Genomic DNA, 235394 nt, shown 5'->3' on the forward strand with positions numbered 1-235394 from the left:
ACTTCTGCCTTGGACCAGGGATTGAGAGGAGGGCATAGGTCCAGGTCAAGGGGAGGGGGGCCTGGAGGAGACTCCAAGAGGGGAAACCAAGGCAAAGGTAGCACCTGTCTGCCTTCAGGGGAGAATTTTAGCAGCAACAGATTTTTTTCTCCGCCCCCTACCCACCCCCACCCCATCCCCCAAACAAAGGTTCTTGTATTTGCATGTTCATTGGCCTTATGCAAAAAAGCCTTGCTCGCCTTCTGGAGGAAAGTTCTTCAAATCATTTGAATTAGTTTCCTAATTGCTGCTCTAAGCAGATCACCGGAAACTTAGTGCCTGGAAACAACACCAGTTTATCATCTCACTTTTCTGGAGGTCTGCAGTCTCCATCAGTCTCACTGGACTGAAGTCAGCATGTTTGGCAAAATTTGGCTTAATACTTACTTTCTCTGTCACAAATCATCTTATAGGGGGCGAGTGGGAACAGCAGATGTATTATAATAACTTTCCTCTAATTATGGGGACTATTTACCAAAAGAACCTGATATTTACATCTGACAAGATGGTTTCTCTCACTTTTTATCCAAATCTGGATTCTTTTTTTTTGGTCTTTTTGTCTTTTTTGTCTTTTTTTTTTTTTTTTTTTAGGGCCCCACCGGTGACATAAGGATCCAATCTGAGCTGTAGCCGTTGGCCTGTACCACAGCCACAGCAGCGGGGATCTGAGCTGCATCTCCGACCTACACCACAGCTCCAGGCAATGCCAGATCCTTAACCCACTGAGCAGAGGCCAGGGATCAAACCCACAACCTCACGGTTCCTAGTCAGATTCATTTCTGCCACGCCATGATGGGAACTCCAAAATCTGGATTCTTTGTGCTTGCGTTTCATGTTGGATTTTTTTCCATCCATTTTTAAAATATGACATTACTCCCTTTTAAGCTATGTTTGGGTTCTGAAAATATAAAGATGACAGGAAAAAATTGTCAGAATGTGGGCTGTGCATAGGAATCTTGGAGGTGATTCTTAGTATATCTCTGCATTTTGATGTATTTTACAAGTTTCTTCAAGCAGCATATCTTGTATTTACACTCAGAAAATACCATTGAAATTCCTAAATATTTAAAAGACTGTTTAAACGGTTATGCTTGATCATTTGAACATGAACATAGGCCCAAAGTTTCCATTAGTTAGGAACAGAAAGCTTTTCAGCATTTAAACACATAAAATATTTTAAAATCCTTTTATATAATTTGATCCATTGACAGCAAGATAACCATAGTTTTAGATGTACATCAACCCCCAATTTTTTTTGAAGCTGACATTATTTAAAAATTTATGAATTAGTTATATTTGGATTCACCCATGACTTTTTAAAGAAAAAATTAAAATATCTGAAATATAATGGCACTTTAATAAGTTCTCCTAATGAAGCATCATTCAACATGTCTCATTTATATAATTAACAATTGTGTTTTAAAAGTTTCTTTCCCATCTCCTAGTCTCAGTAATAAAATATGACAGTTACAGGCCTCAAAATCAATTGTAATGATTATTCTTGTATGAACTGGATAATTGGCAACAGTGCATTTTGTTAGTCTCTAGGAGTCTTTTGGGTATTTTGGTAGTTACAACTTTGAGTCCTCTGCTTTTTAGCGATTATTGCTTGGGGGTAACCTTAGGAGGGACCTCTAGAGCAGAAATTCACTCTGAAATAATAATTGCATGTAAAATTTGCTCGGTTTTCTAACAGAGAATATAATTTCTTCCTTAGATAAACAACTTAAAGGCTTATGTTTGATTAAAATCTGACTTTAGAAGGCCTCAGTTCCCTCTAATGGGACCTCTCAAATAAATATCTGCCCAACGGGCCTCTCCTCCCAAGGCGCCGTCTTCCAGCCTCACTTTCTGAAGGGATCTATTATTTTTCTTCCACAGATGGTGATTTTAGTTGGATGGTGTAACGGTCAACAGGCAGAGGCGCTTTCAGCCCATTCCTGCAATGTCCAGGCATAGCTGGGGGGGGGGGGGGGGGCAGAAGTTTCTAAAGAGCTTCGTGGGGGTCCTGAAACTTTTCAGGGACTGTGCACAGCAGGAACTCGGACAAGTTAGAGAACTTGGAGAACTCAGCTATCTCTGGCTGGTAAGGGTTGCAATTTTGTTACAGGATGCACAAGCTAAGACGGGACGCCAGTAATTTTTGATATCTTGAGGCCTACAAATTGAAGACAGGCTAAGGTAGGACTGAGAAGGGAATGATATTTTAAAACGTCAAGAAACTTCTCCACTATAGATTCTGTTATCGTCTATTATAGTCGAGAATTAGCCTTCTGTTTACAGAATGACTGCACCCTCTGGTGGGCATACATGGAAACGCTGATGATTTCACAGTGTGCCCTTTCCGACTTATGCCCACTTCCCACTTCCCTGAACTTCCTTCCCACTAGTTTTTATATTTTTTCCAAGTCCCTAGCCGGCTGGCCAACTTATTAAACACCATCCACGAGTCATGGAATATTCATACCTGAGGATTTCTCTCTGTTCACATGTAGTGGACAAACCTCTATTCTGATGGATATTCTACCCCAAGAGGATTTCTTTGCCAAAGTCACTAAATAGCCTAAGCTTCAGCCCCAAGCCCACTAGTGTCTGTGAGCTGTGGGGCCAAGCAAACACACAGCCCATAGGAGCGACCCCCCCTCCCCTGGAGGAACTTGACTCATGGGATCTTGGACTAATTGTATGTTTATCCACTTCCAGATGTAGGATGTGTGTGTGTGTGTTTTGAGGGGAGGTCTATTTTTTCTATCATCAAGCTTTCAGAATTCAAAAGTTTTTGCTCTCTGCTTGTTTTAAATATTGCAACGTGATCTTTGCGACACTCAAGAGAGGAGGGCGTCTGTTCATACAGGGAGAAACATAGGCGTGGAGGAGAAGCAGGAGTGCCTAGATGGGGAAAAAGGTGGGAAGGGCTTCCACAGCTTAAAGGAAACCATAGCGAGATGGCTGAGCCATGCAACTCAGCCAGATGGCAAGTGACAACGGGGTTGGCTGGTGGAAGACAGGTAAGCTCTGCCTCTGTGGTCCTGCAGGTCTTAGGGAGCACACCTTGGTAACCAGGACCCAGGGTCACCCACTGCTGGGGCCTCCCATAGTCAGTCACTAAGGGAAAGTGAAGTCCCTAGAGCTGGGGAACTCCGGAGCATGTGGTTTAAAGGAGAAGCTACTGCCTGGGGACTAAATATTTACAACGATTATATTTGCAAAGTCAAGTGAATTTGAATTGAAATGGCTGATTTGATTTAATGTTTCCAGATATTATATACACATAGAATTTGTTTACATATATTATAAATTAAGTGCATTCTGTCCAGACGCTATGGTTTAAAGTGTGGGGAAAGGAGGTATCAAGGTGCCATCTAGAGGGCAAGTGGGGAACCGAGTGGAAAATACTTTCACGATGTTTTGTCTTTTTCCCCTGTAAAAGTGGTAACACGACATTATGTTATAATGGGAAGAATCATACATTATCTTGCACGGAGGTAACAAAGAGTATGAGGTATTAAAAGGAGTAAAGCACACAGCAGGTGCTCCCCAGGAGGTGCATAGTGTGATATTCTTACTTGCACTCTTTTTTTATTCTGCTTCATCAGATTGATAGTCCCATTATTATGAGCATTACTAATCACTAATAGGTGGGCCCCCTGAATTTTAAGTCTAGGACTATTCAGCCCATAACAAACTGTTCGCTTAACATGAGAATGTCCATTTTAAGTCATTTTGGATAGAACGAAATGATAATGATATACATGATATCCTTATGGTCACATGGGATTGTTTAAAAGGCCATTCAAGAAGCGCCTTCGACCTGTGCTATTCCCTGACATTGTACCAGAAGCTGCTGGAGTTTAGAGGAACGGGGGCAGAGGGAGGTGGGGTAGAACACACAGGTCCTGACTCTGAGGACAGTAGCTACGTTCAAGGTCAGGGCTCTGAGTGACACTCAACAGCAACCGAAGGTAAAAATGCTTGTTAAGTACTCAGGGTGGCATCTTAGAGAACATGCTTCTTCCAAATACGAACGTAGCAGCAAAGAAATACACACCCTGAAGGAGGGGCTGCTTATTCATCCACCCTACATTCCAACCTGCCTTCCCACTAAGCAGGCACCAGGAGAAGTAGGATGGTGGTTAGAAGCCCTGGACTTTCTAGGCTCAGCTCCCTCTCTAACTCGTGGGGTGAGCTGGGAGAGGTCCCCTTGCAGCCCCGCTTCCTTCCTGTGGCTATGACCACTGAAGCTTCTGTCCTCCTAACAGTTGTGGGTCCCCAAAATTCACATGCCAAACATCACTTCCATCTGGTCTCATGCAAGTGGAATGGCGCTTTGGTGAAGACAAAGAATCAAAAGGAACTGACTGAATAGATATTAGAGCAACTCCAACCTTGACATCCTGATCCTCCAGGGGGGCTGAGATGACTCTTTGCATGAGGTTGCTTGTGGCCGCCTCTGGGGCGTGTGGAAGTTCCAGGGTCAGGAATTGAACCCCTGCTGCAGCAGCGACCTGAGCCCCTGCAGTGACAATGCCAGACCCTTAACCTGCTGTGCCACAAGGAAACTCATACATGAGTTTAAATAAAGGGTGTGAACGGCTGCACATCACATCTCAGATTTCTCATTTTAGTTCTCATTTATTGAGTAGAATCTGAAGGAAGAGAAATTAACTTTCAAAGTCAGAAAAATCGTCCTATCTCCCTGCTGCCATCTGACAAACACATTGAATTACATGTGATGCAAAAATATCACTCGCAAACATCTTTATTAACCTTTCCCTTAACCAACGGATGCGATGATCTGAGAAATACATTGAGATTCATAAGTCACATATCGATTTTTTCCATGATGTAGATATTTCCAAGGAAAGAAAATTTTTGTCTTCATTTCTCTTTCCTGCTTCATCATCCTTATAATGAGGATAATAATAACAATAATACACCACAGCCACAGCAACACCTGATCTGAGCCACATCTGTGACCTACGCCACAGCTCACAGCAACACCGAATCCATAACCCACAGAGCAAGGCCAGGGATCGAATCCACATCCTCATGGATACAAGTCAGGTTCATAACCCACTGAGCCACAGTGGAAACTCCAGATAATGGTGTTAAATCGTGGCAGCCCGAACTTATTGGAAAAACTCTGTCTTTGTGTTTGATACTATTTTCTATGTAATGACAAGGGGTTTGTATTCTTTTTGAAGCTGCCTCCCAATCAAGGGCATGGGTGTTGCTTGCCTATTCTGATGATGTCCGAGCATGGATATAGCCACAGATCCTCCCAGCATAGAGACATTTCTGCCTGGACACCGCACAGTGACTGAAAGTCTCTTGTCTTTCTTGTCTCTTGTGGTTACAAAGTGTGCACACGTTCCCTGGGGTGTAGGGTGCAGTGGGGAAGCTGCCTCAGTCGATAAAAGATAAATGTTTTTTCGAGAGCAAACACAGACACCACAGTCAAAATTGCCATGTGGGAATCCCACCACATCACCACTACACCTGCCATAAAACTGTCTGATACCCGAGGTCAAAAAGGGAAGGCTGGAGTTCCCATCGTGGCGCAGTGGTTAACACATCCAACTAGGAACTATGAGGTTGCGGGTTTGGTCTCTGGCCTTGCTCAGTGGATTAAGGATCTGGCATTGCCATGAGCTATGTTGTAGGTTTTAGATGTGGCTCGGATCCCGCGTTGCTGTGGCTCTGGTGTAGGCAGGTGGTTACAGCTCGGATTCGACCCCTAGCCTGGGAACCTCCATGTGCCGTGGGAGCGGCCCAAGAAATGGCAAAAAGACAAAAAAAAAAAAAAAAGGGGGGGGGAGAGGCACTATCTCTAGAATATCAGTTTTGTGCCTATTGCTGTTGGGGGCACTTTGGATGTAATCTCCTCTTGGAAAGTTTGAATTAAATGGATAAGGACAATAATTTATATACTATGTGCAGTGCCTATTTTTATACAGTTCGGTGGGCACTTGATCCAATATGACGGCTGTCCTTCTATGAAGAGGGGGCCACAGGCAGGAAGACCGAGTGAAGACTGAGGCAGAAATCAGAGCAATGCTGTATAAACCAAGGAAGTCCTGAGGCCACCAGAGCTGAAAGAGGCAAGGAAGGACCCTCTCCTGGGGGCCTTGGAAGGAGCATGGCCCTGCTGACACCTGGATATCTGGCTTCGAACCTCCAGAGTGTGAGAAATACCACCTCTGTTGTTTGAACACTCTTGAGTTTGTGTCAATTTGTTGTAGAAGCCCTAGGAAATTAAAACTGCAGCTGGAGGTGAAGGATCATTAAGACCCAGGGAGGCAGTGAAGCTGAGAATGTTAAGTGTTGGGGTTATGAGAAATAATCCTTTTCATTCTTTTTCTCTCTTTCTCACGTACATGCACATTCTTAAATGAAAAATTGCTCTGGGAATTCCCACTGTGGTTTAGCTGGTTAAGAACCCGACTAGTATCCCTTAGGATGTGGTTCAAGCCCTGGCCTCACTCAGTGGGTTAAGGATTCGATATGGCTGTGGTTGTGGTGTAAGCCAGCAGCTGCAGCTCTGATTCGAGCTGGGAACTTCCACATGCAGCAGGTGAGGCTCTAAAAATCAAAAATAAAAAAAAAAAGGAAAATTGTCCTGAAGAGTTCTTTTCAGTCTGTGGATGGCCTTGGGAAAGACAGAAGGAGAGAAGCTGGCCCCACTCTAGTGAATGAGAATGTGCACCATCTATGAACCATGTGAAGGAAATGGGTTGGAAGTTGGGAGCTCATGGACCATGGGAAGCAGGCTGTTAGGGTGCCACCTCCTGGGGGCACCCAGAGTATCCCTCCTGGGGAAGCAGGTGGCTTCAGGACACCTTTAGAAAGGCCACTGAGAGAGGAAACAACTGCCACAGCAGGGGACCACAGCAAAGGACCACAGCATAGGACCACCAGTCACTGCTACTGGAGCCTCAGGGCAGTAGGCAAATTCTCTAAATGTTAATTTTGGGGACATTAACCAGAAGGTGTAAAATTCTCCACACAAAAGCAGGAAAAGTCCCATTCTGACCCAGATTGATATAGGAACTGGGGAAAGCACATAACAGGAGTATTAGAGGATGAGGCGGATGCAGAGGATGCAGGAGGTCTGAACAGCACCAGTTGGGGACGGGGCTCTTCAGCAAAGTGGATCAAAGTTTCCCTGAGTCTTTACTGAGACAGGACAGTAGCTGAGACCTTAATGCCATACCAGTCTTTTTGTTTTGAGGCTTTTGTTTGTTCGTTTTTGCTTTGATTATGTCTTTCTCAGACGCAATTCCTTTTTATCCCAATCTTGGAACTTGCCTCCAGCCCTCTCCTTCCTTTCCTTCTCCTAGAACTCTCTGCCTCCGTCTCATTTCCATTTAAATGACATACTTAATTATAAGTATACTTAATTATTTTATTTTTATGGCTCATGCTAACTAGACTAGAAGCTTCGTGAAGGTAGGGGGATATTTATTGGCTCATCACTGTATCCCCCCAGCTCCCTGTCAACAAATACTATGAAGATTGCACCGAATATGGACACAAGTTGTTGGCATGGATTGAAAACTGGTGAAGACACTGCACATTCTAGATTGTTAAACTATATCAGAAACAACCAGGTAAATACATGTACTTCAGGGAGCTGCTTTGTAGATGCTGAGGGCTCTACTGTCACCATCTGTTTGTCCCCAAGTCATTTTTCCCTGTAGTATGGATGGACTTTACATTGATTTCCACTCAATACATTTATTATCTATAAACAGATATGTAAATCCACACTCACAGGGGCAGCTCGTCTTAGGAAGTCTTTAGCTTACTCCCCTCATCTTCATCAGCCTCTTCCATCCCAAACTATGCCTAATAAATATGAAATCTACACACAAATAGTTTTCTAGGCAAGTATGGCTTTAAGATTCGTCCCCTAAGGTACCAGTGCCAGGCAAATTACTACTCTTAATCCTTTGCATCCAAGCCAGGTCTGTGACCTACACCACAGCTCACCGCAACGCCGGATCCTTAACCCACTGAGCAAGGCCAGGGATCGAACCCACATCCTCATGAATCCTAGTCGGGTTCATTAACCACTGAGCCATGAAGGGGACTCCAAGAATTCTTGACTTTTCTGAAAACCTGCTGCCTAATTCAGTCAAAAGGAGATGCATTCAGGAGCGTGGAGCATGGAATCTTGGCATTTGATGCTGACATCCTTGCTGCCGTTTCCTCAGCTCCCATTTTTCAGTTAACAAATCTTTTGATGGTAGTTTCTTGGGGCAGCTCTACCTGATCCCTTGGTGCCACGACTTGATTCTTTTCCGGTGTGTCTGGCTAGGTTTTCATCATCAAATATTTCAATCTCCATAGGGCTCCTTAGGTGCCGGAATGGTGTAACCAAAATGCAAGAGTCTGGATGCTGAGAACAGGCTCTGAAGGTCACAGGATGGGAGTTGAGAGAATGGCTGTTTATGTCCTCTAGGGGTGTTCTTACCAATGCCAAGCCCCTCTAGTCTGTTACTGTCTCCGATTCGTCACCTGTGGAGGAAGATGAAGGGGCAGCTCTCCAGGGAAATCCAAACCCTCTTCCAGGGAATAATCTGGGTGACCCTTCAGGGAGTCCAGTGACCTCTGGGGACACTCTCAGGCTTCTTGCGTTTTCTCCAAAATCCAGTCCACGTACTCAACCACTCTGGTGTAGACACCTGGCCGCTCCCTTTGAGCACAGCCTTCACCCCAACTTGTGATGCCCACCAGATGCCAGACCTCGTTGTGTTTACAGGACAGGGGGCCCCCTGAATCTCCCTGTGACAGAGGGGGAAAAGAAAAGGCACACTGATCAGCTCAGACACTTCTCATCTTAAATATATTTTCCTAAGAGGAATGTCGCCTAAAATTCTCTCTCGGTCCTTGAACAAACATTAGGGAACCAGATCACTTACTTTCCCCCCAGTCTTTCCACATCAGATGTCAGAGTAAGGAAAACCAATCCACTGTATCCCCAGATCACTGCTTTAAAAAAAATGCATTAAACAGGGAGCTCCCTGGTGGTCTAGCGAGTTAAGGACCTGGTGTTGTCACTGCGGTGGCGCCATTCCATCCCTGGCCTGGTAACTTCCACCTGCCACAGGTGTGGCCCAAAAAGGGCATTAAACACTCTAATTTGAATATATTCCATTGGTTAGGAACAGTGTTACCTTACAAGCATCCTTCCCTCCTTCTTTGTAGCCTGCACAGATCATCTTATTGGTTATCTTGTGGCTTCTGTATCCTGCCTGGCATTCTTCATTTGTCACCAAGGGTATCTTGGCTTTTTGAAGAGTATTTTGTATTTTGTCTGAAAAAAAAATGGGGGTTTGTTAATGGGATAACCATATAAATATAGATATATGTATTTTGAATCAAAACCATACCTACCTAAAAATCTAGGAAGGAAAAAGTGTTAGGTTTGCCTCATAGACCTTCTATAATTAGAGTTAGAGACGACGTTCTTCTCACTTCTGATGGGTACCCTTTTGTGAACGTTAATTAAGTTCAAAATTCATTAGGGCTCTAACTGGAATTACCTCTCAGAGAAAATAACTGGCTAACAGGAGAGGGCTATTACTGAAACGTGCCAGGTTTCCTATTAAATGTCATTAAAAATAATGAGTATTTTAAAAGAGTGTCATATTTATGTATTTATTTATTTATTTTGCTTTGAGGGCAAATATGCAAGTTCCCGGGCTAGTGGTCAAATATGTACATGTATGTTCCCAGGCTAGGGGTCGAATCAGAGCTGCAGCTGCTGGCCTACACCACAGCCACAGCAATGCAGATCCAAGCCATGTCTGTGGCCTGCACCGCAGCTCACGGTAACACGGGATCCTTAACCCCCTGAGCGAGGCCAGGGATCGAACCCACATCCTCATGGATACAAGTTGGATGGTTTCCCCTGCACCACAGCAGGAACTCTGAGATTGTTGTATTTAAAGCTTCCAATCAAACAGATGTGGTTTCATCTTCACCTGAGTGCTTTGGTCCCTGCCTCTTTATTAAGAAGCTTCCTGCCTTTGAGAAATGTTATAGCTTCACTCTCCGGTTAGCCGCAGGACTTGGGACCGCAGAAAAGGTCCTGATTATGCTGTGTTCTGGATCTTTCGGTGGAGCACAGAGAGAAACATCATTGCTTACCTCTTAATTTTGTGTACCCCCATCCGGTCACCCAGCAATCTGTGTACATCACGTTTCTATCTCCTTTGGAAGGTAGGCATATGGGTCGCTGAGAATCTAAATTAAAAAAAATCACAGTTTAGTGATCAGAAACCAAGCACATTTTCTTTCCCAAGACAGACTCTCTTCTTGCACTTCCTAATATTTAATGTGTTCTCTTTCTTATCTTTGGCTTTTGCCTCCTTGTTATACATCGCCATTGCTCACGTTCGGCATCATCTGTCACATGTTCCAGGAGGAGGGGAGGAGGAAGAGACCAGCCATGCCTTCTTCACTATCGCCACCCCTCTCATGAGGTCTGTGACCCTGTGGAGATAGCTTCATTGTTGTGACCTGAAGTCCTGGCTTTCTGAAGCCGGAGGCTATCAGTCATCTTTCACATTCCAGTGGATTGTAAAAGTAGGCCATTCTGTGCATCTGAAGAAGCCTGAAGAAAACTTACCATTTCACCCACATCCCAAAATAAGATCCAGTCCCCAGGAAAGCCTGTCAGGTTTTTTTTTTTTTTTTAGGGCCACACCAGCGGCATTTGTAAGTTCCCAGGCTAGGGGTTAAATTGATGCTATAGCTACTGACCTATGCCACAGCCATAGGAATGCAGGATCCGAGCCTTGTCTGCAATCTACACCACAGCTCACGGCAATGCTGGATCCTTAACCCAGTGAGCGAGGCCAGGGATGGAACCCGCATCCTCATGGATACTAGTTGGATTGGTTTCCACTGCGCCCCTGCATGTCAGTCTTAAGACTAGCTTTGCAGCCCATTTGCCTTTCATGATAATGACACCTGGGGAGATCGCCACGGTTGAGCCATGAACCATGGTGGTGTGAGACATCCTCTCCACGTCATCACTGTAGGTGACTTTCCATTTCAAATCTTCCATACCTGTGTAATTAATGGTTGTTTCCAGTTTCAGCAAGGCAATATCATATCCAGTTTCTGCTGCTTCAAACTGATCATGAATGATTACTTCTTGAACCCCAAAGAAAAATGTATCCTCTTTTATTTCTGATTGATTTAAAATGCCACTATACACACGCAAAATTCTAGGTGACTCTACCCTAAGGAGGAAAGAATCGAGGAAAAGAAAATTTCTTTACCAAATAATTTGCAGGCATTTGAGGGACATTGCTAGTTAACTGACTAACTATCTAATATTTTCTGCCATGGTGGGCTTTTAGGTGGAAAGGAGTGATTTCATGCTGATTTTTCAGTTACATATTCCTCTTATATGGAAGGTCCTGGGCTGGCATTTACTTTATATAAAACACATGAAAACCAATACATTTTCTGCCCTCCAAGACAGACAGACAGACACACACACACACACACACACACCCCACCCATGAAGAGTTCTGGGTTTTAGCTGAACTCTATTGTTGATGGGCTATGACTGAACTGAACTTGAACTTTCTGTACTCCATTTTCCCATGTGTCAAAGGTAAAGGAGCCTACTGACCTCAAATGTACCTTTGAGTTCTAATATATGAGTAAGATGCATACTGATGAATTGAACTTACAAACACACACAATTATGTCTGGGAACAACTCAGAAGACAATGAGAGAGAGAGAGAAGGGAGGAGGGGGAGGCAAAGGTGAGGCAAGCAAGAGGGAAGGAGAGGGAGAATAAGTGGGAAATCAGATCCCAGGAATGGGGAATTCTCTTGGAGTTCCATTCGGGGCCCATTCTCAAGACAATGCAGAGAAGATGGGATGCCCTTAATAGGAAATAAGAAGACCTCCCTGGGAGGGGGGTGTGTGTGTGGAAATGGAAACGTGGAAGAGTGTGCCGTCAAACAGCCACCTGTTCTGATGCCGATGGACAAGAGTGGCTCTTTCTTTTTGCTTTTTTTCCCCCACTAAAGACAGAAAACTCATTTGGCAAATAGGACAATTTACATCTTTAAAGATGTACAAAAACACTAGGGATCGATTTACTGTATGTGGGAGCATGCGAATGAATAAAACAGTAATCGTACTGACTCGTTGAAACAATGAGCAGCTGTCAATATCCACTGGTTTCCAATGATGGAGCCTCCACACAGGTGTCTCTGGGTGGGTGATGTGATGTGCACAGTTATCTGCCACGGCCACTCCCCAAGAACAGACTTGGTTCCTCCAACAATTCTGGGCTTGATTTTGGTTGTACATGCTACAATAGAAGGACTTCCATGAGTAACTTCCTAGCTCTTCATTGGTCATCAGTAGTTATGTTCCCTCAAGCACACGGGGAAGAAAAGCTTCCCTGGATTCAATCATCTACCATGCCCTTGACATGGAGACAGTTTAGAATCAAGTTGGCAAAGCACAACATGCAGATAAAAACTGACTGAGGGAGTCACCTTGTAGTTGCACACCCCCAAATGCCTCATCTGGAACTGAGACAGTCTTACCCTCCCCATGATGATAATGCCAATGGTTCTTCTAAAGCAGTGGTGCCAAGGGTGCCTCCCAGACCAACAGCATCACCTGGGAATTTGTGAGAAATGCAAATTCTGGAGCCTAGTGAATTAGAAGCTCTATTAATGGACCCCAGCCATCTGAGTGGTTTTTGTTTGTTTGTTTGTTTGTTTTTTTAGGGCCGCACCTGAGGCATATGGAAGTTCCCAGACTATGGATCAAATTGGAGGTACAGCTGCCAGCCTACGCCACAGCTCATGGCAATGCCAGATCCTTAACCCACTGAGGGAAGCTAGGGATTGAATCCGCATTCTCATGAATCCTAGTCAGGTTCCTTAACTGCTGAGCCGTGAAGGGAACTCCAGTCATTTGAGATTTAATCAGTCCTGCCAACATTGGAGAACTACAGTTACAAAGAAAAGGTCAGCACCTCCCACTAAGTTTGGAGCCTTTGTCTAATTCCTCTCCATCCCCTTCTGCTCAGGCTGCCCTTTGGTCCCAGTCGCTCCTGTTCCACCCACATCCAAGCCTGGCTGCTCTTCTGTTTGTGAACTGCTTCTGCCCTTTGATCTTGTTGACAGATTGGGGTTTTTCTGCTCAACTCTTGATATTTCCAAGGACTCTGATTCAAATTCATCCCCTCTGTTTCTGTCTTGTTTTAAAAAATTAATAGGTCATCAGCCACTAAAATATGTTATGAACAACTCATCAAGGACCTCACTGGGAGTTCCCATGTGGGATACCCGACTAGTATCCATGAGGACTTGGGTTCCAAACCTGGCCTCACTTAGTGGGTTAAAGATCTGGTGTTGCCACAAGCTGTGGTGTAGGTCACATATGTGGCTCAGATCTGGCATTGCTGTGGCTGTGGTGTAGGCTAGTGGCTGCAGCTCCAATTTGACCCCTGGCCTGGGAACTTCCATATGCCTTGGACCCTAAAAAGACCAAAAAAAGAAAAAAAAAGACCTTATTGAGATGAATTATAGGTCTTGCTGTTCATTCTATTTGGTTTCTCAGGTCAAACAAAATCCTGAAAATACATGTGTTTCTCAATTCAAACAAAATGCTGAAAATAGCCTTAGGTTTTGTGTTAGGAGATGTTTCTTTGGATGGCAATTGTTCTGTGCCTTCAGAAATTACAGCATAGACCGATGACAGTACAAGAGAGGATAAGTATCTCAGGCAGATATTCCCTCTCATATTACAGTGTTATTTTGTCTAATGTAGTGCAGCAAAACCCAATTATCTGGTTTCACATATTTCAGAAGTTTCACTAAAAAGACACAAGATTTTATTTTCTTATATCTTATATTTTCTGCTTTAGCTATCCATCTAAGCTATATATTCTATAACCTCTAGAGACCAGAGTCCATAGATTCGTTAGAAAAGAACAAAATAAGGAAGGAAAGTAGAGAATGGATTCTATAATTTAAGGGATAAGCACTGGTTCTCATTTTTTAAGCTACATCAACATCACTAACAAGAGAATTTGCTGCATCCTTTCTACTGCATAGTAGTGCCAAGACAATAGAATTATTGTAAATGCTCCTTCTTGTCTTGGGTAAATTTATTGTAAGAAAAATGCATGGCATACAGCTTGACTGTCTTTTTAAAGAAGCTTGGACCCTCCCCCAAGGTTCCCATCAGAGCCCCTCTAAACTCTAGAAAGGCATAATTTCCTAGCCAGGACGGTAATAGTGAACACAATATAATATGGTATGCTCTACAAAACAGGTTCTCAGAAGTTAAGGATTTATTCACCTCGCCCATATTTCTGACACCAAAGATTTTCATACTTAGAAAACTATTACAAAGCATAATTACCACTTCCATTGCACTCATTAAATCTCAGTGGCAACTAAGTTTATACTGCATGATAATGTTGGGCAGCGAGCAATGAAACTCTAAAACCATGCAACCTATATAAATCAATGAGTATTAAAGTTGTAATAGGTTATTACAATAATTTATGGAAGAGTGTGTGTTAGGCTCTTTCCTGCTTCACCCCTTTGACAATGTTGCTTGGCTACCAACCGTCTTCTCTACCAGGCTCAAAAATTAGCTACTGGAATGGAAGCAGAGCTAAGCTGATGTGTACTATCATTTTTATGTTATTATAGGTCCTGTTTGATAACAGACAATCTTTTTATTTCTACCCTACCATACTCATTGCTACAAATTAATAAGGTTTTACTGTAACTTTGGCTAATAATAAGCATGCAGAAAGAACACTTATTTGCAGGAAATCTAAAGCCCTGGAGAAGGAGCTACTTGACTGTTTCTTCAATAGATAATGGAAATTTCCACACACGTGATGATTATTTATATTTCGATGAAAGATCAAGTAACAGCCAATGTAAAAAAATGAGTCATCTGATTAATCAAGATGCTGGTTGATATTTTAATCATAAAGGATAATCAGAAAGATCGTTGACCCTGATAACAAGAATCAGACATAAAAATGGTGCCTGTGCCTGAGTCCCCGCAGGATATACTGGTTGTGTCGATGAAGTCAGATGACAAATAAAACATTCAATCAATACTCGGGAATGCAAAGGTTAGTCAGGGTCCAATATTTATTTATTTATTTTTTGTCTTTTGTCTTTTTTTTTAGGGCTACACCTGCGGCACATGTAGGTTCCCAGGCTAGGGGTCAAATAGGAGCTGTAGCTGCTGGCCTATACCAGAGCCACAGCAATGCCAGATCCGAGCTGCGCCTGTGACCTACACCACAGCTTATGGCAACGCCAGATCCTTAACCCACTGATCGAGGCCAGGGATCGAACCCGAAGCCTCATGGTTCCTAGTCATCTCTGCTGCCTTCCAACAGGAACGCCCAATATTTATCTTTAAAACAGGTCAGCCGGGGTGATAGTAGTGAAAATAACAGAAAATTGCACTTAAATTCCTTATTTTACTGGTTTTCTTCCTTCTGTGGCTATTATTTTTTTATTCATATCTAAGCTTTATGTAAAACAAGAACATCTATGTATAGAACTAGTACATCTTAAAATTGGAAAACACACTTAAACCAGAAAACAAAAGTTTGATTTCATATCAAATATAATTAAAAATTTCTCCTTGAGTTACAACATATGTCTTAGTCAAAGATTGAACTTTGCTGTGGCTGTTATTGACTCTCTAAATCATGACATATTTGGTATAAAATAACTCCTTCAGGTGTATTTTTTCACCTGACATCAAACTCACCATTATCCATTTTACACAACCTTAAGGTATATCCAGAGATGCTTCCTCTCCCATGAAGTATTTTAGTTGGCGATCCATTTGAAGAAAGTTTTAAGTAGCATTTACCCCTGCAGGTTGGAAACAAAATGGTATAAACATAAGGCACCTCTTAAAATACCTCTCAAAGAGATGGGGCAGGAGCATCTATGGAACTCGTTATATGTCTTACTTCCCTCCGTTGCAAGATTCTTGAGATGGAGAATAGGTGAAAAATTGGCAGCGGATGGTGTTAGTACATGTTTTTTGGCAGGCTTCATGCCCGTTCTCACCAACAATGTCCAGTTCTTCTCCCAGGAATTCAGTGTCATGGTAGAATGAAGAATGGCAGAACACTAGGCAGCAAAGCACACATCTGAGGTGAGATGCACAAACTTAGCCCCCCCCTTTTTTTCCTATTTTTCTTTTTTTGGCTACACCTGTGGCATACAGAAATTCCTGCAGCATACGGGCTAGGAATAGAATTGGAGCTGCAGCCTTTGCTACAGCCACGGCAAAGCAGAATCCTTAACCCACTGATCGAGGACAGGGATCAAACCTGCAACCTCATTGACACTAAGTCAGGTTCTTAACCCAATGAGATACAGAGAGCTCCCAGCCCCCATTTGTTGACCTCAAGCAGGACAAAGCGTTTTCACTGTTTACCTGGGATGCTGTGCCGGCAGTTTTGTAGGCTAAAACCAGAAAAAGCTTTGTTCTTCCTAATGCGTGTGCTTGGCAATCCACTATTAGATGTTTTAAGCAGACAAAGATTTCTAACAGTAAAAAAGGGAAATACAGATAGATCATATACAACATATCAAAGAAGAAATTTTTATAGCACATTTAGATGTCAGCTCCTGTTGGCATTTACTAAGGAAGATTTTCCCATTTTGAGAGGACTCTTCTTAAACCACTGTCAGACTCCATGATCCATAGGTTGTAGACACATTTTCAAAACTAAACCACCTGCCTCCACACAAATTTTCTGAGCTTGCTCTAATCAACATCACTGTTCCTGGCACCTTCCTTTTTTATTTTTTTCTTGCAACTCTCCCAGTAAATGTCAAACATTCAAAAATTTTCATGCTACCTAGAGTTGCTATTGGCTTAGACAGGGATAAGCAAAATCCAGCACAGGCTCCATACCAGGCGGTATCTTTCTGGGAGGAAGTAACTTTTCTAATTAGCACAAAAATCATAGTCTAGAGCAGAGCTTTCCAGTAGAATTTTCTGCAATGGCAGAAATATTCCATGTCTATGGCAGCTAATACACTAGCCACTAGGCAGCCATACACTGGCTAATACAGCTGAGGAAATGAAAGTTTAGTTTTATTTAATACTTATTCATTTAAATTTAAGAAGCCGAGCCTTGGCTTGCAGTACCCATATTCCTCTCTCACCCTGTAATGAGGATCAGATGTATTGCTCCTTTTATAGGTATTGATTGGCAGTTTCATAAAAACAAGAAGGAAAAATAAAAAGTAGTGATTAAGACAAAATAACCATTACAAAGGCATCTTTCTAAGTTCTTAAATTTATAATGCTTCAAGGCTCCATCTTTGACCTCCTTTCATCTCTGACTGTGTTCCATTCTTTGATGGTCTCACCAGTTTCAGTGGCATTACTCAGCAGTTGTATCCTGGTGACACCCAAGCACAGATCTAGAGCATAAACCTCTCATAATTCCGGACTTCTCTTTCTAACCCTCAAGTTAGCATTTCTCTCTGCTCTCAGCTCCTTAGGAAATCTTTCCTCATCTCTTCTTTGCCATTTCTATCTTTCCAATTTTCTTGGGCCAAAAATCTTGGAGCTAGCACTGATTCTTTGCTTCATAGCCAGCAATAAATCCATCGGCAAATCTTACTGGCATTACATTGACAACATATCCCCGTCTGATCACTCTCTTTTCCTTCCACTCTAGTCCAAGGAGGGCAGGGTTTCTATCTGTTTAGTTTGTTAATGGTATCCCCTTATGTAGACCCATGCTGGGAAAATGAAAGTAACATAGAGCGCCGTGTGACAAAACTAGTACTTCTTGAATTATACCCTCACTCAATTAAAAAAAAATCAGTCTTGCTTGATGGACAGGAACTCAAGGGCCTACCTCTGGGGACCCTCTCCCCAACAATAAATAGCCATATCAAGCAAATGCAGAGAGCTCTGACAATTCAGATTCAGACAACACATAGAATCAAAATATTTAAGCCAACAATCTTAAGATTTCTTTTTTTTTTAGTGAATTTGGTGAATGGGGGGAAGCAACCCCAGCAAATATCCCTTTGATGATCACAGCAATTTCCTGTGCTTTATTATGGTTTCCTGTGTTAATACCCATTCATAGGGAAACAGGGTCTAAATTCTCAGACCTCCCTCCACCCTTCCACCCAATTCTGTTGATGAAGGCTGTCATCTCCAGCCCTCTGCACTTTGGATTTGCCACATCACTGATATTCTGAGCTCTTTCTATTCCATGCTCAAGACTCTTCAACCAAGCATTGGATTAAGATGCCTCTGAATGACCATTCTTATTTTCTTCATCCCATTCAGAACTAGCTGAAGGCAGAGACCTCCCTAAGCTAAAGAAACGCAAGAGTCCCAGGTAACACTGGCTCTGCTATCAGTAGGTGGAGAATGGAAAGAAAGAGGGATTAGTTACTCTTTTTTTGAAACTTTCATCTACCCTATGCAGGCATCTAGATGAAATTTGTAGTTGCTCAGAATTTTTAGTGATGGGTTTTGATCAGCTATTTTTTTTGGGGGGCGGTTTGGTTGAGTGTTTCGGTTTTTTTCATTATTTATAGAATTTTTTATGACTCGGTTATATTTATAGTTGTACAATTGTTTAGTTTTTGTTTGTCTGTTTGTTTGTCTTTTTAGGGCCACACTTGCTGCATATGGAAGTTCCCAGGCTAGGGGTTAAATTGGAGCCACAGCTGCAGGCCTACGCCACAGCCACAGCAACACCAGAGCTGAGCTCCTTCTTCGACCTACATCGCAGTTTGCGACAACACCAGATCCTTAATCCACTGAGTGAGGCCAGGGATTGAACCTGCATCCTCATGAATACTGGTTGGGTTCTTAACCTGCTGAGCCACAACAGGAACTCCTGATCAGCGGTTTTAAAAGACAACACACGACACTTAAGCTTAGCTCCTTACCTTTCAGATTCTGTTGGCCACTCTTGAGAAAAGAAGGTAAAAAACAAACAGTTGGGATGGTGAGTACAAATGCTACGGCAGACAAAGGCATCCGGAGCCATAACACTGTCAATGTTACTGTCTGCAAACACTGTTGTAGGGAAAATGTCCCTGATACAAGCTGTACCACAGAAGAAAGCATGTTAAGGAAATCGATTCACCAGTAGCCTCAGTAAAATCCCATCTTTTGTCAATTCCAGGTGAAAAGTTTGTTGGGGATGAGCAAAGGGTGAATAGGCAGAACGCAGGGATTTTAGGGTTCTGGAAACACTCGGAATGATATGCTAGCAACGGAAACATGCCATCATATATTTGTCCAAACCCACAGAATGTACAACCCCCAGAGGGAATCATAATGTACACTGTGGACTTTGGGTGATTATGATGTGTCAGCTTAGGTTCATCAGCTGTAACAAATGTACCATCTGGTGGGAGGTGCTGACAATGGGGGAGGCTGTGTGTGTGTCTAAACAGGGGAATATGGGAAACCTTTACAATGTCCCCTAAATTTTGCTGTGAACCTAAAATTGCATTAAAGAAGTAAGATCTTTTTTCTTTTTTTTTTGTCTTTTTTTTTGTCTTTTCTAGGGCTGTACCTGCGGCATATGGAGGTTCCCAGGCTAGGGGTCTAATCGGAACTGCAGCTGCAGGCCTACACCGCAGCCACAGCAACGCGGGATAGGAGCCGTATCTGCAACCTACACCACAGCTCAGGGCAACGCTGGATCCTTAACCCACTGAGGAAGGCCAGGGATCAAACCCACATTCTCATGGCTCCTAGTCAGGTTCGTTGCCACTGAGTCACAATGGGAACTCCTAAAATATAAGCTTTAATCTTATAGAATATAATAAAATATTTCACATGAGGAAGGTGAAAGATCATTGGGCCCATTTCATCAGTGAACACAAACTGGTATCTGCAGGTAGGTCTGGCGTACACATCAGCACTTACTATTTAGTGGCCAAAGTACCTTGTTAAGAAAATAATAGTTACCCAGATTAGAAAGTGCACAGGACTTCAGTGAAAATCCAGACACCACGTCAGTGAGCTTCTTTATACTGGTTGGTATCCCTGTTTGGGTGTACTTCAATAGGCAAACGTTGCTAAATAAAGACAAAAGTGGAAAAACACTTTTATCCCTCCTAATGCAAGTAGGGAAAAACATAAGATAATGAGAAATTCCCATGTACAGATGGCCTGGATATGATAGCTAAAGAATTGTTCTGAATAGCCTTGATGTGAGAGACTGGACAGCTGACCTTGGGTCCCCGCTCTGCTAGGATCTGGTAATCCTATGAATTTGGTCAACTTTATTTTTTCATCAGTAAAATGACAGCTTTAGATGGATGCCGATATGAAGAATAGGAGAGTGAGAACGAATGACTTCTCCAGCTCTTCTCAATTTCAGCATTTTAATTTTTTTTTTTTTTTTTTGCCACACCCACATCACACAGAGGTTCCCAAGGCCAGGGACTGAACCAGCACCGCAGCAGTGACAACACCGGATCCAGTGACAACCACCAGGCCACCAGGGAACTCCAGTGTTTTAACTTTTTTTATAATGCCTAGCAACTCCCAATTTCCTGCCTTGCTGTGCACGTTGTGTTGAGTCCTAGATGTAAAGCATGTAAAAGGATGTAGCTTGAGCTGAGCTAAAGACAAGCCATGACAGCTTCATTATTATTTTGAGGATTTCGTTTTGTGTTATCATTGGTATTCTTTAAATAAATCTTTGATGCTTTATTTCTATTCATCTCCTTTTTATGAATGTATATAGCAGAATGGTAAAATCCAAATACTAGTCATTTGAACCTGTCTGTCCTCATTAGATTTCGGATAAGTGTAGTTTCCTATACAAATCCAGAACATCTCAAATATTTCCTTTTTTTTTTCTTTTTATGGCTACACTGGCAAAATATGGAAGTTCCCAGGCTAGGGGTTGAATTGGAGCTGCAGCTGCCAGCCTACACCACAGCCATAGCAAAGTGGCATTCTAGCCACGTCTGTGACCTACACCACAGCTCACGGCAACACCAGATCCTTAACCTACTAAGCGAGGCCAGGGATTGAACCAGCATTCTCATGGATACTAGTCAGGTTCTAAACCTGCTAAGCCACAATGGGAACTCCTCAAATATTTCCAAGTGAAAAGGTTAATGATATTTTTCCCTAAAAATATTTTTTAGAGAAAACAGATTGATCAATTACAGATCAGTCTTTTCATATTCTTAGACAACGGATTTATCCCTGGAATATTTCAAAATCCAGGAGGGGGCAGATTTCAAAATATTTCGCATGGATTTCAGTTTCTTTGTCTCAGGTGGGGAACTGCTATTTGGAAGCATATTTGAGTAGATTTTTTTTTTTTTTTTTTTGGTTCTGTATGTTCGTACTATAGCATCCTTTTGGCTGGGAATGGAACTTTCAGACCAGTTGTAAGTGTTTCAAAATTGCCAACTTAAAAATGTAGTACCCTTTAAATTAGCTCAGAGATGGATTAAACATTTTTATAAGCATGATTAAAACACAGATTCCGTGCTGTAAAATGAAATGCATCCAAGTTGGACTTCAAATGCATTTTCCATCAAGGAAACTGTAAGTACTTATTATAGAACATCTCGTAGGGGTTAGAAGTAAATGTTGGCATGAAGCTGATGGAAAAAGTTTAATAAATCCCATTTTGTTTTCCACTGGATAAACTAAGGTCCTTGGGCTCAGCCTGCAGCTCACTCACCGATGCTTGACGCTTGGAAAGTGCCTGGTTGCATATGTAAAAAAGTGGCAGTGCATGTCATTGGTGCATCTTTCTTGACATTCCTGAGCACTCTTGCTAACAGAGCTGTTATAGTTCACGCCCTTCATGTCTAGGTCTACATAAACATTTGTGTTGCAAGCTGGAAATAAAATCAGAGAATACGGTTATCTTCCAGACGTGTGCAAGTCTGATAGTTCTTATCTTATCAACTCTCCTTCCAGACTTATTCTTTCAACTCTTTCACCACTCTTCCTCAGAAGTCTTTTAGGCTTTGTTTTTGTTTTGGCTGTGCCCATGGCCTTCGGAAGTTCCTCGGCCAGGGATCCAGCCTGCACCTCAGCAGCGACCGGAGCCACAAGAGGGATAATGGCAGATCCTTAACCTGAGGAAACTCCAGAGGTTCTTTCGATTAATTAATTGATTTTGCTCTTTAGGCCCAAGGCATATGGAAGTTCTTGGGCTAGGGGTCGAATTGGAGCTGCAGCTGCCAGTCTATACCACAGCCACAGTAACATCAGATCCAAGCCATGTCTGAGAACTACACCACAGCTCATGGCAACACCAGATGCTTAACCCACTGAGTGAGGCCAGGGATCAAACTTGCATCCTCGTTCATACCAGTCAGGTTCTTAACCCACTGAGCCACAAAGGGAACCCCCTTAAGTTTTCTTTTAATCCACTTAATTCCTACTCTCACATGGAAACAGTAAGAGAATGCCAATGTTCTTCTCCTGCTGTGGTGATATTAGATTTAAAAATTTCTGTTTCAATTATATGAACTGGCCTCTCTTGTCTCCTTAACTTCACTGATTGATTGATTCACTAATTAACCTATTCTAATATCTTTTCCACAATTAAGACGTGTCATCTTAACCTTTATAGCTGCTTCCTTAGAAGTGGATTAAATGTGTAATAAGGACTTCCATATAAAACTTTAAGCCAGGAGGGAGAAAGAAAATAAACGAATAATGGCCTATGTCATTAGATATGTCCTTTGAGAGAAATTTTAATGAATACTATATAGGGCATATGCTAGTTTTTTGCTCTATCTGGAAAGAACTTCATTAGGAGATTTTACTGCCCCATATTGGTTTTTGTTTTTTTTCACAACCATAAAACCATACCCGATGTAACTGCATGTACACATCAGAAAAACTCATACATATGTATCAATTCTAGCAAGACATCTTACCACTTATTTGGTGTGAGCATTGCTTGAAAGAATATCCAGAAATTGCTCCCGCCATATTCAGCATTGGCAGTGTTTCCGTAACACTGTCTTTCAGGGTGCAAGTAAACCTGTTTTTTCAGAAATAACTTCATTGGGTAAAAATGTATATTTTACAATGATGGGTCTTTAGGTCAGCCCACAGAGAATCAGAAAAGGAAACAAACACCTCTATCTCAAGCCAAAACAAATATTTTCTCAGCAAGACTGTGAGTTTGTTTTCATTCCAACATCCCAACATTCAGAAGATCACATGTGAAATTGACAGAACTCTGTAAACCAACTATAATGGGGAAAAAAAAAAAAAGGTAACATACACATATGGACATGTAGATAGATAAAACCAGAGACCTCTTTGTTTTCATTTTAAAACTTTAGTCATGAATTAGGTACAATATGAAACTCACTGTATTAGGATAAATTAGATTATTTGCTCAGATTAAAAAAAGATAAATAAAAGATCACATAAGATTCTCCTTCTTAACAGGAAACAGGAGTTTGTGGAACTGTGACCTGTTGGTCAAATGCAGCTCTCTGCCTGTTTCTGTACAGTTCATGAGCTAAGAATGGTGTGTGTGTGTGTGTGTGTATAATTATTATTTTTTTTGTCTTTTTTGTCCTTTTATGGCCACACTCGTGGTATATGGAGGTTCCCAGGCTAGGAGTCTAATCAGAGCTGTAGCTGCCGGCCTGTGCCAGAGCCACAGCAACGCCAGATCAGTGGCATGTCTGCGACCTACACCACAGCTCACGGCAACGCCAGATCCTTAACTCACTGAGCGAGGCCAGGGATTGAACCCGAAACCTCATGGCTCCTAGTCAGATTCATTTCTGCTGTGCCACAACAGGAACTCTCGGTTTGTATATTTTTACATTTTATATGATTATATAAGTATTTATGCAATATCTTTATTAATTGCTATGAATTCTATTTGGGGGACAATTACATTGATATAAAGGGATTCTTGTGAAATTTGTAACGTTTTTGGTGTAGGATAATGTATGTTGAGATATTTAGGAGTGAAGTGTTGGGATGGTTTCAAATTATTCCAAATGGTTAGACATCTATATGTACACAGATATGGAAAAGCAAAAATGGCCAAAAGCCTTGGTGGTGACAGGGAATCACTGCACTATCCTTTCAAATTATCTTTATAAATAATGAATTTTTTTCTATTAAAACAATTGAGGGAAAAGCACCCTTTTAAATAATGTCAACTATCAATAAGCAGTTGAAAAGCAAAGAACCAAAATGACTAAGGGGCATAAAGGTAGAGAAAAACAAGACGGTATCATTAATATCAAGACCACAAAAGAGGTTGGGAAGTCCACAGTGAGGGGCCTGTCTGTTCCTGCTGATCTGCCTAAACACTATCCTTTTTTTTTTCGGATACATTTAATATTTCAACTGAAGGAAATGTATTTTCCAATTGCTACATTAAATTTTATAAAAAGGAAGACAGCAATGTATTGTAGGCAATTGTTGTATAAAGTCTGTTTCCTCTATGTAGAAAAGCAAACATTTACCACTTGGTAGGATCTTCAGATTCAGCCATAAAAGTGAAGAGCAAGCACCGCGGATGGTGGGTGCAGACCACCTGGCAGTGCTTGGCACTGGGCGTGAAAACAACAGCAATGTCTCCTCCATGAAAGTAGGTATCTTGGAACAGCTTGGTCATACATTCTGGGATGTAATACATGACACATGTTATTTAGATTTTAGTGGGCACATAGCTAATCAGGTAATAATCTCACAAGGGCAAGCTTAACAGGAAATATGTCCGAACTTGGAAATCAGGGCAACCAACACTTTCAGTTTATCGGATAAGAAGCCTCAGAAAGAAAAGAAAATCGCTAAATGGCACATGTGCCTCAACGGGATAGTGCTTAGGAATGATTGCCATGGGGACTTGGGTGCTTTGTGGGTAACGGATTCGTTTCTCAGATCTTAACTGGCAAAACTGCTTTCTGGGACCCCCATCCAGATCTAGAATGACCTCTGCTTTTCCCTTTCCCCGTTGCTCCTCCGTGTCCAACCTCCATGTTTATATGAAACAAAGGCTCCACAGTGACCATCTTCAGGTGGCCTGACGGCCCTGGATGTGATAGGGTACCACATCACGCCACTATTTTAAATGGACCAGTTCAATTGACCTAGAACACTACGTAAATTCCTCGTCCACGATGCAGTGATTGGATATTTCTGTACAATCCAAAATGATCATCAGGACAAGTCTAGTTACCCTCTGTCACCATACAAAGATATTACTTAATTATTGACTACTTTCCCCCCACTGTACATTTCACAATCATGACTTATTTATTTTGCAACTGCAAGTCTGTACCCCAATCTCCCTCACCTATTTCTCTGCCCCCCTTACCAGCCTCCCCTCCAGCAACCACCCATGTGTTCTGTGTTTCTATGACTCTGTTTCCGTTTCATTATGTTTGTCCATTTGTTTTGTTTTTTCTTTAGGACAACCTAATATAGTGTGGTAGGCCAATTATAGTTCAAAAACAAACAAATTCATAAAAAAAGAGATCAGATTTGTGGTTACCAGAGGCAGGCATTGGAAGAAAGGGGAATTGGATAAAGATAGGTGAAAGGTACAAACTCCAAGTTATAAGATAAATTAAATTCTAAAGACATAATGTCACAACATGATAAATAAAATTAACACTGAGTATGTTATATATGAAAGTTGTTAAGAGAGTAAATACCAGGAGTTCACATCATAAGGAAAACATTAATTTTTTCTATTTCTTTAATGTTGTATCTAAATGAGATGATGGATGCTCACTAATTTTTTTGTGGTGGTCTTTTCAGGATGTATGTTAGTCAAAGCATTATGCTGTTCGCCTTAAACTTATACAGTGTTATATGTCCACTATATCATAATAAAACTGGAGGAAAAACAAAAACCAGATAAATAAATGGGCCATTTTAGTAAGAGGAACTTTAGACTCTTGGAAAAATGAAGCCCCTTCCACTGAAACCCCTTCCACTGAAACCAGTTAAAAATACAAACATGTCTTCAGAGTTCCCGTCGTGGCGCAGTGGTTAACGAATCCGACTAGGAACCATGAGGTGGCGGGTTCAATCCCTGCCCTTGCTCAGTGGGTTAAGGACCTGGCGTTGCCATGAGCTGTGGTGTAGGTTGCAGACGCGGCTCGGATCCCGTTGCTGTGGCTCTGGTGTAGGCCGGTGGCTACAGCTCCAATTCGACCCCTAGCCTGGGAACCTCCATATGCCGCAGGAGCGGCCCAAGAAATAGCAAGAAGACCAAAAAAAAAAAAAAAAAAACAAACAAAGCTAAGTTGCATACAATTGAAATTTTCTTCTTTTTCTAGAAAGAGATATCAAATATTCCAGATTGTGGATTTTTAGGTCATTGTTATTTAGTCACTGAATATAAGTGTTATAGTTTTTAATCTTGTTATCTTTTCACTGACAAATACTACAATCTAGCCCTTGGTGTTTTTAATATAAAAATAAATATATTTGGACAGAATAAAATACAACAAATTTATTTTAGCAACAACAAAATTGATAAAATTAAAAATAAGTAATTTTTATTGTAGTAACAATCAACACATATGTGGAAAAATATGCAAGTAAAAAACAACTGAAATTATCACTAGAGGCCTATAAGATGTAGAAGTCCATGGACTTGGATGGTAGGAAATTTCATCTTCATTTTCACTAACTTCTATCTGAAATATGACATATCTTTCCGTTATTAATGTAAGAACAAACTGCAATAGCGTTCACAGTATGTGTGCCTTTGTCATAATAAAAATCACAAATTGAAAAAGAAAACACTACAGTTTTGCAGATATCTCAAAACACCACTTCTACTCATTACTAGTTTGATGGTAATTGCTCTGCGGTTTTAGACCCACCACAAAATTCTGTTACCTAATGTGTTAATAAGAAGCAAAAAGAACACCTATTTCTACATCAATTTTTTTTTACATTTTAATTAACTATATTTCAATATAATTTATTTCTTTGGTAATCCTGTGAATTTGTACCTTACTTCTTTGAAAATGTTATTCTGAGGGTGGAGTCCAGTTTGCTAGTCTGCCAAAGGGATCCAGGAAGAAGAGTCAAGGACCCTGCCACAGACTCTCCTTAAAAATCCACCTTCTTGGGGGTAAAACTTTCTCCTCTCCCCAAGCTCTGTGTTGCTTCCAAAGGACCTGGAGGGCAACCTCGAATCAATGGAGGGTCTGCTGCACCTCGAAGTAGTCCCACTGATCAGGAAACCCCACCTCTTGGAGCAAAGAAACACGCTATCTTAAAATGTTACTTTTTGAGTTCCCCTTGTGGCTTGGAATCCGACTGGTATCCATGAGAAACACGCTATCTTAAAATGTTACTTTTTGAGTTCCCCTTGTGGCTTGGAATCCGACTGGTATCCATGAGGAGGAGGGTTCCATCCCTGGCCTCGCTCAGTGGGTTGGGGATCCAGCATGGCTGTGAGCTGTGGTGTAGGTTGCAGACGCTGCTCAGATCCCATGTTGCTGTGGCTGTCAGTATAGGCCAGCAGCTACAGCTCCAATTCCACCCCTAGCCTGGGAACTTCCATGTGCCATGGGTGTGGCCCTAAAAAAGCAAAATAAATAAGTAAATAAAATGTTACTTTTAAGAAGTTTGGTAAATTAAACAGAGTTTATATATTTAATATAGGTGTGGAATTTCTGAAAACATGCCCCCTACCAATGGGATCATTTATTTTTGCAAGGCTGAAAGATTTTCAAAAGCCAAATACAGCTTCTTAGTGCCAGTAAAAAGTGGTTTACCTGTTTTTTTGGATGAATTAGAAAGTGCTTTTTTTGTATAATATTGATTTTATTCCAGACTTCTTACTCATAGAATTTATCAACTCAACTAATTTATGCGCTAGTTTTTTGGATTTTTCTAGAAACATAATCATATCATCCATAAACAATGAGAGTTTTATTTCTTTCTAGTCCTTTACTTTTTATTCCTTTTCTTTTCTTACTGCAGTGACAAGGACCTCAAGTGTCAAGTTTAAGGTAAGTAATGCTGAGCAATCTTGTCTTATCCTCAATTTCTAGGGAAAATTTTCAATATTTCACTATTAAGTATTAGATTTCTTAAAAATTTTTTGTTTTAGATTTTAGTCTGTTTGTTTTAATACATCCTTTAACAGACAAGGAAGTTCCCTTCTATCTCCGGTTTGCTAAGAATTTTTACCACAAAAAAATTTTATCATATGCTTTCTTGCACATATTTTTAAAATTATTATTTTTATTGTAACAATATACACATCTCCAGAACTTTTTCATCTTCCCCAGCTGAACGTCTGTACCCATGAAATGCTTACTCTCCACCCTTCCTGTGCCCAAGCCCTGGCAAACATCGTTCTACTTTATATCTCTATGAGATTGACTATTTTACATAACTTACAAAGTGGAATCATATAGTGTCTGTTGTTTTGTGACTGGCTCATTTCACTTAGCACATCCTCAAATTTCGTCCATTTTGTGGCATATGTCAGAACTTCCTTCCTTTTTAAACTGGATAATGTTTCATTACTAGTGTGTGCACAGACCACATTTTGTTTATCCGTTAATTCGTTGATGGATACTTGGGTTGTTTCTACCCTTTGGTTATTGTGAATAATGCTGTTATCAATATATCTTTTTTAATTTCTGCTTTCATTTTTGGGGGTGTAAGCCTAAAAGTGGTTCATCCATTGATTTTTGAACACTAATTATTCATTCCTGGAATAAACCCAAATTTGTGACAATGCAATCATCATTTTGTTTTTATTTTAATGCACTGCTGGGTTAAGTTTGGTAATTTTTGTTTTTAATAATTGCATCTATGCTCATGAAGAAAAATGGCCTATGATTTATCAAAATGTCATAATATCCCTGTCTTAATATCCTCACCAGGTTTTGGTATCAAGATTACATTGACCTTATAAAATGTTTTAGAGACTCGTAAGTTAATCTTCCCCTAACATGTTTGCTTTTCATTTAGTTAATTTCTATTTTGTTTATTTTTTCTTCCTAGCTTTTTTACATTTAATTTGCTATTCTCCTTCTATCTTCTTAAGGTGGATTCTTCTTCTTCTTCTTCTTCTTTTTTTTTTTTTAATGTCTTTTTGCCTTTTCTAGGGCCGCTCCCATGGCATATGGAGGTTCCCAGGATAGGGGTCTAATCAGAGCTACAGTTGCCAGCCTACGCCAGAGCCACAGCAATGCAAGATCCAAGCTTCGCCTGTGACCCCCACCACAGCTTACAGCAACGCTGGATCCTTAACCCACCGAGCGAGTCCAGGGATCGAACCCATAACCTCATGGTTTCTAGTCGGATTTGTTAACCACTGAGCCATGACTGGAACTGCTTAAGGTGGATTCTTATGTCATTAATTTTTACCATTTTCCTATTCTAATATATAACTCTAAGTGTACATACTTGATTTTAGCACTGATTCAGCTACATCCCAAAGTTTTGATAAGCCATGTTTTCATTATCATTCAATTCAATATATTTTCTCATTTCCATTGTGATTTCTTCTTTGACCTATATTTATTTAAAAGGTCATTATTTAATTTTTCAAAAATTTGGGATTTTCCAGTTGTCTTTTCATTAGCTCAATTCCATTGTAATTGGATAGCTTGCTCTGTATAATTTTAATCCTGTAAAATTTGTTGAGACTTGCTTTAGGGCCTTTTATGTGGTCAATTTTTGTAAATGTTCTATATGTATATGTTCCAAAATGTTCAAAATATGTCCACTGAGTTAGCACTGACCTATCAATTAAATTACAATACTATTTCATAATGATGATAATGAAGGAATATAATAACCTGAACAAGAAACTCGTCACAAAGAAAAATGAAATTGTGAAATGTAGTGAAATTTATTTTATTTTAAATCTCTTTACTAGACTTACCATTTTTCACATACACCAGAATAAAAGTTTACTGTGCATTAAATGCTAGCAACAATAGCAGAAATTAAATGTAATATATGTAAGTTATTTTTTAAAGGAATGCTTAAGCTTTCATTTTAAATAAAGAATAAACATGGGGCTAAAAATACTTGTACTGATATATCCTTCTCAATATTGATTAAGTAATTTGTAAACAAATTTAGTGGACCTGATGTAAAGTGGCGAACTCACAGCAGTGGTTAAATTATTGAACTACATAAACTATGTAGGAATATTTGCATATTATTTTTCAGTTCAAAATTGCTTGTGTGTGTATGTGCTGCATTGAACTGACTTTCTTTTGGAAAATAATCAATGAGACAAATCAAGATGGCTGCTTTTAAATGTTGCTCTTAAATATCATTAAAACGTGTGATGAAGATTTAGATATAAATATAGTACAGATGTGGATATAGATAGAGACATAGATTCTTACTTACAATTCCTTCACCTCAGTTTCCTTCCTGCTTTGGAAAACCTTGAAGGCTTAAGAAAAAAATAAAAGGATTGTATTTCCTTCCCTAGAGTGATTGCATGGAATCCTCCCACATCCATGGAGATAATAGTGTGATTTCCCTCTATGGGCTTATGCTCTCCTGTAACATAATCCATAAGTCAAGGAATCAAATTATTTCCAGTCAATACTAAAGATAAAGCTCTACTTACCACCAGAAACTGAGGCAAATAAAATGAAATGTACCATTTGATATAATAAAATCATCCTACAAAAAGAAAAATACACATTGATTTAGAACATAAAACATGAATTTATAATTTACTGACATCAGATTTACAAGAAATATGGAGGGAAAGGAATAGTTGACTCAATAGTGTTCACAGAGTCCCTATCATAATGCTGACTTTTATTTCACCCCAGTCCTAGAATTTTCCTCAGCATGGTTGTATGTGCAGTGGTCAGCATGTTTGTGACTGGGAAGAGCCAAGGACTGAGAGGGAAGGGACCCCTCACTCCCACCCCACATCCATCCCCTCCCCGACCCCTCTCCGCTGCCTCCAGCTCACCTGTCAATCAGAAATTTCTCATGGCCACCATCTGCATCTGACCCTCTCTCTACCCCAATTTTTCCATTCTTATCTTCTCTTCCAATTTATTTTCTTTCTTTCCATCTTTGAAGTTTTTCTTTTCTGTAGCTATCAAAAAAGCTATAACTGATTTTCTACCTACAAAATTTTCTATTTAAAAAATTATCTTACAATATATTCTTAGGTTGTCTTGTTCTCCTATCAGTGTTTTATTCCCACAAAGCACTGAACTAACAGCTCTAAGAAAAACCTGAGACCAATCAAGTCTTCTGACTTTTTCCTATTGCTTTTTTTTCTTTTTTTTTTTTTTTGTCTTTTGTCCTTTTAGGGCTGCGTCCATGGCATGTGGAGGTTCCCAGGCTAGGGATCTAATCAGAGCTATTGCTGCTGGCCTACGCCAGAGCCACAGCAGCGCCAGATCTACACCACAGCTCACGGCAACGTCGGATCCTTAACCCACTGAGAGAGGCGAGGGATCGAACCCCCAACCTCATGGTTCCTAGTTGGATTCGTTTCCACTGTGCCACGACGGGAACTCCTCATATTGCTTTTGAATACCTTTTTAATTTGTAAAACACTTGCTATTGAGTTCAAGCTATTAGTCCTCTTCCACTATGCACCTCCTCTCAAATTTCTCATGGATATTAACTAAAAACCTCCAAAATGTTAAATCAGACACATTTTAAAAATCATTTTCTATTGAAAATTAAAAAATACCCCTCCCTCAAAATACCAAAGCTCATGGTAGAAAAAGGCATTTCAAGCAATAAATGCTTAGGAGAAACCTTAAACAATAACTTTTGAGATCATACCTGAAACACCTTGTTTGCTGCAATTCTTAATGTTTTTCTTCTTCCAAAATGGTCTTCATCCTTCTCTAAATGAGCTTTTACAGGTACTGTTCACTTAACTTTAATATTTACTTTTACTGCTTCCTCATGTGATGTAACATGGTCTCTTTGTACAGCATGCCTGTGAAAGTCCTTAAAATCTTTGCATATCAAACACATACCTTGGTAAAGGCGCTTGCTTTTTCAATACATCTTTTTTTTCCTCTTATTTTACTTTGTTTTCCAACAAGTGACACACAGAGAGAAGCCTGGAGAACTTGAGTTTGCCTGTCTGTCTTAGCAGTTGGGCAAATTTACAATTAGTATACCTGCTGGCCAAAGCTGCACTTAACCACAGTTTCAAATATCAACTGTTAATCATTAATTCCAGCCTAACTTGAGTCTCCCCACCCCCAGCCCCCAACCCGCCCCATCTAAAAAGGAAACAAGGGCAGTCAGATGGATTTGCCAACGCGCAGTACAGCAGAGAAACGAAACTCAGCTGTTGGGGGTTTGTGGGGCATGTAGAAAGTAAAAGGCTCTGCTCCTCTGCTATCCCAGTTTCCCTTAACAGACTGTTACTTCCACAGAGAACTATCAGGGTAGGCAGGATTCATTCTAATAAGCCCATTCCACTTGCGAACACCTAAAAGTCTAATTTAAAGGTTGTTTTTTGTTTTGTTTTGTTTTGTTTGAAAAACAGAAAAATATGGGACTTTCATAGCTTTCTTTATTTTTTATTTTTTTTTTGGCTTTTTAGGGCCACACCCGTGTCACATGGAGGTTCCCAGGCTAGGGGTCAAATCAGAGCTACGGCCACCGGCCTATACCACAGCCACAGCAATGCAGGATCCAAGCCACATCTGCAACCTACACCACAGCTCACAGCAATGCCAGATCCTTAACCCACTGAGCAAGGCCAGGGATCAAACCTGCAACCTCATGGTTCCTAGTCAGATTCGTTTCTGCTGCACCAGGACAGGAACTCCTCATTGCTTTTTTTAGACCTCAGTGCCCTGAGACACAAATGGAGACTAGGAAGTAACTATCTGGCTGTTGAGTGACAAACAATAAAAACAAAAACAAAACAAAAACAAAAAACCAAAAAAACAAAACAAAACAAAACCCTGAACAAAAAACAAACAAAAAACCTGGTCTGTTCTCTTTGTCCCAGAGCGTGCCACCTAGTGGTACGATTTGTTGCAGTTACAGAGAGGAAAGCCTGTGAAAGACTTATCTGGGTTTCATCTCATTATGTTTATATTCAGAGCCTTCCCGTGAAAACAGCTAAAAGCTATGGATGTCAAGATTGGTATCTCCGTTACCCAGATCTATTTATTTGTTTATTAGTCACGTAACTCAAGCAGCAATCAGACTCCTGCACTATACCAGCTACTTGTGCTTCCCTGGCCAAGCTGGGCATTCTCTCCCCAAATTTAAGATCCTCTTGTAGAACATTAAACTCTAACTAGCTTTGAGGATTTCTATGTAGTCCTCTGGAAACCTAGAGGAAATAAAAATTTTAAAAGCCTTTTGAATATGTCCTATTTAAAGAAATCTTAGAGAAAGATGGTGTGGTTCAAAGAAGAAAAGAAATTCCAAAAACAAAAAGAAAAAAAAAAGAAAGAAAAAATTTTAAATAAATAAAACAATTTTCCATAGAAAAGCAAAATGAGATTTTAGGTTTATGAATGGAGTCATACTTTTTAAAAATATTCTGAAGACAAAGAAAAGAATAAAATGACAAATTTGCCCCCATTTGACAACCCACTGAAGTGACATGTACCAAAGGAAATATCGTACTCTGTTCAGGGACAATATTGCTGATATGACTGTGACCTTCCAAATCTAGAAAACGTTGCCAGCTTACTTGGAATATTTCAATATTGGGAGACAGAAAGAATCTTATTTTACATCTATATGATAATGCTGCCATTATCTAAATGATTTCTGAAGGTGTAGAAACTCAGTTCCTGGTTGCCAAATGCCTATGTAGAATGATGACTCAGGATTAGGAGCACTGGACAGTCCTTTCAAAGCCCTTACAGAAAGGAACTTATGGGGAAAAAGAGAACAGACTGTGGGAGAGAGAGGAAAGGTAAATTTGAAGCTTAGCCCCATATAAACTAGTTGGACACTTTTTGAGAATACAAGAGAAGCCGCATTTTTGTTCCACAGGGCAGAAATGTTAAGGGGAGTTTGAACTGGGAAGAAGTCTGTGCAAAATGCTAAGGAACTATTGTGACATTTTATCTGGAGGGCAGTTATTCAGATGTTTTCATTTGATCTGCTACCAATGTTTTCTGACCATCTTGGCATAAAAAGTCCTTGTAGCTTTCTTGAGTTTCCCTTTTAGAAGTATATTCCAGCTGCGCAAAACTCACATATTTATGATGCAGGGCTCTTTATGACATTCAAACATAGAATAGCAAATTTATGCCAAGAAAGTTTTTCTTGGAAAACTGATATGTGAAATTATGTAAGGTCCTTATATCCCTGTATTATTTACTCCATGAAATCCCATCTCTATCCTAAAGCTTCAATACAAAGATTATAATGATAACTCTCCAACTCTATTGAAAGAAACAGAAAGATGCTAATGAGTGATATCCTTCATTGGGAAGCCAATATTTTCCTGAATTTGGTCTAGCTACTTAGTGAAATCTCTAAAGCCTTTGAAATAATATAAGGATTCCAAAATATTTTTGTCTATTTAAATAAAAGTAGACTAAGAGCCTTAACCACATAGAAACACTTAGAGATTAAATGGACTTTATTCTTCACACTGACACCAAATATTCTAAAAATTCTTTTCAACCAAGGCATTGCAGTTTAGAATTCTGATGTTGAATAATTTTTTTTCCTTTTTCTTTTTCTTTTTTCTTTTTTTTTTTTTCTTTTGCCACAGCCATGGCATGTGGAAGTTCCCATGCTAGGGGTCAAACCCACAGCACAGCAGTGACCCAAGCCACTGCAGTGACAACGCTGGATCCTTAACCCACTGAGCTTCATGAGAATTCCCTAAGTTGTTGACCGCTTTTATCTTAAAGGGTTTTTTTCCCCCCAGTGAAATAAAGTGCTTTGGAAGATTAATTAAAATGGGGAATTACTAGACAAAAATTTCAGGATGAATCCAGAACTTAGTCTACGGAAACCCAAGTAAAGTCAGAAGTTGGGACCACTGGTGACCTAAAATCCCATCTGGGACAAGGAAAGCCACACAGGCACTCTGGTGGTGGACAGCCACTTTCTTGGTCACAGCCACAGTAAACTTTCTCTTGGAGCTCCTTCTATCTTATCAGGACTTGCTTTGAAAAAAAGGCATGGATTCTTATGTCCTACAACCTCTTTCTTGTTGTTCCCGAAATATCTGCTTTTCATGATAAGGGTTTTTTCTTTGTCGTTTTGTTTTCTTTTGTTCTCTGACTGTGCTCACTGCATGATGAAGTTCCTGAGCCAGGGAGAGAACCTGAGCCCTAGCAGTAAAAATGCCAAGTCTTTAACTGCTAGGCCACCAGGGATCTCCCGTGATAAGGTTTTAATGCTGACTTTCCATCAGGGTTTCAACCCTGGCATTATTGATCTATGGACCAGATAATTCTTTGTTGTGAGGGGTGGTTCTGCACATTGTAGGATGTTTAGCAACATCCCTGGCTATTATCCACTAGCACTCCCATCGCCTAGGTGTGACCACCAGAAATGTCTCTAGATTTTGCTAGATGTCCCCTGGGTAGGGGTTTCTCTTATTGAAAACCCCTGCTTTAGATGATAATGAAAGTAATGAAGGAAGGTTATAAATGCTCCTGTCATTTTTCACCTTCTCATAGTATGAGACACCATGATACAGACCTAGAAGACATAGCCTAGCTTAGCCCTGGCTCTGTCCTTGCCAGTGACCTTGAACTAATCTCTCTACTTCTTTGAGCTGCCATTGCTTCTTTTTGAGACTAAAGATGTACTCATTGATTTTATTCATACACAATATGAATAAAAGTGGTTCATGGTTTGGTGAGCAGATAAGCAATGATTACAATAAAAGCTTTATGTGTAAACTGGAGGTTTCCCACACCTTAGTGAGGAGCGAGATAGATGTCAGAGCCCTTGGCTAATCCCCTATCAGATGTGTCCATGTGTTGCATGTTCTACAGATACACAATTTGCTGTCTGTCACAGGGCAAGAGCAGTGCTGGCTTCCGGGCTGGGTGCAGCCACCATTCCCTCTGAGACAGTGCTGCCAGGCACCCACACCACCCAGTCCACTCTCCCTCATGAGGGTGAGGTTATCCCGACCTCTCACCTTCTCAGCCTCTTGTACACCCTCAGTCCCTGTCCCAGGAGGTTCCTACTTGGTGAGGTGCTCTTCTGTTCCCCTCTATACTGAACACACAGTGGGGTATGATCATCATACCCCAGAGAACATCCACATTTCAAAGTTCTCCTCAGTTTTACCCAAAGGAGGTCATTCCCTGACCAACAAAACCCAAAGGTTATTCTGAAAGCACTTCAAAGTCCTAAGTAAAACACCTTTTAGAATACTAAAAGCCAAGATGAAAGATTTTCACTGCAAGCTATTTTTTTCCTTTTAAATATAAAATACCACCCACACAGAACAAAACCAAGTATCATTATTGCCTGCAAAAGTGAAAGTTGAAGTTGTGGATTTCTTTCTAAAAATTATTTCATGAAATCCAGCCAGATAGCACAAGTGAGTTTACTTGTGGAGTAAACACTTTATTCTTCAGTTTCCTGCTGTTTGGTTTGTGAATTATCCAGACCTTGTGGTTTTCCTCAGGCCGCTCCATTTTTAGTCTTTTCTAACACTTGGTGTGTCTTTGAGCATGAAAGGACAAACTCAATCTCTTTAGGGACTTTGCTTTTCTACTTTTCTATTTAATTTATACAATATGTTATAAATGGTCAATTCTGGATAGGTGTCAAGGCAGCTTAACGGAACTGAATCCAGCTATCTGGTATTGGTGGGAGACTGTGGAGCATGGTGGCTGCAGATACCCTCCGCCTCAGCGTCCTCAGTTGGCCTCAGCTCCTGGCCCATCTGACCTGCCGGTGGGACACCTTTGCACTGTTAAAAGTTACTGGGGGGAGATGGGATTAAGATGGTGGAATAGCAGGACTGGAGCTCAACTTCTCTCCTAAAAACAACAAAATTCACAACTAAAGGCTGAGCATTCTTCACCCAAATGGACCAGAAACTTTAAAAAAGATATCCTACTCCAGAAGAAAAAGAGGAGGACACATCAAGAGGAGGAGGGGCGATTTCGTGATATAAACAACTCCATACCTCCTGGGTGGGAAGCCCCACAGACTGGAAACTAACTGGCTCACAGAGACTCACATACAGGAGTGAGAGTTGAGCCCCACATCAAACTCTCACATGTGGGGATCCGGCACTGGGAGAAAGAGCCCCTGGAGCATCTGGCATTGAAGGCCAGTGGGGCTTGTATGCAGGAACTCCATGGGACTGAGGAAACAGAGACCTCATTCTTAAAAGGTGCACACAGGCTTTCACCTGTACTAGGTCCCAGGGCAAAGCAAAGTCTCCATAGGAATCTGGGTCAAACCTGACTGCAGTTCTTGGAGGACATCCTGGGAAAACAGGAATGAATGTGGCTTGTTGTGAGGGAAGGATATTGAAAGCAAAGTTCTCAGAAATATTCAGCAGCCATACCTTTCTCTGGAGGTGGCCATTTTGGGAAAATCTGGCCCCACCCATCAGTCAGACAGCACTGAAAAACCCCAGGGCAAACAACAATCCAGGTGGGATCACAGCCCCTCAGCAAACAGGCTACCTAAAGACCCCTCAGTCACACAGCTGATTCTAATCGCATCCAGAGAAAAAGTCCCACCCACCAGAGGGATTAGAATCAGCTCCACCAACCAGTGGGCAGGCATCAGCCCCTCCCATCAGGAAGCCTACAGCAAGTCCCCCATACCGACCTCAGCCACAAGAGGGGCAGACACCAGAGGTAAGAGAGGCTACAACTTTATTATCTGTAAGAAGGTCGCCACACCAAAAACCTATAAAAATGAAAAGACAGAGAACTATAACTCAGAGGAGGGAGAAAGGAAAAATCCCAGAAAATCAGCTAAGCAATGAGGAGATTCTCAGCCTCCAGGAAAAAGATTTTAGACTGTTGATGCTGAAGATGATGCAAGACACTGGAAATAAACTGGAGGCAAAGATGGATAACTTACAGGAAACACTGAGCAAAGAGATACAAGATATGAAACTTCAACAAGAAGAGATGCAAAATACAATAACTGAAATAAAAAATTCACTAGAAGCAGCTAACAGCAGAATACAGGAGGCAGAAGAATGAATAAGCAAGGTGGAGGACAGATTAGTAGAAATTATGAATGCGGAACAGAAAAGAGAAAAAAAGATTGAAAACAAATGAAGAGAGTCTCAGAGAACTCTGGGACAACGTTAAATGCACCAACATCCATATTATAGGGGTGCCAGAAGGAGAAGAGAGAGAGAAGGAGACAGAAAAAATATTCCAAGAGATAATAGCCAAAAACTTCCCTCACATGGGAAAGGAACCACTCACTCAAATCCAGGAAGCACAACGAGTACCATATAAAATAAACCCAAGGAGGAACACCCCGAGACACATACTAATTGAACTGACCAAAATTAAAGACAAAGAGAAAATCTTGAAAGCAGCTAGGGAAAAGAAACAAATAACATACAATGGAACCCCAACAAGGTTTTAGGCAGATTTTTCAGCAGAAACTCTGCAAGCCAGAAGGGAGTGGCATGATATACTTAACGTGATGAAAGGAAAAAACCTCCAACCAAGATTACTTTGTCCAGCAAGGCTCTCATTCAGATTTGAAGGAGAAATCAAAACCTTCGCAGATAAGCAAAAGCTAAGAGAATTCAGCAACACTAAACCAGCCTTACAAAAAATATTAAAGGAACTTCTCTAGGCAGAAAAGACAAGACAGCAACAGGAAACAAAAATTCCACAAATGACAAGGCTCACCAGTAAAGGTATATATACAGTAAAGATACAAAATAATCCATGCACAATTATGCCACCAAAATCAGAAACCATGAGAAGAGTTGGGTACAAATGCAGGGCACTGGAGATGAACTTTGAATTAAGAGAACAACTTAAAACAATCTCATATACATATAGACTCATATCAAAACTTCAATATATCTGCAAACCAAAAATCTACAATTGATATACAAACAAATAAGAAAAATCAATGGAAATACAACACTAAGGATAGTCATCAAACCAGAAGAGGAGAGAACAAGAGAAGAAGGAAAGAAAAAAGAGCAACAAAAACAAATCCAAAGCAATTAATAAAATGGCAATAAGAACATACATATCAATAATTACCTTAAATGTTAATGGACTAAATGCCCAACCTAAAGACACAGACTGGCTGAATGGATACAAAAACAAGACCCATATATATGCTGTCTTCAAGAGACCCACTTCACTTCTAGGGACACATACAAATTGAAAGTGAGAGGATGGAAGAAAATATTTCATGCAAACGGGGATCAAAAGAAAGCTGGAGTAGCAATACTCATATCAGACAAAATAGACCTTAAAATGAAGAATATTTCAAGGGACGAAGAAGGTCATCACATAATGATCAAAGGATCAATCCAAGAAGATGATATAACAATTTTAAATATCTATGCACCCAACACAGGTTCATCACAATATATAAGGCAACTTCTAACAACCTTAAAAGGACAAATCAACAATAACACAATCATAGTGGGGGTCTTTAACACCCCACTTACAGCAATGGACAGATCAACCAGACAGAAAATCAGTAAGGAAACACAGGCCCTGAATGACGCATTAAACCAGATGGACTTAATAGATATTTAGAGGACATTCCATCCAAAAGCAACAGAACACACATTCTTCTCAAGTGCACATGGAACATTCTCTAAGATGGGTCATATCCTGGACCACAAATCCAACCTCGGGAATGTTAAGAAAATTGAAATCATATCAAGCATCTTTTCTGACCACAACGCTATATGACTGGAAATCAACAACTAGAAAAAAACTGCAAAAAACACAAACACGTGGAGACTCAACAACATGCTACTAAACAACCAATGGATCACTGAAGAAATCAAAGAGGAAATTAAAAAATACCTAGAAGCAAATGACAACGAAGATACGACACTCCAAAACCTATGGGATGCAGCAAAAACCGTTCTAAGAGGAAAGTTTATAGCAATACAAGTCCACCTCAGGAAACAAGAAAAAGGTCAAATAAACAAGCTAACTTTACATCTAAAGCAGCTCAAGAGAGAAGAACAGACAAGACCTAAAGTTAGTAGAAGGAAAGAAATCATAAAGATCAGAGCAGAAATCAAGGAAAAACAAAGAAAACCATAGAAAAGATCAATGAAACGAAAAGCTGGTTCTTTGAAAAGATCAACAAAATGGATAAACCCTTAGCCAGACTTATCCAGCTATCTGGTATCACTTGTGGTGGTTACCGGCAAGTTTGGAATTTGTGTTTTGTAGGAACTTCCATCATTCATTCCAGGGCTACTTCCTACTACTATGAATTGATCTAATACTGCTTTGGGGTTACTGTGGCAGAACCCAATATCCCCAAGCTACCAGCAAAGCAGATCCCTTACCTTCCATGGAGGCCATGTGATGAGCCTATCGAAGGAGCTGTGCCCAGGCAGTCACGTCCCCACAGGTGTGCCCTGCACAGCCAGCCTGGAGCCCTGTGTCAAGGCCCAGGGAACCAAGGTAGGAGGCACAATGAAAAGTTGCACCATTATCAGGTGTAAAAAACCCTTCCTGGAAAAGTGCGTGTTACATGGGCTTCTTTGCTTCCACTTGGCAGGACAAAATCCAACCTTCTTGGCTCTTCACCCCAGAAGAGGCAGGTGCTAGCAGGTATGGACGATCTTGAAGGTAAGGCTGAGAATCTCTGAGACAGACTGAGTTCCAGAGGAGGTGGTAAGATTAGAATGAGCCTAGGTGCTGAGCTAGAATCTGGAGTCACTTACCTTCCATTCTGCTTAACAATGACAAGAAAACATTTTTTTTACTGGCCTGTCCTATGACATGTGGACATTCCCTGGGCCCTGGGAATCAAACCTGTGCCATAGTGGCAAACTGAACCACAGCGGTGACAATGCCAGATCCGTAACCTGCTAAGCCACCAGGGAACTCCAGAAGAAAACACTTTTTAATGACACTCTTTGATCTAGACTCTGACCTCTCATTCAAACTGATGTGAAAATTTAAACCAACACAATTCAACTGTATGTTTCTCCTCAAATATGCTCTGTACCAGTATAATTCAAAGGAGTCTCAAGTTTTAGAAAGGCAATATCATGACCACCTTCCGAAATTTTATAATTTGGGTGAATAATAATCTCTTCTACTTGTGAGAAAGGTGTTTCTTTTGTTATCTTTGATAGGTTTAAAATGCCAGTGCCAAATATCTGACACGGGAAGCCTAGGAGGGAAAAATAAATACCAATTTGAAATAGGAGGACTGGTCTTTGATACTGGTCCTTGTTCCTTTCAGTTGATCTTTGAAAAAGAACTAGGAAAAAAATACCACATATGAGATATATTTATGTACCTAATTTCTCTACCTGGCAATTTATAACCAATAGTAGCAGGGCTGAATCTGCAAAGATTTAGTTTAAAACATTGGAAAATGTACATTTATGCAGTTATGTCATGTCTAAGCAAAAATACAAGAACGTGACTATCCCTTTCTGAGAGAAACTGTTCAGGAGATGTCTACATTTTTTTTTTTTTTTTGTCATGGAAAATCACAGGCAGTTCACCAGCCTGAAAGCCATGCTTCCATGAAATTCAGAACTGACAAGAAAGAATGACTTTATACAAGTCCCTCTGTAACCATAAGGAGTAGTGGGGTATCCCAGAGAAAGAGAACCAGGCACGGCTTTCTTGACCAAACAGAAGCCATTTTCAACATAATTCATATGGTAATCTAAGACTGGCCACAATGATTGGCCTTGTACAATTATCAGTAATTAATGATCTTAAAGGGAAAAGAATGTAGAGACCACAGTAGACAAAAACATGAGCATCTGCCCTCTGCTGGTTCCCTAAGACTAAGATCACATCCTTTAAATACTACAGTGCTGACAAGGGCAGATAAGCCAGATTTGCCTCTCTGGTGCAGTTCCTGGTCACTTCATCCATGTTACGGTTTTCTGATTATGTTTCACTTTCCTGTGGTGGAGAGAGAGGAAAATAGAAATATAAATGGCTTTTACAAGAAATTGGCTAAATTGTTTGCTGCTGTCTTAAAAATCCCGTTTGTCAAACCTTTGCAAAAAAGGAAAAACCAAGGTACTGAACTTGATGCTTGAGAAGGCAAGAAAAAAGCACTCTTCTTCAAGCGTGTGCCTACTCTTACAATGTGAGGTTATAACCTGTTGAGGAAAGGAAAAAGAAACTTTAAAATGGAAGCTAAGTATATTTTTGTTAACAGCTGCTGCTAGAATTATAGAAAGGAAGCTGTTGAACTGAGAAGGCCAGCAAGACAAACTGAGAGAGGAACAGAGAAACTGCTGCAGAAAAAAGAACATGAAATTGTCTTTGACACTTCTGACAAATATCTGAGGCTGCACGTGGTCAAAATCTAACTTAACTTCTGCCTGCCACCCACCCAAACCTTCCTTTATCCCAGGACACTCTACAGCAAAGGGCATATTGTATCAGTGGTTGCAAAAGTGAACTCTAGCCAGGACCTGCTGATTCTGGGAAATTGGGACACTGATGCTGAGAAATTATTAAATAAGGCAGGGCATTGATTATAATGACCCCAAATAAGTGAGTGGCAATGAGGAGGAGGGGAAGTTATGGTAGAATCGTGATTTTCTTAATCACATAATTCACTCACTTAAGGCATATGACTGAATCACTGTAGGATGCTTAGGATATTCACTGATATGTGAAACCACGACCAGAGACAATTTGAGTTCCCTCATCTCCAAAGGAAGTCCTCTACCCTTTAGCTACTCCCACCCCCCAACCCCTGCTCTCACCAGTAAACAACCACTAATCTTCATCTCTCCAGGTGTCCCTGTTCTAGATGTTTCACACAAATGCAGAAGACGTGCTTATTGTGACTGACTTTACCCACTTAGCAACATGGTTCAAGGTCCATTCAAGCTGTGCCAGTATCAGTGCTTCATCCTTTTTACGGCTGAGTAATATTTCACTGGAAGGACAGACCACATGTGTTCAGCCTTTCAGCAGTCGCTGAGCAATGGAAGGGGAAACTCTTGTGGCCTTTGTGATGAGCTTCTCCTACCCCTGCCCAGGAGCACCTTTGTTTATACTCATGGAAACCGCGTAGGTCCTAATTAGACTCCAGGTAGGCTGGTGGGTCCCTAATCCATACATACTGCTATGAGGTATGCAAAAGCGCATGGGGGGTCTCAGTAAGTGCGGGGTGAGGAGTGGGGGGCACTGAAGCAAGAAAATGTCACCCAGGCTCAGCTTCAACCAAGAAGGAGTAGCTGGTCTGGGTTCCTTCAAAGGACAAAGATATATTTTGGATCACAATGTCCACTGGGCCAGGAAGTCTCACTTGGAGACAGGGCTCCGGTCTATGACCAGGAGCTCAGCTGGAGCAATTCCTGGAGGATAGAATGGATGCTAGTGACTGTCTGAGGGCCCCGGGGCAGGCCTTGCCTAGCAACCCTTCCTGTCAATATCCCAGTGCTTGGGATGGATGGGGCAGGAGAATCAGGTGCTACTGGAGAAGGGCGGACTGTCAGCATCCTCTCTTGAGATGGGAGCAGTCAGCAGGGCCATCCGAGGCCAGCTGGCAGCAGGAGTGGACCCTGGGGTGTTTTCTGTTTGGGATGTGACAGCATCCCGGGTTCAAAAGAGCCCAACCCGCTTAGTTCCTCCGAGAGGATCACGGCCGAAGAAGCATGAAGAGACCCAGGCTTTCTGCACGTTCACTCACAGGATTTATTTGGGCTTGTGAAATTGAAAGCTGCCATGACAAAAGGAGAGAAAAGCAGATAGGATTCATTCTTGAATCAGCCCAGTTAAGGGCGAGTTTCTCGGTCGTATCTTTTCTCTAGGCTATGGCTTTTGACAGTCTTCTTCAGTCACTGTGGTAAAAGAAATAACAGGAAGATAGAAATGCTCCATTTTAATTGTTCATAAAAGCTGTCTAATTTTACCACACAACTACAGGTATACCAATCCATTAGTATAATAAGCCAGTTTATGCTGTCACCATCTGTGCCTGTGCTCCGCAGAATTGTAAACCCAGGGTTTTGTTCGTTTTGATTTTGTTTTTCCTGAATCACTTGGAGGAAAAACCACATGACAAGGAAAGGCTCCACACTGGTGTTTATATAGGTCTTGTTTGCCCAGACTCTACGTTTGCCGTGGGTCAAGGAAAATCACAAAGAAGGACAAAGAAGGAAAGAGCCATGGGATAGGTGAAGAGGTAAATGGCTACCATGATTTTCTCCATTTTTGTCTGCACGGCAAGAGTCCTTCCAACAGTCCCCTGTGCATTTCCAAGAGGAGTCCCACAGACACATGTTCAAAGCCCACTCCTTCTGCCCTCTTCTCCAGTCATCACCTCAACACCAAACCGGCCCTCACCTGCCACAGGATGCCTATTGGTAAAGGGTGTCGTTACCCACTGTGTCAGAAGGGTTTGAGTCTCTGTGGTTCTCTTGTGTTCTAACCCACGTACATCATCCAGTCGCCACTTCCATCAAGCCTCCCTCTCTCACGTCTCTAAAATCTTTGATGGTCTCCCGTCTTCTCCAATCCTGCCCACGTCACACCTTCCCCGTGTGTTCCATTTCTGACTGACTCTGACTGAATGTTCTCCTGATTCATCCCTGTGAAACTTGTAGAGAGTGAACCATATCATGAAAAATCCCTTGCTTCCCACTTAAAACATATTTTGTGTTCCTATTCATATACAGAAAATTTGAATCCCTTCCTGTGGCATATTAGAAACTTGTCTTACTTAGCTCATGATGACCCGTGCAGAGTTTCTCTTTCAACATCCACACATTTTTTTTTTCTTTTTTTGTCTTTTTGTGCTTTTAGGGCTGCACCCACGGCATATGGAGGTTCCCAGGCTAGGGGTCTAAACCGAGATGTTGCTGCCAGCCTACGCCAGGGCACAGCAACATGAGATCCGAGCCATGTCTGCAACCTACACCACAGCTCTCGGCAACGCCGGATCCTTAACTCACTGAGAGAGGCCTGGGATTGAACCTGAAACCTCATGGTTCCTAGTCAGATTTGTTTCTGCTGCACCATGATGCAAACTCTATCTATCATCCATATGTTTTTAGATGACTTTTTAAAAAATATGTTAAGAGCACAGCTTGAGCAACAGGGAGGGCTGGGTTTACGCTGCAGCCTCAATATGCTCCTGCTTTATAGCAATGAACGTCATTTAAGCAGGCTTTCTCACACTGCGTCCAAACTGTCAATTCCTTCTGGTGGTTCACCTTCACAACTTATTCCTAAGGCCATCTTTACTCCCCCTGGTCTGAGGTAACGTCCTTTCCCTCCTGGGTTATTGGGGTGGATCTCCACTAACTGCTTTCTCCACGCCTCCCCCTGCATCCAAAAGATGACTTTCAGCAAACCAGCCTTTTGAAGTTTAAGTCATGGGCTTGGAGTCTGAATCCTTGAACGATTCCTCTTTTCCCTCAGAGTAAAGCACAGACCGTCCCCACGGCTTCCCAGGCCCGATGGGAGTTTGACTTCTCTGACCACAGCCTTCTTTCTGACTCGGCTCCAGATAACCCACATCACTGCTACTCATCAAACACTCCTGACTCTTTTCTTCACTGTATCATGTGCCTGAAAAGCTCCTGCTCAGACACGTGCCTGGACAGCTCTGCCAGCTCGATGCCTATGTCAGGGAGAGTCAATTTACAGCTGGGATGGAAACGCTCCCTTGCTATCTGTGGGGAGCCTGAATGTCTGGGTTCCCTTTTTGCCGAGATAAGGGCAGTGGGATCTATGACGGGCTGTCTAAAATTTAAGATAAGGCACCTTGAGTCCTTGTGCATGACCCCCAGTGCTTGCCTATATTCTCTCTTGATGGGCTGGATCCTTCCCCATAAATAAAAGCCTTCCTTGAGTTGAGTTGGCTCTGGGATGGCAGGTGGCTCCTTTCAAATATCTAAACTGGGGAATGATTTGCACCTCCTCCAATTCTTTGTTCTCACACCCCTGCTCAGCCAGCCACCTTTAAAACTCCTCTCCAGTTCCCAAGTACCCCTACTTCGCTCAGCTTTTCCACATGCCTAATCACCTTTCCCTGCACTGTGTACAAAATGCTTGTCACTCATGGAATGGATGCCTCAGCCACTGTGTCAAATTCCTGAGACAAGACCTTGCTCCAACCATGAAGGGCTGCTGGCAGGAGAAGACTGTGAAAGACATAACAAAAAAAAAAAATGTAAACGAAAGCAAGACATAGAATTCATGGCTTAGAGTTGGAAAGAAATCCAGGAATTGGTGTGTTTGGCCCATTGCTCTATGAGAAGATGACTGATGTTGGGTGGAGGTGAGGAACTGGAGTGTAGGCAGCGTGATGATGAAACTGTGATTGAAGGACCTGAGAAGACAGCCAGCAGCCAGAATCTTCACCTAAGATGTGAGCCTTTAACAAAGTGATCAGAGAAGAGGCGGAGCTTGGTCCAGGAAGAAACAGGACTACTTTACATTGAGGGTAGGAGGGATCATGTTGTCCTTGGTGACAGTTAAGGGAACAGAGATGCACTGACTTTATTCTTGATCAGATCAGATCTGGCGGGGAAATAGATGAACTCTCCACCTCACTCTTAGGTGAGCTTTTCCTTGTTTTCCCTTTACGCTCAGTGATGTTTAGAAAGTCAAACATCCCAATTTCTTTGCACATACGGGCTAGAAATTTGAACAACATATGCAGAAGCCTACTTTATCCCATCTCAGGGTAACGGATTGTTCTTCTGCCTTGGAGGGTGAGTGTATTTAGCATCTTGCCTGGCATCTGCTAGGGCCTCGATAAATGTAAATTCCATTGCCCATCCCAGCTTATATCAGAAAAGACGTGTCCACATGGTGGAGTTCTTCAGCCTTTCAACCCTGGAGTCTGCTTGTCCTAAACTTGAACTCAGGAGCTTTCTAAAATGCTATACACATGGGGAATTATTTACATTCTTTATGTCTATTTTCTTAGTTCTAAAAGAAGGAGAACAATGGCCAGGGAGTTAGTGTTGGAATATAATTTGTATACATTTTCAGTTAGAAACTTAAATCTACCAATCCAATGCATGCCTGCTCATAAATATTTTAAGAACCTATGTAAAGGCTCTTTAAAAGTCATTTCTTATAACCAGCATGTTGGTTAATAAATCTGTGGCTAATATGAGTTGGCATTAAATGTTTCTAGATATGCATAAAATAAAACAAATACCAAATGCTTTCTGTTAGTCTTTCAGTCTATGATATTACCAAAGGGAGATCAGGATGATGAAACATGGGAATAGTAGCTGTCTTAGACTGAGATACTGGTAAAAAATATTCTTCAAAGTAGTTCATGAATCATAACCCTGTGCCCATAACGTGATTCCTTTACTTCACCTTTTACTGCAAGACAGGTCGCTTTTACTGCTGCTGGCTTCTGATGGAGAGCTAGATACAAGAAACAGAATGAGTTTTAAGGTTAGGAAGCACTGTCATTTAATGTGGAGAAATGTTAAAAAAAAAAAAAAGCCAGATTTGTACTAATTGCTTATTTAAGATGTACCAATACTTACTTTATTTCCCACGTCCCACTCAGGGATCATATGGTAAGTGTTTAAACTTTTTCTAGTGTTAGCCTAACTTTTAAATATGTTAAGCAGTTTTAAAATTTCAAACCAAAAGCCCACCTATTACTTGCTTTTCTCTCTTTTGTCCACATCAAAGACAGGATGAAGTATTCACATAAATATGATAGGGGTTCTCAAGGTTAAACAGATAATTTACATATAAATTCTTAAATTATCATATCTTCAAGTCTATTATTTCCATCCAATGACCATGTGACTATTCATTACTTCACTTCTGTTCATGAGGTCCTTAAGGAGGCCTCTCATCTTCCCACGGTTTAGTTACACTTTTGTGCTATTTATACGGTCTCCATTTTTCCTTTGGCCCTTAGGCTCCCTTTCTTTGCTTCCTACTGAGGAGGAATGTCGTGGTGTCAAGTTCCTATGAAAGGGTTACAAGTCTTTGGCCACAGATGATAAAATCAGGTTTGAACCCCTAACTCAGGACTGTAAATCCAGACAGAACACTGGCTGAAATCAGATACACTGGTGCAACTATTTCCTTCTGTCTCGTGAGGAGGTGTGGACTAAGAGGCACAGGCTGTGGCCAGATTACTGGGGTTTGCATGTGCAAATGAAACTAGAAAGCCTTGAGAGAGCTACTCTGGGCCATGTGGGAGCAGAGCAGTCATTTTGGAGAGAATGGACGTGGACAAGAAGAGAGGATGTCAATCATACAGCCTTCAGGTGATGGAGCCAATGGCCTAGTTCCTGACCACCCAGTTCATTGCCACCCTTTCGTGGTTCCTCCCTACATCGTTTCTTGCCCCTGCATCCCCGACACCATTTACTAGTGCTCTAAACGCTAGGCTGTCATGACCAGATTTTGTTATTCACGATCAAAGATACCCTCTATAACATCTCTTCCAAAAGTCAGGTTGATTTCTTGCAACGATTCAGATGTTTCATGAGATGCCTTAAGTCAGAGCATAGGAAGACTGATGCCCAATATCCTTCAATTAAGTCAGTATATAGCAATTTAATGATTATGTAAGTGTGCATATGAAGCATGCAGAATATTACCCCGAATTTAACTGGTGGTTGCTCACTTATCCATAAATGAAGTACTAACTTGGGAAATTGTGGGGAGGAGATGCAGGAGGCTGAGGAAGGGAACTAGCCTGACGGTACAGTTCCGAAGGCAGGGTTTCTAACCAAGGAGAAAAAGCCTACCCACCAGCACAGTTCTGAGGGCAGGTTTAGAAATAGGGAAAAGGGCTTACCCAGCGGCACCATTCTGAGGGCAAAGCCTACCCACCAGCACAGTTCTGAGGGCAAATTAGAAATAGGGAAAAGGGCTTACCCAGCTCACTTGCTAACCCAACAACAACAGCAACAATAACAAAATGAAGGCTTTGCACAACAGTGCAAGAATAAAAATCGCTTCTTGGAAAAGTCAGTCTTTTCTGTTATTTACTTATTATTCAGTCTTTCCTGTTATTTGTTTGTTATTCTTTGTTATTTTCCTATATTGTTTTGTGACTCAATAAAATTGGAACAACGAAAAATTGGAACAGTAATAAAATAATAAGAGCTTCACCTTGGCTGAATTCCCCCATTCAGATCCAATGTAGTTAAAAACAAAGGATTCATTAGTTTGTTACAAGTAAGAATAGGTTTTAGGAGTTCCCATCGTGGCTCAGTGGTTGGCAAATCCGACTAGGAACGATGAGGTTGTGGGTTCGATCCCTGGCGCTGCTCAGTGGGTTGGGGATCCAGTGTTGCTGTGAGCTGTGGTGTGTGTTGCAGACATGGCTCAGATCCTGAGTTGCTGTGGCTCTGGCATAGGCCAGCGGCTACAGCTCCAATTCAACCCCTAGGCTGGGAACCTCCATCTGCCGCAAGAGCGGCCCAATAAAGGCAAAAGACAAAAAAAAAAAAAAAAAAAAAAAAAAAAAAGAATAGGTTTTAGAGTTAGGTAATTGTAGAATGTACAATAGGTTAAGAATAGGTTAGACATACATGGAAAAACATAATAATAATCTTGCTTTTAATGAATTTTGTAGAAAGCTTTTAAGTTTTAGGAAATTAAGTTGCTTTGATATAAAAAATATTTTCTCATACTGTTCCCTGACCATAACGCTTTGAAATTAGTACCCCAAGCTTTAATCTAAAAGATGAATTTTTGTAAATGTCAAATTCTTGTGCTTGCGACTTTTCTAGTTGTTAAAGATTAGTTTAAAACAATAACGAGTGGTGCTTGCTAAAATTAACCACAAGACGTTTTGTACTGAATTGCCTTATTTTCATATGTTTTTCCCCACATGATGTTTTGTACCCATTATAGTTTTATATGTGTATTGTATCCATTGGTTTTAATTAAAATCCTTAGAGTACAATGTGTATCTACTGTACCATGTAATCTAAAAGTTTAACTTTTTAAAAATATGATCTAAGCACTGTGATGTAAATTACAATTAAGCTCTCTATATAAACTGCTACTTATGCTAATAAAATTTGAGCAGTCCAGCACCCTGAAAGAAGGGACAAAGAGGTTGTCTCCGAGTGCATCCGCCGACACCATCCATTCCTGCACGAACACCCTGGCTGCTGGAGCTGGACTCCGGCAGGAAATAGAGGTGTTGATTGTAATTTCTATCATTATTTTATCAGTCTATACAAACTACAAAAATTATTTCCTTTACAATGAGGAAACTAGACCTACCTATTTACCCTAACTTCTGCATTCTCACTTCCTAAATATTGACTAAGCCAAATCATGGCTTTTATTGGGGGTACAGTAAAGAAAAAAGCTGTCTGTAAGTGCAGTAAGTCAGGCAGTGAAAGACAAAGTATGACCCCACTTATATATGGAATCTTAAAATAAAAATTAAAAATAAAAACCCTCGTAGATACAGAAAACAGACTGGTGGTTGCCAGAGGTGATGGGACAGGGGGGAGTGTAAGCAAAATGTGTAAAGAAGGCCAAACTTCCAGTTATAAAGTAAATATGTGGTGGAGATATAATGTATAGCATGATGACTATAGTTGATAATAAAGAATTGCATATTTGAAATTTTGCTAAGAGTAGAACTTTAAAGCCCTCATGAGGAGAAAATCACATTTTTGTACCTATGTATGGTGAGACATGTTGACTAGAACCATTGTGGTGATCATTTTGCAATATATACATGTCAACAAATTATGCTGTACACATGAAACTAATATGTCATATGTTAATTATATCTCATTTTTCAAAAGACCTAATCAAGCTCTGTTCCACCGAAAAAAAAGAAAAAAAAATGAAGAAGAAGAAAGGAAAATCTGCACAGGTGCCTTAATTCTCATTTTAGGAGCATATGAGCAATATTAACTAAGTGGAAAATGAGCAGAGTCCTGGGTTTTCTCTCCCTCTTTATTTGCCATCTTCTATTTTCTCACCCTCCCCCAAACTCTATGCTTTCCTGTCTCCAAATTTTAACCTTCCTCATACTTATGTTGCCCTGTCTCTATCAGTCTTCTTGGTACAACCAAATGTCAGTGGGAGGAAAATGGAGTTGCCTGGGAAATAGAACCTTCTAGAGCAATTACAGCCAATGTGGCTTTCCCTTTCCTTTTTTTTTTTTTTTTTTTTTTTTTTTTTTTGCATTTTAGGGCTGCCCCTGCAGCATATGGAGGTTCCAAGGCTCGGGGTGGAAGCAGAGCTACAGCTGCAGGCCTACACCACAGTCACAGCAACTTGGGATCCGAGCCATGTCTGCAACCTAACAGCTCATCGCAATATGGGACCCCCAGCCCACGGAGCAAGGCGAGGGATCAAACCTACATCCTCAGGGATCCTGCCTGGATTCCTTTTTGCTGTGCCACAGCAGGAACTCACCAACATGGTTTTCTATTCAAAAACTACTGAGGGTTTACTGGGTAACTTCAGTTGTTCCTGGGCCTATACAAACATGAGGGATACCTACCTGCCTATATTCTGAAAAAAATTGGTATGTATTAATATTCAATATTTCTAAATATTAACCCAAGCCATCTAGGAATCCCTACTTAAAATATTCTAAAAAACATCTGAATTTTCTCATAAAGCATTTTTAATATTAAATATAAAAAATAATGACTTTACTTACCCTTCACTTACTGTATCCTCTCTGTTCCAAAATATCTTCTTTTTATTCCATTGAAGAGCAACGATGGCAATTAGAACCAGCAAAGGTAGCAAAACGTAGAAACTGATCAAGAGGCCTTTTTTTTGAGAAGCACGATGTCGTTTCACCAAGAATTCTACATTTTTACCTTAAAACATAAGTGGACTTTTTAAGTTTTTCAAAACTGATACTCAAAGCAATGAGTACTTTGAATTATAAAAGTTTGGGATCAAAGAATATAGTCACAGAATGAATAAATTGAAAATTGTTTTCCAGTGTTCTCTTACTATGCCCCAAATGGCACTAAATATTTATGTCATATATATATATATGTTATTTTTAATTTGTATATGTATATTTAATATTATTACGTGCTACATTCTAATGTATTTTATTCTATCATATTCCCTTCTATAAACTGTTCCTTAGAACATGTTAAATTGATATTATTATCTAATACGTTCTTCCATTTTAAAAATAGAGCAAAAAAAGAACTGTTTTACAAATTATTTTAAAAAATTTATTGATGAAACTTGAGACTAAGTAAAAAAAAATAGTACACCAGTTTAAATTTCTGTAACAGATGTATAAGGTGATATTGTTTTAGTTTTGACTCTATTAATTAGAAAAATAGATATCCCTCTAGGTATTATAAAGACATTACATGAAATTAGGTGACAAAATCTATGAAAATTTGGTCCAATTAAGCAGAAGAAATAAACCAGATGGCTAAAATACAAAAAAATTAAATTAAACAATCAGAATCACCACCAAAGCCTCTATGATGATATTAAGTATAAACGAAGCTGATGCCCCCTCAAAACCACAGAAGAATCAGTAAATTTGAAACACACACACACTCCAATTATGTGTTGATTAGAGCTGATTAGGTAAATCTAAAAGAAAGTGACTTAGGAAGTTGCATATATTTTCAGAAATAAGTTAGAAATATACACAAAATTTTTGAAAATAATCAAATATGCATCAGTCTTATGCTATGGTAGAACTCAACACCTTCCTGGTCTCATCCATCAGGAAAGGTCAACTCTCTATCCGTCCAATGTCACTCTCAATTTCATATTGGAAGTGGACTGAATTACTCCAAAGTCTGATTAAAGAAACTGAACCTAATTATTACTGGATTAATTGGGAGATATCCATTACTCTATGGCACAAAGGGCTTCCACTTTGGCCGTGATGAAATTATTCCATTCCGTGGTTTCCCACTCACCCTCTCATCATAGAAACAATAAAAACAGGACAAAACACATGAGGGGACTGGTTTCTGGACGCCAACAGGACAAGCAAAACTATAATATAGGAAGCCAGGAAAACATGGTGTTGATTTATGGAAAACCGATTCTATCTGTACAAAATTTAATGATCTCAGCAGAGAGAATTGGAGTCCTAGGTAGTGCACAGCATTCCCACTGTGACTGAGGAGCAGGTGACCGAGTTCACAGCAGCAGAAATGGCTGGCATCTTCAGAGTGCAGCACTGAAGATAAAAGTTGCTGTGTAGATTATGGACCCCAGAAGCATTACGGCCAGACTCCTAGGAGTGCTTGGCAGAAGAAGAAGGAATATATACCTATATAACCGAGTTTTAATTGCACTATTTGTTGTCTTATTGTGGGCTTGGGTTCTTTACAAATTCTGGAGACAAGTCTCCTATCAGAGATGAGTGTTGCAAGTATTTTCTCCCATTCTGCAGTTTGTCTTTCACATTCTTGGATATATCACTTGCAGCACCAATGTTCTTAAATATGATGAAGTGCAGTCAATCTATTGTTGCTTTTTTTCCTTATGCTTTGGTGGCTTTGATAACAGAGCCTATGTTGTGAGGTCTAAAGATTTACTTGTGTGTGTTCTAAGTGTTTTACAAGTTTAGTTCTTTAGACAGATTTCATTCACTTTTTGTGAATGTTGTAATGTAGCAATAAAATTTCTGTCCTTAGCCTGTGGATATGTACCTGTTCCAACACCATTTGTTGAAAAGACCATTGAATTGCCTTGGTATCAAAATTCAATGACTGTAATTATGAGGCTTTATTTTTGAACTCTCTGTGCTGTTACACTGAACTACATGTCTCTTCCTGTTCCTGTCCTTAGGACAGCATTACACTGTCTTGATTATTCTAGCTCTTTTCTTTCTTTCTTTCTTTCTTTCTTTCTTTCTTTCTTTCTTTCTTTCTTTCTTTCTTTCTTTCTTTCTTTTTCTTTCTTTCTTTCTTTCTTTCCTTTCTTTCTTTCTTTCTTTCTTTTCTTTCTTTCTTTCTTTCTTTCTTTCTTTTTCTTTCTTTCTTTCTTTCTTTCTTTCTTTCTTTCTTTCTTTCTTTCTTTCTTTCTTTCTTTCTTTCTCTCTCTCTCTTTCCTTCCTTCCTTCCTTCCTTCCTTCCTTCCTTCCTTCCTTCCTTCCTTCCTTCCTTTTCTCTCTCTCTCTCTCTCTCTCATTCTTTCTTTCTTTCTTTCATGGCCACACTTGTTGCATATGGAAGTCAGGGATTGAATCCAAGCTGTAGCTGCAGCAATGCTGGATCCTTTAACCCACTGCACCAGGGCTGGGATTGGACCTGAGCCTCCACAGTGATCTGAGCTGCTGCAGTCAGATTCTTAACCCAGTGCACCACAGTGGGAACTCTTACTAGCTTTGTAATATGTTTTGAAATTTAAAAGTATGTTTTCAGTTTCAAATTTTCTTGAAAACTGTATTTTCATAATTGCTTTTGGCTATGCAGTGTCTTTGGACATTGTGTATGACTTTTTTGCAAATATGACAAAATAAGTATGGGAAGAGTGACAGAAATAATGAGTCATTCATATATCATTAGAATGTCATGTATTGCAACCGTTTGTTTTTTGTTGATCTTTTTTCTTCCCTTCTTTTGTTTTCTTCACCTGTGGTTTGTGACCATCTTTAGCATTGCATTTGTATGTGTATCAATTGTTGGTTTTTGGCTTATGGTTACCATGATGTTTTATTTTTAATGAATTTTGTTACATTTATAGTTGTACAATAACCATCACAACCCAATTTTATACCATTTCCATCCCAAACCCCCAGCACACCCCCGCCACCCCCAACCTGTTTCTTTTGGAAACCATAAAGTTTTAAAAGTCTGTGAGTCACTGTCTGTTCTGCAAAAAAGTTCATAATGTCCTTTTTTTAAAGATTCCACATGTAAGTGATAGAATGTGATGTTGGTGTCTCACTGTTTAATTTCTAGTTCTACCCATGTTGCTGCAAATGCCATTACTTCTTTCCTTCTAATGGTTGAGTAATATTCCATTGTGTATATGTACCACATCTTTATCCACTCTTCTGTCGACGGATATTTAGGTTGTTTCCATGTCTTGGCTATTGTATATAGTGCTGCAATGGTTTTCTCTGGATAGATGCCCAGGAGCGGGACTGCTGGATCAAAGGGTAATTCTATTTTTAGTTTTCTGAGGAATCTCCATACTGTTTTCCACAGTGGCTGCAGCAATTTACATTCCCACCAACAGTGTACTAGGGTTCCTTTTTCTCCACACCCTCTCCAGCATTCATTGTCTATAGACTTTTTGATGATGGCTATTCTGGTTGATGTAAGGTGGTACCTCCTAGTGGTTTTGCTTTATATTTCTCTAATAATGAGTGATGTTGAACACCCTTTCATGTTTTTTTGGCCAAGCGTATGTCTTCTTTGGAGAATAATCTGTTTAGATCTTCTTCCCATTTATTGATTTTTTTTTTTTTTGTATGGAGCTGCTGAAGGTGTTTATAAATTTTGGAGATTAATCCCTTGTCAGCTGCTTTATTTGCAAAGGTTTTCTCCCATTCTGTGGGTTGTATTTTTGTTTTGATTAGGGTTTCCTTTGCTGTGCAGAAACTTCTAAGTTTAATTAAGTCCCATTTGTTGATTTTTGTTTTTGTTGTCAATACTCTGATAGGTGGATCTGAGAAGATGTTGCTGTCATTTAGGTCAGAGAGTATTTGGCCTATGTTTTCCTCTAAGAGTTTTATAATATCTGGTCTTATTTCTAGGTCTTTAATCCATTTGGAGTTTATTTTTGTGTATGGTGTTAGGGAGTGTTCTAATTTCATTCTTTTCCATGTGGCTGTCCAGTTTTCCCAGCACCACTTATTGAAGGGGCTGTCTTTTCTCCATTGTATATTCTTGCCTCCTTTGTCACAGATTAGTTGACTGTAGGTGCCTGAGTTTAATTCTGGGCTTTCTCTCCTGTTCCACTGATCTTTATTTCTGTCTTTGTGCCAGTACCATACAGTTTTTCTGACTATAGCTTTGTAGTATAGTCTGAAGTCCAGGAGCCTGATGCCTCGAGCTCCATTTTTCTTTTTCAGGATGTCTTTGGCTATTCTGGGTCTTTTGTGCTTCCAAACAAACTTGAAAATATTTTGTTCGAGTTCTGTGAAAAATGTCTTTGGTAATTTGTTAGGGATTGCATTGAATCTGTAGATTACCTTGGGTAGTATAGTCATTTTGATAATATTGAAGTAGTAGTCTCTTATGATCCTTTGTATTTCTGTGATGTTCATAGTAACTTCTCCTTTTTCGTTTCTAATTTTATTGATTTGAGTCCTCTCTCTTTTTTGCTTGATAAGTCTGGCTAAAGGTTTATTAATTTCATTGATCTTTTCAAGAACCAGATTTTAGTTTCATTGGTCTTATCTATGATTTGCTTTGTTTCTATTTCATTGATTTCTGCTCTGATCTTTATGATTTCTTTCCTTCTACTAACTTTAGGTCTTGTATGTTCTTCTCTCTCTAGCTGCTTTAGATGTAAAGTTAGGTTTTTGTTTTCCCAAAATGGCCACCTTTAAAGGAACACACGTTGATGAATATTCCCAAGAGCTTTGCCTCCAATGTCGTTCCCCGACAATGAGCTGCAGTCACTCCCTGTTTTCCCAGAAGATCCTCCAAGAACTGTAGTCAGGACCAACCCAGATTCCTATGGAGTTTCTGCTTTGCTCTGGGACCCAGTGCATATGAAATCTTGTGTGCACCTTTCAAGAATGGGGTCTCTGTTTCCCCCAGTCCCGTGGAGCTCCTGTGCACAAGCCCCACTGGCCTTCAATGCCAGATACTCTGGGGGCTCTTTCTCCCACTGCCAGATCCCCAGGTGTGGGGACCTGATGTGGGGCTCAGAACTCTCACTCCTATAGGTGAGTCTCTATGATACAATTAATTTCTAGTCTGTGGGCTGCCCACCCGGTGGGTATGGGGTTGCTTATATTGCATAATCACCCCTCCTACCATCTTGATGTGGCCTTCTCTTTGTCTTCTGTTGTAGGATATCTTCTTGAAAGTTTCCAGTCCATTTGATTGAAGGTTGTTCAGCATTTGGTTTTAATTTTGCTATTTTTTTACCATGAGGTTTTGATATAGGAGTCTATATATATACACAAGAGTGTTTTAAGTTGCTGGTCTCTTCACTGCAAACACATTTTCAGTATCCTGCATTCATACCTTCCTCTTCTCACTATCACTTTTTTGGTATCATATTCATTTGTGGATGATTTCCTACCTCTAGCAAATGTTTGCCTTTACTGATGAGCCTTCTCATTCGTAATTTTCTTCTCTCTCATTGTGGCCTTTTCTTTTCTGCCTAGAGAATTTCCTTTAGCATTTGTCTTAAAGCTGATTTGGTGATGGTGAATTCTCTTAGCTTTTGCTTGTCTGTAAAGATTTTTATTTCTCCATCAGATCTGAATGAGAGCCCTGCTGGGTAGATTCTTGGCTGTAGGCTTTTCCTTTCATCATTTTAAGTATATCACAGCACTCCCTTCTGGCCTGTAGAGTTTCTGATGATAACACACAATGAAATATAAACAAAGCAAATCATAGATAAGACCAATGAAACTTGAATGTTATTTCTTGTTTTTCCCTAGCTGCTTTCGATATTTTCTGTCTTTAATTTGGGTGACTTTGATTAATATGTGTCTTGGAGTGTTCCTCCTTGGAGGAATCGTTATTCTGTATGATACCATTATTCTATATGGTACTCGTTGTACTTCCTGATGACTTGAGTGATTCCTTTCCCATGTTAGGGAAGTTTTCAGCTATTATCTCTTGGAATATTTTCTTCAGGCCTTTCTCTATCTCTCTTCTCCTTCTGGAACCCAAGCAATGTGAATGTTGATACATTTAATGTTGTCCCAGAGTTCTCTTAGACTATTCTCATTTCTTTTCATTCTTTTTTCTCTATTCTGTGTCAGGAATTTCTACCAATATGTCTTTCATCTCACTTATTCATTCTTCTGCCTCCTATTATTTCCTTCTAGTTAATTTTTCATTCCAGTTATTGTGTTCTTCATCTTTGTTCTTTAAATTTTCCATTTTTTGATAATTTCTCAATCTGTGCCTCCAGTTTTTTTCTGGAATCTTAGATCATCCTATCATCACATTAAAGTCTTTTTCATATAGCTTGCTTATCGCCACTTCAGTTAGCTGTTCTTCTGGGGATCTGTCTTGTTCCTTTGCCTGGCTTATATTTCTCTGCCATTTCATTTTGTCTAGCTTTCTGTTTTTGTGGTCTCCTTTCTGCAGGATGCATAGTTGTAGCCTCTTGGTGCTTGTGTCTTCCACCTTGTGGGTGAAGCTGATCAGGGGCTTGTGGTGGGCATCCTGATGGGAGGGACTAGTGCCTGTCAAACTGATACATGGAGCTCAGTCTTGTCCCTCTGGTGGGTAGGGCTGTGTCTCTGAGTGTGATTAGAGGTAGCTGTGTTCCAGGGAGGACTTTAAGCCTGTTTGCTAATGGAGGCGGTGGCTGTGTTCCCACCCTGTTATTTGTTTGGTCTGGCTCTTCTGAGGCCAGCAGGCTGTTGTTGATCAGGGCCAGTTTTGTCACAAAACTGCAGTCTCCAGGGGAGCTCATGTCAATGATTATTTCCTGGGACCTTTGCCTCCAATGCCCTGCCCCCACAGTGAGCCACAGCCAACTCCTGCTTTCCCGATAGACTCTCCAAGACCTGCTGGTAGGTCTGACACTACAGATTTTTATGGAGTCTCCACTTTGCACAGGGGCTCACTGCACATGAAAGCCTGTGTGGATCCTCCAAGAGTAGAATCTCTGTTTCCCCAAGTCCTATGAAGCTGCTGTTCTCAGGCCTCACTGGCCTTCAATGTCAAATGCTCTGGGGGGGGATCCTCCTTCTGATGCTAGACCCCCAGGCTGGGGAACCTAAAGTGGGGTTTGGAATTCTCACTCCTGTGGGAGAGTCTCTTTGATAGTTATTTTCCGGTGGTGTGGGTTGCTCCCCCAGCAGGTATGGAATTGATTATATCACAAAAGCATCCCTCCTATCATCTTGCTATGACGTCTTCTTTGTCTTCAGGTGTAATACAGCATTTCCAGTAGATTCCAGTTTATCTTGTTGATGGTTGCTCAGCACTTAGTTGTGATTTTGTTGTTCTCATAAGGAGAGGTGAGCTTGAGTCCTTCTACTCTGCTGTCTTGTCTGTAATTGAGATTCTAATTCTTACATTTCCAGTTTAACTGACTCAAACTCTAGGCATCAGGCCATTGCTTCCTTTTCTTTCTGTAGGAATGGGCCTCAAATATCCTTTTCCCTATGGTGTCTTCCCTTTAGTCTTTGTCCTCATGCCAATTCACGCTCCAGTCCATAGCAATATGACTTCTGCTAACAACACTACATTAATCCAAGAATTCTCAACCTAAGGCTTTAGGGTCTTTTAGCAATCAAGAAATAGAAAGGGCTATTCAACCCAAGTACAATATCTTCATGGTGAAAGACTGAAATTTTCCTCCTTAAAATCAGGAACAAGCCAAGGATGTCTGCTCTCACTCTTTCTTTTCAGAATTGTACTGGAGGTTCTTAAGTTTTCAGAAAAATCCACACAGAATGTCTACAGCAAAAGTTCTAGTTTAGGCAGATACCTGAGGGGCACACACACTGCTATAGTGATCACCATTGTCAGCCGTTCCATACCCTTCCTGGTGACCACAGCCATTGCCACTGAGCAACTTACAATGACTAACAACTACTAAATAACAACTCACCACCAGCAAGTCCCCCTGGCATCCCAGCTACCCAAAGCTCACTGCCTGCCTGGCCCACCAGACTGCCCCCTACTCCCAGTCCCACTCACTTCCTGCAGTTACTTATAAAACTATAAATGGCTTACCATCAATCCAGCAATTCCACTCTTGGGTATGTTTCCCCAAGAATTAATATTCAACTTTCACGTAGAATCTTCTACATGAATGTTCCCTGCAGATGTAGTAAAGATCGCTGAAAACTGGCAACCACCTAGATGTCCCTCAAGGGATGAATATGATATAATCATGCAAAGGAATAATAATCAACAATAAAAGGAATGAAGTATTCATATGCGCAACAATTTAGATGAAGTTCACAGAAATTATGAAAAAGAAATAAGCCAAAATCAAAGAGACACAAATTGTATGATTCTGATTATATAACATTCATGAAATAACATAATTAGAGAAATGGAGAATAGCTTAGCGGTTGCCAGAATTGAGCAATAAGGGAAAGAGGAGATAAATATAGCTATATGAAGGCATAATATTATTTGGGGCCATGTAGTTATGACACAGTTCTGTATTTTGATTGCAGTTACACGAATTTGAACACATGGTAAAACTGCATAGAACTAAACACATGCATGCACATGTGCACTCACACATATATATATATACAAAAGTGTACATGAGTGTTAGTGAATCTGAATTAGGCATGTGCATTTTACCAATGTCTATTTCCTGATTTGATATTCTACTATAGTATTCTACTGGGTAACACTGATGGATGTTGAGTAAAGTGTACCAAATTTCCCTCTACATTTCTTTGCAACCCTTTGCGAATCTAAACTATTTCAACATAAAAAGTTAATTAAAAATTACAATGAAATATCACTACACATCTAAAACTGGCAAAACAAGTTCAAACAAAACAAAAATGAAAATATCAAGTGCTTGTGAGGTATGGATCATCTGTGCATAGTAACTGGAGCTCTCATGGATAAATGGAGGGGACAGTACAGCCACTTTGGAAAACAGCTTGACTATTCCTTAGAAAATTTAAAATACATGTACTTTAAAAAATACACTTAGTAAATGACTAGGTAAATGCTAAGTAATACCAAGTAATGGCTAATACTAACATTAAAGCTAAATAAATGATCTAGAAAAAATTCCTAGGTATTTACACATCAAAAAGTGAAAACTTCAATACAGATAACTCTAACCTATGTGCACCCATTTATAGTGGCTTTATTCAAAATTGCCAACAGTTAGATCCAAAATCAAGCAACAACCCAAATACCCTTTAGTATGTGAATAGATAAACAAACTAGATAGTTCATCTGTAACAGCAATAAAAAAATTTTATAATAACAATAAAGAAGAATGAACTATTAAAACATATGTCAATGAGGATTAATCTCAAATGCATATATTCTGTGTAGGACATTCTGGAGAAAGCAAATATATAGTGAAAGAGACCAGGTCATTGGATGCAAGGAACTAGCAGTGGGAAATAAGTAAATATAAAGGGCAGCCAGAGTAAGTTTTCAGATGATGGATCGATTGTGTACCATGTCTATGGTGGTGGGAACAAGAGTTTGCACAATTTTTTAATACTCAGAGAGCTGTATACCACAGAGCAAATGTTACTGTATATAAAATTTTAAAGCCAAATATGTTTAATAAAAAATAAATATTAAAAAAGAGATAATGGCAAATCATTTTTTCTCAAAATTTCCAAAAATATACCAACATATACATTTGAGAATCTCAGCCAATCCAGGCAGGATAAATTCAAAGTAAAACACATCTCGGTGAATCATAGTGAAACTACGGAAAAATCAAAGATATAAAATATGCCTGAAACTCAGACAAAGAATGTAAGAAGCATTATATTATTGGGATGGATAATAAGAATCATAGGTGCATTCTCATCACAAAATGGAAGCCAGGATACAATGGGATTCCATGTTTGAACTGCTGAAAGGAACAATTCTCACTGTAGAAATCTACTTCCAGTGAAAATAACCTTCACAAACCAAGGCATATCTCATAAAAACATTTTAAAAACAAACAAAAACTGAGACAATTGGTCACTACAAAGTACACACAAAAAGATACACACACAAAAAAGTTTTCAGGCTGAAAGAAAATGACCCACATGGAAATTTCAATGTGCTAAAGAGAAGTGAAAAGCCCTCAAAAGCCATAAACAGCTGCGTAAATGTAAATATTTGCATTAAAGTTCTTTAACATTCTATTGGGGATTTTAAGGCAAATACAATGATGTATTGTCAGGTTTACAACATACAAATAAATAATATATATCATGACATAAGTACAAATGATGAAAAGGCATTAACAGAATTATATTGTTGTAGATTTTTACACTGTGGAGTTTAGAAAAAATATGTATGCCATTTGGTTCACAAATGTTCATCAAAATAAATTTAAAAATGTTTTGTGCTATCCTCTATCCATATACTATAGATATGGAAGATTTTGTAATTTTTACCTTTCAACAGCAGAGTTCATTTTATTTATTTATTTTTTAATTTTTAATTTTTAAAAAATTTCCCCAATATGTTATTTTTTTTCTACTGTACTGCATGGTGACCCAGTAACACATACATGTATACATTCTTTTTTCTCACTTTAAAGATGAAAGTCTGCTGTGAACTGGAACATTAGTGCCCTTGGAATGTTCAGACTATATAATAAAACTATCACCTAGTTTATAATTTAACTCTACCTATCTAGAAAACTACTGTATAAATAGAAATGTTTGGGGAACCACGGTTAAAATTAAGAGAAGGTCTATTAAAATGTTCATCTCTAGATTTCCATTAAAACCATATGCAAAATTTTGATTGACAATATGATCTAGAGCTGTGTCATCTCATGTTGCAGCTACTGGCCGCAAGTGACTTAAATAGCCACTTTAAGTCGCTTTATTTAAATTTATTTAAATTTAAATAATTTAAATGGAATAAAGTGAAATAAAATGGAAACTTCAGTTCCATAGTTGCATCTCCACAGGTTAGGTGCTCAATAGCCACACAGACCGTGGGGATGTCTAACATTGCTGTAGGTGCAGAAAGCTCTCCTGGAGCACAGTGATTTACATACTAACCCTCCACAATCCAAAACCCATCATTGATACTTCCTCCTGGCGATAAGGGTTCTGGTTCACACGCTGGAGGAGCATATCCCACGTCACAGTGACAATTAAGCAGAGTATTGCAAAGCTAAAACCAAAAGCCAAATAATAAGTAAGAACATTTCAGGAACAACATAAAAATTTAATGCATTACTTTTGACTGTTAGTCAAAACAAGTTACTAAAATAAGAGTAGATAACATTCTTGATACCACTGAAAACATAGAAATGCCTTTTCTAGAAATTATGAAGCTAGAAACTACAGTGGGAGTTGAAATGTACTATGAATTGTGCTAGATTTTTTTTTAAAAGAGCTGTGATAAGAACCAATTTACAAACACAAGGGAAAAAACTAAAAGGTGAAGCTAGCTTATTCAGGTATACTTGGCAAAATCTATTTTGCTAGAAAAGAGGAAGGCTAGAAAATATCCATAAATACAATTTTATGGATGAATCAAAAGAAGGGTCAGAAGCAGAATAGAGAATCTAGGAATAGGTTCATGTAAAAATTAAATTAAAATTAAATAAAGGAATAGGACAGAAAAGAAACTGTAAATAGTAGGACACATGATTTGGGAGAAAATTTTAAGATACACGTAGGTCATTTTTTCCTAGGTTACTATATAAAATCTGAGGCATCATTATGGTAGGAGACACAAACCACAAATTTAAAGCCAAATGCATGTTCTGAAACATTACAAAGTTTACAAAATTTCTATAGTTCAGGAGATAATTTCAATATGAATGGATACAGAAATGCAAATGGAAAATGTGACCATACATACTTAAGAACTATATTGCTAATCACTAAATAAATGCAAATTAACAATAGATTTAGCATTTTAGAAGTTGTCAATAAACTCAGAAACTAGCCTGGCCTGAATTTGCAGAAGTATACATTTTCATACATGATAGGCAGGAGCAAAAATTGATATAATATTTCTTAAAGACAAATAGTATTTATAAAAATTTAAATTATTCAGATATTTGGTCTACCAGATTTCAAAGCTAATGATTTACAAAATCAGATAAATGTGCAAAAATGAATGTATGACAATGTATACTGTACTACTATTTACAATAGTTAAGTAAAAATTTAACATTATCTAAAAGGCTATCAGTGAATGACTTTTCAAATATAGTATGGAAGAGCCACAGAGAAAAATAAATTGAAGTCACTGAAGTCTGAAACAGATCTGAATGGACAGGGAACTCTGTTCTCAAAAAAATACTAGATTGTGAGTAATATGTGTAATATAAATATAGTTAAGTTTGTGATATCGATATGTATCAGTACATGTGCACATAATTATAAGCAATATTTATACATATGTATGTATAACTACATACACATAAAAGTCAAATCTATTTCCAAAATTTCACAATCTTTATTTAGCATTATAATAGTAAATTATGTTTCATATTGCATTTTTGTACAAAGTTCAAAACTTATTCGCTCATGACACCCATAACAATTTGATTAAATACATGGAACATGTTCATGTACATATAAATAATGACATTTGCTTTCCATATTTAACTTTAATTTTCCAAAGAAATTTCCACAACAAATAATTCTGAAGCTTATTAGTTTCCTGGAAAATCTTACTGACATGAATGTTTTAATATGCATAAAAATGGAATAACAATTACATACCCCATGTCCTCCACATTTCACTGCTGAGCTACAATTTGGTCTATTTCGGTAGTCCTGGGTAAGTCGGCATTGTCCATTATCACAAAACTAAAATGTTAAAACGATCAACAACAACCACTTTAATTTTTGTTTGTTTATTTATTTATTTATTTGCTTTTTAGGGCCACACCTGTGGCATATGAAGTTCCCAGGCTAGGGGTCAGATTGGAGCTAGAGCTGCCAGCATTCACCACAGCCAGAGCAACATAGTATCCAAGCTGCATCTGTGAGCTACACCACAGCTCAGGGCAATGCCAGATCCTCAACCCACTGATCAGAGCCAGGGATCAAACCGGCATCCTCATGGATACTAGTCGGGTTCAATACCACCCAGACACAATGGGAATTCCATGGTCCCCTAATTTTTAAATGGTACTAGTTTAAACATTCTTTGTTCTGTTTATCAAAATATTTAAGCAAAAGAAAAAGACATAAGCTCACATTCTATTTTATTAATGTGTCCTGTGAGAAGGCCAAGTTTTTAACAAGTATATTATGCTTTTGAAGAGAGAATTGGGGGAGTAGGCTAATGAAAAAGGTTTTACTTTCATTACAATCACATTAAATTTCCTAGGCAAATACTGCAAAAGACTAAATATTGGCTTGTTTTGCATTACTTATTATTCTGTTTGTTCTTATCTATTTTTAGGTGTATTATCTGATTCAGTTCTTTGTTTACGCAAACTACTAAAGACCAGATCCTTGCCTATAACAAAAAGGCTTAAATTCCAAGTGTGAGAAAATAAATTCCAAAATCCATTATAAAATTCACAATAAAAATGATAGCTAGTGAAGCAAATATTCCTTTGTTCAACAAATTCTGCCCCTTGAATTTTAAAATTGTTAGAGAATAACCAAAATTTAAAACATTTATAAATTAAAAATCTTAGGGTCTCTCTCTCTTTCTTTCTCTATATTTCTTTCTCCCCCACCCCGCCTCCTCTCTCTCATAAACACAAACACATACACACATGCACACATTCACTCAAACATCCACACGCCATTATAGAGTCAAGTACAAATTTTATTTACCCTTCCGTCATCACACTTGGTGCCATCCCACACCTTGGTAAGATCCGGTGTTGAAGAATTTCTTAAATTTCCTGACATACACACATGGCCGTCAAGGTAAGTATATTGAATATCAAAATCCGTCTTTGGTACGATCTGTGAATGTTTCCAGTGACAAACCAGCTTTGCACAAAGAGTATTACTGCCAATTTGGAAAAAAAAAAAAAAAAAAAAAAAGGAAAAAATGCCTATGTGTCTCAGGGACAGAACAGAGTCGATAAAAACAAACAAACAAACAAACAAAAAAAACAGCAAAAAACAAAACTCCAAAATATAAGAATAATTCAAAAATGTTACTAAGATCATAACACCAAAGCTATTCAGAACATACAACATCTAGTGAAATGCAAAATATAAATTCATCTATATATAGTAGGTTCATATTTCATTTATATTAAGTGACTATTTGCAGTGCACATGCACACAGACACACACATACAAACGCACACAGACATATTTGTAAAATGTAAATAAATAAGTAGATACAGACACAAAATTACAACTCCTGCCATCACAATTTCCAAAGATATCCGATTGAATATTCACTTCTTGTGCACATAAATAAGAAGAACTTTCTGCAACTAAAAACATAAACAAAGTGTGTTACTCATCCTAAAGAAAATAAAAACTAAGAGTATAGTAAATTAATATAAAGGTATCGAAACAAGAGCAATGCTTGGGCAGTGCTATTTATTACAAATTTTTTTGATGGCATCTAATGGCTATATAAGAAGGACAAACTCATACTAAAAACTACCCACTGGACAACAGGAAAACTTGTATCACAGTGCAAAATTAATTGAGAAATCAAACAATCACTTGTTCTCTTATCCACAATTCTAATCCTCTACCCTCTTCCCACCAAACACCAATTGACTAATATCCTATCTTTTTCTTCTGTACTTATTAGGTCTATTTTACCTCTTGATATAATTCAAAGTTGCTTTGACTTACACTTTTGTGTTTCAGTTTAAGAAAACAATATTTTCATTATGGTTACAAGGACTATTAATGACTTTAGAAAGACACAGTTTAAAAATAAACCTCAGGGAAGTTCCCCTGTGGTGTACCAGGTTAAGGCTCCGGCGTTGCTGTAGCTGCAGCTGCAGTGCAGGTTGAGACTGCAGCGTGTGTTGGATCCCTGGCTCAGGAACTTCCATATATTACAGGTGTGGTCAAGAACAAACAAGCAAAGAAATGCCGCAGAAAAAAAAGATACAACTATTTACATTTTCCAAACAACTCCAAACACTGTTTACTTCTATCTCGGCATATTCCTTGAAAGCAATAGGTAGTCTTATTATTGCACATTTCGAAATCAGCAGCTCTCATATCCTCTGTACAAAACTCAGAGGTCCCACTGCAGTACTCTGGAAAATCACACAGATCTGTGCTTCGCCTGCATAGAACTCCTCTTTGAGATAGCTGTGAGACAAAGAAAAACAAATACTTGTTTTTAAAGAAGTTAAAAAAATGTAAAAAATTTAATTAGGAGAATTGTATTTGTAACTATCATTTATGTTATTATCACATTTGTAAGTATTTAAAGTTAAATGCTGAATTTACTTAAAAGTTCTGCTGAAACAGATTGGAAAGAATGAAAATGTCCATCAATGGATCAATGGATAAACAAATTGTAGTATGTCTCTACAATCAAATGTTTTCATCCACATAAAGGAATGGAGTATTGATACATGCTACAAGGCCATTGAAAGCTGAAAACACTGTGTTTAAGGTGAAGAAAACCAGACACAAATGTCTGCCACATTGTATCATTCTACCTATTTGAAATGTCCAGATAAGGTACTTCCATAGACAGAATGCAGATTGCTGGCTGCCTGGGACTGCAGGGAGAAAGAAGAGCAAAATGCATAACAGGTCAGGGGTGTCCTTCCTGTTTGGGTGATGAACCTGTTATGGAACGAGGTCATGGTGTAGTTGCACAACACTGTGAATGCACTAAATGGTACTGAACTATTTACTTGAAAATAGTTAATTTCTTATTGTGCATTTTTCCACTTCAATTGGAAAACTGGCTGTAGTGAAAGTTCTCAAAATTAAAATGCTGTGGTTATCCTGAATATTTACTTCAAGATAAAGAAAAAATATCTGACATAAAAATACGTGTACTAGTTATTCAATTTATGATTCTTGGGGATTAATTAATTGCCTCCTGAAACACTGTAACTAACTAGATGCTAGTCTTTACCATCTTTCTTTTTCTTCCTTCCTTTTCTTTCTTTCTTTCTTTCTTTCTTTCTTTCTTTCTTTCTTTCTTTCTTTCTTTCTTTCTTTCTTTCTTTCTTTCTTTCTCTCTCTCTCTCTCTCTCTCTCTCTCTCTCTCTCTCTCTCTCTCTTTCTTTTTTTCTGCCTGTGCCATGGCATGTGGAATTTCCCAGGCCAGGGATCAAACTCATGCCAGAACAGTGACCTGATCCACAGCAATGACAACACCAGATCCCTAACCCACTAGGCTACCCGGGAACTCACGGCCATATTTATTAAAAAAATTTTTAAAGGACATTCCTATCCTTTTTGCATTTCAAGTAATTTTCCTTCCAGGACCTACTCCACTTCCACCATGAGGAGTTTATAAATCACATAAAACTGCTTGTGACTCAGGATGATAATTGGAACATCTCTCCCCAGACACAATGGTGGGAAATTTAACTTACAGTGGAGTGGGGGGTTCAGAGTTTCCACCACTACCAGGATAGAGATGGATGTCAGGAAAGAAGGGGGCCCTCTGCTCTTCTGATATCTTGTATACTCTGGACTAGAACAGCAAGGAACAGTATTGAGCTCTCTGAATCACATGCAGAAAAAGCCTGTTTGAGAACTGCCAACAAAAAGGCAAGGACATCCAACAGACAGATATACAGGGTAAGAATCCTATTCTTCTTGTTTTAAAGAGATTCATCTGAGCATTAAGCTAGAATCATCTCTTACTTAAGCTTCCTGTGTTTGTTTGTTATGCTTTGCTTGGCTGTTCATCATCAAGAAAAAACTGACCAATACGTAACTGGTCTTATGCAGTACCAGCCACAATTTCTTAAATTTGATATAGGAGTGTCTGAGTACTGGCTAAAAACATGTTAATTACTGTTGTGTGTCAGAAAAACAGCCAGTTAAACTATTGCTCTTTCATGTCTTCGCACTTGTACTTGTATCTATCCAAATTGAAAATTTATAAGAGGAAAAACTGCATCAAATCACCAAATTTCAGACAAATGTTGGTGAAAACTAGCCTAACTGAAGGAGACTGAGAAGAAAATAGAAAACCTTTTTATCTTATGGCCACTAGTAAAAGAAAGCAGAGTGTAAGGCACCTGTGAGCCTCTAAATGCCATCAAAGGCCAAATTCTAGGCTATAACACACAATAAAATTAACATGAACTAATGGAGGGCATAGTACATTTAGCGGTTACCTTGAAGCCCTCTCTAGCAACTTATACTGTGAATTTTGGTTTGACCAAATGTAGCAATTCTCTTCATCCCAAATGTAGCTTTGGGATGTAGGTAGAGGTTGTTCAGAAAAGTCTTATTGCTCAATCTCACTTATTTGGAGACAAAGGCTAAGATGAAACCTCTGGTGAAGGAAAGAATAACAAGGTTTACTGCTAAGAAGCAGAATCCCTAGACGCTCCATTAAAAATGTGCATTGAAAACAAATGCCCATTGGTTTTAATACCCAGCCCTTAGAGTGAGAAAAAGAACACACACAGGAAGGATGTTGGAAGAGATGTCATCGTCAGAAAAAAAAAAAAATCTAACAATCAAAACCTTCAGCTTTTATGTTTGTCAGAGACTCCTAAAAATGACATAAAGAAGGTAAGTTTCTAAAATGAAGCAATTCCTAGAACACAGATCTCACCCAGTCTCCTCTCAGATGTGGCTCTGAGGGACTATTAAGGGGAAAATTCCTAAGGGAAATCAAGGATTCAGTCACTTCCATGGACCTGCCAAATCTAATCTTCCACATCAGATATGCTATGTATTGCTGACTCTTCTACGTGGATTCCTTTTTTGCTACCTTTAAAATGAAGTATTATTGACTGTTTTTTTAAACATTGCATCAAGTGTGTGTTGGGTAGCTTAGCATTTGGCCATAAGGTGTTTTGACCATGAAGAGCTACATTCAGGTACAACCAACAGGAACTCACAGAACCCAAATTATCTCGGACTGCTATTGAATGCAGTCACAAGAGGGGTCTTGAGTAGAGATTGAAACAATACAGTGAGAGGTAGAGCTAAAAGGAGGTTGAAAAAGATCTAAGGATCTCCTCTCAACTCTGAAATCAATTTTTTGTGAAGAGTGTTTACATTAACAAAATATTTGAAAGATGAGTAAAGTAAGACTGAAAAACCAAAAAAAAAAAAAAAAATGCACCCACAAGAACACAAAAATTTCATTAAAGAAAATAATGCGCTATTTTTAAGACTTACTCTACAAGTTTTTCGGTCACAGCATGGCCCAGTACCACACTCTGCATCGCCAATCAGTGTACAGTTGGCAGCATCACAGCATTTTTTATGAATGCAGTTCTAAAAGCAAATATAATCAAATTAAATAATAGAAATTTTTAATCAAATAAATACTTGTATTTATTGTCGCAATAAATAATGTCTCTAAGTTAATTACAATCACGGTATGATTTTTATGTCTGTATTTGTTTTTAATGCTAGTTCATTTAAATTTAATATATTTTGATATAGAAAAGATGATGGTAGAGAAATGATTCATGATTTCATGCTCAAAAATTTAAATTCTTAAAAAGGTAATGCAATGTATTTCCATCTTACCTGTGTTCATAAATGTGTACATGGTAATTTTTAGACTTTTTTCATTACATCATAAGCACTTTTCTACCTTATTGGATATTCTCAGGATACATTTTGAGAATACACAAAAATTTACAGATGTGACAAAACAGAGGTTCTAAATTATAATAACATTTTATTATTCAAACATTTCAAAGAACATTTTTTTTATCTCATTTAGCTCTAAGATTTCATATTAAAAGTTAATTATATAAGTTATTTGGTGATAGAGTTAAAAAATATTAGAGTACTTTATAATATATTCTCATTTCCCTCTTCCTTTATGATTATCTATCTAGTGTAAGAGTGGTATTTCTCAAGACTGAGAGCAATATTTAAAAATTAATAAAGTAGATAGGCACAAATAACTGTTTGCATTTCTTTCCACTTTATTATTTTTTATTAATGATGGAAATGTTATGTATCTGCACATTCTTGATTATTTTATATTTCTGTGCCTATATTTCTGTTGAGGTAGTCCTCTGTGTACTTCCTTCATTTGTAAGCACTTTTATGTTAATGCTACTAACTCCCAGACACTAATACATTTCATAACATTGAATAACTTGTCATGATAACTTATATTTGTTTTGGTAGGTATTTTTTTTTTGTTTTGGTCATTTTTTTGATATTGTTTTACATAGAAATGGAAATCCATTATGAAAGCTGAGGACAATCTTTTTCACGGTTTTGTTCTTTGAGTTTATGGGTAAAGCTTTCTTCCACCCTAAAATCTCAGTAAATATGAGTGTATATGTTGTGTGTAAAGTGTTAATATTACATATACATAACACTGTGAAAGAAGCTGTAACCTGGATGATTTCCTGAAAACAGCATATTTATCAGTTGCATTTATGGAGTAATAATTTATACCTGATCCTTTGTCATACTTGGATTATCATTTAACATCCTATATAAAATGTTATAAAATATTTTCAGGTATTCCAACTGAAAAATTAGTTCTTATTAAAGTACATTAAAACTTTATTACTATACATCGTGTTTTAATTTTGATATGTCAGATGATTTTTTTTAATTTTCATGTTTCAAAACTAAGGAGACTATGTCATCTTTCACAATATAAAGATTTTAATGAAAAAATGAATATTGAACACACACTAACTATTAATATTGAAGAAAGAGAGCAAAAATCAGTAACATGAAAGGGAAAATTCCAGAGGCCACAATCAAAGAGCCTCTAGTGGAGAGTATATTTTGAAAATGTTCACTGTATGAGGGAAACCTAGACTAAATCTGGGTTTAGAAACAGACATGTTGTTTAGGAATAGAATGTCATCATGGGATTGGAAACGCAAATTTTGAAAAATACATAGTTGTGTTACATCATGGAGAAATTTGAGAAGCAAAAGGGTATTTACTCACTCCCAGTTTCCCAACCTTTTATGAAATTTCTCAATATTTAGTGTCATTTAATTTTTATCTCTTTGTTAATTCAATTATATATGTTGAAAAATACTGAAATGTTTCTGTATTTCTGGAATAAACCCCAGAAACACAATCTTTTTTTTCATGTACATACTGTGATATGCTGATAATTTTTATTTAGACATTCTGCAGATACTTTTCAAATGTGAATCAGTCATTCAAAATAACATTAAGGTGGGTGCAGGAGCAATCAAAAAAAATATTTTTTGGTGGATGGCATATGGAAGTTCCCAGGCTAGGGGTTGAATAGGAGCTACAGCTGCCAGCCTACACCACAGCCACAGCAACACCAGATCCAGGCCACATCTGTAACCTACACCACAGCTCACAGCAATGCTAGATCCTTAACCCACTGAAAGAGGGCAGGAATCAAACCCGCATCTTCATGGGTACTAGTTGGGTTCATTACCACTGAGCCATGACAGGAACTCCCCAAAAGTTTTATGGTTAAATTCTGTTTCTATATACCTACAAAGCACACTGGAAATTGAAATTTAAAAGCATTGAAAAACAGGAAATACTTAGGGTTATTAAGTAATTAAAGATGCCTTAAAAAATGGAAAACATATCATGTTCATTGACTGAAAATCACAACATTATGGTTATGTCAATTGTCCTCAAATTCATTTATAGACTCAGAAAAATCCCAATTAAATTCCAACTCAGGAGTTCCTGTGGTGCCTCAGCAGGTTAGTGTTTTGTTAGGATGCAAGTGGGTTAAGGATTTGGCATTGCCCCAAGCTCAGATGCTGCTCAGTCACAGATGCTGCTCAGAACTGATGTTGCACTGCTGTAGAGTAGGCCTGCAGCTGCAGCTCCAATTTGACCCCTAGCCTGGGAATGTCCATATGCTGCAAAAGTGCAACTGTAGAAAGAAAAAGAAATAGAGCTCATATTTTTTTTGAGGGGGAGGGTAAGTAGAAATGGGGAAGTTGATTTAATATTTTACATAGAAATGCAAAGACCTAAAATAGTTAAATCTATCTTGATAAAGAAGTACAAAAAATATGAAGCCACATTTTTCCTGATTTTGGGTTAGTGTTGAGACCTAGTATTGGTAAGCATAGATATATAGATCAGTGGAAATCAACTTAAAGCATGTGATGAATTGTTTTTCTTTTTTTTTTAATTTCAATTTTATGGGCATACCCATGGCATATGGAAGTTCCCAGGCCAGGGATTGAATCTGAGCCATAGCTGCAATCCACGCAGTTGCAGCTGTAGCAATGCTGAATCCTTTAACCCACTGTACTAGGCTGGGGATTGAACCCACATCTCTACAGAGACCTAGACCACTGCAGTCAGATTCTTAACCCACTGAGCCTCAGCAGGAACTCCCTGAATTGTTTTTCAATAAGCACACCTAGGTAGTTCAATAAGAAAAGGACAGTTTTCAACAAAACAATTGGATATCTATATTGATAAAAATATACTTTGATAACAAAGTCAACAAAAATTACTCAAAATGGTTCTTAGACATACATAAGAACACAAAAACAAAATTTGGTGAGCTTCTGTAAGAACACTTATAAGAAAAAGTCCAAACTTAGGATAGATGGGACACAAGCAGCATAATGCAAAAAAGAAAAAAAAATTAAACTGGACTTCATAAAATAAAAAACTCTGTGAAGGACGTCATTAAGAAAACATGAAACTAAGCCACATACTGTGAAAAAAATAGCAAAGCATTGCATATATCAAGAATTCCTTTAACTACGCAGAAAAAAAAAAACTCAAGTGAAATACGCAAGATATTTTTACACTATAAAAAGGAGACATCTGGATATTTAAGAAAAACATGAAACACTGTCAGATATAATTAGTCATCAGGGAAATACACATTAAAAACACAATAAGATACCATCACAAACTGAAATGATAAAGACGAAAAAGACGGCCAATAACAAAATTGGTGAGGATGAACATCAACTGCCAATGTTAGACATAGATGGTTGAAGTGTTTAATATCACAACTACTTAGGAAAACAGTTTGACACTTTGTTATAAATGTAACAGTATAATTAATACAAGACTCAGCAATTCTATTCCTAGATATTTACCAAGAGAAATAAAAACAGAAGTCCACACAGATACTTGGACATTAATGTTGTTTAGAAAGAGTTTTCTTACTAACCCCCCCAACCTAAATGTTCAATAATAATTGCATTGATAAATGCATTATCATATTTCCCCACAAAGAAAAACTATACAACAATCCCAGTGAACTACAGATACATTCAATTATACATTCAATCAAAAATTATACAAAGCCCAAAATTAGCAGAAGGAATTAAATTAGAAAACTCAGAGCAGAAACAAATGAAATATAGAGACTATAAAGACAAGAGAAAATGTCAATGAAAATAAGAGCTGGGTTTTTAAAAAGATAAGCAAAATTGACAGATTTTATCTAGACTTAGCAAGAAAAAGAGGGCTCGAATGAATAAAACCAGAAATGGCAGAGAAGAAATAATAACTAATACCACAGAAATACAAATGATCTACTATAACCAAATAACATGCTGACAAAATCGACAACCTAGAAGAAATGAATAAATTCCCAGAAACATACAGTATTTCAAGACGGGGTCATGAAGAAACAGAAAAACAAAACAAACAAACAAAACTGAATAGAACAAATGCTAGCAAAAAGATTAAAAATCTCCCAACACACAAAAGTCCAGGAAAAGATGGCTTCACTGATAAATTCTACCAAGTATTCTAATTTTGAATATCTATCATCTTCAAATTCATAAAAATTAGGGATGATGGAACATGTACTAAACATTTTATGAAGCCAGCATCATCCTGATGCCAAAACTGGACAAGAATACCATAAGAAAAAGAAAATTACAGATCAACATCCCTGACAAACATAGATGCAAATAACTTCACACTAACAAAGCAAACCCAGGCCAAGATGGCAGAGTAAACAGACCCTGTGCTCACCTCCTCTCAAAGTACACCAAAATCACAGCTATCTGAGAACAACCGTTGAGGAAAAACACTGGAACCTACCAGAAAAATATGTTCTACAACAAAAGACACAAGGAATACAATAAGGCAGGTAGGAGGGGAGGACTCATGTTAAAAACCAAATGCCATACCCCCTTGGGTGGGTGAGCCTGTCACAAACTGAAGAATTATATTGCAGAAGTTCTCCCACAGGAGTGAGATTTCTGAGCCCCACAGCCTGGGGGTCTGGCACCAGCAGAGTGAACTCACAGAACATTTGGAATTTGATGGCCAGCAGGGCTTCACTGCAGGAGCCCCATGGGATTGGGGGAAATCTCTTCAAGAGAACACACAAAATCTCATGCACACTGGGACCCAGTTATTTGATAGGAGCCTGGGTCAGTGGGCTATCTGGTAGGTCTGGGAAGTTGGCCAAACTTATTTTCATTTCATCAGGCAGGGCTTAGAGCACAGCTTTCCCATCCCAGACTCCCACATGATGTGTTATCACTGGATTATACCAATTCTTATAAAATGTAAAATACTATTGATTATACTAATTCTTGTAATAGGCAAAATGTTATTGAGTATGTAAACATTGTGTCCTAATAATAACACTTTTATAATGAGCTGAGAAAATCGATTGCTTTGTGTGCCATTTAAACATACACAAGTAAAAACAGATATTACCATCCAAATAGTGCACTTGACATGCTGCTATATTGTTATCCAAAAAGCAGCTAAGTTTCAATGGGTATAGGTGTAGCTAGCTCAGCAACAAGAATTATTGAAAGCAGTCCAGAATAAATGAGGGAAAAAGCCTGGCCACTGGGCACTATATGCGATTTGGACCTTCTGCATCCACAGGCATCTCTGACCACTTAACACAGCTGATTTCATCCATTGGCCCTGAATTTCCTTTGATATTCACTGGTTCCTGCAATTTGGAACCAAGTAACTTTATTCCACAGTTAAGTGAAGAAAAGATACAATTCCAATATTCCCATTCTGCTAAATGCCCTTTATGAAACAATCCAAAACAACTGGGTGACAAAACCCCTCAAAGTGCCACTATAAATAGACTGGCCTCTGACACTGGTGAACTCCATAAACAGGAGGCTGTCCACCTGCATGACACAGAAATAGCCCACCTCCAGTTTTACCTAAACAAGTAGATCACTGCGGGTCCTCTCTACAGAACCTGTCTCAGGCTGAGAAGTCTTATGTAACCGGAAAATTAGAATGCATCCTAGACTTCTACCACACTAATGAAAAATTGCTGATAATTCACAGAACTGAATGCTGATGAAAAGACAGGAAAAAATGTGTAAAGGACACGACAAAAACATTCAAGGATTAGAAAACCAAAGTAAATGAGACACTTTCAGTTCAAAGTTTACTTCATGACACAGCACCTTCACTTATTGGTATATATAAACACCCAAGTGAAATGCAAGCACATGCCGCAGGAGACATGCAAGAAAAGTCATAAATGCCTGAGTCTTAACAGGCAAAATTTAACAAGCTTAAATTTTCGTTGATGTAGAATGTATGTTTATGTATGTTAAATATTTACAAAATTTATACTAAAATCGATGAAAACAATGAATAAGTACTAGAGCAAGTTACAAAATTATAAAACCACACGACTGCAAATTATAGAAAGGTAGGAAATAGTCCAACTATACCATGTAAGGATGCAAAAAATAAGATGTCAAACTGATGAAAAGGAAAGCACTGAAATGATTATTATTAAGTTCTAAATAGTGGTTGGAAGGCACAGACAAGCGATGGAGAAGGAACATAAAAGAAATTCTTTGCCAGAGATGAAGCTTGTTGTGACCTTGGGCCAATTATTCTGGTGCTTGTTAAATGTCCATTCACTATACTCTTCATCCATATTTCATGTGTATATTTTATGTGTATTATACACTGCAATGAAATTATGAGCATTTCATGAGTATTTATTGCTTAACAAAAGTGGGCAGAGAACTGTCCTATCAAAAGAATTGTCCTAAAGTCTATGTATATTTAATAAATAGAATATAATTCAAAAGGAAATTACTATGACTTCAGGAGGAAACTTTGATATGTACACATACACAAAAACCTCTAAATAAAAATTCACTAATAAAAGGAATGGTAGGTAAAATAAGGCAATTATTTTCTGAATAAAGTCTTTACAGTGCTATCTACTGGGAAGAGTAAAGATGACAGAAATAAAATTTTTATGAAAATATTAGGTAAGTTAATTGGGTTATAAAACCTGATATTTAGGGGTAAGTTTGTCCAGAAATGATTAAACCTTAAATAGGTATAGGTGAATATGCAAGAATCATCACTAAAGGGAAAGAAAATGTATATATCCAATAGATCGCTGAAGGAAATAACAGAAGAAAGGAAAAGAGAGCACATAGATCAAAAGAAATAAATAAAAATTCAATTAAAAATGTGGCACAAGGAACATAGAAAGTATAAATATTTGGGGACAACTAAAGTTTTAAAAATTGCAGTCTAGAAGAGTACAACAGCTAACGTAATGAGGTATCTTTGGACAGAAAGAGGCCTATTAGGTAAAAACAAAGGAAATCTGAAATGCAATCATCTGAAAATAAATGATGAACTTTAATTTTAAAATATGCAAATATTTTAATCACAATAATTTTTAAGGGGATAGTCTTATAAGCCAGATACACAGAATCATAAATTAAAACTCCATGTAGTTGTCAAACTTAATAGTAAAATAAACTAAATGAGGATAGAAAAGTATCAGGAAAGTAGCAATTAAAGGAAGCTAGTGTCTGCATAAATATAGATACAGATGAATATAAAAAGATAGATATGTCACACCAGATAGACTTTAAAACAGAAAGAAACTTTAAAAAAGAAATTCGGTGTCTGAAGGTAAAAATTTAACTTTCTAGAAAGAGAAAAACTGTAAATAGTTTGCACTATGTGGAAGAACTTCAAAATTTATAAAGCATGAATTGAGTAAATTACAGTGAAAATTAGGCAACTTCGACTGCACACGTGGACTATCAATCTCATTTCTCAAGTACTGAGAGTTCAGGTAATCAAAACTGTTAAAAATGCAGAAGATTTGCATCACTAACTTAAAAATTGCAATATAATCAGGGTATACAGAGTTTTGTTCCTAAACATTATTGACCTTTCAGAGTCTCAAGCAGTTACAGAAAATTCCCAAACAAACAAACAAAAAACCTCCACTCTGCCTAAGTGTATGAAGGCAGGTACAACAACATTCAATGATTAGCTACCTTTCCAAGTACACCTGGAATAAAAGAGATTAACAGCCAGGTGCTAAATAAACTAATAATGGATGGGATTAAGAGGGAGGAATAGAAGGACTGGAGCTCAACTTCTCTCCTAAAAACAACAAAATTCACAACTAAAGGCTGAGCACTCTTCACCCAAATGGACTGGAAACCTTAAAACAGATACCCTACTCCAGAAGAAAAAGAGGAGGCCACATCAAGGGGTAGGAGGGGTGATTTCGTGATATAAACAGACCCTTACCTCCTGGGTGGGAAGCTCCACAGACTGGAAACTAACTGATTCACAGAGACTCACATACCGGAGTGAGAGTTCTGAGCCACACATCAAACTCTCACGTGTGGGGATCTGGCACAGGGAGAAAAAGCCCCAGAGCATCTGGCATTGAAGGCCAGTGGGGCTTGTATTCAGGAACTCCACGGGACTGGGGGAAACAGAGACCCCATTCTTAAAAGGCGCACACAGACTTTGATGTGCACTGGGTCCCAGGGCAAAGCAAAGTCTCCATGGGAATCTAGGTCAAACTTGACTGCGGTTCTTGGAGGACATCCTGGGAAAACAGGGGTGAACGTAGCTTGTTGTGAGGGAAGTATATTGAAAGCAAAGCTCTCAGGAACATTCAGCAGCCATACCTTTCTCTGGAGGTGGCCATTTTGGGAAAATCTGGCCCCACCCATCATTCAGCTGCTGGGAAGCCCCAGGGCAAACAAAACCCAGGTGGAATCACAGCCATGCCCCTCAGCAAACAGGCTACCTAAAGACCCCTCAGGCACACAGCTGACTCTAATCCTATCCAGAGCTCGGGAGGTTAAGAAAATTGAAATCATATCAAGCATCTTTTCTGACCACAACGCTATATGACTGGAAATCAACAACTAGAAAGAAACCGCAAAAAACACAAACACGTGGAGACTCAACAACATGCTACTAAACAACCAATGGATCACTGAAGAAATCAAAGAGGAAATTAAAAAATACCTAGAAGCAAATGACAACGAAGATACAACACTCCAAAACCTATGGGATGCAGCAAAAGCTGTTCTAAGAGGAAAGTTTATAGCAATACAAGTCCACCTCAGGAAACAAGAAAAAGATCAAATAAACAAGCTAACTTTACATCTAAAGCAGCTCGAGAGAGAAGAACAGACAAGACCTAAAGTTAGTAGAAGGAAAGAAATCATAAAGATCAGAGCAGAAATCAAGGAAAAACAAAGAAAACCACAGAAAAGATCAATGAAACAAAAAGCTGGTTCTTTGAAAAGATCAACACAATGGATAAACCCCTAGCCAGACTTATCAATCAAAAAAGAGAGAGGACTCAAATTAATAAAATTAGACATGAAAAAGAAGAAGTAACAACGGACATTACAGAAATACAAAGGATCATAAGAGACTACTATATGCAACTATATGCCAATAAAATGGAAAACCTAGAGGAAATGGACAAATTCTTAGGAAAATACAATCTTCCAAGACTAAACCAAGATGAAATAGAAAAGATGAATGGACCAATCACAAGAACTGAAATTGAAACTGGGATTAAAAAACTTCCAATGAACAAAAGTCCAGGATCAGATGGCTTCACAGGCAAATTCTATCAAACATTTAGAGAAGAGCTAACACCCTCCCTCTGAAACTATTTCAAAAAATTGCAGAGGAAGGGATACTCCCAAACTCATTCTATGAGGCCACCATCAGCCTGGTGCCAAAACCAGACAACGATTCCACAAATAAAGAAAACTACAGGCCAATTTCACTGATGAACATTAATGCAAAAATCCTCAACAAAATACTAGCAAACCGCATCCAACAATACGTTAAAAGCCTTGGAAATCATGATCAAGTGGGATTTATCCCAGGGATGCAAGGGTTCTTCAATAGCCGCAAATCCATCAGTGTGATACACCACATTGACAAACTGAAGAATAAAAACCATATGATCCTCTCAATAGATGCGGAAAAAGCCTTTGACAAAATCCAACACCCATTTCTGATAAAAAAAAAAAAACCCTTCAGAATGTGGGCATAACGGGAACCTACTTCAACATGATAAAGGCCATATATGACAAACCGACAGCAAACACCATTCTCAATGGTGAAAAGCTGAAAGATTTCCCACTGATATCAGAAACAAGACAAGGATGTCTGCTCTCGCCACTACTCTTCAACATAGTTCTGGAAGTCCTGGCCACAGCAATCAGAGAAGTAAAAGAGAGAAAAGAAATCCAAACTGGGAAGGAAGAAGTAAAACTATCCCTATTTGCAGATGACATGATACTATACCTAGATAATCCTAAAGACTCTACCAGTAAACTGTTAGAGCTCATCCACGAATTTGGCAAAGTCGCAGGATACAAAATCAATACACAGAAATTGATGGCATTTCTATACACTAACAATGAAAGAGCAGAAAAGGAAATTAGGGAAGCAATCCCATTTACCATAGCATCTAAAAGAATAAAATACCTAGGAGTAAACCTACCTGAAGAGACAAAAGACCTGTATTCTGAAAACTCTAAGACACCAATGAAAGAAATCAAAGATAACACAAATAATGGAAAGATATACCATGCCCAAGGATTGGAAGAGTTCATATTATCAAAATGACTATACTACCTAATCTAAGGCAATCTACAGATTCAATGCAATCCCTATCAAATTACCAAAGACATTTTTCACAGAACTCAAAATATTCTCAAGTTTGTTTGGAAGCACAAAAGACTCAGAATAGCCAAAGACATCCTGAAAAAGAAAAATGGAGCTGGAGGAATCAGGCTCCCAGACTTCAGACTATACTACAAAGCAACAATCATCAAAACCGCATGGTACTGACACAAAGACAGGAATAAAGATCAGTGGAACAGGAGAGAAAGCCCAGAATTCAACCCATGCACCTACAGCCAACTAATCTATGACAATGGAGGCAAGAATATACAATGGAGAGAGGACAGCTTGTTCAATAAGTGGTGCTGGGAAAACTGGACAGCCACATGGAAAAGAATGAAATTAGAACACTCCCTAACACCATACACAAAAATAAACTCCAAATGGATTAAAGACCTAGAAATAAGACCAGATATTATAAAACTCTTAGAGGAAAACATAGGCCAAACACTCTCTGACTTAAACGACAGCAACATCTTCTCAGATCCACCTATCAGAGTATTGACAACAAAAACAAAAATCAACAAATGGAACTTAATTAAACTTAAAAGTTTCTGCACAGCAAAGGAAACCCTAAATAACACAAAAAGACAACCCACAGAATGGGAGAAAATCCTTGCAAATGAATCGACTGACAAGGGATTAATCTCCAAAATTTATAAACAGCTTCTGCAGCTCCATACCAAAAAAACAAACAAGCCTATCAAAAAATGGGCAGAAGATTTAAATAGACAGTTCTCCACAGAAGACATACAGATGGTCAAGAAACACATGAAAAGGTGTTCAACATCACTCATTATTAGAGAGATGCAAATCAAAACCACTCTGAGGTACCACCTTACACCAGCCAGAATGGCCATCATCCAAAAGTCTACAAATGATAAGTGCTGGAGAGGGTGTGGAGAAAAAGGAACCCTAGTACACTGTTGGTGGGATTGTAAATTGGTGCAACCACGGTGGAAAGCAGTATGGAGATTCCTCAGAAAACTAAACATAGAACTACCATTTGATCCAGCAATCCCACTCCTGGGCATCTACCCAGAGAAAACCACGATTCACAAAGACACATGTACTCCGATGTCTATTGCAGCACTATTTACAATAGCCAAAACATGGAAACAACCTAAATGCCCAATGACAGAGGAGTGGATCAAGAAGAGGTGGTACACATACACAATGGAATATTACTCAGCCATTAAAAGGAACAAAATACCAGCATTTTTAGCAACATGGATAGACCTAGAAATTATCATGCTAAGTGAAGTCAGCCATACAATGAGACACCAACATCAAATGCTTTCACTGACATGTGGAATCTGAAAAAAGGACAGACTGAACTTCTTTGCAGAACAGATGCTGACTCACAGACATTGAAAAACTTATGGTCTCTGGAGGAGACAGTTTGGGGGGGTGAGGGGATGTGCCTGGGCTGTGGGTGTGGGATGGAAATCCTGTGAAATCAGATTGTTATGATCAGTATACAACTACAGATGTGATAAATTCATTTGAGTAATTAAAAAAAAAATAAAATAAACTAATAACATGCCAAGGATTGGGATTAATTCAGTTCTATGAAACAAGTTAAACGCATGAAGCTCTCCAGATGCAAGGATTGAAGTTAGGAGAGGAGGAGGTGAACAGCAGCATACAAGTGACTCCAACAGCTCAGTGAATCTGATTGAGTCACTTTGGGGGAATTCAGGTATGATTTAGGTGATTAACAATATTACTGCTGGAACTGATCGTTATGATCTAGAAAGGGGGGTATCACTACTCATGTTTACACAATAAAGAAAATCTACTTCTTTAATCCATGCTGCACTTACCCTGTACTTAAATTCTTCAAATGCTACAGATTCAGTATGTGAGTTATGACATGTTCCGTATCTCCCCACCTGAGATCTTTGACTAAATGGCACAACATTAAAAAAACACCCACCCCTTATATATCACATCTGTATTTATAAAACCACACGACAAACATAAAAGCAAATCTTTAGCCAAGTTATTAATGTTTCTCACTGACCTCCACGGCACCACAGTCACATTGCTCACCCTCTTCCATAGCTCCATTCCCACAAGATCCAGTTCTTGCTTGGGGAACCACCTTGGGAACTATCTGATTCTGAAGACATTCAAATTCAGGCCGTGAAACTGTACTTTTAAATTCATCCACGCTGCAGCTGCTAAAAAACTTCACACCACGGGAACGTCTAAAATGAAATTATATTCCTCAGATAAATGGAATAAAATCAGTATCAAACACCCTTCAAGAACATGCTATGAATTCTGTACTACTTTACTTACGGAAGAGCCAAGATGTGGAGAGTGTTCTTATTTTTAATAAAATTAGTAAATAAAAAATTAATTTCTATTGGTTTTTTTTTTTTTTTGTATTTTTGCTATTTTCTTGGGCCGCTCCCGCGGCATATGGAGGTTCCCAGGCTAAGGGTCGAATCGGAGCTGTAGCCGCTGGCCTATGCCAGAGCCACAGTAATGCGGGATGTGAGCCGTGTCTGCAACCTACACCACAGCCCACGGCAACGCCGGATCCCCAACCCACTGAGCAAGGCCAGAGATGGAACCCACAACCTCATGGTTCCTAGTTGGATTTGTTAACCACTGAGCCACGACAGGAACTCCAAAAATTAATTTCTATTGTAATTCAAGAGCATACACACCTAGTAAGTTGAGGAAATTAAGGTGACATGAGTTAAAATATATTGAAACAAAACAGTGCTTGGTACACAAAAAGCTCTAAGTAGTATGTCTTATTTATTATTTTCATTATTATTGTCAATATCATCATCATAATTATTATAAGATCACTAATCATCATTATTATATTATTTTATATTAATTATTATCATATAATTATTATAAGAACACTAATTATCACTAAAAAAAATCACACATACTAGGAATAATACACAAAGCTGAAGGAATAAATGAGGCTTGAGTGTATTAAAAGTCAGGATTGGGAATTCCCATTGTGGTTCAGCTGGTGATGAACCTGACCAGTATCCATGAGGATGCACGTTCAATCCCTGGCCTCACTCAGTTGTTAAGGATCCAGAGTTGTGCAAGCTATGGTGTAGGTTGCAGATGCAGCCTCAATTCGACCCCTAGCCTGGGAACTTACATATGTCACAAGTGTGGCCCTAAAAAGCAAAAACAATAATAATAATACTTTGGTAATAAAATTAATTTAAATATTTTAATACTGAGTATAGGTGTTCCTATTGTGATGCAGCAGAAACGAATCCAAATCTGACTAGCATGCATGAGGATGTGGGTTCGATCCCTGGCCGCACTCAGTGGGTTAAGGATCCAGCATTGCCGTGAGCTGAGGTGTAGGTAATAGACATGGCTCAGAACCTGTGTTGCTGTGGCTGTGCTGTAGGCCGGCAGCTGTAGCTCTGATTTGACCCCTAGCCTGGGAACTTCCACATACCACAGGAGCGGCCTTAAAAAGCAAGAAAAAAAAAATGCTAAGTATATGAAAGGTATAAACCTTAGATTTGTTTTGTTATTTCTATATTTCTAAGTATATGATTTAATAGGTTTTTTTAAATTTCTAAGAATTTCAAACTTAGAGAAATGACACAAAATTACAAACAATAAATGTGTTTCCTGAAAAAATCCAGTAAGTCACCAGTGGGATGCTCTGATCACTCTAAATAGCTTAATGTATAAATTCTCACATAGAAATGAATTCTCTTAAAACAGACCTTCAACATCAGGAAATAATAACGTTACTAACATCTAATCCTCACAATCAAATTTCCCTCCATCATCACAATTTTACAGCAAAAGGATCCAGTTCAGAATTAACCGTTGCATTCAGTTCTCAGGTCTCCTTAGTTTAGCTGACAGCCTTTTGTGACAAATTTAGTGACATGGAAAAGTTTTGTAATTACAGGCTATTCGGTAAAATGTCCCTCAATTCAGTTTATGAAATGTTTCACCATAGGCTGAGGTTATGCATCTTGGTAACCTCATCACAAAGGTGGTGTTGACTTGACTTCACTGTGTTCTAACAGACAGCACATGATTTCGATTTTTTATAATTTGGATAAAATCACTTTAATTGTTTGATTAAGATGTGTCTGCCAGTCTTCACTCTAACACTTCACTCTTTCCTTTTCACTTAATAATTATTTGGAGGGAAGTTTCATGTAAATATCTTCTTTCTAATGACATTTTCTTAACAATTTTTGTTTGTGTTTTTTTTTTTTTTTTTCTTTTTTGGGGTGGAGGGTGGCTGCATCCAAGGCATGTGGAAGGTCCCTGGCCATGGCCAGGGATGGAACCCGTGCCCCACTTGCAATTTGCATCACAGCTGTGACAACACTGAATCACTCTGCCATGAGATGTTACAGGCTCATTTGCATTTTGTCTGATGCCCTGGAATTAGGAACCCAATTTCTCCAACTTTGTTCTTCTTTCTTAAGATTGCTATGGCTATTCTGGGTCTTTTGCAGTTCATTTCAAATTTTAGGATTGTTTTAATTCTCTAAAAAATGTCATAGGAGTTTCAGTAGTGATTATGGAATGTGTATATTGTTTTGGATAACATAGACATTTTAATAATATTAATTCTTCTAATCCATGAGCATGAAATAGCTTTCCATTTACTTGTGTATTCTTTAATATCTTTCATCAGTGCCTTATGTTTCTCAGTTCAGAGCTTTCACCTTCTTGGTTTTTAAAGTTATTCCTAGGTATTTTATTTTTTTATGTGCTATTGTCAATGAGACTGTTTTCTTAATTTCTCTTTCTGATAGTTTGTTATTAGTGTGTAGAAACACAACAGACTTTGTACATTCTTTTTGTAACCTGTAATTATACTGAATTTATTACTTTTAAGTTTTTGGTGGAGTCTGTAGGGTTTTCTAGGTGCAAAGTCATGTCATCTACAAATAGTGATGGTTTTATTCTTCCTTTCTTATTTGGATGACTTTATCTTTTTCACCTGCCTAATTGTTTTGGGTAGGACTTTCAATACTATTTTGAATAAAAGTGGCAAGAATATTCATCCTTGTCTGCATTTCAGATGTTAGAAGGAAAATTATACATCTTTTCACTATTGAGTATTGTTAGGTGTGGTTTCTCATTATGTAAGCTTTTATACCTACTTTGTTGAGAATATTTATCATAAATGGATGTTGAGCTTTTTTCAAATGCTTTCTCTAAATCTATTTAAATGATCATATTATTTTACAAATGGGGTGTGTCATGTTGACTTAGTTACAGATGTTAACCTACTCTTGCATCCTTGGAATAAATCCCATTTGATCATGATACATGATCCTTTTAATGTGCTGTTTGAATTTGGTTTGCTAATATTTTGTTTAAGAGATTTGCATCTGTGTTCATCAGGGATATTGGCTTATAATTTTTCTTTTCTCATGATATCTGTGTCCGTTTTGGTATTAAGATAGTGCTGGCCTCAGTAAAAATGTTCCTTCCTCTTCTATTTTTGGGAAGGCTTTGAGAAGCATTTTTACTAATTGTTCTTTAAGTGTTTGGTATAACTCACCAGGAAAACGAGTGGGTCCTCAGCTTCTGACTGCTGTTACGGTTTTTGATTCCTGATTCAATCTTCTCAGTAGTAATCACTCTGTTCAGATTTTATATCTCTTCATGATTCAGTCTTGGAAGGTTCTATTTTTCTTGGAATTTATCCATTTCTCCTGGGTTGTCCAAGTGGTTCACAGATAATTGTTTACAGTAATCTCTTATGATCCTTTTTTTTTTGGTGGTGTTGATATAAGCATATCTTCTGGTTTGTCATTTTTAAAATTAGAGTACTCTCTTTTTCTTAAAGAGTCTAGCTAAACATCAAATTAAAAATTTTTTTTTCAAAGAACCATCTCCTGGTTTCATTGATTATTTTGCTATTATCTTTTTGTATCTCTTTTCCTTTCAAGTCTACTAACTTGGGCTTCATTTGTTCTTCTTTTTCTAGTTTCTGGAAGTATAAATTAGGTTTCTTATCTGCTCTTTTTATTGTTTTCTTGACATAGGCATTTATCACCATGAACATCCTACTTAGAACTGCTTTGTCTGCATCCCATAAGTTTTGGTATGTTATATTTCAATTCTTTAAGGTACTTTTTGATTTCTCTTTAATTTCTTTAATGACACATGGTTGTTCATAACATCTTGTTTAGTCTCCACATATTTGTGAATTTCCCAGTTTTCTTCCTTTAATTTCTCCTTGTCATTGATACCTTTGGTGTTAGAAAAGATGCTTGATATGATTTCTGTCTTTTTTCAACTTGTGGAGCCTTATTTTGTGGCCTAGCATATGATCTATCCTGGAGAATGTTTCACCTGCACTTGAAAAGAGAGTTTTGTCACTTTGGGGTAGAATCTTCTGTAAATATTATAGTTACTTATTTTCACTACCTTTGACTGTTAACCTTCCTACCATGCTATAAATGATTAATCACCCACTTTACATATTAGAGTATTATGAATTTTGCTATGTATTTACCTTTACCATTGAGATGCATACTTCATATGTTTCCCTAGTACTAAATAGTGCCTTTTCTCTAGATTAAATTCTTCACTTTATTATTTGTTCTAAGGCTGGTCTAGTGGTGATCAACTTATTTAGCTTTGGTTTGTCTGTAAAACTCTTATCTCTCCTTAATTTCTGGATGACAACTTAGCCAGGTAGAGTTATTTTTTTTTCCTTCAGCAAAATGAATATACCACACCACTATCTACTGGTAGGTAATCTGTCTGCTGAAAGAGCTGCTCATGTCCTTATTAGGGGTGCCCTTGTATATAACTAGTTGTTTTTCTCCAGCTGCTTTTAAGACTCTCCTTGTCTTTAACTTCTGAGGTTTTAATTATAATGTTTCTTGGTGTGGGTCTCACTGAGTTCATTTTATTTAGAATTCTGAGCTTCCTAAATCTAGACATCTGGTTCTTTCCCCAGGTTGAGGGACATTTCTATCATTACTCCAAATGTGCTTTCTTCCTCTTTCTCTCTCTCTCTACTGGGACCCATATGTGAATGTTGGTTCACTTGATGATGTCCCATAACTCCCCTACCTTTTATTTTTGTTCTTTCATTTTTCCTTTGCTGCTCTGATGGGATGAGATTAACTGCACTGTTGTTGAGTTCCCTGATCCTTTCTACTGCTTCTTTTCATTTACTATTGAAACACTCTATTGAATATTTCAGTTCAGTGTTTGTCTTCTTCAGCTCTATGACTTCAATTCGGTATTTCCTTATATATCCAATATCTTTGGGGATGGTCTCACATCCATTCATCCATTCTTCTCCTGATACAGTCAGAATTTTTGGACCATATTTTGAAAGCTTTATCAGATAAATCACATATCCATTTGATACAAGTCTTTGCTTCTGATGTTTTATCTTATTCTTTTTAGAATGTATTCCTCTCTGTCTTCATTTAGCTTAATTCTCTCTCTTTTTTTTAATCTAATTCTATGCAGTAGATAAAAGGGCCATTTCTCCCAGTCTTGAGGGAGTGGTCATAGATTAAACAAAACTGGTCATTCAGCCTATCCTAGATTTAGTTTTTCTCTCCAATTTTTTCCCTAATTTTCCAAGTATTCTCTTTCATTTCTAGTGGTTTTTGTATTATAAGGGAATGTCAAGACCATTTACTGTGCTAAAAAGAAGGACTTCACTCAGTACCTAGGACGAGGGTGATTGGAAACCAGACTTTAAAGTTAGCATCCTTTAAAGTATGCAGATATATACAGTCCTGTGAGGTGTAAAGCAAAGTTTCACTGGCCAACAGAGCCAAGCAATGGACAGGAGTCTGCCGAATGACATTCTAAAGATCCAGGATACCAGATAGTTGGAAAAGATTGTCATGATACCAGGAACCTGCTGTGAGACAGAGGGAGAATGCAAAGGTGGTATACACTGGCTTTTATCCCTAAAGTGCACCTCAGTAGTCCTCTAGAGGTGCATCAAACCACCTCAGAAGGTTTCCCCTCAGATGAAAGCTCCAGGACAAGCAAATAGGCCCTTTCACAGAAAATTGGAGACAGTCTTCGGTCTTCAGTCTTCTGTCTTTGCAGTGCCCTGTGGGTAGGAGTCAGTCAAGATCTGCCTTTCTGTTAGAGCTCCATGAAACCCAGGAACACAAGCTCCCCTGACACCAGAGCTACCTGATCAAAGGGTGTCTCTAAGGCCACAGCCACAAAGAACAGTGCATCAGGCACCTGCAAAAGCTCCGTTATGGAAGGCCCTGGCATGCTAGGGTATAGCAGATAGAGGAGATTGCAGTGATAGGGACAGGGATGGAGTAGGCACAGGGAATTGTACAAGTCCTAATAAGGGACAATAGATAGAGAGGGAAACCTGGGGGACTTTGTGAGAGCACTGTAAATTAATAACTGCTCAAGAGGACCATCAGAATAAGACTTGACTAGAGGAGGTATGAGATATGCCTCAGGTCATTGAGTGAGGGATGCGGTGAGGCCTGCATTCAGATTCAGACCAAGGGCAGAAGTTTGAGGACCACCCTTCTGCTGATTTGAATAAGAACCATGACAGGATACCAATGAGGAGCTACTACTCAAAGAGGAAGAGGCAGTCTTTTCCCATCCCCACTCCCCTTGGGTGAAAAAACTAGCCCACCCAATCCTCGAGACAGAGCCTCCTTGCCTGCCTGCTTGCATCTCTCACAAGTGTTCTATCTTCATAAATCTATTTCTTGCCTATCACTTGGTCTCTCACTGAATTCCTTCTGTACAGAGGCATAAAGAACCTGAACCTCATTAAGTCCAGACACTGGGTGAATGATTCTAATTGGGTTTAAGTCCCAATTTGGGTTTTGGCTGGGTTCAAGTCCCTGCATGCGGGTTCAAGTCCCAATCTGGGTTCTGGCTGGGGTTCACACCTAATGCTATTAGTTTCAATAGCACTGGGCCTCTGAGGCCTCTGGAAAGGATCACGATCAGTTATTGGATATGTGTTTAATCACAAGTTTGACTCTCATGTAGCAAGTATGAAGGTAAGCTAAAAGACTTCTTTCAAAGAAAGACTGGACTTTGCTTCTTGGGTCTCTTGCTGTGCCCTGCAGGTGGTGACCAAATGAAAGTCTTTCTCTGTAGGTTACCAACCTACAGAATTCAGGAGAATAAGTCCTGCTGGCCACCACAGCCAGGCAATCCACACATGTTCCTTGGCAGCAGCAACAAAAATTAGGGTGCCAGGCAAGGTTCCTTCTGGGAGAGAACCACGAGCTGGAGCAAGGCAGGGGGAGAGTGAAAAATTATGTCTATCAGTCTCTGCTTATTGACAGAATCACTGTAGGCCCCAAGATGTGTGCCAACAAGAAGCCTGCCGCTCAGGAAAGAGCCCCTGGACAAGCAAACACGCCTGTTTCACAGAACATCTGAGATGTGTTCCAGTCTGCTATTTGTGCAGCACACTGGCTCTGGTGGCCAGAGGGACTTGTGCTCCTGGTGCCCATGGGACTGTTAACAGTTGTAGTTGGCGAGGTAGTTCACGGCCAGCTATAACATAAAAACAAAGGCAGCAGAAGCCTCTTAATACTCCCCACCTGGAAATACTGGTGCTTTGCAACAGGAGAGGAAGACCTTGAAGAGAGTTCCCATCCTCCAAGGCCTATGAAAAAGGGTCACAGTAGGCCTCTGGATGTGTGCTTAATTAGAAGCCTGACCGTCAGGCCACAGCTATGAAGCTAATAGGCTTCTTTTAGAGAAAAGACTGAACATTAGTTGGCATGGAGTAGATTATGCTCCAAAATGTGGCTCCTAGGACTGTAGCCTCTTGTGCACTGGGGGTGGTAGCTATTTAAGAAATATTCCTCCATTGTTACAATCTTGTGGGACCTGCAACCTTAAATCCAACTGGCCACCAGAGCCCAGTGATCTAGATCTGTCCTCCGGGTGACTACTACAAAAAAAATCGGGATGCCAGAGGAGGGGACTAGTTAGTTCCTTTTCAGGAGAACCCAACAAGCCTAGCGAGGCAGCGCAGGGATGGCAATCCACCAGCCTCCATCTCTGGGGAGTACAGCAGCCAGCCCCTAGATGTCTGCGCAATTAGATGCCTCAACTTTCAGCCAACACTGCAGCTTCAGGAGATACCCCCCTTTCACATAAAGTCTGGGTGCCTCTCAATAGGCTGCCTCGGCCCTGGACCCTGTGGCAGGGCAGTCCAATATTTTAAGATCTGTTTCTCAGTTCACTACTTCAGAAGTTTGTGTGTCTCATCTATATAAGTCCAATTGTTTTCCTTTTTTAAAAATGATTTTTTCCCCATTATAGTTGGTTTACAGTGTTCTGTCAATTTTCTACTATACAACGAAGTGATCCAGTCACACACACATATATACATTCTTTTTCTCACATTATCCTCCATCATGCTCCATCACAAATGACTAGATATAGTTCCCAGTGCTATACAGCAGGATCTCATTGCTAATCCATTCCAAAGACAATAGTTTGCATCTGTTAACCCCAGATTCCCAATTCATCCCACTTGCTCCCCCTCCCCCTCAGCAACCACAACTCTGTTCTCCAAGTCCATGAGTTTTTTTTCTGTGGAAAGGTTTACTTGTGCCATATATTAGATTCCGGATATAGGTGATATCATATGGTATTTGTCGTTCTCTTTCTGACTTACTTCACTTAGTATGAGAGTCTCTAGTTCCATCCATGTTGCTGCAAATGGCATTATTTTGTTCTTTTTTATGGCTGGGTAGTATTCCATTGTGTATATACACCACATCTTCCTAACCCATTCATCTATCAATGGACATTTCAGTTGTTTCCATGTCTTGGCTATTGTGAATAGTGCTGCAATGAACATAGGGGTGCATGTATCTTTTTCAATGAAAGTTTTGTCTGGATATATTCTCAGGAATGGAATGGCTAGGTCATATGGTAGTTCTATATTTAGTTTTCTGAGGTACCTCCACACTGTTTTCCATAGTGGCTGTACCAATTTACCTTCCCACCAACAGTGTAATAGGATTCCCTTTTCTCCACACCCTCTCCAGCATTTGTTATTTGTGGCCTTATTAATGATGGCCATTCTGACTGGTATGAGATGCCAATGGTTTTTCAAAGCTACATGTTTTGGGGGCTCTTTTCTCAGTTGTAGGTATTCAAATTTAGGGTGTCCAATGAGAGTTCAAACCCTTTGATCCTCAAAGAGAATCTCTAGGATTGAGTTTTCCCCTGATTGTGGGTCACCTTGCTGGGGGTAGGAATTATGGTGAATTTCGGTCCTATCCTCTCCTACTCTCTTCGATGTAGAAACAGGAGATGACACTGTCCTATTTGTAGGAATCCTACTCTGGTTTGGGGGAGGATTTTTTCTCTGGGGAAACTGTTTTCTCTTTCGACATTTGTTCTACATCTACAATTAACATCTATATTTGTTCTACATCTACATTTGTTCTGCAATAGTCCTCCATCTATAAAATGTTGCCACAGATTTGGTTTGTCTGAGGGAAGACAAGAGTTCCGGTTCTTTCTCACTCACCATCTTGAACCAGAACCCTCATAAATAATTCTCTCAATTGTATGAAATTGCTGTAGATAATATCAGAGTCATCATTTTCCAAATATTGTTGCCAGAGCTGCTCCAGCTCTTTCCTCAAAACTCACTAGCTCTCAATTTTGGCAGGAGTCTCCTTGCTGAAAACTTGCTCACCCTCACCTTTAGCAGGAGTTGAAATAAATCTTTAAGGTAAAGAGTCCATCAATAAGAAAGGAAATTATAGACACCAAAAAAACCCCTGAGGGAAACAGCTGGGACCAAGGCAGTGACGAATCTGACCTCCAACTGACTCTGAGTCTCATTATACGTTGATTTTTTGTTATGTTAGCATAGAAAACAACACACCTACTGGTGCCTATAACTGGACATAAAAGAATAAAAGGATAAAGAGAGGGTGTCATGCCCCCCCTTGAAAACGCCTTGCCCTTTCCCCAGTAAACTAATGCATATGCCTCCCTGTCATTACTCTCATTCTTCCTCCTTTTTTGTCTTTACTCTTTCATATTCAATCCCTCTCACCCTGTGGGTGAAAAGTTGATTTGCGAATTTAGTTCCTTCTCCTCCTCTCTCTACCCGCTCAATAAAGCTTGTGCGGTGTAGATCTCACCTTAGGTCTCCCTATTCTGCTGCTCAAACAAAACAAAAATAGAACCTCCCCCTGCCCAGGCAGAGAACCTAGATGTAGTACAACTTAATTTGGTAATAGTAAGATTATAATGTTCTCTCTGATATATTTCACATTCATGCTACAACATAAATTTTATTATCCATACTACACAAATCAATTAAATTTTGTCTCACCTTTATCCTAAGATCCCAATTTCTGCATCATGACTTTAATTTGGCTCTGTCCTACATTTCCTATTACCTCCTGGACTTCTTCCTCTGACTCGTTGTTTAGCCTCATAGAGTTTGACTTTCTTCTTTTAAAAACTTCTATGCCCAGAATATTCTTCCTTATAGCTAACAGCTTATTTCTTGTTTTATCCTCCCGCATCTCCTTCCTCCAGTCTTTTGAGAGTTTAAAACTTTTGCTGTCCAAGCATCGCTTGACTTGTTTTCCCTGAAAAGTTTTCAGCAAGCTCTTTACATGACCAGATTCACTTTGTTCTTTTTCCTTTTTTTTTTTTTTTTTTTTTTTTTTTTGCTTTTAGGACCACACCTATGGCATATGTAAATTCTTGGGCTGGGGTCAAATTGGAGCTGCAGCTGCTGGCCTACACCACAGCCACAGCAACACAGGGTCTGAGCTGCATCTGTGACCTATGCCACAGCTTGCAGCAATGCTGGATCCTTAACCCACTGTGCGAGGCCAGGAATCAAACCCACATTCTCACGGATACTAGTTGGGTTCTTAACCTGCTGAGCTACAAAGGGAACTCCCAGATTCATTTCTTCTCTTTCAGTTCCCAACATAAGTTTTCCCTCATAGAAAATGTCCTAGACCACTTTATCAGAAAGTTTCTCCTCTTCTCATGTATTCCCTATTTTCTTCTTGTTGCTTATCATAGCTGTTTAAATTTTATTTATTCTTATGTCCATTTTTAAATTGTATGTCCCTGATGGGCTAATATAAGATATGCAGCCCTTTTCAATCGTGTTCACCATTTGTAAGACAAACTAACACAATATGTGTGACCCAGTACATGCTTTAAAAATTTACTAGATTGAATGAATGAATGAATTTCATCCCAAGATTCTGGTACACCACAGAAAGTCATTACCAACCTCCCTCCACTTTCTTTTGATACAACGGCACTGAAAATAGACACTCTTCCTACAATATCAAGTACTCATTACCTTTAATAAGCTTTAAAATAACTCATGCACTTAATTAAAATAGTCTTATTCAAGTTATATTGAAAGAAATTATACATCAAGGAAGGCTAGAAATACCTCCCAAAAGAAGACAAAGATTTCATAAAAAAAAAACAAAAACAACTTACATTGCTTCAGGATTCATTATGCATATAGTTCCTGGACAGTAACAATTGTAGATGTCAATTTTGTATGTTAATCCCAGGCTAATTCCAATCAACTGTGCCAAAATAACTGAAAATGCCTCTAAGGTTATCATCTTTGGATACTAAATAGAAAAAGAAAACACACACAAATGTCTGCTTAAGTTGTTTTTTTCACCTTTAATCTTTTCAAGTAATTGTGTCCATATTACCTAAATGCATATACACAGAATATTAGTATACAGGCTCATCATTTTTTTAGAAATATAAAAAAAGTTGAATTTTGTTATTCTTTTTGAGTAACAATGCTTTCAGTTCAAATGACACTGACAAATAACAAAATAAGAGTAATATTATTGTACATTTTCATGACGCATACTGATTTAATTCTGATAAACTTAAAAATTTAATTGACAATCAGTTTTGACTTCAGCAATAGTTTTAGGAGAGTAAAAAAAATTTCTTTTCTAAAGATAGAATTCTTGTCTTAAAAAAATAAAACTTGAGAAGTAGTGATATAAGCAACACACAAAGCCCTAGTTAATAATCAATGATGTTTCTACTATCGTTATAGTTTTTCCTTATCCAGAATGTCATAGAGTTGGAATCATACAGTGTGGAGCCCTTTCAAATTGGCTTCTTTCACTAACCACTATGCATCTAAGTCTTCCATGTCTTTTAATTGCTTGATGGTTCATTTTTTCTTTTTTTGAATTTTTAAAATGTTTATTTTTTTGTCCTTTTTAGGGCTACAACTGTGGTGTATGGAAGTTCCCAGGATAGGGGTCGAATCAGAGCTGCAGCTGCTGGCCTACATCACAGCCACAGCAAAGCCAGATCTGAGCCGCATCTGCAACCTCCTCCACAGCTCACAGCAAGACTGGATCCTTAACCCACTGAGTGAGGCCAGGGATTGAACCCACATCCTCATGGATACTAGTCAGATTCTTAACCTGCTGAGCTATGACATGAACTCCCATGGTTCATTTTTTAAACCACTGAATATTATTCCTTGGGGTTATGGATTAACCACAGTTTCTTGATCCATTCACTGATTAAAGGACATCTTGGTTGCTTTCAATTTGGGGCAATTATAAACAAAGTTGCTATAGACAATCACGTCCAGGGGTTTGTGTGGATATATGTTTTCAACTAATTTTTGTGAATGTACAGTAGACAACTGCTGGGTCATATGGTAAAACTGTTGAATTTTATAAGACATTGCCAAACCGTCTAGCACAGTGACTCTACCATTCTATCCTATCAACAGAAATGAGAATTCCTATTGCTCCATGTCAATACAAAATTCAAGCTGCCATTATGGAAAACAGGATGGAGAGTCCTCAAAAAGTTTAAAATGAAATTATTATGTGATTTGGCAATTTCACTCCCTGGTATTCACCTTAAGAAAACAAGAGCTCTAATGGGCATAAGTCTTGAATTAACATTTCTCCAGAAATGATACATAAAACACTACAAAGCATATGAAAAGATGCTCAATATCATTGAGTCATAAAAATGCAGTCAAAAACACAATGTGATATCACCATACACACAACAACAACAAAAATTAACAACCGTTAGGATGTGATGAATAAAAAATATATAATGCGAAATGCTGGCGGGATTATAAAATGGTGCAACCACTACAGAAATCATGATTATGATTTCTGAGGATATTAAAAATTGAGATACCATATGACCCAGCCAAAATAACTGAAAGCAGTACCGCAAAGAGATTCTGCATTCCCAGTTGTAGCATTATTTCACAACAGCCAAGGTATGGAACCAAATTAAGTGGTCAGTGACAGATGAATGCATAAAAGAAATTTTTGTATATATGTATATAATATGTAATATTATATAATGTATATGTGATTCACATATACATAAATACCGTGAAATATTATCAAGCCATAAAAAGAGTGAAATCCTGGCATCTTCAACAAGACAGATGAACCTGGATGAACCTTCACTTCTAAGTGAAATAAGCCAGATGCAGAAAGACCAATGTTGTATGTGGGGCCTAAAAATCTAATACTCTCACAAGCAGAAAGTAGGATGATGGTTGCCAAGGTTCAAAGGTGTGGAAAATGGGACCGTTTCATCAAAGGGTACAAACTTTCATTTAAGCAAGATGAAAAGCTCTGAGGGTTTCTTTCACAAAATAGTAAATGGTCTTAACACTACAACAAATGCACTTAAAATAGTTAAGATGGTAAATTGTATGTAATGTATATTTTACCACAATAAAAAACCATTTTAACAATTATAGCACTTGAGACTTAAAGTCAAATATACAGCATTTTATAAAAACATAAATTTTATAAAAATGGCAGATGTACTCTATGTACTTTTGCTCCTTAAAGTGGAATTCAGCTTTCAAACTGTGATACAATTAATGAAGAGGTGGGACTAAAATGCATACCAGAGCAATTCCTGCAGCAAACTTGGGATTGCATGCCATTCCATGATATGTTGCTCCTATGTAATTAGGATGGTCCCTATAACTAAATAAGAAAAGTTTTCATGTGGATAAAAGCACTTTAAATTATTGATAACTTAATGACCTTTTAAGAATTGTATTCCCCAGTAAAGCTTTTTTCTCTAAGACATGAGTATTACATATCACGTCTAATGCTTTTAATCATTTTATATTTGGGTAATCTCTCAGAGTCCCTACAAAGTTAAGCTCTAAAGGCAACTTTAATATTATATGATATACAGCCCCAAATCCAGCAGTGCCTAGTGCTTCCCAAAATGAATCACCACCGTTGTCAACACTGGATAGGTGACATTCTAAGAGGTAGCATCAAGATAGCTTATTGCCATGATCTGCACATAGTAAACCCCCTTAGAGTGCATGGAAAGGAATGGACTGGAGGACAGAAAGCAAAAGAAACAATATGCAGCACAGTCACTAGGAAAATCAGAGATGAAATGCAACGTGTCGAGACTTTAGTCCTTTGTGAATTCTGCTCCTGAATGCCCATAGATTTATAAATGTCTTCCATACTGCTTAAGATCTTCAGAACCATGTTTTGGTTTCTATTTCCACCTAAAATAATCAAGTCAGAAAAAAAAAAAACCTATATAAAGACTCTTGAAAGATATAGTGCAAGCAGTTAAATAACTCCAGCTTAGGATAGAAACACCACGAGTCACCACATTCCTATATTCATGTTTTGTTAACCTAATCAGCTTTATACGGAATGATTGGATTTTGTTAACTTATGTTTTCTTTAATGTTAAAATAATGGATTCAATTACTGAGCTCAAAGAAAATTGTTAAAACCTTAGAGGCCCTAGGTTTTCCCAAGGCTTTTTATGTTTTCAGTTCTTCACAGTTCCACGGGTAAGCAGCTCACTCTGACGATGATGTTTTTCACAGCTTGCATTTTTGCCAATTCAGTACTCACAGAATCTTCTTTGGAGGAGTCTTGTCATTATAAATAATGAGCTTTGGATATAATTTTGTTAGTTAACTCACAAATAATTTGATACACCTTATACCAGTGAAAATAAATTACTTACATCAACAAGTATGCCATATCATGGGACCTTTGAAATAATTTCTTTTCTTTCCATGACACAAATTTTTGTAGCATTTCATTAGCGTCCCCATTAGTTAAAATCTGATTTTTATCTGACCAGAGCTCCAGAGAAGTTAACATAACAGTCATTTTAAGCTGGGAAAACATCTGAAAACACGAGATATATTGTTTTAGATAGTCCTAAACATAATGTTATATCTCTAAATGTAATGCTAATACATTTGATTGACTACTTTGGGGAGACAAAATCAACCAGTGGATGATACTTTTTACAAAAGTGCATATGCTGTTTGTTCAAATGATGCTACTGTATTAACAGTAACGCTCCTTACTGAAACATGAACATCAATACTTACATTGTTGATAAGACTAAAGACATAGACAATTTTCTCAGACGCAAGTGCCACTTCAGAGCCCATATAATCATACTGAAAGACAAAATGTACTTCTTAGTCACTAGTGAAAATGACTAAACTGATACATTTCATGGATCTAAAAATGTGAAAATAATGCAGTGCTCAAGTGAAAGGTCAAAAGTAGAATCAAGATTTGTCAAGGGCTTCATAAGTTTTAGGTGTAAACCTAGGGAATGTATATATTAGTCAATACTATTAAAATATGATGGTTGTGATTTTCTTCCTCTTTACACACACAGGTAGTCATTTAGGATCAAAAGTTAAGGTTCCAAGATTGCAAAAGCCATAAGGATAAGAACCAAGACTCTCATCTCTAACTGAATTCCTAAGTCTTTTTTTTTTTGGTCTGCTACAGAGGGCTGCCATCTTTTGTCTTCACTCCAGTAAGACAACATGAACTCCTGGCCTGCAGAGTTTGAAATGATATATTTCATTAATATATGATAAAACATTGCAAAACTATAATATAAAATAAAATAAAGCCAAATGAACATATACATACATGTATTTATATATTAAAACCAACCAATGTCTATACATAATTTATTTCCTGCTAAAAAAAATTACAGATACTTTTGAATTATTTTATCCATCATAATTTCTGGAGTTACTTTTATAAAAGTTACCGAAAGGTCACAATATTTCCTTTCATTAAAAAAATTAAAACATCATGACACTCATGCAAAGCATCACTGATAATGGACAAAGCAGGTTTTTTAATTTGCTGCCCATATGTCTTTGCTAAAATTAGTTGCATAAACAAAAAGTTCCAAAATCAAATTAGTGTTCTAGGAGTTCCTGTTCTGGCTCCGCAGAAACAAATCTGACTACTACCCATGAGGACGCAGGTTTGATCCCTGGCCTTGCTCAGTGGGTTAAGGATCTGGCATTGCTGTGAGCTGTGGTGTAGGTCACAGATGTGGCTTGGATGTGGCATTGCTGTGGCTGTGACGAAGGCCAGAAGCTTCAGCTCCAATTCCACCCCTAGCCTGGGAACCTCCCTATGCTGTGGGTGTAGCCCTAAAAAAGACAAAAAAAAAAAAAATATATAGTGTTCCTATGAATTAGTCTTTCCCCTTTTAAAATATGGAACTTCTAGACAACCCAAGCAATTATAAGGCATAAAATAATCTTATCAAAGATAGTAGTAATAAGAAGGATCTTCAATTTAGTAATAATGAAAATAGCTTGTTTTAAAATGGAAATCGATTTAACAAAGAGTTTCACCACAATTTGGGCTGGATCCAGAAGTATATGCAACTAGTCAATAATTCACAGAGCAACAGAATCTTCTCTTAAGTACAAAGTTATACATTATAGCTAGAATTCTACACTGATTGGGAACTCAATACCATAAATGTTGGTTTCCTTATGCCAATGTAAAGGCAAATGATGACAGTTTTTACAGTGAAATAAATATTTTGAAAAGAGTAAAATATATCTGCATTGCAAACAATTAATGATTCTTTTATGTATACCCTTTCAATTTTAATACAAAAAGATAAAATGAAATACATCAATAATGCATACCAAGGCTTTATCCATAATGACTTGAATTTTCAGAATTCTTTTCAACAGCACCTCTGATTTTTTCTGCAAAACAAAGAGCATGAATTAAATAGAACATTAAAAAGTCCTTCTGTGTTGTAGTTATCATGTACATTATACTGTTTTATACATACATCTACAGACACATACAGATGGATAGACAGAGAGAGATACCTAAAAGATATAGATATTAGAAAAATAAGAGGATCGATACTGAGTAAATGAGCAGGAGAGATTATGAATAAAAATGTTAAGAACAAATCAGAAGCTTTTATCTGATATTCTTGATAATTAGAACCCTCGAAAAAGTGGAGTTCCTGTCGTGGTTCAGCTGAAACCAATCTGACTAGCATCCATGAGGACGCAGGTTCCATCCCTGGCCTTGCCCAGTGGGTCAAGGATCCGGTGTTGCTGTGAGCTGTGGTATAGGTTGCAGACTTGGCTCGGATCTGGCATTGCTGTGGCTGTGGTGGAGGATGGCAGTTACAGCTCCAATTGGACCCCTAGTCTGGGAACTTCCATATGCTGTGCATGTGGCTCTAAAAAGCAAAAAAAAAAAAAAAAAAGAATCCAACTAGGAACCACAAAGTCCTTAGCACCTTTGTGGATAATAATCTGGGCAACAGCACAGGGGTTTACCTGATCCATTTGGTCCTGTTGTTCTACATGTACACACTGACATTAATAACACAATACGTATCACCATAGCAGGGGTCAGCAAACCACGGCCCATGTGACCACCTGCTTCGTAAAAAACCTTTTATGGGAACAGAGCCACACCCACTTGTTTCTATTGTGTCTATGCCGATTTAATGCTACAAAGGCTGAGGGAAGTAGAGGCGATGGATGACATGGCCCACAAATTTACTATCTGGCTCCTTAGGAAAAAGGTAACATGAGTCCTTCATCTTGTTCTCTTTTTCAAAACGGTTTGACTCTGCTAGGATATTTGCCTATACTTAAGCGAGAACTATTTTCTACAAAAACATTTGCTGGAATTCTGACTGGGATTACGCTGAATTGACTGATCAATTAGGGAGAAATGAACATCTTTCTTTTGTTCCTGTGACTTAGCTAGACTCTCTTATTAGTCCTGAGAGCTTTGACGGAGAGTCTATAGCACTTTCTATGGGCAGAAGCAGGTCACTAAAGAAAGAGGATTATTTTTTCCTTTCAAAAATGTACACCCTTTATTATTACTGTTTTTGCAACCACAGTATCTAGGAACTCCAGTAAAATGCTGACTGTAAGTAGTGAAGGCAGACAAGCTTGCTTTATTCCTAATCTCAGGGGTCATTTTAATCAGTTGGGGCTATAACAAATATACCATAGATGAGATGGATTAAGCAACAAACATATATTTCTGACATTTCTAGAGCCTGGAAAGTTCAAGATCAAGGCATCAGCAGATGTGGTCTGTGTTGCTGCTGTGGCTCGGTGGCCCGTGAACTTCCACATGCCCCCCCCCCCCAAAAAAAGAAAGAATTAGAACAAATTCTCCAAGGTTACCATATCATCTAGACAATGAGATCTGAGACAATTTCTTGCCTCTATTCTAATTTTAAATTTTTTATCAAAATAAAAACTTTTTAAAAATGCATGCAAAAAAATGCATGTCAAAAATGTTGCCATAATAACAATCAGCAAATTTAGTACCATTATATTATTAGGATGCAAATTCACTAACAGTCCTGTGCATACCTGCATAAAAATAATTGCAATTAGGAAAACTATAATTTTGATTTTTGATTTACAAGTTTATATCTATTACATTTTCTAAACATTATAGGGCTAAACAAAAATATATTAAAAATGAATATCACACAAGAGGTTGTTTTATTATAATTGATATCGATTTAAAATTGTTTTCCATAAGTAACAAATTTCAATGTTTCATAAAAGGGGTTACTTACTTCTGATTTCACAAGGATTTTGAAGGGCTGAGCTGCAAACTGGGTTGTAGAATAATTTCTTGCTATTGGAGAAAAATCACTTTTATTATTCTTTATCTGATAAATTATATGCTCATATGTAGCTGAAGATTCCAATGGTTCAATTCCATAACTGATGTTCTCGAATTGCAATAATCCCCTGAATATTTAAATACATAAAAGGAAATTAAAAATATAGATTTATCAGTGGTAAACATAAATCAACATTAAATAAAAACTTTATATAGATATTTTATAGTGGTCTTTGTAGTCTAATAGCTAAGAATCATCTCATCTTACTGGATTAACTTTCAAAACTAACTTTATACATTCTTCTATATATTATAGCATTTAAGAGTCATTGGAGTTCAGAGTTCCCGTCGCACAGCAAAAATGAATCCATCTAGGAACCATGAGGTTGTGTGTTCAATCCCTGGCCTTGCTCAGTGGGTTAAGGATCCCCCGTTGCCATGAGCTGTGGTGTAGGTCGCAGACACGGCTCGGATCCTGCATTGCTGTGGCTCTGGCATAGGCCAGTGGCTGTAGGTCTGATAAGACCCCTAGCCTGGGAATCTCCATATGCCATGGGGGCGGCCCTAAAGAGACAAAAAAAAAAAAAAAAAGAGTCACTGGAGTTCTAGTGTGGCTCAGAAATAAATAAACCTCATACTAGTGGTAGCTTTTTCTGAATCAATTTTGAGACTGCAAACCTAGGAGACAGACAAAGAAAATAGGGAACATGATAAAAAGATAAGCAGGAAAAGAAAATAGATCAGAAGAAACTCAGTGAAAGTATTGTCTTTGCCTTCCCTGGACCCTTCAAGGAATTTCTGAAACTGAAAAAGGTACACAGGATTGTAATCACATACATCTCCAGAATATGCCATTACCTGAGTCCGGAACAGGTGCTAAGTGTCACAACTGAATTCGGAATCTCTCCGGCATACCCTTGATAAAAGCAATGACCCTACACGGGAGCGTATAAAGATACATTCATGAATGACTTGAAAATCAAAGTTTCAGTTTTATCCTTACTTCCTAGACATCAGCAAACATTCAGACTTAGCCACTACCATGAAATTCTTTACCAGATGGTCCACTTCCTTGTTATCTACCTACAATCTCCAACTCTTGACCCTCTTCTGCCCAGAAATAATCACAACTCCCATCCTCTACCACATGAATCTTGCTATATATAATTCTAAGCTTTTGATGACATCTCTCTGATCTGCATCTTTTCTTTCTTAGCCCCATTCCCTGAACATGTAGAGTCTATAAATGCTACTTCAATGTAATTACCAACATTAATTTGACTTCAACAGTGAACATTTCATTGAATTTTTTTCTGCTTGCCCACTGATTGACACTTCACTATTTTCTCCTTGATATCTCACCATGTTGATCATCCTTAGTTCAAACTCTCCTCTCCATGGACTTTTACAACAGTGATATCCATGGACTTTTTACAACCAGTGATACTTTTTTTCAGTGAATATTTCCTTCTCTTCCCTTAGAGGCCTAGTAATATCTAGAATCAGTCTTGTTCCTTTGTTAATTCCATGCCATGAAAACTTTGGTGTCATCATACTATTGTTTAGGAATGTGCTCATGTGTCATTAGCCCCCAGACACACAGCTCCATCAGTAACCATGCACTTATCTCAATACTGGGCTTGCCTCCTATCTCCCACCCACTGACAGTGGCAGAGCATACCATGCTCCAGGCCAAGCAACAGCAGCAACCACATATGCCTGTACTGGTGCCAGCAAAATATGCCACAAGTCTTCACAAAGATGTAGAGTGTGAAACCAGGTCCCGACTCTTTACCCTGAAGCAGAGAGCATTCCAGTCTCTGTACCCCCTGGCCTTGCACCCAGTAGGAGCAAATGATCCTCAATAACTTAGGGGTATTAGTAAGTCCCAATACCCCTAACTTGAAGCAGCAAAAAGCAGCCTAGATGGGAACTTTTCTCACCCAGGGGCCCTATCAGAGACAGAGCGAGAAGCATATTAATATCCAATGGGTCTTTCATCACCCAACATCACCTACCAATACAAGGTGGCTCAGGAAAAGAAACTTTTACTGCCATAGGCTGCACTGGCAGAGATCCAATGAGCTCCAGCAGAGCCAGGAGAATAAAGCACAAGAGAATAACACTAAAAGCACAACAAAGCTAAATTCTCACAAGAAGAACAGACCACACGAAATCTGAACTTACATCTGGGTGACTTCCTTCAACAATGTCAAGGACTCACATGAAAACTACACACTACGCCAAGAACCAAAAACATGACAACAAAATGAGAAAAGGCAACCAGACGATGCCAACATTTGAGATGAGCCATTTGTTGGAACTATTGGATGGATTTTAAGGCAGCTGTGATAATATCACCTCAGTGAACAATTGCAAATTATCCTAAAAAAATAGAAAGAAGAGAAAATCTAAGAAAAGGAATAGAAACCATTAAAAAGAACAAGTAATATATATTAAAGCTGAAAAACACAATAAACAAACACTCAAAACAAAAATTCCCTAGAAATGGTGAACTTCCTCAACATTATAAAGAATATATTAAAAAACAAAACAAAAACAAAAATGGCAGCTAACATTTCCCTTAGTGGTGAATGACTGAATATTTTTTTTTTATAGGGGATGAGGAAAATTGTGAGGATATCTGCCATCAGTATTGTTACTTGATAGCATACAAGTAATTGTAGCAAGGCCAGTGAGGCAAAGAAAAAAGGCAACAAGTATACAGATTGAAAAAGAAGAAAAAAGAAGTCCACATTTGTAAAAGACATGACTAATTAAGGAGACATTTTCAAAGGATCCATTAAAAAAAACAAAACAAAACAAAACACTGGTATGGAATTAATATGTGCCTTCTGCAAGTTAGTAAGGATCCAAAATCAACACAAACAAGCTGCATTTCTAGATAACAACAACCATGTGCAAACTGAAATTAAAATAAAATACCACTTACAAGTGCACCAAAGAAACTGAAATACTTTGGAATAAACTTACAAACATATGCACAGGATCTGAATGCTAAAAATATAAAATGCTAAAGAACAACAGTTTTAAAAAGACAAAACGAATGGAGAGCCTTTCTTCATTCATGGATTGGAAAAATCAACAGAATAAAGAGAAAGATGTCCATTCTCCCCACATTGATTTTTGGTTGAATGATATCAGTCCCAATGCTAGCAAGGTTGTTCATACACATAGGGTAGTTTAGTCTATAATTTACAAGAAAAAGAAAAACATCTAGAATAATGTAAAAATGTTGACAAAGAATAATAAAGTGGGAGGAATCCCTGTAGTCTCCAAAAATGCTGACTAGGCAGGCAAACTGACAGTAGGAGATTGGCAGAAGGATAGACACATAGAAGTCACGCACAGAATAAAGAACCTGGAGTTATATCCACATAAATACGGCCCCCTCCCCTGGATTTTTTGATGGTGATGCCAGAGCAGCTCAATTGCACAAAGAACAGCCCTTTTCAGAAACAGTTTTGGAACAATTACACAGCCCTAGTCAAAGGGATAAATGCTGATCCAAGTATCACACTTTATACAAGATCGTCTCAAGTGAACACACCATGACATGTAAATAAAACTGTAAGATTTAGGGCAAGAAAACACATGCCATCTTCAGGAATTCTAGAACTACACAAATTTATTAGGTTTGATAGCCAAATTACCATTCCTAAAAGGGAAAGATGATAGATTAGCTCTGATTAAAATTTTAAAATTCTCACCAATGAGAGACCTTATAATGATGACGAAAGGACAAATTACAAACTGGGACAAAATATGTGCAAACCTCATCTGGCAAAGGACTTAGAATATATGAACTGCTCAAGAAACAGCACGGAAGGAAACAACCAATCCAACTAGAAAACAGGTAAAAGACATTAACAGATACTTCACAAAAGGAGACAAACAAGTACATGAAACTCTATTCAGCATCATTAGTCATCACAGAAATGTGGGCCAAAATGACACGAGATAAATTTCACATCTATCATAATGGCTAAAATTCAATTTTAAATTTAAATGCCAAAACAATGGCAATATGTAGATAGTCTTTTATCTCTCATGCATTGCCAGTAGAAAGTTCACAAGGGTACGGCCACTCTGGAAAAATCAATTGGGAATCTCTTTCAAAAACAAATATACGTTCACCATATGATCTGGCAATGATATTCCTGGGCATGTATTCCAGGGAAATTAAAAAAAAAAATCACTGCCACACAACGAACTGCACATGAATGTTCACAGAGCATTATTTTCAATCCCTAAAGACTGCAAAGAGCCCAAATCTCTCTCAATTGGTGAAGTGGGAGAATAACTAAACCTGGTGTTTCTGTGTGGGAGAGTGGTTGTTTAGGAATCCAAGGTTTAAGAATCGATTTCACGCGATTGAGATATTCTCTTACTTCTCTCAATTTTGATAAGTTGTACTTTTCCAGGAAGTTGTCCATTTCACCTAAATCATCAAATTTATTGGCATAAAGCTCTGATAATACTCCAAAATGTCATTTTATTTTCTGTATGACTAGAAATATCTCCTTTCACCCCTAATATTGGTTGGGTTTGCTTTTGATCTAAACAAGTCTTACCAGGGGTTATTGATTGTATTAGTCCCAAATAACTAAATTCAGAGCTTCACTTGTGCCATTCTTTTTCCTTTCTCTATCTCTTGGATTTCTGAACTGACCGCATTATTGCCTTCCTTGACTAGGTTTTAACCTTTTAGAGAGTATCTCGGTTTGTACTGGAAAACACAAAAGTAAGGGTCAAGCTCCTTCATCCTCTCCTTGCCAGGTTTTAGGCTCTGAAGTAGAGAATGGGGTGGTAAGAGCATCGCTTACTCTGGAACTTGATCTTTCCTCCTAAAGCTGAGCCTTTCCATCTCAGGTGAATGCCTGGGGTTTTAGCAGGGCCACTCGACCCTGCCTAGGCTGAAAATCCAACACCTCCCAGCACTCATTCATCTTTAGTATTATCTCCACCTGACATTCTACCTTTAAGTAGACTCTTAATCTCCACATATGCAGCCTAATCCTTAGTCAAGGAAACAAGGATGATTCCTCTCCCCTGAAAAAAACCTGCATCCCATAGCCCCTCTTTATCTCTGGTCCTATGTCCTGCAAGTTCCAACTGCTTCAGCAGCCTTGAAATCCAAATGCTTAGAGAGGCCTGCTTGGTTCCACCCTTGGGCTACAGTTCAGACATATTATATCCCAACCAGAGGGCTCGGTTCAATGTGAGACTCGCTTTCTTTCTGTAAGAGAGAAAATCCTGATTTGGTTTTTAATTGTCAAGTGCCTGAAGACAAGTGCCTCACAGATTCTGTCCGGCTTTCTTCTTGTGGAAGATGAGAAAGACAAATATACCTGCTACCATATTAGAAATTTTCATTCTCTCCCAATGGCAACATCACAACAGAATCAGACCAGTCACTCATATTTGCCTCTTCCCAATCACCTATTCTGGCAAACTAAGTGTCTGACACTAAAGCTAACTTTCTCACATATTTTGACTGTTTCTTGACTCCTCTCTGCATTTTGGAATAGAATTCAAATTCTTGTGTTTCCCATGTAAGCCTATTTAGATTCCGTAGCCAATATGCTTTTGCAAGTTCACTTTCCTGTGCTCTTTCTATGAAGGGGTTCCCCCTGTTCCCTCCACTGCTCAGGTCCTATGGTACTGCCATCAACATCTCTCCCTGTGTTTAGTGGCTTCTTAGCTCCTTTTCCCGCTTTTTTTTCCCCTTCTCAAACTCTTACTAATACTTCCAGATGTTTATATGACCTTTTCAGGTAACTGATTCCTGAGTTCTCAGTTTAAAAAGTAGTTGTTCTATTCAACATGCTTTCATAGCAACTGCCACATTATATTGGGGTTTGTGATCAATCTGTTTGCCCAATAATTCTGTGCAGTATAAAACATTATTCTTCTTCCCACCAATGGCCTCCTTCACTCCAGAAAAATATCAATCTACACAACATAAAGTAAAACTTACCTTTATAAATGAAGAATCTGGATACAGTACCCCTGACTTGTTGTATGAATATACCAGGAAATTAGAGTCTAAAAATGACCTAATCAACCAAAATAAGAATACTTCACATAAGAATAGCATTAGCAAAAGTAACTTACAGAATCATGAGATTAAGCAAATTTACTTCCCATTTGATAAACTCAAATATGCAAAAATTTATTGGGCTTTTTTCTCGATTATCAAGCTTGCTTTCTGATAGCATAGTATGCACAGGAGAGAAAATAATAACCAGGATAACCAAATACCCGTGTGGTCACTGTCATGACACAGACTAATGTCCAGTACGTTCAAGTCTTCCAGATTCCCACAGCAAAGTTTTCTTGTATATTCAGCCATCAATATGTCTCATGGCGTAAATCTGTTAAAGTTAGCTAACAAATAGCCATGGATCGATAAACAAAAAAAGTGATTATTTGATTAATTTGTTTTCATGAAGTTACACTGTGTTTATAAAAAACAAGCAAAGAAACAAAAAACCTCCAGATTCCCAGGGTCTTAAAATGATAACGAATGTTTTTCACAAGGTTACTGCAGGTTCAGCTCCATACTGCCTCCATTCTGGGACCTAGGCAAAGGCATGGTCCCTTCATGAAATAGGCTTTTTTTCATAGTAGGAGGAGGAAAATTGTAGAAGAGAGTTCTTAAAACCTTTGCTTATACGTGGGATTCTAGGGTTTTGCCCAAATTTCCTAACTTAAGTTACTTCCGTGGAAAACCTGATATAAACATATGAAGCTCTATTCTTCTTACAAAATAGATGGTGATTATCATGGAACAATCTAACACCATTATTTATTATAGGGATGAGACAGGCTGGAACCTGGGACCTGGGACCCTTGGCTGCAGTGCTTGCAACTGGACAAATGTCTCCTGGAGGGGAACAGAATACAAAGGAATGCAAAACCCTGCATACATGAGCAGTCTGGGCAATTATGAACAATAAGATACAAAAAGGTCACAAACCAACTGCTACTTCTAAGGTGCCAGGAGCAAAAGCAGGGGACTGTGCATGATCCCTGAACACAACACCACCAAGGGGGTGGGTGGACCACCTATCCACCCCCACTTTCACTCCACTGAAGGAACCAGCCTGCCCCCCTTGTAGAGGGAGCAAGGGAACTGGTACTTGGTCTCGCCCCCTCCTGCCTCAGAACAGTCCCAACGAAGTCTTGCTTGAATGCCTCCTCTGACCACTTACCAATTTCTATTGATTAAAGAGTCCAAGGATCCTAATCCATATCAGGATTAGGGGCTTTCTTAAGGATTCCAAACACCAAGACACATTTGAAGACCAGGATGGAAGTGAAACTAGAGCATTAACAAAGTATGCTTTTCACCACTGCTTTCCTTTTCATATCTCCTCTCACTATTTTTCTCTAGCTATTTTTATTGATGGGTAACTGATTCACAACGCTGTGTTAATTTCAGATGCACAGCAAAGTGATTCAGTTATAGATGTGGATACAGATTAAGTCTTTTTCAGAGCCTTTTATCATACTCTGTGAAGTAAGTCAGAGAAAGACAATATCCTATGAAGTCAATATCGTTAATATGTGGAATTTAAAACAAGTGATATGAATGAACATATTTACAAAACAGAAATAGACTCAGACTTAGGAAACAAAAGGGGAAAGGGGGTCAGGGAGGGAGGGATGAATTAGAAGTTTGGGATTAACGGATACACACTACTATAGATAAAATAGATAACAACGACCTACTATATATAGCACAGTGAACTATATTCAATATCTTGCAATAACTTTTTCCTCTCATTTCTGAAAACTCTTCCTTCAATTCAAATAAAAAAACCAGAGAGCTTTCCAGAGAAAAACTATTTGTCAGTTTATAGTATTCCATATATATTCAAGGAAAAACTCAAGAAATGGGCTGAGATGGTTTAGGTGCAAGCATCTAGGACACGAATTCTGGAATAGCGACAGAGCCACATTTTAAGAACTCTAAGCACATAAACTGAGGTGGTAGAATTTGAATCCAGAAGCAGATCCCAGGAAGAAGTTAGAGGTAAAAAAAAAAAAAAAAAAAAAAAAAACCTTAACAGATATTTGACAAGCACTGTTAAAAGAATACAAATTTAGTTTGCAAGTTCATTTTTCTTGTGCCCTTCTCCAAAAGCAGACTTTTTGCTTTACATGAAACAGCAAAACAGTCTGACTTTGTCAATGACATAATGAAAATACTAAGAGAACACTGAAAGAAAAACAACCTTCAATGAAAGGAAAACGAACATCAAAAAGGAAGAGGGCAAAACTTAAACGTTAGATCCTAATGAAGTAGCACTGATTTAAAAAAACCATCTTCATCTCAAGAAAAGCTATAAGCTTTCAAAGCAGACCATTCCAAGGGAAAAAAGGACCCCCTCAAACTGAAATTCAAGAAAGTTCATATTCAATGACTCAATAAATGTAGCAAAGAGAATTTCCTTACTGTGAAGAGAAGTCTAGGCCTAGCCAACAAAGAGAACAAATGTTGGTAAAATGCACATCGAAATTAAAGATTTGGGAGTTTCTGACGTGGCTCAGTGGTTAACAAACCCGACTAGCATCCATGAGGACATGGGTTTGATCCCTGTCCTCGCTCACCGCTCACCGGGTTAAGGATCTGGCATTGCCATGAGCTGTGGTGTAGGTTGCAGACGAGGCTTGGATCCTGAATTGCTGTGGCTCTGGTGTAGGCAGGCAGCTGTAGCTCTGATTCAACCCCTTGCCTGGGAACTTACATATGCCACAGGTGTGGCCCTAAAAGGCAAAAAAAAAAAAAAAGACCCCCCCCCAAAAAAAGAAATTAAAATAAATATTTATAGAAAAAACTATGATGTGGAGGAGAAATAAGACCCAGGATGAAAGTGTAAATTTCCATAGGTTTCCCATAGAAGAAAAATGGTGCAGGGATTTAAAACTAAAACAAAAAAATTAAGGGACCTCTGATACATCAGGAAATATTAATGTAACACACACACACACACATAAAACTCACCCACACAAAAACCCGACTAGCATCCATGAGGATTATTCACTAAATATAGACTATATCAAATTGAAATACTTTATAGAAAATAAATATGACTCACAAACTATATACATTGCCAAAATGTTATTCAATTACAAGAACAAAAGAGACATCTGCAGATATGCTCCATCTGCATATTCCACCAGAAGAAAATAATTTGAAACTATTCTAATCAAACAATACCTGTCAGCATAAAGCTGCAATAAAAACAAAAAACAAAAAGAAAAAGAAAAAAAGAAGCCTTGCTGAAAGTTGGAAAATGCAATTCCGTTGTTAAAGAAACTGAAAGCAGTGGATGTACATTTAAATGGACAAAGAATTTTTTTAAATAGTATAGGAATATTATGCTATCACTTCAGGATCTGAGAGACACAAGAGAAGACTCCGAGAACAGAAAATATGAATATAATGATTACATGAAAATTTCATTTTTATAGCAATATATCTCCAAAACAAAGGAAGAAGACAAGCAATACACTAGCTGGCGTATTTGCAACACAGAGGAGAGAGTGTGTCAAACAAAATTCCCTACAAATTGATCAGTGGTGACAACAATAACAACAACAACAGAAAAAAAGAAAGATAAAGCCATTGACTGAAAAGAAATAACTCAAAACAAATGAATACACATTAAAATCCAAAAGTAAAAAACCAGAGTTCCCGTCGTGGTTCAGTGGTTAATGAATCCGACTAGGAACCATGAGGTTGCAGGTTCAATCCCTGGCCTTGCTCAGTGGGTTAAGGATCCAGTGTTGCTGTGAGCTGTGGTGTAGGTCGCGGATGCAGCTTAGATCCCACATTGCTGTGGCGCTGGTGTGGGCCTGGAGCTAGAGCTCCAATTAGACCCCTAGCCTGGGAAACTCCATATGCCATGGGATCGGCCCTAGAAAAGACAAAAAAAAAAAAAAAAAAAAAAAGAGTAAAAAAACCAAAAGCTTTGGAGAAGCAAATAAATGAGAATGGTCAGTAAACACTGGAAAAGATACTGTGCATTATTAATGATCAGTGAAGTGCATGTGAAAATAACAATGAAATAGCATCTGCTATCTGTTAATTAACTGAGTGAAGATACTCATTTTCTTGAGAATGTAGAAAAGAGAAATGTTTTTAAATTACTGGTGTGAGTAAAAACTGGTGTAAGGCTTTTGAAGAAAAAAATTGTCAGCATATAGCACTTGAGAATTTTCTCATTTATAATCCTCAATTTCACTGATGCCCAAGAAGTCATGGCCAAGGATGTCCACAATACAGCTGTTCATGCTGTAAATGGGGGTGGATAAATAATGAGCTATATTCATTTGATGGCTACATATGCATTCTTCAAAGATGAACTCATTTCGCACACATTTCCATGAATGTATCTCAACAGGTGATATTATGCAAAATGTTTCATAACAAACAACCACAAAACTACAACCACATATGATAAAATAATAAATATCTATTGCCCACACTTCTGGGTCATGTGCGGGCAGCCATGGCAGCTCTGCTAATTGTGGCCAGGCTTGCTCCCTGGTCAGGATTCAGCAGATGGAGAAGTAAACAGGGCACCATGCTGTAATTCATACGCCTTTATTCTCACAGAAGCTAGCCCAAGCATATTTTCATGGGGATGACAGACAAACCAGCTAGAAAGCAGGAAGGCACAAGGGCTTATTAAGTTTCTGTAAGAATTAAGTCAGTTAATAGCTCTCTGGCCAAAGTAAGTGACATGGCCACAAAATGGGCTTAGTAATTTGCAAGCCCCTCCCCAAGGTTAAATGAAAATATGACTCCTCCTGTTCAAAACTATTGAGAATCTCAGGACACCAACAGAAGAGCATTAAACCAAGCACAGGGCCTTTCTAACCTTGGGCCCTTCACACCTCACCCATGAAGTTGGCCTTGAGTAGATAAACTCAGATCCAGGGGCTGAGTGTGAGGTGGCTGGGGAGTTGTGCATATTCCACCTCTTGATGCAAGGAACAAAAGTTATATGGCAAAGAGTGAAGATACAGAGAGAGGTAAAGACCTGGGTCACACTTGTGCGTCATCCTCTTAAGGTCCATCTTTACTACCCTTCTGATCTACCATAATAAAGTACGTAATGGAATGTCTAGTATTGCGCCATTTATGTCTCTTTAAAGGAATCCACAAGATACTATGATTTGCAATGATCTTTAGACACACAGATGAATGAAGCTAAAAATATGACAGAAGAATATGTGTCTATATCATAATTGTAGTTAGCACTGGGGAGTGAGAAGACTGAAGAGGCATGGGCATAGGAAAAACAGACTTCACTGTTGTGGCCATGTACACATTTTTTTTTTTAACATATAGGAACAATGCTTATGTGTCCATCATTCATGGTAAGAATCTGTTTCTGTTATTCTCACAATTTTCCTTTTTAATTTTTTTTCATTCTTAGAAAAAAAAGTAATAGAAAAAAGGAGAGTGCTAATATAAACCATGGACCAAGGAATGATGTATCAATGTAGGATCATCAATTAAAGCAAATATATCACACTGGTGTGGAATGTTAATAATGGGGGAAGCTGTGCATGTGTGGAGGTTGAGGATATATGGGAAGTTTCTGTGCCTTCCACTCAATTTTACTTGGAACCTACAACTGTTCTAAAAAAACAAAGTACATCCAAACGCTCATAAATAATAATAAATAAACTACATGAATAGGCAAACCACATATAGGAAAACGCATGGCCAGAAATGTTTAGAGAAATCATTTAGGGGGAGTTCCCATCGTGGCTCAGTGGTTAACGAATCCGGCTAGGAACTATGCGGTTGCCAGTTCGATCCCTGGCCTTGCTCAGTGGGTTAAGGATCCAGCGTTGCTGTGAGCTGTGGTGTAGGTTGCAGACTCAGCTTGGATCCCGAGTTGCTGTGGCTCTGTCGTAGGCCAGCGGCTACAGCTCCAATTAGATCCCTAGCCTGGGAACCTCCATATGCCGAGAAAGCAGCCCAAGAAATGGCAAAAAGACAAAAAAAACCCCAAACAAACAAACAAACAAAAAGAAATCATTTAGGGAAATACAATCTGACCTTAAGATGGGGTATATTTTAGCAAATCACGTATGCTCTTGGAAATCTAAGCTGCGGCTGCCTTTTCCGATAGTAACTGGCCATATCTCTCCAAATCTTGACAAGTTACAGGATGTGAGCAATAAAGAATGCCTACCATAGAGGTGGTTATAAAAATTAAATGAATTACTACATGCAAATGGTCTGCAAAATGGTATCTGCTCAATAAATGTCAGTTATTTTTGTTGTTTTCATCATCGTCATCATCACCTACTCTTATTGGCATTCATCTTCTTGATCCAGACACCCATTTATTGACATTAAGTCTGTGAAACAGAATCTCTGTTATGTAAGAATACAGATAAGGGTGTTTATTCCAGGAGTCTATAGTGACAATCCCTGGAAATAGCCCATCACCTATCAATATTACATACTAAGGGATATTACCTACCAATACTACATACGACGGGACCTCATCTAGTAAAAATGGGTAAAAATACATACACATAGATTAAGCATGTAAATATCGTCACTAAACAAGACCTGACACTTGCAGAACTCTATTTCCATTAGTGTCAAAAAAAAAAGAAAAAGAAAGAAAGAAAGAAAAAGGGTTTTTTTGGTAAGGTTCTACATGTTGGACTTGAGATAAAGATAAAATTTTGAACAGAAAATCATTGACTGATACACACAGGTTATTATATTGGTTTCTTCACAGAGTGAAAGTGGGAGAGATTAAAAATATATACTAGCAAAATGAGACAAAACTACAGTGTAATATCAAGTAAAATGCTTAAATCATATTAGTATGTAAAACGACATCAACGAAATTCATCATAGACAAATAAAATTATTCCCTTAAGTGTGGCAATTGTAAGTATATTTTAAGAAGTTACACAAAATGATTTTACTTTCTGATATACTTTAATATTGACATCATCAATTTAGAATTTAGTCTGAATGACAGATTTATTCTAAAGATAAAGACCCAAAATTCTAGTCGGACACGAATCACAAAGAAGACTTACAATGTTAAATAAATATAATATCCAAACACTGGACTATTTAGGCTCTAAACCTGGGCTCAGTTTAAGGTAGTGATTGTAAAAATTTAAGACACTGAAAACAACTGTATGAAAAGAATGGCCACTTACTGTTTTTCAAGATGGAGAGTGAACGTTTTCCTGTTAATTTTGATGTCATAAGTGACCTAGAGCAAAGTATTTGGAGAGAAATTAATTACATACTTCAAATTCTTAAGGTCAAAAGCCCCAATTTCTTAAAATGCATGTATTTATCCATAAAACATAGATTGTATCATGAGTCTATCAAAATTTTAAAAGACAGATATAGATAGATAGATGATTATAGGACTGTTCAATCTTGGAATTGTGACAGAAATAATCATAATTAAACTTAAATAAAATTAAGGGGACTCTAAATCTATTTCAAAGTAATAGCATTTTGTCATTAGCAGTTAAGCATCATAATCAATTTGTAATTTAAAATGGTCACATTTAGAAATGTTGAGTAATCTTAGAAGAAACTTGCATTATATTACCTTTTGCAGTTTCTAGAACAAATACCTCGAAAATTAAATTATACAGAGCAAGTCCCTTTTTTTTTTTTTTTTTTTGTCTTTTTGCTATTTCTTTGGGCCGCTCCTGCGGCATATGGAGGTTCCCAGGCTAGGGGTCGAATCGGAGCTGTAGCCACTGGCCTACGCCAGAGCCACAGCAATGTGGGATCCGAGCAGTGTCTGCAGCCTACACCACAGCTCGTGGCAACGCCGGATCATTAACCCACTGAGCAAGGGCAGGGACCGAACCCGCAACCTCATGGTTCCTAGTCGGATTCATTAACCACTGCGCCACGACGGGAACTCCAAGTCCCTTTTTTAATATTCAAGAAGTGCCCCCTAGTTGGGAGTGCGACATGCAGACAGTCTTCCCCTCCCCATCTTCTAGGACCAGGGAACTAAAGGTCACCTCACACCAAGATACAGTTTTGCTGTGACAGCCCCCGTTTCATGGGAAGTCCCTTCACTCCAACTCCAGGTATTCTGATGGACCATGTCAGCTTCACACCTTGTTGAGCTTCAGTTCAGTCTCCCTCTTCCCACTGGCTTCTCTCTCTCCCTACCACAGGAGCTCATTCCAAGGACAGATCCTAAGAGCCTATCTTCACAGGAATCTTCTCAGAGATTGAATCCCAAAGAACTCAATTGGTGATAGCATCATAAAACATATGCCTTCTTTAAGCATGTGGTTAAATCTGGAAAACATTCTGCATGGGCAAAGAACATGACTTTCGTCATTGTGTGCAGTTTTCTGCATATGGCCTTTTAAATCTTCTTGTTTTCAATCTTCTATAACCGTACGGCTAGTGGAAAAAAGGTGTGTTGGCATCCCCCCAAATTACTGGGACATTGTTTCTTTCTCCTTGGAATCCATACTTTCTGGCCTTACGTATTTTGGAGCCTTTTTGTTGGGTGCAAATAGAATTAGTACAGTGATAGCTTCATGGTAACTTGGTCACTTTATCAAGAATAAGGTGTCTTTTATCCTAAAAGTGCTTCTGACTTTAAATTCTACTTTAGTATTCATATGATTGCAACAGTTTATGTTTGATATGTTCATTTCTTTATTTTTAACTCTTGATCCATTTTTATGTAACAAGAAGGGTTTTTCAAACTTCTTTTCAAATTCCTATTAAATTTAGAGAAGCATTCTGAAGGATAGAACAAGCTGTGATTTCTTGGGATTTATTAGTATAAAGATGTCCCTAAATCTTATTTATTTCACGGTGGGTTTCATAACTATATTTGCAGACAAACAAGTACCACTGTTTTCGTGTCCCTACTTCATCCTATTTGCAGAATAAATCTTTTGTGTGAGGATAAATCTGCCTATTTTGTCTTCTGCAGTCTGCATATCAGGTAATAGCAGCATGACAATATATACAGTTAATCAAGGCAAAAAATTTATTGTCCTATATTTCTTTCTCTCTCTCTCTTTTTTCTTTTTAGGGCTCCACTCATGGCATATGGGGGTTCACAAGCTAGAGATTGAATCTGAGCTACAGCTGCCAGCCACAGCCACAGCAACAAGAGATCTGAGCCACATTTGCAACCAACACCACAGCTCAAGGCAACACAGGATCCTTAACCCACTGAGCGAGGCCAGGGACTGAACCTGCCTCCTCATGGATCCTAGTCGGGTTGGTTAGCAGCTGAGCCATGAAGGGAACTCCCTGCCCTGTATTTCTTTTATTTTGATTTTTTTAATGCTGCAAATAATCAAATACAATTACAATAAGAGGCACGCTATACTATTACTCTGACCCTAGAATGAATGCTGTAAATAATTTAAACTGTAAGTATGATATTTGCTGTAGTCTGCTTTAGTTCGTGATGTTGTTGTTGCATAGATCCATTTAAATCACACTGAGGCTTGGAGTTCCTGTCATGGCCCAGAAGAAATGAATCCGACTAGGAACCATGAGATTGCAGGTTCTAAAGTGAAGTATTGGGTGTGAATTTGGTGAGTACATGTGTGTGTGTAAATGTGTGAGTGATTTTCTGTAACGCAGTGATTTTCTGTAACACTCTTCCTGGATACATGCACTTACTTCTAAAACATGTGGTTAATTTAATCATTTTTCCCCTCATATTAAGACAGCCTTCGGGGAGTTCTTGTTGTGACTCAGAGGGTTAAGAACCTGACTAGTATCCATGAGGATATGGGTTGGATCCCCCGGCCCTGCTCAGCAAGTTAAAGATCTGGCGTTGCTACAAACTGCAGCCTAGGTCACAGATGCAGCTCGGATCAAGATGCAGCCATGAAAAGAAACAAAAAGAAAAGACAGCCTTCCACAAAGAGGAAACCTACTTGGTCATAATAGTTTACACTTATTCGTATTTTCGCTTTTTACATATCCTTTGTCGGTGCCAATTTTCCCTCATCATAACTTATTTGTCCTCTATATATCAAGTTACATGTACTCTTAATATGATATAAAATGCTGTAAAAAATTAGGTAACTTTCATATTCTATTCTCTGTTGTAATCTCTGAAAGATACCTATCCTCTTTCCTTGAATACTGTCTAAAACCTTAGCATCATTTGACTAGCAGACTGTTGTCAACCACTTATCTGATGCCTTTAAATACTTTTATGATTTTGAGCTTTATTTATAACCAGCTATTGATGGGAGAGACTAATATCAAGAATGGCAGACTTAAAGCAAACCATATCAATAATTACAGAAAAGGAACCTGACAAATTCAATACCCATTTCTTGTGTTCTACACAGGTCAATTAAAGTCAAGGTGACTGTCAATATTTTAAGCCCTCTATAGCTCTGATGATTTTTTTTTTTTTTTTTTTTAGTTTTTTGCTTTGGAAATGTTTTTATTTACTGAGAGAAGAGTTTTGAAATCTCTGCTTGTAATTTTGAATTTGTCTACCATTTTTTACTTCTATAAATTCTTGATTCATGGTTTTTGATGCAGTGCCTTATGAGGTGCCAATATGGTTAGCATTATTATGTCTATTAGTAAATTAAGTTATTGACCCTTTCAAGATGCCACTGTTTATCCAGGTAAAATCCTCTTTCTGCAGTTTACATTGTCTTGTAATCAATGTATCCAATCTAGCTGCTTTTTGATTTGAATTTTAATGAAATCTAGTTATCCATTCTTTAATTTTCATCCACTTGCGCCTTTTTTATTTGAAAGGCATTTCTTGGAGTCAGCATTCGTATCTTCACCCAATTTGACAATCTCTGAATTTATTTGCAAAGTTCACACCAACTATTTTTAATGAAATGTATTATTTAATCATACAAGATTACTTTGCTGCTGTTTGGTTTGGGGATAGTTTATCTGTTCTTTCCTCATTTTTTCCCCATTTATTGGAGCTTTTGATTGGAATTAGATATATCAATATGGACTTATGGTTTTAATATCAACACACCCATGCACACATATGTGTACATACAACCTACATCAGTGTTTCTATGTGTTTGCATTCATATTTTCTGGCTTGGACCACTGAATTATATACCAGAAGCAACACTCCACTAGCAATTAGGACACCAAGCATGCAAAGATTGGATTCTAAACACCATCCTTCACTTTTCCAGGAATAAGAAACAGGCCCTTTAATTGAAAAAATAGGTGAAATCCAATCAACAAGGTAGACTGGCATAGTGAAAAAGAAAACATGGAAAGAATTGAAAAATGGAACAGAGACAAATTATTTTTCTGACTTTAAAGTTCCGACGTTTTTCTTTGGCTTGTTAATTTTTGAGGGTTACAAATGATGATCCTATACCACCCTCAGAATGGGACTCCTTTTTTTGTTTGTAGTTTCTTCATTCTTGTTCATTATTTATCATTTAATATCTGTTCTGATTTATTCATCAACCCATGGACTATGTACATAAGTATACTTTCAAACTCTCAAATACATTTTTTAGTCTTTCTGTTAAGTTTTAGTTTAGCTGTATTTTATTTTATTTTTGTCTTTTGGTCCTTTTACGGCTGCACCCGCGGCATATGGAGGTTCCCAGGCTAGGGGTCTAATCGGAGCTGTAGCCACCGGCCTACGCCAGAGCCACAGCCACACCAGATGCAAGGCGCATCTGTGACCTACACCACTGCTCATGGCAACGCCAGGTCATAACCCACTGAGCAAGGCCAAGGATCGAACCCGCAACCTCAGGGTTCCTAGTCGGATTCGTTTCCACTGTGCCCCCACGGGAACTCCTTAGCTTAGCTGTATTGTTACCAGTAATGAGTTCTGCACTATATTTCCATTTCCATTATTTTCCTTGCTGTGGTCAATTTGGTTGAAGGAGGCTGTGTATTCTTAAAAAGAATCAGAAGTACTCTTGGAAAGCATGACTTACCATGGAGATAGAGCACAAGTAAAGCTTGTTCAGAAAAGCCCTATGTATTTCTGGGGACACCAACGAGTCTGGTGTTTCTGATTCTTGGCTAAGATAATGGCAGTGAGATTTACCACGTACCACTTAGACACATACAACCACCCCTGGCCAAGGTTAGCTTCTTACCTTGTTTTCCTAACTAGTTTGACAAGGCTGGCCTGGCTACTGAAAATTTTGTTAGGAGCTCTCCCAAAGTCAAAATTTCTCCCATAAATCTTGTTACTAGAAGCCAGGAACTCAGCATGTTCTAGGAGCCCAGAAACTGGGTTCATGGGGAGCCAGCTCATTGTGCAGTCTTCCTGGATATCCTGATATTTACCTGAATTCTCTTTCTCTTGCTGTGCCACATGGTCTATCATTAAATAAAAGCCTCATGTGTGATGCCCTATAGAGTCTAGTGAGCCTTTCCAAAGAGCGGAAAGGGGAACACAATATATAAACTTTATCAGTCAGGTTGATTTTCTCCACTGACAAAATGTTTACCTTCGTGGTTCAAACTTTCTTTATCGCTATGATGATTTGTATGATTTGTCAACCAACATTTGAGAAAGAAAACTTTTTTAAGATTTCTCTCTGGAAATGGATTTGAAAATGTCTCCCTGTAGTACTATCAGTTATCATTTGACATATGCTGAGGATATTTTAATTGTTCTATGTTCCTTCTGATCTGAACATTTTATTAAGTAATACTGCAGATCTCATAGTGTTGGGTGTGTGTGTATGCGTGCATTTACTAAATGCTGTCTTTTTCTTGCTGCTATCATGGATACTCATATTTTCTGTTCATAGCACTTTCTCAGTGTACATTATACTCTCCTAAACATTGCAACATCTTCAGATATTCATTTTGGGGGTATAATAACATTTATAAATCCATAATCACCGGTTTTGCTTGGTGCCACACAGTGAGACAGTCATAAGGAGACCATTCAGTCTCCAAAACCTGCCTCAACCTCTAGCAGTTTTCCAGTGGACAGCTGTTGACATTCCTCTCAGACCACACCACAGGTTCCAATCACCGGATTCCCATCCCATCCCTGTCTGTCTTTATACCAACACTTCTTCCTTCTTGAAAAAACCAAGGTGTCCTATCCAAAGCTGCTAACTCTTATTAGAAGTCAAAATCAGGAAGGAACTGACGACTAAAAAAGTGATTCAAAGAGTCAACATATATAAAGGTATCTCTTGTTAAGGCTTACCCTCAAAATACCAATTAAATGTCAAGCATTAATTATGAATGATGTTCACAAAAGCAAAGAGAGAAGACTGAAGCCAGCCTGGAGAGGCCTCAGGAAGATATGCATCACTACACTTTATTCGTGGGAGTCAGATGTGATGCAACATTTCCAGCAGATCTTTTGCAATATTTATCAGTGTTTTTTTGTTTTGTTTTGTTTTGTTTTTGTTTTTTTGTTTTACAATGGCTTGCCTGCTGATCCTCTTGAGTTGCCTATTGAGGAGCATTTATGAAACTATCCAATGTCTAAAATTTGAAACATTCCACAATGTAACATCCATATAAGGAGATATCATGCAGTGAGGGAAAATAATGACAGAGCTATATTTAATTACCATGAAAAGTCAATCATAACTTTACAAACAAATGAGACAAACAATGCTCATAGGTGATCATTAAAAATATATGTGCATGTTCTACTTTCATTCTAATGCATGTAGCTGTCCAGTTTTCTCAGCACCACTTATTGAAGAGAATGCCTTTTCTCCATTGTATATTCTTGCCCCCTTTGACAGAGGCTAATTGGCCATAGGTGCTTGGGTTTATTTCTATCCCATTCCACTTATCATTATTTCTGGTTTTTTGTTTGTTTGTTTTTGTTTTATGTTTTGCTAGCATCATATTGTTTTGATGACTGTAGCTTTGTAGTATAGTATGAAGTCAGGGAGCCTGATTCCTCCAGCTCCACTTTTCTCTCTCAGGATTGCTTTGCCTATTCAGGGTCTTGCGTGTTCCCATACAAATTTAAAATGTTTTTGACCTAGTTCTGTTAAAAATGTCATTGGTAATCTGATAGGGATTGCCTTGAAGCTGTAGTTTGCCTTGGGTAGTATCCTCATTTTGACAATATAAACTCAAAATGAATTAAGGACCTAAATGAAAGAATGGGTACTATAAAACTCTTGAAGGAAAACATAGGCCAAACAATCTCTGACATAAACTGCAGCAATATCTTCTCAGATCCACCTCCTAGAGAATGACAATAAAAACAAAAATAAACAAATGGGACTTCATTAAACTTAAAAAGTTTTTGCACAGCAAAGGAAACCATAAACAAGAAGACAACCCACAGCATGTCAATGAAGCAACTGATAAGGGATTTATCTCCAAAATATACAACCACCTTCTGCAGCTCAGTATCAAACAAACAAACAACCCAATTTAAAAAATGAAGGAGTTTCTGTCGTGGCTCAGCAGGTGAAGAACCCGACTACTATCCATGAGGATGGGAGTTCAATCCCCAGCTTTGCTCAGTGGGTTAGAGGATCCAACGCTGCCGTGAACTGTGGTGTAGGTTGCAGACACGGTTGGGATCTGGCATTGCTGTGGCTGTGGCATAGGCTGGCACTGCAGCTCTGATTTGACCCCTAAGCTGGGAACTTTCATATGCCACAGCTGTGACCCTTAAAAAAAATGAGCAAAAGATCTAAATAGGTATTTCTCCAAAGTGATACAGACAGCTAAAAAACACATGAAAAGATGCTCAACACCACTGATTATTAGAGAAATGCCAATCAAAACTACTATGAGGTACCACCTTACACCAGCCAGAATGGCCATCAACAAAAAGTCCACAAATAGTAAATACTGGAGAGGGTATGGAGAAATGGGAACCCTCTTACACTGTGGTTGGGAATGTAAATTAGTGCAACCACTATGGAAAATAGTACAGAGATTCCTCAAAAAGCTAAAAATAGAAATGCCATATAACCCAGCAATCCCACCTCTGGGCATCTATCCAGAGAAAACCATAATTCCCCAAAATATATGCACCCCAATGTTCATTGCAGCACCATTTACAATAGCCAAGACATGGAAGCAATCTAAATGTCCACCGACAGAGGAATGGATAAAGAAGACGTGGTATATATATACAATGGAATATTGCTCAGCCATAAAATAAAAGAATGAAATAATGCCATTTGCAGCAACATGGATAGACCTGGAAATTATCATTCTAAGTGAAGTTAGTCAGAGAGTGAAAGACAAACATCGTATGATATCACCTATATGTGGGATCTAAAAAAAAAAAAAAAGATAAAAATGAATTTATTTGCAGAACAGAAAGAGATTCACAGACTTTGAAAAACTTACTGTTACCAAAGGGGACAGGTGGGGGAGTGGTATGGCAGAGAAGGACTGGGGGCTTGGGATCAGCATATGCACACTGAGGTATGTGCAATGACTGGCCCACAGAGACCTGCTGTAGCACAGAGAACAATCTCCACTATTCTGTGATAATCTCTATGGGAAAAGAATCTGAGAAAGAATGGATATGTGTATATGTATGACAGGGTCACTTTGCTGTTCAGCAGAAATCATCACAACCTTGCAAATCAACAATACTTCAATAAAACTTAAGAAAATTTTTAAAAAAAGAAAAGCCAGGCAATTAAAAAAAATCTATGTGCATGTGTGTAGGCATATCTCTAAAACTTCACTTCATTCAAATTGACTGCCTTTGGAAAATGAGGTGGACAACAGCTGGACAATGGGGAAATGAGTGTACTTAACAACTCCTTGTACTGTCTAGATTTCATTTTACAAAGTACATGCTTTACAAATTGAATCAGAACAAAAATATTACTTTCATTTTTACCAAGATTTATATATTATATGCATATATACAAGCATGAAGCTATTCTTTATATATTGTCATTTTAAAATCACATTACAAGGTGAATGTTAGTACGACCCCACTTGCAAGGAATATATCCTCAAATGTACATCTTTTCTAGAAAAAACAGCAAATATATTAGACTACATATGCCATTGATGTATATTGGCCACCCATTGGCCAGGAATTCTGGTTAATTTTTTTTTTTCTGAGTTGGTGTTCTAAAATTGTTTTGTAATGTTCACCTATTAGTTGAGTAATGAAAACAAAACAAAACACTTGCCCTCCCTCAGACAAAATGGCACTTGAACTCTCATTTAGAACACAAAATTTCATGAAGGGATGATACCCTTCATTCGTTCATGAAGGCATGAATCGATTTGGGTCTTGCGGTCCAGTAAATATAAAACCCTCATATTTCTAAAGTGATTTCTTAATTACATTTGTGTCTGAAGCCCCGCTGTCCTTGGTGTTCGTCCCAATCTTCTGTGGCACTGTGATTTGCAGAAGTGATGTTTCAGAGTCTGCAGTGAGGAAGACAGGTGTTAGTGCGAGCATTCCCCGCTCAGGGCAGCATCCTTCCAATTCTCTTATCTGTTACATCAGGTCACTCTTCGACCTTCCAAGCCCCTGAGCCTGTACCCCTGCGCGCACAGACACACACACACTCACTCACTCACCACAAAATCTTCCCGTGCAGGATTCCAGGAAGCGGCTCCCGTGGAAGTGGGAGTGTTATTACCAAACCACCGTCCAGAGTCCCTCAGGGCTGATGATGGACCTCAGCCCTGAGTGGGGGAAGAAAGGCTGTCCCAGGACCCTTTCAGGGCTCCCTCCTCCCACCCGCTAGAAGGCGGGCGCCCCCTCCTGCCGGGCAGGGTCAGGGAGGGAAGGGCAACCATTCCTGGTGTGCACTGAGCCCCTGACCAGCAGGGCCAGTATGGCTCTGAAACAGGGCGGGCTGTGACCCCACCACGGGCCCCCGGCGAAGCCTGGCCTGGGCTTCTGGAGCCAGGAGGGCCACGCCGCCCCGTCCACGCCGAGGGGTCCTCACTTACGATGGCCGGCGGATGTCAGCTGGCTCAGCCCTGAGAGGAGCAGCAGGAAAGGCAGCATTGTGTGGCCGGCCTCGCCACAGGGATGGCGGTTGACTGGAAACTGCAGCAGCCGTCGCGAGGGACCCGGGGCTCTATGGTGGGTGAGCGCAAAAGCAGAGCGACAGGGGGCGGGGTTGGTGGGGGTGTGTCTGCAAGTCCGGCCCCGCCCCACCTCCCAGTCCGGAGGCCCCAGCCTCAGACCCCTGGCACTCTCCTGCCTGTGGCCAGCACGGGGCTTCGGAGCCTGCTTCCTGCCTAATTCTGCCTACTTGTGCTCTATTTCCAGAAATTTGGTGTTTTTAAGGTGCCTCGGGTGACCTAGGTTTTATAAGAGCACTTTCTCCTCTGCGTATAAGCCATTTGCTGGTGGAGTGCTTCGGAGTATTAACAGTCCACGTCATAATTTTCTGGTGCAATGGCTGAATGTGATGGAGAAAGAAAATAGAAATTCACAATATGTTTATTAGCAGACGGTTGTCTATTTTAACATCTACTGCCAGATGTCTATTTTAAGTTGCAGGTCAAACACACACCACATACACACACCAAGGAACTCGGACACTAAAAAATTCAAAAGACAAAAAAAGGAAAGAAATATCTGAATATATGTAAAGATATTTCATGTTTGTGTATTGAAATACTCAATATTGTTAATACAGAAATGCTCTCCACATGGATCTACAAATTCAACACAATCGTTAACAAATCCAAGCTTTTTTTTTTTTTCAGAAAATGTCATAAAGAAAGTCCAAGGATGCTGAATAGCAAGAGCAATTTTGAAAACACAGTTTTCAAGAAAATTTGAAACTGAAAACATACTTTTGAATCTCAGTACATATTACAAAGCTAGTGAGAATTCCCACTGCGCTGCAGTGGGTTATGAATCGGACTGCAGTGGCTCAGATCACTGCGGAGGTGCAGGTCCAATCCCAGGCCGGGTGCAGGATCCACCGTTGCTGCAGCTACAGGTTGGATTCAATCCCTGACTTCCATGTAGCCATGAAAGAAAGAAAGAAAGAAAGAAAGAAAGAAAGAAAGAAAGAAAGAAAGAAAGAAAGAAAGAAAGAAAGAAAGAAAGAAAGAAAGAGAGAAGGAAAGAAAGAAAGAGAAGGAAAGAAAGAAAGAAGGAAAGAAAGAAAGAAAGAAAGAAAGAAAGAAAGAAAGAAAGAAAGAAAGAAAAAGGAAAGAAAGGAAGAGCTAGAATAATTAAGACAGTGTAATGCTGTCCTAAGGACAGGAACAGGAAGAGACATGTAGTTCAGTGTAATAGCACAGAGAGTTCAGAAATAAAGCCTCATAATTACAGTCATTGAATTTTGATACCAAGGCAATTCAATGGTCTTTTCAACAAATGGTGTTGGAACAGGTACATATCCACAGGCTAAGGACAGAAATTTTATTGCTACATTACAACATTCACAAAAAGTGAATGAAATCTGTCTAAAGAAGAACTAAACTTGTAAAACACTTAGAACACACACAAGCAAATCTTTAGACCTCACAACATAGGCTCTGTTATCAAAGCCACCAAAGCATAAGGGAAAAAAGCAACAATAGATTGACTGCACTTCATCAAATTTAAGAACATTGGTGCTGCAAGTGATATATCCAAGAATGTGAAAGACAAACTGCAGAATGGGAGAAAATACTTGCAACACTCATCTCTGATAGGAGACTTGTCTCCAGAATTTGTAAAGAACCCAAGCCCACAATAAGACAACAAATAGTGCAATTAAAACTCGGTTATATAGGTATATATTCCTTCTTCTTCTGCCAAGCACTCCTAGGAGTCTGCCCGTAATGCTTCTGGGGTCCATAATCTACACAGCAACTTTTATCTTCAGTGCTGCACTCTGAAGATGCCAGCCATTTCTGCTGCTGTGAACTCGGTCACCTGCTCCTCAGTCACAGTGGGAATGCTGTGCACTACCTAGGACTCCAATTCTCTCTGCTGAGATCATTAAATTTTGTACAGATAGAATTGGTTTTCCATCAATCAACACCATGTTTTCCTGGCTTCCTATATTATAGTTTTGCTTGTCCTGTTGGCGTCCAGAAACCAGTCCCCTCATGTGTTTCGTCCTGTTTTTATTGTTTCTATGATGAGAGGGAGAGTGGGAAACCACGGAATGGAATAATTTCATCACGGCCAAAGTGGAAGCCCTTTGTGCCATAGAGTAATGGATATCTCCCAATTAATCCAGTAATAATTAGGTTCAGTTTCTTTAATCAGACTTTGGAGTAATTCAGTCCACTTCCAATATGAAATTGAGAGTGACATTGGACGGATAGAGAGTTGACCTTTCCTGATGGATGAGACCAGGAAGGTGTTGAGTTCTACCATAGCATAAGACTGATGCATATTTGATTATTTTCAAAATTTTTGTGTATATTTCTAACTTATTTCTGAAAATATATGCAACTTCCTAAGTTGCTTTCTTTTAGATTTACCTAATCAGCTCTAATCAACACATAATTGGAGTGTGTGTGTGTTTCAAATTTACTGATTCTTCTGTGGTTTTGAGGGGGCATCAGCTTCATTTATACTTAATATCATCATAGAGGCTTTGGTGGTGATTCTGATTGTTTAATTTAATTTTTTTGTATTTTAGCCATCTGGTTTATTTCTTCTGCTTAATTGGACCAAATTTTCATAGATTTTGTCACCTAATTTCATGTAATGTCTTTATAATACCTAGAGGGATATCTATTTTTCTAATTAATAGAGTCAAAATTAAAACAATATCACTTTATACATCTGTTATAGAAATTTAACCTAGTCTACTATTATTGCTTTTTTAAAAATTAGTCTCAATTTCATCAATAATTTTTGTTAAATAATTTGTAAAACAGTTCTTTTTATGCTCTATTTTTAAAATGGAAGAAATATCAGTTGATATCAATTTAGTGTGTTCTAAGGAACAATTTATAGAAGGGAATATGACAGAATAAAATACATTAGAATGTAGCACATAAATAATATTAAATATACATGTAAAAATTAAAATTAAATTTTGTATCTATATATATTTTACATAAATATATACTGCACTTTCAGACATAGTCACAGAATATTGGAGAATACTTTTAAATTTATTCAATTTATGACTATATTCTTTGATCCCAAATTTTTATAGTTCAAATTACTAACTGCTTTCAATGTCATTTTTGAAAAACTTAAAAAGTACACTTATGTTTAAAGGTAAAAATGTAGAATTTTTGGTAAAATGCTGTTGTATTTCCCCCCAAAAAAAGCCCTCTTTATCAGTTTCTACTTTTTCTACCTTTGCTCATTCTAATTGCCATCATTGCTCTTCAATGGAATAAAGAGAAAATATTTTGGAACAGAGAGGATACAGTAAGTGAAGGGTAAATTAAATCATTATATTTTACAGTTAATATTAAAAATGCTTTATGGGAAAATTCAAATGTTTTTCAAAACATTTTAAGTAGGGATTCCTGGATGGATTGGTTTGATGATTAGAAATATTGAGTATTAGCACATACCAATTTTTTTCAGAATATAGGTAGGTTGGTATCCCTCATGTTCATATAGGCCCAGGAACAACTGAAGTTACCCAGTAAACCCTCAGTACCTTTTGAATAGAAAACCGTGTTGGGGAGTTTCTGTTGTGACACAGCAGAAATGAATCCAAGTAGCATCCTTGAGGATGCAGGTTTAATCCCTCGCCTTGCTCTGTGGGCTGGGGATCCAATGTTGCCATGAGCTGTGGTGTAGGTTGCAGACATGGCTCAGATTCTGAGTTGCTGTGATTGTGGTACAGGCCTGCAGCTGCAGCTCTGATTCCACCCCAAGCCTGGGAACCTCCATATGATTAAGGGGCAGCCCTAAAATGCAAAAAAAAAAAAAAAAAAAGAAGAGAGAAAGGGAAAGCCACATTGGCTGTAATTGCTCTAGAAGGTTCTATTTCCCAGGCAACTCCATTTTCCTCACACTGACATTTGGTTGTACCAAGAAGATTGATAGAGACAGGGCAGCATGAGTATGAGGAAGGTTAAATTTGGAGACAGGAAAGCATAGTGTTTGGGGGAGGGTGAGAAAATAGAAGATGGAAAACAAAGAGGGAGGGAAAACCCAGGACTCTGCTCATTTTACACCTAGTTAATATTGCTCATGTACTCCTAAAATGAGAAATAAGGCACCTGTGCAGCTTTTCCTTTCTTCTTTTTTTTTTTTTTTTTTTTTCGGTGGAACAGAGCTTGATTAGGTCTTTTGAAAAATGAGATATAATTAACATATGACATATTAGTTTCATGTGTACAGCATAATTTGTTGACATGTATATATTGCAAAATGATCACCACAATGGTTCTAGTCAACATCTCTCACCATACATAGGTACAAAAATGTGATTTTCTCCTCATGAGGGCTTTAAAGATCGACTCTTGGAGAAGTTTCAAATGTGTTTATTATCAACTATAGTCACCATGCTGTACATTATATCTCCATGGCGTATTTACTTTATAACTGGAAGTTTGACCCTCGTTACCCGTTTTGCTCACACTCCCCCCTGCCCCCATCACCTCTGGCAACCACCAGTCTGTTCTCTGTATCTATAAGGGTTTTCTTTTCTAATTTTTATTTTAAGATTCCGTATATAAGTGGGGTCATACTTTGTCTTTCACTGCCTGACTTACTGCACTTACAGACAGCTTTTTTCTTTACTCTACCCCCAATAAGCCACAATTTGGCTTAGTCAATATTTAGGAAGTGAGAATGCAGAAGTTAGAGTAAATAAGTGGGTCTAGTTTCCTCACTGTAAAGGAAATCTTTTCTTTTCTTTCTTTCTTTTTTTTTTTTTCCGGTCTTTTTGGAGCCACACCAGCAGCATATGGACATTCCTGGGCTAGGGATCAAATCAGAGCTGTAGCTGCTGACCTACGCCACAGCCACAGCAACATGGGATCCCAGAAGTGTCTGACACCTACAACGACCCACAACGTAGCTCACAGCAACACCAGATCCTTAACCCACTGAACAAGGCCAGGGATCGAACCCACGTCTTCATGGATACTAGTAAGGTTCGTTAACCACTGAGCCATGATGGGAACTACAGGAAATCATTTTTGTTTGTCATTTGTGTAGACAATGATAAAATGATGGTAAAAATTATACTCAACACCAAGTTAGTTAACTTCATTTATGAATAAGTGAGCAACCACCAGTTAAATTCGGGGTAATATTCTGCATGCTTCATATGCACACTTGCATAATCATTAAATTGCTATATACTGACTTAATTGAAGGATATTGGGCATCAGTCTTCCTATGCTCTGACTTAAGGCATCTCATGAAACATCTGAATCGTTGCAAGAAATCAACCTGACTTTTGGAAGAGATGTTATAGAGGGTATCTTTGATCGTGAATAACAAAATCTGGTCATGACAGCCTAGCGTTTAGAGCACTAGTCAATGGTGTCAGGGATGCAGGGGCAAGAAACGATGTAGGGAGGAACCACGAAAGGGTGGCAATGAACTGGGTGGTCAGGAACTAGGCCATTCGCTCCATCACCTGAAGCCTGTATGATTGACATCCTCTCTTCTTGTCCACGTCCATTCTCTCCAAAATGACTGCTCTGCTCCCACATGGCCCAGAGTAGCTCTCTCAAGGCTTTCTAGTTTCATTTGCACATGCAAACCCCAGTAATCTGGCCACAGCCTGTGCCTCTTAGTCCACACCTCCTCACGAGACAGAAGGAAATAGTTGCGCCAGTGTATCTGATTTCAGCCAGTGTTCTGTCTGGATTTATAGTCCTGAGTTAGGGGTTCAAACCTGATTTTATCATCTGTGGCCAAAGACTTGTAACCCTTTCATAGGAACTTGACACCACGACATTCCTCCTCAGTAGGAACCAAAGAAAGGGAGCCTAAGGGCCAAAGGAAAAATGGAGACCGTGTAAATAGCACAAAAGTGTAACTAAACCTTGGGAAGATGAGAGGCCTCCTTAAGGACCTCATGACCAGAAGTGAAGTAATGAATAGTCACATGGTCATTGGATGGAAATAATAGACTTGAAGATATGATAATTTAAGAATTTATATGTAAATTATCTGTTTAACCTTGAGAACCCCTATCATATTTATGTGAATACTTCATCCTGTCTTTGATGTGGACAAAAGAGAGAAAAGCAAGTAATAGGTGGGCTTTTGGTTTGAAATTTTAAAACTGCTTAACATATTTAAAAGTTAGGCTAACACTAGAAAAAGATTAAACACTTACCATATGATCCCTGAGTGGGATGTGGGAAATAAAGTAAGTATTGGTACATCTTAAATAAGCAATTAGTACAAATCTGGCTTTTTTTTTTTTTTTTTAACATTTCTCCACATTAAATGACAGTGCTTCCTAACCTTAAAACTCATTCTGTTTCTTGTATCTAGCTCTCCATCAGAAGCCAGCAGCAGTAAAAGCGACCTGTCTTGCAGTAAAAGGTGAAGTAAAGGAATCACGTTATGGGCACAGGGTTATGATTCATGAACTACTTTGAAGAATATTTTTTACCAGTATCTCAGTCTAAGACAGCTACTATTCCCATGTTTCATCATCCTGATCTCCCTTTGGTAATATCATAGACTGAAAGACTAACAGAAAGCATTTGGTATTTGTTTTATTTTATGCATATCTAGAAACATTTAATGCCAACTCATATTAGCCACAGATTTATTAACCAACATGCTGGTTATAAGAAATGACTTTTAAAGAGCCTTTACATAGGTTCTTAAAATATTTATGAGCAGGCATGCATTGGATTGGTAGATTTAAGTTTCTAACTGAAAATGTATACAAATTATATTCCAACACTAACTCCCTGGCCATTGTTCTCCTTCTTTTAGAACTAAGAAAATAGACATAAAGAATGTAAATAATTCCCCATGTGTATAGCATTTTAGAAAGCTCCTGAGTTCAAGTTTAGGACAAGCAGACTCCAGGGTTGAAAGGCTGAAGAACTCCACCATGTTGACACGTCTTTTCTGATATAAGCTGGGATGGGCAATGAAATTTGCATTTATCGAGGCCCTAGCAGATGCCAGGCAAGATCCTAAACACACTCACCCTCCAAGGCAGAAGAACAATCCGTTACCCTAAGATGGGATAAAGTAGGCTTCTGCATATGTTGTTCAAATTTCTAGCCCGTATGTGCAAAGTAATTGGGATGTTTGACTTTCTAAACATCACTGAGCGTAAAGGGAAAACAAGGAAAAGCTCACCTAAGAGTGAGGTGGAGAGTTCATCTATTCCCCCGCCAGATCTGATCTGATCAAGAATAAAGTCAGTGCATCTCTGTTCCCTTAACTGTCACCAAGGACAACATGATCCCTCCTACCCTCAATGTAAAGTAGTCCTGTTTCTTCCTGGACCAAGCTCCGCCTCTTCTCTGATCACTTTGTTAAAGGCTCACATCTTAGGTGAAGATTCTGGCTGCTGGCTGTCTTCTCAGGTCCTTCAATCACAGTTTCATCATCACGCTGCCTACACTCCAGTTCCTCACCTCCACCCAACATCAGTCATCTTCTCATAGAGCAATGGGCCAAACACACCAATTCCTGGATTTCTTTCCAACTCTAAGCCATGAATTCTATGTCTTGCTTTCGTTTACATTTTTTTTTTTTGTTATGTCTTTCACAGTCTTCTCCTGCCAGCAGCCCTTCATGGTTGGAGCAAGGTCTTGTCTCAGGAATTTGACACAGTGGCTGAGGCATCCATTCCATGAGTGACAAGCATTTTGTACACAGTGCAGGGAAAGGTGATTAGGCATGTGGAAAAGCTGAGCGAAGTAGGGGTACTTGGGAACTGGAGAGGAGTTTTAAAGGTGGCTGGCTGAGCAGGGGTGTGAGAACAAAGAATTGGAGGAGGTGCAAATCATTCCCCAGTTTAGATATTTGAAAGGAGCCACCTGCCATCCCAGAGCCAACTCAACTCAAGGAAGGCTTTTATTTATGGGGAAGGATCCAGCCCATCAAGAGAGAATATAGGCAAGCACTGGGGGTCATGCACAAGGACTCAAGGTGCCTTATCTTAAATTTTAGACAGCCCGTCCTAGATCCCACTGCCCTTATCTCGGCAAAAAGGGAACCCAGACATTCAGGCTCCCCACAGATAGCAAGGGAGCGTTTCCATCCCAGCTGTAAATTGACTCTCCCTGACATAGGCATCGAGCTGGCAGAGCTGTCCAGGCACGTGTCTGAGCGGGAGCTTTTCAGGCACATGATACAGTGAAGAAAAGAGTCAGGAGTGTTTGATGAGTAGCAGTGATGTGGGTTATCTGGAGCCGAGTCAGAAAGAAGGCTGTGGTCAGAGAAGTCAAACTCCCATCGGGCCTGGGAAGCCGTGGGGACGGTCTGTGCTTTACTCTGAGGGAAAAGAGGAATCGTTCAAGGATTCAGACTCCAAGCCCATGACTTAAACTTCAAAAGGCTGGTTTGCTGAAAGTCATCTTTTGCATGGCAGGGGGAGGCGTGGAGAAAGCAGTTAGTGGAGATCCACCCCAATAACCCAGGAGGGAAAGGACGTTACCTCAGACCAGGGGGAGTAAAGATGGCCTTAGGAATAAGTTGTGAAGGTGAACCACCAGAAGGAATTGACAGTTTGGACGCAGAGTGTGAGAAAGCCTGCTTAAATGACGTTCATTGCCATAAAGCAGGAGCATATTGAGGCTGCAGCGTAAACCCAGCCCTCCCTGTTGCTCAAGCTGTGCTCTTAACATATTTTTTAAAAAGTCATCTAAAAACATATGGATGATAGATAGAGTTTGCATCATGGTGCAGCGGAAACAAATCTGACTAGGAACCATGAGGTTTCAGGTTCAATCCCAGGCCTCTCTCAGTGAGTTAAGGATCCGGCGTTGCCGAGAGCTGTGGTGTAGGTTGCAGACATGGCTCGGATCTCATGTTGCTGTGCTCTGGCGTAGGCTGGCAGCAACATCTCGGGTTAGACCCCTAGCCTGGGAACCTCCATATGCCGTGGGTGCAGCCCTAAAAGGACAAAAAGACAAAAAAGAAAAAAAATGTGTGGATGTTGAAAGAGAAACTCTGCACGGGTCATCATGAGCTAAGTAAGACAAGTTTCTAATATGCCACAGGAAGGGATTCAAATTTTCTGTATATGTATAGGAACACAAAATATGTTTTAAGTGGGAAGCAAGGGATTTTTCATGATATGGTTCACTCTCTACAAGTTTCACAGGGATGAATCAGGAGAACATTCAGTCAGAGTCAGTCAGAACTGGAGACTAGCGAAATGGAACACTCGGGGAAGGTGTGACGTGGGCAGGATTGGAGAAGACGGGAGACCATCAAAGATTTTAGAGACGTGAGAGAGGGAGGCTTGATGGAAGTGGCGACTGGATGATGTACGTGGGTTAGAACACAAGAGAACCACAGAGACTCAAACCCTTCTGACACAGTGGGTAACGACACCCTTTACTAATAGGCATCCTGTGGCAGGTGAGGGCCGGTTTGGTGTTGAGGTGATGACTGGAGAAGAGGGCAGAAGGAGTGGGCTTTGAACATGTGTCTGTGGGACTCCTCTTGGAAATGCACAGGGGACTGTTGGAAGGACTCTTGCCGTGCAGACAAAAATGGAGAAAATCATGGTAGCCATTTACTACTTCACCTATCCCATGGCTCTTTCCTTCTTTGTCCTTCTTTGTGATTTTCCTTGACCCACGGCAAACGTAGAGTCTGGGCAAACAAGACCTATATAAACACCAGTGTGGAGCCTTTCCTTTTCATGTGGTTTTTCCTCCAAGTGATTCAGGAAAAACAAAATCAAAACGAACAAAACCCTGGGTTTACAATTCTGCGGAGCACAGGCACAGATGGTGACAGCATAAACTGGCTTATTATACTAATGGATTGGTATACCTGTAGTTGTGTGGTAAAATTAGACAGCTTTTATGAACAATTAAAATGGAGCATTTCTATCTTCCTGTTATTTCTTTTACCACAGTGACTGAAGAAGACTGTCAAAAGCCATAGCCTAGAGAAAAGATACGACCGAGAAACTCGCCCTTAACTGGGCTGATTCAAGAATGAATCCTATCTGCTTTTCTCTCCTTTTGTCATGGCAGCTTTCAATTTCACAAGCCCAAATAAATCCTGTGAGTGAACGTGCAGAAAGCCTGGGTCTCTTCATGCTTCTTCGGCCGTGATCCTCTCGGAGGAACTAAGCGGGTTGGGCTCTTTTGAACCCGGGATGCTGTCACATCCCAAACAGAAAACACCCCAGGGTCCACTCCTGCTGCCAGCTGGCCTCGGATGGCCCTGCTGACTGCTCCCATCTCAAGAGAGGATGCTGACAGTCCGCCCTTCTCCAGTAGCACCTGATTCTCCTGCCCCATCCATCCCAAGCACTGGGATATTGACAGGAAGGGTTGCTAGGCAAGGCCTGCCCCGGGGCCCTCAGACAGTCACTAGCATCCATTCTATCCTCCAGGAATTGCTCCAGCTGAGCTCCTGGTCATAGACCGGAGCCCTGTCTCCAAGTGAGACTTCCTGGCCCAGTGGACATTGTGATCCAAAATATATCTTTGTCCTTTGAAGGAACCCAGACCAGCTACTCCTTCTTGGTTGAAGCTGAGCCTGGGTGACATTTTCTTGCTTCAGTGCCCCCCACTCCTCACCCCGCACTTACTGAGACCCCCCATGCGCTTTTGCATACCTCATAGCAGTATGTATGGATTAGGGACCCACCAGCCTACCTGGAGTCTAATCAGGACCTACGCGGTTTCCATGAGTATAAACAAAGGTGCTCCTGGGCAGGGGTAGGAGAAGCTCATCACAAAGGCCACTAGAGTTTCCCCTTCCATTGCTCAGCGACTGCTGAAAGGCTGAACACATGTGGTCTGTCCTTCCAGTGAAATATTACTCAGCCGTAAAAAGGATGAAGCACTGATACTGGCACAGCTTGGATGGACCTTGAACCATGTTGCTAAGTGGGTAAAGTCAGTCACAATAAGCACGTCTTCTGCATTTGTGTGAAACATCTAGAACAGGGACATCTGGAGAGATGAAGATTAGTGGTTGTTTACTGGTGAGAGCAGGGGTGGGGGGTGGGAGTAGCTAAAGGGTAGAGGACTTGTTTTGGAGATGAGGGAACTCAAATTGTCTCTGGTCGTGGTTTCACATATCAGTGAATATCCTAAGCATCCTACAGTGATTCAGTCATATGCCTTAAGTGAGTGAATTATGTGATTAAGAAAATCATGATTCTACCATAACTTCCCCTCCTCCTCATTGCCACTCACTTATTTGGGGTCATTATAATCAATGCCCTGCCTTATTTAATAATTTCTCAGCATCAGTGTCCCAATTTCCCAGGATCAGCAGGTCCTGGCTAGAGTTCACTTTTGCAACCACTGATACAATATGCCCTTTGCTGTAGAGTGTCCTGGGATAAAGGAAGGTTTGGGTGGGTGGCAGGCAGAAGTTAAGTTAGATTTTGACCACGTGCAGCCTCAGATATTTGTCAGAAGTGTCAAAGACAATTTCATGTTCTTTTTTCTGCAGCAGTTTCTCTGTTCCTCTCCCAGTTTGTCTTGCTGGCCTTCTCAGTTCAACAGCTTCCTTTCTATAATTCTAGCAGCAGCTGTTAACAAAAATATACTTAGCTTCCATTTTAAAGTTTCTTTTTCCTTTCCTCAACAGGTTATAACCTCACATTGTAAAAGTAGGCACACGGTTGAAGGAGAGTGCTTTTTTCTTGCCTTCTCAAGCATCAAGTTCAGTACCTTGGTTTTTCCTTTTTTGCAAAGGTTTGACAAACGGGATTTTTAAGACAGCAGCAAACAATTTAGCCAATTTCTTGTAAAAGCCTTTTATATTTATATTTTCCTCTCTCTCCACCACAGGAAAGTGAAACATATCAGAAAACCATAACATGGATGAAGTGACCAGGAACTGCACCAGAGAGGCAAATCTGGCTTATCTGCCCTTGTCAGCACTGCAGGATTTAAAGGATGTGATCTTAGTTTCTGGAAACCAGCGGTGCACTGACACTCATGCTTTTGTCTGCTGTTTCTTCTCCCAGCGCAGAATGTCCAGCCCTTCTGAATCCCAAGGGGGAGCAGCACCGGGCCGAAGGCAAGCGCAGTCCTCAGCCCCATGCCCGGGGCAACACTGGACTCCCGAGTCTCCGGCCCGCGAGCCTAGGAAGGCCCAACGGTCTCTGGCCTTGGCCGTGCATCCTGCGCCCCGTCCAGCCATGTTGCTTCTCCTTGCACTTCTCGCTGCGTTTGGAGGGCTGCAAGCTCGCCTGGGTAAGACCCAGGGAGACTCGACCTCCTTTCCCTCTTTTGCTCTCTGAGCAGCGCTGGGCTCTTCCTGGGGAGTAGTTTCCTGTGGTTCAGGGACCCAGAGCGCCCCCTTTGGGACTCCTTGCTGGTGCCGTCCTCCGGGTCTTCCCCCCGCCCCCCTCCTAGAGCAGCGGAGGATGATGTTAGCGAAGGCATCCAATCTCCGAATCGAGGGTCCAGGTCTCAGCAGCCGAGGGTCTTTCTAGGTCACCCACTCTGTGACGAGAGGGTATAAGAGGTTTGGTAACGCCCTGGACTTATTCTTCAAAGAGCCGAAGAAAACGGGCCGCAGTGTGGAAACAAACAGGGTAGCCCGCTAAGAACTGCAATGTGTCATTATTGTTCATTAGTTTGTATCTGAGCCATTTTCAGTGTGCCGCTGCAAAAATCTCTTGGACCAAGGAAGGTCGACACATGTAAATAAGTTGGCTTACAATTTTGACCCCATGATGGACTCAAGCCTTCAGAATCCCTGCTTTTGACTAAGGGGGCTGTTGTTGCAAAAAAATCCTATTTTCTTGCTGTAGATTCTGAGGGAATATTCCTGCAGGTCACAGTTCCACAGAAGATAAGATCAAGAGAGAGTGAAGATTCAGAGACGCAGGTAAATAATTGAGAATATTGGTTTTATAATTTAAAATTTTAAAACTATTTTTATGTACCTTAGTACCGAATCAGATCATCCTGATTGGTATTGACTTGCAAAGCGTGATGTTGTCACTGCTAACTCCTGCATCCTTCTTGCCATCTCTGTGTCTCTTCTAACAAGCTCGTTCACAAGTTTTAGGAAGTGTTAAAAATTTTTCTGGAATCATATTGGTAGAAAAAAAATCAGTATTAAATAACTATAGCAATGGTCCAGACTGAAATTTATAAAAATTTCATAAAGAATTATTTTAAAATTTGTTAATGGCCACTGCTAACGTGACAGAGAAGATGGTCTTGAGCAAGATTTTGACCCGCAAATTCTGACCCAGAAGCATCAGACTCTATAGAAGTAATGGCCAAAGAAAAAAAGAAAAGGAAAAGTAAACATGTCACATTTGCCTATGATGAAAACATTTTCAATAAATAAATATTAGCTGGAAAAAGAAGTTGAAAAATATGTACTGCTATTAAAAACTGATTACATTGAAGACACTCCATCTTGAATATTTGCTTGATTAAAATACCCCAAATTGGCATAGTTACAATGTTTTATATTACAAACCAGAAGTCACAATCCAGGGGTTTAGATTTTCATGTGGTTAAACTGCTGCAGTCAATATACAGAAAGCCTGAGAAAGTTTTTTCAGGTTGAAGGAACAATTTTTGAAATAACTGTAAGTAAAAAAAAAAAAATTGAGTTCCCATCGTGGCTCAGTGGAAACAAATCTGACTGGCATTGATGAGGACTGAAGGTTCGATCCCTGGCCTTGCTCAGTGGGTTAAGAATCTAGCATTGCCGTGAGCTATGGTATAGGTTGCAGACACAGCTCAGATTTGGCATGGCTGTGGCTGTGGTGTAGGCCGGCAGCTACAGCTCCGATTAGACCCCTAGCCTGGGAACCTCCATATGCCGTGGGTGGGGCCCTAAAAAGCCAAAAAAAAAAAAAAAAAAAAAGAATTCATTAACTCTAGTGTGACATGCAGTAATGAAACCATCATAATTATGTCCTACTACTGAGTAATTATAAAAATTACATGTATGTGAGATTGCACTAGAAAATCACAATAAAATAATTTCCTTCAGAGAAGCTGCATTTGCATATACTAATCTCATTTAATTCTCACATCAGCCTTTTGAAATGTGATCTGTATCTCTGAGAAAGAGGATTACATATGTCAAGGGAATCAAAGTTAAAATTTTCAGAACATGGAGTCCATTATAAGTAAACTACCATCTGTCAAGTCGAATTGTATACATGAAAGCTTCTTTTTTTCTGATTTGCTGCTGTTTGTATATATGTTATATTTGCATGATCACTTCAAACTTCAGGTTGTCTATTTCTGATTCCTCATCACAAAGACTGTAGCAACTGTGCAGAACATGAGGGTGCAGTACTCACCTACATGTTTTGAAATCTCTATATATTTCTTTACTGGTCATTGGTCTGTTCATAGTTTCTATTGCTTCCTGGTTCAGTCTTGGGGGATTGTACCTTCCTAAGAATTTGTCCATTTCTTCTAGTTTGTCCATTTTACTGGCATGTTGTTGCTTATAGTAGCCTCTTATGATCCCTTATATTTCTGTGGTGTCAGTTGTAATTTCTGATTTCATTGCTTTGAGCCTTCTCCTTTTTTTTCTTTTGTCTTTTTACTTTTTTTTTTAGAGCCACACACACAGCATATGGAGGTTCCCAGGCTAGTGATCGAATTGGAGCTGTAGCTGCCAGGCCTACACCCACAGCCACAGCAATTCGGGATCTGAGCCATGTCTGTGACCTACACCGTAGCCTACGGCAATGCCAGATCCTTAACCCACTGAATGAGGCCAGTTGTGGAACCTGCGTCCTCATGACTTGTTACCACTGAGCCTCCCTCTGTTTTTTTCTTGATAAGTCTGGCTAAAGATTTATCGATTTTATCTTTTCAAAGGACCAGCTTTTAGTTTCATTGATCTTTCTTTTCTTTCTTTTTTTTGGTCTATTTCATTTATTTCGGCTCTGATCTTTATGAATGCTTTCCTTTTCCTAATTTTGGGTTTTGTTTGTTCTTTGTCTAGTTGTTTTAGGTTGTAAAGTTATGTTATGTGCCATTCATCTGTGTGTCTGTTTTTATGTCAGTAAGATATTGTTTTATCACTGCAGCCTTGTAATATTGTTTGGAATCATGAAATGTGATGTCTCTGGCTTTGCTTTTTTTTTTTTTTTCAGACTCTTTTAGCTACTAAAGCTCTTTTGTGGTTCCATACACATTTTAGGATTATTTTCTCTATTCCTCTGAAACGTGGCATTGGAATTATGATACGGATTGCATGGATGCTGTAGATCACTTTGAGGAGTATTGAAAATTTTAAAATATTAATCCTTCAATCCATATACACAGAATATCTGTTTATCTGTGCCTTCTCTAATTTTATTCATGATTGTTTTTTAGTTTCCAGTGTATGCATTTTTCGGTTAAATGTATTCTTAAATGTTTTATCCTTTTGATGTTGTTGTAAATGGGATTGTTTTCTTACGTTTCTTTCTAGTAGTTTGTTGTTACTATTTTTGTATTTAGATCTTGTGTCTTAAACCTTTTCGTCATTCATGTATTAGTGCTAACAGATTTTTGGTGCAATCTTTAGGGTTTTTGGTGTATGAGATCATGTCATCTGCAAACAGAGACAGTTGGATTTCTTCTGCCTCTTTTGAGCTCTCTGCTCCGGGGGACCTTGTGGGTGCTAGGTCCCATTAGCTCCCAAGTTAGGTGACCTGCTGGCCAGACAGCAGGGGAACTAGAGGTATGGACAAATTCCACTCAAGAAAAATCTAAAGAATTAGTTTCTTTTTTTTTTTTTTTTCTTTTAATCTTTTTAGGGCTGCACCCGGGGCATATGGAGTTTCCCAGGCTAGGGGTTGATTTGGAGCTGTAGCGGCTGGCCTACACCACAGCCACAGCAACACAGGATCTGAGCCGTGTCTGTGACCTACACCACAGTTCATGGTAATGCCGGATCCTTAACCCACTGAGTGAGGCCAGGGATCGAACCTGTGTCCTCATGAATGCTAGTCAGATTCCTTTCCCCAGAGTCATGACAGGAACTCCTAATTTTTTTTTATAGTTGGGATGATTCAGAGAAAGATGCACACAAAGAATTTCTTCACATCTGTTCAAGTCCCCAGATGACTACTTATTATGAACCCTGTTTGTTCCCAGAGGCAGGCTGTTTAGAAGCTCAGTCCTGAGGGAGCAAGCAGCTGGGAAGTTTGCACTCAAGCCCTTTCCAGGGAGAAATGGGGAGCCTGGTGTTTCCTCCTGTTCCCTCTGCTCTGAGCCGAGGGAGAGAGTCCTGGGAAGTGCTCACACATCCATATAAAAAAACTCTTCTCTTGGGAGTTCCCGTCGTGGCTCAGTGGTTAACGAGTCCAAGTAGGAACCACAAGGTTTCGAGTTCGATCCCTGGCCTTGCTCAGTGGGTTAAGGATCCTGCATTGCTGTGGCTCTGGTGTAGGCCGGCGGCTACAGCTCCAATTAGACCCCTAGCCTGGGAACCTCCATATGCCACGGGAGCGGCCTAAGATATGGCAAAAAAGACAAACAAACAAACAAAAAAACACCCCCAAAACCCCAAAACTCTTCTCTTAACTGAAGAGGAATCTGGGGAATTTGTGAATGCTGAGACCTGTCAGATCTCAGAGCCAGATGATGTGGGGTCCAAACCCTCAGGTGGCAGCCTTAAAAGTGGAGGTTCTAGGGAATTCTGTTGTGGCTCAGCTGGTTAAGGATCTGGCATTGTCACTGCTGTGACTTGGGTTGCTGCTGTGGTGCAGTTTAGATTCCTGGCCTGGGAACTTCCACATGCAATGGGCATAGTTTAAAAAAAACAACAACAACAGCAAAAATTGAAGTTCTATAGCCAATAATTTTTTTTTTTTTTTCTTTTTAGGGCTACACTGTAGCATATGGAGCTTCCCAGGCTAGGGGTCTAATCGGAGCTGTAGCTGCCGGCCTACACCACAGCCACAGCAACGTGGCATCTGAGCCACGTCTGCCACCTACACCACAGCTCATGGCCACACCAGATCCTTAACCCACTGAGCGAGGCCAGAGATCGAACCTGAAACCTCATCGTTTGTAGTTGGATTCTGCTGCATCACGACAGGAACTCCTATAGCCAATACTTTGTAATAACCATAAATGAAGTATTACCTTTAAAGATTGTTCATCACTATATGGTACACTTGTAACAGATTATATTGTACATCAATAAACTTCAATTTTAAAAAGTTGAGATTCTAGGTGTGTAGACAAACTACCCATCAGGAAGAAACTGGAGACTTATCAATGTTGTTGGAGTGAGGCATGAGCAGTAGTCAGGGCAAATGCCCTGCGGCCCTTTCAGGGGCTGGAAAATCCCTATCAGCATCCACCCGTGGTCGCATTAGAAGCAGGACCCTCCAACAGCAACTGGGAAAGTGTGAGGCAAACTCCTTCCAGAAAGGAGAGCTTGGGGGCTTTTGCCAGTTTCCTCTTTGATGCCCCCTGGGTGGGAGGGGGACCATGGGAAGGGCTCAACCATACATGTCAGAATTGCTTCCTTGGGAGTTCCCATGGGTTAAGAATCCGACTAGTACCCATGAAGATTTGGGTTGGATCCCTGGCCTTGCTCAGGGGGTTAAGGATCCTGTATTGTTGTGAGCTGTGGTATAGGCTGGCAGCTGCAGCTCTGATTGGACCCCTAGCCCAGGAACTTCCATATGTTGCAGGTATAGATTTGTGGGGGTTGGGTGGGGGTGGAGGTGAGGGTGGGTGGAACTGATTCCTCTTTTTTTTTTTTGTCTTTTTGCCTTTTCTAGGGCCGCTTCCCGTGGCATATGGAGGTTCCCAGGCAAAGGGTCGAATTGGAGCTGTAGAGGCCGGCCTACACCACAGCCACAGCAATGCCGAATCCTTAACCTACTGAATACATCCAGGGATTGAACCCCCAGCCTCATGGTTCCTAATCGGATTTGCTAACTACTGTGCCATGATGGGAACTTCTGATTCCTCCTTTAATGGGCCTCTGATGACAAGGCCCAATGGCTCTCTGAACTAGGTGACTTGCAAGCCCGTCCCTTGGGTGCTGCTGGATGAGTGGTCCAAACCTTTGGGTTCCGAGGGAAACCCTGAGAGTTCTGGGTTCCCTCCTGATGCTAAGGCACTTTGTGGGAAGTGGGATTTATGGTAAATGTGCCTATCAGCCTCTTCTACCCATTTTCAAAGTGGGTGTTTCCACAGTCACCCAGCATTTAGGAGTCACTCTACTACTTTCTGGATGTCTCTCCGAGGAAATTGATCCTTGGGAAGCGGTGTATTTGGCTGTCTGTGGAAGAAGATAATTCAAGAGCCTGTTCTCCTGCTGTCATGCTGATTTCACCTCCCCAAGTACATTTATTTTTGATTGGATTAGCCTTGCTAATTGTATTTCACTGATTGTTCTATGTGGTTTACCTTTAACCTGTGTTATATACTTTGTTTTGGCAGGAGATTAAGTTACTTATACATCAGATTGACAATTTCATGCTGGTTTGTAGTTTGCAAGTGTAGCCCTTATTTCAAAGTTAGTTTGTCTTAACAGACTTGTGGTTGCCAAGGGGGAGGGGGAGGGAGTGGGATGGACTGGGAATCCGGGGTTAATAGATGCAAACTATTGCCTTTGGAATGGATGAGGAATAAGATCCTGCTGTTTGGCAAAAACAAACAAACAAACAAACAAAAACCAAAAAGCCAAAAAACGAAGTCAGTTTTTCCTTAACACTAAAATTTGATCTTTCTGTCATCTCTACTGAATGGCAATGCCCATTCCGTGACATTTTTTCCTCTGGTTTATCATCCCTTGACTATCTCTCAGCACCAGGTAGGTTGTGGGTTTTATCCCTCTCCTTCCCAGTGGTTCTTTGCCCATGGTGTTGGACAGGCCCTAAATTAACCAAGCGATGTCTACATTCTGGTATTCCTGCCATTGAATAAGCTCCGCCTATGACTGTGGGAAAGACCTGTGACTTCCTTCCAACACACAGGTGATGGATGTAACTCTGTGGATCATATTACATTGTATGACAAAGGTTGGATTTCACACCTATTTTGTTCTATTCTAAAAAACTCTTTTGCTAGACACTCTCTCACACTCCCGATGATCTTTCTGTTTGTTGGTTTGTTTGTTTTGTTTGTTTTGTTTTTGTTTTTGTTCTTTTGGCCATGCCTGTGTCTTGTGGAAGTTCCCAGGCCAGGCATCTAACCCGAGCCACAACAGTGACTCAAACTGCTGCGGTGACAACATTGGATCCTTAACCCACTACGCCGCTATGGAACTTCCAAGGTTTTCTTTTTTTCCCCTGATGATCTTGTAAAAGCAAATCTGCCACACTGGTACTGCCCATAGAAGCAGCCATGAGGCAAGTTACTGGACGTGACCTCTAGTTAATCTCTCAGTCTGATACTCGCAACGACATGAACTCTGTTGACAGCTTGACTGAACTTGGACACCGATTAGTCTCCATCTGAGGCTCCAGGTGGGAATATCGTCTAGTTGGTATATTGATTACAGCTTTGTGAGACCCAGCAGCAGAGAACCCAGCATGGACTCCCGAACCATGGAAATTGCAAGATTGTAAACATGTGTGGTGTTAAGCCGCTGGATATGTGATCATTTGTTATGCAGCAATAGAAAACTCATAGCCTCATCCTCATAAAATTCTGCTCTCTGCATGTGAGACTTAGTATTCCTTAGAATCCAGAAGAAGCCCTCCTCTTCAGGACAGTCTAGGTCTGTGGAGACAGGAGTCCAGGACAGTTATAGTACACACCTCATCTTCATCTCTTCTCTCTGTGATCACAATCTTGTACCGCCTGTTTGCCCATTATCTAATCTGTACAAGTGTTGTTTCATTCACTGTGTCTAGTTTTCCAGTTGTTGGCAGCTGAAGGGTGCATAAGTCCCAGTGTTTCTGATACAGCAGGGAAGGAACAGGAATCACTGGCTATCACCACTTCGTCACATGCTTCTTCCTCTCAGTTCACTTTCTTCTTCCTGAGGTTCATGCGGCTGTTATGAATAACGCTTCTATTAACATTCACAGGCAGGTTTTTGTAGACGTAAGTTTTCAAATCAGTTGGATAATATACCCAGTAGAATGCCTGTTGACTTGCAAGTGAAGATTATGTTTAGCTTTATAAGAATCATCAAGTTGTCTTCCAAGACGGTTGTATATTTTGCATTCCCACTGGCAATGAATGAGTGGTTGGTCCTGTGGCTCCACATCCTTACCAGCACTGGGTATTGTGAGGGTTTTTAATTTTAGCCATTTCATTACATATATATTAATATCTTATGAGGCTTTAATTTGCACTTCCCTTATAACAAATAATGTTGAGCGTTTTTCATATACTTATTTTTCATCTGTACCTCTTCCTTGGTAAGATGTCTGTTCAGATCTCTTGCTCATTTTACAATTGTTTGTTTCCCTGTTGATGTTTACAAGTTCTTTGTAGATTTGGGATACAAGTGTCTTACCAAATATGCAACTTACAAACATTTTTTTTCACTCTATAGCTTTTTTTTTTCATTGTTTTAACTTTGCCTTTCTTAGAACAAAAGATTTTTAATTGAAGTGCAATGTATTATTTTTCTTCTGGGGATGGGTTGTAATTTTTATGTCATATCCAAAAACTTATCAGCAACATTAAGTTCACATAGGTTTCCTCCTATGTCTTATTCTAGAAGTTTTACACTTTTGCATTTTACATTTAGATCTTTGCTGCTTTATCAGTTAATGTTTGTATAAGGTGTGAGGTCTGTGTCGAGTTTCATCATTTTGCATATGGACACCCAGTTTTTCTTTTACCTTTTTTTTTCTTTTCTTTTTTTTTTAAATTAGGGTCACACCCATGGCATATGGAAGTTCCCAGACTAGGGGCTGAGCTGGCTAGGTAGGAGCTGCAGCTGCCAGCCACAACCACAGTCACAGCAATGCCAGATCTGAGCCCAATCTGCGTCCTGCACCACAGCTCACAGCAACGCTGGATCCTTTAACCCACTGACCAGGGCCAGGGATTGAACCTGCATCCCCCTGGATACTCATTCCCACTGAGCCACAATAGGAACTCTATCATTTCTACATTTGCACCTTGGAAAAAAAATCAAGTGATTATATTTTCGTGAGTCTGTTTCTGTGCTCTCATTTATGTTTCATTGGTCATTGTTTCTATTTTTTTGCCAATGTCATGCTGTCTTTCTTAGGTACCTCATGAATTTTGACTACTACAAATATGTTTTTGTAAATATAAACAATTAAAATATAGTATTAATAAATGGTAAAATTATATTTTTTTCAAAATATAGTTTTTAACTTAATATTTTTAAAGTCATCCCTACACTAAATTCATCATCTTCATCCTGAATTTAAATAGAAAAATGTTTAATTCTTACTATTCAGAACAATAAATTCCAAAAATTTATTTAACTTCTTATTTAAATTAAATGGATTTGGGTGAGTCCTTTTTTTATTTGAGTGGAAAAAAAATGCTCTTTTACTTCATATATTTTTTATTTACTAAATCATCTTTGTTTATTTTAGGTGACTTATATCATTACCATTGATAGAAAACCATATACTCTGCATCTCAGAAAACAGTAAGATATGATTTTTTCCCTTAAAGCTTAGAATTTGCTTTTTCAATGTTTTTGTACACTATTTAAGTTCAAGAATGAAGCAAAATGTAGGCTATTTAATTAGTCAATTTTTCAGTTTAGAATTCATTAGGTCTTAAGTATCAGTTCTATTAGAATTTTGTATTTTTATTTTCCAGCTTATTATCTTCAAATGAAGAAATAAGCTATGTGTAATTAAGTCTTTGAGTATAAAGCCATTGAACCCAAGAACTGCAAGTTGTGTATCAGGTATATCCAATATGAAATTGAACACATGGGAGTTCCTGTCGTGGTGCAGTGGTTAGCGAATCCGACTAGGAACCATGAGGTTGCCGGGTTCGATCCCTAGCCTTGCTCAGTGGGTTGGGGATCTGGCATTGCTGTGAGCTGTGGTGTAGGTTGCAGACACATCTTGGATCCTGAGTTGCTGTGGCTGTGGTGTAGGCCTGCGGCTAGAGCTCCAATTAGACCCCTAGCCTGGGAACCTCCATATGCCACGGGAGCGGCCCTAGAAATGGCAAAAAGACAAAAAAAAAAAAAAAAGAAATTGAACATATGTACACATCCTGTGGCTACTGGTGGAAAATTCAACTAGTGGCATATTTTTATATGGAGGTATTAATTGTATATATAATTATTTTAAAAACTTTATTTGGTATATTATATGTATATATAAAATTGTATGTATACATATATAATGTGTATGTATATACATAAATTCTGAAGAGAATTTATTCTCTTAAATATAAATTCAATAATTTTAATAACTTTAACTCAGTATTACAATTATCAACCATAAACCAGATTTTTTAATAACATGCTTTTCTTTCTTTTTTCTTTTTGGCTGCTCCCATAACATGTGGAAGATAGACTGTGTATCACAGCAGTGACAATGCCAGATCCTTAACCCACTGGGCCACAAGTGAACTCCAGGCATAAATCTTTTTTTTTTTTAATGGCTGAACCACAGCATGTGTTCTCAGGCTAGGGATTAAATCTGAGCCACAGCTATGACCTATGCTGCAGCTCTGTCAACATCGGATCCTTTAAGCCACTGCTCCAGGCCAGGGATTGAACTCAAGCCTCCAAGGGGACCTGAGCCATGGCAGTCAGATTCTTAACCCACTGCAAATTAATTTAAATTTTAAAACATTTAATTCTTCACATAAGATCCATCATGCCATTTTGCATTAATTCCTGTTATCACCCACCAGTGTGGGCAACAACCAATCTATATATTTTTTTCTTTTTTATGGCCACAGCTGTGGCATATGGAAGTTCCCAGGCTAGTGGTCGAATCCAAGCTGCAGCTGAGGCCGCAGCCACAGCCATGGCAACACTGGGTCTGAGCCGCATCTGTGACCTATGCGGAGGCTTGCGGCAACACCAGATCCATAACCCACTGAGCTTGGCCAGGGATTGAACCCGTATCCTTACAAAGACAACGTCGAGTCCTTATCCCTCTGAGCCACAATGGGAACTTCCTCCAGAGTGCTATTTTGTTTTGTTTTGTTTTGTTTCTTTTTTCCTAGCTATACCCGATAATCTACTTCTATGGCTCTAATACCATTTATGTACTGACTTCTCCTAAACTTCGATCTATATTCCTCTCCAGTGAACACCATATTCATTTATTTCGCTTATTTGACTTTGTATTTGCTAACCAAGTTTTTCCTAGAATTCTCATCTTTAATGTGTCTAAAATGTGCTTCTGATCCTTTTCCAAAAGTAGCCACTGCCACAGTTATGTTAGTGAGTGGCACTTCTCCTCTTCCAGTTTCTCAGAACAAAAGGTTAGGATCATTTTTGACATCTTTTTGTTTGTTTTCCTTCACATCCACTGGATTATTAAATCCCATGTGATCTACCTTCACAATGCATTCAGAATTGAACCTCCACCACTGCTAGTTCAAGTCAAGTCACCATCACGTCCCACCCGGATGACTGTCAGAGCTAGTTCATCTGTCTGTGTCTGCTCATTTATTTGGCAGATGACTCTCAGCAAAGCATTCAGTCCTATTCTATTAAAATGTTGGTCTGGGAGTTTCTGTCATGGCTCAGTGGTTAACGAATCCGACTAGAAACCAAGAGGTTGCGGGTTCGATCCCTGGCCTTGCTCAGTGGGTTAAGGATCTGGCATTGCCCTGAGCTGTGGTGTAGGTTGCAGACGCGGCTCAGATCCCGCATTGCTGTGGCTCTGGCGTAGGCCGGTGGCTACAGCTCCAATTAGACCCCTAGCCTGGGAACCTCCATATGCCACGGGAGCGGCCCTAGAAAAAGGCAAAAAGACACACACACACACAAAATGTTGGTTGATCCTGTCCTCTATCTGCTCAGAATCTCTTAATGGCTTCTCCTCTTTGTGGCATTGTCTCTCTCATCTCTTGTCTTGACTCCATACTTCATCCTGGGTTCTTCGCCCCCTGATGGTTGTTCTTGCTACACACAAACTATGTTTCTGCCTCAGGGAATTTGCATATAATCCTTGCCCTGTCTGGAATAGCATTTCTTTACAAATCCTCATGGCTTGTTTTCAGGTCTCTAAGAATTCAGTGAGCCTTTCCATGCCATCCTAGCTATGTTTTGCAACCAACCTCTCCCACCCTGGGCCTTATTTATTGTCATCTAATGTCCTAGCAGTAGGGGTCTCTCACTTTCATGCTGTATCCCAGTGCCTACAAGAGGATCCGTCAGATAGATGGTGCTCAGTAAATATTGCTGAATGAAGACATACACAGGCACACACCAAAATAGCTGATACCAAGGATTCAGAGTCTATTCCAGTATTAACAAAGCCTAAACTCTCTGATACACCAGTTCTATGAATTTACACTGGTATGACATACTAAAATTAATTAAAGAATCTTACTGTATGAATCTTATATGTTTTACTTTTTAGTATTGGAATGTTTATATTCAAAATAACTTCATGACTCAATTATTTTTCATTTTGATTTTTCTTAGCCCATTCTTAGCCCAGAACTTTTTGGTTTATACACGGAACAAAAATGGATCTTTTCATTCAGAGCCTTCATATTTCATGGTAAGACTTGGATGTCTTAGATATTTATTGTCACATGTTTCTTTGTTGAAGTATACACATTATTACCTTTGGGATATGTTTGTTCCATGTTGGCAGTTTAATACAAATATTTAATTCCCTATTGCATATAGGATAGAAGTGACATGCAGACCTAGAGAACACTCATGGGAACCTAGGTAGTACAAAGCAAGGAGAGTTGTCCAATACATATTTTCCTTGAAAATCAATTGTAATAATCTATATGATACACCATTTTACTTTCAACTGTATTAATGTTTTTGATATGCTATCATATTTTCCAATATGTTTTTATATATAAACAATTCATTTATTTGCCTTCCTGGCCTGTGTTTCAGATGCATTGCCATTACCAAGGATATGTTGCAGATTTTCCAAATTCAGCCGTGACTCTCAGCATCTGTTCTGGGCTCAGGTAATAGCATTTGAGAGGATATTTATATATGAAAACTTAGGCGATACTTTAAAATGAAACTTAGTGGCTGCAAGACACAGATCTGAGATATGTAAGGAGAATTCACATCTGAACATTTTCTTCTGGATGGCCTTACTTTTTCAGACTAATATTCTTAAATGGACCTTAGTAGCGCCCATTCAAGTGAAATCACTCCAGAGAATCCTCACTGGGGATGTTTTCAAGTTACTGAGCAGAAGGAGAGACGCTTAGTTTAAAACACAAAAATGAAAACAAACTGAAGAGAAAAGAACCTCAAATCCTTTATAACATCTCCCTAAGCACTATTGTTGTATTTTCTATCAGTTGTCTCGAATAGTTATAGAAAATGACATTAATTGGTTCCTTAAATAAGCACGTAATATTGTATACTTTCAGTTTAGGTGAAGTTAATATCAGATTTAAAACACCTAATTAAGAATATACCTCAGGGGCGGGGTTCCAGTTTCGGCTTAAGAACCTGACATAGTGTCAGTGAGGATGCGGGTTTGATCCCTGGCCTAGCTCAGTGGATTAAGGATCTGGCATTGCCACAAACTGTGGCGTAGGTCCCAGATGTGGCTCAGATCTAGTGTCGCTGTGGCTGTGGTATAGGCCAGCAGCTGCAGCTCCACTTGGATCCCTGGCCCAAGAACTTCCATATGCCACAGGTGCAGCCGTTACAAGAAAGAAAATGTACCTCAGAGGCAAAAGCTCAGGGATAAGTGATTTCATCATTGATCAAGGGAGGTGAGTTTATCAGAGGAAGAAGGGCCGGAGCAGAGCAGAAAGAATCTTCCTAGCTTCCTTTTGTGCTTTTGCTTACCTGATTTCCAGAGTTAACTCACATAAACTCAGAAAATTGACCTTCTGTGAATGTGGTTTTCTTACACATCAACCTTATTAGATCTCTGTGGTCTATATCCATTTTCCCTTTTTCTAACCTCTAAGAACAGTAACTTTTTATTTTGGGGGTTCTCAGCAAATATCATGGTTCCCAGCAGATACTTGGCCTTAATTAATACATCTTGATGGAAAGTGGTGACTCTCTAGAAAATACAAAATACTTTTTTCAGTATATTTAGTTCTTTTGTATGTGAGAAAAAGTCAGGCAGATATGGTTACTCAGTTACTAGCTTAAAGAAAAGGAGCAAAAGAGAGTGGGTTGAAACCATGGGCATTACTGTGATTTCTCATTTCTCACATTTTAGATTATAGGCCTGATGGGAGCCCTTGCAGGATTTTCATACAATTGTTTTCTAAATATTCAGGGGATTCCTTCAGTTTGAAAATATCAGCTATGGAATTGAGCCACTGGACTCTTCAGCAAGTTTTGAGCACATAATTTATCAAGTGAAAAACGACAGTCCAGATATACCAGTGTTAGCAGAAAATGACAGCAATGTTTTGCAGAAAGATGAGCCTTATAAAATTCATTTAAGCTCACAGGTAAATGAGACAGTTCTGATGCTATGCCATACTGTAAATTTACTTCTGTAGAATTGGGTTAGTCATGAAAAGGAACTACTTAGCTGTTGAGTAGGAATATGAAATTTAATAGTTTTTCTAGACAGGTAAATAAAACATCCATATTGCCTCTGAAAGATATGGAATATATGCAATGATTATTTCAAGCTTTTTGTTGCATGATGCATTATGTAACATGTCTAGTTTTCCATTTTTATTCAAACAAAAATGCGTATTGTTGAATACAATTAGAAATATAGGAAGAATACTTAACAATACCCTGGCAAAATTTCTTTTAAAATTTTGATGTATAGCCTTACATGCTAGTAGGACACATCATTCTGAAATACTTACGACATTTTATATTATTAAACATTCTGAATTTGCTTATAGGCTGAATACAGAATTTGTGGTTGGCAGGTGTTTTTCTTTCATCACTTTGAGTATTTCAGTTCGCTGTCTTTTGGCCTCCAAGATCTCTGACGAAGAATCAGATATTATTATTATTTTTTTATTTTATGATTTTTTTTTCCATTATAGCTGGTTTACAGTGTTCTGTCAATTTTCTACTGTACAGCATGGTGACCCAGTTACACATACATGTATACATTCTTTTTTCTCACATTCTCATGCTCAGAATCAGGTATTATTAATCTTATTGAGGATTCCTTGTACATGATAAGTCCTTTGTTGATTCTTTCAAGATTCACTGTCTTTGCCTTAAAACGGTATTCTTTCCTTATGTGGGATGGGGGTTGCTGTGCCCGTGGTATGCAGAAGTTCCCAGGCCAGGGATTGAACCCACACTGCCACAGCTGTAACCCAAGCCACAGCAGTGACAATGCCAGCTCCTTAACACACTGAGTCACTAGGGAACTCCTGTGATAGTGTTCTATGATGTGTCTTTGAGTGGAACTCTAAGTTTATCCAACAGGGTGTTCATTAAGCTTCTTGGAAGTTTAAATGAATATTTTTCATCAAATTGGGAAAATTTTTGGTCATTAGTTCTTTGAATGTGCTTTCTGCCCTTTGATCTATTTCCTTCACTCTCTTGGACTCCTGGATTACTCTAGCAGGCTCACAGGGATTCTTTCAAACCTCTTAAAAGTACTTCGACTCCTGGATTACTCTAGCAGGCTCACTGGGATTCTTTTAAACCTCTTTTAAATGTCTTCAAGCACCTTTTCTGATTTGCATGCAATTAATTTTTATGTATAAGTCCTCGTGAAGGTTTTATGTACATCCTTTTTGCCTTCTTTACCTGCCTCTCTGTGCTTAAATCCAAAACAGATTAACATTTGATGTGTTCTTTCTCTCTCTCTTTTTTTATTTTTTCAGGAAACAACTCTTTCAGAACTATTACCCCAGTATCTAGAAATGCACATTATCGTGGAAAAAGCTTTGGTGAGTCAAACTTTCCCCTCCTCATCTCCTTCCTCCTTTCTCCACCTCTCTTCTTTCTTTACGTGTAGTGAACTTTTCCTCAATTCCAAAAATATTGTGGAATTTTTGACTTATTTCCAAATAAAAATACTTTATTTTAGGTGTTACTTAGATATGACTACTATCCCCAAATAGAATCTTTAGAATTCCCAACATGGTCCACTTGCCCCCTCATCCCAAGCTCAGGCCAGGATCTCTTTGACCTCATTTCCTAACTGCCTTGCATGCTTCTTAACCTATTGCAGCTTCTCTGGTCACAGTGTTTTCTTTGAACATACCACATGCATATCATCTGACCAATTCACTTGATATTTTTCCAGCTTTTTCGGGAATCATTGATAGATATGATGGTATAGAATTAAATTGCACAGTGTGAAGATTTGACACACATGTATATGTGGTAGATGACCAAGATCAAGATAATTAACATTAAAATTTTTTATTAAAAATTGTATAAAAAGTTTTATTGAAAAAATTTATAAAAAATTTTATCATAAAAAATTTCTTTTTCAGTATGATTATATGGGATCAGAAATGATGGTTGTAATGCAGAAAATTTTCCAGATTATTGGCCTTGTCAACACGGTAAGTTTTAACTTTTTTATATTTGTAATTTTATGAAATCAGTCATTGAAGACCTTTCCATTATATCATGATAAATTAAGGACTTAAAAGCCCTTTACTTGGTTTAATAGCCAAAGTAATTAAGTAAACTTGTCCTCTATCTTTTTATGTGCTATTTTGACATAATGATTTATGTTATTTGAACAAATATGCCATCAATCTTATCTTTAGATGTGTAGTCAGTTCAAATTGACTGTAATACTGTCCTCCTTGGAATTGTGGCCAGATGAAAATCAAATTTCTACTAACGGGGATATGGATGATTTATTACAAAGATTTTTGACATGGAAACAGGACTCTCTTATCCTCCGGCCCCATGACATAACATTCTTACTTATGTAAGTAAGCGTGATGTTCTACATTAATGAAGATACACACAGATAATTCCATTAATTTTATAATGTAATGCATTAATTGTGTTCTCAGCTTTCTGTAGGCCCCTTTGAAAATGTTCAGTAAAATATAGCTGTTGCCATTGAGGTGATAGTGTAGTTGGAAATATGATAAAAAATAAAAACAACATGAATCATAGAGCAAAATATTTTGGAGTATAATTTATGTGAAAAGAACTTTTATGATATCAACTATATAACAGGAGACATACAAGCATCAACTTATTAAGAATGTAAAATTGATACTATTCAGTAACCATTACATATGATGTGTTGGTACATTTCATGTCTACTGCTTGATAAAGACAGATTTGGGTTTTTGGTAATATTTAATTTTTTTTAAAAATGCTTATCTTTAGGACAGGTATTATTTCTTTTCCACAAGTTAAAAATCCATTCTGTTTTAGTTTTTAGCGACCTAAATCATAAACGCCGAATAAAGGAAACTGAGGAGAATTTGAAATAATAAAATTATATCAAGGCTAGGATTTAGGTTAAGAAAGAAAATTAGTATTAAAATAAATTATAGTTTTCAGTGATTTGAGCACTTTGGATAATATATTAGGTGTATTATTCAGATTTTAAAAATTCTATGCTTGAAAAATTGTTTAAAGTTTAATTTAACCAGTAAGCTGGTAAGTTGTTCTGAATAGCCATGCTAATAAAAAAGGTAATACTCTAATAATGTAGTTACAGGAAACAGCCTAAATACGTGGGAGCGACATCTTCTGGCACAATATGCAATAAAAGTGGTGATGCCAATATTATTATGGTATGTAATTTGTATCCTTCTTTACATTACTATTTTTTCTAAACTTTATATTATATTTTAGAAGCATTATTTTACATAGTTAAGTAAACTTGATTTTTTTCTCTATAGCCATACTTATTATGATTTTGTTGGGAACAACATTTTAATCTCAGAAAGTTTAATTACAAATTTCAAACATAAGGAAATAATATGAATAAACATTAATATACCCCTTCATCAGTTAGGCAAAATGGATACTAACTTTGCCTCAGATTTTCTAAGGACCTAAAACCTTAGAGAAAAGTTAAAGCCTCCTGTCATGCCTCCTTCCAGTTTAAGAAATGACAAAAATTATGAATTCGTGCTTGTCGTTTTTTGTATACTTTATACTGTTTTACCAATCTATGTATCCATTAAGTAAACATATAAATTATATGTTATTATTATGAACTGTTCTTATGGATTATTTCAGAACTATTTTGAATAGCTTTTTGAAAGATGTCCACGTGTTGAACCATGTAACTCAACTACAATTACTTTTTATCAAGTAATGTACGTATCCTTATTACAAATAAAACTAGTTTAAAAGACTAACACACTGAAAACAACTAAATCAGTCCTTTGAATAATCTACACCTCTGAATCCTCTTTCCAATGTTTTAAAGCTTTCCCTCTTGGCATATAACTTTACGTCTATTTCCTTTTAAATAAAAGTTTTATTGAAGTATATTGTATAGATAGAGAACATTGTATAGGTCATAAGTATGTAACACAATACATTTTGGCCAAGTCCATACATAGGTATAAATATCACAGAGATCAAGAAATACAATCCTATCAACACTTTAGAAGACCTGAGTTTACAGCCCATACCAAAGAAAACCACTATTCTGACATTTAATCATTGATTAATGTGCTCTTTTTTGGAACATTCTATAAATGGTGTAATAGAGCGTGTGAACTTGTGTGTATCTGTCATATATTTGCTCAAGATTATGTCTGTGATAGTTATTCATGTTTATATGTGTAGGAATAGTTTGTTCATTCTTTTACTCTATTTTCCTAAATAATAGGACCACTCAATTTCTTTTTAAAATTTTTATTTTATATCAGAGTTGATTTACAATGTTGTGTGAGTTTCAAATGTACAGCAACGTGATTCAGTTATACATGTACATATAGCCATTCTTTTTCAGATTCTTTTCCCATATAGGTTATAGAGACTATTGAGTAGAGTTCCCTGTGCTATATGGCAGTTGTTGATTATCTATTTTGTATACAGTAGTGTGTATATGTTAATCCCCAAATCCTAATTTATCCCTCCTCTCCACCCTCACCTTTCCCCTTTTGTAACCACAAGATTATTTTCTGTATCTGTGAGTCTGTTTCTGTTTTGCAAATAAGTTCATTTATATCATTTTTAGACTCCACATAGCCCCTTAAATTTCTTGAGTATTCAAATTTAGATATTGTGGGGAGTTCCCATCATAGCTCAGCGGAAATGAATCTGACTAGCATCCTTGAGGACGCAGGTTCAATCCCTGGCCTTGCTCAGGGGGTTAAGGCTCCAGCATTGCTGCGAGATGTGGTGTAGGTCGGATCCCACATTGCTGGGGCTGTGGCATAGGCTGGCGGCTACAGCTCCGATTAGACCCCTAGCCTGGGAGCCTCCATATGCTGCTGGTGCAGCCCTAAAAAAGCAAAAAAGAAAAAAATATGCTGCTGGTGCAGCCCTAAAAAAGCAAAAAAGCAAAAAAAGCAAAAAAAAAAAAAAAAAGTAGTCCAGCTTGGGAGTTTCAGTTGTGGCACAGTGGAAATGAATCCGACTAGTATCCATGAGGATGTGGGTTTGATCCCTGGCCTCACTCAGTGGGTCGGGGATCCAGCGTTGCTCTGACTGTGGTGTAGGTTGACAGCTGGAGCTCAGATTCTACCCACTAGCCTGGGAACATCCATATTCCATGGGTGTGGGCCTAAAAAGCAAAAATAAATAAATAAATAGTTTTTTTAAAGCTATAAAAAAATAAAAATCCAGCTTCTAGTTCCTATAGATTACCCTAAAACCTAGTGGTTGGCCAGATATCATCGCTCATGTTCTGCTTTGTCTTTAACCTCCTTTCAAATTCTGAAACTGGATTTTCCCTTTTTTCTCCCTCAAATTTAGCTCTTGTAGGATAACAGAGGAAGGTACTTATTAACTCATTTTTTCCATGTGGCTATATAATAGTCCAGACTTTTCATTCACACACATGTACCCACATATGCAGTATTTTTTGTTTCTGTATAAATTAAATTTTACTTGCTGTCTTAAGTTTTTTATTGATGAGTTCTAAGAATTTTGCTTATAGTGATTTTAAAAATGAGAAGAGCATTGCAATTTGTTTATCAAGGTTAAAGCATATGAAACACCACTCTGCACTACCACCAATCTTTTTTTAGTAGCATCTCACCCTGCATTTCTTTACTGTGGCTTTGCCTCTCTCCAGCTTCTGTCCTGTCTCCTCCTCACTCCACTCATGACATTACAGTCTTTGAACAGGTAAGTTATTCATAATGCTGGCTCATTTCCCACACTTTCTCTCTCAGCCTAAACATCAATTCCACAAATAGGTTTTTCTAACTATCATATATGTATAGTGCTCCTTAGAATTCTCTGTTGGATCACTCCATTTCTTCAGAGCACTTCTTATGATCTCTTTGTATTTGGGAAGTCTATTGTTAATTTCCTACTTATTTCTCTCTCCTCTTCTGTAATATAAGCTCCAGGTGTGGACAAAGTCCCTTTTTCTTGCATGCTGCTACTTTCTCATCTTCTCTCATAGTGCCTGACATATGTATATACTGAATTAATATTTGTTAATTGAATGAATAGACATTGTAAGAAAGTCAAAGAAATGTGTTTTATATTGGTTGCATCAGAAAAACTAAGTGTGTTGAAGGCTCTAGACTCTGGGCATGCCCTAATTTCACACCGGAGAGTATTGATAGTTTGGTTACATTTTACTTTGTTTCATGCTTCTTAATAAATTAACTAGTATGGATAGTCATAGCAGTGATTTATCAAAAAAATAAAGTGATCCACATAATAAATGTTAAAATCTGAAATTGTATAGGAACAAAACTGTTTTAATGTGTTACTTCCTTTTGTCCTCTTCTTCTATCATTATGTTCTCTTCAATCTTGTTTATTTTAGTATTCAGAAGCAATAACCCTGGAGGGATTTTCAGTTCTTATGGCTCAGCTACTTGGCCTTAAAATAGGATTAACGTATGATGACGTCAATAAGTGTTCCTGTGCAAGAGCTACATGCATAATGAATCGTGAAGCAATGTGAGGCTTTTTTTTCCTTTTGATTAATTTCATATATATTTGTGAAGTTGTTTACAGGACATGGTGGATTTATTTTTTTGTACTCAATTCCATGTCAAAAATTGGGAATCTGTGTTGTGCGTGAAGACATTTTACACTAATAAATTTGTCCAGAAACGCGATAAGTCCTCTGGTTAAGAAATATTCACTCAAAGGAATTAGAGGGAAAATTTTAAAATTTATGAAGACTATGAAATACTATATTCACATAAAATACTATTGTTCTGTTGTTGTAGCATTTGTTGCTTAAGGCGAAAATGTCTAAACCACTCTTAACACTCTAACATAGCACTGGTAGCTTTGGCTATTATTTTGGAGGAAAGAAAAATAGGAGAAATTTTTAGTAATTGTCCTTATTTGCAGATATCATGACTGATTACCCACATAAATCTACAGTATCAGTATATAATGAGAACAACCACAGTATCGAAAGTTCATCAGGATAAGCAATCTTGAAAAAAAATTAGTATGTTTACTAGTTTGTGTATACCAGAACTAAGAAAATGGATGACCTATTATAAAATTTCTAATTTTTCCTCAAATTTTCTAATTTTAAGAGGTTTATAAATTTGGTACAATCCCAACTAATATTTTTGATTATTTTAAGGAACTTGATCAACTCTGTGGAAAGTGATAAAATGGAGATGGTAAATATAGACAAACTTTTGGGGATTATGAGGTGGAATTTATAATCAAAGGATTTTATGTATGGGCAACACTGTGCATTATCTATAGATTAATCAAAATAAAGAGAAGAGAAAGATGATGCTGGATATAATGAACACAAAAGCCAAATCATGGAGTAAATTAGAGCATATAGGACCTAGTGTCTAAGAGGAGTTGGCTTTTATCAGAGCTGGATAAACTCAATTATTGTGATAGAGGTTAGGAGAGTGGAGCAATGGAGATGTAGAGAGTTTGGTTAATGGAGGTGTCAAGATGAGGACTGGAGTTCAATACTGTACCTCATATATTGGACATGTTTATTGGACATCTGTTAGACATAGCTATTAGTCCCCCCGGAAATGGAGCTGTGATCATGAATATACATTAGTGCAAAATTTATGTCATATAAATATATTTAAACAGGAGTTCCCGTCGTGGCGCAGTGGTTAACGAATCCGACGAGGAACCATGAGGTTGCGGGTTCGATCCCTGCCCTTGCTCAGTGGGTTAACGATCCGGCGTTGCCGTGAGCTGTGGTGTAGGTTGCAGACGCGGCTCGGATCCCGAGTTGCTGTGGCTCTGGCGTAGGCCGGTGGCTACAGCTCCGATTCAACCCCTAGCCTGGGAACCTCCATATGCCGCGGGAGCGGCCCAAGAAATAGCAACAATAACAACAACAACAACAACAAAAAAGACAAAAGACAAAAAAAAAAAAAAATATATATATATATATTTAAACATTACAAATTAAAAAAACCTTATTTTACATGATGCAAAACTACTATGTAGAATATAAATATTAAAGTGGGAGGGGAATGTGAGAGGGAGGGAACACAATTTCAGACAATGTTGCCAAGACGGGCCTCTTCAGAAAGTGACATTTGAGCAGACATGTGATGGAAATGAGGGAAGGAGGTTTTCAGTATTTGGTAGAAGAGCATATCAGGTAGAGAGAAAGATAGGTGTGATAGATAGACAGATAGGAGATAGAATGATAGGTAGATAATAGGTGATAAACGGTTGATAGATAATGGAGAGATGATAGATAATGGATAAGTGATGAATAATAGATGATAGGTAGGTAGATAGATATATAAATAGATAATAGATAATAGATGATAGATGGTTGATGGATAATGGATAGATGATAGATAATAGGTAGATGATTGATAGATAATAGATAAGTGTTTAGATAGATAGATTTAACCATTATACTTTATTGCTTTCTTGTAGAGATGCATTTTCAATGTTATTTTTAAAAAAATGTTAAAGATAAGAAATGATAAATGAAACTTTAATTGCATTTGACTTTGTCTCTGCTAAGGTACAAGTTTTTCCTTTGAGCTATCTTGTGAGTCACATTATTGTACATGGAACATTGTTTAGATTGTAGTTTTATTAGCTAGGTTTATTTAACCCAAGGACTCATTTCATTTTAGGTTTTCCAGTGGTATAAAGATGTTTAGCAACTGTAGCATGCATGCCTATAGATATTTTATTTCCACATTTGAGGGTCGGTGTCTTCAGAACTTTCCAAAACTGAAACCATTCCATCAAAATCAATCGGTGTGTGGTAATGGGATTTTGGAACCTCATGAAGAATGTGATTGTGGCAGTGAACGGGTGCGTAATTAAGACTGAAATATGAGCACAATTTCTTATGTTTCTAATAAGTGGCCATAATATATATGGAATAATATATGCAACTAAGTCTTCAATGGAATTTGATGTGACAGTGAGGCTAGGTAAAGGTATATGAATCGCTTCCCCATGACTCTTCAACTGAGAACACAGATGCGTCATGAAACTTTGGTTTATGCACTGTTCCCAAATTATGACAACCAAGAGATTTTGAGCATGTAGGAATATATAAAGGAATTCTCTTGTTTCCTAAATCATGAGACTTCAATCTACATCTTCTCTATAAACTTCTGAATTTGGTCCAATGTTTTTTTCTTCCTCTTGTGGTTTCAAGGATGTCTAAACATTAGAACAGATCTTTCTTAATTCGTCTCAAACATTCCTGCCTTACCAAGTTCCAGGATGATCAAAATTTGATCAGTGTATTCATTCTAAATATAAATATGAAATCTACTTTACTTCCATCAACCAAATATTTAGTGCACACTCTTTTCAACTGATAGGACCATATATTTGGCCTGTTATACTATAAAGTTTCTTGATTCTTACTCCCCCAATAATTATATGAATTTCTTATCCACTTATGAAAATAGCTAACATGTTTAAGTAACTTTAAATCCCTACAGATTCTCATGATTATCTACCATTCCCTGGAGTTTATATATATTTTATAACTTGTATATAATTTACATTAATGTAATAATTTATATACAGTAGTCCATATATGTATCTGTATGTATGTATGTATATTTTCAAATTATCTCAGATTTCCTAGTGTCGTCTTAGTTCTTTGATAAATGGTACTGTGCTCATTTGCATTCACCTACCCTTAAGTATATGGTGGCAATTACTTGCCAACAATTCTGGTTCTTTTTAATGAATGGTCAAATGAAACAACATAATCTGGAGCTAAATCTACACCTCATGAGCCTCCACCACTGCAGGCTGTGGGCAGATTGACACAGCAGATGCGATCAATGCTCTACCAGTGCTTCCTCAGGATTGACTGTTCTGGCAGAGTGTTTTTGCCTCAGGTATCTGATTCTCCTAGTTGGAGTACTTCTTCTGGCCCCACCAGAATAGAATACTCATCAATTATCAGGGATTAATTATCAGCTGTCAGATAATTATGATGGGCAGTTGGCAGATAATCCTCTGAGGCATGCTCTGCACCAAAGTTCAACAGTATCCAGTAGCCCAATCGGTGCCACTTATTTTTGTAAATGGAACTCTGTTGACCTGCAGCCAGGTCTATATGTTCGTACATTGTATCAGACTGTTTTTGTGCTACAGCAGCAGAGTGGAATAGTTGTGACAGTACAGCACTTCCGCAAAGCTACACCACTGCTGCAAGCTGCAGCGTAGGTCTCAGATGCGGCTCATATCCAGCGTTCTTGTGGCCATGGTGTAGATCGCAGCTGCAGCTCTGATTGGACCCGTTGCCCAGGAATTTCCATATGCCTCATATACAACCCTAAAAACAAAGCTTTAGAGAGCAAGGGGACCTCAATCTGCTGTTGCTGGTGGAAGACACAGGAAACACAGGAAGAAATGCAGATAAAACGTGGGAAAAAGACAAACCAAAAAAAACAGGAGGCTTCTGCCCAACACCTCGGTTTTACCCTTGTGAGTCTGTAGGCAAAGTACCTGACCTCATTTACCTCTCTGATGTTCTGAGCTATAGATACTGTGGGAAAATCAACTTGTGTTGTTTCAAGCCTCTAAGTGTGTGATCATTGGCAACAGCATCAGTAGGAAACCAATCCGTCTTCCAAATAAGTGACTCAATAGTATCCTGGTTTCAGAGTCTGTTTCTGGGGGAATGTCAGACCACATTAGCTGGAGCAGATGTTTTCCTAGGAAGCAGACAATCAAGATAGACTCCGAAAGTGGATTTCTTACTGGCAAAATAGTAATATGTATCCTGTACTCATTTCTGGGTTTGGTACATTTGAATAGATGCACTGGAGAAACTTAAAACCGCCAAAGTCCTCTGAACCCCCTGGGCTGTGAAGTTACTCCTGTCTCCTTGCTGCGTTAGAACAGCTTCACACTACCTGTAGACCATGGAAACCTCACTGGAGGATGGATTTCTCACCAAGATGATACATGTTCTGCTCACGATCTGTCCCTGCCTTGCCTCACTGGTACAAGACTACCAGTTGGACTCAAATCTAAGTACAGCCAAAAATAAGTACTCTTTGCTGCTGCAATACAGAGGTTATTTTTTAAATGGGTGAAAGTTGGTAATATGTGTGGATGAGAACATGGAGAACATAAAGATGGAATTTAAGGATGTTGACCACAAACTATTAAAGTATAAGCCTGGGTAAGGTAGACTTTATTGAACAAGGACTGCAGTCTGGTAAATCAGGATTTAGTACCCTGGCCAGGTAACCTAGGACAAGCCTCGATTTGCTGTTGGATGGAAGCTTGAAGATAGGAAACAACCTGGCCTGCAATAAATGAGGTAGATATGGCAAAACTACCTTAATGAAGTAATGCAGATGGGGTCAGAAGTTCATAGGTGTGGCCATATTTGAATGGACTACAAGAATACCAAATCTAGCACCTAATGATTTGGATGGACCAGCATACAAACCTTTCACTAGAGCAATGAAGAAATGCATTACTGAGGAGATCCTAACACTGTTGACAATCTCAGTAGTAGCTCTCGTCTATAGACTAGGGTTGATGGTTGAAAGGGCCATCATGGAGCTGGCTACCCTGAGTCCTTAGGGATTACTGAATCCCCAAATAGCAGAGGCCAAGTGGCTGTGCTTACAAGACACCTGTGTAGTCAAAGATGTGTGTACACTTGACGTATGTAACTGGAAATTAAGAAGAGGTAAGCAAGGGACTGGTGCCAGTTACTGCGAATGGGAGTTCACAATCCCTAATTAACTCTCCAGACCCAAGCCAGGCTCAGAGCTCATGGCTCAGGTCAAGGATGAGATCCTACAATGCCCCAGTAAGGAAATAATGCAGGAATTTCCTCAATCACTACCCTCTGAAGTGACCTCCAGCCATTAGCTAGGGTGGCTGTACACTGGAGGAATACCCAGTCACTGTAAGGTGACTGAAGAGAGACTCTTAACCCAAGAGGCACACATAAGAGGACCCAAAACATCATCATGGGTGGAGTAGGGGCATGGAAAATCCAGACAACACCTGGCATCTTTGAGAAATTCATCTTAGAGTAGGTCCAATCAATTGGTTATCCTAACTTGTGGTCATGTTGCTAGTTCTTTAGTGACGCATTGAGGTGATAAGACCAAGAAGCTGACAGATGCTCACATTGGTTCCCCAATCTGTGGAGTAAAATCAAAAAGAATAGGAAAGGACAATTTTAAATACCTAAAGCTACCAAGCTAGCAATGAAGAAGACTATATCCTGGATGAAGACATCAATAGGGAAAGTAGAGTAATTGGAAACTAATGAAAATGGAATGTAATAAAACCCAGATCATTACAGAATGATTGGGTACAGATGAAGACCCAAAATATCATCACAGTCAGCCTAGATACTGTATCCAGACATCCCACAATGAAATGCAAATTCTTATTGTTTACAGACAAATAAATAAAATAAGCCCCTACTAACACTAATAAAAAAATCAAGCATAATGGTACTTGGAATCCCCATCATGGCTCAGCTGAAACAAATCTGACTAGCATCCATGAGGACACATGTTCGATCCCTGGCCTCACTCAGTGGATTAAGGATCCGGCATTGCTGTGAGCTGTGGTGTAGGTCACAGACACTGCTCGGATCCCGTGTTGCTGTGGTTGTGGCATAGACCAGCAGCTACAGCTCTGATTCGACCCCTAGCCTGGCAACTTCCATATGCCGCAGGTGTGGGCCTACCCCCCAACAAAAGGACCAAAAAGAAATAACAGCACTTAAAGATAAGACATCACTGTAGATCTTATGTAATATGATATGAAAAAATAGTAAGATGCCATCACAGAGATTATACTAATACATTTAACAACCAAAACAAAATGGACAAAATCCCTGAAAAACAGCATTTAAGAAAAAACAGCTTGAGTAGAAATAAAAATGTGAATAGCATTTATATAGGTTTAGGAAATAACATATATAAATTTAAAACTCATTAAAAATCCATGCCACATGGCTCTAATATTGAATTTTTTTAATTAAGAAATACTGATTTTATACAACATTTTCTAGAGTATAGAAAAAAAGTAATATGTCCTAAATCATTTTTTAAGGATAAAACAACCTTGAATTAAAAAAAAAAACCTGATAAGACTATCTCAAGAATGGATTTATGTATGCCCATATTTTTTATATCACAAAATTCTTAGTAAAAGTTATAAATTGAATATAATGACACACATGGACACACACACACACACCCTCAGACATGCATTATAGAGTTCATTGATTTATTTCAGGAATGTAATTTAAAAGTGATTATCTCAGTGGATAGATATAATCTTCTAGTAAAATAGAGTGGAACTTGCTATATTTAAGAAAGAGTATCTATAAAATCTTATAGTTAACTTCATATATAATGATCTTTCTCCCTGAAGTCAGTAATGAGCCAGCGATGCACACTATTATCTTTTACACTTGATATTGATTGTGATAAACTAACCAGAGAAATCAAGCAGGAAAATAAAATGTATGACAATTCAAAGTGAAGAAATTTAACTTTCATTCCTAATAATATGTGTACATTGAAAACCCCAAATAATTTAGAAATAAGTTATCATTTGCAGCTGTGTGTGTACTTACCAAGGTCACTGGTGACATAATTCACAAAAATTAAAAGATTTCTTTAGATCAGCAGTAAATAACTAGAAAAAGAAATTTCAAAATAATGCCATTTACAATAGCAGCAAAAAAACATAAAATGTGTAAGATATCTAATGATGGAGTTCCCGTTGTGGCACAGTGGAAACGAATCCAACTAGGAACTATGAGGTTTGATCCCTGGCCTCTATCAATGGGTTAAGGATCTGGTGTTGCTGTGAGCTGTAGTGTGAGTGGCAGACAAGGCTCAGATCTGGCGTTGCTGTGGCTGTAGCTGTGGTGTAGGCTGGCAGCTGCAGCTCTGATTAGACCCCTGGCCTGGGAACCTCCACATGCCATGGGTGCGGCCCTAAAAAGACAAAAGACAAAAAAAAAAAAATAATGAAATATGTGCAAGACCACTTCATAGAAAACCTCAAAGCATTATTAACAGAAATCATGGAAGTATTTACAAAATTGAAGAATATACCATATTTTAAGACTGGGAGTTCCCATTGTGGCTCAGTGGTTAATGAATCCGACTAGGAACCAAGAGGTTGTGGGTTCAATCCCTGGCCTTGCTCAGTGGGTTAAGGATCTGGCATTGCCATGAGCTGTGGTGTAGGTCGCAGACACGGCTCGAATCCCAAGTTGATGTGCTGTGGCTCTGGTGTAGGCTGGTGGCTATAGCTCCGATTAGACCCCTAGCCTGGGAACCTCCATGTGCTGCAGGAGTGGCCCTAGAAATGGCAAAAAGCCAAAAAAAAAAAAAAAAGGACTGAAAGAATTGATATTGATGAGAAGATAGTGATTTCTCTGCAAACTCATCCTCTCCAGATAAAGTCCCAATGCATATAAATCCATCCTCAAACAAATATATAGTTATAAAAAGGAAAGAACTTTTAATAACTTTTCAGAAAATTGTGGATATTCTACTTTGTAAATACATTCAACTTGAAAAGTGAAAATTTCTTAAAGGCTAGATGTATTGTTAAATATGAAACCAAAATTAATGTATTATTTATACCACATTATACTAAAGCCCATTTGTCTATATAGCACTTCAAGTGGACCTTTTTTTTTAACACATGTATAATTTTTTAACATCATATGCTGGTCATTTGGAAAATGCTGGTTCACTGAATTATGCAGATATCTCACTATAAAATATCAAAATTTTATGTTTACTGTCATCATATGAAAAGTAATGGATAAATAAAGCCTCTGTTGATATCTAAATTTTTCCAAGATTCTGATTTCACTTTAAAGATTAAATTATATCAGTGACAGCAAATTCAGTTGTTTTCCTTGGAGTAACAAAGTTATCTCATTGACTTTTTTTTTTATATATAATGATTTTTATTTTTTTCCATTATAGCTGGTTCACAGTGTTGTGTCAATTTTCTGCTGTACAGCATGGTGATCCAGCTACAAGTACATGTATACAGTCTTTTTTTCTCACATTATCATGCTCCATCATATGTGACTAGACATACTTCCCAGTGCTACACACCAGGATCTCATTGCTAATGCATTCCAAAGGCAATAATCTGCATCTATTAACCCCAAGCTTCCAATCCATCCTACTCCCTCCCCCTCCCCTTTGGCAACCACAAGTTTATTGACTTTTAAGAATATGTCTGCCAGAGAGCCAACCTGAATTACCATAGTTTGTCTGTCATTGGTTCTTACAAATGAAAACTTGTTTTCCATGTAAAATGTGAATGGTCAGTCTGTAATTCAAATACTCACATAAGTATTTGCATAGAGAATCTGTAGTACTTAAGAATATATTGTGGCTATGTGTGAATTCACAAGTATGATGACTAGCAATAAATATCGGAGTTAATATCTCACAAAATATAGAGGGATACATTTAAGAAAAAATCTTTTAGTTTTATAAAGCAATAAAATATCAGAATAAAGTATTGTTAATATTTCATAATCTTGGTTAGGAGACATAAAACTCAATAGTCATAAAGGATGAAGAATATGTAAACTACAGGAAATGACAGACATTATTAATAAGATGAATAATAGACAGCAAAGAAATGTTATAACCAAAAAGAAGAGAAAGAGGATAATAGGATATTATTTTTAAAAAGCTGTCTCTACTATTTAAAGAGGAATAGAGGAAAATAAACAAACCCCCCCAAAAAAAACCCTTTGCAAAATGGTCAAAATTGTGAGAAGAAATGCTTATTTAATTCATGAATAAAATTGGATAAAACACAAATTCTTGTTCAAACTCACTATTAATCAGAGAAGTAATAATAAAAAATGAGACACCATTTCCCAGTTAGCTTGTTATAAATTAAAATGATTGGTCATAATTAGTACTGATAAACATTGTTTATGTTTCATGAAAGAGTATATAGACACACATGCACTCATATGGTGATACTGAACTTTGGGATATTAAACACTGAAATATACAAGGAGATTACCTCTGGAGGGTCTGGGGATTACAACTACAACTTCAAATTTTACCCCATATTTTCTAAATCATTTTGATGACAGGGACATTTATAAATACATATCTATTCGCATGAACACACAAAAAGTTTGAAACATTTGGAGAATATAAAAAGAAGAATCCTACCTTCTTTTTAAGGACAAGATCTTTGAAACCAGATTTTTGAGTAAATGGAATATGTTTGATTGTTTTTAAGTTAAGAATATAAAAATACTAAAGAATTGTATTAATGCAATGTACTTACATGAAAAAAAATTCCATTCGTTAACATTATTTAAATGATGACCTAGATGATGCAAGACATTGGAAATAAACTGGAGGCAAAGGTGGATAACTTACAGGAAACACTGACCAAAGAGATACAAGATATAAAACTTCAACAAGAAGAGATGCAAAATACAATAACAAATAACAAATTCACTAGAAGCAGCTAACAGCAGGATCCAGGAGGAAGAAGAACGAATAAGTGAGGTGGAGGACAGATTAGTGGAAATCACGGATGTGAAACAGAAAAGAGAAAAAAGATTGAAAACAAATGAAGAGAGTCTAAGAGAATTCTGGGACAATGTTAAATGCACCAACATCCATATTATAGGGGGTGCCAGAAGGAGAAGAGAGAGAAAAGGAGACAGAAAAAATATTCCAAGAGATAATAACTGAAAACTTCCCTCACATGGGAAAGGAACCACTCACTCAAATCCAGGAAGCACAACAAGTACCATATAAAATAAACCCAAAGGAGGAAAACCCTGAGACACATATTAGTCAAACTGACCAAAATTAAAGACAAAGAGAAAATATTGAAAGCAGCTAGGGAAAATAAATTAACATAAAAGGGAACCCCAATAAGGTTATTGGCAAATTTTTCAGCAGAAACTCTGCAGGACAGAAGGGAGTGTCATGATGAAAGGAAAAACTAGCTAACACCTATCCTTTTGAAACTATTTCAAAACATTGCAGAGGAAGGGGTACTCCCAAACACATTCTATGAGGCCGCCATCACCCTGATACCAAAACAAGACAAAGATACCACAAAAAATAGAAAACTACAGGTCAATTTCACTGACGAACATAGATGCAAAAATCCTCAACAAAATACTAGCGAACCACATCCAACAAACATTAAAAGGATTGAAAATCATGATCAAGTGGGATTTATTCCAGGGATGCAAGGGTTCTTTGATCTCCACAAATCAATCAGTGTGATACACCACATTAACAAACTGAAGAATAAAAACCATATGATCCTCTCAATAGATGCGGAAAAAGCCTTTGACAAAATCCAACACCCATTTCTGATTAAAAAAAAAAACCTTCAGAAAGTGGGCATAGAGGAAACCTACCTCAACATGATAAAGGCCGTATGTGACAAACCCACAGCTAACATCATTCTCAATGATGAAAAGCTGAAAGATTTCCCACTGATATCAGAAACAAGACAAGGATATCTTCTCTCACCACTACTATTCAACATAGTTTTGGAAGCCTAGCCACAGCAATCAGAGAAGTAAAAGAGATAAAAGGAATCCAAATTGGAAAGGAAGAAGTAAAACTATCCCTATTTGCAGATGACATGATACTATACCTAGATAATCCTAAAGACTCTACCAGTAAACTGTTAGAGCTCATCCATGAATTTGGCAAAGTCTCAGAATACAAAATTAATACACAGAAATTGACTGCATTTCTATATCCTAACAATGAAAGATCAGAAAGAGAAATTAGGGAAGCAATCCTGTTTACCATAGCATCCAAAAGAATAAAATACATAGGAGTAAACCTACCTGAAGAGACAAAAGACCTGTACTCTGAAAACTATTGAACACTGATGAAAGAAATCAAAGATGACAAAAATAGATGGAAAGACATACTATGCTCTTGGATTGGAAGAGTCAATATTATCAAAATGACTATCTACAAATTCAATGCAATCCCTATCAAATTACCAAGGACATTTTCCACAGAACTCAAATAAAATATTTTCAAGTTTGTTTGGAAGCACAAAAGACTCAGAATAGCCAAAGACATCCTGAAAGAGAAAAATGGAACTGGAGGAATCAGTCTTCCTGAATTCAGACTATACTACAAAGCAACAGTCATCAAAACCATAGGTACTGGCACAATGACAGAAATACAGATCAGTGGAACAGGAGAGAAAGCCCAGAATTCAACCCATGCACCTACAGCCAACTAATCTATGACAAAGGAGGCAAGAATGTACAATGGAGAAAAGACAGCCTGTTCAATAAGTGGTGCTGGGAAAACTGGACAGCCACACAGAAGAGAATGAAATTAGAACACTCCCTAACACCATACACAAAAATAAACTCCAAATGGATTAAAGACCTAGAAATAAGACCAGACTCTATAAAACTCTTAGAGGAAAACATAGTCCAAACACTCTCTGATCTAAATGACAGCAACATCTTCCAAGATCCACCTCTTAGAGTAAAGACAGTAAAGACAAAAATAAAAAAAGGGGCCTAATTAAACTTAAAAGTTTCTGCACAGCAAAGAAAACCCTAAACAAAATGAAAAGACAACCCACAGAATGGGAGAAAATCTTTGCGAATGAATCGACTGACAAGGGATTAATCTCCAAAATTTATAAACATCTTCAGCAGCTCCATACCAAAAAAATAAACAACCCCATCAAAAAGTGGGCAGAAGATCTAAACAGACAGTTCTCCAAAGAATACATGCAGATCGCCAAAACACACATGAAAAGATGTTCAACATCACTCATTACTAAAGAGATGCAAATCAAAACCACTATGAGATACCACCTTACACCAGCAATAAGTGCTGGAGAGGGTGTGGAGAAAAAGGAACCCTATTACACTGTTGGTGGGATTGTACATTGGTGTAGCCACCATGGAAAACAGTATGGAGATTCCTCAGAAAACTAAAAATAGAACTAACATTTGATCCAGCAATCCCACTCCTGGGCATCTATCCAGAGAAAACCATGATTCGCAAAGACACATGTACTCCAATGTTCATTGCAGCACTCTTTTCAATAGCCAAGACATGGAAACAACTCCATTGACAGAGGAGTGGGTCTAGAATATGTGGTCCATATACACAATAGAATATTACTCAGCCATTAAAAGGAATGAAATACCAGCATTTTTAGCAACATGGATGGACCTAGAAATTATCATGCTAAGTGAAGTCAGCCATACAATGAGACACCAACATCAAATGCTTTCACTGACATGTGGAATCTGAAAAAAAGACAATGAACTTCTTTGCAGAACAGATACTGACTCATAGACTTTGAAAAACTTATGGTTTCCAAAGGAGACAGTTTGGGGGGTGGGGGGATGCGCTGGGGTTGTGGGATGGAAATCCTATACAATTGGATTGTGATGATCATTGTACAACGATCAATGTAATAAATTCATTGAGTAATAAAAAAATGATGACCTAGTTTGAATGACAGTTGACCATCATTTACCTTGTAAAAATGTGTGTCAACATATCTTTTTTTTTTGTTTATTTCCATTGTCGTTAAGCATGACACATGATTACTATACTAAATGTATTTTCATTTTATATACTGTATAACTCTACTTGAGCTTTATTCACAAAGGGAAACTTTATTAAACAAATCACTAAAAAGACATTTGGGGAAAATTTTTTCTTAGAAATTCAAATGATATATTTCCATGTTGTCGATTTATGAATTAAATACAAAATATTTCAGTTAGCAAATGTTGCTGATCAGCTGTTATTTCAGATGTTATTTATTTAGTTCTTATACTTGTTTATGCCTTTGGATATTCTAGAAATAATAAAATAATAAAGCTTCACTGAAGATAATTATAGTGTATAATTGAAAATTTGAACACAAGAGAGTATTAAGTAGAAGGTGAGCTTGAAAAACAAGAGCTGTTAAATGGTTGAACTAAAATAATAATTCTTCTTATGAAATTTTAGGAATGTCAATTTAAGAAGTGCTGTGATTACAATACATGTAAACTGAAAGGCTCAGTAAAATGTGGTTCTGGATCATGCTGTACATCAGAATGTGAGGTAAGTTTCCAACATTTATGTTGGCAATTTAACCGTGAGGATAGAAGGCTATATTAATTGAGTTACTGTGGAATTGATAGAAGAACTAGAGAAATAATTCAGTGAAAGTAGAGTGTGTATGCACAACTGCAAGTATATAAGGATAACTACAATGAAATGAAGGCATCTCAGATTAGTACTGATTATTCTATTGTTTTGAAACCATTATTTATCATCTTCTAAATTTTCAACTCTCAAGGCAATTGTAAAGTCAAATAAAATGGTATATGACCAACTGTGAAAAAATATAACATGCAAAGCAAACAAAAGGTGAAGCAAACAAAACATGTAGTGTGCAGAGTATACAATGGACTCACACACATTGATAAGTAACACTCACACATACACACACACACACACACACACACACACACACACACACATTGGCAGAGGGAGTACCCAGGCAATTTAAAACAATGAAAAGTAGAATTGTTCCATGTGTACACTGATCATCTGCAGTAACAAAGATAAACATAAAAACAATAATGCAATATCATGGAGCAGTCATCCAAATGGAAATCTTAAAAATGACGATGCTGGATAGTATCTAAGGAAGGGGAATAGAGATCTTTTTTTTTAATAATATTTGTGGAATTTTGCATTGCTATCATCGCTTTTGTGAGCAATTTTTGCATATCTCTGGATAGAGTATAACTTACCAAGTTCATTGATTATCATGAGTTTCTCTCTTATGTATAATCCTAGAAACATGAACATGTGTGGAACACTCAGGAAAGACTATTTATTACAGAATTACCTGCAATAGCAAATCATAAAGGCAAATTCCATATTTGTATTGAAATGGTTGCATGAATTTATGCAAGAGTTAATAAGTGCAGGCTAAATATGCATGTACTGGTATGATATAATCTCCAACACATATGTTTGGATAAGAAAACAAGTTCCATAATGCGAAATATTTTAATTCCAATTCTGGTAAATTACATAGACATAAATGTTCCATATATTCTTTTTCCCCAATTTTTCTATTAGCATATAGTTGATCGTAGTAAAATCCTTTTAGTGAATTCTTCTGAGTATTATAACAAACGTATTCAGTCTTATAACTAGCACCACAGTCAAGGGATAGGCAGTTTCATCACCACTCCCCCAACCACCCCGCAAACTCTGTGCCCCCTTATAGTAAATTCATACCTCCACCCACAGACCACAGTAACTACAGGTCTGTTTTTTGCATCTGCAATTTTGCAAAACAAGTTGTATGTTATTGAGTGATATGCGTAAATGTTGTAATCCGGCATCTTGGCATAATGCATTTGAGCTTCATTCATGTTGTGTTTATCAGTAGTTCATTCCTTTTTTGTTGCTGAATAATATTGTATTTTAAGGATGTACCATGGTTTGACGGTTTGTTAATATAATCCCCATTCGAGGGACAGCTAGGTTGTGTGAATTTTGGGGGTGATAAAAACACAGCAGCTATAAGAATTTCACAAGCAGGTTTTATATGAATATATAGGGTTTTTTTTTTTTTCACTTAGCTAGAGACCTATACATGAAATTGCTGGGTCACACAATAAGCGTTGATGGAATTTTATAGGAAACTGAAAATCTGTATTTCAACAGTAGCTATACCATTTTGAATCCTCAGCAGCCATTTATGAGACTTGCTATTGCTCTGCAAACTAAATATAAACTCTAAAACTATACAACATTTGATTCTATTTTATTTTTACTATTAGTTTATTATTTGGAGTTTAAACATCATTTTACTAGTTGTCCCATAGTTTACAAATCTTCAATTAATCAGAGTCAATTTCATATAATACACTTCATGTATTGTGAATGGATCTTACATAATGAAACATTCCCATATCCTATAAACACAAAATACACACTCTTTTTTTAATTTTGTATTATTTTTTAGAGCAAGTAAAATAAGGAAAACGGAATTTTATAATTAACATCATTTCTTCCATTTCTGGGCCTCTTTATTTCCTTTTATAAAAAACTTCTATTTAGTATCATAGTCCTTGTATCTGAAGACTGCCCTTTACTATCTCTTGTAATTTCTGTCTGCTGAAAGTCAAGTTCTTCAGTTATTTATTATTTTTTTAACATTTCTTTTTTTTTTTTTTTTTTTTTGCTTTTTTAGGGCTGCACCCACGGCATATGGAAGTTCCCAGGCTAGGGGTCTAGTCAGAGCTACAGCTGCCAGCCTACACCACAGCCATAGCAACGCTGAATCTGAGCTGCGTCTGCAACCTACACCACAGCTCATGGCAATGCCGGATCCTTAACCCACTAAGTGAGGCCAGGGACTGAACCCACAACCTCATGGTTCCCAGGTGGATTTGTTTCCACTGCCACATGATGGGAACTCTGGGTCCTTCAGTTATTATTTGCCTAGGAAAAGTCATTATTTCACATTCTTTTTTGAAATATATATATTTCCTGAGAATGGAATTCTAGATTGAAAGAGTTTCTTTTTTATTTCACCCTTTATATGATGCTACTTCATGCATTTATTGCACAACTTTGTCTCTGCCTGTTAGGTAAATATTCAGTCAGACTGGATTGTAGCGTGTGTGGGGGGGCGGGTGTGGGGGTGTGTGTGTGTTACTTCTACACTCATAGTGGGTCAGCCTTTGGAGGAGGTGAACTTCACTGTGGAAGACAACAGGCCACAAAAATAGGACAATAATCTTTCTATTTGAGCTATGCAAGGAGGGTGTTTTGGCTTTCAAATAATAATGAATGCAATGACAGTGACGATGATGCTAGCGGTTACATATATTGTTTACCATGTGTTGTCCTAAACACTTCTTACATTAATTGAGCTTAAGACTATTAAGAACCTTAGGAGAGAATGTTTATTATTGAAATTACAAAAAAAAAAAAAAAAAGGAAACTGCAAAACAGAGGGCTTATGTGCCTCACCTACCCAAATGAGCTAGTAAAAGCCCACCCAAAAGGTGGAAACCAGGTAGTTTGGTTCCTGGGTCTGAGAAGAGAAAGGTAGAGACAGTTTCTCCAATTCTGAGGAACAGGTATGTTTAAATGCATCTGATTAGTCTCCTCCCAAATGCTAGTTAATCCAATGGCCTCTTTAGTCTCCTCTCAAATGCTAGCTAGTCTGATGGCCTCTCAGTGAAGAACCCAAAACACTTGCAAATGCTCTGTCGGAGGGATCCTGCTACCGTTTGAGAGGGTTACTTTCCTTCAGGCTTCCTAGTAGATATTGTACTGCCTTTTCCCTAAGGGAACTCAGCCTTTGGACCCTGGAACGCTCTCAGGTATCAGTCATCAGGCCTATTTCATTTTCTCGGCAGTAGGTAATGGAGACAAGTCATTCATGGAACATCATCTTCTCTTTCCTCCTAGCTGTCAGAAGCAGGAACTCCATGTAGAAAGAGCGTTGACCAAGAGTGCGATTTTACCGAGTACTGCAGTGGAACTTCCAGTGACTGTGTTCCTGACACTCATGCAATGAATGGCGAGTTATGCAGGTTGGGAACCGCGTACTGTTATAACGGACGGTGCCAAACTACGGACAACCAGTGTGCCGAGATATTTGGCAAAGGTGCTGCTCTTTCTTAGTTGTCTCTTTCTCTTGTCTTTGATGAAGCAGTAGAAATGATTAATTTTACTAAGCCTCTGCTTTTTTTTTTTTGGTTTTTCGGGCTGCACCGGTGACATATGGAAGTTCCCAGGTTAGGGGTCAAATCAGAGCTGCAGCTGCCTACACCACAGCAATGCCACATCCTACACCACAGCTCATGGCAACACCGGATCCTTAACCCGCTGAGTGAGGCCAGGGATCAAACCCTTGTCTTCATGGATACTAGTCAGATTCGTTTCTGCTGTGCCACGACGGGAACTCCCAAGCCTCTGCTTTTGAATGCATGTCTCCCTAACACTCTGTGTGATGGGGGGAGAACGGGACAGAAAGCACTTCTGCTGTGCATGGATGTACGTGGTAAAGCACCTATGTGATTGGTTGAATTGCAAGCTGAACTAGCCTTTTTTTTTTTTTTTTTCCCCTCATGGGATACCTCTTTTCATTTACAATAATAATTGAGAAAAACTACATTTATTAAGAGTTGGTTATTTGGCAGACATTTTATCCAAAATGAATGAGGTGAGTCTGTCACTTCCGGGAAACCAGTTGGTGGAATATGTGGCTGAGGGTAAAACTCAAACATTCAACTGGACATTCAAGTGTTAGAAGACATTATCTGCCACTGTGACTTGACAGCTTCCCAACACTTCAAGTTGAGTGTAAAAGTTAAGATTAGTAGGGATGGAGTTCCCACTGTGGCTCAGTGGGTTAAGAACCTGACATAGTATCCATGAGGATGTGGGTTTGATCCCTGGCCTCGCTCAGTGGGTTAAGGATCCAGCGTTGCCAAAAGCTGCAGCATGGGTCACAGATGCGGCTGAGTTCCAGCGTTGCTGTGGCTGTGGTGCAGGCTGGCAGCTGCAGCTCCCATTCAACCCCTAACCTGGAAATTTCCATATGCTGCAGATGCAGTTGTAAAAGGTGGGGGGGCAGTAACCAAGACACAGTTTCTGACCACTTTGCCTAACGCGTTAAAATCATTAAGAACATTATCTACCTGTAATTTATTGAGAAGGTAGTTTTTCCAGAAGTTTCGGCATTTCCTAGCCTGCATCACTCTCCTCCTTGCCACTTACTGCCAAGCTTCAATCCCAATGCCACATTCTGGGCATATCTGACAGTAGAACTTCACATCTAGGTACCAATGCTTGTGTTTATTGAAATGGAAATAAACAGATCTCTGAGATGTACTATCTAAAAGTTCCTCTGCTACTCCATGTTGCCTTCGCTCCGAAGCCAAGACTGACTGAAGGAGCCTCTGCCTAGAACATTGCTCACCCCCATCAGAAAAAAAAAAGAGAGAGAGAGAGAGAGAATATGATACTTTGTGTACCAGTTCTGAAGATTTTGCCCCTGATGTTTCAAATCTCTCATTTCATTAAGCAGAGCAAGTGACAAGGTCAAGCCTGAGGTATATTGGAGTGGGAAGCATGGGTTCCTGCAGGGAGAGAGGGCAAATTATTTTTTAACCATCACATAGTTGACTACAATAAATATAATCCTTTTCCATTTTCTGTTAGGTAAGACAGTTGTTACTTTCTGCGTGCATTGACAGGGTACACATAGAAACAAACAAAGCATGCCCAAGACCATGATTTTATTGTTTATGCAGTGAGTTTCATTAGCCTTTTATTGACACATGTTCTGTTTGCATTAAGAATAATAATTTAACGAACATGTTTTCATTTTAAGGTGCTCAAGGTGCCCCATTTGCCTGTTTTAAAGAAGTTAATTCTCTGCCAAATAGACCTGGAGACTGTGGTTTTAAAAATTCCCAACCATTACCCTGTGAACAGAGGTATGTATGTATGCAGAACAGGATTCATTGAGTTATAAAAATTATATATTTCTTGTCCAGCGACACTAAATAGTAATGGACAGTAGATCAGATTTCTGGATAATATGTGTATTTTCCTTTTATGCAATTTGATTCTCTTTTTTCTTATTTTTTCCCTGCTAGTTTGCTAATAAGGACCCTAGACTAAAAGTCTCATGTTTATTACTAAAGGTCGAAAGTGGGCTCGGTACAGAGAGAACAGATGAAATCACCCATCTCCTAGTCTTTCTCTCAAAGGCTGCCATCTGCATGCTAAGACAGATGCCACCTCAAGTCCAGGTTTCTAATTTACTACACATCTAGGGGCTGTCTGCAATCTCCACCCCAGAAACTCGGAAACCTGACAGACACATTCCCTGACATCACTTTCTAGCCCACTCCAGGTCACCAGGACCTGCATAGAAGGAACTTGTACCCATTGCTCCACCAGCTTTTGTACTGCTGCCTGGGGGAGAGCTCCCCAGGTCACCTGGCTCTGATAACCAAAGGGACTTCCATTCACAAGTCCCTCAGGATTGTAGAAAGCAAAAAATTCTTAGATGGCTATCCCCCCACCAGGATTCAGCACAGAAGAGCAGATAAAATGCCCCTCTCCCAGTCTAACCTGGGAAGGGGTCCATATATGTAATTTAAAACCTGTCAACTGAGGATCAAGCTTCTAAGTTAAAAAGCTTCTAATGTGTGCCTTCGATCCTGCCCAGGGACTAGGAATGCCAGCAGACTCCACCTCCAGCATCTCTCTTTAGCCTAATTCCAGTCACCAGTATCTCCTGCTAGAAGCTTGTACAATTAACACCCAAGGAATAGGCTTCCAAACTGCTTGGCATTGTTCGTCAGTGGAATTTCCATTAATGAGTCTGACATATTGTAGCAATCAAATAAGTACTTCTTAATACACACTCTGCTGCTATACCCCCCGCCCCCAGACCCAGTACACAAGAAGGCAAAAAAGCCCATTACTCATTTTCTTCCTGGAAGGACTTTGCTGTATACTGTATATACTACATAGAAAATTTGAACAGACCAATAGCAAATAAAGTGATTGAATTGGCAATCAGAAACCTTCCAACAAACAAGGCCACTGGTGAATTCTACTAAATATTTTTAAAAGATTTAATACAACTTCTCAAACATCCTCCAAAAATGAGAAAAGGAGAGAATACTTCCAAACTCATTTTGCAACACTAGCATTATCCTAATACTAAGAACAGACAAGGACCTTTCAAGAAAGGAAATAACAGGCCAATAGCCCTGCTGAATGCAGATGCAAAAATTCTAAAAAAAAAAAAAAAAATTAAAGTACTTTTAAATGAACATACACCATGATCCAGTGGGAAATAGTCCAGGAATGCAAGGCTGTATCAATATCCACAAATGCTTATAGCAAAAGTGGGTTCTGAAAATTTCTTAATTTGCAAAAGAGGAGTCCAAAACAACTGGAAATATCAGCAGGCTGGAAGAATCCTAGGATCAAAACAAAAAGTCTGTATACTAAACAGAGTTACTGACTAAATCATGGCAGGTAGCATGGGCATAATCAGAGAGGGCTCAAAATATGTGCAAAGTGTAAATAAATGCATTCAGCCACTGTCAACAAATATTGGTAGCAAATGAGCAGACTGGTCACATTTTAATCATAGTGGGAGCAGGTGATGAGTTATCCCAAAGCACATGACAAAATATGATGAGACTAGATAACAAAACTGAGTTCTGTGATAGGAAGTGAAGACATGTCTGAACATTGGAGTTTAGTGTGTAGTTTTGAATTTTGCCTCAGTGCTAATTAATCAATCAGCTTCTATTCAGTGGTTGTGCACCATGAAACAATGTCTTCTGGGCATGTTTCTGGTTTTATCCTATCATTTAAACAATATTTATGTTACCATTCATGTAATACGATGCTTATTTAAAACTTGGTTTCATTAAAAGACAAAATGATAAGACATTTTCTTTGCTTCCCCTTTTCCAGTGATGTTCTTTGTGGAAAATTAGCCTGTATTTGGCCCAATAAGAATTCTTACAAAAATGATGTTCAATCAGCGGTTTATTCATATACTCAAGGACATGAGTGTATAACTACAGGGTCAGCAATGAGGTCAGATGGAAGAGATTATGCCTATGTGGCTGATGGCACAGTGTGTGGTGCACAAATGGTAATAAACATATTCACTTATATTTATCTTTGTTAAATGATGTAATTATCAGATGCTATATTCCAAGGTGACTATCACAATCATACAGAATGGATTTGAACCTGATGCTGCCACTTATTTCCTGTACCATATTGAAAAGATAATTAAGCCAAGCCTCAGTTATCCAATAACATTGATTTTTGAATTAAAATGTCATCAGTCCTCATGTGACAAGATGTGTTTGTGGGCACAAGATTCCACTCACTGACAGGTTGATTTTTTTTTTCCAGATCTTTGAATTCTAATAGCTTTAAATCATAAAATGCTAATTTTGAGTTGTTAGTTGTTCCCGCTTCACAGAGAAACATGGTTGAGCTTTGATATTTCTTCAATCATCTGCTTATGTGTATGATCAAAATATAAGTGTGAGAAGTTTGGAAGAACCAAACAGGAGGCCTGTACTGGGAGAGCACAGTTATTGCGATGTACAGGCTTATGTTGATAGGTACATGTCATACGACTCATGTCGGCAGAAAATAGGGGAAGAACAAGAATGGTTCAGAGGCTTAGTCAATCTGGAAGTATGAGTGCCCACATTCTAGAAAATATAAGGCTTCTGAGATTGAATGCAGCAGCTGTAGATCAGTGTGTTTCATGTAAGTGGCATTTAGTACGTACTTGCTGATTTAAAAATAAAACCTTAAAATAGTGAATCCATTAACCAATTCTTACATCTGGGTTCAGCCATCCTGTGCCCTCAGACGCTTGCTTGTAGTGGTAGGCAGTGTGGACAAAACCAGCCTCTGTACACTGGCACCAGTTAAGTCTCCGAAACAGAGTTTGGAGTAAAGCAGGAAGAACAGCTTTATTGCTTTGCCAGGCAAAGAAGGCCACGGAGGGCTAACGCCCCCAAAACTGTGTCCTCCCTTGAGAGGGGGTAGCTAGGGGTTTGTAGATTTAACTTGAAAAAAAAAAGGGGGGAGGGGGGCTGTTGATAAGGATTAGGGCCCTATGTTCCTCTCCCTCCCAAGATCATTTCAAAGTCATCAAGGCCAGAGTCAGGTGGTCCGGTGACATTTCTGGTGGTTTTGTGGGGTTAATCGCACCTTGACCTTCCCTCTGTAATGAAGATTGCTCACAGAGTGACGGAGGTGAGTGTTCAGAGGAAAAAAAAGACACTGGGTGCACTATACCTCTAACTAGAAAGTGACCATTAGTAGTAAGTTAGTGGGCCAAGGCTGAACATAACATCGTGGAGACTGTTTCAACTAGTTTTTAGCTGTAACAGTATTTCCAAATCATTAACTCTTAGGCTTTTGAAACTGAGGGGAGGCCTGGGAGGCTAAAGGAATAGCCTTTTACTTCAAAACCTAAGGACTGGAGTTCTTGTTGTGACTCAGTGGAAATGAATCTGACTAGCATCCATGAGGAGGCAGGTTTGATCCCTGGCCTCGCTCAGTGGGCTAAGGATCTGGCATTTGCCTTGCGCTGTGGTGTAGGTTGCAGACATGGCTCGGATCCCACATTGCTGTGGCTGTGGTGTAGGCCGGCAGCTACAGCTCTGATTTGATCCCTAGCCTGGGAACCTCCAATATGCTGTGAGTGTGACCCTAAAAAAACAAAAACAAACAAACAAAAAAAACCCACACAAGGACTCAGGGGCTTGTATATGGTTTCAGCAGCTTCTAAAATGGCTCCAGTGATTCCACTTCTTGATATTGACTCCCTTGTATACTCCTCATCCTTTGTGTGTTTACTGGATATAGTGGCCGGTTCTAAAAAAGAGAAGATGGCAAAAGTTATGGAACATCACAAGATGAGTTTAAAATAGACAGTGACTTCCGTTTTGCATGCACACTCTCTCTCCGCTGCTTAGATTGCTTGCTTTGCTGCAGCAAACTACATGATGGAAAAACTCTTAAGGAAAAGCAATTACAGGCCAGAGAGGAACTGATGCTCCCAATCCCATAATCTGCAAGGAACCGAATTCTGCCAAAGACCATAGGAGCAAGGTTTGAAGAGGATTCTTCCAAGTCAGACCTCCGAATGAGATACCAGTCCTTGATGACGTCTTGATTAGAGCCTTGTAAGAGTTTGTGAAACGGAGAACCCAGCCAAGATGTGCCTGAGTTCCTCACACACAGAACCTCTGATCAAATAAATGTTGTTTAATGTCATTAATTCTGGGGGGTAATTTGTTAGGCAGCATTAGATAACTAATAGAGAGTATGGTACCTGGAAGTATGATGCAACTGTAACTAAATTCCACTAAATGTTAGAGTTACTGTAGAACCAGAAAGTGGGTGCAAGCTAGAAGAATTTTGAAGACCATGATAAACAAAGCTCAGATTCCCTGATCAGAGCTTTAGTAAAACTCAGAATTTGGAGACCTTGCTTTTCAGGGCTCAACGGGTAACGAGGTATATATTATTGAAAGCTAAAGGAAGGAGGGTCCTTTTTATTTAGTGGGTGAAAGCTTCGCATGTTTTCTTCTACAGTTTGTGGAAATCAGAAGGCATATCTAATAAACTTGGCGATCTGATCTGATTTCTTCTTGCGGCTTATAATAAAGTATGAAAGGACGGAAACAAATTGAGAGAAGAACTGTTAAACGAAAACTAACCGTGACTTGATGACTTTGAACATGTCCAGCCTCTTCACACAGCAAAAGATGCCAGAATTAAGAAACGGACTCTAAGAACTCTCAGAAAACATGGTCTAGAGCTAATACTGAGTGAGGCTATGTAAACATTAGTTAAGAGTTCCAGTACATAAAATTTCACAAACATCCCTCTTAGAGATTAAGGGTGGGCCCCACATATTCTTTAAATAAAACGGAAAGCGAGCCCTCTAAAAGCTTTAGGACTTTTTCTTTCAGCCATCTCAAAAGAAGCCCAAGGCAGAAAGCAGCTTATTACGAAGAAATGTATTCAAGAGATGTTGCAGAAATATGTCTTTTGCCTAATGGAATGAACTCTGATGAGATTCACAGGCGATCCATGCAATTTTTTTTTTTTTTTTTAGAAGTATCAGCAGACTCACTGTCAGGAAGGATAACAGGGAAAAAGAATACAGAATGAAAAGAGGCTACTGGACTTCCCCAATTCTACTGTTGGAAAGCAGGTTAAGACAATTATTCAGCAGTAAACTCCTGCTATTTTTCATGAAAAAGGAAACAATGTTTGGAAGGAAAACAAGAACCATAAGCCAAGTGTTATTCACATGTTTCAAAATCCAACCAAGGAACTCCTAACATTTGCTCCACTGGATTTCAGAGTTGTTATGGCCCAATGATTCTTTTTGTGTCCCAATTCTCTGCGCATTTGAGCAAGAAGGTCTGTACAAGTTCTCCTATCCCTGCCCTACCACTGTGTGTTGGTGGTGTCAGGAACAGATAACTGTGTACTTTCACAAATCCACAGATTGAGGAGCTGTAGTCAAGGAAGTATGGCAGGAGCCTAACCCATAGCTGGAGCTAATTTGGGTGAAGAGACAGGCTTTGAGTGGATATTTTAAACAGATGAGATATCTGGAGACCTGGTAGATGAATGTAATTTGCATGGTAAATATATGTAATATTCGTAAAGGATGGACTGTGATAATCTGCTTTTTTTTTTTTTTTTTTTTTTTTTTTTGGCCATGCCTATGGCATGTGGAAGTTCCCAGGCCAGAGTCTGAACCCATGCCACATCAGCAACCTGAACCACTGCAGTAACAATGCCAGGTTTTAACCCTCTGTGCCACAAGAGAACTCCTGTGATAATCTGCTTTTAAAATGTACCCTGGAGTTCCCATTATTGGCTCAGCAGGTTAAGAACCCAACATAGTCTCTGTGAGGAGGCAGGTTCAATCTCTGGCCTCACTCACTGGGTTAAGGACCTGGCATTGCTGCAAGCTATGAAGCAGGTCATGGATGCGGCTCAGATCCATTGTTGCTGTGGCTGTGGTGCAGGCCTCAGCTGCAGGTCCTATTTGGCCCCTAGCCTGGGAACTTCCATATGCTGCAGGTGCTGCCTTAAAATGATAAATAAAATAAAATAAATAAAATAAAATGTGCCCTAATGACCTCACCCTCTTTTATTCACTCAGTTGTAAAATATCTCAGTTGTGAGACTTGCTTTTCATGCATGGAGTATAGTGAAAGTGAGAGGATGTCACTTCCAACATCAGGCTATAAAAAATAGTATCTTTCATTGTGTTTGCTTGCAAGCTCTTTCTCTCCCTCTCATTCTTGCTTGGCTTGCTTTGATGAAACAAGCTGCCATGTTAGAGGGGATGCTGAATATGATCTCCAGCAACAGCCCTGGTGGAAACAAGAATGTTAATCCCATAGTTTGCCAACAACCACATGGCAAATTTGAAAGCACATCTGCCTGAGTAAAGCCTTCGGGTAAAACTGCCTGACACTCTAAGAATCCCAAAATCAAGGGCCAATCTATGTCATGACCAGAATTCCTGATTCATGAAGCTGAGATAATGTATGTGTATTTCACTTCCCTAACATAAATGCCTAAGAGTGCCACCTGTGGTTCACGTGGTAAGTATATTTTTGGTTCTGTGAGAAACTGCTGTAATCTTCGCAAGAGTGGCTGAACGATTTCATTTTTCCACCAGCAATAGATGAGTGATCTAGTTCCTCCACATCCTCAGCGGTGTTTGGTGTTATGACTCATTTTTATTTTTGCCATGTTGGCATGTGTGCACTGATATGGGGGCTTTTAATGTGCATTCCTCTAATGGTTAATTACAGGAATATAATTTTTTTTCATGTGCTTTTTACCATCAGTATATTTTTTTCAACATTTTTTTCATGTGCTTTTTACCATCACTATATCCTCTGCATTGAAGGGTCTACTCATGTCTTTTGCCAATTTTCTATTTTTTTATTTTTCTATTCTATTCTAATAGGATTGATTACCCTTTTAAAAATTGTTGTTTTAACTATTCTTATCTTCTTAAGTTTGAAAATATTTCCTTCTATAGCTTTTTTTTTTGTCCCCTCCACAGACTTTAACAGAGCAAAAGCTTTTAATTTTCATGATGTCAGTTTATCAATTTTTCCTTTCATAAGTGTGCTTTTTTTTTGTGTCGTCTAATAACCCTTTACTTAATCCTAGGTCATGAGATATTTTCCCAATTTTTTTTTCATAAAATGTATCATATGGTGTTTTACATTTGAGTCTCTTTCAGTTTAGGTTTATCTTATAATGTGTGAGGGTTTTTTGTATCTTTTCCAGAAAAAGAGTATATTTTTGTGGGTCTTGGGTTGTCTAGATTGTTCAATTAATCTGCATGTCTATCCATCCACCAATATCATATCTCTTGATTATTTTAGCAATATAGTAAGTTTTAATAGCAAGCAGACTGATTCTTCTCATTTTATATTTCTTTCGATAATATAGTTTTAGCTATTCTGGGCCTATACCTTTCCATATAAATTGTAAAATAAACTTGTATAAGACAATAAAACTTTTCAGAAATTTAATAAGAATTATATTAAAACTGTAGTTTAATTTGTGAAGAACTAGTATCTTTATATATATATATATATATATATATATATAACTTTCATTCTCTCTCTTTCTATATATATATATATATATATATACATATATATATATAGTAAAGATATTAGTTTTGTGTCTGTGTGTGTGTCTAAATTTATGCCAGAACCACATGGTTTTCATTGCTGTAGCTTTATAGTATGTTTTGATATCAAAAAGTTTGGGTCCTCCAACTTAATTATTTTTTAGGATTGTTTTGGTTATATGTGTCTCTTGAGATTCCATACACATTTTAGGATGAGGTTTCCTATTTATGAAAAAAAAAAGTGTCTTTGGAATTTTGACAGACTGAATTAAATTTATAGATGCTTTGGATAGTACTGATAACAATATTATGTCTTCTAGTCCATGAACACAGGTGAGCTTTCTATTTTTCTATTCTTTAAAATTATTTTTCAGTGCTTCTTTTTAGTTTTCAGTATATACTTCTTGGTTAAGTTTAGTTGTCTAATAAGTGAGGTAAAAATTAACTGATTTACCACTAGATTACTCACTTTGACATAAGAAGGGTTTAGCAATGATACAGATTAAGTTATTTCTCTTGCTAGATTATTCTGATCAATATTATAACAAGGATTCATCATAATTTATAATCCAAAATATTAACTTATATTTGAAACCCAAACCAAATTAATAATTATATTCCAGTTTTTGAGAGGACAAATTAATATTAATTAACGAATTATTCTTAACAGAGCATTAACATAACATATAAAACTCCTCTGATAGAGATTCTCAATTCAATTTCTAATTGTAAGTATCAAAACCAAAATTATTTAACATTATTATATAAACTAGGTAAAGGTAAACACTCTCAGGGTTTTTTACTTAAATTTATTATTGTTTAGATTTTTGTATTAGAGTGCCAGAATCCTTGTACCAGAATCAGAGTAATACATAATAAAAAATCTCATCTTGAGCATCTTTTATACATATGTAACAAATAATTAATTCTTTCCTAGTATAAAATTTGTGAATAATTATAAAATATTATGTTTGTTTTATTTTAGTATTGTATAAACAAAACCTGCAAAAAAGTTCCTTTAATGGGATATAATTGTAATGCCACTACAAAATGCAGAGGAAATGGGGTAAGCTACTTTCTAAGTTTCCTGTTATTTTTATGAGTAATTCAAAGTAAAAATCTATCCTGTTTGGGGGGAATTGAAAATCTAGGTTGCTTTTAAACCGACCTTGCCTGGGAATAGCTAACTAATAGAAATTAAATGAGCTGATTTTCAACTGATCCAAACACTATGAAGTGAATTGTATTTAATGTGTAAGGTGTATTGAATTTATTGTAAGCACCCATAACTTATGAATTAGTAATGTGCTATTGTTGCGTAGTTTTGGATTTTTTTTTTTCAGCCACACCCATGGTGCATGGAAGTTCCCAGGCCAGGGATGGAATGCAGCCACAGCTGCAAACTATGCCACAGCTGCAGCAACGCCAGATCCGTAACCCTTTGTGCTCAGTCAGGGATCAAACCCTCATCATCGCAGAGACATTGGATTCCTAATCTGCTGCACCACAGAAGGAACTCCAGTAACATGTCTATATAAAAAATATTTATTATTTTCTCTTACAAGTAAATGCATGTTACACTGTGAACACATTCTCCCTCATACTCTTCATAATTAAAATTTATGGCTATGTAATATTTTACAGAAGGCGTACTTAAAAAATATGTTGACGTGTTAGAGAGTTTATGATGTTCTTCTGAAGAGGTTTCTAATAGAAAATATATCCTCATGCAAATATCATTTTATTTCTGCCCAACTGCTTATCTATTTTAATCTGGTAATACAAATTTGTTGTTATTTCTACATTTGATTTTTACTTCTTGAACTATATAATCTTGAACCTTGTTTTGCCATTTTCCTAAAAGAAAATTAGTGTATGATTATAAAAATATTATGTGAATGATCCCCAATTCACAAAATTTATCAGTATTCAATTTTATAAGTTTTGATCGGCTTTAGAAGATATAAAATGCTGCCATATTGTCTTTAATATTCTATAAAATGTAAACAAAAAGAATAGCTAGATCCAGTGTTGATCCAGCAATGTTGTCACAGCTGTGGTTCGGGTCACTGCTATGACACAGGTTGGATATCTCACTTGAGAACTTCTGTACACTGTGGGCATGGTCAAAAAACAAAAGGATGACAACCTCTGTTGTCTTATGTTGCTTAGATAAGTGTTAATTAATTCAGGAAAGGGGAACATTTTGGATTAGGCTTGAAATAATAAATAATGTTCTAATCCTAATTTCAAAACCTCATGTTAAAATATTTATCACCAGTGCACTAAATATCAAAAAATAAAGGTATTGATATGTAAAATAGAACATTTTATGGATTTCAAGATTATAATTCAAATTCATTTTATTGAAATCACTTTTAAGATGTAGTAAAGAGAGATTTAAAATTTTAATAATCTTTAAACACAAAGAATTTAGCAGTATCAGTGTACATGGACAGGACACAGTATCTATAGCAGAATTATAGGAAATATCTATACCATTTTATATTATGTCTATTTTTTAAATATGCTAGTCCTATATTTATACTTTCAGATAGAGGAATATGTTCATAGTATAACATTAGTGATGTTAGTTTGGCAAAAACCTGGGAATTTGTATTTATGGATATATATAAGCATACATAGCATGGAAAATGCTTATCAGTGGACAGTGGAACTTAATTAGTGCATGAAGACCCTTAGTTTTGTGCATTTTAATTGTTTGAATTTTACAAAACTTTACTTACATCTTTTAAATGAAAATTAATACTAAGCTATTGAAATGTAAAAGCGTAAATAACACATAAACTGCACTGAATATAAATTGCTAGCAATTCAAGCTTATCATAAAGTTTTATCTTATTGTCCATTTTAAATATTTTTGGCATCAATTTTTTTTTTTTTTACTTTTGAAAATTGTTCACTTAAAAATGAAGTACAAGTGGTTGATCAATAGTGTTAAATTTTGGAAAAGGGGCTAGAATAAGCAATTAAAGTAGCCAAGCAATTGATGGTAAACTTATCACAATATTTTGTATATAAATTAAAGTCCATGAATGGGAAATGTGGAAGTGGTGATAGACAATGTTTCAAAAATAACTACATGAAATATTATTTGTTAAAAATTCTTAATTCACTTAATGATGCTCTCCTCTGTGAATACAATATCCATAATTTGTATTATTCTCACTTATTAAAAAAATGATTGAGGAAGACACAGTACTTATCAAAAGGAGTCAATATATGTAGGCCAGAAAAAAACTATCGTGTAGGGTAGTGATTTTTTTAAAATAAATATGGAGTTCCCAGGCTAGGGGTCTAATCGGAGCTGTAGCCACTGGCCTACGCCAGAGCCACAGCAACATGGGATCCGAGCCACGTCTGCAACCTACACCACAGCTCACGGCAACACCGGATCCTCAACCCACTGAGCAAGGCCAGGGATAGAACCCGCAACCCCATGGTTCCTAGTCGGATTCATTAACCACTGTGCCACGACGGGAACTCCAGGGTAGTGATTTTATCATTGACTGTTATGTTGCCAAAATTTTCAATACTTTTTGTAACCTACTTCTCACATTATACCATCTCAATAAACTTAGAAAAATAGTAATTTTTGTTCTTTTGAATTTAAGTGTTTATATATAATATAGAGAGACTACCATGATTTATAGTGATTATATATTTTTCTATTTCAGATATGTAATAATTTAGGTAACTGTCATTGCCTTCCTGGCTATAGGCCTCCAGATTGTGAACTACAAATTGGCTCACCAGGAGGAAGTATTGATGATGGAAATGATCATAAATCTGGTAAGTAATAATAAAACTTTTAAAACAAAATGAGGGTTTATGAAATAATTAAAGAAATATATTGCTGAGCCAAATCTTTCATGGTCTCATAAGTAATTAAAAGAAATTATCTTGAATAGTGGTTTTAATAGTGTTAAGTAATATTTGTAATAATTTTTCCTCACAGACACTGTTTCAATAAACTTAGTTACTAAGATAGACTACAGTACTCTTAAATTAAGATTCAATAAATGACATAACATGAATTCAAAACAAAATAGGAGTTCTTGCTGTGGTGCACTGGGTTAAGAATCTGACTGCAATAGTTCAGGTCACTGAGGAGGTGTGGGTTCAATCCCTGGGCCAGTGAAGTAGGTTAAAGGATCCAGCATTGCTGTAGCTATGGCATAGGGCTTGGATTCAATTCATGTGCCATGGGTGCAGCCATAAAAAAAAAAAATTTAAATATGAGCAAATGAACACTATGTAAATTATTTGCATTCCATGTTATTAAAAACTTCATAGGTTACTAAAAACAACTGTAGGATAAAGTTTTTATTCTGAGTGAAATTTAGACAAAAACATGGTAAAATATGTGTACATATTTATTAGGACATAATAGTAAATCACATTTTGAGCGATGGAGTACATGTTTATGCTTTTTCTTGTTCTGTGAATGAAGGCAAGTGGCTATCATTGATATAACATCCATTTTTGATAAAGGCCCTCAACAAAGTGATATAAAGGGAGTATACCTCAACATAATAAAGGCCATATATGGGAAACCCAAAGTTAACATCATACTCAATAATGCGAAGCTGAAAGCTTTTCCTCTAAGATCAGAAACAGATAAGGACGCCCACTTCAAATACTTTTATTCAAAATCATAATGGAAATCCTATTCACCCTAGTCAGAGCAATTAAAAAACAAACCAAAAAGAAATTAAAAATCCAAATTGGAAAGAAAAAAGTAAAACTATCACTATTTGCAGATGACATAATTCTGTATGTAGAAAAAACCCAAAGACTTCACCAAAAAGCATTAAAACTAATGAGTGAACCCAGTAAAGTTGCAAGATACAAAATTAACATACACAAATCTGTTGAATTGTTAGATACTAATAAACTATCACAAAAAGAAACCAAGAGACAATCCCATTTACAATTGTATCAAAGAGAATAAAATGCCTAGGAATATATTTAACCAAAGAAGTGAAAGACCTATACTTTGAAAATGGTAAGACATTGATGAAAGAAATTAAAGAAACTACAAATATTTGGAAATGTATACCATGTTCATGGATTAGAATAATTAATATTGTTAAAATGTTCAAAGTAGTTTTCATATTCAATGCAATCTCTATCAAAATTCCAATGGCACCTTTCATAGAACTATAACAAATAATTTGATAATGTTTGGAACCATAAAAGACTCAAAATAGCCAAAGCAATCTAGAGGAAGATGAAAAAAACTGCAGGTATCAAACTTCCTGATCTCAAAGTATATTACAAATCTGTAATAATCAAAACAGTACAGTAGTTGCACAAAACAGACACACAGATCAATGGAACAGAATAGCCCAGAAATAAACCCACACTTATATGGTAAATTAATCTATGAGAAAGAAGGCAAGAATATACAATGAGGAAAGGTGAGTCTTTTCAATAAGTGATCTTAGGAAGACTGGATTGCTACATGCAAATTAATGACACTGGACCACTTTCTTACACCATATACACAATATGTGTTCAGTTTAGAAAATTCTTTGAGGTATATAATTTCTGTTAGTATTTTATACTTCAATAAAAATATACCAAGTAAATAATAATGGAAGGGATCAATACACTTGTAATCTTTGGAGACGAATGATGATTAGAAAATGCCCTGAGGATACTTTAGGGATTCTAACAGGATATGTTTTTCCTGGATGATTTTCCTGATTCTTTGCTAATATATTTATTTATTGTGTACTTTTCTGAATTGTGTAGTACTTCAGTTTTTTAAGTGTAAGAAATATTGAAAGAACATAAGATGTTGAATGTCGATATGAGGGGAAAAATACACACAACACATTGCATATAGGTAGATACAGAGACAAGTATAGATATAGAGGTGGATTTTATTCATATATATGAAATATAAATCCTAGATGGAGGAATAGGAGTCATTTTCCAAGGAGGGAAACTGCGTGACTTGGTGTAGGGGAAAGAATGGGGAGTTTTCCCAGTATGTTTCTAAATAGTTAAGCTTTATTAATGTATCACCTTTTAAAAATATTGATGCCATAAATAAGCTGAATGTGGTAAGCAGAACTCAAAACATGTAGACAGTATCATAACAGTTAAATATATAAAAAAAGATGAGTAGTAAATCTATGAAAAATGTACCATTGTAGTTTTGGGTATGAATTTAAATGTCCTTCTATTTTCTCCTATAAGAATTTGCAAGATATTAAAGTTTCAGTTATACATATGGCTGGGTTTTTTTGTTCTTCTTTGTTTTGTTTTGTTTTGCTTTGCTTTTTAGGGCATAGGGAAGTTCCCAGACTAGGGGTTGAATCAGAGCTGCAGCTGCTATAGCAACACAGCCACCGCAATGCAGGATCTGAGCCTGGTCTGCGACCTTCACCACAGTTCATGACAATGCCAGATCCTTTAATCCACTGAGTGGGCCAAGGAATTGAACCCATGTCCTCAGAGATACTATTCAGGTTCTTTTCCACAGAGCCACAACAGGAACTCCATGTATATGGTTTTATATGTAGATATGTGATTAAAGTGAAATAAATATAAATTTATTCAAATATTCAGTGACTATCCATTGCTTTCTATGTTTCATTTCTAGCTATAGTTTTTATTAAAAAAGCCTACAATACACATCAGGGCAACTGGCTTATTCTGAGTTTCTACATTTCTCTGCCCTTTTTCATAATTTTCATCTTTATGATCATGAAGCGAAATGAAATGAGAAGATCATGCAACAAAGAGAATGCAGAATATGAGGGGTAAATATGCTTATACAAATAATTGTCTTAAATTGTGCCGGTCATTAATCAGTGTCCTAAATTCTCTTGCCTTTCAGTGTGTGAACTCCATAGTGATTGGGAAAAAATTCTGTTTAGCTTTTCATCTTAGTCTTTCTAAACCATGGATTCTTCTAAGAGCCACAAGTGTACAAAACTAAACAAATAAATGGATTTCAATTGTTTTCACTAAGTTCATGGCTGTAATTATTTTGCCTCATATTTAAATGATAAATCAACATTAAAGTAGTAAAACACAGGCATATATATTTATACACATAAATACATATTCATATATAAACACATTTAATGTTTAGCTTTTTATTTGGACTAGTTTTCTAAGAAACGAACGTATCTATAATCAAAGTTTCAATTAATATATAAGAATTGATTTTTAAAAATTTTTTTTAGTGTCTGTATTCTTTTGTGTGAGTGTTTTGACCTGAGACTTAAAATAGAAATCTGGTGGTAGATACGGTTAAAGTAGGAAACCTTCTGCTACTAAACATATTGTGAATTCCCATTTTCTTTTTCCTTCATCAGTCATTCAGTCATGGTACCAGAAAGCTATAACGTGGATTACTAATATCAGCAAGAACTTCGCCAGCAAGTGGCTTACATGCAGAGAAGACAGTGCTTTTTGTAACATGAGATTACCCTTGTATACGTTTAGAATGTCAAATTTTTGGAAATAAAGCGCACTTTGGCAGCAGGAGGCAGGCACTCCTGGGTGCCTCCTGCATTCATCTGGCCGCTAGGGGACGCCTGTGACTTCCAGGTCCAGTGACCCGTCCCCCACCAGCCCCGCTCCTCCCATCCCCTCCCCTTCCAGATCTGGAGCCCCGGGCCCCTACGGGACAGTTGATCGGGGTTTCCAGCAACCATCTCCGTGGAGAGGCAGGCGGACCACGCAATGCTGTCTGTATTGCTGCTCCTTTCAGGGCTGGGCCCGCTAACATCCGTCGGCCATCGTAAGTGAGGACCCCTCGGCGTGGACGGGGCGGCGTGGCCCTCCTGGCTCCAGAAGCCCAGGCCCAGCTTTGCAGGGAGCCCATGGTGGGGTCACAGTCCGCCCGGTTTCAGGGTCCTGCTGGGCCTGCTGGCCGGGGGCGCCAAGAGCACGCCGGGGACGGTCGTCCCTCCCTCCCTGCCCCAGCCCCGCAGGAGGGGGCGCCCGCCTTCCAGCGGGTGGGGGAAGGAGCCCTGAACGAGTCCTGGGACAGCCCTTCTTCACCTACTCAGGGCCGAGGTCCAACATCAGCCCTGAGGATGTCTGGACGGTGGTTCGGTAATAACACTCCCACTTCCGGAGGAGCCTCTTCCTCTGGAATCCTGCATGGAGAGATTTTATGGCGTGTGTGTCTGTCTGTCTGTGTGTCCGCGTCTGTGTGCGCGCGTGTGCACACCTGGTCAGGGGCTTGGAAGGTCCCAGAGTGACCTGATGAGACAGGTAAGAGAAGAGGAAGAAGGCTACCATGCCTGGGGAATGCTCACGCACCTGTTTTCCTTACTGCAGACTGAACTATCACTTGTGCAAATTACAGTGCACAGAATATTGCGACGAACACCAAGGACAGCAGGGCTTCACGAACTCCTGTAGTTAAGAAATCATTCTTTTGAAGTTTCCCTCGTGGCTCAACATAAGCGAATCTGACTAGTTTCCGTTAGACCACAGGTTCCATCTCTGGGCTCGCTCAATGGGTTAAGGCTCCGCGTTGCCCATGAGCTGTGATGTAGATTGCTGATGCGGCTTGAACTGGCATTGCCTATGGCAGAGGCTACAGCTCTGATTTGACCCCTAGCTTGGGAACCTCCATATGCCGCTGCTGAGGCCCTGAAAAGACAAAAACAACAACAACAACAAAAGAAATCATTCTTTTTATTTTATGGGCATTTTATTCCTTCTGGACTACATGGCCCAAATCAATTTATACAGACACATTTGTAAAATTATTTCGGTGTTTTTATTTTTTAAAGAGCCATTTTGTCTGGATGAGAGCAAATCTTTTAATATGTAATTTTCCCCTTATTTCCCAGGTAACACAAAAAAATCATGTGGGAGCTCCCTTCCTGGCTCAGTGGTTAACTAACCCAACTAGGAACCATGAGGTTGTGGGTTCGATTCCTGGCCTCTCTCAGTGGGTTAAGGATCTGGGTTAACAGCTGTGATTCAACCCCCACCCTAGGAATCTCCATATGCCACAGGTGCGGCCCTGAAAAGACAAAAAAAAAAAAAAAAAAAAAAGACAAAAAAAAAATCGTGTGTATACACATACATAGCTATGTGTATATATATACAATTACAGACTCAGAAAAAAAAACTGACCAAGCTTCTACTGGACCTCTTATCTACAAAAAATATGTAATTTTAATGTTTATTCTTATATGAATGAGATCATACTAATATGTTCAATTCTTGTGGCAACTATGTTCTGCAAAGTCCCACACACAGAATTAACTAATGCTTAAAGGAGGGAAAAAAATATATATATATACACATATATACATATGCATACATATTATATAGTTACAATCATTTTTAAATTTTATTTTTTATTATAGTGTTTGATTTACAGTGTTCCTTCAATTTCTGCTGTACAGTAAATCAGACCCACAATCTGCCATTTATATATTATGGCCATGCTTGCAGCACATGGGCCAGGTATTGAATTCATGTGACCTACACCCCAGCTGGATCTTTAGCCCACTGTGCCCAGCCAGGGATCAAACCCACACCTCAGCAGTGGCCAAAGCCACTGCAGTCATATTCTCAACCCACTGAGCCACGAACACTCCATCTAGTAAATAATCTGAAATCCTAAAGCAACTCATCCCTCTTATAAACAAGTGGAAAGGGACTTACCTGGAGCCATAGCTGAGATCCAAAAACCGTCCACTTGGCCTCAGAACCCCAGCTTCTTCCATAATGGTGCACTGCTCTTTCCTTAAACTGAATGTTTTTCCACCTTGGTCTATATGTCCGCTGCAATGATCCAGGTGCAAATATTGCTTTGGGGGTTACCGATAAATCTGAGCAAATAGGCAGATTGGCAAATGAGGAATAATTGAATACCAGTGACTATCTTGTAACATGATTTTAAAATAAATATCAAATCAATAAGGGTTGAGAGATAATATATGTGCCACCTAATTTTTTTGCGGATTATATAGTTGTGTAGGTTGAAAACCTGAAACATTTTACATACACGTTCTCAGAATTAATTAGCAAGTTTAAAAGAAGTTAACCGGGCATTGAAAAATGGAGTAGAATGAGTAATCGTGGTGAAAAAGCTGAAATATGTTAAGGGAGGTGATGCTTTCAAGCCTTCATCCCTAACTAGCTCTGTGCCAAAATAAACCCACGTTCTTTCATTTCCTAAACTGTAAATTGGGAATACTAGAACCTTACGTACCTAGCTCATAAGTATATTGTGAGACTTTGAGGTAATGTAAGAGTACATAATTCAAAGAACATTTTTTTTTACATTTTGTTTTGACTAGTAAGGTACAGGTATATTTCATTGTTGAAACAGATTTCTGCCTGAAATAATGGAATATGGTGATACCATCCCATAATATCCAGTATGTGGGAGTCAAATCATACACTTTTATCCTCAAACAATAGGATAAGGAGGGGAAAGACACTAAAAGAAAAATTTGTTTTCTTTTTAGTGCTACACCTGCAGCATATGGAAGTTCTCAGGCTAGGGGTCGCATCGGAACCGCAGCTGCTGGCCTACACCACAGTTATAGTAGCACTGGATCCAAGCCACCTCTGCAACCTGTGTTATAGCTTGCTGACAACACTGGGTCCTTAATCTACTGAGCAAGGCCAGGGATCAAACCCGCAACTAACTGGTTTCTTAACCCACTCAGCCACAACAGGAATTCCTAAAAGAAAATATTTTATTGGTTTGCTTCCTAAAGATTTTGTGGCAAATATAAGTATCAAAGCCATCATGGAGGAGTACCCTGGTGGTGCAGCAGGTCAAGGATCTGGTGTTCTCACTGCAGTGGCTCAGGTTGCTGCGGTGGCATGGTTTTGATCCCCAGCCAGAGAATTTTCATGTGAGAAGGGTGCAGGCAAAAAAAATAAATAAAAATAAAGCCATCACGGAGTTCAACACACAAAGGCAGTACACCATATTAACAGAATGAAGGCTAAGAACCACATGATGCAAAAAAAAGCACTTGACAAAGTACAAGTCATTTTCATGACACAATTATGTCAACTTATTTCCAAAATATAATTTTCCTGATTGAAAGGATTAATTGCTGATGTACTATTGCAACACAAAAGAATCACAGAGCTACCAACAAAAAGGGATAGATCCTTGAAAAAGTGTACCAGTCACTGAGTCACACCCATAAAATGTGGTCCAGCTGTTGTTTACAGTTCCAGTTCAAAGCAGTGTTCTGACTACAGTGCAGATGTGGGGATCCTTGTACCCTCAATGGTTGTTCGTCTTTTCTCTTTTTCTTTTTTCTTTGTAGGGCTGCACCTGCGGTATATGGAAGTTCCTAGGCTAGGGGTGGAACTCGAGCTGCAGCTGCTGGCCTACACCACAGCCACAGCAACGACAGACCCAAGCCACCTCTGTGACCTACACCACAGCTTGTGGGCAACTCCAGATCCTTAACCCACTGAGCGAGGCCAGGGATTGAATCGGCATCCTCATGGATACTAGTCAGGTTCTTAACCCAGTAAGCCACAAAGGGAGCTCCCTGTCTTTTATTTCTTAGGTGAAATTCACATAAAGTTTATCATTTGTAGGTAAACAATTCTGTGGCATTTAGATCTTCACTGTGTTGTGCAATCACTACTTCCATCTGGTTCCAGAACATTTCCATCACTCCAAAACCAGACCCTGCACCCACGAAACAGTCTCATCCCATTTTGTCGTCCCACCAGCACCTGGCAACCACTGATCTGCCTTCCACTTCTATAAATAAAATTATTCGAATTAATAAAAATAAAATTAAAAATACTTGTGTCTGATTTCTTCCACTTGGCATCATGTTTTAGAGGTTCACCCACTTCATAGCATGTGTCAGATTTTCATTTATTTTATGACCGATTAATAGTCCACTTCTACCGCATGTATATGCCATAATTTTTTATCCATTGCCCGTCGGTGGTTATTTGAACTGCTTCCACTTTTTGGCTCCTGTGAGTAGTGCTGCTCTGAACATGTGTATACATGTATATGTTTAAATACCAAAGGGTGGAATTACTGTGTTGTGTGTTTAACTTTTTAACTTTTTTTTTTTTTTTTCTTTTCCAGCTGCTCCCATGGCATGTGGAATTTCCTAGGCCAGGGATTGCATCCAAGCCATAGCTGTGACCTACACATCTTTAACCCACTGTGCCAGACTGGGGATCAAACCGGCGCCTGCATAGAGACAAGCCAGATCATGAACCCACTGCACCACAGCAGGAACTCCTATTATAACTTTTTGAGGAACACCCAAACTCTTTTCCACAGTGGCTGAGCCATTTAACATCCCCACTGGCAATGTATGAGGGTTCCAATCTGGCAAGCAGTGGCTTCTTTTATTCTTTGATTTTAGCCATTCTGGTGGATGTGAATTGGTACCTCATGTAGTTTCAATGACTAAGATGCTGAGCATGTATTCATGTTCAATATTTGATACTTTTTCTTTAACCCTTATACTACAGGGTTACTAAAATGGTTAACCCACCGTTTTAATATACTTATAATTTCTTCTTTTTTCTTCTTACCATGGTACCTGCAGCATATGAAAGTTCTCTGGGCTAGGGGTTGAATCAGAGCTGCCACTGCAGGCCTGCACCACAGCCACAGCAACGCCAGATCCAAGCCATATCTATGACCTACACCATAGTTTAAGGCAATGCAGGATCCTTACCCCTCTGAGCAAGGCCAGGGATGGAACCCACATCCTCACAGACATGATGTCAAATTCTTCACCTGCTGAGCCACCATGGGGAACTCCCTGGTTACAATTTCTAAGTCTGTTAATTTTTGACCTTTACCAGAGTGTTGTGTACTTTTATGGCTTTTTTTTTTTCTCATCATGGAGTGTCATCTTTTCATTTAAGTTCAAAGAACTTTTAGCACTTCTTGCAAGGCCAATCTAACGGTGGTGAGTTGTGTCTGCAAACGGCCTTTATTTCTTCTTCATACCTGAGGGATAACTTTGCTGAATAAATTGGCTGGCAATTTTTATCTTTCAATACTTTGGGAGTTCGTACTGCAGCCCAGCAGAAACGAACTCAGCTAGTATCCATGAGGATGCAGATTTGAGCCCTGGCCTCAATCAGTGGGTTAAGGATCCTGGTGTTGCTGGGAGCTGCGGTGTATGTTGCAGACATGGCTTGGATCTGGAATAGGCCGGCAGCTGCAGCTCTGATTCAACCCCTAGCCTGGGCACTGCCATATGCTGAAGGTGTGGCCCTAAAAAGCAAAAAAAAAAAAAAAAAAGGATGCTTTGAATATGTCATTCTACTCTCTCATGGTCTGTAGTTTCTGCTGATAAACTAACAGCTTAATTGGGGTTTCTTTGTAAGTTAAGTTTTTCATGCATTTAAGATTCTTTTTTCCACTGGCTTTTGACAGTTTCGTTATGAGGCTAGGAGAAGGTGTGTTAGCATCGATACAATAGGATGTTTTATTAGCTTTATGGACTTGTATGCCCAACTCCTATTTCAGATTTGAGAAGTCTTTAGCTTTTATTTCTTTAAATAAACTCTCTCTCCCTTTCTCTCCTTTTTTTTTTTTTTTTTTTTTTTTTTTTTTTTTGTTATTTTTCCTTTTCTAAGGCCGCTCCAGCAGCACAGGCTAGGGCTCCAATCGGAGCTGTTGCTGCCGACCTACACCAGAGCCACAACAACGCACGATCCAAGCCGCACCTGCAACCTCTGCCACAGCTCATGCCCCTTTCTCTCTTTTCCTCTGGTACACTGGTTATTTTTATATTTGCCTTTCTGATTGAATCCGATAGTTCTCATAGGGTTTCTTCATTTAAACAAACAACTACTGGCTCTGCCCTCTTCTAATATATGAATTATGAATTATTTTCATATATCTATTCTCCCAGTCACTTATTCTATTTTCTATCTGATCTGCCCTGTTACCTTTGCTCTCTCTTGCATTCTTCATCTCCTTCATTGAATGCTTCAGCTTCAGAATTTCGGTTTAGACTTTATTTTAAAAAGTTAATTTTATGGAAAAACTCCTTCTGTGCATTAATTTAATTCCTGAGTCCAATGAGTTATCTTTCTGGATTTTCTTGTAATTCATTAAATTTCTTCATAACAGCTATATTGAACTCAACTGTTACATCATGAGTCCATGTCTTTGAGTTCAGTTGCTAGCGAATTGTTTTATTTTGGGGATGCCATGTTTCCTTGATTTTTCATAGTGCTTGATGACGTGAGCTTCTGGTCTCTCATTTGAAGTAGACTTACACCTTCTTTAATTAAGAATTTGTTTGATTCAAGACCGGCAATTAGAACTCTTTCTTTTGTTTTCCAGTAGGTGGCGCTATCGCTCAAGTTTGTAGTTTCCCCTGCAGGGAGCTGGCGGTGCACCTGGAATGTGCAGAAGGAGTTGGCATAAGAGCAGGAGGAGGTTTGGGCTTAGCACCCCGGGTTTTGGGGATGCTTAGGGCCTGGTGGGAAGAACCTCAGCTGGGGCAGTCTTAAAGGTCTGTGGATGTGCCCCTGCTGAAACCCCAGATCAGACTGCAGGCAGGAAACCTGTTCTTTCAATGCCCACTTGATATTCCTGTTTGCCCCCTTCTCTTTCTTCTCCCTCCCATCGGTCACAGAGGTCCCTCACCAGAAATCTGGGTGCTGCTGGAGAGAACCAGGTCCCTCCAGCTGCAGTTCACACAACCGGCAGCTGAGTGGTCCCTCAATACTTTCACCTTCCACCTCCTCTGCCAGGAGAGGTCAGTCCTGATGCTGCCACAAGCCTACACCTTCCAATGTCACTCGAGCAGGGCCATGCCTGGTGAGCTCCTCTACCTCCTCTGCTTCAAAATTCATTTCCATCGCACTCTGATGGTGTGCCAGATTCCACTGTCCAGGCAGACTGGACCTCTACAAATTCTCTGTCGGTCATGAGTCTGCTCAGTTTTGCAGTCGCCAGGTTTCCTTTAGGACAAGCATGTCAAATGGGGGAGGGGCAGGCTCACCAGCTCCCTTGGGTCTGCAGCCCTCATTGAGGTCCTGTTTTCCCACTTTCAAGTTCACAATGATAGAAACCTCCTTGGTGTCCTGGGCTAATGTGCAGAGGTACTTAGATTTGGTGTATCCTTTTTTTGCTTTTTTTTTTTTAGGGCCACAGGTGCAGCATATGGAAGTTCCCAGGCTAGGGGTTGAATCAGAGCTGCAACTGCAAGCCTACAGCACAGCCACAGCAAAGTGGGATCTAAGCTGCCTCTGCAACCTATACCATAGTTCATGGCAGCACCAGCTCCTTAACCCACCAAGTGAGGCCAAGGATCAAACCCACACCCTCATGGATACTAGTTGGGTTGTTCCACTGAGCCACAATAGGAATTCCAGGTTTGGTGTGTTCTTGCCATTCTTGTCACAATCAATTGAAATATATGGATTTATTTCTAGACTATTCTATTCCATTGTTTACAAGTTGACTTTTAAATTAGGACCATACTGTTTTAATTACTCTGGTTTTATAATATGTTTTGAAATCAGGAAATGTGAGGCTTCCAGCACTGTTCTTTCTCAACCTAGTTTTGGACTGCATGAGTCCACTTATACACATATTTTTTTTTTCAGTAAATATATACAGTACTCCACTATCTATGGTTGGTTGAATCTGCAGATGTGGAACCACAGATAAGGAAGGCTGACTACAGGGCTTTAGCCCATCAGTGCTTTGTTCCTTTTCTTTTTCCCTGTTTTGTTTTTATTGTGTGTTGCCCTTCACCTTTCCTTTTATTTAATATGTTGAGATATCTAAGTACAGTAATGTGGGGATCTTTGATTAGAAATCTATTGGCTGCATTCGAACGTGCTCGCAAGAATGTGGACTATTTGAGCTATAAACAAATAAAAGATATGCTAGCATGAAATGCACAGTATCGTCACAACGTGTAACTAGTTTGTAAAAATCCTTGTTATGGAAATTCATGTACCTTGTTAAATCCAGGAGTGAAAGGAAAAAAAAGCAATGCTTTGTTATCTCTTCATGTATGTGTTAATATATATATATTCATATGTAATATATATGTATGTAATGTATAGGTAATTATATATAATTACGGACATATAATAACATGTGTATAATATAGATGTAATAATATATACACATATATATAATTACAGAGAAGAGATTGTCCAAGTCATAAAACAGGTGCTATACACAAGCCAGACAGATTCATATAAAGGCTCAGAACTAGGAGGCTATAAAGCCAAAGGCTGAGTTCTGACAATCAGAGATTTTCTAAAATAGCAATCTGGCCCCAGGGAAAAAGCCAAAAGAAAGATAAAGATCTGCATAAGATAAAGATGTTCTTCTGACATCAATCGAAAAGGGATTTTAAAGATGAGGTTATTGCCTAAGAAAATCAAAAGGAATCAAGACTGAGGGTCGGAGTTCCTGCTGTGGCTCAGCGGAAATGAATCCGACTAATATCCTTGAGGACTCGATTTGATCCCTGCTCTTGTTCAGTGGGTTAAGAATCTGGTCTTTCCCTGAGCTGTGGTGTAGGTCACAGGTGTGGCTTGGATCCTGTGTTGCTGTGGCTGTGGGGTAGGCCGGCAGCTGCAATTCCGATTAAACCCTAGCCTAGGAACTTCCATATGCCTCAGGCACAGCCCTAAAAAGCAAAAAAATAAAATAAAAATTACAATAAAAAAAAAAGACTAAGAGTCAAGTGAGGACATAGTTTCAGACATATGAAAATGGTTAAAGTTAGAAGAACTTAAAACGTAGGAGAGTAAAGTATTATTGCTTCTGCCATCAAAGGCAGGACAGATTTCATGAAATGGCTGGATAAGCAGAATCAAGAAAAAGTTCTCTCAAGCCAAGCTTCCTCAAATTCAATCATCAGAGATTTTTTCCAAGACAGAATCATAAGGCTTCATTACATGCCTCTTTTTTGTTGGTGTATTTGGCTTCCATGTAGATACGATAGACCAACATGACATTTTTTGTTTGTTTTCTTCTCTTGGGCCTGGTTTCAGCAGTTTTAGCCTTGGGAACTGTTCATTTTCTTTCCTGGGATAGGGTTCAAATGGGAGCTGCAGCTGCCAGCCTGCTCCACAGCCACAGCCACACCAGATCTGAGCCACATCTGTGACCTACCCCAAAGCTTGTGGCAACACCAGATCCATAACCCACTGAGGAAGGCCAAGGATTGAACTTGCATCCTCATGGACACTATGTCAGGTTCTTAACCCACTGAGCCACAACGGGAACTCTTCCTATGAAGCAGTCATTAAAGAAATGTAGCCATTGTGTTCTCTGTGCTGTGTAATTTTCATCTCAGTTTCCTTTATCTTTACCATAAAGAAAGCATATTCTTGGAAAACTACATCTTTCCAAAAAAAAAAAAAAACGAAAAACAAAAAACAGAATGTAATGGGAAGAATAGCGTGAGAGCCATTCTAGAATGTAGTCACTCCAATGCAATGTACTATTAAAATGTATTTTAAGTACTGACATTCTGCATGACACCACTACATTGTCTTTTTTAAAATGGATATATAGGGCGTTCCCGTTGTTGCTCAGTGGAAACAAATCCCACTAGTATCCAAGAGGATGCTGGTTTGATCCCTGGCCTCCCTCAGGGGGTTAAGGATCCGGTGTTGCCGGGAGCTGTGGTGTCAGTCACAGACGAGGCTCGCATCTCCCACTGCTGTGGCTGTGATGCCGGCCAGCAGCTGCAGCTCCAGTTGGAGCCCAGCCTGGGAGCCTCCATATGCCGGGGGTGCAGCCCTAAAAAGGAAATAAATAAATAAAAAAAATCAAAGTATACTTGATTTATAATGTGTTATTTTCTGCTGTGCAGCAAAGTGATTCAGATCTATGTCTATATCTACATCTATATACATATTCACACTCTTGTCTAAATATTCTTTTCCATTACGGTTCATCATAGGACATTGAGATGTGTGAACATTGAAACACTGTGCATTGTTTTAAGGTACTAAACACAAACTCCTTTTTACTCCTTTTGATCATCAAAAGGAACAACATGGGTTCTTCTGCTTCAGCTTGGTGTATATGATCAAATGATGCCTGTAAGTGACCACAGACCTGAGGACACCCTGACAACCTTTGCTCAATGCAGTCTTACTTTGCATTTTAAAAGGACCATTTTCAGGATGTTTTATCCTTTCTACCAACTTTTGACATATTACAGATGGGAAGGTCTTATTGCCTTCTTGGTCCCTTAGCAGTCGGATGAAGTAGAGATGCAAGAAAATCTTCCTTAAAAATGACTTATTGGGGGAGTTCCCTGATGGCCTCGCAGTTAAGGATCGGGTGTGGTTACTGCTGTGGCTCAGGTTAGAGCTTTGGTGCAACAGGTTTGGTCCCTGGCCAGGGAACTTTTGCATGCTGCGGGCACAGCCAAAAAAAAAAAAAAAAACACAAAACAAAACAAAACAAAAAAGCTCTTATTGGGAACATGAAGAGGAAAGAACAGTATCACTGTGAACAACCTCAAAAGACTGAGTAAGAAAATTGGGGTTTGGGATGAAGAGATGCTATCTTTCTAAATTCTCCAAGTCCTTGTGTTTTTCTTTTGTTTCACAGTCCCTAACTCTGGGCATCACGGGTGTTCCTTATGGCTGCTGAGTCAAGACGCTAATACAGTCAAAGACCTCTGGGAGATTACAAGAAAGCTGGTGACAGAAATAACTAAATGATGATTTAGCACCTTAGGCGTTGGTCCAATTCACTATTTGAACTTGGAGATTAAGAAGTTCCCATCAAATAAGAATGTTCTTTCTGGTCACCTAGTTTCATGGCTTTTGTTATTTCAGAAGGGCCCCTTCTAATTTCCTAAAGCAGTAAGCAAATGATGTCCCCAGTGATCAATGTCTGAGAAGAAATATCAACTTTCAGTTTCTTCATATGACGAACAGTGATGCTTTTGTGGTTTTATTATTTTTTTTCATCAAATTACAGACAAAGAAAGTAGAAAATGAAACTATTCTAAAAGTGGAAGTAGTTTTTACTGCCTACGTGAAGAGTTGAGGTCACTGGCTATGGCATCCTCTCTAATAAATAGATGCTCTGGCTCTCCTTCCTCAAAGAGCAAGGAGGACCAGAGGAGCTGCCTGCAAAGATGGCACTTGATTGGTGGTCTCCTATGGACAATTCTTGGAAGATCTTTGAAGAGTACCACATAGATGAAAACCTAGGCTTTGCTCTGCCAAATCCACTGGTAAGAGAGGGGACTGAAATTATGGGCAAAATGTTTTTCTTATCATGATTTACCTGGACAAGTACACTTTCCATTGAATGAATGGGTTTCAGCAGGAAAGCAGGGCTAAAACCGGAGGCAGTGTTTTAATAAAGGGATTTCACTTAACTTTCTAAAAGTTCTCTACCTAGAAAATGAGTCTTAGGGGTACTTCATACTTACCTTACACCGTTATAGAGATGGGTGAGAAAAGGAAATTGTGGAAATATTTTGGCTTCAGACAATGGCATGGCAGGGGGCATTTTAAAAAAGAAAAAAGTAATAAATGACTGATGAGTCAAAGGAGCCACATTTCTCAGTTAATGTACCTTAGATTGGGTGAAGTCTGCGTCCCTGTTTTGATAATATTTTTGAAGTGGGACATCTAGCAACCTTGTGTGGTATTATTATTATTAATATTGCCAGGTGGTTATCAAGCCCACAGAGTGCAAGACATGCAGAATAAAGGTGTACCTTATAATTACCTTTTCTAAGTTATCTTCCAAAGAACACCATGAAAAGCATCTTATCATTAACACTTTAATCACCAAACCACTCCTGTTGCATTTTTTTTTTAAGCAATTTACAGATACTAACTTTGTCCATCTTTACAACCAGCCTGAAAGGTATGTATATCAATCTCATCATCCTGATGCGAAATATAAGCCATGCAGAATTTAAGTCATTATTGGAACTCACAGAGCCTGAAATACCAGGGCTTGGATGTAATCAGGCTGGATCCAGAGCCCAAGATCTTAAATCTAGTGCCTATTATGCTACACTGCCTCACTTAAGAGAAGAGAATACAAGGGGTTGCTTTTTTTTTTTTTTTTTTTTCCTCCCTACTCTTGGGTTTAACAAGGAATAGGAGATTCCAAGAAAGGATTTCTAGGAAACAGCTACTTGTTGTGACAGTTCTGTATGACAATATGCCCCTATTTGTGGCTCAAACAGAATGCACTCCAGAGAAAACTTCAAATTCAGCAAATATATATTTTAGTCAGATTCTAATCTAACTGTAGTTAGAAATCATATCTTGTAAATATCTTGCATAAAACAGGCACATCTAAAGCAAATTCTTGGTTCCAATCTAATTTCCTCTTCAGATTCTTGTTAATTCCAGAAAAATGAAGCATATGTTTTAATTTGACTGCTAAAAGCACTTTTACTTTGTATTTGCAAATCAATAATATTCAGACTTGTCACTTCTTCATGTAAGCACACAGGGACCAGGATGCAATGTTTCAAGGATGTACTATCCATGGTACCAGGAAAAAAAAATCTTTTTCAGAAGCTGCAAAGCTTCATGTCAAATATATCATTCCCCTCCTCAAAAGTCAATTCTCTCAAAAAAAATAAAATAATCATGGTAGTTCTGTAGACCTTGAAAACACATTCCAAGGATTAAAGCAAAACTTCAAAACTAAATTGAAGCAAAACTCTTCCTGAGCTACTTAAATAATGCTGCTACTTAAAATGCTTAAGAAGTTAGATTTGTGTCTTGAAACATGAAAAAAAACCCAAATTTTATTTCTTCACTGAAGATCTTTCCTGGAAATTATAGGTTCAAAATGTTCAATTCATCTCTTATGATCTATCAGCTTCCTATTCTAAAGGAAAATAATATGTCTTCTTATTCCATATCCATGCAAAATATATTCTCTACTCTAACAGGAGTTGAACAGCCCTCTGTGTTATTCTTTATTAATTGATATAATATCAGTTAGGTATTCTCTGAACCAGAAGTATATTACTGATTGAATTTTGCCTTTGTTGAAAGCTTGGTCCAATAGGACACTAATCATGACACATAATAAAGTATTTCTGTTACTTGGGGGAAATAGCAACAATCAAAAATTTGAGTGTGCCACACAGTGAAACACACAGCAACAAAACTATGTATGCATTACTAAAAACACTAAAACACAGTATTTGTGTGGTTCGGCAGAAAAATTCAGAGTAAACAGGAAAGGTGACTTTCTGATGAATATGCTGCCTGAATTTTTCATTGCTAAAAATCCTCCCTGACAGATTAAGTCCAGCCAATTTTCTGCAGCCCCTGAACATGCTTAAATCTTCTATTACATTTGTCTTTGGGGTTTATAGCTTACCTATAATATCAACTTGGTTTTGCAGCTTAAAGCCTCACTCCTGTTGGTTTGCGGTAAGCCCCTGATTTGTATTTCATCCCTATAGTTCAGGGTGGATGCCCCCAAAAGCATGTCAGGAGGCAGCTCAGTGAGAACCGTGTGGGGACAGGGCATACTGCATTCCATTCAGGGATCTGCGTCACATTTTGGGGTGTTGCCTAGCTCTTTTGTTTCGAGGTTTTCCCTTGAGACCAGATTATAAATACAAGATCCAGAGGTGAAACTTGTTAAAAAAAAAATCCAACCAAGTAAATGTCAGAGAGCTCATTGTCTTCCTTCAGTGATTCATGAATCAGGCAGCACCAGGGGAAGAGAGAAAGGGACTCTGAGAAGCTGTGCAGAACAAAAGATGTGGGAGTTCCCTTTGTGACTCAGCTGATTAAGAACCCGACTAGTATCCATGAAGATGTGGGTTCGATCCCTGGCCTCGCTCAGTGGGTTAAGGATCCGGCATTGCTGCAAGCTGCGGTATAGGTCACAGATGCAACTTGGATCCCCAGTTGCTGTGGCTGTGGCATAGGCCAGCAGCGGCAGCTCTAATTCGACCCCTAGCCTGTGACCTTCCATATGCCGCAGGTGCAGCCCTACAAAGAAGAAAGAAAAAAAGAACAAAAGACATTTATAGGCAGAAGGGAGTAGGAACAAGGAAGTTAGACCTGCCAAAATTGGGTTGGGGTTAGGGTTAGGTTGTATCTCTTCCTTTAGAGAAGGACAGGGGTCTATGAACCGATGACCTCACTAGAGCTGACCAGGTAATTCCACATCGACTGGTTTTGGATTCCATTCTAGGAGAGGCTGAAAGTGTAATTAAGTATTAATTCTTGATTTGGTAACATGGAGCTTAACCTAAGTTACTCCATGCGGGGCCTATTGTCTTGCTTTTAACACACTTTTCTTGGAGTTTCATTTTTACTTGGCAAAAAATAAGCCTGTACTCCCAAGAAGGCAATCAAGCCGTATGTATGTATACAGCATCTCCTACCTGCCCAGGACTGTGCCAGATGCTGTGAGAAATATAGGGTTAAAAGCATGATAAAACCCTTGCCATCAGGTAGTGAGATGTAAAAAGAACAAGGTTTTTCAAAAGTTGGAAACACCTACTTTTGAATCACAAGAAATCTTATGCACAAAACAAACTACATACACTGTGAGCCTTGCATTTCTTATTTATGGCATGGAGATAGCAACCAATTTGTAGGGCCATTATAATAATTAAATGAGAAACCTCTTAGCAAGTGCCTAGTGTTCTACTGATGTTTAGCACATCTCACTTTTCTTCCATTCAAAAACCTTTTTTTTTTTTTTTTTTTCTTTTTAGGGCCGCATATGTAGCATATGGAGGTTCCCAGGCTAGAGGCCAAATTGGAGCTGCAGCACCACGGCTACAGCAATACCAGATCTGAGCTGCATCTGTGACCTATAGTGCAGCTTGGGGCAATACGAGATCTTTAACTGCTGAGTGAGGCCAGGGATTGAACCCACGTCCTCATGGATACTAGTGGGGATCTTAACCTGCAGAGCTGCAACAGGAACTCCCCATTTAAAAAAACTTAAAATCTAGCTGAGAAAACAAACAAGCAGAAAACAATAAATACCTTAATGTGGAAAGTTATAATCCATGGATTTATAATTGGAGGTACGAGTGGAGAATGGAACAGTTGGGAAGATTTGAATGAAACGTTCAAAGTGACCCTTGAAAAAGAGGCAGATATGGAGTTCCCGTTGTGGCTCAGCAGGTTACAAAGCAGCTTAATATCCATGAAGATGCGAGTTCCATCCCTGGCCTGGCTCAATTGTATTAAGGATCCAGCATTGCCTTGAACTGTGGTGTAGATCCCAGATGCGGCTTGGATCCTGCATTGCTGTGGCTGTGGTGCAGGCTGATGGCTGTGGTGCAGGCTGGTAGCTGTAGCTCTGATTTGACCCTTAACCCGGGAAACTCCATAGGCCACAGGTGTGGTGCTAGAAAGAAAAAGAAAAGGAGGCAGATGAGAGGAAGAGGAGGAGCATGAGAAGTTCTGAACCCTGAGTGTGCAGATGTCAGTGAATGGGCTGGTGTCAACTGCACAGAATTGCTTCAAAGGCAACATGGACCATCAGTGGGAAGCAAAACTATTTTGTAATCTTATCCACTGGCCAAAACAAGTTCTGTTCCTTCTTTCCCAGGAGGAGCTGCCTCACCCTTACGATGCTTGGATTGCCATTGCTAAAAATCTACCTGAACTGATTAAGAATGGACAACTACGTGCAGAAGTGGAGAAGGTATAAAAAGAGATTTCATTTTTTTTTTCTACGTTAGCGTCCTAAAAATGTTAATGTGGTTTTGGAGCTATAACAGCACCCATTTTGAGTTGCATCCACCTCTTCTTTTGTTCTCAGTTAGCAACGCTCAGCATTGACGGCCTCCAAGGACACAAGATGCAGCGCCTGGCACATCTGGTTCTGGGGTACATCACCATGGCGTACGTGTGGGGTCAAGGGGATGAAGATATCCGCAAGGTTTGGAGACTTTCTCATATTTCTTACGCTACCTGACAGATTAACATCCAATTTACATTTAGCATAAAAAAAAAAAACCTCTAACACTATTGCAATTGCATTTTGTGAAGCTTGGATAATAGGAAAAAATAAGAGGGTTGGAAGATAATCATTTGTTGATTAACATGTCAATTGTTACCATTATTAGATTTTCAGTCTTTTGCTTCTATAGCACAATTACCCCATCCTGTCCCTCTATGTATAAGGCCAGCTTCTTTCACTAAAATTATACTGTAAAATTATTCAACTGCTACAGTTGTCCTAGACATCATTTGAAATCACTTTGTGGTTTTTCATCAAGTTCCTGAACCTTATTTTTCAATCCTCTATTAGTAAGCACCTTATTTGTTTTTAATATTTTACCATTGCAAATGACACTGCAATCAATATATTTGAATATGATAACACTTTTTTCTCTATGACTTTTAGGAGATAGAGACATTTTATGGCTCTCCTTCATTAATTCTGAGTTCACATACTGTCTTCTATCTGTAGGCATCAAAGAACACAGGTGGTGTCATCCTACTCTTATCAATGTTAGGTCTAAAATAGCATCATCTTGTATTTTATCTGACAACCCTAATCCTATGAAACCACTATAGCCTTTAATATCTAACCTTTTAACCATAACCAAGGCGATAAGATAGATTCCAGAAGCACCTTCTACCATTTAGTGAAATTTTTTCCTTCCTTTTTTGACAAAGGTAATTGGCATTCCATCTTGTTTTTCTTTCCACATACTGTTTAAAGAGAGCACCACACTTATGGTCCACCAATCTTATGAGTCACCCTCTGATATGTAAGAAGAGAAAAACAGTTGCTCTGTGGAACCATGGAAACACATTGCACTCCCTTATAATTATTTAGGCTGCCATACGTAGATTCTGTGATGACACAGTAAAGTTTAAGATCAGTCATCTTACAACCGAGCTTAAAACTGAGCTAAGCGTGCAGTCTCCCTAGACTTGCTAGAGTCTGAATCTAGCTAAATGCGGTGGCATTGTACACACGCACGCAAAAGCATCAGTAATGAAGGGTGTTGTATGCTAGGTGTCCTTTAGTCCAGCAGAGTTAAATAGTAGTTGATGTGATCATGAAATGCTTCACAGGAGGAGTGGGATATGAATTCCTTCTTAAGAGACAGATAGAGCTCATCCAAAGAGGAGAGAAACAGAAAGGACAGAAAGAGAGGACTAGTGAAAAAATGTAGAGATCAGACACAGCAACATCAAAAGATACTAAATCAACGGGACTGGAGATCAGAATTACAGTGGAAAACATGAAAATGTATTTTTAATTTTATCCAGTTTTTGCACTCCACGTCATTCTGAAAAGGATCTTAGAAGCTGGCAATGAAAACAATATATAAAAAGATAAAAACATTTACATGAGGAAATTGTAGGAAAGAGGTCAAATGGATAAAAAAAAAATAAGATACATCAAGATAAGGCACCTTTGGCTTGATAATGGGCAAGAAATCAGCATCTGAGTTTCTCAGCAGCTGCCAGAGTGTCTACAATAGATAAAGATGTGTTTCCACATCTCCTTTCTTTTCCCTAAGTTATTTCAAATTAATTATTAACTAAACATCTGTCCTTGTATTTCTCTTTGATGCATTTCCTTTTGAAACACATGTAGATCATTTGCCGCCCAAAATATTTCAATTCCCAGAGGCGAAAGCTCACATCCAGGTGCGACTTTGACAGTTTGTTCTCTTGGTTCAATTATCCTCTTCAGGAGTCCTCGGGTGATTTGAAGCCACTTGGGTTATTGTTCCCACGATTGTCACACAACTGTGGAGTGAGTCACATTGTCCGACTGTCTCTACCTCAGAAGTGCCATCACCCGAGACTCCAGAGGGGGTTCCCATCCCTGTCCTTTACCTGGTCAGATACACATGTTCCAGTCATGGCTGCTGATGGCCAGGATGACATTAGCGATTGCATGGGACCATAATCAAGGAGTTCCCTTGTGGTGCAGTAAGTTAAGGATCTGGCATTTTCATAGCAGCAGCTGGGGATTGCTAAATTCCATACGCTGCAGGCACAGCCAAAAAAAAAAAAAAAAAAAAAAGAATGAAATGTCATCTTTATGACTAATAGAGCAGCTAGAGAACATGACTTGAGTAGTGGCAACAACTGGGGTGCTAAGAATGCACTTATTCATCAGAATCACCCTTGAGGTTGTGGTGGGAAGAGTAGAAGCCTTTTACTATATGGCTGAACACAGAGCAGAATTGTTTGGGTTCAGAGAAAGAAGAATTGAAGAGAAAAGGGGACTGAGCTTCAGTGTCACTCCCAAACTCAACCATTCAGATAAACCTCTATACTCCCTCTGAGAAAGGGTAAGTCAAAGAACTGCAATAAGCTAAGATTGTCACTCCAGTTGGTATATATGAAAGTGGGGTCCAGCTGCTGGCCTCTCTAAAGCCAACACAGAGTCAAAGTTGGTGGAAAGGAAAGTTTGCTTTGTTCCAGAGGCAGGTAACTGGGGGAGAGGGTAGACTCCTGTCTAAAGACCAGTTTCCCCAACTGACAACCAGTGAGCAAGAGCTTTTCTAGGCGGAGGGTGGGGACTATATGTAGAAACAACTTGGTCTGGTGGCTCTGACAGGCATCTTGAAATTGATCAGGCAGTGGTCTGATCCACACCGTCTTGATTGTTTTAAGGACAGTTCATCTTCAGTTCCAGTGTCAGTTTGTTCCCATTTCTTCGAGGTCAGTTCTGGGAATTGTGGCAGCTCATGTCATGGCTACAGTCTGGTCATCATGTAGTGAACTTCTTCTACCTGGTGGAGTTTTCAGTATCTACAAGACAGATCACAGGACATGGCTCTGAACATGATCTACAGCCCTTGAAAAGGAACTAACTAAAGGTCGCTGACTTTGCTTAATGACTCAACTATTATTATTTGGTCTCATTTGACTTGTTTTCTTTGGATTCTGCATTCTCTCATTTCTCTGATCAAACTTATTCTTGGACTAAAGTTTTTCTATGGAAAGAAGGCAGCTAAGGACATGGTAGGCAGGCCAGGGGGGTGGGGAGGGCCATAGGGTTCTGCTCTATGTCATACTCTGCTTGGAAATATAAAGCAAACATGAAGGGGAGTCCTCCTTCTGACCCAAGTATGTCTTTAAGGCCAAGGATACCAATGTCACTCTACGGTGAGGATTTCTAAAAAATCGTCCAGAGAGAGTTTCTGTCCGCACTGCGCCCCAAGAGCAGTAATCTATTTACACGTCTAGCCTCAATTACAAATGACTTTGAGCTTCTTGGAGACCTTGATTTAATCTTTGTACGGCTGGTGGATTATAAATACCTTGCATAGAGCACATGCTGGACTACTATTTGTATAATGGAGGGATGGGCAGATGAGTGAATGGTGGCAAATAGCTCACAGACCATTTGAAACTCAAGGATACAGCCCTTCTTTCCTCTTGCCCTCTGGCTGCCTGTTTGTTCTCTCCATGCCCAGATTACATCCATAGCAACACATATCTAAATGTAGTGATTTAACGATGACTAGGGTTAAGTTACAGAACAAAGAAAAGAAAATTATTTTTGTTTGGTTTCAAAGTGCCCTTATGTAAAATGATTCATGTTTCGACACCCAGGGAGCAGAAGAAAAGGTGAGATCTTTTGAAGGTTAATACTAAATATCTCCTGTATTTTAATTAGGTCCTGCCAAGAAATATTGCCATCCCTTACTGCAAACTCTCTGGGAAGCTTGGACTGCCTCCTATTCTGGTCTACGCAGATTGTGTCTTGGCAAATTGGAAGAAAAAGGATCCCAGTGGGTATGTAAACTGTGATTATAACAGGAATTAAAGAAGCACATGCTAGTTAAATTTTAAAAGTCACATGCTATTTAAATCAACAGGGAGTTGGTCATTTGTTTAATCTTTGTCAGCATAGATTTCTCTGCTGTTGGGGTATAAAATGTATATGTATGTGAGAGATGTCTAATTAATATATGATGAAATGCTCAAATCTTGAGTATTCAGTTTGATGAACTTGACTGGCTTCTCTTGATTAACATGTTTTTTGAGATTCTGCAAATATCAATGTTTAGTATTCACTTGAATTTAAGAGACAACATATCTCCAGCCATCAAGATGGCAATCTCTGGGCTTTCAGAGCAGCATGCTCAGAATCTAGGCCTTTCCTAACCTAATGGGATCTGCTGCAATTAAGGTGGGTGGCAGTGGCTTAAGGATCCCATGTTGCTGCAGCTACAGTGCAGGTTGCCACTGTGCTGTGGGTTTGATCCCTGGTCCAGGAACTTCCACATGCTTCAGGTGTGGCCAAAGGAAAGGAAAAAAACAAGGGACAGATGTTCTGGTTGTGTATCTGCAGAGAAGTGTTCTAGATGTAAGAATACCACAAAATGGAATGATTTTATCTTCTAGAAAACTTTATTAGTAAAACTGCTTTTAACTATCCACTTCTGTTCCTTGAGTAATTTTTAATTTCACTTATAAAGTCCTAAGTGAAGTGTTTGCAATGCCTTAAAAGTGTATTTTTTTTCTTTTTTATCTATTCTTTTTTTTACATTTGCTAGATCAGTTTTATTAAATGGAGTAACAATAACTCAAATCCATTTAATTTTTTAATCAATTTCCTTTCTCTTTTCCAATGGATCCAATGCTTCATGGCTACTTTCATAAGGCCCATGACTTACAAGTAAGTATTCAATCTTTTTTAGTCTAAGAATTATTATTACGTCTGTGACTGCGATGGGACCGTGTCTGTTTGATACTCTATGCATTAATATATACAAAATAGTACTTGCATTTGCACATGATTCCCACCTATGGATGATTCAGCTCAAGGGTTTTGGACCTGGGGCAAAGCACAGACAAAAAACAAACCCATGGTCAGCAAATGGGAAAATTGGGGGAGGGGTTAATTAGGAGTTTGGGATTGACACATAGACACTACTATATATAAAATAGATAACCAACAAGGACCTACTGTACAGCACAGGAAACTATACTCAATATTTTGTAATAACTCATAAGGGAAAATAAAATAATAAATAAATTATATATGTGTATATAACTGAATCACTTTGCTGTACACTTGAAACTAAAGCAACATTGTAAATCAACATACTTCAACTAAAACAAAAACTTAAAAAATGGTGCAAAAGTGATATGCATTCAGTAGAAACTGTAGTTTGAGGAGTTCCCTGGTGGCTCAATGCGTTAAGGATTCTGCATCGTCATGTGGCTCAGGTCATTGCTGTGGCTCGAGTTTGATCCCTGGCCCAGGAACTTCCACATGACATATGCATGGCCGAAAAAAAAAAAAGGGGGGGGAGAGAGAGAAAAGAAAAGAAAGTACTAGGTGTTCTAACCAAACAGAAAACATAAGGAAGTATTCTTGTAGCAAGAACTTTTTAAACTGAGTCCTGAAGAGTATGTAGACATTACCTAGAAAAAGGAAATGCTGAGGGTATTCATAGTGGAGGAAACAGCAAGAGTGAGAACTGGGAATGATGAAAATCTTGGTGCATTATCAGAACTGAAGGAGGGCCAGAGTCAGCCATGAAGAATAACTGATGAAAGTAACAGTACAGGAAAGGAATGAAGAAATAAACTTAACAAATATTGTGTAGGACTTGGGCTCTGATAAGGGGCTTAAACAATATCTTAAAACTCAATGGGAAGCCACAGACGTTTTTTAACTGGGAAAGTTACACCACCAGTCTCATACAGCAGAGGAGAACACTGAGGATGAAACAGGTGAAATGTCTTATCCAAGGTCACACAGCAGGTAAGCTGTAGGAGTGGTTCCACAAATTTAATGGCAATGAAACTCAGAGATATACAGATACTGAGACCATGTTTGCATCAGTGTAAAACTTCAGTGAAAAAGAAAATAGTGTCTGGTCAGGTATTTGCATTTCCCAGTCAATCAGTTCTTTTGTAAGGCATTGAAAAATTGAATCAGGCCCACCGATAAAAATATGGATATGAGTATATTTAAACAAAAAGCCTACTTTTAAAAATCATACCTCACAGATATCTCTATTAACATTGAGTCCATTCATACACACACACACACACACACACACACACACACACACACACATATGTAATACACATGCATGTAAAAAATTGATGGATAATAAAATCTCTACTTACAAGTTATAGAATGAAACTTCAACTCAGCTTAATCTACTGTTAATTGTTATGAGACAACAGACCTAACATTAATATTCCTAACTACATAATGGACATAGTAAAACCTTCCATACTTATCTCATAAGATTATTTTGAAAATGTAAATAAAAAAGCCTTGACCATGAATGTAAGTACTTCAACAAATATGTGTACTAAATTCTTGACTTCCTTGACTAATTATCTTAGGAACATGGATATTCTCTTCTCATTTCCGGGTGGGGACTGTGGTAAAGGATTCTTCCTGGTTTCGCTATTGGTGGAAATAGCGGCTGCTTCTGCAATCAAGGTAGGTCCAGCCATACTGGAAAATGTGGGGTTGGAGGATGGGGTGCAGGAGTTAGGAGAACTTATTCTATGCTAATGTGTAGTGCTAGGAAACCTTAAGAAGCATTTGTCTCTTGTTTTTTAAAGGTGATCCCCACTCTATTCAATGCAATACAGTGTGAAGACCTGGATGCTTTGCAAAAGGCATTGCTTGATATAACTTCTTCTCTGCATAAAGCCCTTGAAGTGTTTCACCAAATTCATGGCAAGTATCATAGGCCATACAACATGCTAGGCCATGGTCAAGTGTTTCTGGTTTTCTGTGGGGAAAATGGAAGCAACACCTACTCTTACCTACTGGGTGTGTTTGCGCTTTATTCTACTCCACTAAATCATTATACTTTCCGTGTGATAGGTTTTATTATGTCCATCTTATAGACATAAGGGCTAAGATAAATGACTGAAGATTACATAAGTAGTAAATTGTGAAACCAGAATTCTAAGCCTGATCTATTTATCTCTATGGAACATCCTGGCCTCCCAGTAAAAACTGTGGAGAAACTTGCCAAAGGTGCAGGGTGTTTTATTTTTTCTATTTGTTTATGTTTACGGGGAAGTTCCCGGGCCAGGGATTGAACCCGTGTCACAGTAGGGACCCAAGCCACTGCAGTGACAATGTGGCAATGCCAGATCCTTAATCTGCTGTGCCACAAGGGAACTCCATTTTTTTTTTAATTAAAATTTTTTTTTTTTTTAGGTGAAGAATGTTTTAAGTCCTGAAAAACTTAGCTTTTGCTTGATAGGAACTTTCTACAAATCCTACTCTTTCATATGTTAACAACAACAACAAGAAAACAGAAAAGCCATTGAGCACAAAAGTTATTGCAAAGTTAACAGCTGTAAAACAGCAGTAACCAAAAAAGTACATAAGGATTTGCAAAAAACATTGGGCTCTAACGGACACTCTTAACCAATGTATCACTGTATCCCTGGGCTTTGGCAAGAAGATTGACCTTCGCACCAAAGATATTAGCAAGCTTTGGGGACAGACACCTGGGGATGTGGTCCAAACGCTCCTGGGGGCTTTGTTTTCATTTTTCTTTTCGTTTAGGTTTGTTTCTTTCTTTGTGGAAGTAATTTATCTATTGTGTAAGTAACACATGAAGGAGCCTTAAACATGTGTTGGCAGTTTAAATGGGGGTCTCTGGAGGATGAGCCGTGGTTGGGCCTAGGATCTTGGACACAGGCTGTGCATAGACCCCATCAGTGGACACAGTGAGGATCTGATGGGAGAGGCCAAGTGATTGACAGCTTGTCCTTAGGGACTTTTTCTGCACAGACTGACCTCATGTCTTTCTTGCATCTGAGGCTGAAATCCATAATTAGTTGTTTATAAGACCTTGGCTTTCCCTGATATATCTGATGCTACTCAACTAAACACATCTCATCTTTTTACAGAGTATGTGGACCCAAAGCTCTTTTTCAATGTTCTTCGCATATACTTGTCTGGGTATGTGGTCTTATGCTTGAATTTGTTTTCCCTTAAAGCAATGAACCTAAAGAAGATAAATTTCCACTTATGGTCCCACTATCAATCTAGTTTGAGAAACAATTTATATCCTCAAATGTACATTGAAAGAATCAACAGACTGCTCTCCCTGTTATTACCTGTCCAGGCATACACTGGGGTTTGGATAGGAAAGCTAGTCATTTTGAAGAGAGTGGGATACTCTTTGGTAGTGCAAAGGTAAGATTCCATTCATAGAATACTATGCCAGATTTGCTCAGAACTATGGTTTTTTTTGTTTGTTTTTTGTTTGTTTTTTTATTACTCTCATGCCTGAACATGAGTAGTAAGGGGTGTGTGGAGGAAGTCTAATGAAATCTATCTCAGTTCACCTCCTATTCATCCTCTATGGCAAGATTTTATGTATGAAGTTTTGGCAATTAATCCAAATAACGATTATTCTTTCTTTCCTGGTTTAGTTGGAAAGGCAACCCCTTGCTGTCAGAGGGTCTGCTCTATGAAGGCGTTTGGGACACCCCCAAGAAGTTCGCTGGGGGCAGTGCAGCCCAAAGCAGCATCTTTCAGTGCTTTGATGTTCTCCTGGGTATCCAGCACACTGTGGGTGGAGGTAAGAGGCAAATGACATATCCTAATCATCTCTTAGGCTGATAACAAGAATATCTAAGAAGTACCTTCCCATGAGCCCATGAGCATCTTCTGTACCTATCTGATGCTTTTAGGAGAATCGGTAGGGATTTTATGGCAGACATCCCACTTCACAGATAAATAAGCAAAAACTGAAACAGGCTAGAAAGCAGTGAAGCCAGAACTCAGGCCAAGTTCAGCACCGTCTGGATCTTGAAATTTGAACATGTTTGTGGGGCCTGATGGCCCGCAGTGAGGTCAACATCACATGTTCTGAAAAATGTAAGATTGGGATTCAGAAAGAGAAAGTCTCCTGCAAAGGAGCCCATGGGTTATAGCTGGGGCATGGAAAGGCTTGGCATTTCTCTGGTTCAGCTGTCCTACTCCCTCAGTGGCCCAGGGGCAATGATTGCACCAAAGTTTAAAGATGAACCACATTCATTATACCCCTTTTAGAACTTAAGAGGGAAGAGGAAGAAGCTCCAGTAAGAATGTCTTCTTACCGGTCTCTGTTTTCCTAAACTTCTATTTAACAGTCAGTGGGGAAAGCAGTGGGCTGAGTGATAATAATCTTTTTTCTTGTTTAAAAGTGCTCTCCTGGGAGTTTCCTCTTGGCCTAGAGGGTTAAGGACCTGATGTTGTCACTGCTGTGGCTCAGGTCACTGCTGTGGTGCAGGTTCAACCCCTGGCCCAGGAATTTCCACATGTGGGGGGCGTGGACAAAAGCAAAAACAATGACAAAAAGAAAATGATGCCTTAAGTTTCCTTAGAGTCAGTTCGGGATCTGTCAAGCCTAGTATATATATAAATATATATACCCTATCCTTCTTAGAAGTATCAACTCTAGGAGGAAAGTGAGAAAGGAAGCAAAACAAAAATATTATGAAAGAAGGAGTTTAGCTCCTGTGGTTTTCGGAATTAAGTATATTTTACAGTAGTTACCATGATGAGTATAAAGTGGCAAGACTAGTAGGGTGCTCATTGGAATGTCATAAACTCAATTGCTTGTATCTCCCACCTGCTCTGCCCTTCTCCCCTGGACTGGCGAATACTTTGGCCTCCTTACTAACTCATCTTTTTTTAGTTCCTTCAGGCTCTGCTGCTGGATTCCTCCAGGAAATGAGAACCTATATGCCACCAGCTCACCGGAACTTTCTTCACTCATTAGAGTCAGGCCCCTCCGTCCGTGAGTTTGTTCTTTCAAAAGGTGATGCTCTCCTGCAGGAAACGTACAATGAATGTGTGCAAGCTATGGTATCCCTGCGAAATTACCATCTGCAGATAGTAACTAAGTACATTGTGATTCCTGCAAGCCAGCAAGCCAAGAAAAAACAAGCATCCGAAGAGCCTTCCGAAGAAGAAAACAGAGGAACTGGAGGCACCAATGTCATAGATTTTCTCAAGACTGTAAGAGGTACAACTGTGAGGTCCCTGTTGAAAGAAGGTTAATAGAATGCATGAAAATGTGCATTTTGTTAAGACAAAGAAAACCACATGGTGTAATGTCACCACCTATTATATCAGACCTACAGATTCAATAAGCTGTTAATAGCGCTTTATGAAAATTTTCAAGTAAAAGCAATCAGGTCCTACTGTGTAGTACAGGGAACTATATCTAGTAACTTGTGATGATACACGATGGAAGATAATGTGAATATGAGAAAAAGAATGTGTGTGTGTGTGTGTATATATATATATATATATATAACTGAGTCACTTTGCTGTATAGCAGAAATTGACAGAACATTGTAAATCAACTATAACAGAAAAAATAAAAATCTTACCAAAAAAAAGAAAAAAGTTTCAAAGTATTTTTTTTCTGGTGTCTATGGATGTCTTGTGTGAAAGATATAAAACAATTATTAGTCTTTCTGCTTTGGTAAGAATGTAATGATAAAATTCAATGAAACCTGAAATGATATAATAAAAAAATCTAAACGTTGCTTTATTTATAACTATAATTGAATATTCCCACGGAGGAGACCTACTGTACACAGCTACCCTTCAACCAGGACTATCAGGTTCCTGTATTTTCCCTATGGAAATTAACACACTTTTTCATGACTGTTTCCTGTTTCCACTGTATTGTTCACTAGAGCCCTGCATCCCCATTTCTTAAAAGCTACTTTGCAATTAGCTGTTTAAAGAATATATGAAAGATTAAATGAACTCATGAATTAGTTAATCTGGGCTAATATGAAGAAGAACATTTTCTCACACAATAGACAAAAATAAATCCATTGATCAAAATGGATTAAATAACTACATGTAAGACTGGAAAGCATAAAACTCCTAGAAGAAAACATAGTCAGTACACACTTTGAGATGTATTAGCAACATTTTTTTTTTCAGGCAAGGGAAACAAAAGCAAGATGAAAACACAGGGCCTAATCAAACATAAAAGTATTCAACACAGCAAAAGAATTCATCAACAAAATGAAAAGACTATCTCCTTAATAGGAGAAGATATTTGCAAATGGCATGTCTCATTCTTTGTAAAATACACAAAGAACTCATACAACTCTATATCCAAAAATCAAACAACCCAATTTTAAAAATGGGCAGAGGAACTGAATAGACATACATACAGTGGAATATTACTCAGTGACAAAAAAGAATGAATTTAAGTAGATTTAAGGAAGGAATTGCATTTAGGTACTTCTAAAAACAAACATCTACAAACTATTTTAGCAGGGTTTCTCAAATGCAACGTAATCCAATGGACTCAAGCGAAATCTTCCTGCTTATGTTAGGAGACTATTAACGGCAACTGCTCACCTTGGCCAGATAAGATCACAGCTGCTTGCATGAGCTGTCTTACAGCAGGAGGCCCTGATATGGTGCTTCCCTGAAGACTAACTGGGAGAATTTGGGAGGGGCCAGTAGGAGGGAGGAGACCACCAACTTTCCAACATCCTCGATGCTGGAATCCATCTTGGTGAGAGATGCCCACACAAGCAGGAAGGACCCTGAGCCAGATCAAGTACCACCTGAGCAAGATGACTGGTCAGAGATGATCCGGAAAGTAACCCCATTCCCATAAAACTTGAGACATATGCCATGTGGCAGAGCAGTTCTCCTGGGTTCTCTCACCTGCTGCTCTCTGCGTGGGTGACCCTTCCCAAAAAAGCCCCTTGCTTTGTCATCACGCATGTCACCTCAGACAATTCATTTCTGACTGTTAGATAAGCCCATGCTCAGGCCACGGAAGGGGTCCCCCTTCTACCAACACTTACAGCAAAATTTTGTTTAATTCCCTAGAAAAGACACCAAATGTCAATGAAAATAGTTTCTAGATGATGGGAAATGTTTTCTTCATTCTCCTGTCTGCAACAAGCATGTGTAAGTTTATAAGGAGCACGTATAAGTTTATAAGGAAAAAAGTGTACATGCATACATGCATACCTACATACTAAATGCCTGTATGTGTGTGTGCACATGCATGTCGATTTTAAGGGATGACCAGCAAGATCATCATGTCTTACGGTTTGACACAGTCTGGAAATTACTAACCTGAGAATCAGGAGACTAAAAGCATGGGTTCCATCTTGGACCCCTATCAGCTTTGTGACCTTGGGGAAATCACTTCCTATTTCTGTAATATGAGCAAAGTAATACTTGCCTTGTCTCATTTACAAAGTCCCTGGGAACTGAATGACATACAGAACTAAAGTTTAGAAAACTATAAAATTCTACTGGAAAATAAGTAAGTAAATTGCTGAGGATTGTTTCCTGGCTCCACATCAAGATTTTTTTTTTTTTTTTTTTGCTCTCCAGCCTGCTACACTGATTTCTCTGACCTTACATCTACACAACACAGGACTACACATGAAGAATTTCTCCTGCAGAGCTAGTTTTATCTAATTAGCATTGAAATGACCTTGAGATGCAGAGCATCTTTGGTCCCCTCTGCCAGATTCTGCACCCACATCTTCTTTATATCATCACACCCATCTGACCTGGAGATGGGAAAGATGTAGGGAGAGGGAGAGGGAAGCAGGGGGTATCGTCACTGACACTGTACTGTGGCTACTGTAGACTGGCAAAAAATGCACAACTTAAATTTGAGGATTACATTTTATTCAGCAGACTTGCTAAAGACTTAAGCCCAGGAGGCAGCCTCTCAAATCACTCTGAGGAACAGCTCCAAAGTAAGGGATGAGCCAGGATCTATAGGAGTTTTTGCAACAGAAAGCCAGCTCGTTGGAACATTGAAAGATTACTGTTAATGAAAGTAAACCAGACATCTCAAGTCATGTAAAAAGCATCTCAAGTGCTTTTCTATGTATGGGAAGATGCCAGAATCTGGGCTTCTTGAAATCATTCCTTTGATATGTGCCTTAACCCTCCAGTGCCAGCATCCTGCTTTTCTCCATCCTGAATCCCCTCAGGGTGCACAATCAGTTGGGGGCGGGGGGCAGCCTCAGTGGCTGAAGGCTTGATGCCACAACATCCTTTGTTTAAATATGGCAGACCACCTTCTCTGTCCACACTAGGTAGGTGATAAACAGACTGAAATTCAGCTTTAAGTTCTCTACAGAGAGTGTTTATCCAGCGTCTAATCTCTTATATCTGTACAAATATAGAAACAAAGATTCCTGAATTCCCTCATGGCACAATGGGTTAACATAGCTCCTGTGGCACAGGTTTGATCCCTAGCCCAGGAACTTGCACATGTTGCAGACATGGCAAAAAAAAGAGAGAAAGAAGGAAAGAAAGAAAGAAGAATAGATAGGCACTTCCTAACACCATACAGAAAAATAAACTCGAAATGGATCAAAGACCTAAATATAAGCCTAGATACTATAAAACTCTTCGAGGAAAACATAAGTCAAATGCTCTCTGACATAAACCACAGCAATATCTTCTCAGGCCCACCTCTTAGAGAAATGACAATAAAGACAAATATAAACAAATGGGACCTAATCAAACTGAAAAGTTTCTGCACAGCAAAGGAAACTAAAGAAAACGAAAAGACAGCCAACAGAATGGGAGAAAATATTTGAAAATGAAGCTACTGACAAGGGATTAATCTCCAAAATTTATAAACACCTCCTTCAGCTCAATACCAAAACATCAAACAACCCCATCAAAAAAATGGGCAGAAGATCTAAAGAGACAATTCCCCAAAGAAGACATGCGAATGGACAGAGAACACATGAAAAGGTGTTTAACATCACTGATTATTAGAGAAATGTAAATCAAAACTTCTATGAGGTACTACCTTATACCAGCCAGAATGGCCATCATCAAAATCTACAAAAAATAAATGCTTCAGAGGGTATGGAGAAAAGAGAACACTCTTACTCTGTTGGTGGGAATGTACATCCACTCTGGAAAACAGTATGGAGATTCCTCAAAAAAACTAAAAATAGAATTACCATTCAATCCAGCAATCCCACTCCCAGGCATCTATCCAGAGAAAACCATGACTCGCAAAGACACATGTACTCCAGTGTTCCCTGCAGCACTATTTGCAGTAGCCAAGACATGGAAGCAACCTAAATGTCCATCGACAGAGGTGTGGATAAAGAAGGTGTGGTACATATACACAATGGAATACTAGCCATAAAAAGGAAGAAATAATGGAATTGGCAGTGACATGGATGGACCTAGAAATTATCACACTAAGTGAAGTTAGACAGTGAGACACCAACTTCTTATGCTGTCACTTATATGTAAAATCTTAAAAAAGAAAACAATGAACTTCTTTGCAGAACAGATACTGACTTACAGATTTTTAAGAAACTTATGGTTTCCAAAGGAGACCAGTTTGGGGGTGGGGTATAGGCTGGGGGCTTGGGATGGAAAGGTTATAAAATTGGGTTGTAATGATCGTTGCACAACTACAAATGTAATAAAATTCATTGAGAAGAAAGAAAGAAAGAAAGAAAGAAAGAAAGAGAGAGAGAGAGAAAGAAAGAGAGAGAGAGAGAAAGGAAGGAAGGAAATAAAAAGAAAGAAACCAAGATTCCTGATATTCCTGATTTTCCTCTAATGCACTTCTGGACTGGGAGAGGTGCAACAAAATGCTGAATGCTTTTCCAAAGAAAAGCATCCTGCTACTTCTGCATCTCATATGCCCTGTGTCCTCCCCTTGTCACAATGAATGATAATGGGGGCCGGGGGAGTGAGATTACTTAAGGGCGAAGGTAGCCTCCTACCGTAATGGAAGTTTTGAGCTGGGTGTCATGAATTCTTTGTAATATGAATCGTGAATTTTTTTTTTTCTTTTTTGCCTTTAAGGGCCGCAGTTTCAGCATATGGGAAGTCCCAGGCTAGTGGTCAAATTGGAGCTGCAGGCTGCCAGCTTACGCCATAGCCACAGCAACATAAGATCTGAGCTGCATCTGTGACCTACACCACAGCTCACGGCAACCCTGGATCCTTAACCCACTGAGCGACACCAGGGATCAAACCCACATCCTCATGTATACAGGTTGCTTTTGTAACCCACTGAGCCACAACAGGAACTGCATGAATTCTATATGAACAGAGGTAATAATAATTCCATTCCAGCCTATGTCATAGTAAAATCAAGAAGTTTGTCAATGTACAAAAAAAAAAAAAAAAAAAAACCCACAATATGAGAGTCATATGAGAGTCATGAGTTAACTTTTCCTGGGGGCAAAATCTGGACTTTCTCAAGTTACCTTGGGAAAACTGCTTCTAGGAGGTAAGGGGGAGTCTGGATATATAGGAATTTTGCAACAAAAGGAAGGTATTCTGAACAAAAGATCGGTGTTAATAAAATAAAGCCTTAAGTTAAGGAATTTAGCACTTTTCTTTGGGAAAATGCAAAAGTCTGGGCTGATGGAAATTACTCCTTTGGTAAACACCTCAGCTAGTAGGGCCAGTATCCTATATTCTCACAGTCCGAGTTTCCTCAGGGCTCGCTGTTAAGAGTGGCTGTAGTCTGATGGCTGCTAAGACGGCAGGTATTCTTTGTTTCCTCTGTGAGTTCCCTCAAGACTCCCTGGCTCATTCTTGGAGGTGGCTGGAATCACTGATGACTGTGACATATTTTGTTTACTGATAAGGAAGGCAATATTTTATTTCTCAATAATATAGTTCTCCACATATTTTTAATAAGTGCGAGAATTTAGCTTAAAATTGTGTGTTAAGATTCAGAAAATTAAGTATTCTTTTTTTTTTTTTTTTTCTTTTTGGCCATCCCAGGGCATATGGAGTTCCCAGGCCAGGGATCAAATTTGCATCCCAGCCCTCCCAAGACACTGAGGGAACTCCAGAAAATTAAGTATTCTTTATCCTCCTCCTTCTATAATCTTTTGCCCAGTAAACAATTGAAATTCCTAACATAGAATTTCTATCTGATTTTCTCACCTTAGCATACTAAAAATAATAGTATTGGAATTCCTGTTGTGGCACAGCGGAAATGAATCTGACTAATATCCCTGAGGATGTGGGTTCGATCCCTGGCCTCACTCAGCTCGGTGGGTTAAGGATCCAGCATTGCCGTGAGCTGTGGTGTGGGTGGCAGATGCAGCTCAGATCCTGTGTTGCTGTGGCTGTGGCGTAGGCCGGCAGCTGTAGCTCCCATTTGACTCCTAGCCTGAGAATTTCCATGTGCATGGGTACAACCCTAAAAAGAAAAAAGTGAAAAATAAATAAGGACTTCCCATCCTGGCGCAGCAGAAACAAATCCCACTAGGAACCATGAGGTTGTGAGTTCGATCCCTGGCCTCGCTCAGTGGGTTGAGGATCTGGCGTTGCTGTGGCTGTGGTGTAGGCCAGCAGCTGTAGCTCTGATTTGACTCCTAGCCTGGGAAACTCCATATGCCTCGGGTGTGGCCCTTAAAAAAAAAAAAAAAAAAAAAAGCAAAGGGAAAAGAAAAATAAATAAATAAATAAAAATAATAGTACTGGTGCAGAGAAAACAGTCCTCAGTTTATACCACCCTCCTCTCCTCACGCCCAAGCACCAGTGCAGGGTTACACATTTATGGATCATTAGCCAGGAGCTAAAGATTGAAATGTACTCGTTTCCACAGAATTGTTTCGTGTGACAATAAATCATTGAAGAGTTAGAAGTTCAGAGGGGTGAAAAATTTGTATGTTTGATGGTCAAAAATATGCTTGCTAACTCAGGCCCAGAGGCCCAGACAAAGCACGAATTCTCTCCAAGGCCTCTGGCAATGTAAGAAATTCTGATTTAGCATTTGCGCTACCAATTTCAGCTCCAGCTAGTCTTTATGATAGGGATAGAGAAGGGTAGTTACACAGGTCATTGTGAAAGTCCTAGTAGAGGACCATGAATAGAGAGGGAAACCTAGGGGACTTTGGGAGACCACTGTGAGGTAAAAATCATCACTCAAAAAGTCCATCAGAACGTCTTGGAACAAAGTAGGCTTGCTTAACTATGAAATCATAAATAAAAGCATGAGCTATGCCACAGGTCATTAAATGAAAGATGAAATGAGGCCTGCATTCAAGTGCAGCAAGATAATGACCCTTAGGACAAAGGACAGGGATTTCAGGGAAAAATGGCATTCCAAAATAGGAGACCTCATTATATGGAAACCTGAGATGATTCAACATAAATTTCGAATAGGTTACCACCCTTCTGCTGATTTATTTATTTATTTATTTATTGCCATTTTCTTGGGCTGCTCCTGCGGCATATGGAGGTTCCCAGGCTAGGGGTCTAATTGGAGCTGTAGCCACGGGCCTATGCCATAGCCACAGCAATATGGGATCTGAGCTGCATCTGCAACCTACACCCCAGCTCACGGCAACGCTGGGTCCTTAACCCACTGAGCAAGGCCAGGGATGGAACCCGCAACCTCATGGTTCCTAGTCAGATTCATTAACCACTGAGCCACGACGGGAACTCCCCCTTTTGCTGATTTCAATAGGTGCCATGATAGTTCTAGTTTGACCTCATGGGGTCAAATACTTCCTTATGCGATACAACGAAGGAGCTAGTGATGTAAGCCTGAGATATGCTCTGAAGAATGGGGAAGAAAGTGTCTTTTCCCTCTCCCCACTTTCCTTGGATTATAAACCTGTAGCCCAATTAATCCTTGGGGCAGAGCCTCCTCACCTTCCCCCTCGCATCTCTCACAAGCATCATATCTTAATCTATTTCACTTTGTCTCTCCCTGAATTCCTTCTGCACTGAGATACAAAGAACCTGAATCTCAGTAAGTCCAGATACCAGGTCAATGACTCCAATTAAAAAACCATGGGTTCAGAGTTCCCGTCGTGGTGCAGTGGTTAACGAATCTAAGAACCATGAGGTTGCGGGTTCGATCCCTGGCCTTGCTCAGCGGGCTAAGGATCCAGCGTTGCCGTGAGCTGTGGTGTAGGTCACAGGCGCAGCTCAGATACCGAGTTGCAGTGGCTCTGGCGTAGACCAGCAGCTACAGCTCTGATTAGACCCCTAGCCTGGGAACTTCCATATGCTGAGGGAGCGACTCTAGAAAAGACAAAATAAATAAATAAATAAATAAATAAATAAATAAAATTTAAAAAAATTAAGTCTAGTAAAAAGAGAACTTCTCAGGAGTTCTCTTGCAATGCAGCAGGTTAAGGATCCAGAGTTGTCACTGCATCTGAGTGGCTTGGGTCGCTGCTGTGGCACAAGTTTGATCCCTGGCCAAGGAACTTCCGCATGCCATGGGTATGGCAAAAAAAAAAAAAAAAAAAAAAAAAAAGTCATATATAAGTGTAGTTCAAACCCATGTTACTCAACAATCAGCCATAAATGAACTGTTTACTCAAGAATTGTTTCATTAATCTGGCTAGACCTAATCCTGTATGCATCAGAACATCTACCCTAATTACTCATTTATTCAATAAGCATTTAAAAGGCAAACATAGAGAGTTCCCATTTTGGCTCAGTAGGTTAAGAATCTAACTAGTATCCACGAGGATATGGGCCTCAGTGGATTAACGATCCCAGGTTCCCCAAATGCTGTGGCATAGATCTTAGACATGGGTTGGATCCTGCATTGCTGTGGCTGTGGTGTAGGCCAGCAGCTGCAGCTCTGATTTGACCCCTAGCCTGGGAACCTCCATATGCCCCAGGTGTAGCCTTAAAAAAATAAATAAATAAAAGTCAAACATAGGATGCTAGTTCCTGAGCTAGGGAGTAGAGATAGAAAGATTAGGGCACCAATCCTGGTTTAAAGGAGCTCACTAGTGGAAAAAGGGATTATTTCCACACAATGAAATGGGTCATTTAATATAAGCAGAGGGTAGAGGCCCAGAGCAGTAACTCCTAACCCAAACTACAGGGCGGCAAAGGGAGAAAGGGGCTTTCCATGGCTAAAGCAGAGAAGGGGAGGGTAGTACTGAAAAAAATATGTGGCAATTAATGAGATGCCTTTTAAAGTGTGACTAATACATATACAAATTAATGAAAGTTACAAAATTCCAGGAAGAGAAAGCAGAAGGGTGTGCAAAGAACGGCGGCATAGCATGGTCTGCTTGATGGAGTGGCTCAGTATGGCTGGAGCATTAAAGAATAAAAAGGGTGAGAATCTGATAAAGTCAAATCACGATTGGCTTCAAGAGCCATTCAAGAAAGTAGTTTCAATTTATCCTGGAAACAAAAGGAAAGATTGTTTTGTTTTTTTGTTTTTTTACGGCAGCACCTGTGGCATATGGAAGTTCGTGGGCTAGAGGTCCAATCAGAGCTGCAGCTGAGGCCTACGCCACAGCCATAGCAACGCAGGATCCGAACTGCCCCTGTGACCTACACTGCAGCTTGCTGCAACACCAGATTCTTCACCTACTGACTAAGGCCAGGGATCAAACCAGCATCCTTACAGAGACCACAGAGCATCCCCAACCAGGTAAGATATACTAAGGCAGGAGGAGTGGCAAGATTGGTGTTCAGCTATTCACAATAGCCAAGACATGGAAACAAGGTAAAGGTCCATCAACAGATAAATGGATAAAGAAGATATGGTATATATACACAATGGAATACTATTCAGTCAAAAAAAGAATGAAATAATGATATTTGCAACAATTTGAATGCAACTAGAGATTCTCATACTAAGTGAAGTAAGTTAGAAAGAGAAAGGCAGATACCATAGATTCCACTTTACACCTAAAATATGACACAAATGGGAATTCTCGTTGTGGCGCAGTGGAAATGGACCTGACTAGTAACCATGAGGTTGAGGGTTCGATTCCTGGCCTCGCTCACCGGGTTAAGGATCCAGCATTGCCATGAGCTGTGGTGTAGGTCACAGATGTGGCTTGGATCCTGCACTGCTGTGGCTGTCGTGGAGGTCGGCAGCTGTAGCTCTGACTGAACCCCTAGCCTGGAAACCTCCATATGCCATGGGTGCAGCTCTAAAAAGCAAAAATAAATAAACAAAATAAAATATATGACACAAATTAACCTATTTACTACAGAAAGAAACATACTCACAGACACAGAGAACAGACTTGTGTTGCTGAGGGTGAGGGGGAGAGAGTGGGATGGACTGGGAGTTTGGGGTTAGTAGATGCAAATTATTATGCTGAGAATAGATAAGCAATGAGACCCTACAGTAGAGCACAGGGAACTATATCCAGTCTCTTGGGATAGACCATGACAAAAGATAGTATGAGAAGAAGAAAAATGTATGTATGTGAATGACCAGGTCATTTCACTGTGTAGTAGAAACTGACAGAACATTGTAAATCAACTTTACTTAAATAAAAAAAAAAAAAAAAAAAGATTAGCATTCTGTTGGATGTGATGGAGAAATGACGTTTAGGTCTCTAAGGGCTCACCTACATCAATAGTTACTAGAGCCAGTCTCATGGACATTCAGCCCATGCTGTTACATGGGGTCTTGCTCGCAGAAGGGCCCAGCACTTGGCTTCATGTTCTACTGTCAGTGTCTTGAAATTCTGAATACTTTTGAACAAGGGTCCTTATGTCTTTATTCTTCCCTAGGTGCCTCAAATTATATTGCCAGGTGTGAAAGACACCAATATCCAAAACATGGAATAGATGGGAAAGATGAGCTTGGTTCTTAGCATAAGAGAATAGGTAATAAGTAAGCCTTGGGTCTGTCAATTGGCAGTGAACTCTCTGCTTAAGACCTTGAACTCGTTGCTGGAGGGTTTGTAAGAATTTGCCTCTGGCTTAATGGAAGGGGTCTAGTATATATTTGATGTGTTAAGGTGTTTCTTATGCATATTCTATAGACTAGCAAGGCTGTCCAGGAGAGGACAGGAGAGATCCAACTAGATCCAAAATACTGGGAGTCCTCAGCCTAGAAGATGATGACTGTTCAATGGAGGCCATCATCCGAGAAGAGGAAAGTGAGGACCTCAACAAAGGAGATTGCCAATGGTGAACTGTAACCAGAACAATGAGAGGAAAAAACAGAGAAGGGAATCCAGGCCTCTAATGGTTAAAAGTGATGGCTTTAAAGTCAGATTGCTCCAGTCAGACTCCACCGCTTACAAAACCATGACCTTGGGCTCTTACATAACATTCCCCAGCTGTAGCTTCCTCAAATGAATTCTGGTACATAATTCACAGGGCTGTGTGAGAGTTAAATGAGATACTCCGTGAAAGACCCTTACCGTAGGACATGGCACAGAGGAAATATCAGTGAGTGTTAACTATCAGGTCTCTCTTATTAGTTTTCAGTACAATCAAACCAGAAGGAACATGAAAGGGCAAGAAGAGAAGAGAGTCAAAAAAAAAAAAAAAACCAGATGCTTGACCTTAATCAGAAAGGAGGAGAAAGACCCATTGAATTTAGAAAAAATTAAGGAACTGCGCAAGAACATTGCAGTGTTCCTGAATTGTTTGGGATGGTGGATTTTGCAAATTCAGATTTGGGGCTTTATCAATTTGAAACTGAAACAAAGCATATCTGACACCACACCCTGAAAACAGAGAAATGGTATCCTAAAATTTTCAATTGCGAAGGTTGTTCTTCCTTTTCTGAATATTCCTCTGTCCATTTCCGAAAGACCCCAATCCCCAGTCTAAGAGAAATGGAACCCATGCCATATACTTGAAACAACAGTAATTCGTGGGAAAGCTGATTATAGAACCCAGGATCGTGTGGTAGTTCTATGGTTAGTTTTCTGAGAAACCATACTGTTTTCCATAGTGGTTGTACCAATTTACATTCTCACCAATAGTGTAGGAGGGTTCCATTTTCTCCACACCCCCACAGCATTTGTTATTTGTAGACTTATTAATAATGATAGCCATTCTGACCAGTGTGAGGTGGTACCTCATCATAGTTTTGACTTGCGTTTCTCTAATAATTAGTGTTGTTGAGCATTTTTTAATGTGCCTATCGGCCATCTATATGTCTTCTTTGGAGAAATTTCTATTTAGGTCTTCTGCCCATTTTTTTGATCGGGTTCTTTGAAACTGTCATTCAAAAAGATACATGTGCCCCTATGTACGTAGTGTACAGCACCATTCACAATAGCCAAGACAGGGAAATAAGCTAAATATCTGCTGACAGATGAAGGGATTAAGAAGATGTGGTATATATACACAAGAGAATACTACTCAGGTATAAGAAAGTACAAAACAGTGGTATTTACAGCAACAAGGAGGCAACTGGAGATTCTCAAACTAAGTGAAGGAAGTCAGAAAAAGATGAATACCATATATAACTTAGATGTGAAATCTAAAATATGGCACAGATATACCTATTTACAAAACAGAAACAGACTCATAGACAAGGGAGCAGACTTGTGATTACCAAGTACACACACATGCATACACACACACACACACACACACACACACACACACACATATGAATGGGTCACTTTGCTGTACAGCAGAAATTGACAGAACATTGTAAATATACTATACTTTAATTTAAAATTAAAAAAAAAGAACAGAGGACCCTGAAACAACAAGCTTTCCTATTAGGATGGGAAGTTCTTGGGAACAATTATTTTTAACCATCTTCCTTTTGGTCAATAAGAAAGATGCCAATCAAAGCTTCATGTGGTTACTGCGTTCCTTACGGCAGAGGAAGTTTCTGGGACTGGGGCAATGGTGGTGTAACAGAGAACAGCACAAACTTCTGTCTGGTATCAGAACCCCAGTTCTAAAAGTGAGATGCTGAGAGATTATTCCTTTAACAAATATTTATTGAACTCCAGACACTGGACGTGCTGCTAAAGGAAAATGAAATAGACCCAAGAGAAAGTTGGGTGAAATAGGGCTTTGTCAAGGAGCTTACATTCTAATAGAAAAGATGAGATAGATACAGTATTCACATGTTAATAATAGTCAACCAGGTAGAACTGGAAACATGTAAGAGAGGTTAAAGGTGATAGTCAAGTTTGCACAGCCAGAAGGATGTTTAGAGATCAAGAGATGGACAACTTTGACTGCCAGGCCAAGGAAATTTGAACTTTGCTTAATTTACTGAGAAGTCCTTGAAAGATTTTGTAGCAGGATCTGAGATGTTCATGGACCCACAAGTTCTATAGTCCTAGCCCTTGGAAGTGATGAAGGTCAAGACTGAATATGCAGACTTGGGTACCTGGGCATAGAACTGATGGTTAAGATCAGATGGAAATGCATAAGAACTCTGGGGTGGGGGGTGTTCCCATCGTGTCTCAGCAGGTGAAGAATCTGACATAGTGTCCATGAGAATGTCGACTGATCCCTGGCCTTGCTCAGTGGGTTAAGGATCCAGCGTTGCCGTGAGCTGTAGGTAGGTCACAAATGTGGCTCAATCCCACCTTGCTGTGGCTGTGGCCTAGGCTAGCAGCAGCAGCTCCGATCTGACCCCAAGCCTAGAGCTTTAGGGCTGCACCACTTTTTCAGTGCGGCCCTAAAAAGAATAAACAAAAAAACAAAACCCCAAAAAAAACCCACTGTGGTTATAACCAAGAAACAGTTATAATAATGCTGCAAATATCTATACATTTAGGTCTGAAAGTGGAAAAGGAGTCTGTGACTGACATAGAAAAAGAAAAGATATAGTCAGAATTATAGGAAAGGAAACCAGAAAAAAAATATATTAAAAATGTATTTCCAGGAGTTCCTACTATGGCACAGTGGGTTGATAATCTGACTGCAGTGGCTCAGGCTGCTGTGGAGGCAAGGTTTTGATCCCAGCCTGGTGCAGTGGGTTAAAGGATTCGGTGTTGCCACAGCTGCAGCGTAGGTCAAAGCTGCAGCTCAGATTCAAGCCCTGGCCTGGGAACTTCCATATGCCTCAGGTGGAGCCATTTAAAAAAGAAAAAGAATTTCCTGAATGAGGGGAAAGGAATATGAGAAAAATAGCATTTACCGTTACTTATTTGATAAGTGCTTTAGTGAAGGTTTCTCATTTATTCACTGGGATACACATTACTGTTTTCTGCAGAAGGGGAAATAACAGAGGTTTGGAATTTCAAGCCACTTGTTAAAAAAAAAAGAAAGAAAGGAGCTTGGGCTTATCAGACGCAACTTAGAATAGATTTACAAGGAGATCCTGCTGAGTAGCATTGAGAACTATGTCTAGATACTCATATTGCAACAGAACAAAGCCTGGGGGAAAAATGTATACATGTAAGGATAACTTGAACCCCTTGCTGTACAGTGGGAAAAAAAATAAATTATAATGAAAAATTTAAAAAAAAAAAAAATAAAACATACACACACACACACACACACAAAAGAAAGAAGGAAGGAAGGAAAGAAAAAAACATAGCCGGTGTTCTCTTGTGGTGCAGTGGGTTAAGGATCCGGTGTTGTCACTGCAGCAACTTGGGTCCCTGCTGTGGCTCGGGCTCAGTCCCTGACCTGGGAACCTCCATATGCTGTGGGCACTGCCAAAAAAAACTCACAAAAGCCTACAGCTAAGAGAAGATAGAGCAGAAACTCATTCTTGGGGAGGCCTGCAGGAGTGGGCTGAGTGGAAAAGTTGTGGGCTGAGAGGAAGCAAGTTCAAATTCTAATCCAATTCTGATGTGAACTCCAAAGACATTTGCTAACTCATCTCACTCCTGTAACTCTCAGGGTTTTGCATGTGTTTACGAGAGTATTGAACTAGATCATTTATTCTATAACATTGTTTTCAGTTCTGCTATTTCTGCCTCCATGCTTTTATAATAGCACAGTAAATTCTTGAGAGGATGCAGAGGGAATGGATGAAACAATTACATGACCAGTGTAAAGAAAGATAACTGTGCCTTCTTTTCATCTGAGATTGAAGTAAAGAACAAGTAGGTGATTAACCACATGAAGTTGGGCAAACTGCATTTAATAATAATAATAAAAAAAAAAAGAGGCATAAGATACTGATCTTTGAGACTGGTTGGGTGTGGGCTGAGAAGCAGTGAATAACTGAGGATGGCTCTTAGGGTTTAATGAACCACAAATCAATTAGAGTACCTTTGAGATGCCATCTTCCAAGTAGAACCTTTGGTCGTGGTTGTGGAAACTGTTACATGAATTATCAGAACACTTCTGCTCCTAGCTTTTATACTTATCTCAGAGAAAGGAAGGGAGAAGAAGACATGGGTAGACAAATTAGCTTCCAAATAAACTTGTTTACAACCTTAAGACCTAAGCTCAGGGTCCAAGTGGACAAAATGCAGAGTCTTCAGAATTGTCACAGTGCATATCTATGGTCTGGAACTTATCAATGGGCTCCATATTGAAGTGAATTCAAACCATGATGGCATCTTTGACAGACAGCCTGGCAGCCTAAACTGGTGAATAGGGGAATGGCTTGGAAATCAAGATACCACAACTGTAGTACTCACTCAGCCAGTAATTAGTGGAGCTCCAGTCCATGGAGTTATTCACATGGGTGTGCCTCAGTTTACTGATCTGTAAAATGGATCTGGTAGAATCTGGTTCATATATAAAATCTCCCATCTTAGGGCTCCGTTCTCAAAGATGTTTAATGAAAGTACAGGGTTAGGTGTTCCCATTGTGACTCAATGGGTTAAGGACCCAATGTTGTCTCTTTGAGGATGTGGGTTCAGTCCCTAGCCTCACTAAGTGGGTTAAGAATCTAGCATTGCCACAAGCTGTGGCATAGGTTGCAAAGGAGACTCAGATCCTTTGTTGCTGTGGCTGTGGCTGTGGAGTAGGCCGGCAGCTGAAGCTCCGATTGGACCCCTAGCTTGGGAACTTCCATATGCTGCAGGTGCAGCCATAAAAAGAAAAAAAAAAAATGTGCAGGATTAAATCAAATATTCTGTTGGCTTTTCTTAAGTTGGTTATTACCTGTTACCTCATTTGTTAAACTTAACAGAATTATATATCCTCCTTTAACTGTCATTGAAGCTTTCAAAAATAAGTAATGGTATTACTTAAGGTAAAATCAAAATAATCCTAATCTTAGAATATGCTGTACAAAACACCTCTGAGGTTCTGATATGTATTTAGGGTCTCCCCAGTCCGCTCATGTCCAATCACTGAAATATTTGTCTAAATGTAACTAACTTTCAGTTTTAATAGTTTACCCCTTTGACACAAAGATCCAGCTGTCAAAGTTCATTATGGACTAAGTTCCTGTCAGGGGACTGGGATCATCTGCCACCAAAAACCCTGTTCATTTCCCCTTTCCCAAGGGAGAACAGATACATCTTTGGTTTTAAAATCAACCTGCTTTATTTGTATTATATTGGAGTATAGTTGACTTACAGTGGTGTATTAGTTTCAGGTGTACAGCAAAGTGGATTCATCTATACATACATATATATGCATGCTTTTTTAGATTCTGTTCACATCTGGGTTATGACAGAGTACTGAGCAGAGTTCCCTGTGCTGTATAGCAGGTCCTTGTGGGTTATCTCCTTTATATACAGTAATGTGTATAGATTAATCCTAGACTCCTAATTTACTCCGCCATCCTATGTTTCAGTTTTGGTAACCATAAGTTTCTTTTTCAAGTCTGTGAGTCTGTCTCTGCTTTTTAAATAAGAAGTGCCCATTTGCATCTTTTTTTTTTTTTTTTAAAGGGCCACACCATAGTATATAGAAGTTCCTGGGCCAGGGGTCCAATAAGAGCTGCGTTTGCAGGACTAC

At 38.8% G+C, this 235394-nt stretch overlaps 4 protein-coding genes across 8 annotated transcripts; 2 read left to right on the top strand and 2 right to left on the bottom strand.

The window, feature by feature from the left end:
- Positions 1–4651: 4651 nt before the first annotated feature.
- On the bottom strand, positions 4652–32213 carry F11 (coagulation factor XI). 2 transcript variants are annotated; one of them, XM_085003909.1, is made up of 15 exons: positions 32074–32213; positions 30684–30739; positions 24571–24727; positions 23008–23114; positions 21795–21954; positions 20054–20163; positions 19021–19180; positions 16526–16635; positions 16053–16215; positions 15845–15951; positions 12218–12386; positions 11119–11294; positions 10195–10290; positions 9219–9358; positions 4652–8826 (listed from the first exon to the last, which is right to left on the bottom strand). In XM_085003909.1, the coding sequence occupies exons 2-15, from the start codon at positions 30736–30738 to the stop codon at positions 8665–8667; spliced, it is 1872 nt and encodes a 623-aa protein (XP_084860035.1). In that variant the 5' UTR covers position 30739; positions 32074–32213; the 3' UTR covers positions 4652–8664. The 2 variants fall into 2 exon arrangements, with proteins under 2 accessions (XP_084860035.1, XP_020933439.1); XM_021077780.2 differs by having other exon boundaries at positions 31874–32213.
- Positions 32214–47535: 15322 nt separating this feature from the next.
- ADAM3-LIKE (ADAM metallopeptidase domain 3 (cyritestin 1)) lies at positions 47536–124955 on the bottom strand (the record flags this gene model as incomplete). The annotated part of the gene is given in 20 exon segments (NM_001097513.1): positions 47536–47586; positions 51836–52001; positions 62999–63113; positions 64682–64768; positions 65753–65933; positions 66282–66372; positions 67021–67216; positions 70238–70336; positions 82998–83184; positions 94451–94590; positions 96894–96975; positions 98000–98166; positions 98376–98447; positions 99966–100028; positions 101897–102074; positions 102805–102881; positions 107948–108026; positions 115189–115244; positions 124281–124363; positions 124898–124955. Coding segments are annotated over 20 exon segments (2228 nt in total), but the record flags the coding sequence as incomplete, so codon positions are not given.
- A 12104-nt stretch (positions 124956–137059) lies between these two features.
- On the top strand, positions 137060–192431 carry ADAM18 (ADAM metallopeptidase domain 18). 3 transcript variants are annotated; one of them, XM_085003915.1, is made up of 20 exons: positions 137060–137215; positions 137779–137855; positions 146494–146549; positions 149532–149610; positions 149967–150043; positions 151333–151510; positions 152867–152932; positions 153485–153556; positions 153767–153933; positions 154678–154759; positions 157932–158068; positions 160213–160396; positions 171595–171690; positions 175075–175273; positions 177005–177110; positions 179119–179302; positions 185856–185936; positions 188569–188683; positions 191508–191667; positions 192229–192431. In XM_085003915.1, the coding sequence occupies exons 1-20, from the start codon at positions 137161–137163 to the stop codon at positions 192269–192271; spliced, it is 2214 nt and encodes a 737-aa protein (XP_084860041.1). In that variant the 5' UTR covers positions 137060–137160; the 3' UTR covers positions 192272–192431. The 3 variants fall into 3 exon arrangements, with proteins under 3 accessions (XP_084860041.1, XP_084860042.1, XP_084860043.1); XM_085003916.1 differs by lacking the exon at positions 192229–192431 and adding an exon at positions 191745–191879; XM_085003917.1 differs by lacking the exon at positions 151333–151510 and having other exon boundaries at positions 137166–137215.
- An 11507-nt stretch (positions 192432–203938) lies between these two features.
- On the top strand, positions 203939–219203 carry IDO1 (indoleamine 2,3-dioxygenase 1). Of its 2 annotated transcripts, NM_001246240.1 has the most exon segments (10): positions 203995–204093; positions 208428–208523; positions 208641–208760; positions 212478–212596; positions 213468–213482; positions 215174–215273; positions 215399–215516; positions 216710–216761; positions 217238–217386; positions 218488–218852. In NM_001246240.1, coding segments are annotated over 10 exon segments (1233 nt in total).
- The last annotated feature ends 16191 nt before the right edge of the window (positions 219204–235394 follow it).

Source organism: Sus scrofa, chromosome 17 (genome assembly GCF_054392235.1).
Source record: "Sus scrofa isolate SSC_HxYL_T2T_F1_AM1 chromosome 17, Sscrofa_HxYL_maternal_Yorkshire_Landrace_v2.0, whole genome shotgun sequence".
In the NCBI taxonomy this organism is placed as follows: domain Eukaryota; kingdom Metazoa; phylum Chordata; class Mammalia; order Artiodactyla; family Suidae; genus Sus; species Sus scrofa.

What these genes read in the sequence shown, in the direction of transcription:
- F11 (XM_085003909.1), bottom strand. Translation starts at nt 30,738, where the DNA reads ATGATTTTATTATATCAAATGGTACATTTCATTTTATTTGCCTCAGTT. An exon ending in ATTTGCCTCAGTTTCTGGTG is followed by an intron (nt 24,728 to 30,683) that starts GTAAGTAGAGCT and finishes ATTACATCCCAG; the next exon opens with AATGTATGACCAAGCTGTTC. An exon ending in GAGGGAAGGATGCTTGTAAG is followed by an intron (nt 8,827 to 9,218) that starts GTAACACTGTTC and finishes CCTCTGTCACAG; the next exon opens with GGAGATTCAGGGGGCCCCCT.
- ADAM18 (XM_085003915.1), top strand. Translation starts at nt 137,161, where the DNA reads ATGTTGCTTCTCCTTGCACTTCTCGCTGCGTTTGGAGGGCTGCAAGCT. An exon ending in TGCCGAGATATTTGGCAAAG is followed by an intron (nt 175,274 to 177,004) that starts GTGCTGCTCTTT and finishes TTTCATTTTAAG; the next exon opens with GTGCTCAAGGTGCCCCATTT. An exon ending in GAGAATGCAGAATATGAGGG is followed by an intron (nt 191,668 to 192,228) that starts GTAAATATGCTT and finishes TTCCTTCATCAG; the next exon opens with TCATTCAGTCATGGTACCAG.
- IDO1 (XM_085002799.1), top strand. Translation starts at nt 203,995, where the DNA reads ATGGCACTTGATTGGTGGTCTCCTATGGACAATTCTTGGAAGATCTTT. An exon ending in TACGTGCAGAAGTGGAGAAG is followed by an intron (nt 208,524 to 208,640) that starts GTATAAAAAGAG and finishes TTTTGTTCTCAG; the next exon opens with TTAGCAACGCTCAGCATTGA. An exon ending in GGGATGAAGATATCCGCAAG is followed by an intron (nt 208,761 to 212,477) that starts GTTTGGAGACTT and finishes TATTTTAATTAG; the next exon opens with GTCCTGCCAAGAAATATTGC.